General features: G+C 39.0%; 1 protein-coding gene across 1 annotated transcript; it reads right to left on the minus strand.

The window, feature by feature from the left end:
• Positions 1 to 28,686: 28,686 nt before the first annotated feature.
• Positions 28,687 to 231,491, minus strand: GPR158 (G protein-coupled receptor 158). Its single transcript, XM_062567691.1, has 11 exons — positions 230,623 to 231,491; positions 214,188 to 214,293; positions 141,710 to 141,812; positions 133,542 to 133,759; positions 108,443 to 108,511; positions 80,202 to 80,311; positions 49,109 to 49,347; positions 37,150 to 37,288; positions 33,133 to 33,238; positions 31,424 to 31,570; positions 28,687 to 30,651 (listed from the first exon to the last, which is right to left on the minus strand). The coding sequence occupies exons 1-11, from the start codon at positions 231,489 to 231,491 to the stop codon at positions 29,197 to 29,199; spliced, it is 3,561 nt and encodes a 1,186-aa protein (XP_062423675.1). The 3' UTR covers positions 28,687 to 29,196.
• Between the last annotated feature and the right edge of the window lie 56,867 nt (positions 231,492 to 288,358).

The raw sequence follows: 288,358 nt of genomic DNA on the forward strand, positions 1-288,358 counted from the left end.
TGGAAAAACATTCCCTATGAACTTCTTGTGGCCAGATGTGCTTATTCTTAGCCCACTTCTCTCCCTCAACTCTTTTTCTACATTTTGGTCTCGTTGACTTACTGGGGCTATGGATTCCACTGTTTATTTTCTCTTTGTTAAGAAAAGCCTTCGTTTTATTGAAGTCCTCCCTGTACTAATTTCACAGGGTGATTCCTACCTCTTGCATGGCAAAACATGCTGAATAATGTCTTGCCTTCTATATATTGGTCATTAATTTAAAAAATTTCTAGCATATTCCTCTGTAGTAATCACTTTTTCAGGCTGAAGAGTGTCAGTCTGTTTATTCTTCCCTAGTAAAGAAGCTGTTTCACATTCTGATCATCTTTAGCATTGCTTTCTCAGGTCTATTTTATGCTTTTATAGTGTGGGGAAGAAGGCCCAATATAATCACAATACAAACAAATCATGGACTTGCACAGTAAGAGATGATATTTTCTGTTTTACTCATTACCCTTCCTCTAATAACACCAAAATATTAATTCTTCCTCCTTGACTGCTATCAGGAACAAGGCTGATGTTTTCCTAGAACTCCAGGAACTCTTTTTTTTTGCTAATTTATGGCCAGTTTTACATTTACAATGTGTATTCTGTCCCCTGCTCAACTTCCAGCATCACTACACAAGTAACACATGACTACTGGCATGATCTGAAAAGATTAGCTTGGGCCTCTGAGGTCTGGCACCTTGATGTTGTCACCATAGTATGTGGTCTTCACTGGCATCACGAATTCAGCTATCCACTGAGAATGAGATACCTCGTCTTTCAAACCCACAGTTGCCCTCACGAAGTCATTAAGAGCTAAAGTATTGCGGGTATGACGTCCCCGCTTTCTCTGCTTTACTTTCCATTCCTTTACTCTGTGTTTGGCCCAAGGCCACCTCTGCCTTTTCTGAAAAGACCCCAAGGCCGCCTGCCATGCTCAGACAGATGTACCTCCTTTACTCTCTGCTTCCTGCCTTGGGAAGGCTGGTGTTTTTCCCGTTAGGCTGGAAGGTATTTTTTCTGGGGATGGGAGATGTAGTACTTGTTAGCCCACTTCTTAGACAGATAAAAATATTGCTAAATCTTCCCCTCCTCCCACTCTCTCCAACCACAACATCATTTTGTCTGTTTACAGACACACTATCACTGATGTCAAGCCTTCTTGCTAGCGCTCTTTACTTCCAGGGACTTATAAAGCACTTAGGCACATGCTGTAAACGCTGTAGCTGTTTTGCTCGTTGCAAGGAGCTCCCCTTGAGCCACACTCACCTCTTAAGCATGTAGGGCTGGAAGTCAACAGAATTGCTCACAGGGGGAAAATAAGCAGCAGCCAGCACTTTGACTGACCACTGCACTTTGACATTAATAAGTCTTTTAGATCCCTAGCTCAAAGTATTTCTTTTTCTGTTCTTTAGTCTTTGCTATTCAATGCTAAAAAACTCAGATGGAAGTGTCTATGACTTGATTTTCCTCTTTCATGCCCGCTCAGAGCAAGCTGCTACCACAGGTGATGGGAGTGCTCTGCATCTCCCACCCTTAGCAGGTCCTGAGCCCCTGCACACTCCCAATGCAGCCTGGACAAGGTGCAGCCCTCCTTGCACTATATTTAGCATCTCTTAAAACTAGTATGTTTGTCTCTCTATCCATAATGCACCTTGCTAGAAGCACAAACAAATCCTTTTTATTCTGATTACCAAAATGCTATCTGGAAATTAGAAACCGAGCAGTTTATTGAAGAGTAGATACGTAAGTATCACATAGCATCCTTATACGTTCACCCATTTACTTTGTCTCTCCCTTTTCTATTACTTTTAGGAACCATTACATAAATAAAGGCATTTTTTCCCCACAGAGCTATCCACACTTCTGCTTTGCATTGCAATGGGCTTAGAAACCACTTGGGGGAACTTTTTACATTGCAGTTAATTACAAATAAAGAAATTGTGTTGTCACAAATACTGATTTGTCTCAGCCAATTTTAAGAGCACTGAATCTCACAGGAAACCTGCTGATCTCAATGAGAAATGTCAATATTTAGCACCTCTGAAAATAAAGTAGTCTCTAAATGCCCTACTCTAATTAAGAAGTTTTGGAAAGTTTGGATTTAAGTGAATTCTTAAACATCAAACTGGCACAAAAGACTTTTTTTGGTGGGGATTCTAGAACTGTCTCCTGATATCAAAAAAAGGAGAAATGTTATTTAATTACCAAATGTAATTTTGTAGTGCCATAAAACAACTAATTTGGACGGCTAGCTGGATGTTACTCTGGAGGCAGTTCAACACACGCCAGAGAAAATCCTCTAGGGTTCTTCTCCCTGAAAATTCCTGCCTTTAAAATATTGTTTTGATGCTCATGAGCCGAAGCTAAGAATGGAAGCTGGAATGCGCAGCAAGAGCCCTTGCCAACTGCAAAAAGAAGGAAAATAAAGTGTTTTCTAACCCCACCAAAGCACCAGCAGGTGGAGCTCTGTCATTCATTTCTCCTTGAAAATCCTCCCTGCGGCTTTTACCTTCCATTCCCAACGCCATTCATCTCACAAAGCACAACTTCTAAGAAACGTCTTTCGAATTGAATTTTGAACGCTGAATCACATTGTGTTGCTGTGTGGCGGTGGTGTAAGTGCGTGCAGGTGGTGCAGACAGCACTGCACAGCACGCAGTCCTGGGAGCTGCAGGGCAGGGTTTTGGGGGGCCCTCAAAGGCACAGACAGGGACACAGGCCATCTGCCAGCAGCGGTGGGGTGCTGCACATAGGGCTCCCTTTCCAAGGAGAAGCTGTACCTTTCATTAGCCACTTTTATCATTTGCACCAAATGATTTTTGCAGTGACAGTCAAGCAACCTCGAGCTGCCTGTGCCGGTGGTTTCCGGGGTTGGTAGGAACGAGGTTGTCTGCAGGTGACTTGGGGAGCAGGGCGAGGATGAGGGCAGCATCTCTGTGCCCCTCTCACTTGCAGCAGTGTGGCTTGGCCAATTGCTCTGGGTTACACTGCTGAACCTGGCTTCTGTCAGGCTCTGACCATGCTCTGGGTTCAGCTCTGCTTTTGGCCCTGAGCGCTGCCCATTACATGTTTAGCCACTTAATCAGTCTTGCCTCCAAGATGGTCTCCTCTTTCCTCCTATGTTCTCTGTATGTGCAGCCTTCTCTAACCAGGCTGCCCACAGCACTTTAGATACTAGCCTTAGAGCACTTCTCATACTGTGTTTTTCCATAAAGTGCCAACATGCTTCTAAGAACACAGGAAATTAAAAGTTAGGTAATAGGGGACCCAGTTCTGTCCCTTCTGCTTCAGACTACAACTAGCTCCAGGAGTAGTTCTACTTAAAACAATTGGACTATTAAGGTTTTTATTAAGGACTTTATGCATCCAAACAAATACTTGAATCTCTTTATCTGTAGCTAATTTTTGAAAAATCCACTTATGTTCCAGTGAAAGCAATGGAGCTAAGACCTTCTGCTGAAGTTCAGCATGTGGCTGGTTGCCTCTCAGAATAGAATCATCTCCCCACCACCAACCCCCATCCCCACTCACTGGTGCAAGGTGGAGTTGCCCCAGGCAGGAGCATTTTCCTCAGTGCAGCGGTCAATTTTTTATGGCTGAAAAGCAGTGACTGCTGGGAACAGGCCTTGTAGGAGCCGGTGCCCTAAGATGAAGGGGTAGCTCAGCAGAGCTGAGGACATCAGTACTGCATAAGCGGCAGCAGCTATAAGCACTGAGAAAGGAAAAAGTCTTGAGCTGAGCCAGTGCTCAGAGCTGAAGTGTCCGAACCCATCAAACACAAGGAGGGAGAAAAACAAGTGGCTGAAAGAAAGCAATGGACTGAGAGGTACAGAGTGGCCCTTAAAAAAAAAAAAAAAAAAAAAAAAAAAATCTTGCTCTTCCAAGATCCTGGGAACTTCCTCTAAGAGCCTGGTTAGAAGAAGGTGGAGAGACCAGCAAAGCTCAGTCTGATCTCCTCTCTTTACTGAAGCCCCAAAGGAGAGAAAAGGGGAAGCAAATACTTGAGAGTAACAATGGTCTCAGAGGCCTTTTTTTTAGAGGTACCTGTCATAAGGTTACTCTCTAGCATTGAAAACAGGAGAATAAATCCAACACATACATGCAAAGCTAATTCTGGTATTTAGCTTTCAATTTTCTTCTTAGAAACATCAGGGAATCCTCATATTAGCCTACAGAAATCATTGCTCACCCGTGAACTACATAGCCTCAGCTGTACCTGTGGCTCAACAGTGTTGCTCAGATCTGCATGTTCTTGTACAAAAGGACCTCAGATGATACCTCATGATGGCTGAATGTTGCTGATGGCTGAATGTTGCTGGTTTCAGGTCAGCTTTTTAAAGAGAGGAGAGAGCCACTTTCAATCATGAAGGGATTCTCTAAAGCACAGCCTGCAATGGAAGAGAGGCACGCAAGCCCCACATGAGCCCTTAGTCACCCACTAATAAGCACAAGTTGGAGAAAAGCTTGGCAAGGTGAGCAGGGAGCTCACTGGGCCACTGACAAACAGAAGTGTCCTTTGAGAAAAGGAAAGGAAACCTTGGAAGGAAAGCGTCTTTCACTGTGCTGCTTTTTCAAGCACTCTGGATACTGTCCTCAGGCAGCCTTCTGCCTCCAGAAGTCGAGCTGGCCAAGATCAGTCAAGACTGGCTTAAAACATATGGAAAGTGTGTCTCCTCTCTGCAGACCAACAGCGCCTGCAGGACCTAGGGACAAGCACATCATCATGAATGAATAGTGGGTCCTTCAGTTTACTCCTTTCCTTGCTGAAGCCGTGGCAGCACTCCTCAACACAGCTTGCACAGAGCCGTACTGGGCTGACCCAGGGTGGAGGAAGACCCCAAGGCACCTTGAGTCTCCTTGTAGCCATCTCCTGAATGGTGGCCAGTGCCAACTGCCTTCCAGCTGGCCATTTCTATTCTTAGCATCATACTGTTCAGTCTCCCACCTCTACCTTTTCTCTTGCCCTTTCAGGCATGGATTGTGACTAATTGACATGTTTTATCTGTTTTTTAAATGCTATGTTTTATCATAGGTGTTGTGCTTTTAGAGAACTATGGAGCTACATACCATGTCATGAAATGGTGGATTTTTCAGATTCCACAGTATTCATTTTACATATGTCTTCATGGGCCTGACAGCAGATCTGCTCCTGACTCTTCTGGGGAGGAAACATAATCTGATTTGGCCTGCTAGTGCAAAGGATTTCTGGAATGATGGAGTTGATGCTTTCAGAAAGCGTTAGCCACTGACCTGGGAACAAATTTATTCCCAGGATGAGAAGTAACAAACATGAGATCTGTGAGAAAGTTTGTTTTTTTCAGACAACAGAGCACTTGGTATTACAGGCATGCATATAAATAGTTACTTGTTTTAAATAAATATGAATTTATGGTCCTTGGCAGGTCATTGGATAAACCTCAGAGGATCAAAGCACAGCTGCTGAGCTTATACAGCTTCCGTCACTTGAAGGTCATCACTGGGATGTGCAGAAATATGCCAAAGGGCTTGGATTTGACAAGACAATCATGAGATTTCTCCCCTGGAAAACCAGTAGATTGGGGTTTGTTATCTCCCTGGTATGACTTTACAGAGTTGACAGCAATTCAAAGGTGTTAACTCTCCATACCTCAGAGGCACACAGCTGCCAGATCAAGTTTCACCAGTGATCTGGTTTGCCCAGCACAAGGAACGTCAGTGGCAGTGCCAGGTACCTTGAGAACACCAGCAAAAAATCCCTCTGCTACTGGCTGGGTCATCACTGGAGCCTGAGAATTTGTATCATCTTTTAAACTGTTTGAATTGCAGCAAACATATCTATTATGATACATTTTTGAATAGAGATTGAAAGGATCATTTTTCTTCTTGCTGTAGGAGTGCACATTTTTCTTTGCCTCCTAGTCTAGAAGTCTTAGGGTTGCCTGGTTACTCTGACTCAGAATCTCTGTGAGATGTCTCTTGATGAAAGAGCAGATACAATTTGGCAATTAGAGAAGCTTGATTTGTCATCTAAATGTAGAAATCCTTAGGAAAAAAACATTTCAAGAGCAGCTGTATAGAAATTGCAATAAGAAAACTCTTACAATATATATTAGTAGTGAACGTTGCTGTTTTGTTTATTGTAGATGCATGAAGGTCACTAATAATATATGCAATAATTAGGGTTTTTAAAATGTTCAATTAATACAATCTTGTTCATAGCATATATGAATTGCAAATATGATCAGAAAAGCATTTTTGTTGAAGACTTTCCCCACAATCAGCACTATAAAAAGATTGCATTCAGCTGGCAATCTATTTGTCTCAATCTTGAGCTAAAGGACTAGTGTATGCAGGTGAGGCCCACAGCACAGCCATCAAAGCAAGTGTGCTTAAGTGTGTATGTGTACATATATGTTTATATATATATATATATATATATATATGTAAAAAAATATATGTGTCAGTGTATAAACGTGTGAATGTAGTTACGGTTATAGATTTGTGAGGATTTGGGAATTTATGATTGCAGAAATGGTTTTATTTTGCAAAATATTCCATTTAGAACTGAAGCCATGTTGTTTTAACACTTGATTAATAGATGTCTTTTCATTGTTTGCATTGTGATGAATGAGAACAAACACTTAAAGAGCAACAAGGGGCATGTAGTAGTAGGGATGGTGGGGAATGTTTATGGAAAACTGAGATCTGTGGCTGAATGATTTTGCCTGGAGGTGCAGGGAACAGAAAGGCTCTATCAATGCAAACTCTAAAAGGTCAGAATTTGATTTAATATGAACTTAACCTTCAAGGAAACAAGCCTTTTTCATGCAGGATATTTTCTTAGGCTGGCTTCATTCAACTAGCAATAAATGCAGAACAAACGCAAAGATGAAAAAGTCATATTTCATAAATCTGGCTGTGTTTTAAATTAGGCATAACTAACTGATTTTATATAGTACTTTATAAATACACTAATACTGTATCCAATTAAGGTGGGATAAATCTATAACATTATGATGCTTACTTTATAACTTCGCAGTATGCCTGCTAGTATAACCCAAATCACAGTGTGCATTCATAGTCTCACTTGGAATACGGTTTAGTCCCAAAGGGCTATTGGATCAGACACCTTCATGTTGCTGGTATTTCCTACGTTTCCTAGTCTTGTCTTTTCCGCTCTTAAAAATCCAACGGCTGTACAAGAGAAACAGAAAGCAATAGGTGTTGCTCATCTTGCTATTAAGAACAAGGCAACTCAGGACAAACAAACATCATTCAGCCTTATTTTCAATATTATATAACTGACTTGAACAATTATTTTAAAATGTACAATGGAAGTTTTAGGTAGTCATGATATTACAAGATTCTTAGTTCTTGGCAAAACTTTGGTAAAGGAAGATTATTCTTCCCTGAACGAAGAATCAAAATAAATAATACTTTTCAGCATGGCAAAAGGTTAGCCTGCTAGACACAGGACTCACTACAGGAATGAAATGTAAAGTGACTACCAATTTCTGAGGAAAAGTTAGTAAAATGGAACCATCTTACTGCTAACTAATGCAAAAGATCTTCTGTCAAGATATAAGAAATGAGAAAAGCTTCAGGAAGACTTAATCCAGCAAGGCCTTGGGAGCAATGTAGTGGTGGTTGGAACGCAGTGTGATACCAGCAGGAATAATTAGAGCTTAATGGAATTCCAAATTAGCACTACCAGGTAAAAAATAGGTATGCAGTTTAAAGTTGCCCGAGGTGGATGTTCAGTCAATTGAGGAAGCTCCCCTTCATGTGCTCTGAGTGGCCCTCAAAGCTTGGTGGTACCACCAGCTCCCCCTCCCCAACATGCAGGGTGCACCAGCAGTGAGGAAAGAAGCAGAGCATATTAGATTCAGAGGGAATGGCACAAGAAATTATACTGAAAGTAAGTTGTTGCAGGTCATAAACCAGCAATCTATCTGACTAGAAACCTGATTTAAAATCTGGTCACCACAACAAAATAAGGTTCAGCAGGAAGAGCGTAAACATCAGCAATGCAGTCATTCTGAGTGGATGGTCTGGGAAGAAGCTTCCCAATAGGCTGCTTGTTCTATAATCACCGACTAAAGTAATATTTGGATTCCCTTGAAACAGCAGATACCACTTGCTTCTTTGCTGAGCCAGTCTACTGGTCTAGAGGTATATAGGGCCAGTATAGAAATATTTATATTTCTATATTAGGGTTCATTCACAGATTTAACAATATTATTCCAACCATTGTTATAGTTTTGGCAGATATTCCAGATTAACTGCCAGAGAATCATAAAATAGAACTAACTTTCCTAACATTTATTTTGTATGCTTCAGTGATCTCAGGCATGTAATGTACTTTGTCTATATGTATAGTCCATTTGGGAGGATGTAAAGAGAAAATAGCAAATTAGAGATGCATTATTTTTATTCCTACCTGTGAAACATTTTTAGGATTTTATTTATTAAGAGTCATATTTGCCTTTAATCCAGCCAGAAATATGGTTTCTCAGATCTTTCGCCAGTCTTATTTTGGTTTACAGAAGAGTCCAAAGTGAGGAGGTACATTGCATTTTTAGGTTGTGTTTCTTAAGTAATTGCCCTGACTGGTATTCCCGGATGTTAGCGCGCCCTGTTGTAAGGGAGAAAGGACACTAAACTGGAAAGCTCAAGAATAAGATGTGTCTGCTTGACATCCAAATTTTTTAGACCATCAAGCAGTTCTTTGTAATAAGGTAACACGGTACTCCAGAAAAAAAACATTTAAAAAAAAAAAGGCATTCTTTCAGGTCCAAACCTAAAAGTAACAAATTTACAGAGGAAAAAAGAAAACACAGTATGGAGGAGGCTGATTTCTCAAGCCCCAAAGGACTGACAATCTCCTAACTGAATTAGGTAAATGGCAGTTGCAGAAATGTTGCTCCTAGCTGCAGCCCTCCAAAGGATCAGACTGGTGGCAGGCTGCATAACTCATTTCTACGCATTTGATTTATTTTTAGTGCAAGAGAAAGAGCAACATCGAAATCCTTTCTTGCCTAATTAATGATCAAAGTTGTCCACATCTTTGGAGGAAAATTGCCAGGCCTAATTTTTATCCTAATTTGTGCTCTCACAATGCAGTCGTGGTTTCCCTGCACTGCTCACATAGCATTACTTGAAGTTTGGAGAGTGAATAAATAAATTATTAAGAGTCATTTGTATGAAATATACATACCAATATATAGCTGTGTGGTTACAGGCTCAGACCCAGAGCTTCCTTCCACATCTGGGCTTTTTTCTGCCCAGTCATTGCAAGTTAGAGAGTAATATCAAGGGGGTTCCTATACAGAACTAATTAAGTTTACTCCTGTTTAGTAACTTCATATCCGGAGCATAATATTAATGATATTCTCAGCAAATGAGAGGAATTGCAAACAGCAGTGATGATAGAATAATAATCACGTAAGAAAAGGAAGTTTCTATGGGGAAAGTGGAATTCCCAGAGAGAATTCTGTTTTTAAAATGTTGTCTTTTACTAACTGACACAGCTACTGGTGCTGGAGATGTTGTTGGCTTTCACCTAACTTAAATATAGGTCCAGGAATACTTGGCTCTATGCTGGATTTGAGGTGCACATATTCTTTTTTCTGAGGCAGTGTTGTAAAAATGGTTTAATAGAGATCCTGGAAGTAAAAAGGGTTTAATAGAGACTCTGGAAATTCAGCAGCCAATGCCAGCCATGCCCCATCTGTGCACGAAAGGCCTAGGCCAGAGAGTTTCGTATCGTTAAGTGACCTAGATATTCACCCAGGTATATCCAACTCTACAAGAAGGAGAAATTGTGATGGTTGCCTGGTTCCATATTCCCCAGAGATGAGTGCTACAGGAACAGGAGGCGGGGAGAGGGAGAATTAACTCACTTGCCCAGCGAAAGGCTATGAAATCTGCAATGGGCCAGGTATGGATTGGTACGAAGATTTCTAAAACGAAGAATGTAACCAAGTCTAGGTTTTTTTTTGGGGGGGGGGGGGACTTCGTGCTGCTCTGAAGGATAAGGACATGTTGCAGTGGATTTTCTTGTGCTTGAAGCAATGAATGTAGAATGACACTATGCAAACGAGACCCCTCAGGACCCTTAAATACACTCCTGACAAAAAGTAGGGTGCATGTATGTGTTGCTGCATGTAAGAGTTAGTTGCCATGAACGTATTCTCCCCAGAGTTATTTTTGTAAAGCCACTCTTTCTCTCAGTACACGCAAAGCCTCAAAGTTTTATTGCCTTCTGATATCTGAGCATTTAGGATTCATGTTTTTATGATCCTCTTTGCAGCTATTTAATTCATATAAATTCATATAAATGAAAACCGTTTTTTCCCACCAAATAAAAGTCCTCTGCATTTAAATACAGAAGCTAAAGATACACAAGAGCTGACTGTTATGTCACAAGAATTGATCATTTTAAGTGCTTTTCTGATTTATTTTTTAACGGGGTGGAAGGAAGGGGAGAAGGAGGAAGTGTGTTTCTCTCTGATTCAACCCATAGCTTTCACAGATGTGTAAACTGTAAGTGAAACTGATCCTCCAGCTTTCTCCCCAGATAACAATGTTTCTTAGATGTAGGTTAAGATCATTTTTTTCATCCTATTGTTGACTTTCGCAGCATTAACTTTGAGGAAGAGCGGTAATGCTGTGCAGCATTCTGGCTTAGCAGGAGAGAGCAGCAATATCTGCAGCAAGCTTTTTCAAGCCTTTCTGAAAGCAACATATGAAAGGGCAAAAGCTAAGCTGCAGAGGATACTTATTGTGCCAGGACAATAGCATAGATACCCTCAGGGGAGAGCTAGTCAAGATTTTTTTTCTTCCATGAAGCCTTTTATGCACTGTCATCAAAACTTTTCATGGCAATGCACTGGTGTGCCATTCCTCAGTAAAAGCTTCTTCAATTCATAGCACACACCTGGTCAGACAAAGAGAAGAGACCTCTCCCCAGTGCACCAACATTGCTGGCATCTCCAGGCTGTAGACACTCTTCCTAGATTTTTTAATTAAATTTCAAAAAAAAAAAAAAAAAAAAAAAAAAAAAAAAAACTATATGAAAATAGTGATATGCTTCGTGGCCTAAGGTTTTTGTTTTCCAGCTCTCTCTAGTCCTCCCCTAATGGCTACATGCTGTGTGTCAGCAAAGGAATGTACGTCTCCGAGAAGGTTACTGGGAGCAAGGAAGCTGGAGTGCTGTTGATAGAGGGACAGGCCTGAGGTTTCTAACGTATCTTAACTGTGCACTTCCTTACTTTTAGAAATGCTCAGCTTTCTTTTAAATTTAAAACAGACTGAACTTATAAATTGCTACAGGTTTTCATGTAACTTCCACACTTCTGTTATCTTTAGGCCACTGCCATACATTGTGTATCTTAACCATATTTAATAAGAACTTTAGAAGATAGTATATTGTCGGTAGCAATCAAGACAACAAATGCAATAATACACTCGTCTCTAAAGCTCACATACAGAAGGTAGAAGAATTTTGTATATCAGAAATCTCTGTTATGAATGGGAATGTTAACAGCACCAGCGTAGTCCCCAACTCTGGGAAAAACACTGCCAGATAATAAACCCCAAAAAACTGAGACTGAAGACAACGTGGATTAGCATCTCATGTTAGAGTAGATTGGCTGTAGACTTCTTTTTACATAAAAGCCTTCCCAGAACAAGACTGATGTTTTATAGCTTCTGGATATTTTGTAGTCTCTTGTCTGAAGGTTTGCCTGCAAAAAGAAGCAGTTCACTCCAAAATGACTCACTCTAGAGATACAACACAGAAAACCTTCCCAATAGCGCTTCATTCTGAGTCACATTTCTTCAAAATGTCATCTACTGAATGTACATGAACTGACTGTCACCTTACACGATCAATTAAAATCCAAAGCATAGTACGAACACCACTGGAGGAAAGATAGATCTTAAAAAAATTTGCAACTAAAATGGTGATACAGTATCTCTTCATAGATAAAAGACAAAGTTAATGAGTAGTGGCATTTTCCTTCTTTTAGAGCTTTTGTTTCTATTTTTAAATAACCACTTTTATATGTCAGGGTTTTGGGCAGTAGCTTGGAGATAAATCAAGGATAGTTGGGAGTATCGAGACTTGGAGAATGCACCGTGTGTGTGTGGTTTGTGTGTGTATTTAAATGAATATTATGCATATTGTATACATATCAAGCACCTTTATACATAAATTACTTTGGTTGAATATTCTTACCAGGATGGTTTTCAAAGAAGCACAAAAAGTGTTAGTGGGAGAGGAAGTAGAGACTCACAGGACACTGCTGGTGGTGTATGGTCCATACACAGAACAGGATTCTTGCTAAAGCCAAAGTGGCATTGATGGGGCAACATAAAACATCTCAGTGAAGAACCCAGGGAGATAGGCAGGCAGTGGAGTGGAGGAGGAGTACGCACGGGAGTAGAATTGAAAATAAACTCACATCCTGTCAGGAAACTATTAGAATTAGCTCAACTTTGAGACCTCTCTAAACCTTCTCTTGTTTTGAGCTTGTTGACTATAAGAAGATTAAAATTGATAATTATAACTATGAAATAGTACAAATAAAAAAAATCACAATATAGCCATAAAAATTAAATTAACACTTAACAATAAGAGCTATTGATAACCTGACACACACAAATTTTGTTACTCATTGTTAACTATTAGTCTTGCTTGACAGTATTTTGCTAAGAAAATTTTGCTTCCTCAGTAAAGGCAACAGTGATGGGACTCAGAAATATGGAATCAGTAAGGTTGGAAGGGACCTCTGGAGATCATCTAGTCCAACCCTCGTGCTCAGCAGGGTCACCTAGAGCATATTAGACAGGGTTGCGTCCAGGTGGGCCTTAAAGATCTCCAGAGAAGGAGACTCCACCACCTCTCTGGGCAGCCTGTCCCAGTGCTCTGTCACTCTCACAGTGAAGAAATTCCCCCTCACGGTCAGGCGGAACTTCCTGTGCTTCAATTTCTGCCCATTGCCTCTTGTTCTGTCACATGAGATAACTGAAGAGAGTTTGTCCCCATCCCCTTGACACCCTCCCTTCAGATATTTATATACATTGATAAGATCCCCCCTCAGTCTTCTCTTCCCCAGGCTGAAGAGGCCCAGCTCTCGCAGCCGTTCCTCATAGGGCAGATGCTCCAGCCCTCTGATCATCTTCGTAGCCCTACGCTGGACTCTCTCCAGTAGCTCCACATCTCTCTTGTACTGGGGAGCCCAGAACTGGACACAGTACTCGAGATGAGGCCTCCCCAGGGCTGAGTAGAGGGGCAGGATCACCTCCCTCCACCTGCTGGCAACACTCTTCCCAGTGCACCCCAGGAGACCATTGGCCTTCCTGGCCACAAGGGCACATTGCTGGCTCATGGTCAACTTGTCATCCACGAGCACTCCCAGGTCCTTCTCTGCAGAGCTGTTCTCCAGCAGGTCATCCCCCAGCTTGTACTGGTGCCTAGGGTTATTTCTCCCTAGGTGCAGGACCCTGCACTTGCCCTTGTTGAACCTCATGAGGTTCCTCTCTGCCCTGCTCTCCAGCCTGTCCAGGTCTCTCTGAATGGCAGCACAGCCCTCAGGTGTGTCAGCCACTCCTCCCAGCTTGGTATCATCAGCAAACTTGCTGAGGAGGCACTCTGTCCCTTAATCAAGGTCATTGATGAAAAAGTTGAGCAGGATAGGACCCAGTACTGAGCCCTGGGGGACATCACAGGCCTCCAGCTAGACTCCACGCCACTGATGATGACCCTCTGAACTCTGCCTTTCAGCCAGTTCTCAATCCACCTCACTGTCCACTCACTTTAGTGTCATCTCTTTAGACAGTCTAAAGTGAGTCTAAAGTCTCACTTTAGACATCTACAAGGTCAGCATCTACGTTTTAGCTAGTGACCTTAGCTCCCTTCATATTCAACAGAGAGAATGTGTACTTTTGGGTGTTATTCATTCAATCTCTTTTACATGTAGAGTTTAGAAAGAGATGAATTGTGTCCCAGACTCCATCAACTATATTGATTTGATCTCTGTTTATAAAGGGAGCCTAACGTGACTAGCAGATATAGATGTATACTCTCAGTCAGATGGAGACTATTTTGAGTAGTCTTAGCAAAGTTGCTGATACTTCTCAGACTTCCTTAATTCCCTGCCTTGGCTCTCCCACCCACCCTTCATGGCGGAGCTCTTTATCTTTCTTCTTGATCTTCGTTTATTTTCTTTCTTTTTCTTTTTCTTTTTCTTTTTCTTTTTCTTTTTCTTTTTCTTTTTCTTTTTCTTTTTCTTTTCCCCCAACCACCCGAGCACCAGGATATCATAGCTTGACTCAATTCTTGGACAGAGGATTTGGCTAGAATATGGTGTAAAGGACATGCATCTTGGTAAACCATCATGATCTATCTTTTAAAGCAAGGTTTCATGGACTGCTCCGGTGGTCTCACAGGACTGTTTTGCCTGCATGCACCTGGGCTTGGCCATTACACCAGGATGTAATCCAAACGGGCATGCCAAGTCTCCAAAAGAGATGGGAGGAGACGGTGTGGTTGCAGCTGAGCACTGAGATGAAAGTGTGTGCGGCCCATGGCTGCGCAGCTGCGTTGGGTTTGCAAACACACTGCACCCTCAGATGAGGGAGCTGACCTACTGAGTATTGTCCCTCCACATTTAGGAGGGGAGCCTTAACATTTATTTTGGAACGACAAAAGCATTTGGAAGGAGATCAAGTTCTGGTACTTATTTGCTGGGTTAATGGCACCCTCAGGACGTGTATGGAGCCACAGCGCTTGACTGTGGTGCAGTCCTGATGTGGATGGGTTACTACACCAGTGGTTGCTATGGACTGCATGGTTATAATGCAGGGCAAACTACAGCATGCATGCACAAAGGCATATATGGATATTTATTTCTCAAAGAAAGGATATGATATTTACTGAGTAGTGTAAAAGACTGACTCCAACAGCAGGCAGGCCAGCTATGTGTCGCAGGAGGTGTGATCACACTGCATGTATCACACCTGTGCTATGGCACAAAATAGTTTTGGAGGAAGAGAAAGAACTTAAATGGCTATGTTGATGTGCTGATTTCTCAGTGATAAGCGACATTTTGGGGGCACCAAGAAGGATGGTTAGATATGTATTTTTGAGTGGGCTGGAGTGAGATGTACTATTTGCACCCCCGTCATTGCTGTGGTGATCCATAGCTGCTCCTTATAACTATACAGCAACTGTCCAGCTCTCTGCACTTACTGGTGTATGGAGTGCTTCTAAAATCTCACCTGATCTAAAATGTGACCTGCCAGAACATTAGCTTTATGATCAATACACTTCACAGATATCCATTTTCATTGATATACAGAATGTGAAATTTGGCAAATTATGGATCCCAAATTCATCCTATCTACATTTAATAGCACCAAGTGTTGGAATAATTCTGTACTACCTAGCACTTAATATCTATGATTAATAGCCTTATTATTCTACTTACTGTACACATATATTTATCTGATACTGATAGTATACTGCCACCCTTAATTTCAGTAGTTTAAGGTATTCTTTCAATATTTAAAAACTATATCAGTTTCAAGTGAAATTGCAAGCTGTATATTATTTAAGTCATTTCAAGCTTCAAGTCACTTTATACGACATCTTTTCAATTACATCCTTCTCAATATATAGAGCACTTACTCATAAAACAGAATGAATTAGTCAGATGTACAGAATTTTCAAGGTCACTATATTGTTAACAAAACTTGTTAACTGACACAGGCATTAGTCATAAAGCTGAGTAAATGTAATGATTAAGCCACTCATCATTCCTTACAACCCTGTTACATCCTGCCTTTTAAAGAGAGAATTGTTATTTTGGGGCCTGATTCAAACCTACTGAAGTCAGTGGAAAAATCCCCTCTGGCTCACTGGGCTTCATATCAGGCTGCCAATAAATAACAGAACCACACTCATGAAAGGAGCAGGCAACATGGTGATAATGTGGGCAATGCTTGGTCATTCAAATTTCTGCGTATCAATATATAGTGTGTAGCAATGAATGCTCAGTGCAAAAGCAAAGGCTTTTGCTTTGTCTCACCTTAGTCTGGCATGCCTTACTCTGACAATCATCCATGCTGTAAGGTTAGGAATTCGAGTGATCCTTCCCAGATGAAAAGCGGGGAGGCTGGACTTAGTATTAAGGTGTTGTCAGTGCAGATATGTATGATATAAGATGAATCACATCACACATGGGATTCCGCATCTCACCTAGTATGAGATATCTTGGATACTTCTAAGCTGAGCTAGTCAACCTAACCTCCCTTTATGACCACTGGAAAGAAATAGGCAATTTTAAGTTGCCATTTATATGACCTGATATAAGCATTGGTTTTAGGACAAAATGAATTATGCCCCAGAGCCTAATGACTGCACTGAATCTATCTCCATTGACCATACAAGGATTCTAGGAAGGCTCACTCATATGCAGGTTTCTACAGTGCAGATGTTCATTCAAATTAGTCCCACCCGAGGCATCTTCCATTGGGTACCTAGGAGGCAGCAGGAAGACAAAGTTGTCAGTACACACTGCCACCAAAATAGGCAGAATCCTTCTCTAGCAGTATATTCTGCCGTCCTAGGAAGCAGAGTCTCACATGGAGACTAATGGAGCACAGAAATCTCCTATGAAGAGACTGTCCACTACAAACCAAACCAGAGGAGCAATGGACTGCCTCTAGGAGAAAATGGTCATTTAAGTAGACAGACAAGTTTTAATGGGGGTACATAAGGTGGCTACAGACTCCAGAGAGCAAGGAATTAAATATATTGGAAAGCAGGAGGGAGAACAAGTCTTTGTTATTAGAGGGAGCTAGAACTGGTGTCTGAAGAGTATCATCAGATTGCCACACAGCCGAGGGACACTGGCAGCAATGTAAAAGGACTCCTCCTACTAGTAATAATAACAAAAAGGGAGTATTTCATTCAAAATTCAAGACACTTGAAGGATGAAGAGCACCCAGAAGGTACAATAAAATAGCAGTAAAGACTGTGTCCTTTAGCTTGACTTGTTTGACACTACAGTTCCTGCTACAACCAGCTGTCCACTGAAACAGCTTTTTTAAAAGAAAGTAAATCTTAATTCAGCATAGGAAGGTCAAGGTTCAGAGAGATGGTCCAGAAAGAAGCATCAGTCAATACATACGGTCAGAATGTTATCTGCAAAGTAGCTACAAAATAAATTATCTTAATAATGGCACAATTAATGTAAACAAACATGGAGTCTTCTGACATTAGTATAGAGTATGTGGGTCATGCAACAGCATAGATACACACAGAACTTCTGTTTAGTCCACAAAATTATTTTGATAAAATAATTTTGGTCTCTTTGGTTCTTTCTTGGTCTCTCAACTTCATCAAAAAATCCACTGTTTTCTGATAATACTCTTAACAAATCTTAAGAAATATCTTAATAGGGAAATATAGCTGGATGGTAAACCCACTGAAATGGTGAACAGAAAGTTTTACTGTCAATGATACAGTCATTATATGATAGTCACTGAGTTTTCTCTTTTACTCTTTTTTTCCTCTTCTCATAATCTTAGACTGTAAAGACTAAAAAGATCAGCACTTTTTTGTGTGTGTGCATTTTTGAACAGTGTCCTAACTCTAAATTGACAGAATAATAGTGCTACTCTTGCCCCGTATCATTAGACAACCTTGTCAAAATTACTTACTCTTAACACAGGCTCACTGACCATGTGGATTTGGGTTTGCTGGGCTGAACGTTGAGGCCAGCCTGAGCTCCTGGATTAGACCATTAAAACATTTACCCAGTAGGGAATTACCTTTAAAAAAAGGTCTCTGAATGGTGCCACGAGAGCTCTTACACTGGCTAACCAGCACCTGGAGAATTGGTATTGCAAAGCGGGACAAAATAATGTTCCAAAACATTTCTATTCCCACTAACCCCTCACCAAAGGCAAAGGGTGGTGTGAGGTGGTGGAGGTGGTTCTGTGGAAGTGGACAGCACGTCTGGAGCAAAATGCGTGTGTCAGTGGGCAGAAGAGAAATCAGTGCAGAAATCAAGGCAAGGGATGGCGAATGTTTGGGCTATGAGGATGGAGCAAGTGGCTTTGATAACTGAGATGATTTTGAGGCTGTACCAGTAAGAAAAAGGGTAAGATTTAACAAAGCACAGGTTGAGTGGAAAAGGCAGAGGAAAACCATAACACAAAGCTTCCCTTTCTGAGATAAAGAAGGTTGATGGAGAAGCTAACAATCAAAGAGCAGGAAAGAACAGTTGGAGGCTACGTTAGATAGACGTATGTAACTACCACAGATGTATGGCAGTTAGATAGTTAGAGACAGGTTAAATAGGACTTTTGAAGACACTAAATCTTTGGTGCTCCTAAATCTCTTTTGTTTTCAGTGTGTTGCTCCTGAGTAACAGATACAGTGGAAAAGAGCTGATGGAGAGCAATTTTAATCCCACTAAGGAACAGCTTTAATCAGGCTGAAGAAGAGCTCGAGGTGGGGCACACAAGAGGGGATATGAAAGAAAAGTGCAGGCGTGGGTTATATGAATAAAGAAGCAGGTCCAGAAAAACATCTATGCAGGGTGTGTTGTTGAGTCTATGACAAATAGATGAGCTCATTTATATAACTTTTTGTAAAAGAAGAGAGGGACAGAATCCCTGAAGGAGAGCAATAGAGCACGCCAGAAAGGAGGATCAGGGAATCTACTTAAGGCTTTCTGGAAGATCTGTGTTTATTTTGATTGAAAATTGTGAGAGTGGCATTAAATACAAACGAACTGGATTCTTAGGACAGATCTTAGCACCTCATTATGCCACAACTTACCTCTCTTCTGAGCACATTCAACTCTGTTCACAGAGCCTAGCTATTTCAGTTAAGGATGTAAAGAGGAACAGACTGATATTATTTGTTTGAATTTATCTAGCTCCATGGAATTGAAGAGATGAAGAACTGCTGAAATTAAACAGATACACAAAACTGTACCAGATGTACCAGAGCTGCAAATACTCAAGACCATCCCTGTGACATTTGGATAGTATTTGGAGAACCAAGGAGGGATTTTTAATTTGCTCTCCATGTGTACAGTGGAATGCCACTATATAACCAGCAAGCTGTGAAGGTGTGCAAAGGAAATTCTGGAGAACTCCTGGTACCACTGATAAAAACCACCAAGTATTCATTTCATACATTTGAGCAACTCAGGAGACTACAAAAACTTTAATGTAGGAAAAAGTCAGGTCATTTTATCTTCTGATTTATCTGAGTTTTATTTGTTTTGCTATGAAAAAGTGCAAATTAGAACATAAAAGAGTGAAGAGACAACTTCCTCTAGCACAAAATTACCTACATTATCAAAGTGACTGTAACTCACAAGCTGATAATCGCCTACTCAGTAATCCTTTGTGAATCAATACACATTTTATTGATGGCCATTACAGATTATAAATCCACTGTAGTATAAGGGGTAATGAGCAGCATCCTGCCTATTTACTGTTCTAGCATACACAGTAAAGAAGGCATCCCTCTTGCTAACATCTTTTGGAAGTAGTTGTGTTATCCCCACACTGATGATGGAAAATGAAGGCACAGGGAGCCTGGGAGACAGACCAATATCTACAGGAAAAATCCTGCAAATCCTGATTTGCCAAATATTGTAACTGGCAGCTTACAGCAGAAAATTGAATGGATATGATTTTTTTTTAATTTATTTATTTATCTCTGGATTGTGTGTAGCAGAGGTATTTAACTAAGATGGCTGTATTATAGTAACAGGTGATTTTAAAATGAAGTGCAGTCTTTGGAGAAGGTTAGCACAATAGTGCTGCCATCTGTCCCATGCTTGAGCTTGGGAAAGTAACTCCAGGGGATCACAGAGAGCTCAACAGCCAGGAGAGAAGCCTGAAAAGAGCTTTAGTTTGCTGCACAATGCTTCCAGCCCCTAGCTGAAAAGAAAGCCAAGCCAAGTATAAAGACCGGAGAGAAAGAGCCACTGTGACATTTCTAATGAAAAGTTGAGCTTTTTGTACTACCTACTGGTTGGCAAAGAGCACTCAGCACCTGATGGGGCTTCCAGCTGGAAAGCAGGGCCAGTGGCAGCTTTCTGAGTGATGAGTGTTTGTTCCTTAAGAGTTTTTTTTATCAAGAGGATTGCTGACAGCCTGTTTCTGCTTCCCTGATAGGAAAGGGAATCAGGTCCTGGCTTAACATAGACCAACTTGTTCAGTGGCCTAGTTGAAATGAGTCTGTGGTCCCTCAATCCTAGAGGCCCTGTGTCTTGTTCAAAACATTTCCTGAGCAGACAGCCCATCTGGCTTATCCCTAGTCTGTTTTCCAAGCTCTTGTATGAGGGCATGGATTCTTTTCCTCATTTTGGAAATTTGCGATTGCTATTCGCAAATAATTGCCACACCACCAGAACCAATAACCTTGTCTTTCAAAATGATGTCTTCGAAGAGATCATTGAATTCAAAGAGGATTGGAGACCAAGTTCCTTGTTGGTGGCTTTGGAAATCATTAGTTTGTATTCTAAGAGCTAACCAGTTAATGGTGCGCCTATCATTCAGTTACCTGATACCTGCTCTCCTCTAATTCTTCTTCTGGATCTTATTAAGTTACACTACAAAAATGTGTTTCCAGTGAGAGGAGACAAGAAACAAGCAAGGGAAAGTATGAACTCTGAGTGAATAATCTCAAAAAGCTGCATTGTTTTGTTTAAATATATTTCTTTTTTTAACCTACCTGTTTGATGCTCTAAATATGCACACACTTTTCAAGTAGAAATAGCTGAACAATTAACTTGCACTGAAAGGCAATTTACTGTGAAGTAAAGGTAAGAACAGTTTAACAGCATAAAACTGTACCCTAACACAAACAGATCCATACGCTGCTACATCTGTACCTATGACACATTCAGATAGAGTTACTGCACCTTCTGTTGAAATCCATCCCTGCTAGGCCAAATGCAGGAACCATTTAACAGCAAAAGTAAAACTTGACTTTTTGAAGCAGGAACAACAAGATGCATACTCTATTCAGCTGAAATAAAAAAATAATTTAAATAAATAGGCAGAATGTAGAGGATAGTTTTTGATCAACCATAAAGGTAGTAAAGTTTTTTTAAGCTCATTTATATTAAAAATAAATCATTTTTGACTGGGAATGTAGCAAAACCCTCAGTTTTGTTTTTTTTCTTCCCCAGAAGTGCCAGGGTTTTCACATTGTCATTATTACTTGTTTCACAATGAAAAAAAAGCAGTTTTATGACATTAATTTTCTGTTAGTAACTGCTTGTCCATTATGTCAAAATATAATACTGTTCCCAAAGAATTAAGAGTAATATTTAAGTTTACAAGATAACAAGTGATAATATAGCTTGTGTGTAAAAGGTTTGTCAGAAACATGGAGTTATACACAGTCAGACCCTACCTGGGCACTAGATTTTTGTCGTATCAAGTTTTCACAATCCCAGTTGTAAAGCAGACAACAAATGGTTGAATGGAAATGTCATGCAATATACAATGGCAACCTATAACTAATCATAAATCCTTGAAGCAAACATACATCTAAATGCCACTTAGAAAATAATGAACACAGCACTTTGCTGGCAGTTCATATTTACTGCAAGGCTGATGGTTGTTAAAACAGAATACGTAAGTAAGTGCTGATTAAAGTAATTTAGAATACAAATCTTCGAAGTTGTATTTTAAAATATTTAATTATTTCTGAATGTAAAGTCCATAAACTGTGAAACTGTTGCCTTTTGACTTCAAACATACTAAAAGTATTTGTGATGATAATGCTGGCCTTGCAATGAAGCAGCTGAGCTCCAAATTGAAATTTTGTAGCAAGTTCCTGTAAAACAATTGAAAATATAACACTGGAGTACAGACTTAGCAATATTTTAAAATACTTCCAAAGACTGCTATGTTATGTTTACATGTTTACAATGAAAAATTAGACTCAACTCATATATCCAGGAATCTAAAAATCCATTAATTTGATGGCAAAATGGTCAGTGTGTGGTATGTTTGTACGTTTTCAGTGATTAAAAAAGCTAATGCCTAAATAAACAAGAAAAAAAGAAAAATCAACTGCATAAATGAAGAGGTAATGTTCAATTTTACAATTTTTAAAGAATCAGAAGGCTGATCATTGCAACATGATGAAGGCCTAACAAACTGCATTAAAGAATCAATTATTTTACAGCATTTTATTACATTTCTAGCACTGATGAAGCTTATTTCTGAGCTGATGAAATTAGCTTCTTTAGAATTTAAAAGAGTTAGCTCCAACTTGTCAGAAATACTATTTTATTAGAGGAAATAAAATTGTATAATTTCTTTAATAGTTCCTCCAGAATTCAGTGTTGATTAAAAATATCCCAGAACTGTTATAAAAAATTTATCCTGTTTTCTATGAGACATTCTTTCATCTATACAGCAGTGCAAACACTTCGTTAGCATACCTAACTAAAATTGTTCTATAGAAAATAATTTCTTTCTTCACACGGTCATTGCAACTGCTTTCTGCTGTGGGTATCAGAAGAGAGGCAAAAATGCCTTTTTATTACAACAGTTGGAGTCAGTTAAAGGGATTGTCCACAATTTGATGTTTGTATAAATGACCACATGCCCTATATTCCTAGGCAAGAGTCAAAGCTGCCTGGGGTATCTTTCTATATGCTTTCCAAAGGATGACGTGCAGAATATGTGCTAGTATTGAACACTCTGTTCATAAGATCATAGGATAATTCACGTTAGAAAGGACCCCAGGAGTTCTCAAGTCCAACCTCCTGCTCAAAGCAGGGTCAGCGACAAGGTTAAACCAGGTTGGTCAGGGCTTTATCTGATCTGGTCTTGAAAACCTATGACAACAGAGACTGTATAACCTCCGAGGGCAACCCGTGCCACGGCTTGACTGTCTTCATGATGAAAAAGTCATCTTATATTCAGTCTGAGTGTCTCATGTTTGAGTTTCTGCCTGCTCTCTCATGCATCACTGGGAAGAGCCTGGCTCTGTCTTCTTGATGATGTCTCTGTAAGTGTTGGGGTGCTGCTGTCAGGTCCCTCTGAAACCATCTCCTCTCCAGGCTGAACAAGCCCCACTCCCTCAGCCTCAGGGAGCCACAGGGCAAGGCTCCAGCCAGTTTCTGCTCAAAGATACCCATTTCGTAACAGGATCCCAAAGGAGAAGCAAGAGGATCATAGAAAATATAGCTATGGATGGCACAGTTCATCAAATTTCTGTTGCAAGGGCCTGGACTTTTTTTTCCCTCAAGTGTTTGTAAATCATGTGTGTGTGTGTGTGTGTGTGTGTGCGCGCGCGCGCGCCTGTGGGTGTGTGTGTGTGCGTGTGTGTGTGCACACGTGTGTGTTCTTCTTTACACCAGTCTTATGAGGACATCTCCCACTAGCCCTTCCCTCAGAATTCCAAAGCGATAAAACCTTGGAAGTCGTTCCCTTACTTAAAAGCATAAAGATATCAGAAGCTCACTTCAAAAGGCTTGGTTATGACACTCTGAGTCAGAGAAAGCCAAGCTGCCCTAGACATGAGGTGAGCCCTGTGAAATGGTTCAGCATAAACGTTGCAGGTCCTGTTTTTCTCACAGCTGGCATTCTTGCTTGCAAAGAATATGTACAAAGTTTATTTACTGAATGGTAGCAATTCCCTTCCCTCTTGTCTCCACATCATGTTGCTGTCACTCCTGGATATAATGAGTCAGAATGGTTAAGGAAGCAGCAGTGTTTAAACTCAGGAAGCACTGGGTTGCAACACATTCATTACAAGTGAATATAAGCCTGTGAAGGAAATTATCAGAACTCCTACATGAATAATGAAGCATTATAAAAAAGGAATGACAACAGAAAATAAACTAAGCCTAACTAGCTGTATTTACACAGACGTAAGAACATACAAAGGTTGTGCTGGACTGCAGATCTAGCACCACATCCTGTAGTGAATGATGCAACGAAAACAGGGTGATTTTTGCAAAGACAACTCTCCCACAGTTCAGCATTCTGCAGATCAGGAATTTAGTATGTTCATATCCACTGTTTTCAAGGAATTTGATGATTTCTCTTCCATGACTTGTCTAATGCTTTTTGAACTCATGATTTCCACAGCAATCTGTAAGAATGAGCTCCACAATTTAATGATGTCATATGCAAAAGAAAACTTCATTTAGTTTGAACTGCTGCCTGATGACTTCCCTGGGTCTTCCATAAACCCCCTCTAATGAAAAATAGCAAATAATTTCCTAACCATTCCTAAGTTTATACAGGTCTTCTCTCACCCTCAATCGTCTCTCTTCCAAGCTAAATGACTTTTAGTTAGTCACTCCTCACACAACATCCACTCTCCCTCTCTGATCATCTTTGTTATCCTTCTTTGTTCATTTTCTAGATTTATTATTTATATATTTGACATGCACAGGTATCATATAGGTGAACTATAGGCTTTTATCATGGCACAATAAAATGCCCTCTCTTTCCTTCCTGATGTTTTCTAATGTTCTATTTGCCATTAAATTCAGAGAGAACATAGCATGCAGCTACGGTTTTGGTCTAAAAATTACAGCCACTGAGAGGGAGAGCTGTTGGTCATGCACTGGTCTTTACTTCCTTAACCTGAAATGCTGAACATGATACCACAGCTAGTCTAAAGGAAAAAAATGGCAAAAATTATAATATTAGATCACATACGCTGGAAAACTCATTTTTAGTTATTCTGTAAGTTTAATGAGAAGTCTGCTTAGTTTGAATTTCAGAAAAATATGGCACAAAAAGTCACAGACAGCTTTCATATAAATGTGCTTTATTGCAGAGAAGTTACATTATTTACATGCTGCAACACATTACAACATAAATCTATCAAGTTTTTCATGGTGGATGCTGTAGTTTGCCAGATAACATTGTTATAAGAACCACATTATAAAGTGAAGAGACTTACAGCTTTATATACTCTACAACTTGGAGTAGCTAAAACGTTAAAAGTCAAAAGGCAGTGTTTTCTCAGGCCTGCCTGTTGTCATATGCATGCAAAAGCCTAAGGAGAGCAAATATAAAAGTCTTGTCCGGTTTCAGGTCTATGATGCCACCAAAGCTGATGATAGGTGTGTACTGATTTATATTTTAAAGCATATAATCTTGCATAAATTATACAAGTCTAATGAGATTGGTATAAATCTAATTATTTATAAACCATGGCTTAGAAATAAAGGAGAAATGCAGCTTGCACATGCATTTAAAAGGACAACCTAGCAAATGTTTGTGACCTTAGTATTTATTATCTGTTCTCTTAACAGATCTGCTAGAAAACATTTTAATTCTAGAGTTGCACTTCTTTCGCCTGAATAATGACAATGAAACTCCAGAAAAAGACAACTAAGCAATCTCGCCAATATATGCTGGTGGAGAAAAATCTACGAAACACAGAACATCATTTATGTCTAACTTAGTATGTCTTCATTAAGCAATGTTTCTAGCAGCATCATAGTGAAGTATAATAGTTGAGTGAAGTTTGGCCCCTCATTTTCTTAAGTGCAAAATAATCTAAAGTACCAATTAAACCTGTAGCCCACATATCATTTGCTAAATAAATGAGAAAAAGCCTCATTGCTTTCTAAAGGAAAGGTCTCCAATTGTATCAGTCTTAGGATATTTGACTACAGCAAGCCTGAAGAATGATTAAAGACATTTTTTAAGAAGTGAGGGAAAGGGTCAGGATGAAAGAAAACAAAAACAAACAAGAATATAGCAGTCAGTGCCTTGCCTGGTAAATCATTCTTTTGCTTGCAGTGCAGCTGGGCTGATTTACACCAGTTTAGGAATGGACTTTTCTTTCTGTGTGTCTAATGAAAAGAAAGAAAGAAAGAGAAAAAGCAAGAAAGCAATGAAGCAAGAAAGTCAGAAAGAGAGAAAGAAGGAAGGAAAGAAGAAAAAGAAAGAAAGAGGAAGAAAGGAAGAAAAAGGAAGAAAGAAGGAGGAAGAAAAGAATAAGAAAGAAAATCAAAACCAGAAAGGAATTGCAGATGGATCTGTGGTGGCTCAGGCAGTCATGCATGAAGGGCTTTATCCTGCCAGTGATAGGGGACAATGGTGCTACCTGGGTGGTTTGCTGAGGTGGTCCCCTGCCCTTGGTGACACGCATCCATGGCTACCACAATGCAGAGACAGCGAGTCCTTGCTCAGCTCCAAGGGCGAAAAGGAGGGCAGGATGAATGAGGGTGGAGGGGGTTAGGACCTGATCCTTGTGAACATGTATCCGAAGGGCAGTGAGTATGTACAAAATATTCCCTTTCACAATTTCCCTGCAGGTGTATTCTAACATCAGCACCTGGCTCTGACAAAGCGCTGACAACTAGATGTGAGCAGGAACAGCTTGTGGTAAGGTGTCTCCCGGTCACAGCAATGCCCACCTGGTGGAGCTGCAGAGTCTCCTGGAGCATTGTCACCTTTCCAGAGTAGGGGAGGCACAAGGTGGTTGCCAGACTTAGCAGGCTGCGCACTGCTCTAGAGAGGGCTCAGTGTGCTCTGGAAGGACTCGTGAAGAGCTGTGCTCCCAGGACAGATTTATCCCATGCAGGGAAATTTATGGTTACCTTCTCTCTTAAGACCTGATCAAATCCTGCTGAAGTTGACAGAAACCTTCTTGCCAAATTCTGTAAATATTTGGAATTGGGAAGGGAAAATCTGGCACAATCACTCCAACCTTGTCTCTTTTCCACAGCACGCACAGAGCTAGGTTCAGGCTGTATTTGGGATGCCACTGGCACTGTGTGTGCAAAGTGGGTGTGCAGATGTCCAAAGCACCCAATATCAGACCTGTGCAGAAGGCAAAGACCAGATCTCTTAGGCCAAAAGTACACCTTACAAGAGTGGTGGGAGAGTCATATGAGCCCAAGATAGGAAAGATCCAAGTCAGCAAGTCTCTGTGGTGCAACACAGCACCATCCAGTCTTACCAGCTTGGTCTGGGGCAGTTCAGTCACCTTAATCTGCGGCTAATGAGCTCAGATTAACAGAGTTTATGAGCAAGGCTACCATATTCAGTGAACACTGACATCTGAGCTGTCTTGTCTCCAGCTGGCTCAGGTGTTTGCATGTTCCAGGTTTGGGCTTAGGAACATCAGATCTGTCTTGACTTGATTTGTCAGGGTAGACATGCCCATACTCTCCAGTCCTTCTTAAAAGACAAGAAACATCCTCCTCATGCCCAGCTTGTTCAAGTCCCTCTGTTCACTGCATTTTATTTTAAGCCACCTTTCCTATGATGCCACAAAAATCAGTTTATACTACAGACGTGTATGTGCATGTGTGTATTAGATATGACATGTTATATATATATTAAACATATATAAATATCTATTTTTTATATATATATTATATATATATATATACTAAACAACACATCGTATTCAGTCATCCTCACTTCCTGTTCTTCCACTGAATCCCATCACTTCTCTCAAATTGCACAAGTTCTTTAGGACTGGGACTATCTTTATTTTGGGGTACTGTGTGTACAGACAATTCTAATAAATAGTATTTTACTGGAATTAAATTTAGATGGATGAGGGAGGTATCTAGCTTTTTATTATTAGTGTTACTCCTCAGATCCTCCAAAATACCTCTTAGACACTGATTCTACCATGAGTGTTTATGCACTAAGACTCAGAGATATGAATGGACCATCTATGAATTAAGCTCATTTGCGGGATGAGGCTATTACTGAAAATTAGCACTGTATAAAATATTAACTTTTACTGTAAATGCATGTATAGATAAAAACAAATCAAACATTTTGGAGACTGGGAGAGAGATGCCATCACTTCTATTCCCACCTGTCTCTTATAATTGCATGTATGGGGGAAAAGAAATGTTTTGGATTTCTCTCCTCATTGTGGATGTCTAAAGGCCAAATTTTGGAAGATTGCCAATGGAGATAGATGTTAAATGCTGTGTTAAATGAACTAGCTAATGTATTTCCCAGAGCTGTATATTTTCAGTAAAACAGGTCATAATTTTATGGTATATTTGTTGTCATTCTTACTTGGTCCATTTAGTAGGTTATGTTCAGTAAGAAGTACTGAACAAGATTATTATGATTAAAGTAGGAATTCCAGTTTGTCAGATGACATTTTCCAATTTTTAACAAAAAACAAAGTACGTTGTCGTAAGACTTACCAAATTATGCAGCTAAGACGACTTGATTTCTGCTATTAACAAAGTGTATGATCATTAACATGGAAGTGCAAAACAAGCAACTTACCTTGTATAAACCCCCTGAATAATACTGTACCAAACTTTAAATTTAAATAACAGAACTGAACAAAGAAATCATTATATAAATCACAGGAAAAGAAAAAAAAAATCTCTCAATTCCAAAGGAATTTCCTCATACAAGTTATGGCTTCCATAGCCAGTGAAAGATTACTGTAATTCTATATATACAAAAAAAGCCTATAGCAGGTATTTTAAGTTGCAATAAGAAGAAAGTATCTGCAGAGTGCATAAATGTGTTGTTGTGTCACATAACATCAAAGATATTTGCAAAAATTATACAATCTAGAATGCTTTAATATGAGACACAACAATTACTTAAACATACATTAATAAGAAAATGAGAGTAATCATATAAAATGTATTTTGGGGATGCATTGAGTTAGCAGCGCTAGCAAGATTAACTATGGAAAGTGAAAAGTCGTCATTATAATAAGCTGCTCTTTGATACTCATTTTGCCATCAGGACATTTTCTGTGCCCTACTTCTGTTGGATCTTTAAAGTCCCAAGGGCAAGTTAAAGCCAGTTGTGGGCATTCAGAAGTATTTCTGTTAAGATCTGTGATGTGCACTTGTAATCATCTTTTCTTTTCTTTAAAAAGAGAAGTGACTTCACAAAGGCAGGTTTCTTTCACTGACACATTAAACTCCTTGCATCAGGGACCACATTCTGGACACCGCAAATCACACTGTTGGCACTCAACAAATAAACAATAAGAACAATAACAATTTACTTTGCTTATTTCCTACTTAAGTGTTGTGCTGATTCTCTTGTTTTAAGTGATGCTCCTTAGGAATTTTCAGATCCTTTTGGCCTAAGTCCCCTCTGTCTTCCCTGTTGTCTTTCTTTTCAATGTTGCTACTCTCCTCAGTCCAAAACCTCTTATTTTCGAGGTGTTGCTGTTTTATTTGCACTTATAGTAGAGGTGTTTGATAAAGCTACACTTCTTTCTGCATTTGGTAAATCTGGTGTATCATACTCCCAAGGGCAGACTTCAGCTCGAGATGCTAAAGGTTGCTGCAAGTAACTACTTGGCTTATGGGAATCAGATGAAAGCACATTTCCCTCAGATGAGATATTTTTTTTCTGTTCTGCCAACTTATTAAGGTTTTCCTTTTCTGTTGCTTTCTGGGATAGTTCCTCATACTCCCCAGCACAAACAGTGGGGGAATATCTATTAACAGTCTCACATTTCAACCCAGGGGTGACCTGAGACTTGGAATTCAACTGTTTTTTCTCATTTTCAAAAGCCTGCTGCTCTTGTGTCTCCCAAGTGGTCATCTCCAACTTCTCTGAGCTCTTTTGATTTGATTGTTGATATCCCTCAGCTGTCTTCAGCTTATGATGAGATTTCCCCTTTGGCTGGGAAGGGTGATTTTTCTCTGGTTCTGAGGAGGCAATAGACACATGTTTTTGAACTTTAGAGTCAGAAGGCACAGGACCAGGAGTTTGGTCATATATCTCCCAAGGACAAACTTCTCCTATGTCAAAATTGTCCTTGTGTAGAGACTTACCTGGGCCTGTGTCAGGATTTGCAGATGTTTGGGTAACCCTTTGTTGTTTCATAATTCCAGATTTATGGGTTTTCTTTGTTTCCTCAGAGGGGGTAGAGTTCTTCCAGTGAGAATCCTTATGTTCCCCTTTATCAGAGACTGAGTGTTTTTTGCTGGTCTCCTTGCTCTTTTGTTGAGATTTATACGATTTAGTGCTTTCTTCAAGACTTTGCGTTTTACCTGTTAGTCCTAGAGTCTTTTCCTTGGCACTTGCAATAACACTGAGGGATTTTTGTAACACAGATGTTCTTGGATGCAGAGGCTTCTTATCTGCACTTAAGTTATGTGCGCTTACTGATTTGCACACTAAAGGGACTGATTCAGTGGACACAGCCTCAACTTTTTCAGTAGCTTTTTTGATCAATTTGTTCTCACTCAAGGAATCCAGAAGTGAATTCTCAGCAGTTATAACTTCCGCGCTTTCTCTAGTTAAGCTATTAGACTCTTCTGTTTGATCCCTAACATGATCATAAGTGCTGTGGGACTTTTTTAATGAAAATACTCTGTTTTTCAAAGTCTCCTCCTTTGGCTTTACATTACTTGTGGAATCCTGTGGGTTTTTCCTCAGTGCAGCAGCGTTCTTTACAGCACTGTGCTCCACCAGGTCCTTCTCATCCCTGGAGCACTGCCTCGTGACTGTCTCGGGGATTTCTGTAATACGTCTCATTATTGACCTCCCCAAGCCCTTCTTAGAGCACCTTTTCTTCTGGAGATGTGGGTTATTAGCAATCATCTTTTTTCTCTTATAGATTTCAAGCTGGGCATATAGTTTCTTCAACTCATCCTGCAAAGCAAAATGAATGGCAAAACTAGTATTCACAGAGTGAATCCAGTCAAACTAGCATCCGAATGAGTGCATTACCTATTCGATTACAAATCGTATTAAACTTCTTTCATTGTCTTTTCTAAAGTTTGAATATGCCATTTCTCCATAAACTTGGGTCCAGTTTTTTTCCCAATTTAAAAATAAATTCAACCCTAAAATCATTGCACAAAACCGTTGCCTTGCATGGCTGCATAGCATACAGCATGCAAAAGCAATTAATATGCATTCATATCGCATGTTTTAGATTTCATTGCAACACTATGCTGCAGGTTTTCCTACTGAACTCTACAGCTATGCTTTATTCTGGGAGCACACGTCAGAAAAGTTTCAGACAGAAGTGCCCTTTTATCATGTAGGATAGGAATGAAGTTTCTTTTCCTTGTTATATGTTATAAAGTGATGACAAACGACTAATCACACTGACACCAGACTGTATGCTTCAAGCTAATTCAAAGAGCCTATATAAACTAATAAATAGCTTTTGCTGTGCCCTTCTCCTCTTAGCCTCCTGAATGACTTTTTCTATAACTAGCAGTGCAGATTCTCTTCACACTAGTAAATTTTTTCTAAAAGATGTTACAGGACCTGATACCACAATCATTACATGACCTAAGCTGAACTGTTTTATTTGGTATTTGCGAAAAAAAGTTAAATGGATGTGATTCAGAGTTAACTGGTAGGAAAAAGCATATGTTCTTGAAAATAAATGCTATTTAAAAGTTACATGTACCCGAATGTCTTCAGGATCCAAACTATGTTCACTCCATGCTGAATTGATGCTGCTGTTCAGATAGGATCCAGATCGACCTATGTCGAGCTCATCTTCATATGCTTCCGTAGCTATATCATCTCTTGGGTTATTGCTTGAGTGTGAAAACTGCAATAAGTATTCATAAAAAAGATGTTGCCATCAGTAAACTGTAAAAATTTACATCAGTAGTTTTAGGGAGACAATGATCCTTCTACGGATTTCCTGCAACTTGTGTTAACCCAAAATGCTAGCTACAGGCATCACTGGCATAAGCAGTGTCTTACAGAATATCATTATTGTATGGAAGGAACTTATTAATGATGGCTTGACTTGAAAAGGTTTAGACATTTGCATTAGAAAAATTCCTTGTACTTAATTTGATGCTTATTTAAACCTCTTTAAATTGCATTTAAATTAAACTAGTATTAAAAATACATGGGAATAGGCATTCAGCCTGTATTCCCAATTAGGCTGCTAAAACCATAAGGCTTTATTTTATATTTCGTATCTTGCAGAAAGCAATTCTTTCATTTTAGATTCTGACCCAAAACAAGGAAGAGATGAGATGGCAAAAACCCAAAGGAGATAAATTAGAAAGGAGACAAATTAATCTCTCTTTTCTAAGTTCTAGCAAATGCTTGTATCAAAAATTGGATGGAGGCTGTGTCAGCTATTTTTTAATTCATATTAACTAACTGATCCACAGTTATCGTTGCACACATAGTCATCTGGCCTCATGACCTTACATCTATCTATAAATGGACCTAAACTTTGTGAATCTTCTCTTTATCCCCTGATCAAGAGAAAATTCTGCAAGAAAAGCCTGTGTTGTGTTACACAGATAATAAACTAAAAATAGAAATGTTAATCATTGTTATGAGTCAGCTTCAGAAAGGTTAACAAACTTTCTAGAACGGTATCTCTGAAAATATAATAAAGTACATGGATGTGAGAAAGAAAATAATAAAACTATTGCTAAAGACCAGAAAAATCATTAAAAACAAAACAAGGCTATTCATTGTTAAGGCTGTATCACTGTGTCCTCCTGTTGCGACTATTTAATGTATATATATTTGACAGTTATCAGCACACTGTTCTGACACAGGCAAATGATAGGAAAAGCAGCTTCACTAAATTGAGAATTGTATTAACTGAACTCTACAGCATTCTTCTTTCATGGGTAACTTTTCATCTTTAATATCCTCTTTGGTTCTTGATCTTTTGTCTCATAGAATTGGTCTTTTCAAGAGCCATTACCAAACCATTCTTTTTGTCAGGATACTGCAGAAGAAGAAAGCTCCATTCAAATCCTGTAGAGTGGCACTCAGGACAGGAGAAGCTACCTGTGGTTTTCCTACGCCAGGGAGACTGGCGTATTTTAATTTCATTTAGTGAGCCTGATGGGAAACAGGCTGTAGGTCTCAAAGCTCTGTTCTGCTCCCTGCGTTTTGTCTTTCTGCCTCTTCCCCAGGAGTGCTGAACATCCCATGCTTCTGGCTTGCAAAGGAGTCTCCACTTTTGCTCAGGAACAATCACCCGGGATAACTCCCAACCTCCTCTCTCATGGCGAGCCCAAGCTCCTCATTACAGCTTTATTTAATGGTCCCTCCCAGTCTTCCCATGTCCTCCCTCAAATATTTATCTTTCTTGGTCTTGGCAAGAGAAAAAAAGACAGGAAAATAGAATACCTTAGGGATCAGAAGCAGCCCAACAGTAACTGTCACAGTCAAGTGTGTGTGTGCGAAGAACAGCATCAGCATCCAGTCAGACTGAAGTCTTGAAGCAAGTATGAATCTGAAAATAGAATTCAGTGTTGGCAATTTATTGCCTTTTCTCCATGTAATACACTGAACATTTTTAACGTTCCTTAGGATTCTTTTCATTGAAAAGCTAAATGCAACTGTTTTTGTTTTGTGCTGCTTTCATACAGGCTAGAAATTATATCCACATGCTTTACCTATATACCACAGTTTCAAAATAAGTTAAGAAGATCCGAAGCAAAACAAAGTATAAAAAAGGACCTGAAAGGATATTGCTTATTCAAGCATTCTCAGTCTACTAAGCTGTTTTATGATGGCGTAAATTGTCACAGCTTCTTTGGCTTGAACTAAGTTATGAGAGTTAACATTCATTAAAGGTCTGAATTGATGATTTTAGGTTACTAAGTAAGCTCATGTACTAAGATCATTTTCAGTGCATTTTTAAATGCAGGATGTCCATAGATCGCAGGTACATTGAAGAGAGAACTGAACTGAAACACATTTCAGTGTGGAACACAGAAATGGCCTTGATTGCAGGAGCTCCCAGCTCAATATTGCAGGGCCTAAGAGCTTTTCAAATGCTCGTAAATGAGTGACTGAATCTCCTAAATGAAGCAATTCCTTGCTGAGCTTTCTAGAAGAGTGGTAGAACAAGCACTGCAGCTAAGCTAGCAAAGGCATGCTTGGTTTATCCACTTTAGCAAGTTCCCAAAGACATAATTGGTAAGCAACATAATGGATGAATGGATGTACCACTGGCCTATAACTTGCAGGTTTACAAAAATCATTCAAAAAGAAATGACATTTCCAACTTATCCAAGTCCACAGATGCACATTTTGCAAAAGCTTTTGTTAACAGGAAGAGTCTGACATGAAATATTGGCTTATATGTCATAATCATACAGTCATCATTTCTTGTTTATTACCTTATAGATGCAATCCTTCATGAACACACCAAAATACTACAGATTTTTCTTTCTTAAAAAGATGTTGCTGTTAAGACATGCAGGCCCTGGCCAGAAGCTTAGCTAACTGAACAAAACACGAGAAACTGCTGAAGATGGCTTAGGACAACACTGGATGTAACAAATAATAGAGTGAGAAGCTAACAAAAGTTACTGATAGCACCGTGATGAATGGTAAGATTTCACAGGTGGTTAAGGGGGAGTTATTTGAAGGACAGTCAAACTTTGTGGGTAACTGAAGGGAATATTTGGGACATCTGGGGAGTAGAACCTGGAAGGTTGGCAGTATCGAGGCAACTATATTATTAATAGCATTTAAGGCCATGACTACCTAGGTAAAGATATCAGAAATACCAAATTTTAGTATGGCTGTAGCTGGAGAGGAGGAACAAGACTGGACTGTCTGTGTTCATGTTTATATGGTGCCTATAGAGACAGCTGCACAGGTCCGTGTGGCCAACTCTGGGTGTCGTGTGGATCTGCTAACCCTTAACAGCTGCAACTGTTAACTTTTGTGGGGGGCTTTTTATTTATGTTTTATGCACAAAACATTGGCTGATTAAGATATCCAGGCCATATCCCTGTACGTTAAATATCATTATTTGTAATAATCATTCAGATCCAGCAGAGATGGGGTTTCCATTCAAATGAGATTATGCCTCACAAATTTGTTTTTCTCAGTCATAGGAAAGAAAAAGCAATGTACAAATTTAATGCTATATTGATCTGAAGATAATCAAGAATGCTCTGTTTCTGAAAAGGGAGTAATAATTTGACAGAAAAACAAACCCCAAACACCTTAAGACATGATTTAATGCTCACATCAGTCTCCTAGGAGCTTCTTGAGTTTTCACACTGGATGGCTACCTTATGAGCACGGGTGTCTTTCAAAATTCCTGTACTTTCAACTTCGTAACAACTCAGATATGTCACATAAATATGATTCTTACATTTCATCTCTTTCAGTTACATCCAGAATTTAGAAGGGAAGACAGAAGCATAGAAACGTGAACTTCACAGAGATTGGGTTAAGAATCATATATACAGAAATGGACATAATCTCAGAAGGGATCATCTATTTCCAACATAGGCTGTTCATTCCTATCCATAAACACTGTATTACATTTCTTCAGCAAATGAACACATATATGAGAAAAAAACAATAAGCAATACAAAATGTATATATTTTGTAAAAAGAAGGATGGAAAGAATCAGTAGATCTTAGGCTGAAGGCACAATTTTATCCTTGCTAGGATAAGCGGGAAGACCTCGTCCTCTTAGGTCTGCTTGATAAGATAGGTACTGATTCCTTTTTCTGATTGTATTATATTTGCTCTAAATGAAGGCATTCAGAGAAGAAAGGGAATCTCTCCAGAATTCTGTGTTCAGTCAACTTCGTCCAGTGTAGGAACATTTCATAAAAATGTAAAAAAAAATCTGGATATCTACTATATAAAACCAAACAAACCACTGAGCTGATCAGATACGTAGTAAAACCAAACCTACGTAAGATGGAAGAGTCCTTTCTTTTCCTTCAATTCCTATATGCTTTTAAAATAAAACTCACAGGATTAGAGGAAAATAAAAAGTTACATTTTCCCCTTTTTCTCCTCCCTACAATCCAAGATTATTTTCATCCTGTCCTATCACTAAACTTGCAGCACAAACAATACCTTCTCATGTATTGAACTTTATCTTCTATCATAGCTCAAAATATCGTTTAGGCATATTAACAGGGAAAACCTTTGATAGAAAGGCTTTCTTAGTTGTTATATACAACTTATAGAACTGTAATAACTGATTTTTTTTTTATCTACTCTGTAAGTTGGGAATGAAAATAAAAAGGTTTCCATAATGTAACATTTTCCAAATCCAAATTCATTTTTTTAATTATTTGTTCAGTTTTTATGTTAGGAATAAAACCCCAGATTTTGAGAGCATATGGATGTGAGACAGAGGGTTAGGAGAAGGTGAAGGAAATAAAAAGTTGCAAGCCTGAAAAGTATAGTGAACTTCTTAACAATGATAGGGAAAAGAGCACCTAGAAGAAACAGCGATGAGAGATTGCTTTGATGATGATTGTTTGGAAAAGATGATGCATCATGGAAGAAAACATGAAGGCGACAGAAAGAAATGTGAACTTGAAGAAAGATCAGAAGCTGAGAAGTGGATTTGAAGACTGTCAATGGAGAGATGTTAAAAAAATCTGAGTAGATAAAGTCTGTCAGACAACAGAATGACATAAGAAGACAAAGAATGTCATAAGAAAGTCATAAGAATCTCTTTACAGCATGAACTGAGATTCATGCTATCTTGTTATTTTGGATTTTCTACAAGTAGTTCATTTTTACCGGGTTCTCCGTGGGAAAGGCAAATACGCTAATTTGCATGTAGCTCTTATTTATTAGTTACTAATCTAATAATTTACAAGTCTGAAATGCAAAGCTCATTACAAAATTTGTAAGGAACATGTGCCTTATATAACTGTTACAGCATCATATGCATAATAGCATTTTATGTCAGCATATAAACCACTATGCTTCATGCATGAACCAATCTTACCATACAACTTGTATCTTATCATATAACTGCACCTTGCCAATCTGTTACACACCAGGAAAAGTTCACATAAACTAACACTCTTACCTGTTATTTTTCTAGAGATACAAACCAATGAGCAGCATGTAAATGAATCAAGACAGTAGTTCTGCTACATCTAATTTATCATATATACTGAACTTTGATCCAAGTACATATCAGCTAGCTATACTGAAAAAAAAGCAATTATATGATTATCAAGTTGACTGTACATATTCTTGAGTCCTATAGGAACAGTTTTAAGTTTAGTAACTCTTTCATTTGTAAAATTAAATATTTATGAGTCCTTGCATTATGCATCTTATCCCATTTACACTTTTAAATTGCACCGTATGAAACCTGAAAGATAAATAGTTAATTACTAGATCTACAGATCACTTGCCTAATTGTATGGAATATAGCAGAGATAATGAGCTCATTGTGAACTGCAACAGCCATATAACGTGGCTCATGAAATGCTGATGGGACTGTCCGCACTGCATAGCAGAGATAAACACCCCACAAGAGGAATAAAAATTCAGCTGCGAGAAGAACAAAAAGAAATAATTCTCAATTAGTTTTATAGGTGAAAAAGAAAGGAAATTTGAAGTACTATAGTATCTTCTGTACGTGTAAGTATGGATATAAAGACTGTATATACTCATAAATATATATATATATATACACACACACATAGGCATTCAAACACTTTTGGATATTGTCATTGTACATCACACATTTGGTTTTAATTTTTCCACACTTCTTTTCTTTCCAAATGAGGAACCTTTGCATTCATGGGTTTTCAGTTTTTCAGTTAAAAAACTTTAAGACAAAGTCTAATAATTCTTTGCTTATTTTTCAAATGAGTACTACAAAAGCTTGGCATCACTTAAAATTAACATTTTTTTTAATCTGTACCTCTGCCTCTTGTCACAGAGGCAGCTACCACTGTTTTAAGACAACAGTTTAATTTCAAAGGTTTATAACTCAGATATAACAATTTATTTTAGGTGAAAAAATTCCTCTATTCATGATAGTTAATTCTGCTGGTGCCCATAATTTTATGAGTCACCACTGAAGCCTAATGTAATTGTAACAAATTACATGTTTTACTCTGTTATGAGCAAAATAAATAAAGGAAAAAAGGAGCAGAAGTGAAGGATCAGGATTGGCTTCAACTATCATGTTAGAGCTAACTCATCTGCACCATGTACACAGACTTCAGATTCCAAGAGACAGTCTGCTATGACACCATTTTGGTTGTTATTCAAACAAAATAATTTCAGATCCATCTTGAAAAATATTCCCTTTCCCAAAAAACTCTACTGCTTAGCCATGTGGCTGTGGCTACAGTTGGTGCCGGTGCCTCTTGCTTTGCAGTTTGAGTTGACGATGCCTGGAAGTTTTTGAGCCTGTCCACCAATGTGCAATTGCACACTGGGCTCGCACAACACTGGTACGGCTCGAGGACACCATCAGGAGTTGACTGTGACCCCCCTGGTACTCACACATCGCTTTTGCCTTGCTGAATTCTGCAAGTAATCCACCAACCACAGCGTCCCCCATGCGCGTCAGCTATTGCGTTAGTGACCCCGCAGCACATTCGGTTCTGCTGCCAGCAAGTTCATACACTTTGGGGGAGAAAAGTAAAACGGCAGGGATGGGATTTAACTCACCCACACCTGTTTAGAAGTCAGGTGTCTGGTGGATGCGAGTGATCCTTTTAGCACCAAGGAACAGCAATAGCCAGTTTTGCAGGGTGGTACCATCTCACCCTAGCAGAGCTCTCTCTCCTCTTGAATACTGAAAGCACTCTGGTGAGTGCTCTCACCTAGTATCTCGATTTTAGGTGTTCTGACAGGTGAGCTGAAACCTAGCATAACTCAAACAGCTGTTTGAGCAAAAGGAAAGTCCTTTATTAATTTCTTCTTTCTTTTTTTAACTTTTACATTTATCTTTGTCATTGCATTTTAGATTATCACTGAATATATGTAATGATAGAAATAAATTACATTTGCAGTAAAAAATGCAGTCAAGGTACTGTAATGGAAAATCAGACTTCTCTTCATACTTTTTCTGCAAATAAATGTTATTATGCTGTAACTAGAACAGGTAATCAGTGACATCAACCCATAGGAGTGGTGAGCAAATCATTATCTGTTTAGTTTAGATAAGGACACAAAAGTTTGTAAGCCCCCTATTAGCAACAGACTGAAATAAAATATTTGCTCTGGATATCTCAGGAGAACAGGCTCTCTGGTCTTCTTTTACAGTCCGTAACTGTTGTAGAAATACATTGCCATTATATTTTGAAGCTTCTAATTTTACTATGGGTCTCAGCTAAAATCATTAAGAACCAAGCTTTGATAAAATGATTTCAGTTATGAAGTTTTCTTTGTGCTCTGACAAAAGTTCATTTTGAATTTTGAACAACACTTTGGACATTCCTTATTGTATCAAAAGTAGAATGCCTAGCCCTAAACCCATTATTTTTACTATAACATATCCAACACAAACCCAGTAGTTTAGCTATCTACAGAAACACATTTGTAAAGGTACAACTCACACATGCTGCTATTTTTTATGTCCTTCCTCACTAAAGTTCCAGCAATAATAAACTTTTAGACTAAGTGATAGCTTGATTTGTGACCTCACTGAGAGTCAATATGAAAAAAACATAGTATAAATCTTCTGAGATTGTGTCCAGCTTGGTTTTGAGCTTGTTTTTTATAAAAGGACGTATGTGGGTATATCTTTCACAGACTCCCTATACACTCACTGCTTGAGCAAACTGGGCACCACTTTCATTTTATTACTGCATAATTAGCTATGCTATCAGTAAAGTCTATTACTTTAGCTTCTTAAAAAAAACCTACATAGGAAGGAGCTGCCAAGTCACCTTCCTCCTGAAGTCTTCTCTGAGCAACGGAATACACATTTTGCTCCAGTGAAGTATGATTAAAGACACCTTCGCAAATTATGGTGGTTTGTTTTTCTCTCTTTAAGCACACTTGTCTTGCATATGCAAAATCACAGCACTTAAAGGTATTGCTTTTCAAAGCTCTGAAATCCATTGCTCTAATTGCTCTGTATTGATTTAGAAGAAATTGGAAAGGAGAAAATATAGTCAAAAAATGAGGTTGCTACAACCACACCAGTGGATTTTATTGTCCTGTGCTCTATGGAAACCTGGGTTATCAGCACAGCTCAGCAGGGATTCCCTAGAACATGCTGCTCATCCTATTTCCTCTTATTTTGCCTTTCACCTAAGTCCCCCACAGTAGAAAAGGATACTAGCAATGGAGTTGAGTAAGGTGATATTAAGAGCTAATTGTCTAAGTAGCTAATTGCCAAATAACAGGCACAGTGCACAAAACTGCCTGTGGTCTACTTTTCTTTCTCTACCATAACTGAGTGAGAAGCATCCAAAGTCTTTTACTGATAGAAGTTTTAAGTTAGAAGTGCTGAGAAAGGTTATGTTGAGAGTTTGAGAAAGTTAGGCTTTAAAGGCATGAAAATATATGAAGTATAAAACTCCATGTTTTGAAGGTCTCTCTGCTTAAAGAAGGTCTCCTGACTTAAAGTGGGCCAAGTTTTGCTTATTTTCACCAGAAAAAAATCTGCTGTAACTTTGAAGTTATACAAGAATGAAACCTTTTGTATTCAGATTGAATACAACCTTTGAAGGTATCTCAGAATGCAACCAAAAGTGAAAAAGACACATTTACAAGAATAAAGACCAGTTTCAGTGAGCTGGCCTAAGTAAGAATGAAGGTAGCATTTGACCTACAGACCAGGTCAATTCCCAAAATATCACAGTTTTCAGTTTCACGAGCATAGTTACAAGGAGTTCCTAAGACGACAAGAGTGAACTTCAAAGTATTGATATACTGGAGCATAACAGTAGTTTGCATTTTTTAATACACAACCCTTTTATAAAAGCTTTACATTTAGAGCAGAGGTGGCATCTCTGTCTACAGATAATAATTAGTGTGATGTCTTGTACAAATAGGAAGTAGTTTTTAAAACAAATGGTAAAATAAAAGGGGCCCTATAATTGCTAACCCAGCATTACAATAATTCCAGTAGCAATAATAAACAAAACATACTGTTTGAAAACCAATTTATTATCTAAAGCACTAATTACACAACTTAAATGTATCATATGGAAGCTGTGCTTGAGGGGGAAAATCAAGTTCATACAGTTAATTTCAGACTTGCAGTGTAATTTGTAATGACAACCTGCAGATGTTAACAATTTCACTGTATTATTTTTCTGTGTCCTTTTTCCTTTCTTGATATAAAATAAGGTGACATATTTATGTATTTATTATACTGTTGAAAAACGCAGACATAACTAACTAAAACGAATAAATAAAAAATTGAATAAAAATAAGGAAGCCATTTGGCCATCATGGAGCATATTTCTTTAATATAATACATCTCTGGGGTCTTACTAGTCCTATTCACTGTACGCTCTAATGACTGTCTTGCCTCAAACAATCTTTAATGATTAAAATTTGTGAGATCTGATATGAAATTTATTCTTGGCTTGCTAAAGAATTCTTCACTACAAGCCTGGTGTAGATGAGTGATTTCTTGAAAACTAAAGGACTATCTTAGTATACCGCAAACCTGTCAAGAGCAAACTCAAATCTCAAAATATATGATCTCTCTCCTTCAAATATGATTTTATCATAAGGCTTGAAAATTATCTCCTTTTAATTTTAAGCACAAGAGAGAACCTGCATGTTCTCTTCCTTTTCTGAAAAATGGGGAAAACTACTAAAAGAAAGAGCTGTCAATAGACAGCTGGAAAGAAATATGAGGTCAAAAAATCAGGCATAAAAAGCTCCTAAAAAATTTGCAGTAGCTATTTTATAACTGACCAAAACAGAAATTCAGATTTCAGGTGCAAATCTGGGACAGGTAAGAGCATAAGCAAATTAAAAAGTGTTTGAAAGGCATAAGTGGGTATAGATATAAATGGAAGATAAGAGATAAAAACGTAATATATAACCTTCAATGCACTGGACGAAACTCATGCCCAGTGCAACAGAGGTGCATTATTTCTGCTAACCTGGGATTTGTATGCGCCTCTGCACATTTTGACAATGAAGGACAGCAATATGTTCACAGTACGTGATATATATTTGTTCTGTAAGGAAGGACAGACTCATGGTTGGTTTTATTTATTTAATCAAATTGATCTTTCTGAAGATCTGGGAATTCTTTCATATTTAAAGCCAGTACAAGGCACAGGTTTACCAGGGATATTCTCAGTGACATCCTTCAGCGTCCAAGGCCATGCCTTGCACAACAAGACGATTGCAAAGACACCCAGTGCTGCCTGTCCAGACCCCTGGCAGCAGTAAATTCTGGCTCGGTTCTACTTGCCTGTTCATTATCTGTCCTACGCATTTCTATACCTTTTTTGATCGAACAGAAGTGCACATGAGCCCCTGTGCAAATGGAAAAGTCACTGCTCAAGCCAAGCTTCAGAGAGGAGATCACAGAGCATGTTTTCCTTGCAATCTGGGTACTCATCTAGAAATTTTTGCTGTGATTTGCAGCAGAACGAAGCACACAGGGCTGTATTTGTAGCCAGTGGGAACACATATAACGTTATATATAGATTTGACTAAGCTCTGTAACTGAGCCAAAAGCATTGCAAAATGGGTATTCTGATTAAATGGACCATATAACCCTAATCTTATTGTGCCTCAGCCCCAGCTGTGTAAAATGAGGATAATGCCACTTTGTCACTGCAGGATGACACTGGAAGTAAATTCACTTTTATTTGTGAACTGCTTAAATTCTAAACTGTGAGCTTCCTATCCTCCTTGGTCTGGAGGAGAAAGTGAGTTATTTTAGACTGTCATTTCTTATTCTCCACCCTCCTATCCTGCCAGAAATGTCTTTCTCTCATGCTTTTTCAGGCAAGCCTCTAGATAGGATGGCTGCGGCTACAGCTGCTGAAAGGAGCTCCCATGAGCCATGATCCCTACTCACATTGCAGTCCCTTGTCCAAATGCCGCCTCCAAGCAGAAGACAGCCCTGCAGGTTTAAAGCCAATTTTTACGACTATGTATAATGTCCTTTATATGACCTTGCCCATTTTCTTAGAAAACACTAGAAGAAGAATAGGCTTCTGCTTTCCAGAGGTAGTGAAATACTTTGTGTGCTGACACTGCTTTCACTACATTTTTGCAAGAAGGGAGAGAATCATTTTTAACTATGATGTAGAATAAGCTCACTTAGAATTCTGAAATTTGCACTGTTTGCAAAACAAAGAGTATTATTTTAACAGTTATTGTCATTTTTTTATCAGATACTGAACACAATTACAGATTATAGCTCTAATTAAGTAGCCAGGCTACAACTCATCCACTTCTCCCTTACATTTTTTTTTATCAGACTACTGCCTATATTTTAAATTCCCTTTATTGAAATGAACCGCTCTTTGGATCTGGGAGCATGGCTGATCCATCTATTTATTCACTCAAATTGATTTCTGGAGCTCAGAGAACACCATTTTAAAATAGAAAAAAAATCATGTCCTAGATTGCTTTTCTATTGCCAACCAATACAGACTCTTTCTGCCTCACTGAGTTCAGTCTCCCACCTGGAGAGCTGCACCATGTCATAGTAGAAGCTTTCTTCTTAGGCTGAAAAGGATTTTCATAAATTTCAAGAAACCACGATTACATGTCTAAATCTTTAGTTCGGAGTTATTCTTAAGAAATTTTAAATTACCAGAGGTTTATCTGTCCCTCTTATCATCTTATCTCTTATCAACAACAACATTATCTCAGCAACATTTTAATTACTCAGGCATAGCAACAGAGTTCATGGTACACTGCATGAAATAACAACTAATGGAGCTAAATTCTGACATACTTCTTTACCAAGATTTACACTGTTTGTGGCTGTACAACTCTGAAAGAAGAGCAGGGGCCTCTGGGCTGCTGCAGGGCACAGTATGCTCTGTCTCCCGAGCAGCCCCGAGGCTACCTTGTGGATCTGGTCAGATTAATGCCAGGGACACACGAACCCTTGCAGTCTCTGCACCCCTGGGCTCAAGGGTGACTTACAGATGTTTTTTAGCGGGCAATGAAGATATATTCACCAATTTGAATATGAGTAACATGCCCCTTGCACAGGAGTCTCCCTGCATGAAACGGATGCCCAAGCTCAAGTTTACACTTTCCTGGAATTCCTCTCATTTTTGTACTTTCCTTCTTTCTTAGCCCTTACACAGCACAGTAAATGCCTAGTAAAAGACAATGTAAACAAATGTCAGTATCAAAATTAGTTGAAGGACTGGAAAGACTTGGAGCAGTACAAGAAGTGGATTGCAGAAGGGAATTCTGAAGACCTTCCCAGGCAGCCCAGCCCAGCAGTCCTGCAAAGACAAATGGAAATTAGGGCAGCTTCCGACCTCCACCAAAGCCAGCTACTCCTGGGGGTTGCATGGGGGGGGATGTAGTTTTATTACAGGTAATGCTTCATAGCAATGGTGCCTAAACAAAGGCTATGGGATTTCACCTGGGATGTTGCAAGTGTCAAGAAGGAGCAACATTGCTACAGGGAATAATGTAACCCAAAAGGATCGAATAAAGGAGGGTTGTAGCTAACTACAATTATGATGTATAAAGATTTGGGACCACCAAAATCACACATACATGATGGTATCCATCATTCAAGAATCTCCCTTTCTCAGAATGTATATAGATAGTCAACTCATTAAGAAAACTCTGCTTTGACCCCAGAATATTCGTTCAGCTATTACACACACATATATATATTCACATATATATATGAATATTCCATATATTTATGTGTATACATATTCTGTGTGTGTGACAAATAACATTATTAACATAATATGACTCCATTTTTATTGTTGAGGATTTCATCATTTGTTAAATTATGAGTACAAGTAAAACAAGACACTGAAATACGGATTTTTGAAACCTGCTTATTTTTTCTTAAGGATGTGAGCATTTTCCTAAGTATGTTCTTATCTTAACGTAACGGTTTACAGATCTAAAGAGGTAGCTAATGACTTCAAGAGCTAAACATCTAAAATTTCTAATTTGAATATGTATTTGAGTCATTTTGCTTTTTCAGTGTGTCCAGCGAATTGCTTTATTTAGTGGCTATATGAATGCTCCAAAATCATTATCTGTTGTATCTGAGGGTGGGAGAAGAACTTAAGGCTGCCTGATACTTTCCATTATATGATCTTGTTTTCAGTTAAGGCTTAATCATTTTGGTAAAATTTTCTATACTAGGTTTTTTCCTTGGGGTGCTCTTTATTTTCAGCTAGCAGAGTTCTGCTGTTTTAGAGAAAAGGAGACAGAAACTTATGACTGCCCACTGTAAAAAAATATGTTTTTCTGAGAAGTTCCCTTCACCACCATCCTTGAGCACGTTCTATTTTAAATTAGATGGGGAGAAACAGTTCTGAGATGAGTGAATTGTCCCACTTCGTTTAGTCTCTTCTCACAGAGGAGACGTTCTGTACCACTCATCACCTTCCTCGCTCGTCCATAAACCATTTCCAGATTTACTGTATCTTTTAGATATGTACCTAAGCCATCATTGTTGATGTGGGCCATGAAAGAGGTGTATGTGGGGGAACGGAGTGGGTTATAAGGCGAAAAGGGGCAATCTTGAAGTGAAAGCAGTTGAATGCTGCTCTGTAAAAATAAGATTCTTTTCCTATTTCTACTGCAAACATTTTTATATAATCCTGGTCACACTGGTTAGATCAAGCTTTTCACAAGTGATCACTATTTTTACATAGTACATTTCTGAGTATCTAATGTGAGAACTGAAGCCAGAATCTGTTTAAGTGCTGAATGTTAACAAGTACATCCTGATTATGCTTTCAACACAGAAGAGGCTATAAACATTTCTAAATACTCTGAAAAATCAGTTCCTGTATGTCTCAAGAAAGGCAACCAAAATGGATAGCTACTGTTGAAAATTTTGGCTTTAATCTTTGTACATCAGTGCTAGGGAGAACCCAGCTTAAAAATGCCCATGTAGAAATTAGCAATTCTTTATTCATTGCAGGCTCTGAACAACATACCCCAAATATTGCACAGGGCGATTCATCAAATGTGGATAATAAAAAACAATCACTCATTTGCTGAATGTAGAAAATTTAATAAAGGGCCTTTTAGGACTGTAGTACAATGCCCTAACTCAAACTATACAGACATTCTTAATTGTCAATCTATCAGAGCTTGTTTTGGCAACTCATATAATCTTTAGATGCAAAGATTATATAGCTTAAATATTAACAAATGAACAGTGGGAGAGAGTTCTTTCGGGAACACAGACTGAAACACTTACTTTGTTCCTTTTTCTGGCTGAGGGCATTCAATAATCACGATATAGCTTTTGTTTGAAATTCTCTTGGTAACAGGACCAAAAATATGAACTACCAATTAGTGTGCCTTTACAGCAGCTCGGGCCAGCTGTGCTGGAGTAGTACAGCTCATGCCAGCTGGGAATCAAGCAGGTGCTAGGGAAAACACCTAGCTACCTAGATATGTTTAGTTCACTTCGGGTTTAAATAGAACACTGAAAAACACACACAGTGCACATGTGGGAATTATTAACAACTACAGTACAAATGCTATTCCCATTGGATGCAACCTTGGCCTGTCTGAAGTCAGAAATATCCACCCACTTTAAAACAGCCAACATTTCACCCATGTTTTTTATTTGTGTTTTTACATGCATGTGCCTGTCCTTCTTTCCTGCCACGGGTTTTGCTCATTAAACTTACTACTCTGCTTTGTTTTCCCAGTTTTTGGGAAGTTCTTTTAAATCCTGTGGTGATACATGTTTCATTCATAGGATTTTGCCCTCAGGATGAACAATAAATGTTTGATTCGTAATACTGTGAATCCTTAGGTACCATACACTTTTTTTTTTTTTTTTTTTTTAATTTGAAATCAGAAATCTGGCTGTGGCAAGTAATGCATATGAAAATGCATATGATCTTACATAAGGTTACACAGAAAACGTGAGATTTACTGAATGCTGATTTTTCTCATCACCATATCAAAGAATACAGAGGGAATATCAGAAATGGAGACAACTTTAATGTCTAAGTCCCTGCTAGAGTATCCTCTTAAACTTAATGGAAATGTAAATACAAAACATTCACTTTAATAAAAGTCTCTTGAGACAAAGCCTAAATAACATGATTAGTATGGAAAATGCTTCATAAATCCTAACTCCAATAATCTCTGTTAGCATAAAGGCTTCATCTCTTTACGGCTTTCTAACAGTCTTGTTAATTCTCACTTCACTAATCTGCGACCTTGAAAATTCCCTGTGCACATTTCAGTAAAACCTTGACAGCAGAGTGAAATAGCGAGGTATTCTAGCATCAGGCTCCATTTGACATATTATATTATAAAATATTCACTAGTGCTATATAAAAAAACGTGCCCAACTGTAACTGAACTAAATAAGATACCTTTTATAAATCAACATCCTGCATTTTTATTTTAGTATTTTAAATCAAATAACATAATCTATCTATTAACTGATTAATAATACAGATTCTTTTGCAAGGATGCTCCCAGTCAATGATAGGAATAAATGCAGAAGCTTTATGTGTATTTCTTCCGACACACCTCTGAGATGAAGTATCCGATTTTGGAAGTAGATCCAACCAGTTTTAAGCTTTTGGGGCTGCTAGTAACAATAAAAATCTTACAGTACATATACATGCGTACACACAAACTCTCTTACACACAACATTTTAGTGTGTGAGAGTTTGTGCAGCAAGCAACTTAAATCATTTCCTCATTGAAAGGGGACTACTGATCATATTTAGATATTATAATCTGAGTTGTTGATCAGTTTGCTACTATAGCTATAAGACCAAGAGAATAAAAATATTTGTTTGTCATTATGCAACAACCACCTGTATAAAAATTTTAATAATACTACACTGTTGTACAGGCTATGAAAAGCAATAGAATTTTCAGGCAAACAGATCAGTGCAGACGACATCAACAAGTGTTCCGCATTTAATTCCTTTTTGTTATTAATCTTTATGACTTCTTTAGGGATAACCAAGTCCATTACTGCAAAACATACTTATATCTTACCAGTATCTCCCCTCCACTCCCCTGCACAAGGGCCCAGGTCCAGGCACTTTTCTAAATGTACTCATTTATACTCCTCTCTGTGTACTTTGCCAGCTAGAGCATTGACAAATTCGGTACTAGTGTGCCCAACCACCTCAGAGATCAGAGCACAGGGACAAGAGAAGGAACAGAGTAGCTTTGAGCCATCTCTTCCCGTGGCAGGAAAGTCCTTGGTAAAAGTAAAAACTTGTTTACGCTTTAAAAATGTTGCATGATACCATACATACACAGGCCTTCTGTATACCACTCTTGGAGAAAACACTGCTAAAATCTACAGGCTGCTCCTATCCATCTTGTCTTCACTCTCAGGTGGAAGAGCCACGACTGCCTCTCCCTAATCCTCAGCAGCAGAGCTCTGTCGATGGGAGGTTGATGGGGAAGTAGGGAAAGTGCAGAAAGGTAAGTATTTATTTCAGGCTTTGAAACACTGATGTATTTGAGATGTTCCTGGAACCAGACTGAGGGGCACATTTCTGCTGTGCTAGAAACAGCAGGTCTAGCTGAGGGAGCACTGAAGCAGCCCAGACATCAGCAGGGCACATGGTACAGGTATAACTGAACTCTGGCATGGGCAATACACCATTTGTTACAAAGGAACAAAAAATGTGCTATTTTTCCTCTTCAAAGAGAGAGAATTCTGCAGGCTGTCATTTTTTAGCTCCTGTCTATCCTAAGCATTGAGAGCGCATATAGCAAATACACAAAGCTGGAAAGTTTGATGTGCATGTCATATTCCCCTTACTTGCATACTAATTTCTCTACAGTTAGGAAAGTGGTCTTGCAAGTTCTTTTTCTTCCCACATCAGAGAGATCTATCCAGTTCTGTGGTGTAGAAGCAAAAGGCCCTTATTCTAGCCACAGGTTCTCACTTTAATAGTGTAGATGCTAGATACCTTCTGCCTTCAAAGATCATACTTCTTGAGCACCAGTAATACTGTTGTTACAATCAAAGTTACAAACCTTTGAAAGTCATAAAATTTTCAAAATACTTTGATCATGTTTTAATTCCTATCTCATTTAAAAATATGTATACCAATACTTCATTCCTCTAGATGCTTTTCAAGTGATGTTATGCAGACTGACAAAACTAAGGTATTTTAAAAGAAGAAAAATAAAGAAAGTAAAAATCAGCTAAGCTTTATTTTAACAATTAAAGGATAAACTAGAAAATGAACATACCAATGGCCATCATGTAATCCCAGCGGTCTATGAGGCACATATTGAAGATCAGGTGGTCAGATGTTTGCCCTTGGCCAATGAGTGGAATGTTTCTCTTCAAATTTTGGGTTATTGCAGAAGTCCAGCCGACGAGAAACCAAAAGACTATCAGGAGAATTACAGCCAGCATCCTCATCACTCGTCCACCTGTCATATATGGAATACGCTGAGCAGTTCGGGACAGGAATACCTTCAAAACCCTGGAAAATTCAGACAGTGTAGAATTAAAAAGAGCAGTAACTATGTCACAGGAATTAGATTTTCATTTTATTTCACTATCAGATTATTAAAAAACCCTTATCAACATTCTTTTCTGAATGTATGTACAAGAAAGTATGTACAAGAGTGACATTTGAAATATTATTACTTTCACATTCATTGTATTTAAATGTAACTGATAGCTGCCCAGAGATTGCTACACAGCAAGAAAATATTAGCTATATTTATGTTAGAGACACACATTCACATGCTGTTTTGTCAGGCTATTTTGTACCTTCAAGCTCCCAGTGAAAGATATCTATCTTTGGAAAAGGGAAGGTTATTTTCATAAATCAGCAACCATGTGTCTGAGATTTCATTTCCTTTTGATGCTGTCTGTCTACTCATCCCCAGCCATAACATTTCCAGAGAAGAAAAAGAGCACTTTTTTGATATTCTTCCTATTGAGTGTGACACTTCTGAGACAACACCCTACTCCTTGTAGAAATAACTGCAGAGGGCATTTTGCTAATAAACTGGCTCCTAACACATTTAGAGGCAACCATATGCTTTTCTCGTTGAGGGACGCCTATCATATGTAGCAGGGACAGAACCATCCTAAGAAAAGCTGCATCATATATCAGGCACATCCATCATGTAACAAGTACTGAACACATAACATTCAACTTAATACTTGTGCTTGCTCTAAGGATACCTTTATTCCCACTGTTCATAGAATGTCACCTGCATTCTTTTCTACCCATCACCATCTGCTACAGCAAATAAGGGTCCTGCTGGGAGCATAACAGCAACCAAAATTTGGGAAAGTCACCTTGGGAGGAGGGAACAGTTTGACTCTTCATGTAGCACAGGGTATTTCTTTTTGATGCTGACAGCACAAGATGATCTGATCTGCCAGTAGGATCTAATCCTCTCCTGGTGTTTTCCTGTAGGAAAAAGAGCCCATGGGGGCTATTCCAGCCATTACATTGTCACAGTGGCTGTGGATTTAGTCAAGCAACTGGAGGAAAATTTCTTCCTCCCCTCCCCACTCAGTGAGTTTTCCTTAACGCTGCTAACCTGCTAAGGTTGGTCAGGGAGGAAAGGTTATTGCAGGAGTTTTCATGTACCCAGATCTTTAGAAGTGGAAGGATTAAAGTTTAAAGGCTGTTTTAGAGATTTGGTAAGAAGGCTTTCAAAATGAAGAAGTGAAACAGATTCAATGATTTTGTCCTCACAAATCAGTTCCTGATTCTTGAGCATGGCATTTCCAGTGAATATTCTTGACATCCATGAATGGACAGATTATTGCTGAGGTTGAGTTAACTTCAATATTTTAAGTTGAATTTTTAAATATCCTTGTCAGCTCCCAAAGATTTTCAGCATATGAAACACCTAAGCTATGTATGTCCCAAGTCATACCATGGCCAGGCCTGCATTTTCAACAATAAAAAATAAAATCACACTCCAGATTAATATGAATGTTCTTATTTGTCTAAGAATAGGCAGAAGTAACTGGCACTGCCTCTCAAAAAATAATAGATCAGTGAGTGTCTGTTAAGGCAGAAGCACAAAAGCTTTTCTACATCCATAAATATGAATCACCGAATCGCCATTTGACTGCAAACACAACCTTCACAGTGTGCATTAGGTGAAGTCAGAGATCTGAGTACGTTCAACATTATTCAGCTGTTTCCCTCCCAACTGTTACTCCATAGGGAGTCACAGTTTTTGATCTTTCCATGTTTGATAGATGTTCTGCTCTTCCTTTACAGATGCTAAGTATTTTATGTTTGAAGCAGATTCCCCAAGACTTCAGGAAGCATGGACAGAGTATGCAGAAGTGAGTCAGATAATTTCCCTCTCTGTTTATCACTCACAGTACTATTGTTCCAGGACAGTACCCATAAATCCTCATTTTTAGAAAAGGATTGTTGGAACGCTAAAATTCAATCTCAGCAAAGGCTTTCTTCCTCCATGTTGTGAATGCTGATCAATACTGAACTTCTTTGAAGGGAAGGAAAAGAAATCCTTTTCATACTTGACTAGAAAACAATCTTTTCACAGCTACAGTTTGCCCTTTGAGAAAAATCTCATTGCACATGTTTATGAAGCAAATTTCTCTTACTCTTATAAGAGTAAGAGAAATCATATAAGCCATCTGAGAATTACTGTCAGCTTTTCGTTATATTTTGGCTCTCTAAAGTCAATTCCTGGTGATTCTACTGAAAGCCAATATGCGAACTTTTTCTGGACATAGTAAGCCTAGATCCATTACATTTTTTTCCAGTACTAGATCATTGAATGCTGACTGTGAAATAGCTTTTTTAAGGGAGTGTGGTGGGCTGTTTTTACATTATTGATGTAAGTAGGGTGAAAAAAGCAACGTTTTGCAGTACAGCAATCAACCCCCATCCAATTTAGATCAAACCACACTTCAATTTTCTCATCTTTTTTTCACAAAATACATGTCTACCACCACCAACAATACTATTCTCTTGAAAATGAAGCTTGTATGTAACCAAACCTGCACCTTTTTTTTTATTTTATTTTTCTGAGCAGCTATATAGAATGTTAGGTTAAATTTGCAGTGTTTAAAATCTTTTAGGTTGTAGCATAAAGGTACTCAATAAGAATATGAGGTACAGAGTTGAAATTCCCTTATCTTCCTATATGGAGCTGAGTCCAAATCTGCATTGCTCATCACCTCCAGGTGCTGGGGGAGATGTGCTCATTTACCTCTGATTTACTTTGTATTATTGAACATGCAGTAAAGCACAGAGAGGTGCCCAGGAGTTTCCCCTCCAAAGAGCACACCCACCCACCAGTCCAGAGTGTTGTTCTCCTTCTCTTACTTCTGACTCTTCTGCTATCTAAGTTTATCATACTAGTTGCACTGCTGCAATATAAAGGCATGAGATCAAACTGCCTTAGAGAATGTGCAGTCTAATGACTCTTCATGAACATAACTGTGAGTTCCTGGTTCAAACCCCTGCCCTGCACGCTGTGCAGACAATACTCAGTCCCCTTTTATGCATCATTCTATATCTAGAGATTGGATTGAAATAGCTAATGAGCAAATGACAGAGACATCTCACTGGGAGGTAAGAGATGGAACAGGATGGAAGATGGAGTTCTAGTGCCCAGGAACGTTCTCTGACACTACTTAATTTATGAAAATAGATGTAGCCCTGCATTCCAGTTCCTCAACAAATTAGTATTTATTTATGAGTATAAAGTAAAGCAATTCCACAAAAAGACTCCTCCCCCTGTCCTGTCTACCCCTCAGAATGCCTGCAACTGAGGTGGTTAGGACACTATTTGAGAGGTATGAGCTCTGATCTAAGGCAGAAAAGAAAACTTAACCATCCTCCTCCTCCCCTTTCAGCTCCTCTTCCAGCTAAAACCATTCAGCACATGCAATCTACTTTTCTGTGCTCTTCTTGGATAATCAAGCCATCCTTTCCAGAGAAATGTGATCAGCTTTGTTTACAGGCGGATCAGACAGAACACAGAGCTGTGCTACACCTGCTTTGCTGGAAGACATTAATGGATGCCTTTAAGCAAATTCTTGACCTGTGGACAGCTACAGACGGCATTAAAGCAGATATGTAATAGCCATCCTTTTTACAGAGTAAACAGAAGACACAATTCAGCCTGAATGAACTGCTTGGAGACCACTGCAGATAACTTCCAAGTCAGCCAGCAGCTCTACCAAGAGTGGGGATAATTAAGCTATACGGTCTTAAGGGGAGGTTCTTGGGCCTGGATCCACCCAAATGGACAAGAGGGTGGATCGGTTGCAAGCATTATGAGAGTCGAGCACTGAGGGAAGCAGACAGGAAGAGAACTAATGTTGCAAGGGGATCTGAAGCAGAGGAACAGAGAATACCAGTTCACACGACTGCCTGGAATCACCAGTTTGGAAACTGTGCAAGCAAAGCACATGGTTGCTACCCCAAAAAGTACACCCTGGGATTTAGTGTGTAATCTTTGCAAATAAGTAAGATCGTACTAAACCTCCACCTTGTATCAATAATCTGTCCTAAGATCAGACATAACATAGCAAAGCCCATTTATTAGCCTCACTATTTATTTTATATTTATTAATAGCCCCACTATTAGCTGACTGCTTAAACAGCAAAAGCAACAGGTGAAGGGTCCTCCTTTGGCAGCAATGACCTCGCATGGCTTGTTTACCTTTTATTCCTAGTATCTATCATTTTATGGCTCTACTGAGTCATCCAGTCAAACTGTTCTGTTCCAGACTGATGATTTTTATTGTGATATGAAAACTATATTGTGAAGATAAGAAAGAGGTCAAGCTCTTACAAAGTGCATTGCCTTCCTAAGGTGGGGGGCGGATTAAGTCTATCTGCTTTTTCTAGAGTAACAGTGAATGTGGTATCAGGTATCTAGAGCTTGTAAACAGATGAATAGGTACTTACACACAGGTACCCCATCATGTCAATATAAAGGAAAGCCTATGCTTCACACTTGATCCATCCACACACAAAAAAATAGTTAAGTGACATTTTTTTTTCCAGAGAGAGAAAGATCACTGAAGAAATAGTGTCAACACTTAAGCCCCAAGACTGAACTCACAATTCATGTTTAGATGCACCCATATCATACAGTTACTGGCTCTTGGCTAGGAAAGGATAAATCTCAAATGAGAGAGAAGTAAACAGCTTTCTAAACCACATCTTAGCTGAAAATCTCCAAACTAGTCTTTGTCTACTTCCTAATGAAAACATGATGATCTTTTGCTTTACTTACTTTGATCATTTTGAATCTGAGCAAACCTAGAGCAAGAGCTATGCCATGTCAACAGGATTCAGAGGATGAGACCTGCATCATATGCATCATGTTCTATCCAATCAAAATGTATAACAGATAGATAAAGAAGTTCTGGCAATCATCTGAGTGTACGAATATTTCTGAGAATCCCCAAGTCTAGCTGTCAAACTTGGCCACATATCACTGATAGCCATCAAAACAGGTCATCTCCTTCTGACCACACTTGCTATAAGTGAAAGTACAGATGATGAGGAGCTAGTTTCACTTCCAGAAATAATTCTGTAATAATAAATACTATATCAAGAAGGCCACTGCCACAAAAAGCAAGACATTCTTTGAAGAACTGGCTAACAGAATCACACTGGATTTTGTCATCAGCAACAGAGCACAAGCTAACTAAATTCTGGTCTGCTCAATGAGACAATAATGGTATCATGAGCTTGCTAGATAGATACAGGTAAGCCCTAAATATCCACTGTATTGGAAACACTGGGAAATTGTGCTGCAAGACTGAGTCATCTGTACTGGAAATGTGCCTGGCTCCAAATCCTCACGTTGGGGTTTGTGGTTAAAAATAGGCAATATTCATACTTGAGGATATCCTGATGATACATTAACAAATTATTGATCAAAGAGCCTTGTGTACTGAATGATCAGGGGACCAGTGGTGTTCTTTTTGCTTAACAAATTATATTTACTTCTGAAAATGTGTTTCTGAAAGTACACTGTTTCCAGGATGCATTCCCCAGAGTTTTAAAGTGATTTCCTACTACAACAAACTAATGTAATACAAACTTGTCAGATGGATGGATAAAATAAGGAAGCTGTGAAGGGGAGTTAGAAAATGTTTTTATATCACTGCCTGGTAAAAACTAGCATTAGTAAGCACAGACATGGGTCATGACTTAATGCTAACCTATGCATTAATCTGTGGTGAGTTCTTCGCTAAACTGTCTGGTAGTTTCCCAGATTAGCTTTAATGCTGCATGTAACACTATAGTAGCACTGTTCTTTTGAAAATAATTATAGTTACAGAGCCTGGAGGAAGACTGAACTAAATGTTTTTATGTGCCAGCTAAACATTATAAAAGTCTCTTCTCTGATGACAGTCCCACTTATGGATCAATACATAGGAGGTAAAATATGCCGCTATAATTTCAAAGTGCTGGAGCAGATTGAGAAAGGTAAGAAATTACGTGATGCAATTCACATGCAGATTCAAGAGAAGGCTCAGCACAGTAGGAGGCAAAAGAAGACCAGTGTTTCCCATTGCAATCAGAATCACTCACTGACTCCCAATGGAGTAGGACTGGGCTCTCAGTAAAATACATTTTTAATAACATGGCAAGAGTGTATAAAATATGACTTGCTTTGATATAAATGTATTGATTTGAAGTAGCTTTTGTCTGTAGGTACACCTGTTTCTGAGCAGAGTGATTTGTTATGTTTTTAAATATAACTTAGATTATAGTATTTTTTCATGCAGGACATAAGCTTTATTTTCATCTTTTACCTGCAAGTCTAAATGCCAGTATCACTCCCACCTGAGGAAAGCTCAATTTCCTGGTGGAACACAGCTGAAAATGATTTCTCTGTCTGCAACTGATTCCAAGGATTGTAGCTGGAGTCCTCTGACAGCTCAGCTGAGTTTTGCTCTTCCCCTGTGCTCCTCACTTCCCAGCTCACTGCAATGCTGCATGCTTCTGTTCTGGTTGGCTGCCAGCTCCCATTCCAGCAGAGGCTGAAACTCCACATATATGTTGCTTTTTGAAGCACTTTTGTTTGCATCACCATATCATTCAGGTAGGTCTCATCATAAATGGCTATTCTTTAATTGGATTTGTCTATCTTGGATATGTGCAAATGGATGTACTGAATACTGGGGAACTGAGAGGTAAGAAGGCTCAACAAGATACCTGCCACGTCACGTAACCAGGTTTTAGTGATGCAGACCAAGTCTCCTTATTTGTGAAATCTTTATCTGCTTTGTGCTAATTATCTCTCCTAATAAACTACTTACTGCACTAATACCCCCTTGAATCCTGCTGAGATTAGCAGAACTACACAGTGAAGCATCTGACCCTCAGCTGTCAAAGTCTCTGATCACTCAGCACTCTTGCTGAACACACCATGACTACGTAAATCACTAAATAAAGAGCCCATCAATTTGTTCCCAAAAAGTAAGCAGTGGCAAGTCTCCTGTTTGTAAACTATTCACCTTTAAGGTTACATTGCACAGTTACTTTGGTAGCACCAAAATCAAGAGCTGATAACAACAAAATCCTTTGTGAGATTCATAAAATTCTGAAAATCAGTAGATGCTGGGATAGGCATGATGCCATCTGTTTCTGAATCTGCTATTCAATAGTTAAAATAATCATTTAAATAATTTCCTCACAATAGAGATGTTTAAATAATTACATCCTTCACTTACTAAAAATGAGGTCAAGTCTTCAGATATTTTTTCCATAAGCAAACCAATCCTGTAGAGCTTTTTTCTTCATTCAAATTTGAGATTATTTTGTGGCAGAAACTTTAATTCATAGACAGTTAAGACTCCTGCTGCTAGCGTTTAGTCTGAAGATATAAATCCTTCAGGCTACACAAGCTTTGGCTTAAGCTAATTATTTGCTTCTTAAAAATCATCAGGTGATTATTACCTTCTTGTAGATCTAAAGCCATTCAGTTCTTTACCACTGTCAAAGGCTTTTAGAATAGGCTGAAAGGCAAAAGACCTCAGGGTCACTATTTATCAGGAAGCTTACCCTGTGAAAATAGGTTCAAGTAATGCCTCCTGCTAATCCTTTCCTACAACAGGTCAAGAACATTTTCAAAACTTTCTTTACAAAATTTGCTTCACACAAGGCTGATGGAGTTGAACTTAAAATGCCAACTACAAACCTTCCTGACCTGGGCTCGCAATACAAAATTTAACGAAGTCTGATGAGTAAAACCAATGGAGATGATGCAAATTCCTTTTCATTTTAGTGCTACTTGCTATGAACATTCTCTCATGCTGAAAATGTTTACAGACAATTTCAAAAGCATTTTAAATGTCAGAGGCATTTTCTACTGATCAACAATAAGGTAATTTGCCAAAATCTTATGCTAAAGCATGTGTTTTTAGTATAGTTACACTGCAGATAGCAAAATTCTTGCCCTGGATAAAGCCCTAATCTAGGGCAAAGTAGATTTGACGGTGACTACATGGCTTGATCCTGAAAGATTTTCTTTCCTTTCTGCTCCTTCTTACTTTGCTGGTAGCTCTGCACTTCTGAGCAGAGAATGGTAAGCCCAACTAAAAAGAAGACAGTACTTTTCCAGCATTTTTATTGCAGCCACAAAAACAAAATACTTTCTTCCTTCTAAGCTAAAGACAGTAGATATTCTGAACCATTCACATGATATGAAAAGCTACTGCTTTAAGAAAACAATAAATATTAATTTAAGTATTAATATGACTGTAAAAATATCAATCAATATTTTTGCGCTGCTTTTTTTTCCACTGATACAAATTTATTAAGATTAATTATAAAAGTAAAGCACTATACATAAACAATGCAAGGTTTTTCTCTGGATCAAAAAGCAGTGGCTTGTACACAACTGAAAATTTAGTGAATTAGTATCAATTACAATTCACTCTGCTACCAGATTTTTACTGTGAACTATACATTAATACTTATTTACTGATCACTATACTCTGCTTTTTGACAAATGTACTAAATGGTATTTAAGAACTGAATATAAACAACATATCCACAATTGTACAAATACGTATTTTAAAATGGATATTCCAGCATTTTTCTCCTGGTATCTGGTATCCCATCACACATGTGGCTAACATCATATTCTAGCTTTTCGTTCACCTGTGCTACACAGTGGTTTAAATAAGACAAAAAAAAGATTTCATCAAAAAGCTCTCATTAATTTTCTGACTTTCTAATTAAACAGCAAGTTTCTATACTGAAGCACCATAAAATCGAATTTCCTTTTATGTGATCCCCTTTGGCTTATTAGCTACTTTAATTAATCAAAAACTATTAATAGTGCTCTTACTGCAATAGACGGAATTTTCTGAATTACTGAATTATGAGTTACTGAATTTTCTAGTGCAGGATCACAGAATCTACAGCTTGAAGGCCACATATAGCTGTCTACCTCATTTCACATAGACTGTGGCTAACATCAATGAGAATGCACTAATTTGCAGACCAATACAGGTATTTGAACAGTCTTGCAGACCCAGCAAGAAGAAAGTTTCCTATCCCTGTTCTGAAGGAATGAACTTAAAAGATCTAAACACAAAGTTTGTGTCTGTCATCAGATAAGCATCAGTGGCCAAATGACTACTCTGAAACCTGTACTTGCAGAAGGAAATTAAATGCTGGGTAAAGTTTATTTCTCCTTAAAATCAAATTGTTTTCTCTTTAAACAGCTTCTCATGCTGATGAGGTTTTCTTGAGGAGCTTCAAGCTGAATGTGACACCTGGTACTAGCTTTAGTTGTAAGTTCCTAAATATACAGTCTTTTAAGAAATGATGAAGTCAGCAGACTTCTCTGAGAGGAGAAGTGAGATAGTCCTTTCTGTTAATGAACTGCTGAGCAAGCTCAGGAAGAAAAGACCTGCGAGACTGCAGTGGGTGTCAGTGAGAGAGCTGGAACAGTTCTAGGAACCTGAAAATGAAATTCCCAAGAACCAGAGAGTTTTTGAGTACTTTGGAGATTTTGATGCAACTCTAAATTGGATAAAACCAAGGACCTGCCATGTCAGGGCACAGTACACTGGTAAAGAATTCTTGGTGGAAACACTTCTATTTCTGCTCTAGTTTACCTAGCTGTCTTGAGCTTTTTTCATTAAAAAAGTCAATCACTTTAATGTTCAAATAGAACCCTCATTTCCTAAGTTTACACCTTTGTGTTTTTTGGAGGAGATTTTAGCGTAGGAGCAGGTTTATGTGCTACAGTCAAGGCTGCAACTGACTTGAGAGTCTACTGGTACTGTCAGAGGAGATTCAAGAGAAATATTCATCAAAATAAACTGATTCTCTGAGATAAAAAACAGGTAATAGCAAATCCAAGATCAAGTTTACTTTGCTTGCATTTGGCATTAACACATTTATTTTAAAATGTGTTGCCTTGGGGAAATTCCAGTGAAAAGAGAGAGATCAGGAAAAGTACTGTGTCTGTACAGTGCTCACTAAAGCACTACGCACAAAAGCATTTGGCTCTAAAGTATCTCCTCTGGCCAATTTACTTGCAAGTGTTTCTTTCCTTTTCTGCAGTGAAATGATGTTATTAGATGCTACTTTAAAATAGAATACATTATTAAAGGTGTAAGTAGCAAACATCAGCAACTAGAAGGACAAGAACTTCTCCCATCTTTATAAACTATAAGACATCACCATTTTAAGGCTCTCCTGTTTCTAACACATCTTTTAGAACCTAGGTTTTTCCTTTCACTTTCCTTCTGTCAAACTATTTCAGGGCTAGAAATTTCTGTGAACTAGTTGAGAGAGGTTCGTACAGTTGCTTCCATATCAGATGACCAGGAGCACATGCCACACTATATAGCACCTTCACGTATCCAAATAAAACCATACAAATGTTCATAAGGTTTTTTTCACATGTCAAACTCACCACCTTATCATTTCATTACTAATCATATGCAGAGAGTATTTTGGGAATCTTGTTTTTGTAAGAAAAGAAGTTACCGTATTCATGGGTTCCTTTCTGCCCCTTTCTCCAGTCTGTCAAGGTCCCTCTGAATGGCAGCACAACCCTCTGGCGTGTCAGCCACTCCTCCGTTTTGTATCATCAGTAAGCTTGCTGAGGTTGCTCTCTGCCCCATCATCCAAGTAATTAATGAAGATGTTGGACCCACTAGTGATCCATGCAGTAAACTGCTAGTTACTGGCCTCCAGCTAGACTTCACGCCACTGATAACAACCCTCTGAGCTCTGCCGTTCATCTGGTTTTCAGCCCACCTCACTGACCGTTTTCCTATCTTGTACTTTATCATCTTTCCTGTGAGAATGTTACGAGAGACAGTATTGAAAGCTTCAAAGTCAAGACAGACAACATCCGTCCACCTTTCTCCTGTCATCTACCTAACCAGTCATTCCACCATAAAAGGCTATCAGGTTGGTTAAGCATGATTTCCCGTTTGTGAATCTACGCTGACTACTCCCAATCATCTTCTTGTCCTTCAGTCCTTGTCACCTTCTGTTCTACATCCAAATATATAAATACCTGAAAGGGGGAAATAAAGAAGACGGGGCCAAACTCTTCTCAGTAGAGCACAGTGGGCAAAACTTTGCAATGGGCAGAAACTGAAATGCAGGAAATTCTATTTAAACGTAAGAACAAACTTTTTAACATGCAGATAGTCAAATGCTGGGAGGCCGTGGAGTCTCAATCTTTGGCCAAAACTCAACTGGACATGGTCCTAGACAACCTGGTGTAGCTGACCCTGACTGTCTAGAGTGGTTGGACCAAATGATCTTCAGAGCTGTCCTCCAGCCCTAACTATTTTGTAATCCTGTGATATTTGTGTAGTCAGTATACAGATATATAGCTAGATGGAGGAAACTCAGCAGCCACTAATATTTTCTTAGTAAGCTTGGTCAACAAGCTTTTCATTCAGGCCTTAAATCTTAAGATTTAATAGGCCTTAGCACGTTGTGTTAGAATACTTGTTCTATGAAATTCTTTCATGCTTTGACTCAATGTTCAACGAAGACAAGTTCTTGGAGATCCATTAAAGAACACCTTTTCACTTTTATTTTCAATATTTATTACTGGACAACACTATCGTCCATTCTAATGAAGATGGTAATTCAATATTCCCATTTGTCTGCGAAGTTATATATGTCAATGCAAATACAACTTTAACAACAAATAAACTGATCATTTTGTTAATTTTTCATTTTACAATAAAACATTCACATTAAAGTGTCAACTGCAAGAAACACTAAGTCTCATCCTCAGTGACTCATCTTAGGTGCACAGGAAGAGGAAGCATCACCTGACAAGCTGAATTCTGAAAAGTGTTGCCTGATGTGTTCACTGTAAGATAATAAAAAAATGAAAGACGCAGAAATGATCACAAACTACTGTAACCCAACACGTACAGGGAGACGACTTGAAGGCTGATTCTCCTGCATTTTGCAGCACAGCAATCTCTTTTGTTCATGCTCATTAACTTAACCAGCCAGGTGACTTCCCCGGTGCTATGGAAATGAGCCAGCAGTGACAGTGAAGGTTTGGGTCAGCAATTGCTTTCAGATACTCTTCCTATTATTGGCTTACTTTAGATGAAAATATTTTTCCTAAAATTTCTCTCTGCTGTTGCTTTCCTTGTGAAATGTGAGACACAGCCCCTCTGAGTAAGAAGTCATTTATACAGGTGCTGAAATAATATGAATTTTGGAGTTTCGGAGTGCATTTTTAGGCGTACAGCTTTGTGAATTTTAGCTGGCACCCCTATAATGCTGAAAGCAAGCAAAGAACTAAAACTCTCAAGGTATGTCACTGTAGTGAGATTACAATTTGTCTCATATTCAGATGGTAATGAACTTGGAAAAAATATAAAAAATTATTGAAGAGCTCCAATATTGCACATATCGGTGAAAAGCCTTCTGACAGTACCAGCTGTGGATCACTAACATTGGGGGATATACTATAAATGTGGAGTTCTCTGGATCTAAATATCGGTAAGTCTATCTTCTTCTCAATATAAAAATCAAAGGCTTAACATGCATGTGCCTCAAGATAGCTGTGATACATGATTTTACATAATGTCAGAGACATTTTAGATTACGGTCAACGGATTAGTTGTCAGGGATTCTAAGCTGATCTAGAAAAATACAGGTATCACTGGAAAAATATGGATACGTCTATTCAAAGATAAGCTGAATTAAAATTATTATGCCATTCTAAAGGAGTATTGTCCAAAGACACAGGAGAGTTAATTAAAAAAAAAGAGAATTTTCAGGAAGAAGGAAGAAAGTTTTCTTGCTAAGAATAGATAAAGCACACTCAGATTCTCATCTGAAATCAAATGTAAAGTAACATCCTTGCAGACCAAGATAATCGGACCATATACAGCAGTGAGACCCTACCAACAACACAGTAGACTGAACAACATGAGAGAAAAATACAGTATAGTGGAAGCTCAGAAAAAATTGTCAGGATAAAGTACTCAGAAATAGTCCCAGCTCCATTCTGAGCCTGCATACACATCCGTAAGATTTTGTTAGCTGCAATTTTTTTAAATAGAAATATTCTAATCAGAGAGACATCAAATAATGCTAAGAAATGCAGTGGCAATGACCTTGTTTCACAACCAAATAATCCAAAGAAACCAGCAGGAAAAAAATGGGGAAACGGGTAAGAGGCTTGTTAATAGTTGGACATTGATCCAAATTCAGACTTGGTGACATCCATGGAACAAGAGCTAATCACACAAGAAACAGATTTGGACTCCTGAATATAGCAAATGGATTCAGTGGTGCTTCATATAGCATGAAGAACGTAATAAAACAAATCAGTACAGTGTAACTGAATAGAGAGATAAAAGGGATCAGAAAAATCTATGTTGGAGGTTGGTTTATTCTGTTTTTACTTAAAATAGTCTTGGGATGTATTATTTAGTTTCAGTATTCTAGCTGACAAGTCTTGCAAATGGCATTGCTGATTCTGATTTTGCATGGTAATGCAGATGCATGATTACAGACCCGAGGCTTTCCAGGACAGGGCATGGTGCCAGTTCTTCATACATCTGCCTCTGCTAGAGCTGCATCCAAGCTGCAGCAAACTAGAAAATTGCTCAGTTTACATCCTCAATGCCTTCTAAGAAGCAAGCTACAAAATCTCAATCCTAACTTTGGTTTTCAGTATTCTTCAGGTCACTCAATTATGCTATTCAAAAGAGTTTTATATTCATTGCAGAGGCTGGAAAGCCCACACAGAAAATGCTTTTGGGATTTGGAAGAAATATTAGTGTTTGGGTTTGCAAAATGAATTTACTGCTATCAGTGGCTTTAACATAATTCCTATACTTCAGGAACATGGTGCAGAAAAGAGCTAAATTCACTGCCTTTCTTTACAAATACTACCTATTTTTCTTGAAGTCTCCATTTTTATGTTGTTGTTGTTGTTCCTGAAAGTGTATGCACTCTGTCTAGAATGCAGGACTAACAGATATACAGCATTCTAGCTCTTACACAAGTCCAGGTAAGAATGTGTTTGCTAGCTGTGGGGAACTGCACCTTTAGGAGGATCTAGCAGAGAGGACTCGAACGGGCAGGTGTGCAGTACTAATTGGAAGGTACCCAGGGATAAAGCAGACTTCAGCTCTGCATGATTCCAGAGCACTACGTGGCGTCAGGAGCAACATACAGTCAACTCACACTTCTCCGTGGTCAACCCATCTCGCTCATTTCCAGAAGCAGTTTAGCCATTTCATGGTGACTGGAGTTGGAAGTGGCAAAACCTCTGCACCCAGACAAGCTCCAGCAGGGGTGCTGAGGTGGAGACATTGGTAGTTAACTATGAAACTGATACACTGAAATTTGAAATTAAAGGATTTTCTTCATAAAAGTGAAATATGAAACATTTTAAACAGGCATGCATAAGAAGGTGGGAACAAAAGAGTTTGTAAAAGATCTGTGGTGAAGGATCAGCCTCACAATTTGAGGTGGGCTAGCAGAGCGAGAGACCAGGCTGTGGCTGACATCTGATTGCAACAACACAGAAGAGAATTACTGGGATTCCAGAATTAACCCTTGAAAAAGCCACTTGGATTTGTCTAGTAAAGAAATAACCTAAATAGAATTTGGGATGTGTAGAAAATTCAGATTACTTTCAGAAAAAATATTTGTGACCAAAAGGCATGTGGAGGTCAAAGTAGGAATCTACAATAAACATGACATGAACTGCTCACATTGTACCTAATGGCACAAGACAAGATAATGGCTGGTATTTGAAGAAAGGCTCAAGAATGGCAGGAGTCTGCAGCTCCGGCAGCATGCTCACACCATCCACAAGGGAAAAACACAATGCTGTCGGCTCAGCAGCAGTGGTAAATGAACCAATGAAGTATCATACCGTTAACCTTAAGGTGGTCCAAGGCAGACAAGTCAATACAGCACCTGAAACAGAATACCTAGTGCTCAAAGTAAAAACATGTGCAATTTAGGAGTTAACCAGTGAGCAAATAACCTCTAAGTAAGTTAAATATGTGTATGCATAAATGACTAATGGGAAAAAACTCGATTTGTAGTTTCTACCAACAAATGTGTGTATGAAGCATGTATAATTATAAGGCTGGAGGCATATCTCACTCTTGGTCTCAACTAGCAATACCCTTCTTTGGAAAGGCAACGAATGCAGCAACTGAGGAAGATCCTGACAGAACGCAGGGCATAGTCAAAAGAGTCCAAATGACCTATAATTTTATGACTTTGGGAATTTATATTATTTCACACATGATGAAAGCTAAAGTGAAGTAAGCTTCACCTGCTGCTCTGAGAATGAGCAAATGAGTGGGTAATTCTGGGTCTCCACAGAGCAACAAAAACTATCAAAAGGTGTAACCTTGCCCCTCTATAGGTAAGATTTAAATGAGAACGTGGAAGAAGACATCTTGATATCCTAATAGGAAAATCCTGAAGGATGTGGACTAGCAAAATGCTGGGGCCACTGTGCAGTGCTCTACTCTTTGGGAGACACTATGGAATGTAGTACAGAGATGCTAAATGAGTAGAATGCACACCAGCATTGGGACTGTAAGCAACGTAAGCGTGTTAGTGAGAAGCACATCTCACGTAATTGTTGAGAATTAGTTTCTTTGCTCATGTTTGGCATGTTGTTGCAGGGCTCTACTGCTTTCAGGTATCTCATGATACTGAACAATGTAGGTGAAAATCAAGTGTCAGCATCTTATTCCTGCACTATGCTTCAGGGCACGGTCCATGCCCACTGTCTCCACAGGATAGAGATATATGTTATTTTGGGCATGCTTGAATTTTTACTCAAAAACATGAAAGCAGTTTGTTAGCACAAAATTTATGAATGTATGAAAGTATGAAAGTATCGTTTTGGTATGGGAAAAACTGTAGAACAGAATCATCAGAGGCTCTAAACATCTCTGATTAAAGCCAGAGGTTCTGGGAAAAAAATAAATGAATTTAGAATTCCACATAAGAGAAAAAGTAAGCCCAAGAACAAAGTTAACATGCAGAATTATAAACAAACAGTACCTGACACCACTCTGTTCTCCCCCTAAAATGGGAGAAGGACACAAAAAGACACAGGGTGAATAAGGATTTTGTGTCCTTGCCCATCTCAGCAACCCTGACAATCTCAATAAAGAACAGGAAGAACTGCAGGAGTTTATTAACGCAGCCTGCAGCCCTCAGGGGTCATCACAGAATGCAAATACATTAAACTGAGCACAAACTGATGTTTCTGAGGAAGGACACTGACAACGTTTTGTTACAACAGACTGAACCACAGACAGAAAACAAAGACCAGTACATTATGCAATATATGTGATTGCAGAACCCTAATTTTTAATACATTCAAATGATAAAATGTCCAATGCTCCTTTTTCATAGTTGTAAAAAGTTTTTATTGATTGGAGGCCAGTGTTAGCTGATGCTCACCATAAGCTATCTATTGCCACTGCTAAAAAGAGTTTGACAGTTTCCACCCACAAGATTCTCAGAGGCAATACAGAAGATGTTTTCTCAGCTAGTGAAGTAAGATTTTCAAATTGAATAAAAGCCTAGAGGAGATTTGGTCACTGCAGCCACATTTTCCAAAGCATTTGAAAAAGTACAGAGGAGCAAAGTCCAGAGCTAGATTATGTTAATCGGATTTAAAACAAAAAAGCCTGTTCAGTCTTAGATGGAAGGCAGACCTACTGCTGAGGAAAGATCCTGCATAAAGCAATTAAGGATGTTTGTAAGGGATGGCTGGGACAGTGCAATCCGAGCCCTTTCAAGGCTGGAAGCCCTTTCAAATACTAAATGGAGTTTGGTTCAAAGCAAATGAGGGCGATTTCCGAGGTGCTATAGAAATGTGGTGGAAGAAATATATGAGGTCATTTAGGGACTGAAAGAACTGATTGGAGAGTTGTAAAACACAAAATTTAATAAAAATAATATAAAATATAAAATTTAATACACAGCTTTATAAGAGAAATAGAAAAGCAGCCTGAACAGAAGTTATAAAAGCTTGTCACATATGCCGAAATTACAGAGGTAAGTAAAGCAGAAGAATAGAATAGCTCTTGAAAAAAACAGGCACAGATTTGTTTGTAAAATCTGGAAAAACAGTAGATCATTGCCTTATTTTTTAGCCTTATTTCTGTGAGACATTGGTGCTAATTCCACAGCTGAGCAGCTAGTGACACATACCAAATCTCTTTTTACTAGTCAAGGTGAAACTGGCCCAGCACCTTGTGACAGCGGCCCTTGTTTAGCAGCCATGAATTTATGCAGTTGGAACTGAAGTATCATTTTAGACATTTAACTGCTAGTTCTCATCAGCTGCAACTGAACAGGCTAATAGAAAATGAGTCAAAGCGATGCTGAAAAAGGCATCAGAATTGGACGCTGGTCCACATTCTGCAACAAGGCAGCAGCAGTAAAAGCCGAGCTGCTGCTGCTTGCTGTTTTGTAGAATAGAAACCGAAAATAAGCATGCTTGCACTGTGAAAAATTGATGTCAGAGACAGAGGAGCCTAAGAGATGTAAAAGGAGACAGGCAAGGAGAAACAAAAAGCTTAGTTAAGACCGGCGGTCACAAGAGTGGCTGGCATTTCATAGTGTTAATTCTGTGCAAATAGATGCTAGGATGCAAAGGCTGCAAGCAGCTGGGGCTTCACCAGCAGGCCTGCGCTCATGCAGAGCTGCGACCCCACAGCAGCACACTCAGGAGGAATAGGTGGCATCTCCCAAAAATCCCAGTAATGAGAGAGAGAGGCTGTTTTGCTCAAGAGCTCAGAAAAATAACAGCTGTTGCTGCTGCAGAGGCCCAGAGCAGAACATAGCTGTGCCAGAACCAAAGCACCAACATCCGCTGCCAGAGCACAGCAGTGCTGATGGCTGCAAAGAGACCAGCGGCCCCTGAGGAGCTGAACACTGCTAGTTAACTTAATTCATACTTTAGAATTAGGCACTCAAAATTTCACAGCATTTATTAATTCTTAGTATTTTAGGTTTGGCTACAAGTAGGGGCTCCTGCCTGAACCATATACAACTAATTGTGCTTATGGGCAAAGGCATACATGATGCACATTAGAGATGTAGGCTTCAAGTCAAGAAACCCAAACTGAGCAGGCTTCCCATGTCTCAGGCATTTCAAAACAACACAGCAAGTCATGTAAAACATGCCAGTGTCCCACACTCTAATAATCTGCAATATAGCAAAAGACTTTTAACTATTAATCCAAATATTTTATGGTAATTCTTAAATGAAAGTGCACAGCTTAGTTCTAAAAGGAATAGCTTGATACTTGCAACTACGTTAAACAGTGACACCCTCTTCACACCTGGTGTCTCGGTATTCCCAAACTTTCAGCAGCCAATGCAGTATTTGGCCTTTCCAGTTCAGACTTTGAATCTAATTCACTGCATGTAATATTCTTATAGTACTTTTGTTATCTCTCAGATAAGCATATGTAAGGACAACTCACCAGTGTGCAGACTGGTCAAATACTGTCAAGCTCTACCACTGTAAAGGATAAAGCATAGTCACATCCCTCTGAGATATTTACCTACCATAGTTAAATGAATAACCCATCAGCTGAATAGCCATTAATTTTGTGCACTTGCTTAACAATCCCTAATCGGAAAGTCAAACAGGCTTATTTAAGTCACTCCTACTCTTTTTGCTTTGCAACTAGGTCATGCTAACAGCTGACTGTCAGTGAGGTGCCATAGCTCAGCTGATGAACTGTAACTCAATTGGTACAGTCATGACATCCAGCTATGGCAACACAGCACTTTATGTCACCAAAGGTTGGTTACCACAGGTCAGATAAAGACTTGCTTTTTCAAGAAAATAATGGTAATTTTTGGCCATCAGGATAATCCAGAAAAGAGCAACCACTACATGAGAATATTTGGACCAGGTGCCAGTTTTCCCAGTACTAAAGATTTATATCAGTATAAGTGACCAGGACTAATTTCAAAGCAACAGGTGTAACCCATTAAACAGCATAACAGTAAGTATGTCATTTCAGAGTACAAATACGTTTAATTTCTCAATTGACCCTTATGAATATGGACACTATCATTTCTATTGCATAACTTTGTAAAAATAATCACCAAATATAGGACTAGACACTGAATTAGATAGCTTGATCCACTGTATAACACTGATCACAAAATGTTTCTATACAAATTCCAGTAAATTGTAGTAATTAGCTTAACTAAAGGATATCTTCCAAGGGGGGATTCAGTCTCGATCTGAAACCAGCACAAAGATTACCACATTTCTCTTTTTAGGTTTTTCAATGGCAAAGCACCCTCACTTGGAAGAACTTGTGCCAGATGGCTCACTTGACTTTCTTTGGCTTTGGCTTCCAACTACCAGCTCTTATTATGCCTCTGTCCACCAGATTAAATCTTTCATGCCTACTATTTTCTTGCTGCTTGATTATACACCATACAAGTCGCCTCTCAAGTCTTCTCATTGATCTAAAAACTGGACTAGTTTTCACAATATCAAGCACTTTTTCCAGCCCTCAAATAATTTCTGTGCCATACTCCTCTATTGCACAACTCCTTTAAAATATACATCTAATGAACAGGATAATAATTTTATTAGTCTCAAAGATGTCATCTTCTACTGTGAAATCAATTCCCCACTGGTAACCTTTAAAACTCCTGTTCTTCTGAATTTTGTCTTTAACTAGTCCCTAACTATAATCTTGCTTTTGACTGTATTCAAGCATATCTGTTTGACTAATCCAAGTTACCAAGCAATAAAGATTACTTTTCTGCAGCAAAATTTACCACTGCACCATGCTTTGTATTATCCACAAATTTTATGAGTAATCATTTTGTATTGGTCCTTCATCACTGCTGAAGATGCTAACTAGTATACTGACCCTTCACATGAGCCCACTACAAGCACTCCCGTCCAGTCATGATTTCTAACTGACAATTAGTGTATGTGATCTGTAAATCTTTTCTTCTGTTAACTGTGATCAGCCCTTTTGCATGGAGTGTGAGTCATATACTTAACTCCCTCTTCATACTCCTCCACAGATGAGTCTGTAAATCATGTCTTGCAGTGTGACGCTTGGCTTCTCTTTCACGCCATGATCCCACCAACAGACAGCCGGGCACCACATCCTTTGATCCACCGACAGATTCTATCTTACCCAAAACGCCATGTAATGAGAGAAAGAGACTGTGGAGATACATCATTCATATTACAAATGCATGCAAGCCTACTGGGGAGGAAAAAACTGCTGCACTGTGCCACAGCTCAAAGTTTAGCTATCTGATGGGGTCCTGTAGGCAGATGAGGTCTCTGAGATGACATGTTGTCCCAGCTGCAGTTCTGAAGCCCTTCTGCTCATATGTAATCTGATATGCAAAATCGTATTTCTCGTATTATCTGCCATGGTGTTGTTGCATACAGCCAAAAGAAAAGAGATTTGAAAGGTGTCATGATAGCTGTGGGTCATTGCTGAAAGCCCTCTAATGCATTGTTTTGTATGTTTCTTTTTTTCCTAATCAGGATAGCAACATAATTTAATATTAAACCACCACATACTTTCTTTATCTTCTCTTGCAATTTTCCTAGACAAACTTGATCTGCTATGATCTAGCAGAGTTTGCGCTATATTAAGGTGAGAAAAAAAAAACACTTAATGGAACTGTACAGCTCTATTTACAGTATTTTTGTATAAATTAAATATTAATATGAATATGGATGAAGAATATTTTCAGGATCACGGAGATCTAATAATCTTATGCATTTTACATGCTGTTGATTTTTTGCTTAAAGATAATGTTTATTAGTCCCACTTTTACACTGTGCTCTATCAAGATTAATTCTGCACTGAGTATTTTTATAACAGTTATGCTACATTGTAACAGTTTATACATATGAAAGTAGATATTTTATTCAGAAATATGAAATGAAACCATTATGCTGTCTAGTTAAGGCTAGTAATTACTTGAGAATGGCACAGATAGATACAAAAGAACTAAATAGGATTTTAATAATGCAGATTTTGTTGGGGAAAAGCCACAATAAAACATAATATGATTCTGTTATTTAATCTGGAAGAACTACCAAAATGAGGACTTCATCTTGAAAGTGGAATACAGGAATGCTATATGGAATTCACTAAACCGTGTAAGTAGTTGTCTAAGCTCTGTTGTTTCTTTTTTTATAAAAATAAACAAACTATCAAAGGTTTGCAAGTGGTAAGAGAAATTATGTTCAGAGAGAGAATAATATTCAGAAAATGAATTGGTTTAAGACATGCTAACAAGAAAACAGTTTTTTCCATGGCCAATGTAATTAGTGAAACCTAATTCCTTATGAACTTCTATTGCATCTGCATCCAGCTTGGCAGTAAGTCCAGCTCCCTCCCTTCCTTCCTAAACCGTATCTCCCTGCTTTCTGCTTTGCCTGCAGCCTCCAAAGCCCCCATTTCGCTACTACTTCCTCTAACAAAGAGCTGGGCGAGAGGCACAGCATGTGAGCGGCCAGCCAACGTGGACACGCTGCCTGGCTACGGCCCGCCAGTCAAAAGGTGCGTGCTGATATTACACGCTTCAGCGTTCTGCTCTGTGGCAATACTCATACGGTCCCTCTTCTGCCCAAATGTCATTTTTCACAAAGCTTTGTGGAACTTAGTGTGTATGATCTCTTCCTCTCTATCTTTGCTTGAATTTGGCCAATGAGTTTCGAAATGGAACTGATAGATAAAACTAATCTCCCTTTTTTTTGGCACTAGATAGAGTGGTCAGTGGGACACCGCATTAGAAGAAGTTCCCATCGTGAACATTCCCAGACAGTCTTATTTAAGCAACCTAAGCAACATCAATTCTTTAATGTTGGACACCTCACTTTCCATAGGATTAAACTGTCCATTTTCATAAAAGAGAAGAAATGTCACTGACATAAGTTGCAAATACAGAAAATTATATAAGAATACACGTACTTTCTCCAACAAAGATGGATAACTGTGTATGGCAACAAACTGCTACAGCTGAAAAAATCAGTGGAAGAGAAGATGCTGTCCTGCTTTCATGAATGACTTGTTTTTTCTTCATGATGTTCAAAATATATACAGAAAGGTACCCAATACCTCTCTTTTCTCCTTTGTCTCTCTTTTAGCCATAGTTAGGTACTTTCCTCTCATCTGAGTGATCACTAGAAGAAAATAAAGCTATAGTGAGATAGTATTAATCCAGGAAGGCTCTCCTTAATCTCTGTAGCTTCAGCCACACTGCTGGCTCTGATACTCAAAGCAGCATTACGGAACTGTAAATTAAAAAGAAAAAGGTAGAAGAGCAAGCTATGTCTGCAAGAACTTCAGAAAAGCATGGAGCCTCAGCAGCCCACAGCAAAAGGTATATGGCTCTGAGTAATGCCTTTCTGCTGAGCACTGGCAAATCTGGGGAGCTTCTTGAGTTAATTTTCCTTTTAAAAGAGAAACTGGCAGCACAAAACAAGTATCTTATCATTGCAGGATGTTTATTTTCAAAAGTCCAGCTGTCCCTCTTCCTGCAGCAGGAATGACAGCTAGCAGCACTCAGGGAGCTTGGTGCTGCCAGTACTTCAGACCAGGTGTCTCTCCCCTCTCAAAGAAATGTCTTCATCTGCCTTTCCCCAGGCATCTGCACCAACCTGTGGGCCAGAAACAGCATTTACCGCTTCTCTACAGGAATAACCGATGGCAGCTTCCTACAGTCTGACCACATATCCCTTCCCTTCTCCTGCTTGAGACAATGCAGTTAGTGGCCAGGCAAACTGCACATCAAACCCCTTTCCATGAGATTTCACGGAAACAGAAAAATGATGTCATGAGTATTTGCATTATTAGGAATTTAAGTTCTTAGGGAAACTGAGATTCTGTCTTTGCTTCATGACTGAAGAAAGCTAACATTTTTAAATCTGTTTTAATACAAACCTACTATCCATACAAACAGCCACCACACTTAAGATAGGAGTATTTTAAAGCATATAGGTATGGAGGTCAAATTTAACTCAGGCTGCAGCCTGCCTACTTTTCAGAGAAGGAAAGGGGAAATCACTCTTTTGCTGACAGTTCCATAAACCCCTTGGAAGGAAGGGCAGACAAATTCTCCTTCCATGGACTGGGAGAGATTCATAGTAAGTTTCAACACAAAATAAACATGGCGTATGTATTGCTACATACACCTGTGGGTATATAAGCCAACAGGGCCAGGTACAAGGGGTGTCCACACCTAAGCAGTTTAAGACATCCCTTCTCAGGGAAGGTGGAACATCAGGGCTAACTCACCACTGGGTAAGACTCTATGGCATAGAGGACTGCATCAGCGGCACCTACCTCACACATCACAAAACCTAGATCTCCCCTTCCCACAGCAAGTATTGGAAATATCAGGATAAATGTCTTGGTTCTGCTATGACAACTCAATAAAACACGGAGAAATTTGACGAAGGGTTTTCAGGTATTAGCCTGGGAGTTCCCTCTGCAAACATAATTCATTCCCTGGGGATGAAGCCTATACACAAAAGCAAAGTGAAATCAAAAGCATTTTAAGATCTCAGTCTGTACAGACTGCTTTGTCCCTAGTAATGGAGTATCACAACGCACCTTGTTCTGAAAGGACAATGTGTTCATAGCAAATTTGTTTCAGGATGGGTGGTCTTTAAAGAGCAGTTCAAACTGACATGTCACTTGACTATCTTGCAGCTGATGCTGTAATTTATTACATGAGAATATAATAGATGGCAATAGAAGTCTCCAAAGCATTTACCGTTCACATGAATTGGATTTACAAAATGATCACAGCTACATAAATATAGGAAACACCAAATTTCTCAGTTGCTGAAATACCATATGATACTTCCAATAAAGAGAGAGAAAAACAGTCAGAATGCCTACAGTAAGATACTAGCGCCTTTAATGTAACCAGCTCTATGTCTTGAATAAACCACCCCTCTTCCTGCCATGCAAGCATAGACTGACACCCTCAACCCTGCCAGTGAAGTTAAAGCAGTAAAAAATCTGTCAATTCCACATGGCAGTATCAGGCCAGAGCTCAGAACAGTGCATTTCTGCAACAGCAACGCCTTTTTCCAAAATAATCTTTCTTCCTTTTCTTCCATGAGAGATAACAACCACTACGGACCAAATGGTATGGACCAGATCCCACAGTAAATGCATTTGCCTGAAGTCACTTCACATTTGCCTTTTATAATACAAAGCAAATAAATAATTGATAGAAATCACATTTATTTAAACATTTCTTTATTTTAAAAGTTAAAGTGTTGATGCCAAATGACCACAAGGGCCTGACTCATTTGAAAACCAAAGGGTAGGTAACCACTTAAGCCAATCCTCATCTCATTTTTTTGTCCATCTAAGCTGAGGTTATACAGTAACCACCACTCCCAGACAGCGCTTCTCTCTGGGATGCTGTCATTCATGATTTGGATAATTTTCCATACTGCCTTGATTACAATAATCCTCTCATGCATTCATCCAGCTGTCTGTTTATATTAAAACATACATTTCAGGCTGCAAGAGCTGAAGAGCACTAGGTAGGGTAATTTAAACCTGAGCACTCCTGTAGCTGAGGCAGCTTCAGTTTCTGTTCTGAGCACACATGCCTTTGCAGGCTCAGACCCCACTTTATTTTCAGGACTGATGGTATATTTACATATTCAACAACTAGTCTTGCAAATTTCTTCCTTTCTTCCCCTGCTTCTCACCTTTTCCACTGCCACTCCCTTGTCCCCAGCCTCCTTTCCTTCCCTAATGGGAATTCCTCTTTCTCATCCTGAAGTCAGCAATTTCTGATGTGTGTAAGGCTGCCTGTACCCACTACTACTCCTGAAATATTAGAGATAGGGATCTAAAGAAAGATGCACCTCCATCATCAACCAAGTGCTCACTGCTGCTCAGTATCCCAGACCTACTCTATTGCATTGCAACTCCCCCTCTTCAAGGAAACACTAAAGATAATGGCATATGAGACTAGGGGACTATGATCTGCTGGCACTATGAACTGTGAACCACTGGCCTAGGGACTATGATAGTGAACTCTGCTGCCTTCCACTTCCACTGAGTACAAAACAGAATAAACAGCCTCAGAGATGACTGCAGGCCATGTGATGAGACCAGAAGATCACAGAAGACTCTGAGAATCTGCAGGCACAAAGACCAATGTACCTCTTTAAGGAGGGCACACCTGGGAATAACCAGCTGGGCAGCTGTAAGCCTTTATATAAACTGTTGAAAAAATCAGAGAGGGCATCTGCACTAGGAACCTTTTAAGGAGCACGTTCTCCTTGCGGGTCTCTAAGAGCTAACTGGGATCTTGATAGGTCCTGTAAAAAAGTCCTCAAAAAACGAAGGTTGGGATCAGAACCTCAGCTACATTCTGATGGTTACCTAGTTCCAAGACTTTGGATTCTTTGTTCTTTGTATTTTACACTCTTTTTGTCCCATCTAAACTTAAGGTACTTCAGTAAATCACCTAAACAACACCTGAAGCTGCTGGAGACTTCCCTCACAGTCCGTTATCAGTGGAGGGAGACAGGCATTTTCTCTGTTACTGGAGCACCATACCCTTCCCTGTACTAACCACAGAGGGAACTACAACTAGATGTTCTAAGATAACTGACTAAAAGTCAGTAAGAAGCTTTAAATCATTTTTTCACTCCCCATGGCAAGAGATATAAAAAGTAGTTCCACTAATTCCCCCTGAAGATACTTTGGGGTAATGTATACTGTCCAGGTGAGAAAGAATGGAAGCAGCCACTATCATAGAATTACTAATTTCACAAGCTGGTATGAGCTCACTATCTCTTTACCTTTTTTGCTTCTTCTCCAAGGTATGGAGGTAAGTTCCAGAGACATCAAGACATTAAAGAGAATGTGCTCTGCACAAGAATTGTGAGTCAGCCACAGTTCCTCTGCACAACTCCACTAAAGATTTATAAGACTTTACATAGCTTCTTCCGAAACATAACAATCATTCAGAAGCCACAAGCCTTTCTTCAAACATTTTCCAGCAGCTGGGGGGGGGGGGGGGTGGAAAGAGGGGAACACTCAAAAAATTTTCCACGCCTATGCCATGATCACCATTCTTCCTCAGTTGATTCTACCTTATGCTGTACAGGCTCCAGTCATGGTACCTTCTTTAGCTTTCTGCACTGAGTTTCTACCAGCCACATCTAGATAGGATCATCTTTATATTCCTTCTCACTTCCCCTGACTATGACAGGAGGTTACACTGTTTCTCCTTCTCCTCTTCTTTCCTGTTCTCACAGCCAACATACATCTCCTCCCAAGTGCTTCAAGAAACAGAATGACATCATTTTTTGTTTCTCTGCTAGCATGAATCTTCCTTTCTTTAAGATATGAGCCATGTTGCATGGGTACTCTGCACTGTGCTCTGCACTACTCAGACTGCTGTTATCTCTCCTGCTTCCAATTTCTTTAGCACCTACAGCGATCTGTAGGAAGGACCACTGACTTGCTCAGATGGCATGAAAGTGTTACACTATACCAGATGGCAAAACACAGTGATGTAATCTTAGCACAGCATTTAGATGAAGTGCAGAATTGCCTCACAGAGTTAATGTATTCTTGTCCTCTATCCCTGCCTACTATTCTCCCAAATCCACCACCACTTATAGAACTATTGTATATCACGGTCTTGTTTTCCATACATGGAACATAACATCCTCCATGCTTCTCACACGCCTCACTTGCCCACTCTTTGTCTTAACATTGTAAGGAATAGAGGTTGCCTTGAATTAGAGAGCCCAAGGAAGGGCAGTCTGTAACTACTCATTCAGGCAAAACATTTGTAAGCTGTCCTCTGTATACATATACATATATATATATATATACACACACATATCTATCTATCTGTGTGTATGTGTGTATAGTTTTCTTCCATTCCCCTGATCCTGAATCAAGAATTCTGTATTAATCCTGAAACCATGATGACAGAAGTTCAGAAAATATTAAGCATTAGGAGATAACCTGTTTTTCAAATAAATAACCTGTTTTTTAAAGAGAACTTGACAGGGACAGAGTCTTCAGTCAGAGAAATACACTACAAGATGCATCAGCAGCAGCTCCTTTAAACTCAAAAGGTTAAATCTGAAATATAATTTCTTGAGAGAATTATTTGGATGAATTCATTGTTGAAAAAGGACTGACTTCTATGTTCACAGCTCTTCAGTTAGATTTCTTAAATTAAATTCATTTCCTTTCTCTCCTACCCCCAACCCCTGCAAACATCAGCTCATTATTTAAAAAAAAAGCACAATGAATAAGAAAGAGGTGTTTTAAGATGAGGCACTTCAGAAATTGTCTATGATGGGATGTTCAAAGAATGAGTCAGTACATGTCTTCCTTGTTCTTCTGCTCTTCCTTAAGCACCTGTTCATGGCTACTTTACAGACTTCTCCCTGATGTCTGACCCTAATGAAACAAAGATCTTCCTGGGAAGTGGGAAGCTAAGAGGAAAGCAAACCATGGAGAAATTAAATGTTTCCAGGAGACAACAAGTAAAATAAAAGGAACACATGTCAGAATTAAAGGGTCAAAAAAAAAAAAAAAGAATGGAGACTTGAGCAGAGCAGCCCTGAAAGGATCCAAGGAGCCAATGGACACCACACAGTCACCAGGGCCACCTGTCCCTCATCCTTCTTCCTTCTGGTATTCTGAATGGCCATCTTGGTCAGAGGAGAATGAAGAACAAGAAGGTCCAGCAGCATAGTGAGGCCTCAGATGGAAAGTGTTAAACTAAAAAAGGTGAGGGGAAATGTGCAGCCAGTATCTCAGTACAAAGTTGTGGAGAAGCCAGAGGAGGGGCCACAAGCTGTTGCACTTGATGTACATTTGTGCCAGAGTCTCCTTCTCACTTCAGAAAGGAGCACAGACTGGGGAAGACAGACTACTGGGCAAGATGATCTTGGGTCGAGATAACCTTGGGTCTGTTATATTTTCACATAGTTTGATGCTCTTCATTCTATGATCTCTTCTACAATAGACCCAATGAGTATGTTATGGACATTTGTATTGCTCTTTCCTTCTCTGAGAGCATCTGATGAGACAGTTCGGTTGTTTGGAGAGTCTCTAGTCTTCTGTTCCCGTTTGTAACCTTCGTGCCCCAATGCTTTTGATGTACCTCATTTGTTGAGAAATACAGCTTTTGACTTTCTGGTTACCATTAATAGCTGCTTTTACAACACACTAATATTCCCATTGAACTTAAAAAAATCACCAGGTCCTTGCTAATAACCAATTCTTCTCCCAGGCAAAGAGTTAGGCCACTTCCAGGAGGGGATCAGTGCTTGCCATGAGTACTTATAGTGCTTGCAATAAGCTATTCTTCAACCCTGTAATGATTGTGGACTAAATTAGATCTGCCAAAAATTTCTACCAAATTTCTATGAACATCATATTATTCCTAATTAGCATAACTGTTGTAAATGTATACAATAAAATATATATCTAATTTTATTCAGTCTTTTGCAAGACAGACACGCTGTCTGAAATATTTAAAACTAAAAAAGACCACAATACCACATATGTAGGAAAGAATGGTGAGGAAATCCCGCTGGAAAAAGAAGGTGGATTCCAAGAGAAAGTAATTCTAGATTAATATATGAAATAGTGGCCTTTTCTCTTCGTATTTCATATAGAAATATAGACTCATTCAGGTTGAAAAGTCCTCAGAACGTCATCTGGTGCCCAAAGCAGGGTTAACAGTGAATTCAGACCAAGTTGCTCAGGATTTTATGCAGTTAGTTAGTTGAAAACTTTCAAAGATGAGATTCTTAACCTCATAGGCAACCAGTTCCCCTGCTTCATTACTCTCATAGTGAAAATGTTCTCCTTGTATATAGCTGAAATCTCCCATTTCAATTCATGATCATTGCCTTTTGCTCTCTCAACACTTACTGCTGTAAAGAGCTTGGCTCTGCCTTCTCAGTAACCTCCCTGTAGATGCTGGATAGCTACTATTAGGTCCCCCTGAAGCTCTCTCTTCCCTAGGCTAAACAAGCCTGGTTCCCTCAGGCTGCCCTTGCAGGCCCAGAGCTCCATCCCCTGACCATCTTGGTGGCTGAACTTTCTTGAGTTCACCGATGTTTTGGTGGGTCCAAAACTTGATACAGTATTGGTAGTATGTGGTCTAGTGGGTGCTAAGTGAGGGGGAATAATCACTTCCCTCAATCTACTGGCTGGGTCCTATTGACAAAGCCCAGTACGCTGTTAGCCTTCATCACAGTACTGATCAGAAACCCCTAGGATGAGGATGTAGTTCACTCTCGATTTTTCATTCAGTCTTTACTTTGTCTGCTGAGCCTGCCAGTGCAGGTGCCAAGTAGCACCAAAGAGCTGAATGAGCAAACCAACATTTTCTGGCCAATTTTCCAGCCTTTCCTCACTTCATGTAAACAGAAGGATCAACTCTGCTGTCATGACACTGCTTCCTAACACCATGTAAAATAATATAAACAGCTTGTTAAGGTACTAGAACTGCAGTGATAATCTGAATCTTCTACAGTCTTAAGCTGTTTCTCAACATATCTGAGCTACAAATATAATATAATCCAAACAAAATCAGCTGTTCTGTTGTATCTTTTCTATAGTGTTTCAGTTATTATTCTTTCTCCATCAGAAATTATCCATCCTAGAAAATAACATGAAGATATGGGATTTTCTAAATGAAGTTCAATGTGAAGATGTAGCCAGACATAGTGTTATACAGATAGAGTTTACCAGCCAAAGTATACACTTGTAATCAGGGACACAACTAAAAGAGAGCTTCAAGAAGAGGCTCTGTTTTGACAGAAAAGCAGGTTTCTCCACCTAAAATGTGACACGCCAATAATGCAGTATTAAACACAAGATACTCTGTCCTCATTCAGTTTTCAGGCATAATACTGAACCTCCCTTGCCAACACGGCAATGAAACTAAGATAAAAGATAAAAAGATGAGCAAGCCTACTTCATCCAAGATTCCTATATACCATATATACACACTGCATTTCTCTTTATTTCATAAAAAATACTTACAGGATACATCGGTAATTATTTTCACTAAAGTTTAAAGGCGGTAAAGCATTAGGATTTTATCCAGCATGCCAGAAAAGGCTTGAATTTATAAGGAAAATGTAGAAGTGGGATTTGAAGTTAGGTCTCTGAATCTTGGACTCTGAATTTAATTTGAATGTGCTGCCAACTGAGTGGAACTGCCCCCAACATAACCCACAATTTCCCACACATTTTTGCTGGCAGGCACTGTCATTCTTGACCATAGCCTGCTATCAGTGCCTGAAGAAAGCAGCCCTTGACTTATGAGCCATAAGAAAATAAAGTAAGTATATATACCATAGTGTGTTCTATTTTACTCACTGTCACAGTATCTAAATACTTTAAGAAAAAATCTCTTTCTATGAACATTTTAAAGGTCAAGCTTAGGTAGTTGACATTGTTCCATATTCAAGTAAAATATATTCCCTTTCTCTGAAAAGGAACTTCTTGAACAATATTACAGCTGATATATATATTCTTCATTAAATCCTGCAGCTCCAGTTCAACACTTCTGACACACAGCCTCCTCGAGCAACCATTACTATTAACACTCTCTGTGTTTATAGCCCTCTACCAGGATTAGCAGCACATAATTCCACCAGGAGCAGTGAGGAGAAATACACAGTGTTTTTAAAAATCAGAGAAGGTTATTATTCACGATAATATTTGTAGCTCTTGATTCTGAGTACCCACACAGATTGCACACACTCCCACAGAAATGGAAATTAATAATATGTGAAATACCTGTGCAGCTTGAGCGTCACAGTTCCATAAACAGTAGCAAAGCCCAGAAGACGAACCCATCTTAGGAGAATACAGCGAAATACGCTTGGCTCAAAATATAAAATGACAACCTATAGAATAGAAAGATAGAGAGAGCTTCAGTACTGCTTTAATGTGAAAGTACTTCTTCATCCAAATGCAGAATAATTACAAAACAGGACAGCAGACATATTTCAGTTTGTACTGCTGTATATTTAGATTTTCTAGTAAAGTGACTAGATAATCAGATCAACCAGCTGGCACAGTTATAAGCACCAGCTCCTTCTGAAGGGAGCTGGCAAAAGCCCTGTGACAGACTGTGAAGTGACAACACCTTTAAATGCAATTCTACTGACTTTTCTTAACCAAGTGAAAACATGCACCTAGAGAAGATGAGAGAACAGACAAGGACATTTTCCTTGTGCTATTCCAATAATCTGCAGCTGGCCTAATTCCGTTTTGATGGACTGTATTTACCAGTTACACTTTAAAGTCACTCCTTCTAATAAACCTAAAAGTGAGCTGCTCATTTTTCTCTCACAACCACTCTCTGTCACACTAAAGATGCCACCAGCCTCTCTCTGTCCAAACCCCCCAGATGTAGATTTTGGCTCTTATCTATTCTGCCCCAGATATTTTCACTAAGCTAAATTGATTCTGCCTATACATCAGCACTTGCTAAACCAAAATGACAATTTGGTTATTCTTTTGGATTTCTCTGATCTCAACAACAGAAAGTTCCTACTGGCTGAATCCTCTATACTTCACTTTCTTCTGGTCTCCATGAAACACATCTTCTCTTTCCTCATTGCTCCAACCTTGCCTTCCTGCTCCCAAACACTTTGTTGCTTTCCTCTTAAGTATTTAAATTCAGGTTTTCCTTCTTACTCTCAAGGCAATAACATGTAACCCAGTCTGCTGTATAAGCCTACTCCTGAGATAGCCCATTTATATTCTCCTTTCAGTCCTGTCCTGGCCATCTTCCAGCTAAAAATTCTGCTTGTACCTTATTTTTGTGCATGCAAGACACTTCTTGTTCTCCTCCATTCTTCCCCAAAATCATTTGAAGCCTTAAAGGAAGGCTTTCAATTTACTCGTTGGAGAGATGAGTAAAAAGATCTGTCTCACTTTGAATTCTCATTCTTTGTACCTATACCATATGCCTCCAAGCTGCAGTATCTGGACATGACCTAGACTGTTCTAGAACTTTTTATAAATTGGAAGAAGATAACATTGGAGATGAATTATGAGAGACAGACAGAAGGCCTTCCTCTATACCTACTGAGTACCACACATAAGGAAAACACTCATCAAACAGTAACATAAAACAAGCTCTGCAAGAATGGTTCATGTAAAAGCATCATTAGTAAGTAAAATGTCACCCTCCATCTGAAACAAGACTACTCAGATGGTGAACTCCAGTCGCAATCTGAGCCATGAATACATTCTACCCGGCCCCACCAGGCAGTGTCTCTGGTTTCCCACGTTCCTCCTCACTCGCCTGGCCCCACCAGGAGCCTGCTGTCCTGGCAATGATTCAGCAGGACATAGCCCTTCCCTCTGCAGATCTTTCCTGGTCCAGAAGCACTACAGCCAATGAATCCCATCCTTTGAGTGGGACCTGCTAACGTAATTCAGTCCACCACAGTACAAATTAATTGCGTGATCCTGCTCTAGAGAATGAAAGCACTGAAACATTTTAGGCCATCTGCCACTTAGCTTCATTTAGAGTCACTGCATTCTGGCAGTAGAGGTAGTATTGTGCCTACTGGCTGCCACATGGTATTATTTTCCTAAGTAAATGCTTTTTTATGTGGGAATTCAAGCTCAGGATATTGGCCAAAAGCCCAGGACTACGTCCTTTGGGTGACATAGATGTATTTAGGAAAGTGGGGGCAAAGATGGCAGACATGTGGGTTGAGAGAGAGTGAGCGAGTTAGAAAAAGCTTCTGTGCTTTCCTGGCATACATTTTTCAGCAGAATCAAGCTATTTCTTTAAAAGAGATGCTTGCCGACAATCAAACCATGGTACAAATTTCATCTGCTTTTTTCACTGCTGTTGGACTGAAGATGTTGCAAAGCAGACTTCTTCTGGGAATTTGACAAATGCTGCACAAAGGGAAAGGAATAGCATGCAACAAAAGCTGATTTTCCTTTGGAAGGTCAGCAGGAAAAATAAAATAAATCTATGCACCTGTGAACATGCTTGTAACTACAGCATCCAGCAAGAAGCTTCTCAGAAAGACCTGAATGATAGAATGACCTATTATCTTAATATACAATTTTAGACATTAGAACAGTTGAAGAACCAAAGCGGTTTGTAGTATTAACCATCCTCCTGAGGCTTGCCAAGCGATAGAAACCATCCTGTTTCATCTTTGATTCTTCGAAACTAACAAGCACTATCAAAAAGACCGACATGTAGTGACTCTGAACATTTCAAAGTTGATCTGAAAGTAGAATTTTTAAGATGATTGAAATGGGACAGTCTGAAAACTTTCCAGGCACAGAATTTCCTGAACAAGCGCAATAGCTTTCTTAGCCATGAAATCTGACACAGCAATTTTGTCTGCAATTGCCTGTTGAAATATTAACTGCTTGTGTCTACAAAATCTCATTGATTTACTCAGAACCATTTGTACAAGCAGCTGAGGCATTTGGCTACCAATCAACCAAGAAAATACCACTGCAAATGCAGCACAGTGTGAGCTGGCATCTGGCAGCTAACTGTGAAGGTTGCAGAGGCAAGACCCTTTCTGTTGGTGAAAACTATTCTCATTTCCCCGTAGTACAGACACTTTTTAACCAGTTTTTCTCTCAGTTCTTCTGTATTGTGGAAGTTACCAAAGACTCAATCCAAGTCCAACTCTCTTTTGCTCTTTTGAAAAATCTCTTCCTATATTTAAATGATAGAGAATAGTTGCAACACCCTCCCAAATTACCAGCACCATGTCTACATATTCTACAACTTACATGTGGTCTGGTATGGACCAATGCTTTGAACAGCTAGAATTACTACACTGAAACTTCGTATTGCTTTTTAGGCTTTCCTAATAATATGTCACTCCCATTCCCATCACAGTTCATTGAGCTGTTCACTGCATGCTCTCTCTAACCTTTTGTCAGCATTAAGTCTTTTATAAATACAGTGAAAGGTCTGATGGTATATGACTGGCTTGCTTCTGTGATTAATGTTATGAAGTTTTAGTGGCATACTTTTTAAATGGAATAACCTTTAACGGCCAAGAGCCAAGAAGCACTCTCCTTGAAGTGCAGTATGCCAAAAGCCATGCTTGAATTTTTCATAAAACATTCTTCCAAAGAACCTATGTCTGGTCAAAGTCCATCCACTGCTCTCTACAGCTAAGAAAAAAATGAAACAGAGAAATCTTGATTTTATTTCACATCAATCTCTTTTATTTTTTGGTTATCAAAACTCTTGTTCTCTACTATTCTTTCTAGAGATAAGCCTTCCTTAAAGTGATGCAGAGTGTGCAGCATGTGTTGGTTAGCTCCAAGTTGGGAGCATCGAATGAGCACAAGCTTCACCCAAATACCCTTGTCAATAGAAGAAGGGACTCATTCTGTAGGGATGTTCTAAATGACTACTCTGCCCACCCAGAATATGACAATAATTAATTTTCCCTCCTCTGCTTTTATAAGCAGTGTAAATCTCATGAAAAATACATAGCAATTTGGGGATGTGTGTCACAAATCTTTACGATACATAAGGAAATCTGATACCCTCTTCCCCCAGTTCCTGCAGTCTATTTAAATACTAGACACCAGTTTCTGTTCCTTAAAGAAGATTTGGGGAAAAAAACATTCAGAAACCAGAAGAAGTCAGAAAGTGCCTGTTCATGTACCAGTTACTCAAGGAGCGCATGAGACTTCATAAACTGTGGCTCATTTTTGTCATTTGGTCACATGAACTTAGATGTTTGCTTTTAACCTCGAAGTGTTTCCAGCTATTACTACCCTTGCCAACGCACTGTCCCAGTAGTCATACTACTGGGAGTCAGAAAGACTTTTTAAGGTCACCAGCTAACATTAAAGGATGCTCAGCGCTGCAGAATTACAGACATAGAAGAGAGACTTAGAATGCTGACACAGCATTCAGTCAGCTCAGTTATTCAGCTGACATGATGAACAGATACACATGCCGTCTAAAAATAATGGCTAAAATCCATACAGACAGTTCACACACAGTGGTAAGTTTTTTGTTAGCAGGGCAGGTACAATAATGGTGCAAACAGAACTAACATGGAACAATTTAGTATTCAAATCCCTAACAGACATAGCACTTCCAAAAAAAGGAGTAAATACATGAGTTTTATGGTTTCAGTGCACCTGTTTCTTAAAAGAAAAATACCATTTATAAAGTTTTCTTAACAGAAAAAAAAAATTCCCTTGTAAGACCTCCATAATGTTAATAGTGAGCACTAATTCAGTGTAATACAAAATCTTTTGCTTCTTAGATCAACTTTATCGTACATGTTATAAGACAATTAATTTTGGAAAAGGTAGACGCCTTTTACTTTTTGCATCAGAGGGGAAAATATTTTAATTAGTACTGTGCAATCCCCCTACGTGTGTTGAATGGGATTCAGTATGCCTAAACTGGGAATATAATTTCTGCCTAAATTTTAAGTGCCTAGTAAATCAGCCCTACTAATGCATAATTCCATAGACAAACCATGGATAAAAGCAGGTGTCTTTGACATCCTTGAAGAAGTTCAAGACTTAAGTTACTTGGACAGAATCTCCATCTGAAAGCTTTCAAACACACAGCTCCACTAACTAGAAAGGTACTTAAGGAGTTATTTTAGAAAAGTAGCTTTGCTACATGTTCATCAATAACCTACCTTAGGAGGACTGAGCTAAGCACTCTATAGCCAACTCTCACAATCATGTAATGTGTTTAAGACAACTTCCTTTTCACTCCAATTCTTAAGTCAAAAAATCAAATGCATACATCAAAATCTTATTTTCCTTTTCAAATAGCAAATTTCTACCCTTCATTTTGTGAGGAAATGTACATACTATAATGGCTCAAAAAATCAGACATGAAAGAGAGGATCCCAAGAACAAGTGTTTTTAAAAATATGTGGAGTTGGCAGTGCTACAAATCCTAAACCTAAATATTCAAAATTTTGAGTAGGACTTTAACTCGAAAAATCCCAAAGTCTTTGACCTTGAATTCTTCTTATTGTTGCCCTCAGCTATCCCTGTTAGACACATGGAAATGAGATCCAGAACTTAGAACTTAAGCATCAGCAAATTCATCTCTGTTTTTGGATCTGAGGTGAAACTTACCCATTTTAGGCAAAAGTGATGAGAAACTACTAATTCTCTTCTAGTTTTCAAAAAATCATATTTGCCTTAAGATTGAGGCCAGTTTATCCAAAAAGCTTTATTAATCCTATAACAAAACTGCCCATGCTTTTTATGTGACTTCAGAATTTACTGCAAGTATTTTGCACATTTCAGTGCAGGTCGCTATGCAGCCTGTTTATTGCTATTTAAGATGATGTCTTTCGGGCTAATTCCATTAACAGGCAGCTATGAGCAAGCGTGATGGGATCTGTCTGATCTGTTGCACTGTCCAACACCATCTGCCCTCGCCCGACTGGAATAGCTGTCTTGGGCTGTCTCTAGGCAATTAAGTGGCGGAACAGAGTATCAGACACTCCAAGTGATCCTTCCGGCTTTCATGCCTGCCTTTTACACACAACTCCACCTCTCAGCATCCTGCTGTGCCTCTGAGATAGCACTCTACCTTCTTCTGCCATGCTTGGACAGTTTTTTTAAAAAATACAAAATGTCCTCCAGGATATCCTACTGCATCAGGTCACCTATCAAGGCTTCAGCTCTAATACCACGATGGGATTTCCTGTAACAGAGATGTTTGCAGTGTGAGACAAGCTTCCCATCCCAACTCCTAACAGTCTGGCATTACGCTTTCTAGAAAAGGGACCAATGCACTTGTATGTAGGCACACTGCCATCTTAACAGATGGGCATGAATGAAGGCATTCACGAGCCTATGTACACTATGGGCATCACATACCACTGTTCAAAACATGATTCACAGCTCAGAGCATCTGCTTAAATATTAGTGAATGCACAACTCATTATCCAATCTCATACTACCAACAAATATTTCCGGTGCAACTGTGAAGAATATTTTAGGGGTACAATAACAGCTGAATATAATCGTAGGCTAATTATATAAAAAAGAACACTTCCTTCCACTTCTTTCTCATTTTTTTTAAACCACACGTGCTTTTTAAGCCACAACATTTTACACTAATAGGCCTGTGGCTATGATCATTCTCTGCTATCCTAGCGAATCTCACAATTTTAAAGAAGAATTTTGCTGGATCATTAGCTCAATGCCTCTATAAAGCCAGTAGTTGCTGCAGGAAGCCACAGTAACTACTCAGTAGGTTTTATTCTTGCCTCTGAACTGGAACTGAATGAATTCCCCAACACAAAGTGCTGGAGGCACTTTGCCACTGGAGGCAAGGCATTTCAATAAGATGCACGTCAAAGTCAAAAGACCTGTGGCCGTTTAAGATCTTTTGTTTTTTTTTGTTTGTCATAAAAGAAGAACAATTCTCTTAGCCACCCACCCAAAGTCCAGCTTGAAATTTTGTCTACTGAAATCCTTTTTCTCTCCTCACTGTACTGTAGATAGTTTTTTTCTATTTCCTGTCTTAAAATATATCTCAAACCTCAGGCTGCATTTCAGCAAAATCTTGCCTGTAAAGTCTTTTGGAAATTCATGATGCAGTGTAAGTGAATAAACATCAGTACTAGTATAAAATACAAAGCCAGAATTTTAGAACTTAATTCATTACAAAGCTTTGCTATCACAAAGTTTCATTATACTTTAGACTCATCACACAGGAATGGCAGATCTCTAAAGCAGTTTATGGAACGCATTTTTTTAGTTAGGCTCATTCAGCTTCCTGACAGATTTAGCTGGTGATTAAGCAGACAGAACCTTTGATATACTTTTGGTTTGACACACAACTGTATCCCTAGAATGCTATTTTATTCATGTATCTTCAGATATTTTCCCTCTTTTTTTTCCCTGGTTTTGAAGCAGATCTCAGTCAAGTTTGAATGGCAAATCTGAATAGTTTATTTTGAAGAAAATAAACATCCATGTGAATTCCAAGAGGTTTTCAGGTTTTTCCTCCAACTTGAAAAGAAGTGGTATGTCACAGATTCTACCACCTCAGGAAATACCTACTTCTAGATGGCTTGAACACATGACTTCAAAATGCATTTATTTGCCATAGAACCTAGTCTTTATTAAGAGTTTCTAATGACCCACCTTCACTGTTCTTACTTATCTTTGCTTACTGAATAGTTTTAAACTTAAATTATAAAAAGTGAATTTATAATCTACAGTGTCTTTAAAAAGAGGCATGTTTACACTGTGTAAACAGAATGCAAACAGTTCTTTTTACAATAAAAGAACTGTTATGTCCAAGCAGGCCCATGCCATACCCAAGGGCATTCCAACTGTACCTTTTAGAAAGACTGGCTGAAATTCTGTCAGTAAGAGAAAGAAGAATATAAAAACAATAATCTAAGTCTGTGTCCTCTTTGGGGAAAGAAAAGTCTAAGAAGCAGGATTAAAAAAAAAAAAAGGAAGCTGCCCCTTGCTCCAAACAACTATGTGAGCACACCTGAGAATTAACTTCAGTCTGCTAGTGGAAGGGGAAACAGAAACCGCTCCGCAAACAAGCAAAAGCAAGAGACAGTTTATTATATAATTTCTCTATTACCTATCTGCGAATACAGAAACTGATGCTTAGCTTTGCACTGAAATAGAATAAACTATTTAACCATAAACTTCCCAAATATAACAGTGATTTCAATGTACCTGGCAAACCCGAGATATTCTATGCCCCAGGGAGTGGTGACCCCAAAACAAGTAAATATGCGCGTTCATGTTGTACTAGGTGTACCAGTGCAAGAGTCTGTAGGCACCAGGCTGTTGGAGGACGATTTTGTGAAAAATGTTTGCCCGAGAAAGTTATCTTCCCTGGTGAGTTACTGAGTGGTTCTGCAACATCTAGTACAAAAGAGAGAGAAGTTCTGTGGCTCAGAAGTTCCCTTGAGACTGTGACACAGCGTAATGCAGTGAACAAAACACCTAAGACCAAAAAAAAAAAAAAAAAACCCATATACAATAGCTCTAGTCCCTTTGCCTCTTGAGAGAGGAGAGAAGGAGTAAATAGTTTGACATATATACCACTCTTCCCTTTGTGTTCTCATTCAAATTCACGCTCATACATTCTCATTTCTGCTCCCCTACCACTGCAAAAAAAAAAAAAAAAAAAAAAAAAAAAAAAAAAGAAGAAACTATATACTTTCAGGGAATCCAAAAAGAGATGGGTTTGGCTGGCACTATTTTATCCATCTGCTCTGACATGTCAGTTATTTCTCTGCCTTTGGTAAGTTTGTATCCCTCATACATATTTTGGCAGACATCTGACTGCTTCACTTTTTTCAATATATTTATCCTAACAGCAACCTGAATAACCTTGGAAGTCAATCCCTGAAGAGTTGAGAGCTGGCTGATCTCAGTAGTTTGGAGACTCTGAGCTTGCCAGATGTGGACTTGGCCAGATGTCAGAAGCATCCATGTTACCACAAAAAGTTTAAAATCTGTTTAAACAAGGTTTTTAAAAACAAAAACAACTGTTTTGTTTGAAAATCTAAAGCCTGCCAGAATCCATCTAGCTAACTATGCACCAGGGAAAAATATTTTCCTGACTCATGTAAGTCACCAGCCACAGCCTCAAAGCCTGAAATTTATGTATAGTCATTTAGCTGATTTTAAAGGCATTTAGGATTTAGCCAGCGCACATAGTTTGGAAGCCTATGACTTCACTAAAAGGTAACTACCCAAATATTAAAAAAAATTACCTGGCTCCCTGTCTTCATAAAGAACTGCAGGTGTTAAGAGCAATGCAGTCTACACAGAAGCTCTTCAATCTTTTATTTGATGTTTCTTCTCCCCAGGACTCACACACAAAGATTTTGGATTACTTTCCAGCTAAATATCGATACATATGTGAAAATATTGGTTTCCTGATCAAGCAAACTGACAGATCTTGAGTGGAGATTACTAGACAAAGTGCTCTGCCAGCAGCAACTCTGAAAGCAAAGATAAGCAGTTATGGCAGCCAGGGCTCCATCTACATTCCTACTAAGGGTGAGAAGAGAAGCACAAGTGAAGTGTAGAGGAGGAGCTGGGCTCCTTAACTGTTCATTGCTTTATTTTTATGGCTTGCATTACATGCAAAAACTGTAATTCAAAATTAATAGAAGGAATTTCATCAGAATGTTTTATGCAGACAACAAGTACATATGCATTCAGGCACATTTTAAAAACTGTTCATACCAATGCAAAATATGAACTTGTAAAATGAAAGAAAGATGTAAAGTCAAAGTATCTCCTGATTAAAATATTTACTTCTTCCACCAGTTACCTTTTATAATCCAACTATTTCTTTAATCTGTTCATTTAAGTTATTTTCAGTATGATGTGCCACTTTGATAGATGACAATAGTTAACGGAGTGCCCTCACTTACTTCTTTCATATATGAAAAAAATAGGAAAGTTTCTTATTGGATGCACTACTATCATCTAACATAGTTATGGTCACCCAGGAAGCAGAAAGAGAACTAGTTTAGGGAGCTGAAATATCTCAAATGAAAAAGATCACCATCCAGCCCAATCATTTGCCAAATACTTGACACAGTTTAACAACAGGGCTGAAAACATGCTAGTCTCATTTTATGATTAATGAAATGCAATATGCAGTACTGTATTTTATTAAAAACAAAGAGAAGACTTTATCTATGATTTTAAGAAAAAGGAACCAAATTAAAAACATGATGGCAAAGTAGTCTATATTGAAATAAATTTTGCAAGAGTTGCAGCTAAATCAAGACATAATAGACTAAATTATTCAGAGCAACTTGCCAAGTATACTTAATGCAAAAATGAGGTCATAAAACAGAGACTCACATAGACTTTTGCATTTTCTTGCAATATGGCTGAAAACTCTATAAATATACAGTGCAGAGAAGGATTTTTATCTATTTTCCAAAAAACATGGACAGTTTGCTTGGCTAAGAGGACTGCAGTGGTCATGCGCTCTCATTTTAGTCAAAGAATAATTTTTATTTTATATAAATCCAGGGAAGAAAAATATTTATGAAGGGTTGAGCAGATACTGATAAATTATTATGACAGAGAAATGAGAAGAAATTTAGAAAAATAAATTGCTAATAGATAGATTCAAAATGAGATATTTTCTTGATCACATATGACTTCTAGGCGATTTTTTTGAAGAACACCGTAACTCCCCTCCATTCCTCTCTGTCACACCAGAAAACAGCAGCCTGCAGAAGCTGCCCTCCTCCGTGCAGCGTGTAGGGACATGCACTATTGGTGTTCCTCTTCGGAAACACAGCCAGCGCTTCCTTACCTGGGGACAGCTCAGAGATGCTGCAAAGCAGTAATAGTTCAATAACCGCCCAGTAAGTGGGAAGAGAATGTGATTAACTTCTGAGTGTGATTAATACTACGGTTGTCTGAAAGAGTAGGTGACTGATCTCAGTGATGGAAAAGCTCTCTTATTCTGTGTTCCTAAGACAACTCTGATCCTCCAGATTTCCATTAACAACCTTTTCTTCATGGAATATATAATCTATGTTAAGTTTTTGCCTTTCTAGTTCTTAAGCATGGACAGAAAAGGAAAAAAAAAAAGTAATCTCTACAATTAGAATGCAGCTGAGACTCACAAGCAAGGACTATAAACAGAGACCTTTCACTAGATCCATATGTGCAGAACTTCAGCTGTACATGTGAATAAGGAAAAGCATGGCCTCAAGCATGGTTTCAAGTAAACATGCTCCTCACTTCCTCACTGTATTGAGGTTACAAGGTGCAGGCACATAATGACTATAGCACAGTTCCTCTCTTCCTATTTTCATTTTCAGCTGGCTGTTGAAGACAAACATACTAGAAATAAATTCTGCAATTGCACATTTGCTGTCATGAGGACCGCAATTTGTCTAGGTTTGTAAAGCATCCAGCACACTTCTGACTGTTGCTCTTGCTACTTGAGAAGAAATGAGAGTTGAAGACTCTTCAGAAAAGTATCTCTTAAAGGCAGCAGCTCCCAGCACTTGGCATCTGAATTTGAATTCAGAGGTAGCTGAGCCTTACATTCCTTGCTGTGCATGTGGCAAGATACTACCAAACCATTTCATCAATAGCATTTTTAATCTTTTAGAGCTAGGATCTCCTAGCTCTCACAAAGTTTTACCAAAATGTTTAACACTTAACTGGAGAAGTCTGGCCTGCCAGCCTTACAAGTCCTTGAGTTAAGGTGGACAGATATAACTCAGGAAACCTCCTCTACCTGTCACACAGGTTCAGAGGAAAAATGTTAAAAAAATAAAACCAGTACAGAAATAGACACTTAGATGGCTCAAATATTAATGCTTTAAAAAAACTTTGAGATACTATAGAATATATATTAATTCTGTGGCACTGCAGAATTTTGTTTTATGTTTATGGTATGTACATGCATATGAGGGGATAGTTATAAATCAAACATCAAAGAGGCTTTTTTGCATGCAAAGTCTATACACACTTCCTAATCGTTTCTCCAATTGATGTGCATGTATGTGTGTGTGTGTGTATAAAACTAAAAGAGCTCGTATACATATTTTTGTATTGCGACTTTCATATACAAAAATAGATTCGATGTCTTCCTTGTGATTTCATTTTTTGCCTGCAAAACTATGATTTCTTTTCAAAATTTAGCTGCTTTTCAAACTGACCCTATACCACATTGATTCCAAAATGCCAGAACAATTCAATTTAAGTAAATCTGTGTTCTTCTTTAGGAAAAACACAGAACGTCATCAAATTCAGTTTCCTGCTATCCTAAGCAACCCTGAAATAGACAACTAGTGAAAAGGCTTTCACTGAACATCTCTTCTCCATGTCACTATTCACTGTGAGCCCACAAAACACTGCTCCACACAGTATGTGGAGAAAGTCCATTTAGCTTCTTTCCTCAATCACATTCAATTAGTGTGAATTGGTGTGATGTGCTACTACAACAGGGAATAGAAATCTAGAGTAGAATTTGTACACATCTAAGCTAGGGAAGATAACTGAAACATCTAAGTCCAAGACAGTCTGCCTAAGACCTCCATACATTCAATGGAGAGTCTCATATCTCTCCAGAGAGCAGGTTACGTCATACTTCTACAGGCATCTAAGGTAGGTTAAGACCCTTTTTTCCAGAAATGCCTGTTTTTCTCCATAGATTATGAACCACAAATTTGCCACACAAATTGCCACTCTGCAGGTTTACTCTCAGTTTTCAGTATGTTTGCATATGAGAAAGACTCTTCTACACTTTAGAGGCAGCAAGTAACCCAGAAGACCATGCAAGCCCAGCAGATATTCCCCTCTGAAATACTGTAGAATACTGAGAATGGGCTGGAAAAGGCTCCAGAAGTATCCGGGTCATTTTGGAGACCTTCTTTTTTTGCTAGCACTTGCACTTTTTATACTGGGATTGACTTCTGCGCTCTTTACAAGCCATAAAACAGTCAGTGTTGCAAAGAAAAGCAGTAACAATGATTTTTTTTACAGAAATCTCAAAAAATGTTAACTGACTTAACAGGAATGCCTGTGTCTTCTAAATACAGAAATGAAGTCTACAGACATAGAGGTTTGAAAATGGAGGAAGAAGAGGAGTACAAGAGGTTTAGAATGGACTCAAAACAACTTAGAATGCTGTATGTTCTACATGTTAGCTCAAGCTGTCTGCTTTTCCATTTCCAAAAGAATGGGAAGATTTTGGAAGCAAAGATGGCTTCACAGCTCAGGTTAAGTTTGCATGAACCACTGAGTGACGGGGTACCCCCAAAACTGTGAGAGATGTTTTCTTCTGAAAAAATTAGGTTCATCTTTTTTAGAAACTGTGAGTAAAAACCAAATTTTGTTCATTAGTGATGCAAATCATCTCAACTTTTTTTTTAAAGAATTATTAATCTTCCTATCAGAATAAAAGCTGAATCCATGTGAGATTCATCATATGCAAGCATTCCCCAAAAGACCAGCCACACTGGAAAACCAAGAAGATGATTTAGACAAAAAAAAAGTTTTATTTAACCTGGTTTAAAATTACTACTATTTTAAGCTTTGTTTCTCAAAAGAAATAGAGACCTTTAGGAGAATCTGACTAAAGAAAGGAATGGGCCTAGAAATAATGAGCTCAGACTAGCCACGTTGACTACAAACTGGCAATAAACTTTCTAGAGCAAAATCTAGACTCAGGGAAGTCAGAGAAGTCAGAGAAGAATTCCCTTTTATAGACCTCAGGAGGAACATCTCTAACAGTACAAGAGCAACACACAGCTCTGAAAAACCAGTCTTCAAAAACTTCAATACATGTAGGTGGCAAGTAACTAAACGGAAAAACAAGTCAGAACAGAAATCTCCCACAAGGAAATGATGCCTGAAAACGTAAAGCAGGAGAGAGGGATCTCTGAACTTATTGTCAGGAAAATGTGCATGGAGTTGAAAAACTTTACAGAGGCTGCAGAGGTCATTGAGTGGTTGGCGAGAAGACTGAAGTACAATGGCCCAGGGAAGACGAGATTCAGATGAAAGGGGAGTTGCAAAATGTGAAATCAATGATTGGGAGGCACTGAGGGTGATAAATTCTCCTTCCCTGGAAAACAAAGTTTCATTGCTTCTCAGTGATTTATATTGCTACTCATCAGCCCCCAAAATCAATAACTACAGTCAAATCCCTAAGGGATAACAGGCACATCTCATCTTTCAAATATCCTATTTGCTAACCTTTGCATACATTCTGGTTTTCTATAAAACTATGTTGGCAAAAGCATGAGTAAACATATTGATGAATTCTTAATTGCTTAACATGGGCAATTTCTTTCTCAAGAGACACAGATAAACCACAAAAACATTTGAGCTGTAAGATTGTATCTGATGGGCATACCCTTCCTCTTTAACATCTTTTTCAGTTGTCATTAAAAACTTAAATCCTCTTATTCTCTCAGATAATAAGAAGTCTTTTCATTTCTTACAGATTTGAACTCAAATAGCTAGAGTAGTATTAGCATTTGCAGTTTGTTTTCTTGAAATATGCCACCTTCTCTGTAACTTAGGTTTAGGGGGTTTTTTGATTAAAATTGCCATTTATTCCAAACCTGTAAAGTAACGATAGTGAAATAAAACACGTATAAGAAAAGAAACTACAAAAACCAGTAACACACTATCTTCAGTGTATCAATTAGCAGGTTTCTGAGAAAAGTTGTTGATAGTTAATGTTTTGACCTGTAAAATTTCCAAGTTCACTCTATGTTTTTCAGGGATAATTCTTCCTGCTTCATAGTACAGAGTATGTACCAGCTACTATGAACTTTCATTCAGTTCTTCATGTATTTTGCAAATGTCCTTGTGAGTAGATGCATAGTAATGTCCCTTCCATATATAGCGCTATTTGCCCTGAACAACCATTCTCTTACCTGCTTGTAGCTGTCCTTCTGCTTTTCTGTTTGTGTTAGGGACTTGTAAGGTACTGCAATACCCAAGCATTTGAGAGTCTGTAACTGTTTTGCAGTCACAACACCACCATAAGGAACAGAAGAGCTATTATACCAATTTTACAGACAGTTAACAACAGCAAAACATCTGTACCTAAAGACACCTCCACTTATTTGCTGCAGAACACCCTACCATCTCAATTTCCCTGATTATCCGGAACAGAAACCCGGTCAACGTGCACCAGAGCTCCCATCTGGTCCCTGACAGAGATACTGTGGAAATGCAAGTGGGAAAGAGAAATGGAGAGGTTGGCAAGTGCCAGGTCTCACCCTGCTATGGACTCCGGATGACACTGGTTCATAAGCCCAGACCAGGGAACTCAGAAGTGCACCATCACAAGTAAGGCTACATCCAGAAGGAATTTACGTGTCTAACCACCAGTAAATGGTCCAAAATCTAGGGGTTAAAAATTCCTTCTCAGTTGTTGTCTAATTCTGGATACGCCTAAAGTCCCTTTTATCTTTTGGGGGGTCTATACTCTAGAATGAATATATTCTTAATACACAAAAATAATTACTGAAGTAATTATAATTACTTATTGGTGCAGGCATAGGAGGCTAGGTCTCTCCTTTTTCTATGTAAATACTCTAACCAATACGTAAGATACCTTCCCTACTAGATTGTATAGTTAGATTCATATTTGTGCTTATACTTCTGCCTATTTACTTTTGTTTAGTGATCAATGTGAAGTGGAACATTGGCAGTTCAAGAAACTGAGAAACTTCTTATGCTAGAACATTTTAGAGACAAACTGCTAAAACTTTCTTTGAGAAGGTCCAAGTTCATACTTTAGAGATAGCAAAGGGAGCTTGCATGGTTCACTCGAAGACAGGCTTCAAACCTGCGACCCCTTGTGAAGGCAGGCCTTTTCCCATGCTTGAGAACCAGGCCCTGGTAAGAGGCAGATCATAAGCCACAAATCTCTCTTCCATACGTTCAGCTGACTAAGTTAGCTATTGCCAAATGAGATGTGCTGGCTTTTGTGACTCTGATTCTTAGCACACAGCTATCTAATGTAAAAAGTGCCAAACTGCCCAATTAGACCACAAGGTACCAAAAATTAGGCACCACAATCTAGAGTTGCAATGTCTAACCCTGCTAGTCCTAAAAGATATGCTGCGATAAAAAAAAAAAATATAACTATTCAGGAAAAACATTCCCTGCTAGTGACCTAACTATTTAATCATCTTAGTCTCCTCTCTTCCAAGCTGGTCACCAAAATGACTGTAACTGGTATCTGCTAGGTTCCTTCCTGTTGCTGCAGCTGAATAAAGCAAGCATTAGAAATACCAGTCCTGGGCAACATCTCTCATTTGCAGTCCTGACCCATCTCACTTGCAGTCCACAAAATGTGCTCACTGGTGGATCAACAATACAGCAGAGGGAGACTTTCTTCAAATATTCCACTCCTTTCTAACCATAGCGGGAATCCTCAAAACATTTCACTGATTTATCGAAGAAAGCATCCACCCTCTGCTGGGAGAGACATATTCTATTGTGTTTTGTTGCTAGGCAGTCCTCTACATTTAACAACTATTATTTATGTATATATACGTGCTTCTCCATCCTCCCCACTTGGCTGCTTGGAGTGCTGAATAAACTGTACAATAAAAACAGCAGAAAAGCAGACGGAAGAAATATTTAAGAGCAAAATGAACAGTCAACACAGTCAAATGAGGCTGTAAACAGAAACCAAAATAAAACTTTAGGGAGGCAGGAAGAAAGACAATATTTTTATAAAAGAGAAGTCAGGCTGGGGAAAGATAAGCAGGTAAGATGGTTAGGCAAGACAGAAAGACAGACAGACAATGAAGAGTAGTGAGACCCCCATAGGTGCAACTGGCCACAGCAAAAGCTCAGAGGCCACCTTTGTATAGGGTGCATGGAGCACACAAGGTCACAACCTTCTTTTTCTTCAAGGTTCTTGAACGCTTGCTATATATATCACAACTATTTATGATTTAAAATAAACTCATTCGGGCAAATTTTGACAGGATTGTTTGTGACACAACTGAGAAAAATGCATTACTCCAGACAGTCTAAGGAAATGAATCCAGTAAACTTCAGCTTATCACACTGGAAAATTTCATGTACTATAGGAAAGACATGCATTAAATAAAAGAAAAATTTATTTGAACGTGCTCTAGAAATCACAAGAATCTTGGCCTGCTCTCTAGAATAATATAATGCTCAGACAGTGTTTAGCAACAGGACTTCTTTATTTCTTTTTCTCTTTTACACTATGACTGGTTTCAAGTTTCTTTTTTCCCATTATCTCACCTATTTCTCATAGTGAGCTCTCAGTTATGACCAAATCTTATTTGAACTTAGCTCAAAGTTCCAATCTATTTTTTTGTTTGTTGAAAATAATACAAAATGAGTTTTCCCAACTTTATTACCTTCTCAATAATTCAATCACTGTCAGCTTGCTTGTTTGTTTATCTGAGCAGTATCTGGGACTTTATCATTAAATCAGCAATTATGTAAGTTAATTACAGTATGAAAATCTGATTAGTTATCTACAATGAAATTAATTTCATGTCTACAAGTTTTTGATCATCTCTGTTGTCTGCTATATACACTGGAGAGGCAAAACAGAAATGAGTGCCTTTAACAACAACATTATTTGGTATGAAAAGGCTTTTGATGAAAATCTAATATACTAGAGGCTTTCTTCCAAATGTAGTAAGTACTGATGAAACTCATCCTGATCAGAGAAGTGTTCCTTATTATTTGTGTTACTCCTTCAACCAACAGCAATACAACCTATAGAAAGTCATTTTAGGTTAGGGGTCAAAACAGATCAAGTCTCTTTTCCTGTAAACCTAGTAGTGTTGCATGCCCTTTGGTTCCAGAAAATTACACAAAGAGCAGCTAAAAACCTAATTTGATTTTTTGCAATATTCTTGGTGAGATCTTAAATTGGCAGATACCTTTCTGTTACCAAAATCAAAACAAAAGGTGTTAGGTCATTGCCTGATTCATCTATCTTCCAGAACTCCTGGGTCATCATAAAATGGTGAATATGTTTGCCTAACAGAGCCTTTGTCTAATGGCTTGACATAGATGTTCTTCAGGATTGTAAGAGACTTGTTATGGTGGCATTTTGCCTTCTCTTCTTTTAGCAATGATTGGCAATTATTTGAACATAGAGTGTCTGTTACCACAGCAGTAACTTACTCTCATTATGACTCCAAAGATGTAAATAGGCCTTAAGGTTTGGGAAGCAGATACAAGTTTTATAAATATGGATATCAATAGCTAACTAAATAATCCAGTATGCACATCTTTAGAGACTGATTAATTCTTCATAGATTTCAAGGCAAAAATTGACTCTATGGGCCAGGGACATCTGCTGCAGAGTTTCAAACCAACATCTAAGTGATTCAGAATGTGGTAACTTTGGATTAGGGAGTTTAAGACAGTGAGTTGAACACTCAGGATACTTCTGTACCTAGTACATGTTATATTTCAGAAATATTAGGCTAGTTAACAGATTAAACAGGAATAGTAGATTTAGCAATACACTACTGGAATATATAAAAATAGTTTGGACTCAGATCAATCTGGCAGTTCACACACTAGGACTGACATGGATGAAGAGATCTGAAGATCAAATCATACCTACAAGGTTTAAAAATAGTGGTTATTTCAACTATTTCCTATAGAAGATTCCCAAATTCCAAAGGAAAATAAAACTTTGAACAAGATAAAATATTTGAAGGAAAAGGCAAAAGAACTTGCATACAACAAAAAAAATGCTTTATTTCTTTTCTTGAAGCTCATCATAGTCTGTATAAGTAAAAGCTACACAAATGCTATAAAAATATAGCAGTGGATTATTAAAAAAATAATCATGTATAGATAACATGATTAAATGTTTATTTCAGTCAAAATGGTAAAGTCAAAAAGGTCTTGATCGCAGAGGAAAAATACCATCTTCAACATATATTCATCTGAAAAAAAAATTAACCCAAGAACTGTAATTTTTCTCATTATCCAAAAATATTTCTGCACCAAGCTTTGCATAAACACCAGAAAGTAGAAATGTAGCTCTCTGTAATATGCTTTCAAACAGCAAATATCTGAAACGGTAATGTGTTGCTCTCTTGATGGAACTCAGCTACCATGGTATCAGAAAGCAAGAGCTCTTAGGGCAAATTCATAACAAGGTACTAGTCCACCACAAAAGCGCTGAGAGTTCGGTGCACCCCAGGAACATGCTCTGCATTCACAGCTGATCTACACATGGGTATCAGTCGAACGCATTTGAGATACGTTGGAATTAACGTGTATGTACACTATGACCGGATTTTGCCTCTCCAATGGATTCAGATCTCCAGAAGCAGTAATACAGAAAATTATACTGCCAAATGCAGTAATACGAGCACTCTGATAAAAACTCCCAGGTATTCAAAATGATTCCTTTACGCTTACTTTGGACTTTTTGGCTCAGTATATTTCTTACCCCCTATAAACCAACCTCACAGAGGACACACAAAGCAAGAAATTCCTACTGTATATAATATGTAAGAGGAGAGTAAGGTAAGATAAGTAACTGGTAGACTTTATTCACCAAGGCAACTAAGACATCCAGAGGACCACATTAACATTCACACACTGCTGTTAGTCACAAAAGCCTTGCCTGATCTAGTGTGCATCTAAATGCTCCCCAGCACCTTCCACTACATATATATAAATCCATCTAATTCTTAACAGTGCTGAACTGCTCAACATCTAATGCCCATCTGAGCCCTTCTCAGCTTTCAGCATGTAGAAGCCAATCTCAATGACAAGGCCTGATAAAAAAGATGAGAACTGAGTATGGCTAGGCAGACACAAATCATAGCCAGAGGAAATGCTTCCTTACTGCTCAGTAACCCCACTCAGTAACAGTGAAAAAATGCATTTTAGATCCCTGATTCATCTGAGAGAATTCAAACACATTTTACTGGATGTGCATGCCAACTATGAGGCTGCCCAGCAGTCTAAAGCAGGTCTGTTCTCAGCCCATGCTGAGATGTGGCTCTTCCAGTTTATACAGCATACTAATATATTCACTGGGAGAACCTATACCTTAGAGGTTAGTTTTGTCCCATAAAAATTAATAAATCTGAGTTACAATTCATTCTTCCATGACTGTTCACTAGAAGATTCTGAAACATTAATCTGAGCAAAATTCAGACCTCTTCTTGCTCTTTCCCCTTGACTTTGCAAGCATGTACACTGTTCCCTATGTATCCTAAATCCTGCAGGCTAAAGCACTCCAGCAGGAGTGGTGGTTTTTATTCACACTCCAGTATTTCCCTCTGCTTGGTTCATCATTTAATTCCTGTCATGCAAACTGGATGCAGCTCTACAAAAGATAGTAAAGTAGTTCTGAAATAAAGTCCATGTGGGACTGGAACCAGGCTTTTATCTGTTAGTATTTTTATGGTTTAATCTTTTGAAGCCTACATCAAATATTCTCAGATCCTGATCCTTCTTTTCATACAAAGCCTATTTTCTTTGGCAGCATAAAAAAATTGCATGTTACCAGACATTTGCAAAGATGAAAAATTAACCATTAACCATTAAATGTGTTTTTACTCATACTTTTAAGAAAATATTTTTAAACATCAACACTTTATTGTTATTATTAGTAACAGCCACTTGTAATGTGATTCTTCTTCATTGATCAGGACTCTACTGTGCAAGGCACAGCTAAGCTGAACATTCCCATACCAAAGAGCTCATAATTTAAATAGAAGATGAGAAACCACAGGTCAGTGCAGAGGAAGGACAACGAAAGAATAAAAGATTTATCATCTACAGTTATGTAAGTGGTGGTTTAGGAGAGGAGAAGAAAGCTTGCAAAGAGTAGTGAGAAACAACTGTATCTATGCAAATAAAGAACAAGCACTGAATGTACAGCCCAGAGTTTTGTAAGTATCCTCTATTCCGTGTAATCGTGACAAAGAAAGTAGGTCAGAACTGCATCAAGGTACAAGATGATACATCTGTCTTGTTTTGATTTCTATACTGTTTAACTGCTCAATTTTGGATTAATTTTCCTGTTGCTGTTTTACACTTTTTCTGGTGTTTAATTCTCAAAGGCAAAGCCCCCCATTCTGTTTTCTCACCATTATTCTTTCCTTTTCCTCTTATTACATTGCTTTCACTTACAAAGCAATGTGCAGTAGAAGCAACAGCTTTATCACCCACCTCTGGCTCATTTAAAAGATTAACACTGACAAATAATGAAAATTGCAAATGATCTCTGTAATTTTCTTTGAAGCTTGATGGATGTATGATGCACTATGAGAGAACTGGGTAAATACAGAAGTTATTTTCTTCCACTTGCAACTTGTGTATGATAAAAAAACCTCTCATTTTATCTTCTTTTTTTCTATGGTTTTTTTTTGTCCGTGCATATTACCTTGGGATTACTTAAGAACTTCTCTGGCTTTGAAATTCTCCCAATGATTAATTTGCCATATTTTTCTCTTTGTTCCTTCCTTTTCTGAAGAATGTGCAAAACGTACTGAACTGTATCATGCCATTTAAAGAATTCTACTTTGGATTCAGATTTAAAGAGAGATTGATGCATGGATGCTATAGCATTCCTCAATACTTGCACATATTTGCAGATCTTAGTCCCACATATTTAGAGCAGACACAAATCAAATAGTTTGTATAAAACTGTTTGAAGGACGTACAATTGTTTTTTTCTATGTGGTATTAATATACAGAGTGGTACACAATAAATTAGGTTTGTATCACATGGCCAAAAGGTGTTTCTCCCACAGATGTTGTTCCTTATTCTAGTGAATAGTGTCTATTCCATGCCCGATACTACACTTACTTCTAAGAACAGGAATCTAATCTCTCCCTATACGATGTGGTGTAGATTTAGATCGATGAGGTACTCTTTTAAATGTCTCATTTTCAGAAATAAATCAATCTGTCTAGTTTCATGGTGATCTTGTTATCTGCTGGTCCCTAACTTTTCTTTTTTTAAGCCTGGCAAATTAAAATTTTGACTGTTTCTGCCAGATGACTCTATTATATAATTCTTAATGTTAGACAGAGGAAATACAGCATATCTTACACACTTGTTGATGAGTTTAGATCATTTTTACTGCACCTTGTATTTTATGTTGAAAGCTTGTCTCTGCTTTCAGTGTTATTTAGATTATTTCTTTCCACTTACTTTCTGTAAGTAAAAAGCTAATTTATTATTTACACGATGATAAGCAGTCTTTGACTTTGACTAAAAGCATTGATTAAACCCTACTTCTCTCACTTCTCAGTTTAGAAGTAAGAAGTTTAAAATGTTACATGGCGAGGAAAATTTTCCTTTAGGAGTATTACAATTCTATATAATTTTTCCTGTACAAATTTCACTGTTTATCAAATTACTTTGCCTATATACTGAAAACTGCATAGCAATGTCTAGCAGTTGATATTAGAAACCCTAAAACTATCATTGTTTGCATCTTTTAGATTCTAAGCCTGTCAAATGAATGAATACGAGCAGTGTTGCCTTTGGTGAATGAAACTCACCTTCTTAGGGATATCTTTCTTACACCAACTTCACTCTTTCACTTTCTAATCTCTCCTAATCATTAATCATTAATCATTAATCACTCTATATGGTGTGACACCTGCACTCTAAATAGACGATTAGGAGGTACCTAACACATTCATATATTAAGGAAAGAAGGACTGAGGAGAAAAACTGAGTGAGAAAAAATACACATTTCACCTACTATAATATTCACAGTGAATAGTGTTGGACACGGAGATTCTACCTTTGCCTTCCCCTCTGTTTTGACTCAGAATACTTTGTCAAGTGACACAGAAGATGATAGGTAAAATATCAGGTTTTATCATTCAGTTGTACATACTACACCAGTCTGTGTCTTACCTTTGGTATCTCAACCTCTCATGCCAAGGCACAGCGAGTTATCACGCTCTCTGTTTCATCCTGACAGGATGGGTTTACGACTGCATTCACATGACAAACAGCTGGGTACTACTCTCAGATTATCTGAGTAAACTCTTCCTAGGCATCAGATGTCTCTACTCTTATTTTTCTTCAGAATTTTGTTGATGCAGATCACAACAGCAACCAGACAAGAGCTGAGTCTACCGCCAGTGTCACAAGGGAGTTCAGCAAGATTTAAACACAACCTACAGGCCTTTCAGTTGATTATAGCTGTTGCTCCTTGGATCTCAGGTATGAAAGTAAAAATAAACAATGAGAAAAGAACATTTGGTGGAAAAATATGAATATTCCCCTAGCTTTCACTAAATCCACTTGGGTAAATGAAAAAGAATAATTGGAATTTATCTCTCACCAACATTAATTAAGTTAAACAATTGATGTCAGGACTGTGTTTTACTGAGACTATGTCAAATGTTGACTATAGCTTTTAATATTTTCCTTTCCATCACAGTTCAGTTCTAGCTCATCTGTAATATCAAAAAATCTTGTCTATGTAGTTGCATGGTTTAATAAAAAAAATGGTGTATTGTTATTCATTATCTTTTCCTGCAAATGTTCTATCACATTTGTATTTTGTACTAATACATAAGAGATCCTTTTTTTCATGTACAGATTTCTGCAAAGCTTAAGTCACTATAATAAAATTTAAGTATGTATTTAAGTACATTCTAAAATAAACATTGTGCATACTATCTCAACTCACTTGCCCAGTGGCCAACGTTGTCGGGGCCCTGTGTCGGGGCCCTGGCTATTTTACAGGAGTATAAAGAGCTGAAATAAGCAACAGGCTGTTCAAGGTTACCGAAGAAGTCCTTGAAGGCAAGAAGAGAGAGAAACCAAGACAAGCAGAAGTATGTGCACCTGGGAAGGGAGTCGACACAGCAGCCTATTCGAAACTGAGCAGATGCGCGTGGACAATGCTAGACAACCAACAGAAATGCTTTGCAAGGCGCGTGGACGCATGAGCTTGCTGGAAAGGTTATATAAGCTAGATAGGCAGAATAATAAAGTGGATTGAACTTGCATCACATTGATGTGTGTGTTCTTTCCCGTCTTGCCAATAATGGGCTGCAGCACAACGTGATCATCAAATTATGTTAGTGTAAGAAAAATACTTATAATTTCTAGCCTGTATACAACAACAGTTATATAAAATCATATGCATAATCACTCACTAACACTTTTTTGTGTTTTGTTACTCTAATTCAGCAGGAGCTGGGGGCCAAGTGAAGACTTCCACTAATTAGGTTTCTTTTTTCTGCAATTCAATAGGTATTCCTCAATAATTCCTTGGCTTGCCTATGGCACCAGCATGGTCTGTCACCCAAGTGCTAGCCAAGCCCCTAATGGTTTAGCTTTGGAGAGCAGAGCAAAGAGGATGAAGTCACTATAGCATGGTTCCAGGCATTAGTAAGAAGCACAGAATGAATATTCCCAGCACTGTTTTCCTCCCTATGGATTCACGCTTTGATCACTTGAAAATCAGTGCTTTCTACAATCACTAGCCAGCTCCCCACAACTACTACTTTTCAAACACAGCAGGCTTTGAATTTTTGCACATGGTATCGCTTCTGCTGTATCAAAAAATTAAAAAGTCCTAACTAAATACTATGGCCTGTTTTTCAGGATTTTTTTTTCAAAATCAAAGAATAAATAAATAGAAACAAAATCAATTAGACAGAATTGCATTAATCTGGAGGAGGATCATCAGTAACTGGAAGATGAAGTAAAGGGTAATCTAGGGTGAAACTGTGAGAACTGGAGAAAACGGAGAGCCTCAGAAATAAGAGTGGGCCAGTAACTACTGGCTCAAATCTGTGCAGATATAATAGACAAAGCTGATCTGCCTGTTTATAATTCAGGGAAGATTAGTGTGTTGTTACCAATACAGTAGAATTTGAATAATAAATTTTGGTGAACATCATCATTTGCACTTCCTGTTTGTTTAGAAGGGCATTACAACAGCTGTTTTTCTCACCAAAAGCAGCTGGTTGGTGATATTATTTTTCAATTAATGACAGTGCACTTTGAATGGATTACAGCATGTAGATCTGAAAACAATGACAATTAGTGAAAGAAATTAAGCAATGTAACATAGTAGGTTTTGGTTTCCATTTAATTGGAGGATAGGGAAAGTCAGAGATGCAATAAAGCTCTTCTGAATACAGCAATTTTTGTATGCTGAAGGCTCTCAAAACAATCTAGGACAGACTTGGTGAATGGATCAAGAAAAAGTCAGAATTAGTAAAGTATACAGGAATGGGGAGTAAAGTTTCAAGAGGTTTAAGAAGCAGCATTGAAAAAACCTAGGGGGATTTTTTATTTTTAAATAAGAATGTAATTTTGCATTAAACCTTAAGTGAACAGAGATCTAATTGAGTTATTTAGAACTGACATTGCTGTTTTATCTCTTTGCATTGTATATGCACTGTGTAATTCTGCACTTAGTTTAGTGTGAAAGTTAAGCTTTTCAGTTTTGTCTTCCAAATCAAAACAGGGGAAGAGATGATACAAAAAGGGAAAAAAAGCCTTACATCAGAGGAGAAGATCTTACTGCAGTCATGCTTGCCTGGCCAAAACTGATGAACTCCATTTCATATTTTCACTTCCATTTCATGCTAGGTGTGGAAAACATATCTGAACATATCTATCTATGTCAAGTATATATATTAGTCTTCAAGCCCTAATGTAGCTCTGTATTATAAAATGAAGAACAATTTGTATAGATAAAGACAACTCTACCTCTGTATGCTTCCACATTTCATACATTTTCTGAAATCAGTTATTAAGTCTTTAACACAAAGAGCTACAGAATCCTCCCAGTCCTTTTCAGAAACAAATATAAACACCAATTAAGACAAAAGTATGTAAAAAAATAAAGAATCAGACCTGGAGAACTAAAGATCCCTTTGCACGTATGTGACTTATAAACTACATGACAAACAAAAAACTCCACTCTACCCCTTACTATGAGTGAATGTGTGTGTGAATGCCAGCTGGTGCAAACCACACTCTCTGTTTAAATCTCAAGTCTTTTCTTCTTTTTCATTACATCTTTTTCTGCTTTGTGCTCCCTTTTCCAAACATGAAGCAAGTGCGCACATTTAGATAATGTCCATGTACAGCAAAATGTCAAGAGTTCATATTTTGAGAACTTATTCCCCATAATCCATAGCTTCAGAAATACAATCTTCTCCTTCTTAAAGATTATATAGCAGACCTCTCTGGATATGTTTTTTGTGTGCTCTCTACTTCACACACTTACTGTTCCACTTCTCCCTCGTGGTGAATTGATAGATGACGATAATGAAATCCTGACACTTCTGTAACAGTTATAATCTTCTTTGTTTTTCACAAAACCATATTCTTGCAGTTGGGGAAATCAGATTTAATCTCTCTGTCTGATCATTAATATGACCTTCATTACCACAGTATCTAGGTCCCTCCTGTAAGAATTTTAAAATAGAAATGACAAATTTTCTCTTTTCTGTTTCAGCTTGTAGGAGTAACAGCCTGATTAGTAACTACCTACGTATGAAAGAAAGAGAGCCCTAACAGAAAGAGTGTGGGAGCATAAAATTGCTAAAACAGAAAAGTCAGGTTACATGCTTTGCATTTCAATTCCTAACAGAATGTGTTATCAGTGGACAGCCTTACATAATACGAGAATGAGATTTGCAGAGAAGAAAAAACTCTAGTCGAGTATCTGTATCCCAGCTGGGAGACAGGCTAATCAGGAATTTTCAGCAAAACATTTTTCCCCAGATAATGCCAAACTGTCATTTTGTACTTGCTGTACATTTAACATTGCTAATGTCAGTGAAAAGGGGGGAAGTTTTTCTCTGAACTCTCTCCCATCTCCGTTCTCCTCTCCCAGTGCGTTGAAGGGAACATTTGGTGGTGAAAGGCCAACTCTTGGGCCGAACAAGTCAATACTACTGCCAGGCAACGGCTGACAGAGAAGAAACCTTCTTCCATTGCCAGTACCTGAGTATCCCTAATACTGAGTTGCTAAATCCTGTGGACAGTCACTGCAAGACAGTTATCCTGAATGGAATATGACATCATGGTTGAAATTATGGGAGTAAGACAAAAACTGGGAAAGAAACTGAAGAATCTGTAACAGGTGAGCAGTTTGCAGACACAGCCCAGCGTGAGCTGAATTAATCTATGATAACACTTCTGACATCCTTTGGAGTCAGTGTTGGGGAAACACCAGGTAGTTCTGGAGCCTCTGCCTTGGGAAGCAACTAAATGGCTCCAGGACTCTAAGCAACTGGGAAAGCAACTGGGGGACAGCCATGGAAAGAAAAGCCCTTACTTTATGCTATGCTATGCATTTCTATAAAAGTTTTACACCATTTCTACACCAGTTAAGGAAGTGAAGGATGGACTTTCTGCTCTCCTCACTTGAAAAGAAAATCATGGAAGCTCTGAAAACCCAGGGAAGAGGCATGCAAGAAGCAAAAAGCTTTTGTACAACATGGCAAAAACAAAACTTTCTTCCTGACAACTGCAAATTCAAAAATGAAAAACCACAAAAAACTATTCTAGAAATGCATGATTTTTTTCTTTGTAACTTTAAAGACTACTATAATTCAAAAAATAATGTATAACAATTCCAGTGGGACTTACATTTATTATAGCATTCCTCACACCTTACTTTAATACAGTTTATCTGCAATTTATTCCACAAAGGCTAAGGAGATTTGCTCTCCTGCTAGTTTCCTGGTAACTAGCTCACGGTCTGTAAAAACACAGAAGGTTCTGACTACTAAAGAAAATAGAACTCAAACATAATTTAAAATAATCCACAACTCCACCTTTGTTTCTGTCTCCTACTGATCTGTATACTTTCCATTCACTTCACTCAACTTACACTTTGATGTCACTTTATCCAGTCTTTATACTGGATCTATGTTGCAATTAATATTCTCAAGTATTCTCATATTTTCAAGAAGAAAAAAAAATACAGATTTCTATGACTTTCATGACACATTCCTCCTGTGAATGTCAAATTAGGGTTTTTTCTCCTACTTACAGCATATGGAAAATACCATCTCATTTTCCCAAACACTAGATATTCCAGATGCCATGTAGCTTCAGAAACACCAAATAAAATATGCCAGAAATACACTGAAATAATTATTCTTCGTACTACATTCCAGAGAAATACTAGCTATGTCAGTGTCTTCCTTTTATACACCCTGCATATTTTTTCCCCTAGCAGAGTATAGAAAGGTATCTTCTTTCAAAGCTAATACTCAGTTTAACCCAGGAAAAGACAACAGAATAACTAAAAACTTCCCAAATAAAAACACTGAAATGTTCCCTAAACTAAAAATGGAGAATTATAACAAATACAGCAAAACATTCAAATGTTCTCAGGAATACTTAGAGTACACAGCATTTTGTTAATCAGATCAGACTAATCATTACATAGAGAGTTCCAGTATAAGTATTTGTCACCAAAGTGATTCATGTGATGCTTTATAGTGTTGCCAAGGATAACACTTTTTAAAAAAATTATAGTTTAACTTACCGGGAAGTAGAGAAGAAGTGATCCAAAAAGAATGGTTTCCAAAAGAACTAGCCCTGAAGCCCTGATACTCTAGGGAACAAAAACAGAGAAGAATAAAAATTATTAGAAAACTCTCTACGTACACAGTACAGATGCTGAGTTCTTTGTGGAAGGCTCCTCTACTTTTGTCAGTACATTGCTTCTACAGTAATGATTATTAGTATTAGTTATTAGTACAGTATTAAGCTGTCTGTCACATTAGCATGTCCCACATTCTTTAATTCATAGGCACATTACAATAGTTTGTGTTTTACAAAATCCAATCTCAAAAATCACCCTTTCTCCCGTGAAATATTACTCAGCACACATCGCCTGGACATATTTTGAAACTGCTAAATTGTTCTCAAGTGTGAAGAATTGTAGATCATGGGAATTACAGATATGAATTTAACCGTAGAATTTATTCTGTGCTATTTAAATTTCAAGAAGTCCTTCAAACATTTTGACCTATTTAATATTTATGACTTGGCTTCTATAGTATGTATGAATAACCTACAATTTACTAAGTACAGAATGTGCTCTTAGATTGAAAGTATCTTCATTTTTTCCCCAAATTCTGTAGAAAGATGTTGATTTGTCCATTAACTTGTCAGGATTCTAAAATATCGTGCCATTTCCTCACTGATTCTAATGCAGCTTCCATCATAGTTTTCTTATATTTTAAAATCAAAAAATCAATTCTTTTTCCCACTATAAGCTTATTCCAGTAAGTTTAATGATTTATATATAGCACATCTACAGCTTATATTAGAAGATAAAATATTAACACTGCACTGCTTTCCTTTAACCATCTACTTTCCCTGAGACATTGCTCTATACACTATTCTGGAAAAATAAAATGTTTTCCTGACTACAAGCAATGCAGTGTAATAGAACAGCAAAAGAGGCTTTCTCAAAAATCTTTTGAAAAAAACCCTTCCTTTCCATCCTGAAATCTTGAGCAACTGGTATCTATGGTTCATGGCAATCCTGATGGTTTTAGGTGGGAGAAGCTTAGCTTTCGTAAATAAGGCAATCATTTAGAAAATAAGCCCTATTTGAACAGATTTACACAGAAATCTTTGCCCTGGGGTTCAGTTTTTGCTTGAAAAAGACTAGCGGAACTTTCTAGATGAGTATTTTCAGTTAAACCATAATCTAACTCAGATTTCATATTTCTTCATTAATTTTTTTCAGTTAGTCACTTTTACAACTTCTAATGTTCTTAATACCGGTTGAAGGACATGGAGCAAACACTCATGGAGTCTTTCAAGCATAAGACAATTATGTAGCTACCTAATTTCTAGTAATGGTGACAATTTGCAGTGAAGGTTGTCTAAAGCCTGCATATGGGCAGACACATCACCAACGTCCAACATGGGCATCTAACTCAAAAGTGATCATAAAAAGCTAATTCCAGTGGGTATTCACATCAAAGTTCTTGTTTTAAGAACTATATTATTTCAGCAGCTCCAGGTGCATGTTTGTGCTAAGGACTTCTTTTTAACAAAATTAACACCTGGAGTGAGGATTAGGAACGATTTTCCACTTGTCTTGGAATGATAATGGTGGCTATTTGGTCATACCATGATTCAACTGCTGCAAGATTTCCTCAGGAAAATCTTGGGAGCACACCTGAATGGTCTGAGTCCAAGCTTTAAGACTAGAAAGACAGCAGTCAGCAGGTGACTACTAACAACAGTATTTTATCATCAAGTAATTTAAAGCCATGTTCCTTCGGGACCTCAGATAACTATTATACTGGATACAGTATCAGTGTTTTTAATTTGACTGCAATGTCTGTACAAATTGCTGCCTATTTTATCATAGTTTAGGGAACAAACATGCACTACAACCTACACTTGACTCTTCAGGTAAAAGATTACGTTCCATCTGCTCTGCAGTTCACAATTCTGTTTGCTACCACAAGATACATCATGGTTAAACAGCTAATATAAACAGACGTCAATAGATTTTTCTACCAGTGTTTCATCAGTTATTTCCCAACTTTAAATAGTGAAAATAGAAGATGCCAGCACAAAGGACCATAAAATTAAATTGATTAAATTAAATCCATAAATTGCCACTTTCTAAAATGATTCACAGATTCTTACCTATTTCACTGGTGAGTGATTAGCTAAATTTGAATCCTAAATGAATTTTGTCCTTACAGATATCAGTGCTCTGACTTTTCATCTTGATCAGGTTTAATTCTGGGTGTAGCACCAGAAAATGATGAAGTCTTGCAGAATATAACTACACTGTATTCCTTCTCTGCATAATCTTTCTCTGAAGGTGCTTTGTTATATAATCACTTTCCCCTATTCTACAGTACTTAACATTCATATTCTGTGTGAAGTTAGAATCTAATTGCGTTTGCATATAGCATCAGGGAATACAATGTGTGAAAGCATACTGAGATGTTTATTTTCACTGAACTTAGAAACACAATGCAGGCTAAAGATTTAAAACTCTGCTTTTTTCCTTCACTGACAGTATATTTTAAGACCCATACAGAAATTCAGTGGTACAAAAGTGTTTAGGGAAAAAAAAAGGACTATGAAAATTTTTGTATCTCTAGTGAGTTACAGATTCTTCTGTTTTTCTGAGTTCTGATGGGAATACATTATATTTCTTTGTATCAGGAAGATATGGCCATGTGTGCCCCTATTCTCTATCCCTAACATTAGAAAGCTCTTCCTAATGTCTCTCTTTCCTATAGTGCAAGTTTAGTTTGTTTTTTCATGTTCTGTCACTCATGGACATACAGGTCTTTTTTTATTTTTTGCAGTAATTCTTAATGTATTTGTAAATCGTTTTATGGATCCTCTTTTCTAAACTTTTCCAATTCTTTCACTTTTTCTTGTTGATCTTAACCTTAGACATTCAAATTAAAGGTTTCATATTAAGTTCCTGTTTGCAAAACTATTCTGCTGCCTCTCTCTAAAATTGCATACTGGATCTGAGACATATTTCTAGCAAAAGTTTCCTGGAACTGATATGCTTCAATAAATGTTTCTTAAAAAGGCAAAACAAATCAAAACACCATCAAATAGTTAAAATTCCCCAGCTTCCTGAATAGAATTCAATGCATGACTTAGCAAGTGTTGAAACTTGAAAATCTACCCACAAACAGAGCTTATATTTACATTTTGACCACTGGGTTCCTGTAATGCAAGGCATTTATTTCAGTTAACCAAATTAGAGTGCTTTTTATTTCCTTCTCAATGACCATATTTTCATGTCAGGTACAGCATAAATACAATCTCAAATGCAAAAAGCTAGACAGCTGGTCACTGAGAAGCCAAGTCAGTTTTTTTAAGGTTATCTGATCCAATTGCTCAATGATGTACCAAATTTGCACAAGTCAGTACTTTATGTAATTTATGGGGAGCCTCACACACTAGTCTGCCAATGTGAGGATGGCCCAGTGCTCCTGTACTGTTTTTCTCCACCTAATACCCCTGCCTCATCTCACCTAGAAGGGCGCTTTAAGTGCCCACACAAAGCATATATATGTATCAAAAGAGAAAAAATAGCCCCAAAATGGCAAGAAATTCATTTGTTATAAGCATCCCTAAACAACAAACAGAAATCCAAAGGGATGATGACAGTTTCCTTTATGGCTCCTGTAGTAAAATTGTATATAAACTCTGATTTCTGTACACAGATTCATTCAACTCATTCAAATAGCGCTATTAAAGTCAACACATATAGACAACTTTTCAAGACTGCTTTCAGCAGACACTTCCATTGTAATCTAATGTAACACCAAAAAAGCTGGAAGTCAATTTTTAGATGTGAATTATGAAGTCAGTAAATGTAATGTTTCTAGGTTATTTTAATTAAGAAGTGACTAGAGCCCTCCAATTATCTTACAGTTTGAATGTCTGAAGCTAATGGAACATGAACATTGCTTGTACATTGTACAAACTTCTAGTTTATAAAAACAGAAAGTGTGAATATTTTTATAAAGTATAAATTATAGTATGAGTTGGCTCACAGTTCTAATGAAGACATAACTAGCTTGAGCAAGACATAACTCCTGTGCATAGCAGATGAAAAAAAGAAGAAAAGAAAAGCTTACAAAGCTTAGAGAAGAAAAGTTGAAAATCTGCCTCCCACCAAATACGACAGGAGAACTTCTACACCACAGATTATATGATTGGATGGTAAAATATTACTGAATACTTCAGACACACATGCTTTACACTTCATGATGTAAAGTTCCCCACATTGTTAGCAAGCAGGAAAAAATGCATTAATAGCCTTATCTCAAGTTTCTCTATGTGGCCTCTGATTCTGCAGTTGCTGAGAGCTCCACAAATTTTGATAAGTTTTTTCTTTACAACCTCTTTGTATGACATCCCTATGGATGGGGAATTAATTACTCAAGATCATGACAGAGGTCAGCACAATCAGATCTCCCACTATCAGTCAATACTCAAACAACTGAAGCATCTTTCTTTTGTTTGGTTCAATACGTCTGCATATGAAAAAGCCGAGAAAGTATCTGAAATGGATCTCCTATAGGGAAGATAGAAATGATCTAAAAAAACTGATCTGCAAACAACTTCTCTGTGGACACGCCTTCATAACAAAGTCTTTTGCACCCTGACCAGCCTTTCCTCATTGAGTTATTTTCCTGGATGGCACGATCACAAGACAACTCACAAGGAACAAGAACGTAAGAGTTTCCAGCACTTCTTCCACAACAATAAATTAATCTATGATTCCCTTCTCACCTGTGCTCTGGTAGCAACCATTATCTATGAATTCTGACAATGTACTTCTCTTTCCTGCTCTAGGGAAAGTGTGGCTTACAAAGCCACACAGGAATTCAAAACAAACTTGAACTCAAGTTGCAATTTGCCTTTTATCTCAGACTTTGATACTTAGAAAATGGAGGTCTTAACTTTATGATTACAGATTCTGCAGCTTTTCGTAACACGATTCTTCAGCATTTGGGATAGATATTCTGGCAGAGATGAACGGCATCCATAAGGATGGAGAAAAGCATAAATGTTCAAATAAGAAATACTTCCAGCAAAGAAGAATTATTTTTGCGTAAGTGTAGAGAGAGGAAAAACCTGAGAGAAATGGAGGCATCTGAAATCTCCCGAATTACAATTCTGAAAATTTTGGTTTTAATTTTCTTTACTGCAATGAAAAATAGATATTTCAATAACCAAAAAAACAGGGAAGCTTTTGGTTTAGAAAAAAACAAATTTACATTCATTAAAAAAATGTATTGCACCTGACTTTTCTTTATTTACTACTAATGGCTCCACTATAAGCAAAAGAGAAGAGGACTAGGAAGTAAAGCCTTCGACCAGCACCCATGCTTTAATAACAGGGAATTGCTAAAGTGAGGAATAAAAAAACTGAAGTAGGATGCTGGGAGCTAATATATTAGATAAAAGATATTTCTATCACTCTCAGAGCACCTATTTTTCCACGAAAAGTTCAATTCTTCACTGTACAGATTTTACAAAGATAGGCACCAAAGGCATGTAAACAGCACCACAAATACCTGATTTTATGTGAATCTAAAACATACAGAGCAGTGAATATGCCACCTATCATAGGAAAAAGCCTTTGAACTTTAAGAAAGTACATAGAAACAAACAATAATCCAAAGCTTCCACCAAACAGCCTCTACCTATGCTGCCTGCATAATTAAAAAGCTTCTACGGGATGTACAGAAAACAGGGCAGTTCAGGATAAAACCCAGTGGAATTTTCTTCCACTTGCATGTAATATTAGTTGAATTTCCTTTTCTCTTTTTCAGCTGCTTGGTTTTTTGCATCTGCCTTGCTTGTTGGCATTTATTTTGTTTTTTTGCTAATTTATTTCTCTGGCAAAATGCTGTTCTTGTTTATAGCTTGTTTATTTGCTGATTTGTCTGTGTGCTCATTTCTCTTTCAGGGTTTTATTTCTATGTTTACTTATTTGTGTCAATAAAACTGTTCTTTCTTGTTTTCTCTATCTCACTTAATGGTTACACATTGCTGACACCTAAGTAATACCGCAATTTATTTTGCTTCTAGTTAACTTTCATACTTAGCTTAGCCATCTCTTTCATACACTCTCCACATTCTTTAGGTTTTTTGATTTTTAATTAAGTGACATATTGATTTAAAAATAATTATTGTTATAATTAAGTTGAAGGAGGAAAAGAATGACTGAACTACACATTAGCTTCAGCCTAGCTTCTATCCAAAACCACTGGAATCAGACCAGAAGGAACCAATTGAAAAAACGACGGCATGTAGTGTACCAGAGGTCAAGATCAAGTATCTACTGGTCTCTACAGTCTTCTTCATCCTGAGCTGGAGTTTCTTCAGGAGTAGCTACCGTCCTTACCAAATTCTGCAATAAGCAATGTCCATTAAGACAGTTCCAACAAATCCAATGCAACTTGTCAAGCATAAGAGAAATGTAAGTGACTTTATATCTACTCTTTCAGAAGAAGCTATCAACAGGGCCACTTAGCAAAATGCAATATAGTTTTAGTATATAATAGCAAATGTAAATAAAAGAGTAGCATGAGGACATGTGACATAAAGTCCCTCCTTTGATGGGCTTGATAATTTCTGAATCACTGGTACGTAATGTTAGGTCTACAAAGAAAAATCAGCATACCTAGAACAGGAACAAGCTTTGCATCTATATTTAAATTACTCCAAGATGCATTTATGGAAATATTGAGTTCAAGTGAAGCAGTGGGACTTAGGCAGTAGAACAGTCCAGTCACACAGCACATACCCTCATGTTGTACAGACGTAACAGACTGGACGGGGATGCCAGCCTAAGAAGTCAGAGACTAGAAGAATTTGCAGTCACTCCTCTTAGCTGGGATATAGTCACTAATGGTTGCAAAATACTGCTGACCATTTTGCATTGCCATGAATAGTCAAACAAGCATTAGATATTTAAAGTAATCTGTTCAGAGTATTCTCAAAGTCAAAAAACATTCAAAAAATCCTTAACAGTTGAGGAATTAACTCTCTCTTCCCTATGAGATTCACAATTTGATTACAACTCCGTACCCAGGTACATGACTGCTTGACACAGCAAATTCAGTCTATAAACAAGTTCAGGAGCAGCACTGAAGTTGCTTTTGTAGGCTTACCCTTGGCAGCAAAGGCATAATAGTGGGTCAGGTTCCCCCCATGGCAGATTCTTCTGTTTAGCCAAGCAAGATGCACTGAGAGAAAAGCAGAGCCTTAGGGCAGGGCAGGGAAAGCAATATCACAACCCTGAGGTCCAAGGCAGCCCTGTGAGAAATGTGACCTTGCTCATGGTAGTGGAGGTGGTCCAAACTCATCGTCAGAGACATTTTTCTTATAAACTGTGTTTTCAATACTGAAATCCCAGCTCAGCATGCAGAGAGATGTTCTGAATTAGAAAGATGAGGAAGGAAAGTCTTTGCTTTAGCTTTTCTATCAAGCAAGCATAGCTGTCTCTCTGGAGCAATTCCTTACAGAATGCCTTCACCCAATGTTTATTACAAAAATACAGCTATTTTTTAATGAGCTTTTGTCATTTATAAAAACAAAAAAAAAACCAAAAACCCTTTTACAGAAAGGAAGCCATTTATCATAAGTTTGTGTTGTTCTGGAAAGCAATGAGGACCCCAGTCCAGCTGAGCCAAAAGCACCCCAACAGCACCTTCAGCACAGAGCATACCTCACAGAGCTAATCCAAACCCACAAGACCACCGGGGTGGTCCTGACACATTTTGAAACCTGACTGAGGGATTGCACAGAAAAGGGAAAAATGAGAGTGCATGCTCAGATGGAATTCATTAGACACTTTTTAAAATACCTTTACTAACAAATGAATAAAAGAGACTCAACCTATTATCGTAACATACAGAATATGGTGTGACCACAATATTCTGTTTATGTACTTGCCAGTGCATAAACAAAAGTAACATAATGGAGCTGCAGGTGCTCAATGGCATGAAAATGTTAAGCATGTAGATCCAGTTGATGCCACTAGGAGTTTGATGTCTTTCGTGGGTAAGGGATTAGTATGTAAGTAGCCAGAAAACAGCAATCGTATTTGTCTAGCAGAAAATCAGATTTATTAGTCTAAAAAGGAAATCAAAATAGAGATTGAACAAGTAGGTAAAGCTAGAAAGAATGTAAATCTTAGGGGCCATATATACAAAAAAAAAATTTATTTGCAAAGTCTTGGAATGGTAAAAGTGACCAGAGAAACATGACATTAAAAAACTTTTTAATAGTAAGACCACCACTCTTCACAGTCTTTGGACTGTATTAGAAAAGGCACTGTCTGGGTTGGTGGCAAAGAAAAAAAATACATATCTATCTACAGAATTGGTTCAGATAAACTGAAAGAAGATGAAACACCACACAGATGGTAAAGTTGTAGCTAGATAATGTATCTATTATCTTATTTACAGGAATATTATTCCCAGCACTGGATTAAAATGATGTAAAAGAAAATTACCAGAAAAATTCTTGCCAGCTAAAGCTTCTGTTCTAATCTACTTTATCCAAAGGAAAGTAAGGAAAGTTCCAATTCTTGATATATTCCAGAATACCCCAGTTAATGAAATAGCAACCTTACAGACAACTATTCTTCACTCAAAACAATACTGAAATATCCTCTTTCCTTTCATAGTTCCTATTATAGTGCATGCATTGCATCTGATCATTAAACAGTATAATATGCCATAATGTGCATAATAAAATCTAATTAGTCCCATAGAATCATAGACTCTTAGATATGTTTGTGTGAAGAGCCATGTCATCTACAAGTCCAACCTCCTGGTCAAGGCAGGGCTATTGGTAACCCTAGATCGGGTCAGCCATGGCTTTGTCTTACAGTGTTAAAACTCTCCAAGGACAGAGGTGGCTAACTGATGGGTAACTGATTCTAGTCCTGCACTACTCTCCTAGTGAGAAAGTTTTGCGTATGTCAAGCCTGAGCCTCCCAAGACATAAGTTGCGATTACTGTCCCTGTACTAAGGAGAGTTTGGCTCTGTCATTGTAACCGTACTTCAAGTAAGCAGCTATTAAATTGCCCTTCAGCTTTCTCTTTGCCATGCTATACAAGCTTAGCTCCCTCGAAGTCTACATGTAGGTCATATTCTCCAGTCCCCACAGGAGCAGTCATTCACTGGACCCTCTCCAGTTTACCACACTTTTCTTGAACCACAGAGCCCCAGGCTGGACACAGTATTCCAGGAGAGGCCTCATTAGCACTGAGCACAGCGAAATAATAACTTTCCTCTCTCTGCTGGCCATGCCCTCGTTGCAGTTTTCCAGAACTGTGGTGAGAGTGCACTGTTGGCCCATATCCAGCCTGATGTCTACTGTAATTTCCTGGCATTTTTCAGAAGGGCTGCTACTCAGGACATCTGATGAATAAAAAGGTCAAGCTGAAATAAGGATACTTTCTGAGATGCAACAAAAGAGTAGGTGCCTTTGTTAAGATGATAGTATCAAGGTAGTGGGTTTTCACAGAGCTTCCTCACCAATCTCATTCCAAGACTGGTTTTCAGCCAGCAGCTTTTATCTATCTGATTACTGTTTTGGATGTGAAAGAGCTGGGAGATAGAACTGCATGTAACTGAAGCACTAAAAAAAAAGGAGTTTTGCTCTATATTCTTGGCATCGCCTTCAGTCGTTTCACAGAGGAACTGACCAGAACAAGAGGGCAGCATCTGGGGAAAGCTGAAGTGGAGGCTCTAAAAGCTGCAGAGCAAGTGCAGCTTGTACAACTCCCACACATCATTTGAGAACAGGCAAAGCCAGATCACATTCGTGTCACGACATGGCATTTTGTCATGGCATGTGTCACAACACAACACTTCAAGGGCAAGATTTCGCTGTTACTCTGTTGTTTGGTTTGCTCTTGAGCCTTCCTCCACAGCAGGAAGGAACAACTCATCAGCTTCACACATGCTATTGCCAAGTGGGGACTTTCTAGGTACCTGCTGCTCACTTACCTCCTTCAGTCTTACCTTCTCAATCTTACCTTATCTTACCTTATTCTCAGTCTTACCTTCTCTTTTTCCCTAACAATTGCCTTAGCAGAGTGCTTTTTCTGCTGCAAAAAATACTATTTATGAAGTGCGGCTCTACACCTTGGGACTTGCTCAATCTTCAGTTTATCCGTATTACATAGACTCCATCAGTAATCTTTGAGATACATAATCATTCCTTATCCCCATATCTCAGAAAGCAAAACTATTTCTGTGGCAAATCATGTTTGGAAAGGAAAACCCTACATGCCTCTTGGGCACTGCTAGAGGGTCATAAATAAATGCTGAACAATTATTGGCACTGGGGAAATTTAAAAAAAGATGTAGCTGGCCAAGTTGCATCGAATGTAACAAAATAAAAATCTAAAATGATAGATAAACAAGCATAAAAGATACCGCATTTCAATTCTCTGTGGTCCTAAGCAATTCAGGAAATACAGCAAGATTAATTAACATTGAATTTCTGAATATCATCACACAAAGTCAGTGATAAGAACGTCAAAGTATTTTCAGAGAAGAGAAAAAATAAGAAATTAAAAGCCAAAATAAAATTTAAGTAATCCTGTATCCACTATATTATGTATTATTGGATTAGCAGAACTGTGGACTTTTGGTAACAATCTAAGAAGAGTGCTGATTTCTCCAGGGCCATTTATCAATGTGCTTAATATGCAGCCCAGTAAACTAGAAAGGGAAAAGGTGGCATACTTTGATTTTTATTTGCACTTTTATTAATCAGTTCTGCCATTTCTATAATATAAAGAATGATTGAGTGAGGCTGTGATTTACAGAAGCTTTCCTTTGGCAAAGGTGGCTACCACCAAGATGTGATATTGCCTTATAGATAAACAAGGCCTGCAAGACACATTAGAAAAAAAGTGAAGATGGATTTCCTCTTTGATCCCAACTCTGAATGCAACACATTCATACTTCATAAACTGTAAAAGGCAGCTACCACTCAACCTACAGCCAGCAAGCAGGTATGGAGGCATGACAGAACGGCACAGAGGAGAAAGAGAGGAACATAGAGAGCAAATGTAGGATTGCACTGTTGTGCTAAGCGGTTCAGGTGACAAGGATACATGAGACGTAATGAGAGGCTAATGGATCACATCCTAAATCTGTCCTTTACTTTGCTGAAAACTTCCTGTTCAAATCTTTGTTTCTTGGTAGAGGTGATTCTTTACAGGTGATTCTATATAGGTGATCAACTGACGTATCGGAAAGGAGTTTTCACCAAGCTGAAAATATTCAGAATGAGGTGGAGCTGGTTGAAATGTTTTATTTCTAGTTCCTCTTCTGACTAAAATAGGCTTTCTTAGAAAATCCAATTTTGTGGTTATATTTGTATGAATGTATTTTTGCTTTGATTTCCATGTGATGGCATTTCTAAAGTCTATATTATCATTTTCCCACCTTTCATCCCATACAACTTTTCCCAATTACAAACACATTGTTATCTTTTCAGTGAAAAAGCTGTATGAAAAACGGAAGTGATAATTTTCAGAAATTTAATTTCATTTGAAATTTCCTTACAAGAAATAGAAAATAAGTATAAGATCATAATGAAGAGCTCACAAAATAGTTTCAGAGATTTGGTTTTTAATCCCTAAGGCTGGATTTCAGTGAGTAAGATGTCTGACTCTTCTGTCAGAGACGAAAGTGGGACTTGCTAGTCCTCATTCAGCCTCTGATATTAAGAAGAGCAGGACAGAGGGGGAACTGTCCTCCATTGTGGCAGTTATCTAATACTCACATTTTGACAAGGACAAGGCAATCCTGAAGAATGGACACAAATATTATTCCTGCCATCATATGGAGAGTCCTCTGCAGCCTCAGTTAATCATGCTGGAATGGTGTTGTCTAGAAAACTCCACTTCATGAAAGAGTAGAAGTGTCAAAAATCCACTTTCTTACTGAGACAGAGTCCTTCTGAAAGTATTTGTGAAACAGGCAAAGATACCATCTACAGTTTTGCATGAAGCAACCATCCAGGCACAAGAGAGATTTGAGTCACAACTCCTATCTTACATGAAGCAAAACAGCAATTTGAGTATAGACAATCTTCCATATTGCAGAACGGAGGAGTATTGACTACAGCAGAAAAAATGTTTTCTAGTGTAATAACAATGACAGCCAAAGAAGTTTCATCCAAAAGACATTCCCTAAGTGCACATACCTTTAATGAGCTAAAAAATTAGAAGATCTCTGTCTTGGAAGAAACAGAAAAGTAACTGCCATTTTTTATTTTCTCTATAATAAATTCAGGGACTCATTAGGAGTGCCAAGCAGAAAAGGGGAACTCTGAATTGCTGTAACAAGTACATACTTTCTTTTAATTATTTTTGGTTGACTCAACAAAAATCAAACAATTCATTCATAGTGAACTACACGAAACTCTTTTACTTCAAGGCAGAAATGGCTGCATCTCTTTTGCAAATTTCTTTGTGTCTTGTTCAACCTCTTACCACACTGACATATACTTTCAATAATTATTCTATTTGAATAATAGCCTCCTAATGGAATATGGATTGCAAATACAGTAAATTCATATCAAAGGCAAATTTTTCAAAAATAACCCTTCAGTTATATACTGCCACTTATATTGGGGAAATGTCAACATTTTCTGGCATTTGCAGGTTTTTTGCAATATTCCTAAACCAAATAATCCTCATATTTTTTCACTTCCCCTTAAAGAATACTTATACAAAGGTCATTTTTTTCTATTCGTAGTAATATTTGAGTCCAAACAGAACATAATTATTACATTTACTTTCTACTTTTTAAAAAATTGGAAAAGCAAAGGTCAAGCAGCTTTCAATCACAAACCAATCTCATTAAAAAAATAGTGCACAAAAGTCAGGGAATCAAGAAATCACCAAATACTTTATTTTTCAATTCATGTGGACCTTGATCCCTTCTGTTACACAAGTAATGAAATGTATTATCATACATCATGATGAAGATAAATTGTTCTACATTTTGAAATGAGGATCCTACTGCATATAAGTTGCACAACACCTACAATAAAGATGCTAGAAAACATAGTATTTGTTGGTAAAGAACTCTCATAGTGAAAATGCACTGGAACATGTTGCCCAGTGGGGTTGTGGAGTCTCCTTCTCTGGAGATATTCAAGGCCCGCCTGGATGCAACCCTGTCTAACATGCTTTAGGTGACCCTGCTGAGCAGGGAGGTTGGACTAGATGATCTCCAGAGGTCCCTTCCAACCTTACTGATTCTACAATTCTATGAAAATGTGGTTAATGTCCACCTTTGAAGACCAGGAATTCCTTCCCTGAGAACATACAGCTTATACTAAGACACCTGGCCCTCACCAAATAGTGATGAATATGTAGATGAAGGAAAATCAGTATGAGACAAATAATGTCAAAGTTACATCTCAGTGTATTCACATCCTTATGTTTAATTTAAAAGCTGAATATGTAAGACTATGATCATCAAAATTCTAGATCGCTTAAAATGCCTGTTTCACTAGAATATCTATTCAATTAATGCAGAAATGAAAGGAAAATGCAAAGCCATTATGTCCTTCAGGAATAAAATGTACTTTTATATTGATGATTATTTATCAGGCAAAACATCAAAATGAATATAAAACCAAATTTCACTAGAAGGAGGAGGAGTTCAGTAAGCATGTTACACTGGTTGGGTTTACAAATAGCTTCAGAACACCTGAACTGAATTTCAGCGTTCTTAATCAACATGGTATCACCTATTACAGAAGATAATACCACAGTTCACTGAAATAGCTGGTAGAAATTGTAAATCAATCATGCAGAAAGAAATGGTTTATGGTATATTATAAGAGAAAAAACAACGTGATTGCAAGGCTCAAGATTCACAATACCTTAGAGGAAACAAACTGAGAATGATGCAAGAAAAGAAGTGTTTGCATAAACACAATATAGAGAAAAAAAATCCTCATTATTCACATGACTGAGAAGGCAAATGAGCTCTAGATGAAGATCATTATATTAATTTCAAATCAAACAAAAACTAATGATTCTGAAAATTTTAAATCCAACTCCAGTTTATTTTATGCATGAGATCCAAAGGGCTAAATTGCTCCAAACTAATTGTTTCTGACTGGCTCTGACAAACCCTGATCCCAGAACTAAAATCATGAGATTTTTCAGCTTTTCAAAATTTATTACACTAAGTGATCTCTTCCAAAAAGTTTAGATCATTGATAGTACGTTTCACGGGAAGTAACAGCACTCTTGCCTTTGAAGACAATATTGCTAGGTGTAATTTACTTATTATTCTTACTTCTCTATTGCTGAAAACCCCAGTCCAAGGTCAGCCTTAAGTAACTGTAGATCCTGCACAAGGAGAAAATTAAAAAGACAGTCTTTCCTCCACAGAGTTACAGTTTAATATAACGAAAAACAGATGGATAAGGATATATGGGAAGAACCACGAAACAACAGGGCAATGTCATTTAGCATGACAAGCAGTCAGTAGTCTCAGCCTATCAGTATTCCATCCATAATCATGCATTTTGTAAGCTTTTAAATTTGAAGGCATGGTATGGAGAGTAGTGGATGCTCCTGCGGAGCCTCTAACAAGCATACGAAAGCAAGAAGGGACCAAGAAGGTGTTCCTGAAAAATGCAGAAAGACAATAATGAAGGCTGCTCTTGACACTTCTGCATCAAATATATGGCTCTAGGAGAGAGGGAAATATTAATGTAGGAACTTGAAAACAAAGAGATATAGCTCATGTGTGATGCCAAACAGATACAACGAAAGGACAACTAGGACAACTCAAAATGGCAGGCTAGAAAATTGTTTGCAGCATCATTTTGAATGGATGCAAGTAGGCCTTGACTGCATTTGCCAAGGCCAGATGAGAGAACGCTGCAGTAGTCAAGCTACAAGGTAACAAGTTGAGACAAGAACTGTAGCTCTGTGGATTGGCAGAAACTGAGTATTAAAAGGGAACTCAGAAGGAATTCAGTATAACTTAGAGCCTGAGGCAGAGCAAGCTCAGGTGTACAAAACGATGTCAGATAACAAGCAGGTTGCTGCAATAACCAAATAAGTAGTAGCTGGGATGTCTTTAAAGGAAGCAGGAGGAGATTAAGGTTTCTTTTCAGGTATATTGATATTGATGAGAAGATGTCAGAGAAAAAAGATTTTACTTCAGAGAGAAGGATGCATGGCTGGGACAGAGAAGGTGGAAAGCAATCTCACTGTGTTCACAGCACAAAATCCTAAAGAGAAGCTGGTAATATAATAGTGCTTCTTGTGCTCTACAAACGTTCAACTTTCGCCCAAAGAAATTAAGAAAAGAATGGGAAGAAACGTGTTTGAGTGATCTTTGTTTCTGCATATTTTACTGCATGCTGTAAGTTCTGAATATTTCTACTACATGATACACCCACAAAATAATATAAAATGCCATGTAAAACATTTCCCTGAAGATGCTATCATTAAATAAAAAAGTTCCAAAATAAAAAATTATTATTGGTAAAAAATATGTAAGGCTTTTTCTAGGATAAGATTTCCAATATAGTTTTATTTCTGCTATTTGAAGATTCTCATATGGCATTTCTTTCTAATATTGTTTGCTATTTTTCTCCCAGTTTCTTCATTCAGGCTACTTCTACCTTGCCTTTGAACGACATTTTCGCTTACTTGTGAATTTATTTTTTAATCTTCAAAAGTGCTTCTCCTTTGTCATCATGTTTTTTCCCTGCTAAAATCAAGTCCAAGCACATGTGAATACAAATCCCAGCTGTATCAGAAACCAAGTCTTAATCTCCAAACTTCACCCCTCGCTACTGGCTAAACACATTGCTGCTCAGGGCACCACTTACAGAAACTTATTCTAAAGACAAACAGTTCATCAAGTATACAACTGTCACCGTGAAATTTTGCAAGAGCTTCCCCTTTCAAAGTCCCTCCACTATAAATGGGGCTCATGCTTGGAACAGCTCTTTGGATCCTGTACTACAAACCTTTCACTTAGACCCTAAAACGTAAAGAAAAGTCTACCTCAGATAGAAGTCTGTTCTTGGAAAGGGCAGCAGGCCAAAGACATCATGCAAGCCACTAGAGGCTTTGCTACTGATCGTACAAGAAAAGGTCACGACAGCATGCAACTCCAAGACAAACAGCAGGATAAATAAATAATATTGCTGTTATTCTGTTGACATGATAGGAAGTTCCCTCCCAGCAAATCCATAAATGTCCATTCACATACCCAAGTGAAAGTTCAGAGACTGCCCTGAAGTTGCTGCATCAAAGAATCAACAGGGGAAAGTTTATTATTATGTGAAAGATCATTTGATCTACACAGTTTCCCTTCAAGGAGCACAAAAACAAGAATCATCCAGAAACAAAGATGGAAAGCTACAGATATCCAGAAATTTTAGCAGCTTGCTCAGTCTAGTTTAATTGCTATCTCCAAAAATGCTTTAGGAAAATTATTCTATGCTGTAATAGGTCTCATTGTTCAGAAATATATGCTAAAATTCAAGGATTCAGTTATCTTTATTCTACATAATCTATTTTAGAAGTGAAATCATAGTGTAATACAATTACATTTAATATATGCCGTCAAGTCTACTATAGCCTCGTCTCTGGTGACAACTATTTTCATGGCCAGTATCCTACACTGAAAGTGCTCTATTATCAGTTCAACTGATTTGAACACTAGGTCTCTATGCTGTACAGTTTTGTGGAATACTGGTAGCAGAAGAGGACAATGACTCATGGAGAGCAAGGTTTTGAATACAAAGACATTAAGGTTCAGAAAGTAAAGGCCAGAAACCAGTCTGAAAGCCAAAGTGGAGCTATGGTGTCACAGTCCATCACTGATTCACAGCACCCAGATGGCAGCACACTGCCCCATAAACTATGCATGTTTTCTAGCTGTTCCCTGTGTCAACTTAGGGGAGACACAAGCTGGCTTAATATAAGATATATAAAGAAGGTTGCAGTTTTTGCATCCTTAGAGCTGCTGCTGAGTACTCATGAAAGTTATTTTTAAGACCTCACCTTGTCAATCAGGGCAGATTCTCTCTAATGAATATATCCTGTTTGTGCCTCCTAGTGCCCTGCTCTTCTCATGATCTCCTCCTCATGAGACTGACTGCAATGAATCAGTGTATCTATTTATATCTACATCCTTATTTTCTTCGCACTTGAGTTTATGCTGAGGCTTACATTGTCTATAGTGGAACTAGGTAAACCTATTCCTCTAGTCACAAGTACTTAATTCCCCTAAACTATTAGATTACAAATACATATAGATGTGAAACACCTCGTGTTTATGATGTGAATGCCACCACACCTCACAAATACAGGGCAGTAGCATTGGTACAGCCAGGCATGTCAACCCACTTTTTCCTTTGGAACTCCAGCAGCCAGTATGTCTTTTGTGATTTTCAACAGCTAACACAGTCAAACAGACCATGCACTTACTATCTTTTCAATATGGTATTCTGTAATTATTTATGTGAGAGTTAGAGAAGTACATCCCTAAAGGCATATCTTAACTCTGCAGAAAAATGGGAAAGGACATTTTATGAGTTCTATTTTATGAATAAAGAAATGAGAACTCCACTAAAAGCAACTGCAATTTTGAAAACATCTTCTGTGTCTTTAAAGCTGCACACCTCAAGACTACAGTAAAATTCCCTGAGAAATCACAAGAAACTAGGTTCTCACTCAAAGATATGACGAAGGAGGGGTGTACAAAGCACTGCATAGAATCCGCAGGTGCTGAGTGAACTGTCAGGTATGCCCACCAGCATAGCACGTAAGGACAGCTACTCCATCTGTGCAAGATCTCTTCCCTCTACAAAGTTTCCACTTCAGCTGAAATGTCAGAAATTGGTGTCTAGGGAGAGAAAAGCAGAATGTCCACCAAAGATGAAAGGCATCTGGGCACAAGTACATCAAGATGCCATTGTAAAGCTAAAGAATAGAAAGGACTGACTTATATTAGCAAAAAAGGTATGTTTGCAAAGCCAGCAGGCTTTAATATTTAAAGATGTATGACACACATCAGTAGCCTATGATTATCTCACTCTGAATTGCCACGTGCCATCACGGTTACAGTAAGGGAGAAAAGGAATTCTCCATTTCTCACTATTAAAAAGGGGAACTACAGTATTAATATGCATATTGTTTTTCTATCTATGAGTAGTTCTGTGCAGTGTTTAGAATTGCATTGTTTGAAGGACTTTTAACATTTTAAACTCATATTTAGCAGAATATTTAAATAAGGTTACACTGGAGGGAAAGCTACGGAAGTCATCCTGAATGCCAACCACTGTAAATGTTAATTTAACAGAAAGTAAAAAACATACAAAAACAGATAGTCAGCTGCCATTACATGCTGCAGTTCCACCAAGAGTGCTAAAGTAATTTTTACCAGCTGAGTCTTGTTAACTGCCTGTTTTTCTTTGATCAGGCTTCTAGATAAATATATACGTTTTTTCTCCTCTCATTAAAAGTAGTTGTATTTCCAAAGTTTCTGGAGCATTCATAAAGGGGAAATAAAAGACCAGTAGAATAGGAAGTGGTTTAGTTACACATTTCTAATACTTGGAAGTGGGATATGGTTCCGAATGGGGCAAAGCCCTTCCTTTCAACGGGCTCTATAGCTGTTCTTTACCATGGTTAATGCCATATGACAGCATTGTTCTGAATTCTTGAAGAAACTCTTGTAAAAAATTTTATATTACTTTGAAGAGCTGAAAACAACCTTTTCCAAGTGTGCTTGTTGCCATTAATTTCACCTTGATATGCTGGATTTATAGAGATGCTAGACAATATCTTTATAGAGATGCTGGGCAAGAGATATCTTAGGGATGTAGAAAGAACCGAATTACTCAAGTTTTCCTCACTTTTGCTTGTAATTTTCCTTCCCACTCAGAATTCAGTTCACCGCAGTGAATGAAAAGGAAAAATTATGGAAAAGTAACTTGGCTTTAGTGCAAACACTCAGAGACCTTAAGTAGTGTTAAGCTGAAAGAGAATTCACAGCAAACAAGTCCCTTCTAAATACACATAGTATGTGTCAAGGCTAATGCATCACTGCTGCTGAAGTAGCAATTAGCCTCTTCCACTGTAGGTCTGAGATTATCTTCTCTGCTCTCTTTGCCAACAATTGCTCTTAGCATTTCTTAAGTGCACTTGCAGTTCTTCCAGCAGTTGTATTCTACCTTCTAGCTGCAGGCATGAGTTGGTATGCCACTCAAAAGATCAGTTATTTTCATCTCTTCTTTTTGATCCTTTAGAAGACAACCTGATAACTAAAAAGTTCTTTATCTTCTTTGCAGGTGATATTCTTCTACTGTCCAGTACTTCCAAAGAACTTACGTGTTTACAAACGCAGCTGGTTTCCACTCCAAAGCTCTGGTAGATCTTTAGCCCTTGCAATCCTACATCTGCCCTGAAATAAAAAAATTCTTAAACATTATTCTTTCTGGTGCTATATAGCTCTGCTTTCCTTATATTACACTTAATCAATACTGCAGAACTTCATTCCCTCTTTGAGTTCTCTATTGGCTCATATAGCATGACTTATATAGATGAATTCTTCTACTTTGTTCAGGCTTTTTCTTCGCTGTCCAGCTTGAGAGTATTTGTTTAAGCATCACTAATTTCTGTCCTTGCCTAGTCAGCCACTTTTGTTAGCCTCATCTCATATTTTTGGACGTGTTTTTAAGTAGTAATGCTTGCATTATCCAATCAATAATAATGCCACACCACACAAGGATGTTTGCTAGCATTCACCTTGAGTCAATTTGTTTTTCAGTTCTTCAGACTAGGAGAGTATTTTGCATCTCTCTATATAGCCATGAATATCTGATTCCATAGGGCTGAAGGATGTTCTGGAAGATCAATTCAGGCAGTCTGCCAAAGTCTTTTGAAAATCAAACAAGAGGAGCCTACTATTTTATACACTGTTTTACAATTGCTAGCATGAATATCTAGTCCATCCGAAGTGTTTTAGAGCCTCAATTCAACCTGTTCTCCGTTTTGCATAAACTGTCCCTTTATCTCTTTCACTATCACACTGCAGAAGCCTCAACCCAGTTGTAGTGTTCAGAAGATCACTCTATTTGGGCATTTGAAGAACACTCCAACATTTCCACTACTAAGGAAAAATCTCTTCTTCCCAAGCTTCATTAAATTAACTCCACTAGTATCATTAAACTGGCGTTGTCAAGTATTGTTAGCATTTCTGATAGGATTTGATCGATTTCCATCTCCTGGGTATTTTTCAGCCTCTTGAAGCTTGTGTTAATGACAAGTCAAGAATTTCCAACTTTCACAACACACACTACGGTTGTCTAGAGTAGTTAAAAATTTATTTGAGGTGATCTGCATATCTGTTTTCCCTTCTGTATTACCTCTGAATTTTTTTCCCTTTTTGACTTTGGCCCATTTCTTCCATTTACTCTCCTGCTAAATTGTTTGCATTTTCCTGCTATAGCAGCAGCACCTGCTTTCTCTGATACCTTTTCCAGTTGTCTCTATCTTTCCTTACAATACTTTCCATTAGTAGTTTACCTTTTTCTGCTTCTGTGTTTTACTTCCAAAATTTTATTATTCTTCCCATTCTACATTCTTCTCCACATTTTCTGTCCATGATTTTCTCCAGTTACGACTCTTGTAATTAAATGACATTGCTGCTGAGCTATGCCCATTTTTTTAGCCTGTTGCTTTCACCCATGTTTGGCAAAGCCTGAAATGAATTCCTTAGTATCGATCTGAATTTTCTCATCCTTCTGCAGTTCCATTTTGTACTGTTTGCCAGTGCTGACTACTGCTTGAAATCACTCTTCTTTATTGCCATTTACAGGTTGGCAATGCCAAGATTTTGGTCAGTACCACTACTGACAGCTTGGCATAATTGCCTCTCGGACAAATGATCTGAATCTTGATTTGTCTCTCTGATATTTGTTCTGCCATCTTTCCAATGCTACTGTGTAAGTCTATGGTGTCATATCTCAAGTCACAGCCTGTTATTAAAGAAGCAGAATTATTAAAGAAGGAGAATAGCATACAGAGATCCTTCCTACTCTATCCTCCCAGTTTCCAAAAATCAAGCCACTGCCTGAACTAGAAGTTTCATCAAAACTATCGTGTTTAAACAGTCAACAAAGAAAACATCAATGATATGATTCTTCCTAAACTCTCTTTGAGTGGATTTATACTTTGAGATCTGTGGTATTCTGTGGTAATGAGTGTCATAAAGTAATTAAAAGTTTTGTAAAAAAACATCTACTTTGTGGGTTTCTTGCCTTTTTTTAAACCATTTGATAGAGTCATGAAACATCCTCCAGTTTCATATTACAAGGAACAGTAAATATTTGTTCACACTACACCTTCTCCATGCTGTTCATGGTTTTATACTGTATTCGCTGCAGTGCTATTTCTTCTGTCATTTCTTTTATCTAAAAGAAGTCTATCTCTCTTAGCCCTTGGAGAGCATTATTTTTAAGAGCTTTCGGTAGTGGATCTTTGAAAAAGTACCCTTACCTATAACCTCATAATCCACCTTCATAGACCTACAAATACATTTGTAGGACATCACATTCTCACAAAAGTCCATTTCTCACACTTATCCATGTATCTACCAGTTCTAGTCTTTACCATTGTTTCTATGCATTTGTTAGCGCAAGTCATATTTACTGAGCTTTAGTGTTCTTATCATTACTGGAAGTCTTCTCAAATATGGATGCAACATTTCCTATCTTCCATTTCCCCTGTTCTGCTACTAATGTAAGCAGTGGCTTACGCCACAGTAAACAATACAGTAATTTTGTAGAAGGGTTCTTTTAGAGGTCATGGGTGAATACCATCTGGATTTGCTGACTTACTACCATTCATTTTGTCAAGATCTTTCACTCATGGAACCACTTTGCAGGTATTTACCAGGTTTCCCTGTAGATTATTATTATTACATCCTACTTTAGTAATAAAGATCATGTCATAAAGGGTAAGTTGAATCTACACATTCTGTCAATAACTCGTTGGAAGCAATTATTGAAAACATCCTTCTCATTGCTGTGTTCTCCTTTCGGAGAAGAGCAGTAGATCCTTACCAACACTTTTTTGTAACTGGTTTAGATCGGGAACACATTCTGCACTGCTGATGAAATTAATGTAGGTATATGACTCTTCCACAGAAGTTTCTGTTATGAGTACTGCTTGGTCTTAATATCTGTAACCACTGCAATCTGAATAGGTTAGATATTCCTCCCTTTTCCTATAATACCTTCCATCTGCATCTACTCTTACTGAAAGCAGAATTTTGGGATGAAGGTTGTCATCTCCATCATGAGCTAAAAGATTCCTGTGGTGTAAATTATCACACTGTCACAATATGATAGTCTGGGTGTCTGAGGTGCTTTTTCCCAAGGTGCTTTTAGCTGCCAGAGTTTAAATTTTCAAGACTCTGGGTTTTTGAAATTAATTTTTACCAAGAGTCTCCATAAAGCACAAGCAGAGAGCCATGTTCTCTTCTGCACACTTTTACTAGAGTAGTAACTTGTTATATTACTGTAACAATTTGTCTCTCTAGTTTACTATCTTTTGATCAGCAGCTATACCAACAGGCCACATCATAGCTATGCTTCATTCTTTTCAGCACTGGAGCCTTTAAATTGCATTTCTTAATTCTGAGCACCCTATTTTGCAGTTTTAAAGATTTACTTTGCAGATTGCTTCCTAATATAGTAGCAGTATATGGTTCTTTCCATTAAAATTCAGTATTAGAAGTTGCTGTTGCTAAACTATTTGAATATTGCAGTCCCATATGTGGGAGGCAATCCAAAAAATGCCCTTCTCCAACACCTACTTATTGCAATGGATATGAGCATAGTAACTTTAATCACTCACCAATATATTAACCTAATTCCAGTTTGTTCCACTAACAGTTGCACTCAGAGTGCAGATATTTTGAATATTCCAACAGCTTTTCTTTCATTTTCATGACTTTTCCCTCTTGATGGAGAGAACACAGGCAGTTACCAGTCTTATTCATTCACTCCAATTTTCTGTCATTATCCAATGTAACCAGCAGCTTTCTTATGCAAATACTCATTGTTCTCGGTATGCTTGCCCTTCATACAGCTTCTCATTTCATGTTAATCACACAAGATCTTTTTCTTTTTAAAATCATGCTGTACCAACAAGATAAAGAACATAAAAGGAAATCAAGAAAAAACTCAGCTGAACAACATGAAAGGCAATGGAAAATTATTTTTCAGTTTCCATTTCTTGAAAATATTGATCATTCAGGAAAAGATTATTAACCATCATATTATTTTTCTGCCTCATTTTTCTTCATCTTTTCCTTGTGAGATATACATTTAGAGTAAAGTCAAATATCTTCTAAAATAGTCAATTTATAATTAAATCCATCTCTGTCCAACTGAATGAAATGCAATGTCCCAAAGACATTCCTTTACTGTTCGGAAAAAAAAAGTATTTGTTTTGTTTCATGTCTAGTTCTCATTTATTCAGATATCACCATAAATCTCTAAGGGTAATCTGGAAAAAATAGGCTTATGCTTTCTCATAAAAGTTCTTTAGAAACAAGGAAGGGCATGTAAATGTCTCTTGGTTTGTTTTGGAATTAAATATTCATCTCCTTTCTGGTTCTTTGTTCATAGTTTACTTTGGAGGAAGGGTTGATCACCACAAAAGTATAAACGTGCTTTTCACTACTATCATTTTTTATGAAATATAAGATTTCTATAATATGTCTAATGAAGATACATTTGTTTTTTTTACAGTAGTAGTTACAAAACAAATGTGCAATAGCTGGGTATGAAATAATCTGCTTTGTTCACTTTGCAGATTAGAGACAATTTTTAAGTCATAAGGAATACTTTTCATGATGTTATCTGTTTAACACAGCCATTAAAAGACAGTAACATTACTGTAAGGACTAAAACCTCACAGAATTGGAATGAAGTTCTTTTGCTTAGTTAGCATTAGGCAACTGAAGAGATGCTTACAACAGACTTTCAATAATGAAAGATCTTATAAACATAGAATCAAGTCTGTAATTTGGATCAATTTATGCAATTTCATTAAACATAAAAACTGTCAGAAACAGAAGAAAAAGACAAATTTTACAGTCCATGATTTCCTGCCAGAATATTAAAACGAGACATATTTCTAATACAGACATTGTAGGATTAGGAAGTTGTGGGATCAGGTGTTTCAGAAAACAAGATGGAAATGCTTCTCTAGTTATGGCAACTGGATGAAGCTATTAATTTCAACAATATAGCATAATGTGTGCACACCTACATCTTCCAAATATAGGTAGTGAAGATGTGCCAGATTCCTTTATTTTTTTTTTCTGTAAACTGGAAGTTGCCAAGACTATTCTGTATTTAGTATTTATTGAGGCAATAGAGAGATTGCATGAGATACTACATGTAAAAATATTTTGAATGAGGTAAAAGCAAAAGTTCATTAGAGCAGTACATAAACCATGACTCTGTATTTTCAGATACTACTTAATATGTTCCTACTTCAGTGAAAAAAATCTTCAACCCCAGAATTAAGTTTAAGCTATCTGTGAACTAGAACTCTTTGGAAAGATTTCTCTTTGATATAACTATTATCCAATCACTCTCTCAAATATATTGAAGCCAAACATCCTTCCCAACAGTGGTAAAACAGGTAGAGTCTTTCAAGATCCAGAGACTATAAATACACATATCATGCCCTGGGGACCTCATGCTTGGCCTGATTTTCTGAAATGACTTATGACACAATAGATTTCCTTGATTTATGCCAATTATCAACAAATGTACGCAGATTTCATTGGCAGCCACAAGTTGCTCAGCATTTTTTCAAAAGTTTTATCACCAATTTAGGTAGCTCCATGACTAAAGCGAAGCATTCCCATTTGGAAATCCTACTCTCTGAAAAAGAATTCAGCTCCTCAGCTGAGAAGTTGACTCTCCAAATTAGAAGCTTTTCACTCAGCACCAGTGAGTCTGTACCATACAATAAGCAAGAAGATTTAAGTAAAACACATCTCCTTACCTTTGCCTTGCGAAAATGGTAGACTACGAGCATGCTTATGAAGTCCAGCAGCATACAGAGCGTTTGGAACGAGATGATAGCAAGCCGCAAATACTTGTCCTCTTGTGCATAGCAGGGAGTATCATCTGTACAGTACGAACATCCTTCCCTACAGGGCAGGCAGGTGTAGACTTCCTCTGACAATTTATTCCCAGAAAAGCGATTATCTGCATCCTTTCCTGAAAATGTCAAATAGGGTAAGGACAGACACTTTAACTGTACAGTATAGGCAGTTCATCCATACAGGAGCAAGAACTGTTCTCTGCTGACTCCCTTTCTTCCCCTCTTCTCTTTCATTAAGCTACAGGAGGGTTATCCAGGGCTGCTTTTGTCATTTCACCCTGCATTGCCACACTCAGAAAATACAAACCAATTTAGACATGAGGGAGAGTGAACTTATTAAATGCCAAATGTTTCCCACTGTATTGAAAGTGGGCTAAAATTGCACAGGAAATTCTTTGAAGTAGACTTCTGAATGGGGGAAAAAAATACATCATTTGGGAAAAAAGAGGGGATTTTACACAGATACATGGAGAGCAGACCTCATTAACTACTTAATGTTCACAGTACAAGCTCTTATCCTACTTCAGATTGTTCTCAAATCTCATAAAGATGCTATCCAGTGAACTAACTAGCTTCAGATTAGATAAAACTCTTCTTAATTACTATTTGGTCAGCATACTGCTGGATGATTACACTATTCTGTGCCCAAAGAAAAGTTAGTGCATTTACACCAAATATAATTTTCCATTGTCCACACAAGCACACCTAGGAATGCTAGAAATCCTACTGGCAACTTAATATTTTGTCTATGTAAATCAATAGTTCTCAGCATTTTCTTACTCTGAGCTGATACCTTGCCTGTCAAAGTGAAACCACCAACACAGCATACAGGAGAATTCTTGCTTTTCCTCATGCATAAATACAGGCATTTAATGAAGGATAAAAGGAAGACAGGAAAAAGGAATAATGTTAAATAGGAAGGCAAGCTGAACTTGCTGAAAATGTGTAATTTAAGAAAGACAGGTTTAGGAGTTTCCAGGTGTGTCAAAATGCATACATGCTAACTTTTCCCACTTTTCACATGACTGGAGAATTGCTCCAATATCTCTGATCAAAATTCTCTTCCTCCAGCAATGAAGGTAATAAATCTTGTATTGGTTATTCTTAATTCAAGAGACAATGCCTTTCAGTGACATTACACATGCATATTGGCTTATAAAACACTCTTTGGACTTTCAGCTTGAAATGTTTGAAATAGAAGGTTATCTGTAAGGGTAATTATCTCTGCCTTCCTCAAATGTATGTATGAATGTGCATAAGCATACATCTACTGACAGACAAAGCCTGGGAAAGGAATAAACAGGCTGCATATCCAAGTATGTTTATTTGGCATGCTGCTCCTGGAGGTCCTTGGTGTAAGGGTGCGTCTTTCGTGCTTTCCATGGCGAGCAGAAAACAGGCAGGTATTTTTCATTAAGAATGTGGAATTATCTTTGGAGCTTTGTTCTAAACAAAGATGCTGGAAACCTAAATATAGTAGAGTGCTGCTGACTAATGCAGGCAATCAGATTTCCTTAAAGACAAGTAGAAATTACGTGGAAGATTTTTGTGTCTCTTTGATCTAGACTCAGGATACGAGAGGTAGGAATGGAAATGTTAGAAAATAACCATGCCTGGGCATCCTGAGAAGATGGAGAGCCTCTAAGGAAGCTGTCTACTAGTTTTTTAAATATTTTTTCAATAGGATGAACTATGTCCTTAATTCTCATTATTAGTCTTGCAAGCCTGGAATTTCTTGTCAGTTTGCAACACCCCATCTTTATCTGCTCATTATCATCCAAGAGCTGGACTGAAACACATCTTTACTGTGCCTAACTTTATGTCTCTATTTTATATATTACAGATACAGCAACAGAACAGCACTGTCCTTCTGACAGAGAAAGAAGTCACAGTCACGAGCTTCCCATCCCCACATCCAAATTAAGAGTGAACTACTGACAGTCAGAGTTTTCTATTTCATTCCATCTACATTTACACTCACCTAAACCTACTTTTCAACCCTCCAACTGTTCCTTTAGCATTTCTGTAAGAAGGAATCACCCTTCAACTAGCCAATGTCCTAACTCATTTTAACTCTATAAACCTGACTTTTCCGAATCAGATGAGCCATTCTTTAATAAAGTGCTTTTATTGTGGTAACTAAATAAATTAAAATATTCTGAGAGTAACAGCTTAAATAGCGAAAAAATATAACTAAAATGAGAGTTAAGAATTACTGAAGTCACAAATATTATGTGACTATTGCTTAATAATGGTTAATGCTCCTAAACTTGAAATTCTTACTCTGTTTCTAAAATGTTCAGCCTTGAAAACTGTTGAAAATAGATTATAATCCATTTTACCATGCATTTTCTTATCTGAGTCACGCATGGAAGTTTCTTCATGTTTATGCTTGTCACAAGCTATAGGGATAATAGCTGATAAACAGCTGTAATAGTAAATATCCCAAGGATGTGACTTCATAACGTAACAGCAAACTTTTGCCATTCTCTCTGGTGTAACGCTTTCAGCTGTATACACGGAAAGATCATCAAAATGCATCTCATGCCCTGCCAGCTATGACTGATTATCTGGAGAATATCTTTTGGCTTGGAAAAGATTCTTCAATACAGCTAGTATAAAAGAGATATTTATTGGATCTACTCAAGATTTTTCACAATGTGAAAGTGATAAGGAGTTATTTACAATCCTCATCTTTTTTTTTTCCTCCTTAAAAAGTTCATCAAAACAGCTCCCATCAAAATGATCCTCTAAGAGATGTTCTTGAGAAATAACCAATTGTTGCATTTACTGCTAACATGGAGCTTGTTTGGAAAGGAAGTTTAAACCCATCCATACCTCCGCCTTGACTATACCCCACAACACTGCAACACACTGCAAAACTGAACAGCTCTGCCTTTTATGTCCAGCCAATGTCCTCAGACTGAAGTCAATAAAACATCCATCCAAATCATGGATTGTCCAACTGAACCATGAAATTACTGCCTCTTGCAGCACTGGCAGGCCACGATTTCATTGTGCCATGTCTTTTTCTATTTCAGCAGCTCTTTTGCAATAAACATGGTTTAACAGGAGAAGAAAACCAATTTTTTGTCTCCAAACTGAACATGCCAAAAGATTTTAAACACTGCTGATGTGGAGGGGGACAAACAAGAAGCCAATTCTGCTCCATGTTAGTCAGAAGCAGTTTTACCACTGATCGAACACTGCAGTACTGATCCTGTGCTGTAGCAGTTAGACCTAAGGACAGGAGGAGGAAGGTACGCAGAACAACATAGAAAAGACAGTAAAAAACTAAAAAAATGAAAGGAGAAAGTAACACAAAGAATTGGTGGAAGGGAGGAACAGGGACTCCAACTAATATGAAGTGTAATTAAGAAAATCCCAGAGTATTAGAGAAAGAAAATCAGAAGCTTAAAAGGGATCGCGTCCTGTCTACTAAAATTTTTGTCCTATTTTTCTCCCTCCCATCCTAGTCTTCCTTTTCTGTCTGACCAACCTATTCCTGGTTTGAAAATGGTCTCCTAAGAAAATTTCATGAGGGTAACTCTTCCCCTTGGTTCTCCTATATACACTGTGCTGTGCTATGGGTGTCTCAGCAGCTGCTGCATTACCAGCTGAGATGTCCCTGCAAAGTATGGTACTGCAGACAGTTAAGTGCTAGGGCAGGAATTACTACCATCCCAAGCCAAATCATCCCATTCTCCAGTCAAAACCCAACAGATAAACACTCAGAGCATGCTGAGCATTGAGCAGAACGATAGGCTGATTCTGCTTTTGTTTTCTAATGGTGTAAATCAGGAACCACACTATTAAAGTCATGTGGCAGCAGTAACTTAAACACAGTGTGTGACTGTAATTAGATCTGCCTGCATCTCAAACTGTAATCAGCCATGGTCATAATTGTCACCAAACAAAGGTCTCGCTGAAGTCAGTGGCAGTCTTCATAGGTGCACAGGTCTGCACGTGTGAGTTCTGCTGAAGAACCAAAGCCTAAGAGCAGGCATAAAAAATGGGAATTCCAATGGAGCTGGAATCCCCTCTTAGGGCTATTTATGTGAACACAGCCCCGTCAGACAGATATTCATCTCCAGACAAGAGAGCTACCTCTGGTGCAAGGGCCTTTTTTCTCAAGGCAGGTTCCACATCCATACAGCAAGAGCTGAAGGAACATCTTATAAGAGGATGCAATTTTAGGTTGACCAAAGCACTGCTGTTCTACTAAGGATCTTCCAATGCAAACCTAACTAACCTGTGGGGCAGACAACGTAAGCGCTTTGGTGGAATGTGCTACAAAAATGTTAAAATGTATGTATTCACTAATTAATCTCTTCTACCTATAACACTGAAAGTCAGCTACCTAAAAATGAGACGTTAGAATACAGTGCTTAATCATGTATTCAAACACTTACAGGTTAATTTAGCTTGCCGAAGTATAATATACCGAAGTATATTTTTTAAATCAATTTCTGTTCTCAGAAAAGACCCTGGAAAAATGGCAGTTACTCCACATCTCACTAATACCCAGGGTTCTCACTAACCAATGTAGCAACGGAAGAAACGCTTTACACATTTTGACACTGTCAGTTCTGAAAAATAAATATCCAGCTTTCGGAAGGGAACTGCTCTCCTGTCTGGCATCCTCACAAGTATCATCATGGCCTAAGTTTCAGCCCCAAAAAATGGTCCCATTCACAGTTCTAAAACCTTCAGCATGAGCCAGGCAACCTTCCTGGGAGCAGCAAAATTGTTCTGTTTGAAGTCAGAAAAGCAACAGGTCTGCAGAAGCTTTACTGCTGCAGATACTGTGCATGCAGTGATGCAACTCGGTTTTCCGAGCTGCGTTTGCAAAAGAGGTAGAGCAACAATCATTTAACTTAAGCCTGCCCACTGAGCAAGCCATGCAGCGTCCACTTTCTCTCTGCAGCCATTCTACGCAGCTATCTTTCAGCTGGACATACCGCAAAGACTTTCCACCATGTAAAACTGTCACTTCAGGCATGCTGTGTAAATGTAGTTAAATTAACTTTTCTATGGTGCAGAATCCCAAGATCATTTAGATGTGTTCACATTTCAAGATATAACACACTCAATCTAATTTTTGAATGCACAGAAGTACAGAACTGGTCAATTTTTCTCCTATCTACCTACCCACCTACTACCTACTTACCTCTTCAGACCTCCAAATCTTTTCTGTTTTCTTCCTCTAGGAATATTTTACAAATCTTTGGCACTTCTACCCAGCTTCATATCTCTTATCATCCAACTTCACCAACCTATCTCCACAGAGATCTTCAGGTCAGACAGCTTCTGTCAAAACTGCTCCCAGGATTCATGTCTAGAATTTTTTTATTAGCAGTTTTTTGAATCTCCAAATACTTATTGCAGTCATTGTAACCTTGTTGTCTTCTACTCTTTCTTTTTTTCAGAATACAGTGGTGACAAGGCTAAGATGCCTTCAACTACTGTTTTTTTCTTCCTTTACTTCACAGTCCTTTACAGTCTTACACTAGCTGTCTCACTGTTCACTTTTTGAAATGATTTATAGAGCTGCGCAGATTGAGTTGAATCTAGATGAATTAAAACAGGTTTTTTAATGACTTTTTCCAAATTCATGTTTATTTAACTAACTCCTAGAACAGAAAAGTCAAAGCAAAGTGACCTCACATCATTTAATCACATCCCCTTACATATCAGCGTAGGCAAATATTACTTTGAGACAAATTTCACTCATGTTGGCCATTTAGAAGTCTAATATCCAACCAAAATTAGCATAGAGGCTCCTCCTTCTATAATAAACAATGCCTTCTTCTCTCTTAGGGCAAATATCTAAAGTGGTAGGATTACCCTCCAGAGGAACCACACTCTCTCCACCAACTATAAAGGAAGCCTAGATGACATCTAGGCATCTACATCTTAGACAGCTAATATGGCATAAAATGAATCCCATCCCTAATGACCAATGTTGCTACTATCTCTAGCCATATTATTTTTGTGTGTTTTGTGGACCTGACATGACAGAAATCTAAGAATGATTTTTTTCATATTTTCATTCAGGAGGGTTAAATTCCAACTCCACCATAACTCACAGCACTCCAGGAGCAACCAAGCATCAGCCTGGCTCTATTAAAAAATTCATAGAGAGCCCAGAGAAAAAAAGCACTATCACCAGGCTGCCTTGTATGACACCCTACAGTATGAAAAAGGAAGGGAAACAAGCATTCACCAGATACACCTTTGAACAAACACAATATGCTATTTCTATTACATATATTTACAGGAGATTTGGCATATTCTGGGTTAGGACTGAGATATTTGGCTGATCTACTTCCAAACATGACCAGATTATTAAAAAATAGGCCAATCCCTAACATAGGTCAAAAGAATTAATATCTGGAAGTCAGGGTTACAAAAAAAGTGGGGAGGGACACGGGAATTCTAAGGCTTTCCTAATATTAAAATATCTACCCACCTTTCACCTAAAGTCCCTGTCACTTTTCATGTAAAAAGGAGCACTCATGAGCAACTAAAACAGCAAGGAAACCGGAAGCCTTATTTGCAGCCCTTGAGTTCACACTGAATAATATATTTAACCCAATTATCAGGCACAAGTAACATGCGGCATGTTTTCACAAGTGTCATGTCATATAATCCTGCACATGATTTACCATCTTAAAACATTTAAATAAGTATTTTCATATTCATTTTAAGTAGGTTGAGATTCTCCTCTAGCTTTCATCTGTTTCTTTTCAAACTTTTTAACTTGTGTAAAATAGGGAAAAATCTAACCCAAATATAGAAGGTGTTACAGCAGAGGTTCAAAACACAGCTGTTAAGTCTATCCAGACTTCTCTTTATGGTATCCTTTTCATCTTTCGTTTAGACAAAATTTCCCTTATATCTAAGTACTTTCATTTTTAGAAGTTGCAGTGCAGGGAAATAAAAAATAATTTATATCTAAATCACTAATAAGGAAAGATGTGATGAAAATCTCAGGCACGTCTATGTGGTAAACTTGGCACCTCTTTATCTACCCCAACATATCCTGAGGCATCTGCGATACAGAGTATCGCAGAGGTGCAGATGTGCATTCAATATCACTGGAGCTGTTTCTATTCTGGAACAGAAATAGCTATATTTCGCCAAGGCAGGAGTCCACAGCTCTGGACCAAGTTTGGTGAAAATTTCTCATCGCTGTTCCCCTGGACATCCCATAGGAACTGCTCCACCAGCAAGGCAGTGAGGACACGAACCTTTGGCTAGCGGATGGTGCCAAGACGCTGGGAATGGCAACCTCTGCCCCGTTACACCTTCAAGCAACACCTTTACACCTGTAACCGCAGTATGAGCTGTACTAGTATAACTGTAACAATTCTAGCACAAAGTCTGTGCAGAGGTTACACTTGGGTTATATGGTGAAAGTAACAGACAAAGACTTAGGCAGCAGTTTACATACTAGCTAACAGTTTCCTTGCTGTGTATCATTTTAGACTGAGCCACCCACAAGAAGGGCAGTAGAGCTAAGTACAACATGACAACTTGTTTTCTGGGAACGTGCAGGCTATCTGTAATCCACACCATACAATCAAGACAACGGATTTGCAGATCTCACTCACTTCTAGCAGGTCACCACTAAGAATAACAGCTTGGACTCTTCCTCTGCATTCTCCTTTGTAAACGGAGTAAAATTAAAACAATGTAAACAGACATAAAACCAGAGCCTAGAGCATCCCAGTTTGCCCTAACAAAAGAGAAAATGAGCAGACACTTATTTCCTCACTACTTGTCCTTGATCACAGGTGCCAGAAATCTTTATTTCCTTATAGCAGTAATTCTTTTCATATTTTATTTACAAATCAAATATGCTTAAAGAGGGTATGTTTTACAAGATCCTCAAGTGTAGACAAACCAAAGGGCTAGAACTCCGTAAGTGATTATATAATCTGAGAGTTGCAAACCACTGGGATTTTACTGTATAACCCTGACTAGGATAAAAAGGAATCCTGCGTTATTAATGCTATCTCTGTTTCTTCCTTTTTTAAAAAAACTCATGCAAAGGCACTTACTCTGAAAGCTGCTCACTGAAAAGATGTTGGGATGATAGAATCCAGCCTTGCAAATACATTTGTAGGCTCCAAGCACAAATCCAAGACCTTTAATTGGCATGCACTGTGAGAAAAGAAAAAAAAAAGAGTAATGTAGATAATCACACATCTTTATACTCACATGTATATTCAAGCATAAGAAAAGCATTACATGATACTGTGAGCAGACTTTTAAGAATTAGTAAGTACCCACTGCAGCAATACTTTCTCACTGACTTTTCCCATAGTCATTTACCACTTACTTCTTGTTTTTCTTGTAGTTCCTCACCAGAAAACTGCAATGACAGTTATAATCAAGTCTGCCCGCTGATACAATGACCAACTGACAAATTTGGCTTTTGGCACCATGAAGTATCAAACCACATACATCCTTCCCAGTTGCTAGGCTATATCCACACTGCATCTTGGGCACAGATCTGAACCTGAGCCCAGATCCCAAATCCCACCTCTAGTATGTATTAAGATAGCCTCTAGAAAACAAGGAAAAAGCTCAGGCCCAGTCAACGCCTTAGAGCAGAGCTAAGCACAGCTCTGAACATACTAGGCCATGTCTGGCCTGGCCACCTTCAAATCTTGCTGGGACACCATATGGCTCTATTTTCTCTGAATGGTTCCCAATGTTTTTTACCCTCAGAGCAGACAGCATTTCAAGCAGCTGGAGCTCGGGCTACTGAGGAAGACCGTGGACCTCCATAACCAGGCTACCAGCCTTCCAGGGGGAGCAAGAATGTGTGGTATTGAGTCCACTTCTGGACTCATAACCATAAAATGGGGTAGATTTACATCAAAACAAAGCCAAAAGTTTGTGAAAGAAAACAGCTGTGGTCCTAAATCTGATGAAGGTCAAACAGAACAAACAGATGCTAAGAGGAAGCTCATCTGCACCTTCCAAGATCCCTTGTTCCTTTGTCAAGTAAGTAGTATGTAAAACAAGTGTTTTAATCCATCTTTACTTTCACTTAATCTCACTACCAGGACCACTGCAGTGAATTTATTATAGCAACAGAACATCTACTTTCAGACCACTTCCGTACAATAAATACACTCTGCCCAGTGCAGAGAGGAATGAGTGTAAATGGTTCAGCCATGTAAAGATAGAAACACTGGTAAGATGATTTTTCCCCAGGATTGCTTACCAATCAATCAGTACCAGATGCCTTTCCCATCAGTGTACGAGTGCCTACACTGGTGTGCCTATGCAGAAAGTAAAGGGACAATCTTCTTTCCTCTATGAACAACTGAACAATTTCAGTAAAATGCTCTCTTCTCTCTTGTTTCCTCAAGTTTCACTTGTTTGCAACTACCTGTGATTTCAGAATATGTTTAAATTTCTGATTGCAGCTGAGAGTAAGATGGAGAGGACAAGGCTTGGCAGAAGATGCAAGTTCCAAAATCAAATGCAAACTAAGAGAGGGCAGTCTGCAGTGACCCTTAAGAAAAACTCAACATTTTTATCAAATTTCAGCTTTGTTACATAATTCTGTATTGGCTTTTCTTTGCCTCAGTTCCCCAGACACCATCTTCTTTCCTCTTACTCTTTGCCTTGATGGGCAGAACCATGTATGTCTATGTGTATGCAGTGCCAAGCACAGCACCTCACTGAGGGCTTTCGAGTGTTACTGGGAAACAACTAATAAGCAAGAAACTGGCAAGTGAAAACACTGTGAAAATTAATTCGGCCTTTGTATAAACATGAAAGCAGGAAAAAAAAGAAAAAAAGAAAGAGAAGACACAAATCATTTTCCTTTTCACTTCATCTTCACCTTGCAGAAATGTGACTGGAGAAGCTGGAAGACAGGAGAAACAGAAGTGGGATGAGTGTGTGAGAGTCCGAAGACAAGCAAACTTCTTTAACAAAGCCTAAAAAGGTATTTTTTTAAGTAAAAAGTATTTATAAATTTTGATAGCTCAAGCACCTTTTTAGTCCTCATTCTTCAGGAAATGCATTTCAGGGGAAAATTCTGTTCTGGCATCTTTCTTTATTATAATAAATTATACTTTGCTATAGATAATGCATTTTCTTTTGAAGTTGAGGGAAAAAAAAGAACTAGCTTCTACTGAATTCTGCATACACTGCAGCAGTAACTGCAGTAACATATCCATAATCTATTCTCACTGCACAAATTCTTCATATAAAAATCTGTCACAGGCTCATGAATCTGTCTGCACTGAAATAAATGCTTGCTGATGATCCTGTCACACACCCTTTCCCCCTACTATACCAAATAAAAGTTTAAAAGATTTTATTTTATTGTTGCTGACCAGTCTAGAACTTGAAAATGAACCAAATAATTCAAAGGTTTGGAATCTTTTCTTGGTCTAGAATATTATTCTTGTTACCAGTCTTTGATAGCAGCAATGTACACCTTAAGAACTACAGGTCAAATTCTATTTCTTGCAGCCCATATGATCCCATACAAAGGTGTAAAAGGGATCAGAACACTAGTCTGATAAAAAAAAAAAAAAAAAACAAAAAACAAAAAAGAAAAACAGAAAAGAAAAAGAAGATAGAAAGAAAGCCTAGATCCTTTTCAAAGCAGATGTAGTTTCCAACTCCATAATTTCACAGTGCTCAGAGACTACTAACACTGCATAGAAACTGAACTATTTACAGTCTGATTTTTTAAACAAATTGCACTAGCTCAGCAGGGAAGAACACTAAATATCATATGGTCAAAAATGTGGAAAATATCTTTTCTAGAAAGAAAGCATTCCCCTCTTTTTTAAAATGATCTATCAGTTATTACTGCATTAAAATACGGTGGAAATATTACTGTGAAAAAAGCAGTATATAAATGGAGTAAGATTCAGCTGGCGTAGAAAAGGAGCCTAGCGCTCACCCGGTGCCCAGCGCAGCCGTTGCGACGCGGCGCTGGTGACACGGAGGCTGGCAGAGCGCAGCCGACGGCCATCCCCCCCCGGGACTCCCTGCGCCTCTCGCTGCCTCTGCTACCAGCCCCAGCAGCCCGCGGCTCTTCGTAGGCGCTTCATGTCCTCTTCAAAGGTACAAGTGAAACAGAAGATCGCTGACACATGCCCTTCTTGCAAGACTCACTTAGAGAAAATGAAGGATCTAGCTAGACAACGCCCAAACATCAAGAGGTGTCCTAGCATCAGGATTTGAGATGAAGCAGTTGGGTGGCTGGCATAGCAGAAAAAATATACAGAGAAAGATTTGGATGAGAGCTGTCTCAAGTTTTTAGCAGCCTTCTAACAACAGGAAGTTTTACAGCTTCCCCAAAAGTTAAGAGGAGTCATGTAGGTCCCAAATCCAAACCATACAATGTTTCACCCTCCGGCCACTGAGCCTGATTCAGCCGTACACATTGCTCTCACAGTCTCCCCTGCAGAGTGCATGGGGATTTCAGTCTTCCCCAAAAGCTCTTCCCCAGATCAAATGCAAGTTCCGCACCAATGGGACACTGAATTTTTTTTAATATAACCAGGAACCAGAATGGATTTCACATACATTTCTCTGAGGGGTAGCATGACCCAAAGCTACTCTCCAGAAACCCATTTTCACATTTACACTACTCTCTCAATTCAGTTGCTACAGATATGTAGGGGGCTCTGCAGCAAATCAGGTTGGAGACCTGATCTATGATAAGAAATAACTCTTCAAGAATGAAGAGAGAGAGAGAGACTTTTAACCATTATAATTTTCTTGATGTGATTTCTCATTGGCACAATGAAAAACTGTTCTGAGGAAGGAACAGCAGTCATAGATGTGACTGCTAAAAAAAAAAAAAAAAAAAAAAAAAAAAGAAGAAGGAGTCCTGATTTCTTTGCCAGTGCTCTTCTGTAGGTGAATCTGCACAATACACTGCGGGCAGAGGCAAGCAACCTTCGCCCGTGCCCATGCCAGCAGTGCAGCGGTTCCAGCAACCACAGCGGTGTTCGCAGAGCCGGATCCCTGCAAAGCTCTGAGCGTGGGAACAGCGTTGGACACCATCAGCCACAGGTCTCAGACCATCTGCAGCACGGAGACTGAGCAGCATACAACATACCGTGTAGACATAGCCAGAGAAATATTAATCTCTGCTAAGTTATTCAAGATTTGATCCATATGGAACTTAGCACTGAAAAAAACAGATGTGTGAAAAATATCCACCTCCACATAAGCAAAAAAGAGAACATGAACCTGACCTGGTTCCAGATTTTATTACAAATGTGAAAGCAAAGCTGTGTGAATAAAACTACCATATCTCTAACTGTTTTTTAATTCCATCAGTAGCCATCACCTTTAAAAAAAATCATACTATATTTAACTCGTAAGAACAGCTACCTTAGGTTAGATCAGGAGTTTCATTTAGCCCTGTGTCCCATCTGTTATGTGGCCAACAGCAAGTGCCTAGGAAAATGGTAAAAGATGTAGAATGACTAGGAGTGAGCCCTTTAGGACATCATACTCTTAACTGGAATTAACTTTAATTTCCAGCCACTAGTACCTATAGACTACTTGATTACAATCCAGATCAGGCTTATGATAACCTTTGCTAAGAAGAGAATACTAGTCATCTGTACAACCAACAGCATATGAATTCCACCTGTCCGTTGCCCAGCTTGCAAGCTTTTATCCAGCTTTACAGCATTTGTACACTTTAAGGACTCATAAGTTTAATATAGTACACTTTAAATTATCAGCTCAAAAAAGGAGATATCCAATGAATATTTACTGTTAAATTATTTATAAATAAATAGGCAGAGTCACATCATCTAAACTAGCAGAAAGAGGTCATGCTCATCAAACTTTTCTACTGCTTGTTATAAAGGACAAACTTGGAAAAATCTAACAAGCAGAAGAATATCTGCTAGAAAGAAAATTAATCCTTAACGTAACTATATGCAATCTCTTTGCAAGTCTAAGCCAAATCTTCTGGATCTTCAGGCATAAAAGAGGCAAAGTCTTTAGCCAGAAACCATTTACAAAATATTCAGTAAATACACAAAGCATGTGTTACATCCATATCGATAAAATAGAATGGGCAAATAGAGCAAAAGCAAACAAATAGTAAAGAGAAAATATGTGGCATTATATCCTACATGACATTTAGAAACTTATACAAACCACCGAATGAATCTGGTCAATGGCATTCTGGAGCAGAGGTTAAAAACAGTAATTTCAAAACCATATAAACACCAAAAAAATCCTAAAAATGCAGCCAGCCTTGACTCTGGTATTTCAAGTGTTTCAAAGTACAAAAGAAGCTTTCAAAATCTGTATTTCCACATGCACACAGTGATGAGGATGTCTTCCTATTATGAAGTTGATTCCTTGTGCAAAGGATTAAATGAGAATTAAGACATGATAGAAAAAGCTTAACAGGAATAGCACAAATAACCCCTCATTTCTTTGCTTTTGTTGGAAGCAGTAATTATGGAATTTCTAGAAAAGTACTATATATGTAAGAGTCATTTTCTGTCTGGTAGCTGGAGCAGGATGCCATCCTCCGAGACCCGAGAGCTCTGCTCTAATGTTGTTTACCATGTTGTCAAGCATGCTCAGTCATAAAAATAAATGAAAGGAGATAAAAGTCAGAGAGTTAAATTTTGTCTGCTGAAGTCAATGACAGTTTTGTCATTGACAAGATTTTACACATTACATATTCTCACTTCACTTATCCTCCAGGAGCAGAGTTTCATTTTGAAATGTGCTTCCAGCCTCCACAGAAGTCAACAGTAACCATATCAATGCAGCCAAGGGCTTTGTGCATACACTCGGGAGCCACCAGCTTGGCTCCTGGCAGCTAAAGATTCATCCTGCTAATAACACTATTCACAAGCTTTTTCTCTTCAAATACATTATTTTGTTTCAAGAGAAAATGACAGGACTGGCCACTCCATAATTTACAGATCACATTTACCTGGTAGGCCCCTATAGCTTTTCTCTTCCGACTGAGTGCATTGGTGGAGTTCTACCAAATTTTTTTTAATTCATATTTTAAATGATGTTTCCCAAAACAATGCACTTGTAACAATCCTGAACTGTTTAAATCCTAAGTCAGACAAAGTATACCAGTAATGCTGATCTAATTCAGCTTATTGTAAAGGTAGGAGTCAGGAAAGTATTTGTCCCAGGTGCATAAGCAATAGTTTGAAGCTTTACTAAACATTCCACATTGCTTCTTAATACAACTCTGTTATTCTGATTATGTTAATTCATAGGGTCAGGTTAAATACCGATGGTAAGGGGTCTCAGCTTGTCCACACAAATAACTATAACCTACCAGTAACTATTAAAGCTATAACGTCTGATTTTATATTAATTTGGATGTTCAGCAATTACAGCAAAGGAATTATAGCAATTTTCAGAGGATGCTCAGGGACACTAGTGAGCTAGGACACTCAAAGGAGCTCTGCAAGGACAATTGTTAAGACTGATTTTTCATCAGTGCTGAAAATACCTATGCAAGCTACAATCACATTATTTTTTGAAAAGTAAAAAAGACCTCTTTATAAGAAAAATGAAAATGATCTTTCATAATCTGAATATCATTTTGGAATGTGTCAAAATTTGCTTCCAATTAATGTGCTAAACAACAAAAATATCATTTCTCCTCCTCTAGAAAACTGTACAGCAATTACATGAGAACCTGTTAACAGACACCAAAGGGACTGATAATTTTATAGCTATTACATAATGCAGCATGATTAATTTGAAGGCACTTTCCCTGGGCCAGATATCATTCGCTATGAAGACAAATGAAGACAGTTTTACTATTAGCACAAGTTTAACTGTATTAAGAGCTAATTCATTTCCCTATAATCTTACCTGAATTGGAGAAAATCCTCTTAATACTGACTCTCTTCCTGGCCTTTTTTTTTTTTTTTTTTTCCCCATTTCCAGGATAACTTTCTGCTTTACACAGCAGTCCTGGGAATGCCAAGAATTACCTGAATCAGTGCCAGAAGATCTATGCCTGATCCAAAAGGTATCAGGCATATACCAAAAGATGCAGAGGTCCGTTACCTCTGGTTCTCGCACCAACTTTGTTACTCAGCTGTGACTTGGCAGCAAATATTGCAAAGGTTTGCCTGGGAGATGGGCCACAGAGTCACACGGGTAAGTAAGAAAGCTTTGTGAGGCACCTTTGGTGGGAGAGAAGCAGTATCTATTCCTGATCCCCACGAACGGTGGAGTTCTGCATACTGGAGTGTTCATTCTCACCTATTCATGTTTTCCTAAATTATCAATAGATTACCAGGTTATTAATCGATTACAATGCCTACAGTCTGCAATTGCTGCAGACCAGCAATGTCTTAATAAAATGCAAAACATCTCAGTTCTGATGTTAACCTTTTTTAATCACATTTTCACAGTCAGTCTACTTCTGCCAATAGATGTAATTATCTGCAGTTCTATTGCCGCTGCAACAATAAAATGACTTCCATTAGGAAATCCATTTTGTGCATTTAATAACTTTAATAAAAATATTTATTTACAATACTAAGAAAAGCCATTAACATTCTCTTCTAAAAGTTGATAGGAAACACTAAAGCAGTCATTCCAGGCTAGTATCTCAAGAAATTGTGTATCTTAAGCAAAGAAAACTCATTCAGAATAGAAAAGAATAATAGAGAGAATAAATGCACTGGAATGGCCCTGGCTGTCTCACAGAATGGCAGGGCTGAATGTTCTGTAGACTGCACAGTTCTTTAGAAAGAACCTGACTCTTAAAATCCCACAGGCAGGCCTAATTTTCTGGCCATGGTATTTAGAAAGGAAACATTTTTCTTATAGCTCATCAGCTAACAAATAGCTGCTATAATCAATTAATAATTTAGATAATCCAGATAGGGGAATAAAATATTGAAAAATAATGTAAAATATTTTTGAAAGTTGTTTAACATGGACAACATTGCTAAACCAACACTTTCTAGCCAGCTGCTGTATGTCACTTCTATCACGCTTCCTAACAACCATTAATGTAATTATTTCTTGACTCTAAATAGTATGTTTAGATTGATTTTACATGGTAACAAGGCATACGTGATCACACTGGCAAGGTGTGTAACAGTTTGTGTGTATTTTTTTAACCTACAAGAACCCTTTGGACCTACTGGCCAATTCTGGTCAGTGATGTAGGGATCAAAAAGCAAGTTCCCACAAAATTTCATAAAGATAATATTGTCGAGAAGAGTTATTGTTGTTCCCACTGAGACAAAGACTGTACCATGAAGACACCTCTTATTAGCCACTGGAGACTGCCCTTACAAATACCACAGTCAAAGTAAAAACTTTAGTGGACACTGGCGCCTTCTTAGACGTCAACCAACAATACAAGAAAACACACTAGGAAACCAAACTTCAGTCATCAGGTGCTGCTGTTCCTTGCTGTTCAGTCCATCTTCAGATGCCTAAGAAGTTGGCCCATTTTTCTGGAGGTTTTTGCTACTCATGACTGCCAGAAGTTTCTATGGGAAGTTAAATGAATGATGCTTTTCACTCCAAAATCATTTCCTACTGAAATTCTATGTGATTATTTTGCATGAAACATGATTGAGAAGACGGTTGTATAAAGGATCTGAATGTGAATATCTTTGTAACATTTTATAGCATTCTTTCCTTCTGTGTTACTGCAGTATCAGACAGCACTTGAAGGGAAATAACTACCTGATACTCGAGTAAAGACCTAACATTATTTATCACAAAACAGAGTCTGACTCTGTCTGTTAAATGAGTCTTTCTATTGACTCAACTGTCACTGGTAAAAAAAACTCCCAGCAAAGTTCTGTCCATCAGCACTGCACATTTTTCAAGTATATTTCTTTTATGCAGACAGTTAAATCATGTAGCAATCACAATGACTGCTCTATCCATCACTCAATAACCCTTTATTAATTTTGCTTCATTCTGGATTGGAGCTTCTATAATTTTACAATATGTCACTTATTCCTCAAAAGTTTATCTTGCTTATAGGATAATTTCAGAACTTGAGATTTTCTACTCATCTAACATGTTTCAATCACAGTCTCCAATCCTTAAGGTTGGGATGCACTTAATAACTTAAGTTCAGAACACAGACTCTCTGAGCTAAGTCTTAATGAACAACAGATTCTTCCTGATTGAATGCAATCTCATCACCAGACTTCCTTCATGAGTTCATATATTAAAGGAATCAATGATTTCAAGAAAAGGACATCATCCCCCCTCTTGTGCAAGAACAATGTAGACCATGGTCTCTCAGAATGCTATTCAAGCACCATCATAAGGGCCACACCATGGTCAGGAGAAGTACCAGATTCTTGCTGTCAGAAAAAAATCCCCAAAGACTCTCAGCACTTGACAGTATCAGGTTTTGTACTGACACTTCACAGCTTGATGCAGTACACTCACTCACAACTGGGCACAAGACCCACAGAGGTGCTGCATGTCCTATTGCATTAGGGTTCACTAGCACCATGAAAATACAGTATGTGTTAGTCTTACATAGCTCATGCAGCCTTTTCTCTAATGTTAACCAAGTTCAATGGTTTTAAAATGCATTTGGGCAAAAAATGCATTTGGGCAACTACACTTATAGGCATGCTTTGGGGTATTACATCAGAAACAGAAGGTTATAACTAAAACAAATATGAAATAGTCATACACTTAAAATACAAGTACCTCTCTAGTTGCTTACGGTCTTTCATCCAGGAGGTCAAAGAGAGAGATCATCCAAGAAGGTACACCGTGAAATCCTACTTTTTGCTGTCAGTACTGGCTTTCTGTCTCCTACATTTATCAACTTTGAGGATGAGTGCCCTAATTCTGAGTAGTAACCATTCAATAGGTAAATCCTCAATTCTAGGTCTATGGGCTGGTGATCTAACTCCACCATATTCCAGGCAGCCTCTGGAAAATTACTTCCTCTTTTTTTCTGCTTCTCTTATTTCAAACCAAGATTCTTACTTTTTATCCAAATCCAGTGCATTCTTGATGACTCATAACTAACTCCTCCATTGCCTTCTGGAAGTGGAAGGTTTGCCTATGAATGTAAATTCCCTGGAAGGCCCTCTCTAAATGTGTGCTTTTGATATTTAATGATGGTTCTCTCTCCACAGCTCTCACTTTTTCCCTTAGGTTTGCACTTAACAAGGCTATTCCTGGGCCCGGGTGATTAAAAGCCATCTCTCTTTTGTTTGTACTGAGACTGCTGTTTCCTGCCCAAGCCAAATTCCTGCTCTATACAAAGCTACTGATATTTTCATATTAACATCATAGAAAACACCATTATAAAGATGTTCTGGGAAGCTCTTGGTATATCAACAAGTTTTAAACAGACCTACAAGATGCATTCTTTAGTCCACAGACTGGGGAATAAATTGCAGTACCTAGAAATGTGTATAAGAACAAATATTCCCTTGTCCTTCTCTAATAGTGAACTCCTGTGTTACGGAGTCCTGTTGTAGGTGCAGAAATTTTGGCTGGGTTTCAAGGTGCTATGTCAACTAGATTGCCCATACGTTACCTGGCTTTCCCGGTCCCTGTTGGGGACTAAACTGGAATTACGGCAGGGACCTTCCTGAAGCAACCCAGCCTCATAAGAGTGCCAGGGTGGTTTAAAATCTTGGTAGTTACATTCCTATTCCTGCTCTGTGAGAGCTCCAAGCAGCACTGCTTTCTTCTTTGTACAAATCTTAAGTAAAACTGATCTTTGTCATGAATGCATGACCACATTTAATTAATCCTCCAAGATGTACAACAATACAAATGACAAAATGCAATGTAGGTTCCAAACAGAACTGGAAGGAGGAAATGAACTTTTAGGTGTAATATGCTGAGAACTTTACTTTCCCGCAGTTCAGCAATGCACAATTTCTGAGTCAAGGTCTCAAACTGACGTTCAGTTTAACCAACCCAAAAACGAGTTCCCTGCTGTACTGAACCCACTGACCCCTCCCTGCTAACTCTGGTGGCAGATGGCAACACCACAGAAATATGAGAAAGATGAAGAGTGTCCCAGCTTGCAGCAGGAAGCCAAAGCGATAGATCAACCAATCTCTAGAACTAGAAACATTGCAACTTTTTATTCCTTTTTACTCCTGGCAGGGTAACTACTGATAACATTATCTGAAAAGCATCAGACTGCAGATTTGGAAGCCAATTTTCTAAGGATCATTAAGAATCTCAGAAAATTCAGCAAGTTTATTTGCACTGTAATTATTTCTTTCTCAAGTATTTGCAAGTATACAGTGGCAGAAGCCACTGAAGGCACAATAAAACATACAAATCAACGTGGCCACCAGGCTATAAGAGGTACGTATCACCCACCTGTTCTATTAATGAACTTCCATGAAAACACAGACTCATGAATAACAAGTAACACAGTACATCTACTGGAAAGAATGCAAGCTAGAGTTTTGTTTCTATTATTCAACAGCTGCCAGAAACTGGTTCACAAAGTATGATGGACTGGATCTTTTCTGACATCGTTAAAATTAAAAAGGAAATTGTTTTCTATTATTAATTATAGAACTTTATCTCTTGTTCTCAAGAGCACACAGAAATAGTGAAACAGCACCTGGTAACACTACATTATAGAAGTATAAACTTCAGCACACAATAAGATGTTTGGAAGAGTTTGTCATAGACTCATGATAATGTCAGATACACTTTTCCTCTGACAGGGCAAACTCGTTTTATTGGAAGGCACTACAGAAATAGCACCAAAGGCCTGCCAGCCTTAATGTGACGCACACAGGCACATACAAAAGGCCCAATCTTACTCTACATCCTTACTTCTTAACTCTCACTTTGCAATTCCTTGGAAAGGCTGCAGCAGAGCTATCACTTTTATCGGATGGCAAATACCATGAAACTGGTAAAGTTAAAGCTAGGACAAATGAAGGCAGAATTATGTTCTATCCCAAATTCTTAGGTTTTAGTTGATAATATATAGATATTATACAGGTAACAATAGGGAAAAGAAACTTCCGTATTAAGAGAGAAAATGTTTAACACGCAGTTAATGGAATCAGATTTTGTTTTGCATTTATAAATAAATAATAAGCATGTTTTCCTGAGTTAACAATTCCATAAGATCTACACCATTAAAGAGCACAGTCTTGCACAATTAACGTACTATTACTTTTTGTGCTATCGCTCTCACCTCTCTGTCGCTCTGACCTTGTGTTCTGTTGCAAAACATAACATGTCACAGAGGAAAAAGACTTGTGACTCACCTCTCCGGAAAAGTCTCTCAAATCGGCCCTGGGAACAAGAACTGTCCAGTCTCCTCATTCCAGAAGAGCAGTTTGATTCACAACACTGATGAAACAAGAAGCGAGTCCAGGCACGACCCTGTGCAGTAGCCTAAGCAGCATGCTTAGCATGCGTTAGCAGCAGCATGCCATCCTCACAGCCCAAACACCTCAGTCAGTACTTCCAAATCTTGTAACAGCACAAATGGGACAAAGATTGTGTCTTCAAAATTTCTATTCTCAGACTTCTAAAACTCTATCTTGACTATTGACTTCACCAAAACCTCCTGAAGATAGATCTTATTAAAGTGTTTCTATACAGTAACTGAATTATAAGCTGCTCAAGTTTGAGACAGAGCTTCTATCAAGTTTTTTGAGTTTGGGGCAAACTCTCCTAAGTATTGTCACTGCTTCAAGTTTCCAGTAAGTCTGCGGATTCCATATGCAAAAGCTTCTGGATATAGTTATCCTATTATACGATTGTGCTCACTATTTTAGAATAATAAAGGGACTATGGAAGCTTAAGCTGAAATCCTGCTCCCATTCACATCAATCTCCCAAGAAGTTATCTTCAGAAAACATAATGAAAAGCTTAAAACCCAGAAACAATGTTTTGAAAGTTCCCAAATGTCAGAAACATCAGGAGAAAAATCAAAGCACTCTTTATGAACCACATGGGAACCCTGTGTCAACCCGCAGAGCCCACAAGGTTCTAAGTCAGGTTTAGAGGTTCTCAATCAGGTTTGAAATGCCCAGAAGTTCACAGGTATCAGCTTGGTCATTCCAGGGCAAATACTTCAGTAAATTGTCAATATGACTTGCCTACTAAATTCCATACCTACCTCTCACCAACAAAATGTTTCTTTTGCTTATCTACAGGCTTCTTTTTTGTATATCTTACAAATGATAATATGTTCTTTTTTTCTTATCTATAGACTTCTTTTTTTGGTGGGGGGGGGAGGATTTTCTTTTTTTGGCTAAAACCCACTTGCATATCCTCAAAGCATCTCAAGATCAGATATCTTATACACCTTTGTGCAATGAGGAGTGTTTTGGTGAACTAATAGAAATACCAGGTTATTTAGTCAGTATCTTACCTGTACAGAAAAACAGAAAAAAAGAACAACAGAAAGGATCCTTGCCCTAATAGGTAATAACTTGGTCCCTATTGTGTACATACTATTACAGTATTACCATGGCAGATGAGAAGGTTACCTGACAAACTTAATTGCATTTACAGTTTGCAAAAACTCTTTACTATCCTTATTATCTCATTTGAGACTGGTGTGGTGCTTATAATTACCCTGACTTATACGGAATAAAACCTGTTAATATTGGCAGTGATACTGGTACTGGCAGAGCAATCTATAGACACTAAAGTCAATTATACTCAAACTAAAGTATATTTGGGAAATGTATTTCGATGCACTCAGCATTTGGCTACCTTTCAAGTTAGAATCTACTGTAAATGCACAACTTCATTTCCCCAAAGAACTTTTACAGGCTTTTGTTACAGCAATTAGCAGTTTTGTCACGGAAAAGTTCCCTGGGTAGGGACCAAATGTAAAGAAGTGAGCTGGCAATTAAATAGCACCATCTAAAGAACCCATTCTTCCACCAATAGCTAAGTGAATTCATGTGTCACTTCTTTCACCTTCAGCTTTCATCCATGAAAGTGGAATGATATGCATTTATATATTGTACTGAAAACGCTTTTTCTCATTATAGTTTCCACAGCTATAAGACATATAACTAACAGAGAAATGCTACTATCAATGGCACTCTTTAGCATCTTACAAAATTTACTCAGCTATTCACAGAAACTATTAGTACCCTAAAAACTGCCTCCCTTCCTAGAGATACATTACAGGCTCCTCAGCTATGTCAGAAGCTAATACCTCCTACTGTATGATTCACAAATATACACAAGGCAAGTGGAAAAAAAAAAGACATCTCACCTTGTACAAATTCCTTGATCATAAAAGTAAACATTAAGGTTAATTAAAAATAACAAACATGAATTATATTAATGTACATTAATGTTAATATCAAGTTAATAAGTATTTATAAAAATGCATAAATGCATGAAGTTACACAGAAGTACATAAATAAAGTTATATAAGCATATAAAGTTAATAAATAGCTTAGGCTTGCATTTCAAAGCCTGGTGTTTAAACCTGCATTAAAAATAGAAAATCTAAAGGCTAGAGTGGGTATTTGTTAATATCACCATCGACTGCCATGAATAAAACGTAATAACGTCTCTTTTCTGCACTACAAAGATATTTAAATTTATAATCTTTATAAGAGAAGTTATAAGATCTATTCTAATATATATATTAGAATATATTATAAAAGATCTAAAGATACATAGCACAACTTTTCAAAGTTCCAGTACAGACTCTGAATTTTTCTAAACACCATACATAGTGTGAAAGAGTTACAGTTAGTAAGAAGCCAAAATTCCTCTCTGAATTATAAAGTACTATTTTTTTCACTCTAAATCGAAAAAATTAGGAAATTTCTTATGAACAAATTCTCAAATTTCATTTTGATTTTACTAACAACTTTATGCTATAATATACTACAACTGCTTTGCAACATTGCATGTTCAGATCTTAATGTATATATTCTACATAATTTATTATCTTAAGGTTATAAGTTGGCAAATTTCAAATTTGTTTTTCTTATCAGTAACTGCTGGTTTGCTCAACTAGTACCTTAATGTATTACCTCTTTTTGTTATTCCTGTTGGGATTTGAATAAAAGTATGGTTTGGGAATGAGAGATTTCTCACTGTGACTGCGTAACATAAACCCATATCAAGAAAAATACCAACAAAGTGTAGATAGAAACTAATAATAAAATGCAGTTCAAGGGGGAAAGAAGTTGGAGACAGGCCTGCAGCAAGAAGGCAGCCCACTGGAGGAGCACACTCGAGCTGTTGGCCCAACCATGCACCAGGTTGGTCTCCTTGCCGTTTCTGTCCAAAATTGAACAGAACTGTCCTGTTTCCTCCCTCCAAAAAAAAAAAAAAAAAAAAAAAAAAAAAAGCAAGTCAGTTGAATCAGCATTTTTGAGGAAAAAATCCATCAGCAAATGGTAGCCCAGCTCACCTTATTTTAGGCATGCAAAGATTAAAAGTAGGCATGTAAAAATTAAAATTGCAGATCAGTAAAAAATCGTCAGTGTATCTCATAACCCCAAGAGCGGCAGCCAAGATCTTTCTCCCTCAAACTCTTTCCCTAGCCTTGCAGTCTCCACATCTCTCAGATAAAGCTGTTTCTCCTCACAGGCAACTGTCGTGCTGAACCTCTAAACTATGGCTGAGGAAACACATTTGAAAAGCAAAACGGTTTTTAGTGGCAAAACGTCAAGATCAGCTGAAAATACAGAGCAGTTCATCAAAAAGGACAATTCTTCAGGAAATGGTTAGTGGTTATTTTCAGAATCACAACAACATGCTCAGAGCTGCACACAACAGATGACATGTGTGGTCTCTGTCACTTAAAGTTTATTGTAACAGACACTTGAAAGACAAAATGAGAAGGATTCAATTCTGTTCTCATTTGCCTTTCTTTTAAACAAACAAGATTCCAGTGACTCTGGTGCTTTCCATTTACCTCAGTGATATTACTAGCTAACGATACTAGAATCAAATCCTCTTTGCTTCATTATGCTTTAATTCGTACTCATTTTCTTTAATATAAATTCCTCCTCTGTTAAGACTACTAAGAAGTTATAAAATCTAAAGAAAAAAGATCCATGTAGACTCAAGTCCCATCTACAACAGTAGCTAGTAGCAGACTACTTTAGAAGGACCATAAGGTAGGGTATTTTTAGAGTATTCCTCACCCTGATAGAGCCTCACTGTTATTGCCAATTAACAAATACCACTGATTTAGCCATATGATTTTCCAGGTCCTTAACAAATTCTAGTTTTATCAGTGGATACTTTCCTAAAAGTGTTTAATCCTCAAATACCCTGATTTTTTAATCCACAGTTTCAGCAAGCAAGCCTCTCTCCTTGCATTAGAGAGTTGAGTAATCTTGCCTTGGGATGCTGACCAATTGCCAAGTTTTACCACAGAAATTGCTGAATTTCAATGGCAGGTGAGCTATTCTTGAAAGCAGTAAAATGGGCTGTAGGATGTTCAAGGAAGAAAAAGAGTTACATGATTGTATGTTGTATACAGGACTGGAATTATTTTGCTAAACACCCTAGTCATCACATTTAATGCCATGGAGATTATGTACACAGCCTGAACATCACCAGTAGGGCTGATAAAGATATGATCTTTCCAAGAAAAATGAGTATCCTCTGGAATATACACTTGTAGCATCATTTGAGATTGTGGAAAAAGCTAGCTTAGAACGTAACAAACTGATTCACATCTTTATTAGACAACCAAAATAGCTGTAACACTGCAGAGGCTCCTCCCACGAAAGGCAACTGGTTTCACTGGCGGAACTTCTGACATCCCAGAGTCAATTTTCCACTTCCAGTAAATTAGCCAGCCAATTTTTTCAACTGAGTGAAAAAATTGTAGTACCAATTCTAGTAGCTCCTCCATGAGCTATGAAGATTTCACTATCTTAATAATCACCCAAATCTCTTCTAAGTAAACATCCTCTTCCAGTATCATACACACCAACCAACCACATTTGATGTTTCATGCTCACTGTCCCTGGGGTTGGGAACGACAGCGCCTTCTCTTGCAGAGCACAAGTTTGCCTTTGGCCCCCTGGCACGCTGTATCAGCCACCTGCACTCCCCATGCCTGGACCTAATGGGGACAACAGGCATCCCCACGGCAATTCTGGCAGAGATTCCCTGCAAGGTAAGGTTCCCTATTCAGCTTGAAGAGGTCCCAGCTAAGGCTCTCTTTTCTCTACCTTGCTTCATATATTCCTTTATTCCCCTTGCTACCTGTTTTCAGGACCTCATTTCAGCATTCACATTCATCACATATTCCTAATTAACTGGATGTGTCAGTAACTCCTTGAAACTCAGAATCAGTAGAATATTATTTCCATTAAGACTATACAGGTGTCAATCAGGATGCTCATTATGAAATTTTGTCCTTTAAAATAACTTTGCAGAATTCTATTAAACTAATCGTCCAAACAAACGACTTCTTTTAATGAAGACATGAACTTCAGGTTTATTTTCTCATCATTTTTTCTCAAAGACATAGCTGTATTCTATAAAGCTAAAACTGAATTTCTGTCTCTGAATGTGAGATTCTGTTATCTTTCTCTATACTGGTTTGCATCTTACTCTGGAAACAGTCCCATTGATTTTCATGATGGCTCTGTTGGAGTAAGGAACTACTCAAATAAACAAGAAAATCAAAATATAGCCCTAAAATAAGAAGCATAACAAAGCTGTTATCCTGTTATCTGTGGAGATGTCAAGCATTCCTCAGCTTTTTGAAGAATCATTTATACAAATATTTAAGCCCTCAAAGCCAACACATTTACAAATCATTTAGACATAATCATCTTGTCACTTACATACAGCTCAACAAACATGTCATTGGGGAAACCCTACAATGTAATTAACATTGGGTTGAATGACAACCGAAGAAAAACATTATAAGCATTCCCTTTCAAACCTGAAAGGAAATATCTACTATGTCTCAACACTCACTTCACCAGGAAGATTGATTCTTCCCCATTCTTATTCTTAATTGTACACATGGAACTTCCCATTTAATTTCACTGAGGATTTTCATAATGGCTTGGCTTTAAGGTTTTCTGTTTGGTATTGCAGTGAAAATTTTATTCTCAAGAACATAAGAGATTAAGTCAAGTTGCCTGATTACATAATTACAAGATCTGGTAAGGAAAGAAAAAAAATACTGCAATTTTTATGGACACCGATTTTCTAGGCAAATTTAAGAAAGAAACAGCAAGTATCAGTCAAATTCCATTAATCTTATTTTCCTTCCAAAAATCAGTTTTCTGACTGAACTACAGTCTCCAATGGTCATATTTGCAGTTAGTATTGTACAATTTCATACAGCAAATCTGCATACAGCAAAACAACTTGCAGACATGTTTACCTATGCTACAGTGTATTTCCTCTACATTGACTGCAAAGATGTAAGAGAAGATATCTGCTAGGGTATCATTTTAAAATACACACACACCTGCTCTCTAAGTAAAACAACAGACTTAAGCTCTCAGTTGCATGAAAGGCCCACCAGCACATCTGAATTCTGCGTAAAGTGCTATTAGTGTTTGATTAAATATTAATAACAAGAGTGTAGATGTACAGCATCCGACTGGGGAAAGGCCATTAGTGAATCACCATTTTTCTGCCAAAAAATACCAGGCACAGCAAAATGTTACTTTCTGCCCTATTTAATATAGACCACAAGCTGGTAGAAAGTGGCCTGAAAGCATCAGTCACACAGAGCGGGGAAGGCTGCGGTCCAGTGTTCTCCCCGGTTTTAAAAAGACAAAAAAAGCTAGCTACAGAGCATGCCTGGGAGACAGAGCAGTATTCATTGCAACAGGAACAAGATTAAAATTTTGTTTTAAAACTGAAAATTCTGTACATGAGGAGTCAAAAGCCATGGCCTGTGCAGACCACTCCTCTACTCCTGCTGCTGGTGGTTTCGGACAGCATCCTCCTGCCACTGTGCAGGGCATCTGCTGATCGGTGCTGGCCCTGGCACCTTTCCTAGCCAGAGGGGAAGGACGACAGTCAGCCACATGCATTCTGTCAGACTGTGCTTCATTAAGTAGATCAAACTAGGCACCCTTCCCTCAACCCTCATCTCGCACAACTGGAACCTGCCCGTTTTCTGGTGAAGTCCATGACCTCAGCCTGGGACCTCTCCTGGGCAAAGTTCCCCAGCACAACAGTGAACCAACATACGATGACTAGTCTCAAAACCACCCTCTTGGCTCCAAGGAGACACACTCTTCTACTGCTGCTGAACTTCTCACTGGAATTCAATTTGTATTCCAAACACACACGTATCACTGAAGGTTTATTTTGTCATTTCAGCAAGCAATCCTCTTCACGTCTCTATAAAGTATGTTAATTCTCTTAAAAGTGTCACTGATTTTTCTCTTAAGAAACTTTGGCTGTTTGATGGGTCTCTCCTACACTTGAATTCCACAAACTGAAGAGAGTAAACCTGTAAAATTGTAAAGAGTAAAGCTGTAAAATTGAGGTAATTCATATTTTGTTAATTTATAGAGACAATATAAGGACTGAAGGAAAGCTTGGCACTACCATGAATAGGGCTAGCAAATATTTTCCGATTATAATTTGTAAAAAAAAAAAGGTATTGTTTGGGACATCTTTAAATTCTTAAACATCTTAATTCACTCTACTGAATAATATTAGTGAGGAGCAGGGAGAGCATAAATTTCATGTGATTAAAGCATAGGCTCAGCAATGACTGCAGAAACGGTAGTCTCATCCTTGTCACTAAAAGCCAGGAGTATCTGCACCTAGTATATAGGCATTACAGGCTCAGCTCCTTCCTTTGTGTAGAAGGATCTGAACTTTCATTTTTCATATCCCCAGAGAAGACTCCAGCATTCAAAAATATTCTGGGAGTGGTTTCTCTCAATCTCTGCTGGAACAGCATCCCCAGCAGAGATACTGATCTCTAAGCATTTTATCTCAAGTAGCTGAACGTTTCTCAGATGAACCCTTTAACTACCAGGTTACTGATCGATTCACACTTGCTCTGCTTCCATGATTCATGGCAGTATTTTAAGTGATTTATTAAGTGATAGAAGTGAGATCACAGACAGTGGTAGAGTCAGGTATAAATTTTACTTCCTATTTTCTCACACTAAAACACTGAACTTATATTTTTTTCACAAGCTTCTCTTATGTTCAAGATGCCCTTTAGACTTTTGCATGTTTCATCAGAGCACTGAAGTATTTTAAAACACTCATGAGAGTGCTGAATGGCAGAGACGCATGATCCCTGCCCAAGGAACTTACAGCCCAAAGAAGCAGGCAAGGACAAGGTATCTGTACATTTTGTACACTCCAGGTAGATATTTCAAAGTTAATTAATTCTCACACATGCTCTTCTAGGGCTTTCCCACTCAGTGCTGGCTCCTCTCGCTGACTGTCTTCTAAAGTCCTTGCCTTTCATGACACACCTTTATGGCCTGAACTCTGTTTGCAGGAACCTTTCTGCTGTTGACTTGCATCAGACTTTTTTCTCTTTCCTTCACTGTCTTGTCCATCGTCTCATCGTCTTGTTTTTCCCTCCATTATTCCTTTTACATTTCTTTGTTAGATCTCTTGAAGATGACTGAAACCAAGCCTATCCTCTCTTTGATTAATGAATGGAGGACAATTACCTCCTACTTTCTTCTTTCCAGTCACACGGGACACACATGAAATGCTTAGGAATTAGTAAGTCATCAAGAAGGTTTATGTGAGCTCCTGTTTTTCCAGAGAAATCTATATAATCAAAAAGGACAGTATAATTCAGAAACACCTTTGCATTGGCTGGAGAAGTTGGGCATCCTCGGTTACGGTTAACTAACTCCCTAGAGGCCAGTGCTTATTCTGTCAGCTTCCCAAGGCACTGTCTCTCAAATGATTCATAGTATCATATTTTCAGTACTTTTTGTTACTTCAGAGTGATTGCTAATGGAAAACTAGTAACATCTGAAATGACTAGGAATGAGACATGCTAACTAGTAGAGTACCATTACATTACCAATTCCCAAGGGCTCTGTGGAAAATGTTTCTCCCATCTGGTGCCTGCGACAAAAAGCACTGCAAATAGAATCACATGTGGAAGTATGAAACTACATTTAGCAACAGTATTTGAGAATATTTTTTCACTTCACTCATTCTTTGTCTGCAGTTTCCTTTAATACATATGAAATTGCTCCATCTGATCCAACTTCCCCATTTCCCAAATTGAATTTTAGAGTAACAAGACAACCAGAGCTTATGACTGTTGTCTTAATTCTGAGGGAGCTTGAACAGATTTCTTCTTTTTAAGTTTTGTCAGGGTAAGATTAACCTATTAGGAAATGAATGCAAAGGAGCCTCAGACAGGCAGTCTGCATTCAGGCATTCTTTAGCTACATTAGTCCTGTGAGAGTATAAGCTTTTATTTGCAGATAGACTTGATCCTTGCTTATACTTGTAATTATTTGTCGCTGCTCATTTCCACAGAAATGAAAGGATTTACATCTTTTTAAATAACTGTTGTAGAATAATAGGTAAAGTTTTGATGAATTTTCAAACATATGTTACCAAGACAATTAAAATGTTCAACCTGTATTATCTAAAATACCTGCTACACAATAGAGGGGCAAACTGCTCTTACACCTCTTCCTTTACTAACACAGTTTTATGTTCTGCATACTTAGATAATTAGCAATACACTTTTTAAATTGATAAATGAAGAGCTGCAAGCACCATATATAACGTTACATTCTAGAATTACTGTGCAATTCTCGGGAGTCACAGTGAAGCTTTTTAACAGATATTTTCCTCTGTAGTATTGGCCTCTTTTCCTTTTGTACATTTTTTCAACTTTCAGCCACTGAAGTATTTAAAAACAAAGCTGACTAAGAAAGCACAACAATTAATTCCAACATCAGTAGTGATGGCAACAAAAAATTGGTGTAATAGATTCTAAATAGGCTAGTACTGCAATGCTCCTGCCTTCCATAGTCAGTAGTCGTAAGTCCTAACTCATTCTTTGAAATCAGAATCAGGTTGCTGATGCAGACAGCTCCAGTTTCACCTGAGAGGTAATGAGGTGAAGTCATTGCATAGGAGAGAAGAAAAATATAGCCAGCCGACAATGCACCATTTAATTCAATGGCTCCCCAGTGGGAAGCATCAAAAGCAGGGACACAGCTGACAAGCGAAATGTTGTTCTGGATAACGCTTTATTATCCATTTGTGTGCTACTGGAATAGCAAATAGTTAAAAGGTCATAGAGGAATAGAATCACATCAAAGAAATCCGTACAAGTATCCTCTGTGGTTAGTAGTCAAGAATTCAGCAGGTTTGTGGGTTCACACAAGGCTTTGTCCCCTGAATTTTAGTAAAAATGCTTTTTTTTTTCCCCCCAAAATGTCTACCCAGACCATGCAGTGCTTTATAGTATAGCTAGAATATAAAGTCCTTGCTCTTAGTCCTCATATAGTCCTTAAACTATATAAAGGGTGGATAACAAAAGACAACAGGATTTAGCATTATTTAAATCTCCCTTCGCTCCTCCATGAGCCTTGTTACTATCTAAAAATTTTTTTCTATAAGCAGTAGAGCGAAGGAAGTCTAGTTTCGTAACAGATTTGTCTCATGTTGTGAGCTCTACTATTTAAGTAGAAATTTACTTCTTGTGCAGTTAAGACACTTATATCTCCTGCATTTGTGGGATTTCTGTTGCCTAGAATAGATGAAGTCATCCCACATCTACCTCAGGGACAGCTCACTCTTCTGCTGTTTTCCTTTCACAAAATGTGCATGATCCTTATACATTTGCAGTCTCCATCCCACTCTCATATTGGTCAACTGGCTCAAAAGTTTCTAGGTGGGGACAACCTGACAGTCTCACAATTTGGTTGTGAAAACTTCTTCTCCACAGGAAACCAGAGTAAAATTACAACACAAATACATCTTTTTTTCCTCTCACTTCTCTCACTCACCCACACTAGAGCCTATGCTCACTACCTACCCAGTTGCAAGATTGTCCCTACTAAACCTTCACTGCTGGCCTCCAAAACACTCCCAGTAGGCTTCATGCTTAGCAACAGTTGGCTGTTCCAGTATGCCAAGAAATTTGCCACTATCTGATGTTTTCCATTGCAGGGCAGGACTGAACTCAGTAATTGGAGAATGCTCAGTTTCAGCATTTTCCTGTTGTTGTTCAGTTTGTACATCTCCGCAGCCATGTCATTTGCATGACTTAGAGAGAAAGGTCACTCTAGAAATGTTAGAGTTTCTAATATATTCAACACGTCACTGATTAAAAGTAGAAATCATCAAAAAAATATTTTTTTTCTTAGAAAAGTTTTCCCTATCATAGCTTCCTCCATTCTACAAGCACTGCTGTAGCTGCAGACAGATTAATCCAGCTAGCTATCCAAAATAACAGGTTTTGCTTTCAGCACCAATCTTTGAGTCAAGTACAACAGATATATGTTATGATATCAGCAGATGAACAGCCTCCATAGACATCTAGCAGTAGAAAGAACAAGATGGGCTCCTACTGATTCCCAGGGTCTTCTGAGAAGAAAGAGAACTGCCCAACACTTAACACTTTCTGAGCAAGGACAGACCAAAACCATCTACAACCCATTTCATCTGCTTCTTAGTTAGCTACAAGGAAGTCATCAGCACCATTTCATCACTGGCCTCAAACAGCTAACCACTCAGGTACTTTATTTTATAGCACTCTGAGGCACTCATGCACTACTATCACTGCCATGAGTTCCCCTTCATGGTATGGCTCCTGCTGTATCCAAAGAAGCAACTAGGCAAAGAGCCCTAACTAATTATTGATGGATAATTAACTAGACTATCATTAGCAGAAACCAGCTCCCTGTGCAAAAGTCACCCAGTGGCCTTACCAGGAGATACTTCTACCCTTCCCTCCTAAAAATATCATTAACAGTCATAATAAGCGTGGGTATTCCGGTTTCTTCATTAACCTTCCCCAACCAGCAGTCTGCAGGCTAAGAGAACCTGCCCAAAGATCCAAAGCTCCAACGCTTTTATGAAGCTGCCTTAAATGCTAAACCACTTCAAGGAGCATCACTGGCCTAAACAGTCAGAAATCACAACAGCATTTGATCCCTCAAGTGCCACATTTGTAACCTTGTAGCAAGCCGTGCAGCCTGCATCTGTATCATTTAAATTTGAAAAACACTGGAAATTTCCTCTCAGCTGGGTGGTGTTGCCCCTTGTTGATACAGACGTCATTAATCACAGTGTCCCAATCTCAAACAAAGCTGTTGCAGCTTCATTGATACTAATGGATGGAATAGAGAAAACTGCTTATGAAAAGAATTACTTTCTAATCTTGCTTTCCTGATGGATTCTATTCAAGAGATTCTAATTTGCTATATTTAAAAGCAAGCATTTAACAAGGAACCTATACCCTCTCCCTGCATACCAGAAAGCTGTTTTTGCTCTCTTCCCTTTGCCATCTCAAGCATTTGAACAAAAGATTGAATAGACTTCTAGGTGAAATGGAAGTAAGAGTCTAGAATATGGGAAATATCCATTTCTTTTTTCTTCTTAGTAAGTCTCCAGTGTTTTAATACTTACTTGATGCCTTCTCCAAAAAGGCATTTCACCGTCAGAACAGATAGCAGTGAAATGCTGAAGTTGAAGTATGAACTCACTAATGTCATTTCTTTTTATTTTCAAAAAAAAATCATGTTCATGGTGAGTAAACGACCACTACTGGTTTTGGTCATTATTGCTACTGACAAACAAAAATGTCTCTGATTTGTGCACAGAGGCTCTTCCCAGTGAAGATATGGGTAGACATCTGCATATGTGCTTAGCCTTTTTCTTTAATTTAAGATTTGCTTTTTGGTGTATTGGGAAATTCTAATAACACTCTAATAAGATTTTTAATTAGCAGATATGTATTTACACTTGCAGCTAAATTAAGGAAGGGTTCTTTGTTTGGGAATTAGATGATTTTTCATTTCATTTCTCAATGGCTGTGGACTGAAAGCATGTTTTCTCTCAAAGTGACTTTCCCTTAAAGGATTTAAATTTTATATTCCTTTTGCATTTGGGATTGTTCAGTTCAAAATCTCTCTGATCTAGAAACTAATGAAGTACTTATATTAGGATCATTGTATTGCTTTAAAAAATGAGAAATCATGCTACCTTTAACTATCTAGCAATAGAAATAACTGCCATACCAAATAAGCATTATCTTTATCATTCATAAGAATGGTTTTGAATGTTTAATAAGGATTAAATGCATATTTTGATATTTTTCACCATATTTTTTACTCAATACATTGGAATGACTAGAAGTTTCAATGATTTTTTCTTTATCCAAATTGTTAAATGCATTTATTTTTCTGTTTTTAAATGTTGTTTTTCTCCAATATATAAACAGTCAAACAGTTTAAAAACAGAAATAATGGTGGAAAGAATAAAAACTCAATTCAGAAGTGAGAATACTTAACAGCTAGTCCAGATGCTAGACATTCATATTATACATAAGAGTACAGAACATACCACGTGACAGACGTGTTCCAAGAAAACCAAAAGAGATAGCTTGAATTTGAATGTTACATTGTGGAGGAAAGCTAAGATAAAGTATCAGACACCAAAATATTTGAGTATGTCTCAGGAAAAACATACCCAAGAAAACAATTTCTAATTGTAAAAATATCTGTCATGGAAGCAGAATAAACTGTCCTGTGCATTTTTTTATTTTTCTTAGTTTTCACAAGTATACATGAAACAAAAAAAAAAAACGGAACGTGACAAAGTCGCGCAATAAAGAATTTGAGTTAAATACAATCAAATACAATCCTCTCGCCTTATATGGTATTTGACCCAAGCTGAAATAAATAGCTACATTAAGGTATTACTCTGTACAAAAGACAGTAGAATTCTGAAGAAATATAATCCACAGTATTCAAGCTGCTTTTACTTTAGCAAATAATTTGTTATCGGTTTCAGATTTGGTTGCATAGTATCTGCCGCTTTTCACTTACTTCTCCCTCTTTCATCACTTTTATACCACCAAGCTGAAGTTACATGAGATAGGATAGTTTCCTTTCTTTTTCATTTTTCTTTTTTCTTTCCCTCGCTAAGATTAAATGCATATTCATATATTACCACAAATCTGTTCAAGATCATATGAGAATAATTTTAACTTTCTGGAGACCATTTCTGTCCAAATTCATTATTCATTTCCGTTAGTTATCCCATTCCATTATTCAACATAAATAATGAAATCCTCTATTGTCTTGTCTGTGCACCGTAATGACACCTGGGTTCATCTCCTGCAATTTCAGCAGTCTGAGGCCGCTATAAGAATACCATTCGCAGAAAGTTTTCAAAGGCTACTCCGTGCTAGCTCTCAGCAGATGGTGCAAATGAAGTCAGCGTGCTCACAGACACAATGCATTAGTTCTACCAACCATATTCTTAGGCTCTCAAGAGTAGCATTACATTTCTAAGCCATTCTGTATTTGCCAGCAAGGATCTCAGATGAAAAGAGGTTAGTGTTTACAACCACAGTAACAGTAATAATAAAAGGATATTTTTTAAAGCTTCTCTGGTACAAATATGCAAGTGCTCAACATAGTGAAACCAGACCTCCTAGTAACTAATAGACTGTAGACTATGGAAACCTGACATGTTTTCTGCAAGAAAAAGAAACTTGGCTTCCTCTTCAGCAAACAGGTGACTTTTAACCTCAGCAATTCAGGGAAGCAAGGGCTGCACAGAGAGCACCAGGTCTATCCACTGCTCTAGAATTCAGAACAGTATTAGGAGAAGACCCTGGAAGGACAAATGTGGTCTCCACGCTCACACTTCTGGACTAAGGAAAATAAATTCTCCTCCCATACTTTGAATCTTTGTTCATACTTTACTCAGAGACAACATGAATCTATGGTTTGTATGAAATATATGTATTTATAGATAGGTTTTATTTCAAAAGACTATACCATAAACAGTAAGTGAACTCACAGTTCCAAGTTCTGGACAGCTGCAGCTTCTGACTGAGGGAAAATAGCAATGATTCAGGTAAGTTTTCAGCCCAGTACTGTACTATGGCTCCAGGAGTCTGTTATGAGCCCTTTCTACAGAGTATGTCAACATGGTTCTCTTGGTAAAGCTGGAGAGAGCAATAGGCTCTCACTCCCTTCTCAGTTTCTCCTTGTCCTTCTGACCTTTCAAACAGCTCAGTGAGGCCAACACCGCACCGCAGGGTGGGAGTCTCCTGAGCTCTGCCACGTGATGCTCCTGGTTGTGCTCCAGCCTTGGAGAGCACCACATACTTTCCAGTTGCAAACTCTCTCTCTGGTCTGTCTGTTGATGGCAGTATCATTATCTGCCTTTCTGACTACCTTAAGCTGCCTCCTTTCTCTACCATTTTACCAGGCCACGTACAGCAAATATGACACGTGTATTTACTTGCCTCTAAATTCATGTGACTAACTGTTGTTTTACAAATCACATACAGCTTTATCCTGGTGCCATTCTCAGCTCAATCACCTGACCTTCCCTTCATTTACTGCTGAATCAGCAGTAGACTTCCTGTGATGATACCCCACAACAACCTCCCCTGAAAATGTGTGAGCTCCACCTCTAATACCTCATCTCCAGTATAGCCACCCTTCGAAATTGCATGCATTCTCCTCTCCCCAAAATATGACCTTTTGGTTTTCCTTTATTCCCCATTTAACTCCTCTTCCTATGCTAACATATATGAGCCAAACACTGGATGAAAATTCAGATATGAACATGAGTAAACTCTGCAATCAAAACACATAAACTCAAACTTTCCCTTTCTCCAGCAGCACATTATGATAACCCCCTCAATCCTCCAATGTTCCCCATCAATGTCCAGGTTTGGGTCATTTACATGGGTGACATGTAAATCCAATCTTCCAAAAATTTATATATATCTTTTCTCTCTATTTCATCAATAACATGCCTCTCTCCAAGCAGCGCAAAGCAGATAAAATGGAGATACAATAAACTCAACAGCTGTGAGACTGGCACAGCACAACAGGTCTCATGATGGACACTGAGACTGCTAGGTCAGCTGAGGAAGAGTTTGTGCTGGGGACTTTCAGAAAAAGATTTCAAAGCTGGTGCTGTAAGTTGTAGCAGGGATGAGGGCAGATCTGTCCCAGCTAGTGGCTAGCTATGCACACAACCTGCAGGGATCTCCCCTACCTACCTGCCTCTGCTAAGCTTGCAACAACGTACCATGCAGGATTGAGGGGATGGATGTAGGACTCTGGAGCAAAAGACCTGCTGAGCTGCACATGCTCAGCGCACAGGACACCTGGCCCCACAGGCAGCTGCGCTGCATGCCAGCAGCACAAGCAGGCACAGCGGCTGCACCTGCTGGCACACACCAGCCTGCTTCCCCAAAGGAGCCCAAAGGGGAGCTCGAAGGCTTCCCGCTGTCCTCATAGGTGCCCGATGGCTCCTGCACGGAGTCAACCAAGGGCTTCTAACTGCCACAGGGAAAAATGGCAAGCTGCTCAAACAAAACCCCTATGCAGTCTTCTCTCGAGAGGTCTCAAATTCTCCCAGAGTTGCAATAATATATTTTATAAACTAATCTATCCAAATAATTAAATTTCCATATGGCTGTCATAAGACTTACTGAAAAACAAAGCAACTCTGCACCCCCCCCCCCTGTTTTTTCCATTTACCATTTTCTTTTCTTCAGGGGCTGTCATATCTGGAATTGCACCACGGTTATCACAGAAATGTCAGCATTTCTTTTTTTCTGCTGTCACTACCTAGTTATAGACTACTGACTGTTAAAAGAAAAATAATATTTGCAAGGTGAAGAGCCCTGCCTAATAACTTTGCTGTATACTCCCTTCTCTAAATCTTAGTGAAAGCTTTACAACCAAACTATCTCGAGCTCATATTTTGGTCTTTTACCAAAATAGTATATCAATTTCTCAAGAAAAGAGTGCTGTATATTTGTTGAAAATTGCTGCTTTCTTTAAATGTCTTTAGTTCTTCTAGCCTCATAGCCCCGAAATTAATGTTTCTGAGACCTTTATAGTATTACTTTATCTGAAACCAGAAGCAAACGGATTTAGAAAGGCTGAGAAAAAAGCAACAGTATCACAAGATATTGCCTATAATCATAGGATCCAAGGCTGTTGTCCCTATCTCATAATCACAGCCGGCTAGATCTGTACTAGGGACAAATCAGGCCGCTTGCTGACAGTGCCTGCTGCCTGTGCAACCCTTGCTTCATTTATCGCAGAAGCTGAGCAGAACACAGAGAATGAAGCAGAGCATTCGAGGATTGACAAGGAGATTTCATGATTCAGATAAGCAAGCACTTTCCTGAAGAACCTGTTTCTAACCCTGCCCAGGCTACATCGATGTGTAGTCAATCTGGTAGCTTGAAGGAGCTCCTTGCCCATTCTTCAAGTTAATATGAGCTCATCTTGCCTCTCAGTAGATCTAAGACCATGTAGCTTCGTAGCATGAAGCCCAAGCTAATATGGCACGTACAGGAAGTCAAGCTGTTCAGTAGCATGTAAAAGATGCCTGAGGTCAATGCAGCAAAGTAGTTACTTAGGAAGAAAAGTAAGAACTAATTTTTTTTTTTTAATGAGGTCTGTTTGGATGAATCCAATCGTACACAGGGAGAGTTCATGCCCTGTCTTAATGGTCACTACAAGGTGTGCTACTCAGTACTCAGGCTGGTTCCCAAAAAAGAACCAAACAAGAGCAACTCAGCAATCCTCTCAGGATAAAAAGAAAAAAAAAAACATAGTTTTCTAGATTGAGAAATCTGCTCAAACCTCTGCCCAGTAAACTTTGGCATAACCAAAATCAACACAAGCACACAGCCAGAGATCAGAAGAAAGAAACAAGTGTCCATCAGATGACACTGGAATTTAATGTTTTTATTGGGGAGAGAGGTCAGCTAAAGCAGTCCAATAACCACATATGGTACAATCAGCGACTTGTATGGTTAGTCACTGGGGACAGGGAGAAGAAAAGATGCCATGGAAACAAAGTCCAGGAGTACCCGATGGAAACCGATTGCAGAGAGAGCTGTCGTAACAGTACCAGTAGCAATTTCTGCAGTCCTCCAGGGCTGCCTCACAGGCAATTGAAAATGAACTACTAGAGACAGTGCTCAGGGGCTTGCATCTGTTCAGCAGGTTGGAAGTGCCCTGTGCATCGAGGAGGGTGGTTTGCCAACCCACAGAGGTTGTGGTTCGCTCTCCCAAACCCATCCTGCAGTAGCAGCCAGAGGCTGCGAGAACATTGACTCCCACAGGAGGAGCAAGGTCCATGTTTCACACCAGTAACTGGGCTGCCACACACCCCATGGCCCCAAACCACTCCACACACACCATCTACATCTTGCATAGAGGTAACTCCTGCTCTTGACTCCCTTAGCTATCAACAGATAATAACTGCTTCAGTATATGTCTATGAATATATTTGTATGTAATAATATCACTCCAAATATCTCTGAATAACGTAGCGAACAGAAGATGTGATATGCACTTAGTTTTACTTACGTCGCACGACATCTAAACTAGCATTCCCAACAGTGCTTTATAGTTGAACTAATCTGTAAATATTCTATTCAAAACATTAAAAGGATGCAGACTATGCTGTTTTATTTTTAAACAGGCAACAACTGCATTTTATTTTAGCAAACATTTCTCTTCATTCTCATTAACTAGAAAAGCTGTTTTCACAGTGGCGTATGGAAGCAGGGTAAAGGATGCTACGTTTCATGATTCCTGTGAAATTCATGTTATTCACAAGCCTTGGGAGTTAACAAAATAGGAATCAACCAACCAACCAACATTTTGTATAATTTAGCTAAAAATTCAGAAACAAGTGCTGGGGGTTAATAATATGCCTTGAATGACTCCAACAACCACCTTCCTTCGCACTAAGCTCCGAACAGAGTTTGATGATTAGATGATACACACTGAGGCAACAAGCAGTAAGTGTCCTCAGACACCCTGAGTTTTCATTTTCCTTCCTCTTCCTATGATCTCTGACCCATGCTCTGCAGTGTTCACAAGCTTCAGATTTTCTTTAATTTAAAAAAATCTTTGAGAAGGTCACAATAGGTGAGGTGATAACACTGTGCACATAGCCTACTTCTACTTTTGTGTGGCAGTTCTCTGAATTACTCATAAAATATGCATGTCTTAAGCTTCCGTGTGGCAGTTACTGTTGTGCCAGTTAGTTTCATGAAAGCAGTGCAATAGCAAATTTAAAGGGACATTGCCAACCGGTTTGACTCAAATTCAGCATGTGTGCTTGGAGGTTAGGCATGTTAACTCAGCCTAGTAACTGCAGAAATGCAAGTTGCAACAATTTTAAACTTCAATTCACAATAATTTGAATTCTTTTCATTATTATTCATTATTTTTATTATATTTATATTTTATTATTTTTATTCATTATTATTATCTTCTATGAAACTATGAAGCCACTCCCAAAACAACACTGAGGTAATATTAGAGGAGGAGGGCAACCAGTAAAATTTCATTGCCTTGCTCAATTCTACAAACTCTGCATTATTCAAAATGATGTAACTTTTAAAAATTATGTTAAATGTTTTCTCCTCTACTTTTGCAAAAACATCTCCAAAGATCTCTGCCTATTCCAAGGATTGGACTGATGATTGACATCTCTTGCCCTCAAACATACGCAGAATTCAAGTCCTATAACACTGAGGACTCCAAACCAGCTATAGCATCCCTTAACAGAAGTTAAGCAAGAGCTTACTCTCTTTGAACTGCTAACACCTGAGCAAGTTGCAGAAACCAGATATTCTTGAAATTACTCTCAGTCTACCCAGTATGTAGTGTCTGCCAGGCATGCTGATATGGACCAAACCAAGCTGAATGCAGTTGCTGCATTTGGTTCCTTGGGCATCTGCCCATTTGCCCCATTTGTGTCACAGTTTCTTGGTTAGGGCAGCTGCATGGGAAGTAGAGACACACAGACAGAACTAAACAATTATTTCTCATCTAAAGAAGATTCAAACCTACATCTCATGATTCCCAAGAAAAAGAATTAACCAGCAGACTTTTCTGAGGGCATGTGAAAGGAGATGAGGGGCAAAAGCAGGTGAGGAGCACTCCTCAGCCATAGTGCTGAAGCATGATCAAACAGAATGAAAGTCTCATCATGCACGATAAAGAACGCACATATGCTTCTACAGGCATAATACGGAAACCGCATTGGGGGCTGCAGGAAAAAGGCAAATCTCTCTCATATCTAGTAAGTTCTAGTGAGATTACAGGACAGTGTTTTTCCCAACTCTTCTCTTGTGCAATTTAACTTGAATCCTTGTTTACACAGTGGCGTAACTTCAACAGGAACAGAAGTGAGTGCCCCAGCTAAGAGCAGCGTTAGCCTGATGGCTGTGTTACTCTTTTGATTTGAATGGACTTATATTCACCCAGAATGAAGAGTACTGCCCTTCACCCTGGGCAAGATCTTTAATTACTGAGCCATTAAAAATCAGGATACCAGCAGCAGCAGCTTTTCCTCCAGCTATGTTTTGAATTAAAAGAGTGAGCCAAAGTGGGTTCCACAGGAAGAAGCGAAAAACACGCATGCACTTGCCTATGATGAAATGGGGCTCAGCAGTACACAAAAAAACTTAGGTGACTTGCCAAAAGTCACACAATGGGTCAACAGCAGAGCAGAGAATTAAATCTAAATCTGTCTCCTAATGCAGAGCCCTCTCTACTGCATCTTCTGGACCCCCAGCTTACAGGGTTAGAAGCTGCCTAAGATCAACTTTACAAGAGTTTGCCTTGGAGAATGTTAGGCTTAGGCCTTTCAGCACAGTTTCTCACGATAATAGTCCAAGAAAACATATACATACTATTAATTCACTGCTGGTTCTATGTCTAGGTGCCATTCCCCTACTTTGAAGAAAGGGACAAAGCAGAGATAAAGCAAAATGGGGGAAAGATTCAGAGAGCCAACTTGTCTAGGTTCCTGGGGTGCCTTCTAGGAGTACCGGTCTACTGTCAAATGACGACAGCAAAATCATTTTTGCTGTTATCACTTTTCTTTGGGTCTTTTGAAGAAAACCAAGACTAAGCACACAAAAGTAAAAACATTTACTCTTGCAGTTTGCCTACTATGTTATTACTATCTAGCTTCTTAGGTTTTTGCTAAAGCTGCTAATTTGCTTCCTAAGACTCATTATTACACAGGGCCATTTTAAAACTTAGCTGTCAGAAAAGGGGGGAAAGGCTTATTTTCAGACTTCAGCTATTTCAGCCTAAGACTTGTCTCTCTCAGTCAACCAGCAGAGTCTCTTTAACATTCTGATCATGGATCATGGAACCTGGCAGTCAAATGAATGACATCTGCTAATGTCAGCAGAATAATCTATACTTAATCATTTTCTACCTTCCTCTCTGCCTCAAAAGAGGAAAGCAAACTAACCATCACTTTCTTAAAGGCTTTTCTTCTTCTCTATTACAGCTCTCTGTTGTCTGCTTACAACAGTGTGGCTCAGAACATTTTCTCAGTGTACAGCAGATAACACACTGACAGATAGTAGGATAGTCTAAATGCTAGAAAATTTGGAGTGACTCATCTTCATGAAAGCAAGCCATCTGAGTCACAGCCATGATGACTCAGAAGAAGCCTGAGGAGAAGCCACATTTCTGGGAGGAAGAATTGAAACTGTCCTAGTTTTCCAAATATATAACTCAGAGAGTAGCTTCTCATAAAGGTAGATCTTTAGGGTGAGAGAAGGAGAATTAAATCATCAAAAAGAGAAGGGACAATGTGTATATTAATAGTAGAAATGAATACCACCAGTTACACTGACTCACTATATTTTCATTATTAGACCTCCTATTTAATAAATACTATCATTCTTCTCTTGTTCTAGCAAATTAAATTGTGCTAGGCTTTTTGTTAAACTGCTTGATTGCTTGTCTTCACTGACCATTTAATAATGATTTCAACCACATAATCATCAATGACCACAAGGAAAATAAAATGTAGAAGACCCATAGTTCATTAAAGCTGTCAGCAAAGATAGATAAATATGACACACTGGATAACACACTAACATTTCTGGAGATAAACATGGAATGACGCCTATCCATCAAGCTTCACTAGATGGTAATAAAAACATCAGACTATCATCTGAAATATAACCATTGTGAACTTATAAGTCTCCTTATCACAAATTACCTAAACTACATGTTAAGTTATGAGTCTGTTTATTGTATACTGTGCAGAAATCTAAATCAGCAAAGCCTCAAATGGGATGGCAGAAGTCATGCAAATTTCCATCTAAGGGCCAAATTGGTCAGGACTACACAAACCACAAGGCAAAACAGTCTTCGTCTATATAGGGTATAGGCCTATCAGCATCTTACACGGAGCTGCAGAAGGAAGAAAATTCATTAAATAGAAAAAAAAAAATCAACAATTACAAAGACAGGTAGATTAGCAAACCCCACCTAGTTATCTGATTTGATCCCTCAAATTTCCAAGCCAGCTAACTTATCTAGCTGGCACTGCAGTAGGTGTCTCAAAATGGTATCTGATACCCAAGCCAGGATAGTTGGCTTTCTGCTGATGGTCAGTTGTGCCAAGCTTAAGGGCACACTAAACCACACCTCAGCTGCTCAGACTTCACTCTGTTGCCTGAATCAATCAATTCACTCTGCTCTTTTACACGCTTCCTCTGTTTTCTTCGTCTTTTATTTCTTTTCTCCTTTCCATGTGTCCTTAAATGATTCTCTAGGTAGTCTCTTTTGTGATCTCACCTTCAAAGTTTTTTTTTTTTTTCTAAACTGCATGAAAATGGTTTTGTTCATTTCTTCCTGCTGCCAATGGGATCCTCACTACTGTTTGGTAAGCTGTCTTTTGAATGCTTCCAGTGTTAGAATCACTTTAAAGTTTCAACTCTTACTGCCATATTTAGCATTACAAGTCTGATTTTTCTGTTTTCAAATTCACTGTCCTACACATGGCTCTTCTGGCTGTGTCTTTGAGAACCACTGTCACATGGACAAGACTAACCAATGGCAGTCTCTCAATACCTTCTCTTCAACCTACTTTCCATTAACCTAAAATTCTTCTTTTATTTTGCCTTAGAGTTATCAAATAATGGAACTTAGCTTAAAACCTCAGCAAAGGTTTTATGGCTTACGTTAGTTATGTTTTATACAGGAAGACCAGGAACACACAAATGAGCTTGGACTAGATGACCTCGTGAGGTCCCTTCCAACATGAATTATTCTATGATTCTATCAAATGCAGAGTTACAACAGCTTAGATAAAGAGCAGTAGCTTGTTAACACCACCATAACAAAGCAATTTTCTGAGACTGCATCAGCATTTCAAGACAGGGTTTTTAACACAAACCTATCACAACAGGAGCTACACAGAAAGAGCTGTATTAACAGACTAGGTGTTCAGATACTTCCTAAGGACAGGAAGTAGTACATAAATATGTAAAATAGACAAGTTCCACAGATGTCCCTCTAAGAATCCACTTGTTCTAAATTATTTTGAGTATTTAGCCCATGGGCTCTGAGAGATTCTGGGACAGATTCTATCTGCCAGGTCTATCTGCAGCTGCTGAAGATATTCCCGCAGGCATTTATCCTGGCTCTACCACACCTGAGTCACTCCAGTCTACAGTCTGCCCTTACTATGATCAGCTGATAAAGGTGGACTTGCATTAAAATTTGAAACAGAAAACAGGTGCAGGTGAGGCACTTGCACTTGATCCTTTCCTTGCATTCTGCAGCAGGGGTCTCAACCAGTCCCTGACAGCAGGAACAAGCAGACAGCTGGGGGCAGCAACATTTCAACCTAACACATGTAATTTTGCCTGCACACATCTTCCAGAGCCTGGAATCTCCCTTCACTTAAATTCAGATAATTGCTTGTCTTCCTATAGATTCAGGCAGTGCACCACTCTCCTCCCACAGTCTATTTCTATTATTACCTCAAAGATATTTATAGGTTTTGGCAATGTTTTCCACAGTGGCCAGTTCTTGTATGTATTCTGATTTCTGGATGTCTCAGCTTGATTCACCTGAAAAAGTCTGATTACCAAATGCACTAAATATCAGTTCTCTCCAAAATCAGGTCGTGCTAAGGAGTCTCAAATTGTCAGTCACTTCTCACAATCAAAACATTTGATCCAGCTCCCTGACTCTGCCTTTTCTGGACTGCCAGGCCAGCTCTGCAGCGGGTGTGAATCAGCAAAATTTCAGCTGCCTAACAGAAATTTTAGCATCTTCTTAAAGGTTTTCTACTTCAGTTTTTACAGACATGTTGCCTTTCAGTTTTCGCTATTTTCCATATTTTTTCTCATCTTTTAGAAACACACATGAGGTCATGCCATGGACTACTTATCTTGAAGCAGCAAGTAAAGGCAGCTTAGGAGAAAATGCCTAAAATAGAAGTACCAAACAAGCCAATCTGATCTGCTAATCTATGTGCATATATGTCATTACATAGATATTGCTGCTTCTTCTGACATGCTCCCTGCCCAGCATCTAGCAGCTTGCTTTCAGTAAGAGAAGCAATTGATCACTGATTCATGAATTCCTTTGACATAATTTTGTTTATTTTTATAAAAAGTCATGTTTGCCTGAACACAGGAGGAATCAAACAGCAGGAGACAGTGGGTGTGTTTATGCTGCAGAGTGCAATGCAGCGTAGAGATACCATCTTTAAACAAGCGGGTCTGTGCGCTCGAAAACTGTGCTGCCGCAGCAGCACAGAGCTTTGATTTGGACTAGCACACATATACAGGTTTGCAAGTTAACTGTTGAGGAGTTACTATTTTTTTTTTTCACTTTGCTTCCTGGCTCTCTAACTATAGCATTAGAAGTTAAGGAAAATGCTAAAGGAGCACATTGGAGTAGGCTGCAGTCAGGCTATTCTCACGCAGTGCTTTAAGTTGTGTTGAGCTGCTCCAAAGAGTCTGCGTGCTCCTTTCAGCTGTGCTAGAGGCATGGAGCAGAGCACAAGGGGCTCTGCAGAGCAGCCAGGCAGTGCACACAGCTTCATCCCGGGCTGCAACAAGAAAGCACAACGGTTTGCCATGTCAGAAGGATTTTTCCCTGAATCTTGTACCCAAGTATTTAGGTATCTCCAGCGTAACTGTAGGTTTCGCTGCTATTATTTTCCCCATGCATGAAGAATTTGACACCAGGAATCATTTACATGAGAGTTAAGGAAATATCCCAGTATAAGACTGCATGTGGGAACAGTGTAGTTATTGTAGCTTAAAGCATGTGTTTATGAATTGGACAAACATACACATAGTCCTAAGGTACTCACAGCTATAAACAAGGAAATTCCAGTGGCTATAAAAGCCAGAATATGGATTAGGCTGATGGTGTCCATCCTCTTGATTCAACCTGGGAGCTACTCATCTCCCCAAGATCTATGCATCTTTGCTCTTTAACTCTTGCCATTCCCTTTTGGAAACAGGCATTCATAAATGCCAAGTGAACACTGAGGATGCTCATTTTTGCCTGCACCACAATGCAGCTTCACAAGCTATTTCTGCAGGCAATTGATAAGACTCTGAATTACATCAACAGCAAAAACGAACACTGCTGAGCAGCAGTGTTCATTAATTCTTTTATTAATTCACAACCTCAAAGAAATGAAAGCCTAAATTCACTGTCAAGACCTAGATGAGATTCTAGATATAACCCAAATCAAAAGATATAAGAGTATGTCAGATGACATCACTGTATGTTAAATTATAACGTATTCCTACAGTTTGACATTTAAATTACTTCAGAACTTCAACCCACAAAGGCTATACATTTTAATTATAGTTATTTATAGTCTTGATAAGAGGATAAAACTAAGTCCCTTCTGCCTATCTCTAGTTGCTGACCAAATGGATGTTAAAGACCCGCCTTGCATCCAGGGACTGGATAACCCTACTTACTTTTAGAAAAGAATTTTGCCCTTAAAACTAATTTTAATGTGTTAGATATGTGCTTGTCCTCATGTTTGAATAAAAATAAATAAATATTGTTAGGGAAAACTGCCTAGACATTAATGTACTATAGCAGCATAACGTTAAATTGAAAATATAGGCAAATTGTTTAATTTTCACTCTTTAAAATGCAGCTCAGAATACAAGTTGTATATGTAACCCTTTGCACTATCTATACCTTAATTAATTATCCAGATCCAAAAAAAAAATTAGCAGTCACACTTATAAAATTCTGTTTACTACAGGAATAGAAGATACTGAAGTAGATTATACTGTGCTTTTTGTTACTTATGCAGCCAGCTAAAACATAATCCAAAGTTATTTGAGAAAAGGCGCAGCATAATCAGATTTACCCCTAAACATCCTATATGTATGGCTGCATCCCAAATAGAAGGACCCATGGAAATTCAGAAATTATCTCATAGGAAATGACTTCTATGGTTTATGAATTCTGACAGAATAGCTGGCTGCACCTAAAATGGTGCCATCGTATTGCAGGCTGGAATTCTAGTGTGGCATTCATTTGTAATCAGATTTTTATTGAAGGGATGAGAGAGAGAGAGATGACATTAGGAGAAACAACCCTCTCACTCTCCTGAAAGTATTTACTATGTTAAGTATTAGTATCCAGAAAGTCTGGATACATTTAGGCACAAGTTGTGCCTAAGTTGAGACTACTTGTGCCTAAAAGATGCCGAATAGGAATACAAGTAGAGAGAAAGTCCAGATGATCATGCACAGCAGAAAGGAAGAAACCCATGAGACCCAGAAGTCAGAGATGAGCCTTGCAAATGAAGCTTTCCTACACCTTTGTGAATCAATGAGAAACTCCTACCGTACATTACTTCCACAATTCCCAGTTCAAAATATAGCCTGGCTAAGCAGTCTTAAATTCCCACTTACATTGTAAGAACTGATGTCATCCTTCCTCTCCAAAAGCTTTGCTATAGAGCTTCAAGAAATACCCTGCGTGACAGGCAGAAGTTTAAGAACATTTGGACAGGGCTGCTCAAATAAACATTAAGGACATCTGTTCTGAAATCTAAACCAATCTTTGTGGTTTTATATGAGTAATATGCTAAAAATAGCTCGTAAGTGGCCAAATTCTGTTCTCAATCAAACTTAAACAACTTCAGCGATTTCATCACTACTACCCTAATTATCTTGGTGGATACACATCACTTTTGCCAATTGGTAAAGAAGCTAGAATATTCACTGTCTTACAGGATGAGGTACTTTCTGCAGTTAAAAATCTTCTCTTTCATTGTCTCCTTACTGGTAATTTTATTTCCTCCTATTCTCCTGTCTACTATAATCTAGCCATTTCATTTCACTTTGCACATTTTTTTTGAGAACTACAGTTTGAAAAAAGGCACAAATGGAAAAAGGCTAGCATTAGCATACATTTAATCTACTCAGATCACACCTCTGTTCAATCTAACAGAAGAGCATGTGTTACTCACAGCCATGAATAACAAGGCGAAATAAATAACCAAAAGGAAGTAGAGAATTTGTCATTGATTAGTCTTGAATTCAAGATTGTAGCTTTCTCCCAAAGCCATACCTGAATTCACCTACCGTTTATCAGAGCTGACAGCTTTTACTTGCAAACTAGAAAGATGAATTTCCTCCACAGTAGGAATTACTGAATGACATTTTGTGCCTTGAATTATGCACGTGATCAGCCTAGTTGTTCCTATCTGCTCTACACGGCCCTGAAACCACCTAGTTACGGCTGAGAGTACAGTATCAAATGATGTGGCCTAGACTTTCCAAACAAAGATTTGACTTTATAGACCAGTATCTATCTAAAAGCATTTTAAGACAGTGGTACAATTCATCAGGTTATCAGATCCTGATCATCTCCAACCTTAAATGCTCTTGGATAGGAACATTTTTCTTGGCTTTGACTTGCTCCATGTCCAAAGTTAGGAAAAATTCCATGTATGCACAAAACATAGCCCTAATGTGTCATAAGAATGGGTTTAGATTGTATAAAAAACCCCAGTATTTTATTTCAATACTATTAACACATTAATTCCTAACACCACTAAACTTACAGCAATTTTGAGACAGAGGAATACTACGTGATTTTGTAATCTTTGCAGTATTATTTTTATATCTTTGAATAATTCAGGGGATAAAAATTATGCTAGTGTAAGATTCAGTGAATTCAAATTTCCAGAGCTCTCCATAAAAACACATTTCAATCTGAGGAAGTTAGTATCTCACAGGCCATCACCAACGGAAATATCCCTTACACTAATAGAGCACTGCAATTCTCAATTATAAAATGGTAAAAAGCATTTTATTCTATTCCTGGCAAGTGGCACAATATCAAACATTAAAATCACGTAATTTCATTTTTGTAACATTTTTACTTTCCTTCCCCCTCATTTCAATTTGGATGTGATATTAGCAGCCAATAATTCAAGAGCAGCTAGAAATAGAAACCAGTTCTTGGTACTAGCCAAGAATAGCACAGAAACCATTTCAAAGGCTATGAAGAATTAACCTTCTGCTTTAACTTTTTTAAGAAAAAAAAAGTGTTATATACTGGATTCTTAAGTCACATCTGAAATGGGGGGGGGGGGAGAAAAGGTTAGAACAGATATTAAAAGGTCATATCTCACAATTCACAATGAATAAGTATTTTGGCAAATGTATAAATAATACAACATACCCTATTAGTGTGCTCTATTACTATTCCTCTCTTTCAGTAGCATCACCATAAAGCATCCTGCAATAAACTGCAATGTATTCTTTGTCTCAATTATTTTTTATAATGCAGTAACCAGTGGAACATAAAAAGTATTTTTAAGGCTAGATTTGACCAGAAGTAATCAAGGACAACCCTCAGTCCTTCTGTGAGATGACACATGCCAGTGGTAGTAAAACAGGAGACACGTGAGACTATTTGAGGCTGATCTTGAATCAACTGAATGACTGCAGATGAATCAAGTAAAATTTTCTTGCTATTTGCCCCCCTCTGGAGGGTTCTCAAAAACTGCAGTAGCTGTTGGGTTTTAGGGAGACAAAATTCTGAGATGGACTCACACAACTGGACCTCAGTCAAACAGAAGCTGCATCTTCAGTGCTAAGTATAAGTTTTAATACAGTGAGTCCTGCAACAGAAAATCATGCAGAAATCCACAAATCAACACAATCTGCTAAGTCTATGCTAAGGGCCAGGATCTGATTGGCTGTAAGTATGTCTGTCAACAGGTAAAATTGCTTTGCACAGAAAAGCAAATACGCTAGTTGCACAGATCTGCATGTGAGTTAAACCCTATTAACGATGACATCAGTGCTATCGAGTACTAGGTTGAGTAAGCAGAACTAACACAGCAAAGAATAGGATGTTTTCAATTAAACTGACCTTGCTAAACATAGCACAGTAGTTTTAACTGAAAAGAGCTATATATGGTATGAGGCTACAAATTACTTTCACACTAGAATAATTTTAAGCAACTATAGAGCTGTGTACTTTAGGAATACAAAAAGCATGAAGAAAAATGAAAAAAAAAAAAAGAGGTATTGTATGAAAGACCTTGTATCCTCTGTGGCACAGGCCTAAATTAGGTTGTGTCACATGAAAAGTTGGCAGGTGAGGGAGGCATTAGAAAGAATTCCTGCACTTGACGTACAATACAGTTCGTAACAGAAGTCAAGAAGCATAAATCTGCATAACCAAAAAATAATCAAATATAAAGATAAAGCTGACTTGCTCTGCCAAAAATACAGAGAAAAATGTAAATATACTCAGCAAATATACAGAATTTCTTAGTCTATCCCTGTATTTTTCTGAAAACTGTAGGTAGCACAGATTTCCAATTTTTACAAAGATCTTTGTAATTCTTGAGCTTCTAGAAATCACTATACAGGTGTGACTGGTCAAAAAGCAGCTTGTAGGAGGATTTCTCAGCAAAAAAAACACATAGGCTTGACATTCAGTAACATAAAGTGACAGGCACAAAGAACAAGAGGAGACTTTTCAAAGCTAAGCAAAAAAATATATATTGAGAGGGAAACTCACTGATATTTCTAATCCTTCATATTTCCCCAAAAGCTAGAAATGAGAGGTCACAGGGTTCCAAGCAATCACTCCCACTTTTCCACAACAGAGGGATTGGTTTTCCTCAGTCAAACTCAGTTAGTTCCCTAATATCAGCATCCTTTGAAGAAAGCTCTTCAGAGCACAGGAGCAAACATACTAAACCAGACCAAGGGTCCACCTAGTCTGAGTCTAATTTATTAATGCGACTAATAGCAAATGTAGGAAATCATGTAAGAACAGGAATAATATACAACGATACTCCTCTAGAGCATGCTCTGAACTCAGGGGTAAGAGTTCAGAGGGATAAGAGATAATGTCAATAGATTTGAGAATTCCCATTTGATTTTACTGCCACTAATGTTCCTAGACTTTTTCTGAACATATTTAAACTGTTAGCTTACACAGTGTTCTCTAACAAAGAATTTCAGCACTCAGCTATTTAGTTTATGAAAAAATCCTTTCTTTCCTTTGTCATTTGTTTTTTCCATTTGGTATCTTCCTTCCCAGAAGAGAAAGCATCTCAGGCATCCACTCACAACCTGGAAAACACGTCAGCAGAGACACCTTGACCTCCTTGTATACAGTCAGGAGCAGGTTCTCCTAGGAACAGACTGTTCATTCAGGATGGTGCTCTCCTAGCAGCCTGAAAAAACAGGGCTCTCTTCTGTATGGGATAGAGCTGCACCTCAAAGGCTACAGGAGAAAATTAAAGTTGTTGTTTTAACTGCAGTCAAAAGCAGAGACTGCAGGGCTCAAGCTCCCTGGGCTCCTGTGTGGAAGGAAAGGCATGGTCGCAAGTGGGCAGGTAATACGGCTGGTGAGGCCCCTGCATTTACTCTGCATCTCTCAGCCTACCTGGGAAGGATGGGATGAAATACTGAACACATTTACCAGATTAATCAAAAAGTTACTTACATTCAAAAGAATTATGTATACACTTCAGGGTCTATTTATCTCCAGCCATTTAACAAGATTATTACATAAATGCTGAAAGAAGTCTGAAAGAAATAGAAATATACAACATATATCCACAGAAAACTCCTTACACATGTATTTCACATCTGAACCTGTCAGGCAAATGAATTAGAAATGCCAAGATCAACAAGCACAGACTGAGGAAAGTTACCTAGGAGTCTTGAGGAAAGTTATAAAGTCTCAAAGAAAAAAGCTGAAAGTAATGAAGGAACTACTTTCTTCTCTAGGTTGAAATCCTACAATAACAGACAATTTCAGAGGTTTTATCTGCATAGGCTATCAGTATGAACATATAACAGTATGTAATCCTAATGGATAGAGAGCAGACAACGTGCTTAAAAGCAACCACTGTGAATCCACAGCGAATGGAAGTGATCTGTTACAGAGAGCTTGGGAAAGGCACAGTCTTGCCTGATAAAGCTGGTAACAGATTACCAGCTTAGACTCAGGGGCAGATGTCAATCCTATGCACGTATCAACCATTCCAACAAGGAGTGGACTTTGGCTCTGCACTTCTTGCACACTCATACAGCTGCTCCTTTTAGAGTACTACATAGCATCTGGAAAGACTGGGATGTTGAGTTATATAGTAAAGAATTAGAGAATCACAAAGCAAAACAAAGTAAGACAATTCACATGAAGAGATTTGAAGCATATGTCCTTCCTATTCAATTATTTGTGCTAAAAGAATGCACAAAATCTCTAATGGACATTTAGTCCATATTGTGCTGAACTATAAAAACAAACTGATTCTGCTGCACATCATGTTTCAAGTGGAGCTTTTTGCATTGTTCTATTATTTGGGGAAATGGGTAGATATCCTTTCCTGTTAAGCTTTGCTTGAACTGTTTCTCCAAAATAAAATGCAAAACTTCATCGCCTATGTTCACAATATAGAGGGCTGTAAAGGTACATATCCAAACGTACATTATGCTTTATTGTACTTATGCACAGAAAGACATATTTTTTCACATCCACTGTTTTAAAGACAGCCCTCTGTCAAAACTGCCATATTCCCAAGCTGGTTCTCAGCACCGTGGGTATTTAATGAAAAATCAGGCTGTTTTCACCCCTGAAAACACCGGGGGAACACACAGACATATCTTCCATAGGATCCACGATCTCTTTCTTTCTCTTATGTAGTATATCACATGGCTATTATTTATTGAGAACATTAAACTAGGTATTACATCAACATGAAATGCAATTTAATTCAAAGCTTAAATAAGAAACAATAATATCCAGGCATTCATAACTAGGACAATTTCATATTTTTCATTCTCTTATTTTTTTTCATTTAATTTAGTTCTGATTACTGAGTGTTTACTTTTTTCATACTTGATTGAATTTGGGAATGATGCTTGCTGACAAATTGTACATTATGCTTTTTAAGCATCAGCCAATGTGTTCTGCTTTTGTTTAAAACATTAGATATCATTCTGCTTGTGTGCTCCAAACACTGTTCTCAGTGACTTCTTCTTAAACTAAAAATATTAGTATTTGAAAATTTTATTTTAAAAACTGCCACTAAAGTACTAGCCTTTCTCTTGCAAGTCCTTTTAAACATAAGAATAAAGAGGAAAAAGTGAGATACATTTAGCGCTGTATACTGCCACAGTGCACTAGAGCAGGAGGGTCAAAGTGGACATCTCAGCCACTATCACTTCAGCTGATCTGGAGTACACATACCACTCCAGGCAAGGCTTAAGAAGTGGCAAAGGGAGGTGGCTATAACCTTTTTAGTCTTAGTTCCCACATAAACTCTTGGTCTAATACTTATCTAAGGATGTTTACACACATCCTAGAATTAGAAATATAATGTAGCTCAGACTATATTAAAATGAACCATGACCTAGTTCCTTTAATCCAAAAAAACCCCAAACTAAACCAAAAAAACTATCATGGGGTGGCCTTAGCTTCCCTACACTGTAACCCATATTCTTATACAGTCTCTAGATGTACACCGTGAATAATAATATTGACATCAAGAAATCTACTGCTAATGGTGGCCAAAAGTACAAAGTTCTCAGCTTCTATAAACACAGGTCAATACTTCTAAGTAGCTAAGTGGTCAGCATAAAAGTAGTATGGGGATACAGTGCTCAGAATATCTTCCTAAGTGAAATACAACTACTCACCCAAGTCCACACAAGAAAGGAGTAGAGGAATTTGGCCCCTGATGAAGAAAGCAGCAAATGCTTCCCACAGGACCTTCAGCTGGCAGCTTCGTATGCCAAAAGCATAACACTGCCCAAGTGAAAAAGAAATTGAGGGAGAAATGTATATGAGGATGAGAAATTGAATAGTGCAGGACTCTCCAGCTTCAAAGAGATGTTTCAGTAGAGGTACAATAGAAGTCTATAAAACAAAAGCTACAGAGAAGGCCAACAGGAAGAGACTATATAATTTTTCATAACACAACTAGAGGCTGAAGCTCTAAAACAAATGAAAGGAAGTACTTCTTCTGCACAGTATGTAGCTAAACTGGGAAACTTTCACTGGAGGATGTTATAGACATCAAAATGTACATGAATTCAAAAGCAAACAGACCTACTATTGGAGCACAGGTCTATCAAAGACCATTTAAGACAAAGATGTAGATACCCACTTTGACTCAGGAAGACATTGATCACTGGACACGGAGAAGCTTTTTTTTCTCTCTTACCAAAGCATCTCTTCCTGGCCACTGCTGAAGAAAGAATTTAAGTCAGTCTAATATAAGTTCTACCACATTTATGATAGGAAGGTTCACTTCACAATCAATTTTACTCTTAAATGGCTACAGTGTGTCTACTACATAATATGATCACCAAAAAAAAAAAAAAAAAATCAAAGTTAATGTGATAGGACACCTTAATCATTCATTATACAGCATCAAAAATCTGTGCAACACAACTATACCACAACACTAAGCAGGAGCAGGAAGCTGAGACATTTTACCCTTGTCGAATTAGTGTTGAATTCTGATTAGTCAGTTAGGATTTTGTGCATTTGCTGTCATGTAAAAATCACAATTATGAATCATAAGTAAATTCAGTGGTTTTGTTCTGTTTCAGGATAGCAGGATGTTAATTCTATGAAGACTTCTCCAGAAGAGCAGAAATAAAATTTCACAAGACTAAAAGGCTGAAAGGGTTTTCATTTGTTCTACTGAATTCTTTCTTCTGTTATGCCAGTGACAGGCTGAGTAGATCATATTTTGCTTTCTTGAAGCTTTGAAATTTGTCTATCAAAATCTGTTACCACAGCAGCAGCCATTCCTACCAGAAGCCATTACCCAGCAGGAAACAACAAAACTGTTCAGACACAGGCAAGAAAAAATATCAAAAATTGGAAATGTGCTAAGACAAGAATAGGCTAAAAATATTAGCAAGCAAGTTTCCCAGATATAACTGAAATACATTCATAGGGAATACATCCATTCCCCCAAAAATGGTGATGCTTGTTCTATACAGGCACCGTATAGAACACTATATGGTGCCACTAACTTGAGGCAAAATATTACATGATACATGACCAGAGGAAATGCTTAAAAATTTGGTTAAAAAAGCTGAGAATACTTTTGTACATCAAAGAACTACTTTCTTTGTGCTAACAGAGGAAGATATGCATCTCTGAGGCCAATAGCCATGTTGACACAGAGAGTTGTCTTAACGGTATAGACTGAAAAGGATTAATCGTGCTTCCTGAAGTCTTCAGTGTAGGTTCGCTTCAGGGTTTATTTTAACCCGCGAGGTTAGCCCTTTGATAATATGCAACTGTATCATAGAGAAGAGAAAAGAAGCTTTTTACTTTCTAGTCAGATGATAACAATAGCTCAGGACAACAGCAAGAGATGAGTATCTTCAGGGTAACAGATCTGGCTACTCTATTTTGGAGTATATTGGGCCCAGACATCAAAAAGTTGTGTTCCCAACACTGAACTGTTTGCACTGATGACGATGAACGGTTCAAACTGATGGAAGTTTTAACCAGTTACCGTGCCGAAGCTCCCACTGCACTAAGAATGCAACACTACATGGCACTGCTCAATTGGTATAGCTATAAAAGGAAAGGTCTGTGAGACAGGCTCCAAAGCAGAGCTGGTAAGCAAAAAAGAGACACACAACTCATCCTTGTTGTGGTGCTGCATCCCTTTAATGGTTCTTTCATTTGGCTGGACCCTACAGATTTGTAGGTCATAAAAAATTAAGTCTTGTCCCTTTAGAAAGGCCACAGAACATTTAACGATCAGTTTTACTGGGAAAGAATTATAACAAAGAGTAACAGTTAATATTTAGAATCAATTCAAGCTGTCAATGAAAAAGCTTAAGAATTTGCAATAGGAATATAAAGATACTTCTATTCCCAAATACACAGTCTGTTTGGGGTTTTTTTGTAAATGATTCTTTCTGATGCTCTCTATGACTGCTTAGAGCATGTGACAGGGAGCTGTTCTATGCCAGGTTCTAGAGCCCAGTGTAGCAATCAGGTGTCACTGCTGAGACCCAAAAACAGCTTCATTCCTATAAGCTGCAATTTGAGAGGAAGGAGACTGAAAGAAAAATCTCACATCCCAGAAAAACTTCAGGATGAAAACACCCTTATCATGGGTGTTCTTATCATGGGTGTTTCAAACATGAAGAAAGAATCAGAGTAAACACTCCAGCCCCTGACGGAAAAAATAACAAACTGAAGGAAGGAGATTATATCATCTCTGAATTGAGCAATGGTGAAATACGTTCTGGGATGCGTGCCCATTTCTGGTGTATACATTTTGTGAAGGAACACAGGGACACTACAATGAGTTCAGGAAAAAGAAAATCCATAAAAATCAGCTGAAGTCCAGAAAACATGCTTTACAGGAAAGACTTCATCATGACAAAAAAGAACATGGAGTTTTACAGATGGAAGCTCTTGATTACAAAGGAGGCAAAGCTGATTTGATCACTATCCATGTATCTATAGTAGGAGATGATAATCTATACTAAGGGGAATTTTTAGGTATGTGACATGATAATGATATGTGTATGATATATATGATTTTATGCATGATATTTATAATGAAAAAGAAACAGAAGCTAGACAGATGCAAATATGGAATACGAGACTTATTTTCACTGGCAGAAGTATCACAGGGCTAGATAGATTAATCATTTGAAACGTTAAAGGGGAGATCTCCCTCCATACTGCCAATTTAAGGGCAGAAGTTCAGAGGTAAAATTCTATAACCTGTGCTATACAAAGACTTGGTCTTTTGATTTTTTTGCTTATGAAATTACTACATGGAATTGCATCTCAAAAGATGATACAAATGAATTCCAGGTACTTTGAGTAATAATGTAAAGTGGGAAGGCTGCTTGTTCAAGTATTTGCTGCAGTCCATATGCTTGCTACTGCTGCATGATTTTTAATTCTATCAGTTAGGAATTCAGCTAGTGCCTTTTATTTTTGTTTGGTTCACCTTTAAATATTTATAATCTTGGCATTCTATAAAGGCAGAGTGTTGCAAAAGGCAGAGCAGTGGCAGTCTTACAATGATAATACACTGAACACAATTATGAAGACTTTCTTGAAAGCAAGAAAAAAATAATCTAAAATACAAGCAGCTACAGACCAACTGAATATGACTTTTTCTCATGTAAAGAAGAATGACAAAGTCATCAAAAAAAAAAAGACTCTGCTTGAAATGTTCATAGCAAATAAAGCTAGTTGGGACTAGGGAGAGAGCGAGAATCATTTCTCCTAAGAAACGAAGAACTATTCAGAAACTCATTCATTAAATAAATGATTTTAGTTGCAAAAAAGATATGCATAAAAATTGTATTTTTCATGACCTTATGACGCCTCAGTGAAAAACATGTCTTTATCCAGTGGTAAACCTAACTATCTTAGTCAGAACAAGCTGTGAATGCAGAGTGATGGCTCTCATCTGTGTTAATCACTCAATAAACATCCCTTTTTCACTTTTGAGCAAGGATTCTCTTGGAATTAGCTAACACCAGATCTTGCAAAAGGATTGCCCAGACTCTAGTGTTTCTGTATTTTAATTAGTGAAGATTAAAGGATAAAAAAAAAAACAGCTTAAAATAGCTTACTGAATAAAAATGGATGTTTTAAAACCTCTCTTAGACTTGACGACAAAGAATCACGATTCCTACATTCCTAGATTCCTTCCATTGAAGGGCACCTTTGCTCTAACATTATCTCACCATAGCCAGTACCCTCCTGCTCACTTTCTGTCAACTGGGGTGTAACAGAAGTACAGTAGGGTAACAAATGTCTTGCTCAGAGAATGCAAAAGGAATGAACCTTTATTTCATTACACTTACAGTCACCGCATTTCTAACTATAGTCTCAGCGATAAAAAATGTATATCATCTTACCCTTTTTTTAATTGACATAAAATACTAACAAAAGAATTTCCAGATTTCTCCTTAGCAATGGTAGTGAGCTACACAATGGTCATATCAAGAAAATTCCACTATTGCATTCTTGTCTATTCAAACTAATAATCAGCTCTGCTGTCATGGCAAAACTGACATGTTAAAATTTTGCTCAGTAGGGAAATTATTTTTGCAAGGGAATTGAGAATGAAGAAACTCTCAGTAGATAACAAATAATGCCCACAGGACTCAGCCCATCTATCTGGTTTCCCCAAACTGTGGCATTATTCCACTCTCGCCAAGAAACACAACTCATACACATACTATTTTCTTTGCCTAGGAATCTCACCCAGCTCACTAGGTAATACCTAAGTGCTCTCAGCATTTTTGTATATATTAATCTTCAAATAAAAATAGCTTGCTTTGTTTGCCAGACAAAAGAGGTTTCTAGTGTTCAATTACTCGCATAAATGCTGACACATCATTTCAATTGCCACAGGCAAGTTTATACCACCCTTTGCAATATTTTCCTCAGTGTTTTTCTCCTTAGATAGCTCATATCTCCAGTACATCACTTACAGGGTATGGTGTCCAACCAGTACCTACGCAATTCTCAGGTGATACACCTTCAATGCAAAGAGGAAACAGCTGAGCTACTTGTGCACTAGCCAGTTAACCTACAGGCATGTAGGTTAGTGTAATCTGCTCCATATTTCATATTACTTGTCTTTACTACTGCTGCTACCTGGGTTAGGTAGTTGATAGTTACTTTATGGACTAACTTCTTTCACTTTTATTCTTGATTTCAGTGTACCTTGGCCAGACAAAGGCCACACAAGATAGCCCTACCAAGTAATCCTGCTTGCTATTCAGACTGTCCTAGTAGAAACCAAGTAAAAAAAATCCACTACAAGAACAGGTAGCCCATACTCCCAAAGAGAGCAATCCATCAATTTTACAATGCACTGACTTCACTTCATCAGCCACTACCAAGCTAGAATGCAAGTCATGAAAGCATTTAAAGCTTGTGCTGAAACGTTAAGGTAGCATTTCAGCACTGCTGAGATTTAAACATGTTCCTCTGTCTTGATCATGATGTTTTCCTGACTTAGGAACCAATATCAGAACAGATTCAAGGTCAAAGTTGTTATTTGAGAGTGAAAGACATTTTGACTTAAGACACCCCAAAACTATTACTCTTACTGTTGTTTCCAGCGTTATACAGAAACAAGGCTCTCAGCTTTTATTTTTAACAGTGCTTCATTATGGTCTATATCCAGTAAGGATTACTGGCACCAAATTCCCCGAAAAATGAGATTCCTACATCTGATCTCTGCACCTGAGATTGGCATTTATCACCACTGAATATAGAAATTTGTTTGAATATTTTTGCATCATATATGGACTAATTCAATCATATGGCCCAAACTTTCTTCACTATATCCTTAGATAAATAAATAAATAAAAAAAAAAACTTGAGTGCTCAACACCTATCAGTCACCAGAGAACTGAACTTCCAAAGTCTCCAAGAGCTGAGCTCTGCATCCAAAAACAGCTTGTATATTTACAGTCATGCTTTCTGACCTACTTTTCTTTTCCAAAGGGAACATATAACCTAAAACAAAAAATTAGAATTATAGTAATGTTTCATAAATAAAAATTTCATTTCAGTAGAGTCAATTATATAAAAGTAAATTCTGGAAGTCTTTCCACAGACTCTACCCACACTTATTAGTTTGCTTATCTTTTATTATTGGTATTGTTACCTACAATTAATTGACATACATTGTAGATATAGTGCCTACAAATATTTTGGAAAAGCAAGGTCAAATTAACACTTAAACACAGAACTAGTTGTTTAAATACTAATTTCCATTTAACACTCACTGTTAGATAAAATATAGAATTGTGCAAGTTTTTCAAAGTTCAGTTCTACTGTACTCCTGTGTGGAAAGGAAAACGGTATTTTCTTACCCAAGAAATTTGCTCCCCTAATTTTAGCAGCAACACACATACAACTTTGTGGGAAGTTGCTCCTCAAGTACCTTAAAAACAAAGTAACTTAATTTCAACTGGATGAATAAATTTGGTCCTTTTTTCTGATTTCAGTTTTTAGTATCTATATGACCAAATACGGTCAGGCTTAAGTGGTAAAAATGCAAACCGGATTTTGTCTAAAGTAGCAATGATTACATAAAAAGAAGTAAGACTCAGATTAACTTAGAGATACCGAGTTTGTATGGCTGCAAGTTGAAGGGAAAATACTTGCAGAAAAATAGTGAAGAAAAATAGTGAATATAGAAATTAGGTAGCAGTTGCAAATATGGAACAGAAAAATGAAGAAAAGGAATAATACAGAAAAATATGAGTAATGTTTTGGGACTTCTAGGGGAGCTAAACACCTTACACGTGACAGTTACTACAGCAATACCTCAGGTCAAAATCGGTCAAAATATAAAGCTCTTATGATCTGACAGCTCAACTCAGAAACAGTTCCTTGGAGTCTACACAATCAATCTACAAAAGAATGTGTGAGCAAAAGAAAAGTAACCCTGTATTAACCTTCCAGTATTAACCTCTAATAACTGTTAAGTACTAGGAACATGTAAAACAAGCAGCAAGACTTGTTCCCTACCCTATACTATTCCAACGGGGCTCTTCCTTAAAATAGTTAGTTCTTAAATAGTAAGTCTTTCCCTTTCCATCCAGGCACACAGTCATATAAAAGCAAACTCATTTACCAACTATAACAGTTTAACAATTCTAGAAAATGATGTGTAGATACCCAAATTTAAAACTAGGTTCAGTCTTTTCACTTTGGGTAAACCAGACACGTTGATTACTGTTCTTCACTGACATCACACAAATTCAGAATATTCTAACCACAATTCAGCTTTTATAGTCAATCACTTTTCCATTTCAGGTATTGGAAGAATAATTCATTTTATCAAAAAACTTTTAGTGATCTTCATGATACTATCTGAGTGCAAGATCAGGGGCTTTTTTTTTTTTTTTTTTTTTTAGCTTCTTCATTAAATGAAAGGAAATCATATCCAAAATGCATGAACTTAGGCGTGACAAAGATGAATAATGTATCCCTTACATGTTTGCATAATGAAATTATTTGATCTACTTTGACTTCTCAGGCAGAGCAAAAGTAAAACATAGTGGTTCTCCCACCTTCTTCCAGAAGCAATTCCTGTCTTCCAAAATGCCAGAGGATGCTGTAGAAAACCAATATGCTTCAGGATGTTGTGGGGAAACCAGTTCATACACACTGCACCCACAGAATAGCACAGCAGACCTTACCACTTGCATTGTGAATCTGCCCACCACTGGACAGCTGCCTGATAATAAGGTAGAGAAGTTCAAGGACTCGTGAAAAAGGTTACAGGAAAACACCCATTTGTGCTCAACAGGAAGAAAAGAATTTGCAACGGGAAGTGAAGAACAGTTATTTCAGATAACTTATTTTTATGGATTTAGGGCCTTATGATCAGCCCATATTCTTGTCCACTTTTAATACCATTTTTTCTCCTCATCTTAGAAAGCTCTGAAAACTTCCAAATTCTTTCAAAGACTTAATGATTATTTTGTGAATTGAAAGGCTGAGCTGTGCCTCAGCTGGAATACTTCAGACTGCATCTATACAACTAGAAAACACTGTATCCCTCTCTTGTGGGGAAAGAAAGGTAAAAAATAATAATCACAGCAGAATTCTTTATAAAACTTGGTGCACCTCTACTGTGTACAGAGATTTAAGTATACATGGTACTTTACCTAAACTAACCTCCCTTTCTCTCAGCAGTGTCTGACAGCTTTCAGACATTTGCAGGGCAAAGTTCTCCAGTTACAAGTCCAGTCTTCAACTGAAGTCAAGGGCAGCTTTGTCCAATGAGGAGCAAAACAGTGCGCCAAAGACCTGTGCCAAAGCACCTTCTCCTCACTGCACATAAAGTACTTACACTTGTGCACGAATACATTGCCCTGCCATCTACAGTTTTAGGGCAACTTTTTACACAATTGTTATGGTTTTAAAGCTACGGGTCTTGGAGCTCCTGCAACTACATCTCTGCAAATACTGAAGTGTCTGAACCAAAGCATTTGGTTGGACTGGCCTGAAGTCTACTTTGGACTGAGGAAGGCTTAGGAAGGAGGCAGGATGTGGAGCACTTTTCTTGCTGAAACAGTGTTCCAATTTTCTACCACTACCAAATATCTTGCCTTATTTCTGGTATTTTAAAACACAGGCAATCAGGAAGAAATGATTATGTCAGTTTTTTGTTTTTTAAACTACTCTTAAAAGCATGACATTCACCTCAATCAGAAGACGTGCTTCCTCTCTGTAGCTATTCTGCAGGAATATTCTGCAAAGAGGAAGGGATTTTCAGCTTCTCAGCTAAAGCTATTCTGCTTTCACATAAAATAACATAGTTATACAGAAATCTGTCAGGAATACAAAGATATTTCTGAATACAGAAAGACCCTTTTCAGTAAGAAGAATTCCCTCTGAAATTGCAACCAGTTTTTCTACCCACGCTCACTTAGTTCAGTATCACTTTCTTTATAGAATTCCTTAAATGTTATTTGTTGCAGGAACACTTGTTTTCTTTTCTTTTTTTAGGTTACTGCTAGAAATCCTCTATTATTAACCAGCAACCTGGTAAGAAATAAAAAATATTTTTCAGTATTACCTAATTCAAGGTGCTTTTAAGAGAAAGTATTTTATACTCTGTGTAATAATGCCAAGTTTCTGCACTAAGAACAGCTTTGTGCATCCTTTCAGACTTAAGTAGTTAATTCTTTGCTGCTAGTATCTTCAGCTATCGACTCTGAGATTTATAAATGACTCGGCAGTATGAACTTCTATAGCAAAATGTCAGTGAATAAGGAGTTGAACAAGTCATAACACTCAATCATAGTAGGGTTTTTTGTCCTCATTTCATCAAAAAATGTACAAAAATTAACAGCTGCCAAATTTCTGTGGTTCTTCAAATCATGCTTAAAGACTGTACCAAATCCCTCAAAAGGGTTGGTCCTGCAGCTGAAGCGGATTGCCTGGCCTGCTGAAACATGCTACTGGGAGTCACACCTGAGTATCTAAAGTGTGGGCAGACTAGGTGTGCTGGAAAGCCTTGAGCTCAGAGGTGGATCAATCAACATTACAGGTGCACCCATTAGGTACTCGTTACCATCTCTAATGGGAACAACTTCTTGATCTGATGTCTTAGGAGTCCTTGTCTCCTGTGATGGTAGAACTACACCATCTCTCATTCGTTCCTTTCACTGGGTAAAGGATGTTGATATACAAGAGAAGTCTAAATTCAGAGTTCACAATATAAGTTCCAAGGTGTAAGTTCAAGCTACTTCCTAGGTAATACTATACTAAATAAAAACAGTTCACTTATCTTGAATACAAGCTATTAAATTGGTAACACTGCATTCTTCTCAGTGTTTACTGATTTGATATTTAACAAAAATGGCTGTTTCATCATTTGATTTGTTAATATCCTCACTATGCCCTCTCAAATAATTATATCCTCAGGTGAGAGGCTCCTCTTATTTATCTTTCATTACACTTATTTGTGTTTTAGCTAAGAATCCTGCTGATCTCCTCTCTTCATTACTTCTCATGCCTGAAAGCACCATTGGTTTTATCAGCTAAAATATTGTTGTACCTGAATTTTCAAGTTCCAGGGGGGAAAAATTAACTAAGAAAGGATCTTCTCATGATCTGAGCTGTTTTACAAAGCAACAGCACATAGCAAGGTATGTTCGCAATATTGCAACAGCATGCAGCTCCTCTGTCAGAATTCAATTACATGTACTGACAATTAGGGTATAAATACTTTAATCACCTCAAACATGACTGAACACAGCCAAATACTACCAAATCTTTGAATTATTGTCCTTATACATCAGCTAGCTTAATATAATAGCACAATTTTCAGGCACAGGACTTGACAAAATAGTTCAACGAATTTTATCTTTAGTTATCATAAATATTTTCAGCATAAAGTCATAAATAGCAGTTCATTTCCAAGTTTCTAAGCTTCCTGCCACCATCTATGACTCCAACATCCAGCATGAGGAAACTGATTGTCCAAAATTGCCCATCTAGTTCTAGTTTCATCCCATTATTCTTAATGACCCTCTATGTACTGCCCTAAGCAACTGCTTTGTTTCTGATAATCTGATTCATGACAAAACAGAAAAAAAACTACCACTGGGAAGAAAAAAAAACACACACAGAAAAACCTTGAACCTTTACCATTAAGTGACAGAATTTTTCACAACAGCCTACCCTCTTTCTCTAGCTTAAATTTGGATCTATTTGATTGCAGACTCTTCAAACCTGATTTACATTTGCTTTTAGCATCATTTACTTACATGACATTAAGCATGTCTGCATTCCTTATACCTGTGATGTAGAACTCGTCCCACATTTTCGCAGTACAAATAGATTTTAGGAAAGAGATCTTAACACTTGTCTTCACAAGAGCTAGAGCAACTCTCACATTCAGTACTCAATTACAGAACATACCCTCATTGTTATCTCTCAGGAAGCTATATAGGGGTCCTTACTGTGAGAATCAGATTATGGGCTGCCTCAAAATTCAAGACTATCTGATTTGAAATGTCAGTTTATGTCATTTTGACAGAGACAACATAATGCACTATAACTCTCCATGAGAAAGAGCAGTAGACAAAAACAATACTCTTTTGAAGAAGCATTGAAAAATACACATTCTGGGATCTATATTATAAATATCTTTAGACACTTGGAGAAATGATAATTTGTTATGCCTCAAACATATTCTTTGCCTTTCAGTCAGAGCACAGTTTCTTGAGCTGAATCTCACAAGACTGGCATTAGCAATGGTTTGAGAGAGGATCTACTTTATACAACTAGGGGGGAAAGGAAAAAAAGAGAGTTAAAGTTTAGCATCAGCTGATCTAAAACTGTGCTTTCTTCTCACAGGTGTTTGGCCAATGTGTTTTGAGATGAATCTGCAACCAGTATAAGTCACCTGCCTCAGCCTATTTCTTTCTTAAAAAGTGTCATCTTCTGCATAATGAGCATGTAAGACCATCATTATGAAATTTCATACTTCTTGTATCTCTCAGTTCATGTAATTTTTCCTCTCCAAAAGCCAAACTGGCAGTCTTAGGCAAGTATCCAAAATCTAGATTTTTTCCTTCTTACAGACTATCTTCAAGGAGATACAAATCTGACCAGTCTAGTGCTTCTCTACATGAGGTTTGCAGATTGCACTCCACCACTACAGGCTACAAAGCATTGCTTTATTTCTCACAACAAACTGCAGCAGAACAAATAAAGACAAGATTGAATCTGTAATCAAAAGGTAGCAGGGCTGTTTCAGAAGGCACAAAGAAAATTGTCAGACACCCACAGGACACCTCTCCCTGATTTTCACTACAGTGTCAAGCCTAGTAGGAATTAGGCTCCTCGCTGTCCACCATGTTAGCAGGCCAAGGAGAGATGCATGAAAAAAGTTTCTTCTACCATAACTCTTTTTGTTCTGCTGTGTCAAAAGTTTTCACATATGTGAGCAGACCTGGTTCAAAACAGACACAAACTGCTGATTTGGTGAGGAAGATGTTGCCATTTCTGCATACTCACTTTGCAGAGTAGGGGATACTTTAAAGCAGTGCTAAGCCGAAACCACAGTCTGGAACGCACAGCGTTTACCGTGCACTGGAACAAGGAGCAGTTTTAAGGCAACCACATTAACTCTCATCTTATTGGAATTCATTACAGAGTAGTAGCATTTTAAAGTTTCAAAGAAGAATTTCTTTTTAATGTGTATTAGGCTGTTAATTGTAAGAACTTCTCCTGCCTTCACAGAAATATGTGGCTAAAGGAAAAAGGAAATCAGCTCTGAAATAGAAAGCCCACTAATGGGGTTAGCCTAAATAAAACTGCACTGAATTATAGTATAATTGTCTGGGCTTTGGAAGGCTCTCAGCCAATCTCATTTACAAATGACACATAACAGGGAAGGACCAATTTACTCTACAGAAATACCCCTCAGCAGCTGAAATAGTAACAGGACTAAAGGCACATACGATGAAATGATTCAGCACCTTCATGACTTTGTAAGACCATGCTCTAAGCCAAAGGGGAGTACTGGACAATACTGCCCAACCAACTACATCGCATCGACCACAACATTTCAAATAAAACACCTCTACACTGAGCCTAGTAACATGTCAGTGACTATTATAGATCTTCCAGAAACATCTGGGTTTGAAAACCTGAAAGTAATAGCAAATTGGACTTTGTTTCCACGATTAACAGTACATATATCAACAGTGTACAATGTATTTGCACTCACTGCCATAAGGGCAAAAGAAACACCACAAACATGGACGTGTATTCATTCGCTCCTCCACCCTCCTCGGTGCCCTCAACCACCAGGCAGCAGCAGAGATTTCAATAAGCCAGCAAGCAAAGAAAAATAACAGGAAGGCAACCTGGAAGAGATCAGAAATAAAGCTAGAAACAAAAGCTGAGGGAAAAATCCAGCACATTTCTTTGTACAGTTGCATTTAAAGCGGAGGAAAGCAAGAAGAGATTCAGAGGAAAGAGCTGCACACAGACAGCTTTATCTACATCTGCACACTTCTCAGAAGCAGGAAGACAATCCTGAAATCAAGCCTAGATTAAACTAGAAATTTGCATTTAAAATAAGTAGATTCAATAGCACAACTTTATACAATTTTTAGGGGGCTCTTTTTTCTTTCTTTTTTTTTTTTTTTTTTTTTCGCTTTTCCAAAGGGGGGAACTCATAATTATCGTAATTATGCTATTCTATCAAGAGGCTAAAATAATTATTGGAAACATCTAGGTAGGCCAAATAACCTCAAGGTCCCTTTGTACTCATTGCTAGAAAAACTCAGACTCCATCGCCACTCCAATAAATTTCTAGTGAAAGAAAACATTAAAAAATCCATGTCACTACAGTGGTGGCTATCAATAGAAAGTTTCTTCTTGAAAGGTAAAATACAATCACTGTGATGCCTGAAGTCATTTCAAAAGTTAAAGGAAACAGACAGCAAGACAAGTAGCTATTTTATTTCAGGAAATAAAAGGGTTCTCCTCTACAAAAAAAAAAAAAAAAAAAAGTAGAAATGAAAGCTTTTTTTTTTTTTTTTTTTTTTTTTTTTCCCAAACTGCACAGAGGTGCTCCAAAAGTCAGAACGCATACCTGCCGGGACCTGATCTGACCTCAGCTATTTCAACCATGTCCAAAGAGCTATACTTACTAAGAGCATGCTTCTGGTCCTGATGGTTACACTGAACAAGGAGATCAATAATATCTGAGAAGGTGATAAAGGATGAATGATCCACTGAATGCTGAGCTGATTAAGCCTTTGTTGCAACAGAGAAGAATATATTCCATTTGCTCTTTCTCACTCCAAGGATCTAAAACGCCTCATTACAGAGGATATTGCAAAAATCCTGAATACAATAATAGAACAATGCACAATAGGACCTCTGAGGCCCAGCGCAACGCGTCGGCTGCTCCTTCTCTTCTTTGCAAAGATCACAGATCACTGCTTCTGCTCTTCAGAATTAAAGAAGCATTAAAAATATATGAATGAAAACTGTCTGCATATTCCAGAATGCAACAGTAATTCCTAACATAAAGTTCCTATTAAGAAATCATAGAGTTATGATACATCTGGATAAACATTTTGATATTTGCACAGCAAAAATTATTTAAGACTTAATTGAGGTAAGAAACAATAGGGAGAAACACCCAAGTACTGTTCTGTGCAACAGTATTTTTATCTTCTGAGGAAACCAATGGAGTGAAATAAGAGCAGCACAGATGGAGACAGATGTTTGCAATAGACAAGACAGACCCTACTGCACTGCAAACAGAGCTAAGGTTAAGAGTGTTATTCTTGTCATATAACATAACTCTTATTAAGGTATTTATTCGACAGTTGTATAAAATATGTTCTTTTCAAGCCCTCCTCTTCTTTCTCCACTCATCTTTGTAAAGTTCAGACTTGCAACTGTGGTTTAAGGGAGCCTTCTTCAGCCACGGGATCCCACTGATACAAATGAACTTTAACGCACATGTAACTCTGCTTTCCTTCATACCTCTGTGAGGCATGCCATTCATTCCTTATCTAACATTCCAAATTTTAAAAAAACACATATACATTTAAACATAGAATTAACAAAAGGACTAAGAAAAATTCAGTGAGCAGTTAAGAATTCTAAATCAATGCACCTCATTTATTCCAAGCATTCAAATATTCTTGCCTCTATCAATATAGTAACAAAGATCATAAATATCAACTAGGGAAATTCTCTAAAACTTGGTGCCCTACAATACAATAATAAAGATGTAAAATGCCTCCTTTAATGATGTAACCAATGAAGAAAATATTTCCAGATTACACTTGTAACAATAACAACTGTTATAATTTATCATTTTCTGTTAAGCACCATCAGAAAGCAGCTAGAATAATCTCCTGATACATAATGACAGGTCAGTCTCAATCACCTACAGAAAAGAAGTACAACTGAAATAAGTGTTAAACTTGTGAAAGTAACTTTTCTTGAATTGGCTTACTGAATACTATTTCATAAAAATTGATTTTTATAATTATACAGACTAAGCAGTAGTAACCTGGTCCCTTAGAAAGCCATCCTTACTATGGACTAACCCATCAGAAAGTTTTCTTGGGAGAGAGGATTTTTTAAACTTCAAAATTAAGTTTCAGTACCAGGAAAAAGAAAACACCAGTCTTGGAGTTTTTCACAGAAATATTCTAAAAGATTTGTATCAAGATAGTTGAACGATTTTATTTAGACATTTATTTCAAACAAATGCCCTCTTAAGTATCCACATGGAGAATTTTGTGAAATTGAGCTACCAAGAATTGCTTCCTTCAGCTAGTGTAATGCAGTATTCAATTCAAAGAGCTCTGGAATAATATGAATTCAGGAGTGCAGGTTCTCACAGGTGAAGGTTTGCTCTCTGCTTGTACAGTATCTTGTATGATAGGCCCTGGACCACAGGAATATCCCTTATACAGTACTGGAATACCCACTAATATGCAAATATTCACCAAATTAATTTCACTCAGAAACAAATATGCCTTCTCAAAACACAGCTTTACAAAATACAGCTTTACCAACCAAGAGGCACTGCAAAGGAAAATTTTATTTTTCATAAAATATTTTTGTTTCATGTGAAATATATATAGTTCAGATTTTGGAGGAGATGATAAACATTAGGATAATTACTAAAAGACGAGTACATGCTTAAAGACAATTTATGCTGTATATTATATATATATATATGAAAATAAACATGTTTTATATTCAAAAATATTTTCCTTATATGCAAAAGTTTACAAGTTCTGTAGTGCTGCTTTCTTTGATGTTTTTTCTTGGAAAAAAAGCTAATGTCTTGGCATTACTAAAAAAATTAGAAGAACTATGCCATGACATACAATAGATATAATTACTGATGGAGCTAGACAAATGGTATTCAAGGTTTCTAAACATTTGAAAGGAGAAAAAAAAAAAAAAAAAGTCGGGGGCACTCTGAAAATAGTTACTCAAAATGTTATCAGCAAGAGGTTCCCCCATATAGAACTTCCTGAAAAAGCACGTTTTAACCAAGTTCTACCAGCCTTTTACATTTTACAATTTTCTAAGCTCCTCCCTGACAGATGTATTTTAGTATTTCCTAATTAACAAATTTTAATTAATTTATGAAAGTGTACTGCTTTTGCAAGGTTTACTCCATTTAAGGATGAAAACAAGCTCAAAAGGGATACCTTATTCTCTAGATATAAAATATAGTAGAAAAATGAATAGTGAGACTGAGGAAAGAGGAGTCAATCAGAGAAGCAAAATTGTTGAAATTGGAAGGAACCTTTGGAGATCACCTGATCCAACCCTTGCGGCTCAAGTAGGGTCAACTAGAGCAGGTTGTCCTGGATAAGCTGCAAGCAATAGAGAAAATTCAGCTTGTTTCACAGGTCAGGCCCATCTACTTACTTCTCAGCTTTATTTTCAAATGTAAACCTGAGACCATAACTATTTTGCATGAAAGTTAGAGCTCACTTTGCCTAAATTACAATGAAAAGTGATACCACTACGTGGAAATCAGTTTCTTTCCCAGCCAATCATCTTTGAAAGATGAAAAAGTACTAAGAAAAAGTTAACAGAAAGATTAGATGCAGTTCGTATTAAAAAAAAAAAAAAAAAAAGTATATTCTGACAGATATACTGTCAGAAGCAAATCCTACTATTTCACACAAGTAAATGGAAATTGATTGCCCTGTGAACAATAGTTGTGGTAAATCTAGAGGCTAAATATAACTGCAGAGGAATTCAGATCCTTCTGTAAGCAGAAAACAGTGCAGTATTACAAATATAAAGTCGTCTCATTCGTCTCTACAGTAACATCTACTTTGCTATCTCTTCCGAATAACGGAAGACTCAAAGATAGCAAATGTCCTATTTATCCTCAAAAGTTTGCATGCATAGAACGGTGGGCAAAAGTGTTTTTGCTTTCACTACTTATTCACTGACAGGTAAAACTCTTGCAGGAGACAAATGAGGAAGCAAAGCAGTCACAAGATGAAGCTCAGTAAAGGATTAGAAACTAGCCAAAGCATAAAAAGTAAAAAGCAATATTCAATAAGATAAAATTCAAATGCTCTGAATTTCCATGTTATGAATAATGCTTAATATTTTCATGACCTAAAACAAGATAGGGTGACAAGCAATGAATAAGCACAAAGAAGAGATACTGCGTAGGTTAGCAAAGGCAAATTTCTAGGAGACTGGTCACTGCTCAATGAACGGATGACACGATAGCCATCAGTTTACAGTACTAACAAATGCAAATTAGAAGAATAAGTCATATGAATTACTGGGATCTAAATGAAAGTGTAGGAGAACCAAAAGTTTTTTTTTCATCTGCAAAGACACTGCGAAAAAGACTCACCTCCTACTAGAAGTCACCAACAAAAATGACAGCATTTGAATACCTAGTGCTATGAAATTCTCCTGCAAAAAATAAAACTAAATGAGTTTGTTTCCACTAAAGCTATTACCTTGGCTTAGTATACGGCTTGAATATGAAGATTCAGCAGTTATTCTCTTTAGTTTTTCATCCTGGGATCTTTAATACGTTTTCAATCTAATTTCAAAGGAAAAAAAATGCAATGAACTTTCTCCTCTGGGCTAAATTAAACTTGTCTCTTGTGCAGGTATCATGTAGCATAAAAAAAAGCAGGCGAAACAGTTGAGCCATTAAAAAAAAGAAAGAAAGAAAGAAAGAAAAAAGCTTAACACAGACAACAAGCTTTTTCCATTGGTTTTGTCAGAGCATTATATATACCGTTTATCAAGTCCATGGTTTTTCAGTAAAAATAATTTACTGCAGAATACTTGCATGAGCAGAATTTTTGTATTTTCACTAGCAAAAAATCCTCTGCAGTATATTAGCTGAGTAAGCAAATAGCTAAATATGCAAGTCAGGAACAAGGTCAGCACAGCTCATATGAAGTTAGTGTCCTTCGCAGTAACAGGAAGTGCTGCAATACTGTGTTGAGGTGGGAGGAAGTTGATTGGTGTGTTTGTTTTTCACTAGGACACTAACACAAATCACAGTCACTACGAAAACTGTGACCAGTTTCTTAGGTTTTTGTGTGGCTCTTAGGAGAGCTAGATTTAAGCCTCTGTTCAGACAGAGGTTTCAAAGAAACATCACGGTACTTGCTCTTTCTGGAGGCATCAAAAGCACGTAGTGCATGTAAAACACCCAAAGATCCCTGTCTAAAGATGATCCACACTGGCTCCCTGGCTGGAGCACATCAAAACACCCTTTCACCTCAAACACTCAGCATGCTTTTCTGAATAAACTGAATTGTGAGAGTGTAATTTGTACACCTAGAGATCATACCTCAATTTGAGTCAGGAGGTCTATCAGTTTAGAGATGATTGCTATACCTCAGCATCCCAGCTGTAAGACGAGGATAATAGTATTTATTATCTCACAAAATATGGGAGTAGTTACGTATCTTGCAAGATAAACACTTCAAATCTCACATAGGATGAACATAGATACTTTGATACTGAAGTGCCACACACACATATATATAAATAAAATTGCACTGAACATTATTAGAGACATTTTACAGATACCATACAGTCCTCCAACTGAAATAGAAACTAATGAAATCCCTGAACAAAGCTGTGCTCTGTTTATGCCCAGATCCAACACAACTGTTGCTAATTCTCACCTGAGAAAGGTAATTCTCAGCCAGGTGCCCAAGGGGCACAATCCAGCTTGGTTAGAGTCTCTAGGCTCTTTGCTGGAAAGGTTGTTGTGGCTGCCAGTAGACCCTACTCTTTATCTCTTGCCTCAGCTACACAAAATTTCTCAGTCTCTCTCCAGGTAGGAAGAAAGCCTCCACTATTCTCTGCCCACATCCATCTCTCTGTGACTTCCCCTTCACACCCACTAGCTACATTTTGCCCATGTTTCCCCAGCTAACTAAGCTTTTGTTCTCCCACATCTTAACTCTTTCCTTCCTAAAAACAATGGGGAGACTTATTCAACCACCATCTACAGCTGTTGCACAGGTTTTTCCACATTGGAAGAAAGCACATGGAACTAAGCAAAAAGAACAGGAATGCCCCTACCTAATCTGTCCTTGTCTTCCTCTATTTTGGTATTTCATTTGTAATGGTGAATTGGGAGATGGGGCCATTTCGCCCTTCAGTACATCAGCTTTCCTCCAAGAAGTGCTAAAGAGTTGTCCAAAGAAACCTTTTTCTCCATGTGCCTAAAACATTTGCAAGAACAGAACAGAAATCTGTAACCTGAAAAAAATCTATCCTGTATTTTTTCCCCCCTGTGAACTTCAAACAGTTGGCTGTAAGGGAGAAAACTTCATACAGAGAGCAGCAACAAAACAAGAGAGGCTGAAAGCAAAGACTAAGGGATTCTAACTGCTACCTATTGCTGCATCCCCAGGATTAAGGCATAAGGGCTTTCTTCCATAATTTGTTGTTTTAGTCACTGGACTGTCTTTTCATTCATGTGAAATAAAGTATCTGGCCTGGACCTTTGTGAGGGCATGTCAAGGTTCTGCAAATCAAGCAAAGTGACTTCTTCTATTTTACTTTCCAAAACACTGCATCTTATTCTGCAAGGACTATATCACCAGCTAAGTTAATTAGCATCAGCTAATTTTATGACCCTCTCTCCAGCGGAGAAAGCTGCAGCAACAGATCTGAAAGAACAACCATTAATTGATGCAATGCCATGATTGCCTATCAACTGCAAAAGAAAACAAATACATTCATGTTATTTTAATTTTTTCTCAGTCAGCATCATTCAACCAATCACTCACTGATTTCTACTTCTTAACTCTGGGGAAAGGAAAACAGCAGCAAATAGAACTGACCTGGATGAACACTCAATATGCAGTTTAACACTGCTAACTAAGATGAAATCAATTGTTGCAAAGGTTCTCTTCTTTTGAGGAAAGCATTAAGAAGCCAGGCTTAATTCCTGCAAAACAGAGTGTCAGTTAAGATTTTTTCTAAAAAAGCAAAGATAGCCGTAGCTAAGCAACCTGGCTCTTCTTTGTACTGAAAGTTGATTTTCACAGCACCTTGTTTATCACTGAAAGCTCTGACAAGCCTCCACCTCATTTTATGTAATTGTCTGGGGAGTGCCAGATTAGATTTGGTATACTGGCATAGAGGGACTTTTCCCACAAATGCCTATGATGCAAAGCTATTTTTAAAACAGCATCTGAAATGCTCTTTGTGTCTACTGAATGCTCTTCAAATACTCAGAGTTGTGTGAGCAGCCATCAGTCTGACAGAACAGATGTGTCTTTCTGGTTTTGATTCCAAGAAGTACTAGCCATGCTTTCTTTATCTGAGTATTAATGGGAGCTGCTCCCCTAACTCCTAGATTGTATCATTAGCCCAGAATTTGATATAGTATTTCGTAAGTATATTCATTCCACCACTAAAAAAAAAAAAAAAAAAAAAAAAAAAAAAAAAAATCTTGGTTACTGCTAAGAGGAAGTATATCCTCACATATGTTCTATACCCCAGCTTGGGTACTTCTCCTGCCATATCTTGGATGAAATCCATAGCTTCAAGGATGATGGTTACTTCCAAATTAAAAGTTAAATGTATTCTGCAAACCCTGTTCAGTGTGAGATTACATCAACACACAGCTTCCTTTTTGAATTTTTTCTCATTCTGACTGCACTTTTCCTAATGGATAGGGCAGAAAATACCTGTAAGTAGTAACCAAAAAAATAAGTAGATTGGATATGATCCCTTGGGTTATAACTTTAGATGATGACCTCTTGTCTAGCTTCCCCTCTCTCAGTGTTTGTGTCAATAGCCTTTTTCCAGTTTGACACAGGTACTAGAAAACATCTCCAGAAAACTTGAAAAGCATTTTTTTCCTCTGTCTCCCTCCCCCCCCCAACTCAGTCTCCTAATATGTCTTTATTTTTAATTGGTTCTCCCTTAACTCTTTCTACTTTTCAAGTTTTGGTTGCCTGTAGCATTATGTGCAGCATTATGTACAGTACAATAAAACGCAATAGTCCAAGACGCTCTGGCCAGCTAAACAATCAAAAATTGGCTGTACTGTTCATTTCTTTTCCCTTTTCAGTTGGTTGTTTGCATTGAATATGCACACATAGTAGGCATATTTTTGTATATACACAGATATACACATTATATACAGACAGCAATGCAGCTTTTCTGTTTACTCTTCCTTTCTCCTTTCCTTTAGATATTTTTGCACTCTATCAATTGTGAAATACTTTTGAAACCCAAAGGGATGTCAGTTGAGCCTGCCTCATATTACAAGCTGTTGGCAGTCTCATTAAGGATGGGGAAACAGTATGGGATCTACTGCAGTTTTCACAGATTGATGCTGCTGGCTGGAAGAGTTCGGCTGAGCTCAACAGGCTACACTGACTGATTTCCTAAGACACTCCTGCACTCCCTCACCTCGATTTTACTGCTGCTGTCTCAACAAGGACTCTAAAGTCATTACTAAAAGTGCCAGCAGCTGCTGCCAGTATGCATGGGAAAGGTAATCCAGTATACTGAAAGAAAAGTCATAAAGGTTTCAAATATGCAGGTTTTCTTACCCCTCACAATGAGTCTTGCCTGTACAATGAAAATTATTATAGACTTTTATTAGATAGCTATGTTTGTTATTTTCAGAATTATCTGCATCTTTTTCCTCCCTGCCCAATTCATTTTATTATTTCTAGACCTGCAGATATTCTCCCCCTTGTCCATCATAGCCCCACAGAATCCAAATCTCTTGTCCACATTTTTTTTCCAGGCAAAGTGCTCCATTTGGGTGTCAAGGTAGAGGACAAAAGAAAATACAGCTCTCTGTGCTCCACCACGAGTTGCCCCTTATTTCCAAGGCTCAATAGAAGAACATCTGGCCGTAACCCCTTCACAGGCACCACGCCGGCGAGCACGGGACAGGCACCACGCCGGCGAGCACGGGACAGGCACCACGCCGGCGAGCACGGGACAGAGATGGTGCAGTCCTTAGAAGAGGGGTTTGCTCTGGGTGCTCCCCAGGAGTTAGCGAACCCTGGGTGCACCAGAGTCATCACACTGTGGGGCTGTACCCTAGGGACACAACCTCTAGGGCCACATGAATGACCAGTCCAGACAAAGGAGAAGTGGCACTGCAGACCCATACCATATGCATCTCCTCACTAGAGTCATTCCCCACAGAACAACCTATTAATGGGTGAGTTGTTACCCATCGAGCAGTGCTGTGGGCTGAGCACTGTCTATGGATACACACACCATCACTGGCGAGAGCCATACAGCTTTTGTATAGCTGTGAGCTGGCAATATTTTGACTGAGTATTGAGTAAACTACATTTGCTGTGAACTTGGACCCATCCTCAGCTGGCCTGCAGACCAACCTGAGAGTCAGCCCCTGATGTTTAAGGCATAGTGAGGAGAAACTAAGGAAAATTATACATGGAGGGGTGGCCCTCAAGGAAACAGTAAGAGCAGTTGCTGTAACATGCACTCCGTATTCCTGGGGAGAGAGCAGTCGCCGCACCCATGATTTAACCACAGAGCTCTGAGATATGTAAGTGTGTGTGTGTGTGTGTGTGTGTGTGTGTGTGTGTGTGTGTGTGTGATATATATATATATATATATATATATATATATAAAATGAATTATATTTTTTCCAATTCTATTTCTGGCTTTAACTATACTTTTAACTTTGCTATAACCTCTGTCAAGTATGAGAATTTATTAGAGATAAAATGATGATCTCCCAAGTTCAGAAACCTGGACACCTGTATTGGTGCATCACTCCCCCTTCCTTTTTGGTTGGTATGGGGTGGGGGGCAGGAGAGGAAGGTGGGGGAACACCACACAGTCGAAATAGACTTTGACCACTGCTACAGTCTGGCTTCCCCATGTGATGCCTCACCTCACTTTCTGCCTAATCCAATCAGGCAGTTTCCAGTTATCCTAAGGTTGGAGAAGGGCACCCTTGATCTCTCAGTTCATCTGGGGTGCTCTGATATCAGGGATGTATGAGCCGTGGGCACAAACAAGAACAAATTAGGAGGAAACATGACCTTAAACAAACAATTTAGGCAGTCAACTTCAAAATGGGAGATCTGAGGTTAGAGTCACCATTCTCCAAAATTGCTGTGCAAAATACATAAAGGACAGGTAGGAGTTAAAGGAGGAATAGGATGTCTAAATATTTTGTATATTTGCACCATAATATCCATCAGTTCCCAAATCATACACTATTTTTCTTTCAAACAAGAATGAGCACAACAATTTTTCCATCACAGTCAGGTTCCTTTTGATGACCTTCCAAAGCAAAATCCCATTATCATACATATATTAGCATCTCCCAGTGATTCCATACTAGAGCACTTAAAGGCAATATAGTACTTTTCAACCATTTTTTTCTTCTGCTAAAATTCTGGTCCTATCCATTCCTCCCTCCTTTCTGTCTAGCCTCAGCACATACACAGCACTGGTTTGTTCAGTTCCAACATGTTTACATTCACTATAATGCATCTCTTTCAATTTATTTTTATTTAGATGATAAATACTTCAGGACTTCTCCTAAAGTAAGAGCTCTTGTCTGTGAACTGCATAGTAGATTTTAGCCACTGTAAAAAAGATTGAAATATACAAAATAAAAATATACTACAAAATAAAGAAGCAAGCAATTTACAAACTCGTAAGTTTTTTTTGTTCTTTTGTCTATTCCCCCCCCCCCCCGAGTCTGCCCTTTCCCTTTCTTTGAGTCATGTGCTATAATTCCTTAGTGTTACACATGGTAGAGGGCATCTGCATCTCTGAAATACTGAGCTTTATGCCTCAAATTTAATGATACTGGTATCTGGATCTAGTAGCAAGGGTAGTGCAGTAAAAAAAAGTTCAGACCCAAAGTCTTCCAAGACAAAGTGCTATAAAATGATCTGTAAAAGGTGTACACAATTCTGATTGCCCAAGTCAAACAAAACTACAAAGAGAAAGGTAGATCTGATTTATGAACAAAACCGGAAATCCAGAAATCTGTGCTTTTATCCTTGTTCCACTAAAGACTAATCTGGGACAAAGTATTCCAGCATCAGTAGCTGCTTCTGTAACTCTAAGATGCTAGAAGGGAGGATGAAGAATACAATTTCATTAGCATTTATAAGACACACTGATTGGAAAAGTATTATTGTACAACTATGTAATCTACCCTTGCTCCACAGGGTAGATTCCTATGAAACAACTAAGTGTGAAACGCAGCAGATGGGAGCTGTTTGTAAAGACAGAGTGGAGGGCCTCATCAGACTGAACCCTCCTAAAGCGGTGAGCACAGAAGAAAACTAAAAAGAGAAAATATTCCTCTAGATAGTCCCCAGCAACTTCCCATGCCCAGTGCTCATGCTATTAAGCAAGGCACCTCAGCTTCTATCTTCTTCAGATAGAGTAAGGAAAAGCACTCCCTGCTGGCAAGTTTCATTCTAGCAAAGGTCTGTATTACCTATATATCCTTCTCATAACCATCAGACTCTTGGTGACTTTAAGTGCCATAGAGAAAGGAGGAGACAGTGAGCAAACTTCTTGTTTCTGCAAACAAGTTAGAAAGCCATTAATGAGATGATAACATGGACTAAGAAGTGAATGCCAAGTCCTTAAGCTGCAAACATTAACTCATCTCACATATACAGCTTCATTAAAGAGTTCCTGTTCCTGCAAGTACAGTTGCATGTGTGCATTTAGGCAGATCTAATGGAGGGATTCGGTCTGAGATCAAGGCACCCACATCTAGGTGTCACTAGATGTCTAAGTGCCCTAAATACACAACAAAGAACTAAGTAGTAAAATCACTGGAGCCTGCTGGAGTACCCAAGAAAATTCATATTTCTTGTGTCAGGGCAGGAGTAGAGCTTCCACCCTGGAACATATATTTTCATTCCTTATTGCATCATAGGGACTCATTTATGGACTACAGTACCACAGTAGGCTAACTAAAACAGAAACATACAACTTTCCAGTATGAAAAATAAATCTTCATTACATCAGCAAACATAACACTTCCTATTTTCTAAAACATCACAAACCAACTCTAGCATTGTACTTAAATCAAGTTGGACTCAACAGTATAAGGTACTGTGTAAAAGTAGCATAGTAACGACTATCTACAGCAGTCTGTTAAGCTCTCAAGGACAAGGAAAACACTGCAGAATAAAAAGACAAAAAAAAGATGAAAAAGTGTAAATGACTCACAAATAAGAGCTCTGCAAAGAAACTTATTTTGGCACAGGGAGCTTCACAACACACTTCAAATTCCCAACATGAAGAACTGATCTGTAGTACAGTAAGTAAAATGTTAAAACATTTTACTGTTTTAAGTAAAAGAAACGGTATTTGCTCCCCCAGCAGATCAGAAACACCCACCACTCCCTCTGTAACCAGGAAGCTCTGGATTTTGAGAATCTGGTGCTCTTTCAAGGCTTCTCGCACCAACAGCTCTCAGGCCTCTGCACCTGGCAGAGGCACCAGCTCTGCATTAGCAGCCCACGCCAGCCTCCTCCCAGTCCCCTCAGTTTCTGAGCACAATAAAAGGCTAAACCATAGAAGTGAGATTTTCCAATTTTCCCACTGAGACACTAAAGACTGTGGAATTAAAATATTTTTTGCTAGTCACAGAAAGCTTCCTGTAAGCCTTAAGATCTTCTTTCATGCATGATTTCCTTCAACACTCATTTTCCTAAATGACCCTTCACTTGCCTCACGTGCAATAATCAACTGCAAGACAGATTTCAATGAATGTCATATGTATGAGGAAAATCACTTCTCATAACAGTGAATTCTACAGAGAAATAAAAACTAGTTTTCAGTCTTGTGAAAATGAAGTGAGGAGAGCAAAGACAGACTTTTTACTTTTCCCCTCTTTTCTGAGGGATTCTTCCAGAGCAAGTAGCTTTTTGCATTGTCCTCTCTAGTAAGGACTTGCATTTGGAAGGAAGGTATGATTTTGGAATCATACCTGGTTTGTTTGACCCTGATTCTATTTTCTTAGATGTTATGGACAGGGAGCACGATCCAGAGCCCATTACTGCAAGCAGCGGGCATTGAACCAGACACAAGGCAAGTTCAATCCCACACACTGGAGTTGAAACTCCCAAAGGTTAATAAAGCCTGCTACTTCTTCATTATCTTCATTTTACTTTTGTCTGTACTTTTCTTAGTCTTCTCAATGTTTTCCTTTTCTTCTCAGTTGCAGGAAGAAATGCAACTTAGCATCCCAACCCTCTGCTGATATTTCTGCTTGTATAATATCAAGAAAAAGAGAAGTACTTGCTAAAAAATATTATGTTTGGGATTGCTGGAATATATTAAAAGGCAGGGCTCACCAGATCTCACAGACAACAATATATTCTTTCAGGAAGAAAGATGAGATATTGAAAAAAATATTCTCCTTGAACTCAGAATGCAGAATTAAAAACTAAACAAAGCAACAAAAATCATTTTTTTCCATTCAAAAGACCCCACTACATTTAAATTTAGTGTTTTTTAATAAAACAATGCTTGATTTTGCTTCAAGTTTAAGGGGAAAAAAAATCAAATTTTCAAGTGAAAAATAAGCTTTCAATTGTAAAACTTTTCTTGCTCAAAAAAATACTAATAGAGTAATTAATCAAAACCAACTCCTCCCTAAATTCAAATTTAGCTTTGATAAATGATTGCTCTATGAAAAAACAGCCAAGCCTCTTGTCTTTTGGTATACAACTCAACTTTCCCTATTTTTTAAAATCCATATATTTTAATAGTCCTTTTTGAAAGCACGTAAGTGCATGAAGTAGAGATTTCACAGAAAACAAATGATTGTCTTTGAAAACAATGTTACACAAAACAATAATAAAAGGAGAAAAATCATTGAACACATTTTGGTTTTAAAGTTTCATTGAATATATATACCTAGCCAGGTTGAATGATCTATGATACACTGACAGACAGAGCCAGGTACAGACCTTCGGGAAAGAAAGGGGAAGCCGGAAAGAGTTGAACAGAAATATTTAGTCAGCTCTGTCAAAATGTTGGCATTTCTATTTAAAAAAGAAAAAGAATTACAGCATCCAGTTCTATCTATTATTCTATGCAACTTAGGCTCCCAAAAGCCTAAGTTTTTCTAAATAAGCACTACCAGTATTTCAACCACTTCTGACTGGACAAACTTGATGGACTCTCCCTACAAGACTATTTTAATTATAAGTGAAAAATAACAGTTTGACTTGCAAGCAGAGCTTCATAAATCATTTCACTGGTATTTTTTGTCCCTCTAGCTAATATTTTTGCACAATAAGCTAGCTTCTGTTTCATTTAATGCCAATATTCCTTAAACACAGGCATTCTTAAAAATCAGGCATACCATTATACCCTGCAGAGAAAGATTCTTTCAGCCTATAAATCACATTAAAGACTATAAAACCAATAGATTATATCCTACAAAATTATTTATAGCAGAAAGGTAATTCTTTTATTAAAGTTTAGTTTAGTTCCTTCATACACATACCTCAGAACTGTTGAGATGACATTTGTGAGTTCCTGAAAACCACCCCTCACTTGAACACTGGTCGATATCCACCTTCTGCAGATTTATGTCGACTTTAACAACACCTCTGAAAAAGAAAAAATAGTCATGAACACAGTGACTACAGAAATGCCAGTTAAACTGTTTTATGCTTCTATATTTTATGCTTGCCTGCAAAGCAGAATATTTTCCTTCTAAATATGGAATTTGATAAAATGTCTGAAAAGAGAAAGGAGGAGCTTTTTGTTTGTAACAAGTTTTTAAGTTAGAACTTACTGAAATATATTACCACAAGAACTCTGTAAATCTAAAAGCACTGAATAAGTGTAAGATAGTAGGTAAGAATATACTCAAATATACTCATATACTCAAATAGTTTAATACCCTTCACTTGGTATGATGCAGCAAAGGACCAAAACAGGGGTAACAACTTGCACCTCTAATTCTGAGATGGGCACTGTTACTGGAGCACTAGGAGCAGTTTGCACTGAACATCATGCTCCAGGCACTACCACACATGGTCCACGATTCCCACTCTGAGGTGACTCCCATGCCAAATGACAAAGACAGCCCACTCTCGCTCCAGAGGATGCTGTTGCTAATGCACATACTAACAGCTAGCACTATCCTCTTCCCCAAACAAATGCCCTATATTTCCACCTTTCCTCAACTTCAGGAAGTTAGTCAGCTGGTAATTATTCTCACCCTAACTTAGCCACATCTTTGCCCTCTCAGATAATGCGTAGGGCTTTGTCATTCTTCCTTCCCATTTTCCTTCCTTTCTCCCACTGGGTAGTCTGGTCACATCTGCACATCCCAGTTAGAAAAGTCCTGCAACAGTGTTTGCCTGGGAGTAGAGCCTTTGCATCACTTAAGCACAAACTCTCCTCCACTCTGTGGCTCTAGCTTCAAACCCCTACTCTCCTCTAGCACCTTTCCCAAACCCAACTCTTCATCCCTGGGAGTCTACACTGTGATATACTATCATTTTAATTCCTTTCATGGAGATGCAAACAACTAGAGAAGGGCAGTGAAACACCTAAGTAGGCCACTGATGCCCAAAAAAACAAGTTTCCTACCTACATCAAACAAGATATGCAGGACTGTCTGAACTGCATTAGTTCTATGCCAAGAACATTTAAGTTCTCATCAAGTTTCCTCAGAAATGTTCTTGACTGAAAACCTATCAACTTGGTTTCAAAGCCAACACAATTACAAACAGCTCAGAAATCACCAGAAGAAAAAAGCTGTAAGCTTGTAGTTTCAGATCTAAAAACAACTTCAGTTTCCTTACTTTCTCTAAAACAATCTACAGAATGACTCTGGACATAGAACTTTTACAGTATCTTCTTGAGAGACCATGCATCTGTGATTGCTCTGATGCCCTCTAGGTCTAGCAAAACATCAGTATAGACCTACTAGTAGTTAGATCATTACGTGGATTTATTCATAACTGATAAATGCTCTGTACTGATTTCATAAATCTAGTGCATCATTTTAAGTCACCAGTTTCCCCATCACTTCATACAAAAGTTTTCATTTCTACAGTCTGAACTCCCATGGCTACAAACAATAGCATCCTTTCAGGTTGTGCACTACTTTCTCAGCTCTACCAGTTATTAATCCTTGCCTCCACTAGAGCAAGGACACGAAAACAGTGCAGCTTCAGCTATGTGCTCTCTACTCTTCATTTGCTATATTTAAGAAAAAAACATTTAGCATACAAGTTGTATTTACTGCTATATCAATAATACTACTCACAAACAATAAAGTGTTTGTGGATGCTCTTCTGTAGAACTTTCAGAGGCATTGTACAAACATTTAATCGTTTTTTATAGAGTTTAATCAGATTACACATAGCATAGTCATATTTCTTTCAAAGACCTCTTTCCCAGGCCTTAGGACATGTTAAGAGATTTCCTCAAGAGCTCTCAAAGCAGCAAGGGCACGGCCAGACCTCTGTCTCAAGAGCATCCCACTTATCTCAAAGTACGCTGCCTCTTCTAGTCAGAGTGCAGTATATATAAATAAGAACTGTGATAAAAAAAAGAAAGAGCGAGCTGGAGCACTGTATATTTGAAGGGCCACTTGTGAACAAAGTCAGAACAGCTGTAAAGAGTGAGCTTTATCAAACTCTGTACAATAATGCTCACTCACACCTGGCACAGTATGACCAAGCAAGCAGTGTCCACAACACTCACCTTCATCTGAAGACATTCACCTTCAGACATGCTATATAATCATTGGAGAAACACAAGCTCCTCATTTAAGTGATCTGAAGAATTCATTAGGAAACTATGCAGGATACCTAGTAGAAGGTTAGTATGGGTGCTCTTCATCCCCTTCTGTTTCCTGGCTAGAATCTAAAGAAAAACTCCACAATTTTTCTGATCCTGGACACCCTTAGGAAACTTCTGAAACTGTCAAACTCAACTCGAAATGACAAACATCATGGTTCTAAAATATTACTTTACATCTCTGCTTATTTCCACACTTACTATGGAACAAGAACCTCTCCAGGGACTGGAGAAAGAAAGACTTTCCCCTTGGTCAAGGAGAATCAAGTTAGAGATCTTTCAGGCAAACCTGACACCCACAAATCCATGGGCCCCAATGGGATGCATCCACAAGTGATGAGGATGCTGGCAGATGTTATTGCTAGGCCACTCTCCGTTATCTTTGAAAGGTCTTGGAGAACAGGAAAGGTGCCTGAGGACTGGAAGAAAACTGATGTCACTCCAGTCTTCAAAAAGGGCAAGGAGGAGGACCCAGGCAACTAAAGGCCAGCCAGCCTCACCTCCATCCCCAGAAAGGAGATGGAACAGTTCATTCTGGATGTCATCTCCAAGCATATGGAGAAAAAGAAGGTAATCAGGAGTAGTCAGCATGGATTCACCCAGGGGAAATCATGCTTAGCCAATCTGATAGCCTTCTATGATGGAATGATTGGGTAGATGAGACTGCTGACCTTGACTTCAGCAAGGCTTTTGACACTGTCTCCCATAACATCCTCCTAGATAATCTCAGGAAGCGCAGGCTAGATAAGAGGACAGTGAAGTGGATTGAGAACTGGCTGAATGGTAGAGCTCAGAGGGTTGTTATCAGTGGCACAGAGCCTAGTCGGAGGCCTGTAGCTAGAGGTGGCCCAAAGAATCAGTACTGGGGCCTGTCTTGTTCAAATTATTCATCTTTGACCTGGATGAAGGGACAGAATGTCACCTCAGCAAGTTTGCTGATGATATCAAACTAGGAAGATGGGCTGATGCATTAGAAGGCTGTGCTGCCATTCAAAGAGATCTGGGCAGGCTGGAGAGGTGGGCAGAGAGGAACCTCAAAGTTCAACAAGGAAGAGTACAAGGTCCTGCACATAGGCAGAAATAACCCTATGCACCAGGACAAGCTGGGGACTGATCTGCAGGAAAGCAGCTCTGCAGAGAAGGACCTGGGAGTCCTGGTAGACAAGCTGACCATAAGCCAGCAGTGTGCCTTTGTAGCCAAAAAGGCCAATGGTATCCTATGTGCACTAGTAAGAGTGTCATCAGCAGGTCAGGGGAGGTGATTCTGTTCCTCTACTCAGCCCTGGTGAGGCCTCATCTGGACTACTGTGCCCAGTTCTGCGATCCCCAGTACAAGAGAGATATGGAGCTACTGGAGAGTCCAACGTACGGCTACAAAGACAATCACAGGACTGGAGCAGCTCTCATCTCCAGGTTTAGCCTGGAAAATAGAAGACAGAGGGGAATCTTACAAATGCCTATAAATAGCTTAAGGGAGGGTGTCGAGGGGACGAGGCCAAACTCTTTTCAGTTGTGCTCAATGACACGACAAGAGGCAATGGGGACAAACTGAAACACAGGAAGTTCCACCTGAGCATAAGGAAAAGCTTCTTTCCTGTGAGAGTGACAGAGCACTGGGACCGGTTGTCCAGAGAGGTTGTGGAGTTCCCTTCTCTGGAGATATTCAAAACCCACCTGGATATAATCCTGTCTAACATGCTCTAGGTGACTTTTGTGACTGTTCTATTTTCATCCATATTAACTGATCTTTCCATGTGTAGGGTGGCCAGTGACCTCAAGGGATAAAGCTTGGCTAGGGAAAACTGGCATGCCATGAAGATACTCATGTTGCTGGATTACATTTCCTGCATCAAGCTTATACGAACCTTCAAAATGCTTCAAAACCAGCAATACTGAACAGATAATAGCAAGATATCTGGCACAGTCGTTCATAGAGTAGAGATAACCAGTTTCTCACCTGAGCATGCCCAGATTGCACCAGCAAGGTTTGTGATATTTTTCTGAACCTTTCTGGACATAAATATTAGTATGTGGTTGGGACCTGTTCTGCAAGTTATTAATCTCACTGTAACTGCACACATGCATAAGGAGCTCGACTGCACAAAGCAGGCATCAGGACTCAAACCAAGTTATTCCTCGCTCTCCCAGTTCACCTTACACACCAAACATTTTGACAAGGGTCTCCCAAGCATTAGTTTAGAATAACAGTTATGATTCATCCTTATTAGGACTGCAACAGCCTCACCTAGGAGACTTTCTAGACACTTTAGGTAAGTAGATCTTCACTTCCTTTAGGGGGAAAGCTTTTCCCTTGGGTAGGTTTTAACTGGTAGGAGAGAAAACTCCCTCTACAAAAGCTTTTATGATGCAAGATACAGAATGCAAGTTAAGCGTAAACTAATCACTGTTAGGAGAGTAGGAACATTTTGGGGGGGGGGGGGGGAAGAAAAGATTTTAGCGTTTGCCGGGTGATACAATGAGCAGGCTGTGTGGAACCATAATGGCATTTTTTCCATCCCTTTATACTGACAACAGAACAAAACTTAATTAGAGGTTACCTGTGACAAGGACAACACAGAGGAGACAAACTACGTAGAGTAAGTGCATTGAGCAAGTATTTGAGTACAGCTTTGTACAAGACATGATGCAAGCTGAAGAACTTGTAATACATGTTCTAGTGCTCCAAGATGTAAAAGAGCAGCATATCATCCTAATACTCTGGACTTTAGGTACTGGAATGATGTGCTTCCAGATTTTTAGCACCAGAACCCATTAACAGTACACACATAACCATTGAAAATATTTTTGAACAAAATCATTTCAAAAAGACTTCCAAAACCAGAGAGTATTTGAGCTTGGAAGGGAATTCTAAAGACCACCTAGTCCAATCCCCCTGCTCAAGCAGGGTCAACCAGAGCAAATTGCTCAGGGCCATGTCCAGTCAGATTTTGGTATCTCCAAAGATGAAGACACTAAAACCTCTCTGTGTAACCTGTTCCAGCATTCAATCTCCCTCACAGTAATTTTTTTTTTTTTTTTTTTTTTTTTTTAAGTACTGCTTGTATTTTGATTCTTGCCCATTACCTCTTGTCTTGGTCCCCATCAAAAGTCCAGCTCCAACTTTTTTACTCCCTCCCATCAAGTATTTCTACAAACTGATAAGATCACCCTGGGCCTTTACTCCTCCAGGCTCAACTGTCCCAGCTACCTCAGCCTCTCCTCCTTTAACATCGGTTTTGCTGGACTCGCTCCAGTATGCCCATGTCTGTCTCACACTGGGGAGCCAACCACTAGACCCAGCACTTCAGAAGTGGTCTTACCAATGCTGAGTAGAAGAGAAGGATCATCTCACTTAACCTAATGGCAACACTCCTCCTAATTCAGCCCAGGAGACTATTAGCCTCTATTGCCACAAGAGCACTTTGCTGTCCCACGTTCAGCTTGTCCACCAGGAGCCCCAAGACCTTTTCTACAAAGCTGCTCTCCAGTTAGTCAGCCCCCAGCATGCACCAGTGCATGGTATTATTCCTCTCAGGTGCAGGACTTGGCTTTCCCCCTTTGGTGAGCTTCCTGAGGTTCCTCTCTGCCCATTTCTCCAGCCTGTCAAGGTCCCCCCAAATGGGAGCTCAATCAACTGGTCTATCAATCACTCCTCCCAGTTTCATATCATCTGCAAATCTGCAGAGGTATACTCTGTCCTATCATCCAGGTCATTAATTATGATGTTAAATAGTACTGGACCCAACATTGACCCCTAGGGTATATCATTTGTGACTAATTGCCAGCTGGACTTCATGCAGCTAATCACAGCCCTCTGAGCCAAGCAGTTCAGCCAGTTTTCAACCCACCTCACTGTCCACTTACCAGTTTATCCTTCATCAGTTTGCCAAGTGAGGATGTTATGGGAGACTGTCAAAAGCCTTACTAAAGTCAAGACAAACAACATCCACTGTTCTCACCCCATCCACCAAGCCAGACATCTCATCATAGAGGGCTATCAGGTTGGTTAAGCAAGATTTCCTCTTCATAAATCCATGCAGACTACTCTCCCTTGCCTTCTTGTCCTTCATGTGTTTGGAGACTGTTTCTGGAAGGATTTGTTCTATCATCTCCTCAGGGAGTGAGGCAAGGCTGACCAGCTTGTAGATCCCTGGATCCTCCTTCTTGAAGATGCAAGTGACATTTGCTTTCTTCCAGTTGTCAGGAACTTCCCTGAACAACCATGACCTTCCAAACATTATCAAGAGTGGCTCTGCAATATCATCAGCCTGTTCCCCTGGTGCTTGTGGATGCATCCTATGTACTTTTGTATGTCCAGTTTGTTTAAATATCTTCTAGCCTGATCCTCCTCCAACAAGAGTAAGTCTTCCCTGCTCCAGACTTCCCATCTGGTTTCATGGGCCTCATATTTCTGAAGGCCAATTTAACCAGTAAGGGCAGGCAAGTAGGCATTCAGTACTTCTGCCTTTTCTGTCCTTCGTCACCAGGTCCCATGACCTGTTCAGAAGTGGGCCTACATTTTCCCTCATTTCCCACTGTACTTGCAGAAGCCTCCATTGTTGCCTTGCATGTCCCTTGCCAGGTCTAACGTCACATGTTATTTGGCTTCCCTAATCCCTTCCTTACATGCTTGGACAGTATCTCTATATTCTCCCAAGGTCACCTGTCCCTGCTTCTACCTCACTTCCTTTTGCATCTGAGTTTCATAAGGCACTCCCTGTTAAGCCCTGCAGGCCCAAAAAATTTATCTTAGAAGTATTTTCATCATACTTTTTTCAGAAACACTGCAGAAAGAAAGCCTCCATTTCAAACTGAATGAATTTTCCTTTTGTACTCCCATGTGTTAAAACTTTTTTAAAAAAAGCATTTGCCTTTCACAAAAATCCAATCTTCATGAACTCAATACAAACATTACTATTTCTATCTACAAACTCCTCTTCTCTGCAGTTCTTCACTAGTACAAACTGAACCTTCTGATATGATTAACCTGCTATTTCTTTCTCTCAGAACTTTATGAATTGCTGGAATGAAGAATCTACAGAAGAGAACAGTGCAGTCCAAAAGCAGGCATACGGAAACAATCTCTAAGTTACATGGCATCCAAGAGGTCATAGACTTCCCACTCTTCCTATCTATTCTTTTTCATTAGACCTCTTCAATCTATGTTCATGTCTCATGATGCCACCACAGTTCTGATTAGGTAGAACAGGGTCTGTAACAACCTGAGCATTTACAATGCTTTCAAAAGAAGGAAGTTTTTATAAATATTCATATGGCATTTACAGAAGGCATTATTATGGCCTAAGCCTTTACTGCATTCATTCGTGATGTCCTGCGATTTTAACACATCATCTCAGACTTGTACCTCATCATTATTACACAGAGTACATTGATATGTACATGATGATGTATTTCTGAAATTCATCTGTGATTAATACACTAGCTGGCATAGTCTGGTTAGCCACCCACATTTTTAGTTATTTTGATTCAGCATTCAGAAATCAGAACATATGGAAGAACGCATCCTCCTAGTATGTATACGGACTATCTACTCCTAAACATTATATTTATTGAACTGGGATTAATTGCAGCTATGCTATCTTGATAGAAGTGATGAAACACAAATGTCAACGGTATGATAGTAAGATTCAACCTGTCAGCACAACACATTCATCTTCACTTACAGTGCTGCCTGGCTGAACCCAAGCCACAGTGGTAAGTTAATAATAATATTACTGGTAATTACAGACCATCTGGCAAGTTAAGTATATTTTGTTAATCTCCTTATAACTATAAATACTTGTTTTCTATCACAATTTTACAGTCTTTAAACCTGTAATCTTTAAGCATCTCTTTATGTGTTTAACATTTGACATCTATAGATAAGAAAAGATTGGCTGAACTGTGTATCATGGATAATCATTGAAGACTGATGTCATCAAGGATTTTCTATCAAGTCAGAAGGTTTGATTTAAGAGGCTTTCATGTCTGTCTTAATTTCTAGTACCACTGTTTGTTGGCATTCTGTTTGTCTTGAAATCTGTGCCAGAAATTGATTTAAGCTTATTTTCCCAGCCTACTAGCTATCTTGATAGCTTCAGTAGTTACAATATTTCACTGTTACACTGTTGTAAAGCCTATATCTACAGAAGATTTTTTTGCCTGTACAGTCACGTAAGAAAAGCAGAAGGAGCATGTACCTTCTCCCATTCAGCTTAAGTGAGAGCTGCACAGGATAGCTTGCCAATGTTTAAATGGTGATAAACACTGCCTTTGTCCTCTAGATCTTGGAAAGCTTGTTTGCACAGAGATCATCATAGCTCAGCTGAACAGGCAGTTTGTCTTCCAGGTTATGTTTATTTTTTTAATTGGTAAGCATTAAAAGCTAACAGGACAAAATATCAAACACGTGGATAAGATCATTGTAATAATATAAGCAGAACTGATTATAAGCTGTATAAGTCTATTAATTATAGAATCAGATAAGCCTTCTGGAATTTAGAACTAAAGGCGAGCATATAAAATAACAGCTCCTTGAACACCACATAACGGCAGAAAAAAAACTAAGTTACAATGATCCTTTTGAAAAGTTTCAGCAAAAGCTCTTATTTCATTTGACTGATGTCAGATAAGACTGAATACCATACAGGACAGAATCCTGCATGTCACGATAAAATATTAATCTCTTCATCATGCGTTGCTTTGAAAACTAGAAAAATCACTGTGAGGAGTTTGAACAAATAAAAAAGCCATAGGGCTTTCCTCAGCCTTAGTTAAGGTTTAAGACATGGCTATCACACGCTGAAACATACACCTTTCAAATCCAAGTGCATTCCTAAATTCTTGCTGCCATATTTCTTTCCTCCATCCCCAGTCCTCCAAGGACAAGGAGATGAGGGGAAAAAAAAAAATCTCTACAGATTCTCTAAATTCTCTAAATCCAAAATCCTTGCACCTCTTTTCACCAGTACAGCAAAGGTTTTCAAGGTAGACACCTTTTCTGAGTTTTTTTATTTTTGAAGGTTGACACATTCAAGAACATGAATTTTCAAAGAGCGCATGCTACCTCAAATTTGAGGCCCCTTCAAAATATTTCCAGCTGGGTACTCCAAATAACTTCCTTGTGTCAAAATGACAAGTGACTTTCAGCCAGAAGTTTTACTGGTAGCCAATAGCTTCTGCCATTTGTTTGAATTGATTTTGAAAATTAAGATTTAGGCTTGCATTTTTGAAAGTATCATCTTTGCACTGCAGGTATATGTGTCCACCTAGATGCACAAAGGCTGTTGAGATACAACAATGATTTTGCTCTGGTCAACTTACCACTCATTTCTTACTACTAATGGGACAAAGAAGCTTCTGTAATTCCTTAGCCATAGTATAACTGCTGTTTTTCAGCACACATTTTTACATGAGAACAAATTTCAACTATAAATAAACCCACCTGAAGAAGGAATAGCAGTTGTGGGCACATGAATTAGGATGCACCTGCAAAGTAAATCCCCATAGGGCATTTGGAACAGTAATACAAGGGTGGAATGCTTACAGCTTAAACCTCTGTTGTTTGTAGAATTACTTAGAATTTAAATCGGCATTCACATACATGGCATACAGTGCTGCCTACCCGCGGACTTCCCTGCAGTTTAGTCAAAGAGCTTCCTAGATAGTTTGGGGTGGTGATATCTTTGGCTGAAGATTACTCTGTGTTTAAATTGCTGCTATTATCCAAGTTCTGACACTAAGCATAACCTTGTCTGGGAATGCTAGGAACATGTCAGTGATGATGGAAGGGGTACCAGTTACATTAGATTTTCCCTGTGGGGAAAGAAAAAAAAAAAGAAAAGAAAAGAGCTCCTGGAGACAAAATTTAGGCTATTCAGTAATGCTTCCCATTACTGTCTGTGGAATCAATACGGAGGGGTGAAGAAAAAGAGCATCAAGGAATGGTTTAGGAAATGATATAAGGAAGAAGAGATTAGACCAGGAGAAGCTTTTGGATTAGAAGGAGCCTACACAGGAGACATGCTTTCACACTGAACTGAAACCACACTTCCAACACTGAAAATTGAAATTTAGGTTATTTTCAAAACTGAAAAGTAAAGGGAAGATCGTACCCTAAAAAGGAAAACAGGAACATAAATTCAGGCAAGGAACACAAAGCTACAAGAAGGTAAGATAGGGAGAAGGGAAAAAAAAATATATATATATATATCAGAAAAGGCTTTAGAGCAGCATATTAAAAGCATAAGCACTAATAATTAAAAACTTTTCAAATGTCTCAGAAGGAAGCCTGAAATAGAATCTGTAGGGCCAATAAACAATCAAGTTGTAAGGACACCGCCCTTGCAAAAAAGGTAAATGAATTATTTTCATCACCCTTTAAAGCTAGGAAGGCTCCCACTACCTGGCAATTAGTAAGAGCATTACTGTGACAAGATGAGCTTTCACATGCAGCGATATTACAAGTTGGGCACCATAATTATCCCTGCTGGTACCTGTTTTGTTCAACACGTTCACAAATGACTAAAAATGGGCCAGTGAGATAAAGTTTGCAAGTGATAACAATACTTGGTATAAGCCACATATAAATCCAACTGACAAAGATGTGAAAAATGTTTCCAAACTGATTAATGCAGACACACACCAGCATCTCCCAATGCATTTATCATGCAGTAGATGTAAAAACAGAAGAGAATAGTTTCTCTTCAGACAGTTCATATTTATACTATGGGACTCAATGCCAAGTTATATTCCAGACGATAACATGTATATGGATCAAAAAAGGAATTAAAGTCATGAAAATCACTTTAATCCACGGTGACTATAAACATTTGGTCAGATACAAAGTCTCAAAGAGGAACTTTTCGTATTGCTTATTACCTGTAAATAGGATGCATCTAAAATAGGAGAACTCTACACTTCTACTATTCTTATACTCCTTCCAAAGTACTTGCCAGAAACCACTTTTGGAGACAGAATACTGGACTAGATGAGACCTTCCTTTGAGCTAACAGAGCAATATTTTTGTACATAATTCTCCACCTCATGCCAGATTCATGAACAGACAGACTAAGAGGCAATAATCCTGGAGCTGGATCTCAAATACTAAGAACTGTCACACATCCATTCCCCTCAAAAGAGCTTTGATAACCTGCCCCAGTGGAAGCCTTGCCCAAGGAGGATGAAGGCAGATTATAGATGAGCAGAAACAGTTTGATCCAAAAAGTTAATTTCTTCTACTCCAACTTGTCACATGCCATGTAATTGTTGTTGTAAATGCAGTACGCTTCGATCCTCTCCTGGTCATGTTTATCTTATCTTCAAAGATGCACTCCAGTAGCGAATAAAGCTGAATCATGTTTCAAAAGAAGTCCCTACTTATTGTTCCTTTCTTCTCATCCTTTTCTATCCTTATCCATGACCTCCATGACTCATCACTGACTGTCTAGAGAATACTTAAAACATAGTGAGGGGTTCTGTAAACAAGCAGTAAATCATAGGAAGTAGACATTTCTTTGTTCTCACCTCTTTTCAGGAATAGAAATCCAAAACTTTCAGAAGATCGAGAAAATAAATTATTCCTTTTCATTTTTAAAGGATGTTCTAAATCCACCCACACCTTCCATCATGTTATACAGGCCAGGGCATGTTGGAGAAGAAAATGTTAGCATGACCATACACTAGTTATATAATCCTGAAAATATTCTAAAATGATGTCACATATAAATAAGTGAATCTAAAATTTAGTGAAACAAACTACTCAAGCAGCTGACCTAAGTCTTCTTTCCTAGTTCAGTACTGAAGACCAGATTAAAGATATTAGTGGGACCATTAAAGGGGGGTTTAAAATAAGAAATTAAACCATCTTTACATAAAAAGTTACTGGTTCATATAATTTCTCTTCTATTTTAAGTATACTTTCTTAATTTAACAAATTTGAAATACTTAACAGAAGAAGAAATCAAAAATTTTAACAAAGAATCATTCACCATATACATTTCCATCTCCATTGTTTAACTTGTCTTCAGTAGTGCCTTTCCAACTAAGCACCCCATTATGGCCTAGCATTGGAGTGGTCCAAGTCCTTGTTAATACTCCAGTGGAAGTCAGTACATTACATCACATTTTGAGAAGAAACAGCAGAGTTTAACTATGCAATAAAAATTAATCTTTGCACCAAGATATACCCTTATAATCAAGGGAGAAGGCTCAATGCCAGGAAGACCGAAAAAATTAAGTGGTAACACTTAGTGCAACCAAACTTCAGAATGAAGCTCTTTAAATGCTCCAGAACACACCATCATTCAAAACACTTACTCAGCTTTCCAATTATGGTTATTTTCTGCCAGAATAACCATCATTCCATTTCATTATCCCAACAGTCCTTAAGAAAGACTGAAAATGCTGTCCCAGATTTGGAGGGGAAACTACCTGCCTCCTGCTAGAAAATGGAGGGGGGGGGGGGAAATCTCCCTGTATCCCTAAATACATTCTTACCTCCTAAATGAAAGGGCATAACAGTAATGACCACTTCCTGAAACGCTACCATACTGCAATATGACATTAAAAACAAGGGCAGTATGCAAGAGAACATTTTGAACTGCAAAAGCAACAGTTCATACAGAGTATAGGAACAATTAATGCCATTACACAAGACTGAAATATTGCATATGAATCTGACTAACCACTTTCAAGAAATACTGGAACAGTACTTGAAGAGGGACCATGGCAACAGAGAGCTTATGACAAGAGACTAAAGAAAGCTAGTTTGTTTAGTCTAGTAAACAAAGGTGGAGAGGGACTGCTCTCTATAAATAGTTCAGGCAGTGAACATCAGAAGAGTGCTATTTAAGATAGAAGGCAGTTTTAGAACAGGAACAAATGGATGAGAACTGACTGAATAAATTTAGACCAGAAATCAGAAGCAGCTCTCCAACCATGAGACCCCCCCCCACACACAAACCAGGATGTCAGCAGAGGAGAAAGTTGGGGAACAAGGGAAATGGACACACACTACCTACCTTAAGTTCAATCAGCAAATTACACTGGTTGTGATAGCAGGATATTGGACTTGGTGACCCTGAAGCTGGGTGGCAGTGGTGGGGTTTTTTTGGTTTTGGGGTTCCCCCCCCCCAACTCCTCCTAACAGCTAGCTATTGGTACATCTTTTTTCCATAGATAATCACCCTCACTGGACTATAAAGTTGCTGAAGTAATGAAAACCTCCTGTTTCCTCTCTGAGGCCAAGTACTTTTAAAGAACAAAATGAACTCTCAACATGCAACTTCTTACACCATTCCAGTTCCACAGGAGGGCTGCAAAGAGACTGGCTGTACCCCTGTGTGCTGCAGAATACATTTCAGTATCATTGTGTAACAGAAATTAGTAAAGGGGGGGGTTACAGAAGTTTAACAACAAATTCCTATGATGCTCTACAGGTGCCTATGGCACAGGACAGAGGAATGAACTGCAGAGTGATATAGACCCCTGAGGCTGTGAATGCCACCCGCAAGCCACAAAGAACAATGCTTTTCCTTTGGCTTTTGGTTGTATTTTCAGAATGTCATTGAGAACAGTATCAAATAGTAACAGGTACTGAACAAAACCAGTAGTAATCATTAGTCTTACCTCCGTTAAACCTTTTCCCCCTACACTATGTGATACACTCATTTGTTACTGATGCAATTGCAGATGCAATTGCTTTTTCTTCTTGATGGAAAATCTTTTTCAGGTTATAGAAAATTAGTGTATGAATGTCTCTTGCCCTAGCACACTATGCCATAAACCTATGTCAGTAAAGAACAAGCTACATAAACTGTTAGGGAAATATTAAAGGGGCCTGCACTAAATTACTATCAGTGACCTCATGCCAGACTATTAGATGGAAGGAGCATGTAAACTGAAGCATTGGAATGTTCCTAACAGACGGTTCTGAGACATTTTGTTGGGAGAATCAACATAGCCTTTTCAAAAGATGGAGACTAGTACATACCACTTCTTACCATATGGGCCTTAAATAGAAATTTAAGATTTACATCACTTTGTCTCACTCAGACAGATGGCAAGGGAAAATAAAAGCTATTGAGAGGCATCTTATAGTGATTAATACTAATGTTCTAATGACTTCATTTAATTCTTCATTTTATTTTACATTTTTATATTTGAATCCATTTCTTCTTGTAGGAACCTACACTGAGGCTTGGGCTGCCTAACTGTGCCACTACTGAGTACAGAAGATTTCATTTTCAGTATTTTCTATGTAGCTGCATAAGCTACTTTCACAAAATCCCAAATGATATTTTCCTTTGGACTTTTATTACAGGGTCACCTTTCATGTGAAATACTTCAAACAAGGAGTGCAGGAACCATCACTTGGCCTTGTCAGAGTAAGTAATAGGTACTACTTTCACCTCCTTTGTTATATAGTGGCCTAAAACATATCGACTCATTTCTCAGAAATACTTACTACAGCTGATTTCATCTCTGGTTTTGATACAGAAAAACTTTGTTTTGACTTAACTCTTACATAACCTCAAATTCAAAATGTTTAAAGTAGCATTTCAAACTTGCAGCGTGTCCCACTGCAAGAGCTTCTAAATGGAAAAAAAAAGGAAAAAAAGAAAAAAAGTTCTCCAAACCTAGACATGCTTAATGGATGTTCACCTGAATGTACTTTGTCAAGTCAAATGATTCCCATATGGTAAACAGACTGGAAAGACCATGAGCAAGAGAAACTTGTACTAGGACCAGAAGGACCTCTACTAGTTAACTTGTGTGGCGGGGGTTCCTCCAAAATGATCCTGCTACCTTGTGTGTGCTGGACAGAGCTACCTCAGCAGAAATCAACACCAATAAGACTCTTCCTGCATCACAGGATCTTGCACAGAGCTGAGGTCGAACTTGAGACTCTGCTGCTTAAGACCTGCTCTTGTTTTGACTGAAGTCAACAGCAAAGCTTTGCTGAGTTAAGCTTTATATGAAGATCTAAGTTCCCAGATAGGCTGGCGGTATGGTGGCAGCCTTTAACCAGCTGGCAGTACTTGAGGTTAAGGAAACTTGTTCTTGTCTATATTCACCTTCCACTGCATCCCAGTACAGAACAAATTCAGTGCTCCTCTTACTCCCTGGAAAATACTGACTTCTTCAGGGCAGGGCATTTCCCAAGAAACAGAATTATCCATAATTCCCACTACAAAAATTCTAGTGCAGAAATACAAAATCCTGTACAAAGAATGAGTACAACCTGTGGGCTACCAGTGCTTCTTTGCTGTCACAAAAAGAGCATGACACTGCGCCCTTTTTATATCCTCCTCTCTACCAGTAACAGCCCAGAGGCTAAATTCTGAGCTAACAGTAGCAAAAGATGAGCAGCTCTACATATGCCAACTGTACAACAGGGCCATAAAAGGCTTTGTGGGTTTTTTTTTTGGGGGGGGGGGGGGGGGAGGAGGGGACAGCAGAGGGGAAGGGGATCCTATGTATAGTGCTATAAGAAAAGCCTTCCTATTGCCACTTTAGGCTGTAACCATATGCACTATGGTAGAACTACAGTAACAAACATTTATTTACCTATAAACATACTGACCAGGCTTGAGCACCCCTCAACAGATGTGCTCTGGAGACCAGAAATTACAGTTTGCAATACAATAATATTGTTTCCCAGCCAGTTAAAGTCATAGCTGGGGTTGTGCCAGCTTTAATTACGCAGTGTTGTAAGAAATAACGCAAACATCTTCCTCTTCTAATCAGAAATAAACTAAGACCAGCAACTCCTGCTCTCCTCTCCCCACAGAGGCTCACCAGGAGCACAACCCACATACACATCTGTTTCAGCAAGAGCAATTAAAGAACAGTGTTTCGCAGACTAAAATAAAAGCCATTCTTTCACTGAGCAACAGCTCCCCAGGACATACCAAGGCAGAGCTCAACAGGAAAGCCATACCCCAAGGAAAGCTGTGCATGCACTGTGGCATGACTGAGCAGCCAGTCTGGACAGGGCTGATCAGGTCACCCCGGAAACACAGCTCACCCCTCTCTAGAAGGAGCTCAGAAGTGGAAATGCCACCCTCTCCCCCCCCCCCTTCCAAACAGGGGATGGAGAGGGGAGAGCACCCTCTTACCTGAATTCGGGGAAAAGGTTTGGCTGTAGTCCATAGAAAGCTGCCGATAGAGTCACTAACCAGCCGGGTTTGTAATTCCCATTCTCACACTCCAGGAAAGGCGAGGACCACCTGATGTGGTTCTTATCAGCAGTGAAGCTCTCTCGCCTCTTCCAGCTGTTCTCCAAAGTTTTGGGGCCCGGGTTTAGGACCTTCCTATGCAGATGTGGCCTCCACTTGCGCTTCAAGCTGTGGAACCACTCTGTCTCCACGGAGGTGTTTGCCAGGCGGTGAGCTGAGGAGGACAAGTCCTGCAGAAGGATCTGACTCTCATGCCTGCTGGCCTGAAGGAAAACCTGGGGGGTGGAGGAGAAAGGCTCCGTGCTGAAAGTGATAGCTGCCCTGGAGATGTTGGGGTCCCCCTCCAGGAGGCTCCTGATCAAGGCTTGGTACCACTCCAGGTCCTCCTGGAAGTTCTGCTCCCGCGACTTATTGCTCTGGAGGATCATGTTGAGGAAGTTGGTGGCGTGGGTGAGGGTGTCCAGGGCACCGTGCAAGGAGGGGTGCGAGGCGAAGCGCGACTTGCCGGCCAGGCTGGCCAGCTCGTACCTGCCCGAGCAGTTGGCACGCCGCAGCTCCCGCGAGTCGCCCGTGTAGAGGAAGGAGGCCACGTCCTGGGGCACCTCCTCGGCCAGCCGCTGCGCCAAGATGGTGCTCTCCGTAGAGCGGCTCCGCGGGGCCGCCGCAGGATCCCGGCTCTTGATGTGGTTGTAAACCGGCTGCTTCCCCCTCAGCGCCCGCTCCCGGCCGGGCCTCGCCGGCGCGGGGCCGGCGGCGCCCAGCCCGCGCTGCGCCAGGAGCAGGAGGAGAAGGAGCCGGAGCAGAGCCATGTCCCCCGGCGCGCTGGTCGCACGGCGAAGTCCTTCACGAAGCGCAGCGCGTACGCGGCCGCGGCGCAGGGCGGAGAGCGTCCCCAGCCGAGTCACCTGTGGCGGCGGCGCCGCCGCGCGGGTCGCAGCCCCCCCCCCCGGCGACGGCAGCGGCCGCCCGCGGCCCGCGCGCCGCTCCCCTCCGCGCGCTCACTGAGGGGCGGCGGCGCGGCGCGCGCAGGGGCAGGGGCGGCGGCGCCCGCGCCCGGCGCAGCGGCGCGTCCCCCCGCGGCGCCCCGCCGCCGCCCGCGCTCCGCCGCTCCGCATCCTTCGGGCGCCGCCGCCCGGGCGCCGCTGCCTCGGCCGCTGCTCGCCGGCGGCGGGTGGAGGTGCGGGGCGGGGGGAGGTGTCACCGGGGCCGCGCGGGCGCCCGCTAAACAGCGCGGAGCGGAGCCGCGCCCGCCCCTTGCGACGCCGCCGAGAGCCGCCGGCAGCGGCACCGCCACCCCTCAGTGCCTGCGCCCCTTCCCCGCCGGCCCTTATAGGTGTAGGGCGGGAGCCGCCGCCCTGGGTGGCCGCCTCGCCTGTCAGTCACCCGGCAGCCACTCACGGGGCAGCAGGGAGGTGGTGCCGCCGCCCGCAGGCGTCGAGGCACCTCGGGCGCCTGCTGCCGCCGGCAGCCGCGCGGAGGCGCGGGGCGGCCCGCGCTGCCCGCGCACCTGGCCGGCCGGGCGCGGGGTCTGCGCCGCGCCGCGCCGCGCCGCGCCGCGCCGAGCCGAGCCGAGCCGAGCCGCAGCCCCGGCCCGCCCTGGGGGCGGGGAGCAGCGACACCTGCCGGCCGGGCCGCGGCGGCGCGGGAGGCGGCGGCCCGTGGGGGCTCTTGAGAGCCCGCGCGGCCGCGGCCGCAGCGGCGGAGGAGGCGCCCGGAGCGGGGCGGGGAGGCGCCCCCTCGGGCCCGGAGCGACGGCCGCCGCCAGCCCGGCGCCCCGCCGCGGCGGAGGGCCCGGGGCCGCGCTGCCCGCGCTGCGAGCGTTTCCCGGCGCGGCTGCAGGCGGCCCGCGCTGGGCCCCCGCAGCCGCGGTGAAGCTGTGCCTGGCTGCGGCGGGTGCCTGCCTGGCTGCAGTTCCGCAGCGGGGACCTGCCCTCCTTGCTTCCCGTGGGGCTTGGCCGTCGCGTTTCGCTCCGCAATGCCAATTCCTACCTCTGTCTTCAAAGTTAAGACCTTAATCCAGGGGTTTTCACCACTGAGAGCAGCAGAGCACTTGCTCGTAGTCCAGGCAGACCTGACAGGTCACCTAGCTGTTCTCCTCTTTTCCTGGAATTTAACCTTTGGAAAGGCCCAAATGCATTGGGGATGTAATTGCAATTAAAGCGGTCAGTGTTAGCCATCAGTGAGGTGGCCGGGCTGTTACATGATCGATAATAAAGACCAAGCTCAGCAAAGCGTTTAACACACGCTTAGCTTTGTGTGGCCTGTTGGCTAGAGGTATTGGTTAATATCTTCTTACTGCGTTAGGGGTTGATGGCATGAGGCAGTTCGCAAATCGTGAATTTTAGAGGAGATGGTCCACAACAAAATCTCGGAAGCTACAATTAATTCTATTCTGGCTTAATCTAAAACTGCCTTTCAGAATTCAAGGGTGCAGATGAAAAGAGTAGTAGAGGATCCTGTATTTTCCCTCTCTCTCTCTCTTCTCCCCCCCCCCCCCACACACACACGTGCACATGCTATAAGGAGCAATTTCAGTCATGCAGAATATTTGGTCTAATTTTAAACCACTGACAAGATATATCTGCTCCTTAAAGCATACTCTTATTGCAGAATTATTTGAAACTATACTTAAAGGAAGAGTCCCTCAAATATAGCTAAATGTACATTAAATCTGTAGTCCATATATCCCAGTAGTGTAACACATTTAATCCTTGCTGTGGTTCACCTTTAATAATTATTTTCACGTAAGTTGTTGATAAGGGAGCAATTTAGAAATATTTCAATTTTTTCTCATTGTAAGCGATGAAAAATCATATTTGCTGCTTAAGAATAATTCATTTAATAATGAACTTTCATGTGAGTGAATCCTGCAGGATTTCCTTACAGCTTTGTAAAAAGTATGCTGCAGTGCCCAAAGCCTACAATTCCTTGCTCAGACCCAAGACACAGGAAAGACTGTGTCCTCTTAGATTAAGAAAATCTACCCCAAAATCGTTTACATCATATTACTAAGGATTTGAAGGGATGTAGGAACCTTAGATTATTATTTCTTTGTTTTAATATTAAAATGCACTGACCAGTCTGGCCCGTCGTTTGTAAGTGGTTGACTGTGTTGGAAATGTGTTCATTTGGGACTAGTACAATGTGAAAATGGACTGGGAGTCCTGGAGATACAAGATTACTGTGCTTCAGTAATGTTTCTTGGGCTTCTGCCTCAGTTCTCCCACCAGCACTGCTTCAAGCCATCCAGCAGTGAGGAATCAAGATGCATCTGATCACTGTCCTTCACATTTCTGAATCATGACAATTATCACAAAAGTTGCAAGCAAAATAGCTGTAGATGAAGGGTGTAGATTGATTGTATTACCTGTTAGGCTAGAAGCCTACATTTAGTTCATGCCACGTGAGCTTGGCCCTGAGTCTAATTACAGTGTAGAAAAAAATAGCAGTGCAGTGTGTTAGCAGTTTTTAATAGATCAGAGTAAGTGTAACCTACTTTCTCCAAGTATGGCCTATACATAAGATCTTAGTTTATCTGAACTATTTTAAAAGTTAGAAGCGTCAGAACTGGTTCATTGTTAAGACCATTTGGAGCAAAGGGAAGATTGCTATAGCTGTGAAATTTATTAAAAGACTCAGATTTTTATTTATTTTTATCCTAAGCTATTTACTGAATATACTGAGAGTATACTCAATAAAGTAAGCACTGAAGCATTGAGAATAATACATTATATTCTTCCTGCAAAACAGAAATATTTATTAAACTCATTGCTTATGTATTCAAAATATATGAAATGTAAAAGCGGGCTTTTTAAAAAAATAAACGTATACTTACTTTTAGCTTGTTTACCTAAGGAAATGACATTCTTACAATCATTTTTTGTCTGTCTGTTGGATCTGCCTGTCTGACAGTAATTTCTAATCCCATTAGTTGATTTCAGCCAAATTTTACTAAAGTGTGACAATCTTAAACTAAGTTTCTACAAATTTTGTGAAAATCATAAATGGGTCAAAAAAAGAAAACCAAGCTAGTTTCTGCACTCATAGAAAAGTTGCAGAGTGAGTTCAACTGTTACATATTCTCTTCGACCTTTTATTTGACCACTCGTATTAGCTAATAAGCATAAATATACCCCAAAACGGCTACAGTGTGTGCTGCTTCCTCCCCAGTTAGTAGACAGGGAACAGAGAAGGTGGCTGGAGGTGAGGGAACTCAGAAAGACAGGAGGAAACTAGAGGTAATGTTGATAGTGGACACCACACTGTGAGATTTTAATGTACAATGCATGGAGGACATAGGGGCTGGGAGAATTGCTAAGCTTATTGCAGTGGAGGGCTAGGGTGACAATGAACATAAATCCGCTGTCCAGGCTTCATTAGTACTGTTGCTTCCATTCACAAATGAATCAAAAGCACCACCTATTTTTTTTCAGAAAAAAAGAAATATAGAATAGCCAAAATGCAGAGTACCAAAGTCCTTACTTGGGAGCTGATGATAAAAGCAGTAGGAGGTTACCTGTCAACTACTGTTAACTTAGAATAAAAGTTCAGAGCTATCAGTGTAGGAGATCCCTTCAGTATCTAACTGTTCTTGTGAACACTGAGAAAAATTCATTACAATCCCAATAAAAAACTTGCAAATCTGAACTAGGCCAAATATGTTTACACATCAAATTAAAAATAAATTATGCACATTACCTATGGAATGGGAAATGATACTTCTATCAAAAATGCTTTTAAAAGTTGGTTTCCTTTGATTTTTTGCTAGAAATGTTGAGTTAGAAGAAACCTCAAGGAGTCTACTTCATGCAGCACTCCTGCATGGAGGCAGGATTATGTATGTCAAGACCACGCCTGGCAGGAGTGTATCTACCTTTCTCTCAAAGAACTTCTGGTCCAGTGGACTCCACAATTACCCGGATTACCTTGTTCCTGGCTTTCATCACCTTAGCACCAGTAATGGGATAAGACATGGTCTAAGTCCTCTTTACTGTCTTTGGTTTTCTGCTTTCTTCTTATAATACAGGCACTATGAGCTTTTGTCCATCTACAAAAGATCACTTTGACTTGCTTCTTTTTCTCTTTTGCCTAGGCCAAATACATCAAATTTCATAACAGGCTAGGTTTTCTAAAACTATCTTTGGTTCTGCAGTTCTCTTTTTGACTTTCTGTTTTGTTAGGCTATTTTTTTTAGGTGCTCCAGGTAAGGTCTTCTGCTATAGAATAGTTATTTTCTGCAAGCTACATAAAATTCTGTTAACACATCCACCTTGAGATCTGCCTACTTTTTCACCTTCACTACAGTATTGACCAGTACTTGAGTGTGTAATCCACTGTAATCCTCATAACCTTTCAAAACATATTGCTTTTCAGTTATCCATTATCTATTTTTATTTGAGGATTTGATCTCTCCTTCCTCTGGGTAGTACTTTGTACTTGCCTTTGTTGAATTTTCTCGCACTAATTTTGGGCCATTTCTCTCATCTTCCAGGATTATCTTTAATTCAACTCTTGTTCTTGAAAATGTCTTTAACTATCTCCTTGTCTGTTGAGGTGATTTGCTGATTTTATGAGTGCACACTCTATTTCATTATCCAGGTTGTTCATTAATGTATTTAATAGAATGTAGCTGAGATCAGACAGCTGCAGAAAACTACCTGAAACATCCTCCTAGTGCCTGATTGATACTTACTCTTTGAGAAGGACTTCTGAGGCAATTGCTTACCCACTTCATGACCCACCAACACAGTACTTCCGTAGCTTGCTCATTAATGACTCATGCTTAATATGTAAGAAAAGTTACCAGTGCAGACATACTGCTTCATCAATGCAACAACTGCTTCATCCCTATCCATGAGGCCAGTTAGGAGTCAAAGAGAATTCAGTTAGTCTGGAATGGACTTTTCTTGACAATCCACACTGGCTATTTTTAATCCATTTATTATTTTCTAGGTGATTACTAAAAAGTAGTTTAATAGTTTCTTTCCGTATCTTTCCGGAGATTCTTGTTCCATGAGCTCTGCTTCCTTGTAATCTCTTTCTTCTCTTCTTGTGAAGATGTATGGGTTTTTTCCAGCTTCAGAATCTTCCTCCTACATACAGACACCTAACTCCTAAAAGGAAAGTGGTAGTATACATTCGAAGGATTACATTTTATCTCCAACTGAAAGTCTTATTCCAGATTAGGTGAAAGTTGCTTGACAGATGACATATTGATAACTTTGACCCCCAATTGCTTATGGAGAATTTGCATCTGATAGTTAATATGCAAATAGAGAATCTGCATTTCATATAAACATAATTGCAAAGCTTTGTAAGCTTTTTCGTAGTTGGGGAAAAATTAAAGGAATGCTGAAGTTAAGGTTGCAATCATAATCCATTATGCTTATACTTTACAGAAATGATTTGAATGCTGGGAAACATTACTCACGTGTACAGAGAGATTTTGGTGCCCTCGTATTCTGTCGCAAGGATACACAATGTGATGCACTTACCTTAATGAGAGCAAAACTCCAACTCAGAACAAATATCAATAGTAGTCATATCCCTGAGCCAAACTCAGGGAATAAATGATTTTCTTTATTTTATATTAAAACAAAGGAAAAACAGAGAAGTCTTTGGCAATAAAGGAAGAGTGCAGAAAATGGAATAAATGACTTAGCATAGTACCTGTAGTACCTTCACAGAATGAATCCCACTTCCCTAAAGATAATTTCCAGCATGAATATTGTGCTAAATGAGGACAGTAAGGGTGTTACATGATTTAATAACGATTAAAAAAAAATCAGAACTGTATCCAAAAGGAGATACTGGTGTTTTTAATGCACAGTGTTATGAAGCACTAATTGCCCAGCTGCTAAAGCAGAGTGAATGATGCAGAATTAGGCACCTCTGCATCTGTGGGAGGGCAATAACACATGCAGAGGAGGTACTAGTTCACCTGTTAAGCTGTTTTCTCCTGCAGCCGGAACAAAGCATCTGCATCCTCTAGTTTAGAGTAAAATACTTCCTGTGCTTAGCCACTAAAGTCATATGTTTGGGTACAGATTGGTGGACACCTGCTTACTCCTCAAGCATAGCCTGAGGTGGTAGTATTGACCAGCTTCAGCTTAACAGCTAATACTTGGAACTTTCCTCTCGCAAGAGAGAGGCAGGCGCCCTTCTCAAAAAGAGATGCAAACCGACCACTTTGAGAAGATAGTCGGATGGTAGACCAGCAGCTGGTCAAACCCAGAATGGAGCAGACAAGAAATGAATACAAATTAATTGTGCTAGGACAGGGCTAGAGGTAATCACCTGAAAAGTAAAATTTCAAGAAATCATAAACATCAGAAAGATGTAATCTCAACTGTAATGTGTTATAAGTAACTAAGTTTCTTATGAGTACCTTACCTTTCAGTAATGTGCCAATGGATTAGGATGGACATCCTGGTCAATACAATACATTTGAACAGTTTAATATACATTCTTCAGAACTATCACAGAAGAAGAAAAATACTAGATAAGAACATAAGCAAAGTGGATTTCTTTGTTCTCTTTTGCTCTCAGGCATAACATTCATACTATTTTCAACAAAACTTCAGCAAAACTAATTATTTTATCAAACAGTAGATCATGAATGCACACTATCCTGATGATAGAGTTTTACTCACCTGTTCTAATCCAGTTCATATAGCAGGAGAATGCTGTCCCCTGTTTTCTTCCTCCCTTTCTCTCTGCTTGAGATTTAGGGCACTCTAAATTTTTGGAACTTTGAATAATGTGACTCGCAGCAGGATGGCATGATAACTACTTGCAATTTAACTGTAGGTCTAGATTCAGTATTCTTTCTCTTAATTATTCTACAAGTGACTTTTCAAATATATTTCAAAATGAAAATCATTGTGCATTTTCTCTCAGTTACGTAAAATATATCAAATCATAATTGGATGTGTATCTCTGTATCTCTACTGAAGTCAGTGAAATTACATGGATTTATGTAGATAAGTATTTGCATACTAGCCTTACATACTGAAAGCCAAATCCATCCCTGGAGTAATTTTACTGAATTGAGAATTCCTAATAAAATATTTCAAAAAAACCCACGTCCTGTTAAATTTTGTTTTAAGGATCTGCAGATGTCAGTTAATGAAAGTAAACTTCAAAGAGAAGAATTTTTTAAACCAGTTTGGAGCTAAAACACAATCTCCGAATAAGTCTGTTTGGAAACAGTTACTTTTTATTATACTATTAAACAGATATTAGCCTTTTAAAAACTCTGCTGCTAGATGCATCATTCTCTGACTGTCCACTTTAGTAGATAGCAGAAGCTACTAATCAAGGGGCTTTGAGGTCTGAGAGATCACTTGCTTCCATGCTGATGAAGTATTCAAAATGAACTCTGAGTTCATTTTGCTTTGTGTGCTGCTTTGTGTTATTCTTCTTGGCTTCCTCTCAGACTACCTTCCCTTTACTCCTCTCCTTCTACCTTATATCCCATTCAGTAGTGAAGTAAAGCCAAAAGTAATATGCGGTAAGATGTGGTAGACACTCCGGCTCTTGTTACAAGTGGATGAGAGAGAAATATTGAAAATATTGGAGAGGAAAGGAAAAAGAGGAGCCAAGGAAATTTCAGTCCATGACATTTTAAAAAATAATTTGAAAAAGAAAGGATCTGCTTTGCTGGATGTCAACCAGACTGCAGTCTGGTGGAGAAAGGAAATGTGCTGGAAGGCAGCACTGCAAAAATAATAATAATAAAAAGATACAGCCTCTTGTAGTACATACAAGGTTTCAAAACCATGTTTTTGTTTTATAGAAGCAGCTTTGATAGACAAGAGTGCACATGGCTGGATAACCCTAGGGCAAAGTTTTCAATACGTGCACAAAACATATAAGGCAAAGATAGCAGACAAGAAAGATTTGTAGAGTCATTTGCCACAGCAGTGTTAGAGTGGTAACTCTGCAGGGCTGATTCAGACTCAGGAATCCTCTGGCACTGAAGAGAGAGGCACAGGACTAAACACTAAGATGGGCAGAATAGATCAGAGCAGACTGACCAGTACACATTAGGATCTCTGAGGCTATCACCAATAGTGCCCATTATCTTCAGCTGTGGTGTTTGTATTTCCTGATGTGCATTACCAGTCACTAGGACCTGTACTGAATAATGATGTGGAGAGCTACAATTTCATACAGATGGTGAAGAGGTCTTGAGGGGAAAGCAGCTTTGGGGTTTTGAACTCAGAAACCATTCCCCACAGGTGAAGACAGCTCTTCAACCAATCAGCGTTCCTCCAGAATGCTCTTCAAAATAAATTTCAGCTCAAGAGCAGAAGAATAAATTTCTGTAAAATTGGAGGCACTTGAATCTGTGGTTCAGCTGAGCAAGGATGATAGGAGTCAATGCTGGTTCTCCACTGTCGCTACAAATTGTTAGCTTCCAAGAATATTCAAAGCTAATGCTGATGAGGTAGAGGAAGGATTCAACCATTACTGTCAAGGGGAAAGCTATTTCAGAGGAACATTTCAATTTACCTTCTCAGAAAGAGTGATGATTTCCTGTGAGGAAAGAAGAACCACTTCACAGAAATAGAAAAGAAGGATAACTGGTTCTCTGCCTCACCTAACCTCATTCTGCAAACCTTCCCTACCCTGAAAAAATATTGTAGTTCATTTTTTCCATTGATTCAATTCTTTTCTAAGGCAATTCAAATAACAAAGTAAAAATGAAAGTAGATGAGTAACTTGTTGAATTATAACTTCAAAACTATTTTGCTGATGTACAGTTTCCAAATAAAATAATATAGTGATGTTTTCTTTATATAAATCATAATTTCAGATATGAATAAAAGCCCATGCACCCAGGTAATGGAATATTCACAGACTGTCCTCTGCAGACTCAGTTGTGAGGCTTCACACTGAAACACTGAGCGGAAGAAGCTTGCAGCAATGGTACCAGGTAGCCAGGAAAATAAGGTGGAACCCAACCACATGGATTTCAGTATGATTCCTGATCCCCACTGTGTTCCAGAAAGACAGTAATAACTAGGTTACTTGTTAGACCTGTGTGAGTTACTTTCCCCTCTGTCCTGACACAGCTGCGCTGAAGGACTAACACAAAGAAGCCCTATCAGAGCCTCCTTTTAAGTCATTGCGACTATAGCAAGACATAGGTAACATTTTCAGAGGACCTGCAAAACACTCGTGTCCCTTTTGCTTTTTTACCAGGCATGAAAGCTAGACCATCAATTCACCATTAAGCTGTAACAGACATACAATATTTTTACCAAGCATAAGCTTCCTTTATTGAGATACAGTAAATTTACTGATTCTGGACAACCTACATGTATGTACATACAGATCTCCATTCACAAAACAGACTTGCATGTCTACAAGAGGAGCCAATCAACTCCAGTTCATCCGGTTCATCCGTTCTAACACCAGTGACCACTTTTAGAAAGGTTAAAATATAGTGGCTGGTAGTAGTAAGATAAATCTTGCATTTTTGCAGGCACACTTGTTAGCTCTACTTCCTTATTCAAAAACTACTTTTCCGAATTTAGCTGGCCTGTCTAAACTCCATCTTCTGTTTTGAGTAGATACAAAGCCTGAAATCTGTCTGTGTTGAAATCAATAGCAAACCACCCACAGCTTTTGATGGAGTTGGTATTTTAGCTACCAGCTTCAGCTCTGGTTTGATGTCCCTTGCAAACATATGGTAGAAGAGAGTAGAAAAAATGGGTAACAGCTCTCAACACTGCTAGTCTGAAGTCCCCACTCTGTTAGCTGTCGGAACATTGTTACGGAGACTGAAGCAGCAGCTGAGCAATACTCTGGAGACAGGTCAAACATCCATCTCATGCTGCTTGACAGAATTTACAGGAAATAGGCACCCTTCATACATAGCCAGGCTGAGGACAATTCAGGTCAACATCTTTTTTTCTTTTTTTTTTTTTTTTTTAACTTACTTACAAAAGAGTGTTTTCTAGTTTTGCCCTACTGTGATTAGAAGGCACTTAACCTTCATCTTTACTCCCCTCATCTCTTTGCCAATCTGGGACTAACATTTTTAGCAAGTGTAAGTGTAAGCCTATGCACCACTGATCGTTTTGAATCACAATGTTTTGTTTCTAAATCATTTGGAAAGTGGGACTTGAACTGCTGAGATGGGCAATTCACATTTTTCTGTTTTTCTCACAAATCTCAAAGGGGTATATTAAAAGAAATGCAAGCCATCAGTTCTCTTCCACAGTCAGGAGATACCTCTCCTGTTTGATAAGCCACAGCTTATCCAGTCAGATCTGCTGTTTATACTGCCTTTCTATAAATGTGTTATCACTGCCCTGCACAATTTCAACAAAAACCTACAAATTTCCACATCTGAAGTGAGCACAGAGATCAAATTTATACAGAAGCTGGAATTCAGTCTTCACTTGGGATTGTTCTGCGTAGAGGTGTGTGCGTGTGTGGGTGTAACAGCGTTCATTTCTTGTATTTTGTTTGTTCAGTAAAAATTGCTTGTAGTGGTTAATTTTAATGACAGTTTGCAAGGCTAGTTCACTTTACAAGATGGCAGTTTAACACATTGGGAGAAGGAGAGAGAATAGATTCTTCCTAAGATCTGCAGTGTCTTCGGTGCTCTGTAACAAACAGAGCAGAACAAAATTTCAGTGACCATTTTGATGAAAAAGTGAATGTGCTCAGTGAGCCAACAAGAGGCAGTAAGGGAAATCGAATATGAGACTGGGTAGTTTTTTTCTCTTCTAGCCATTCCATCTGAATTTCTGCAATTTTATTTAAGGCAGAAATATTGTACTTGGGGGGGTAATGTTTTTTTAATTAAATATGCTCAATTAGTTTGTGAAGAAGCACTTCTCTGTAAAACTCAGCCGTGATACTTGGTGAGTTCATTCTTTCCCTAAAGCTAAAATCAACTTTAATAGCTTTCCTAACTCTAGAAAAAACACTCGGCAACTTTGGCATTTTAGTATCCACAAAGGCTGTATAGAAACAATCACAATAAATGAAGATTGAAGAACGAAGGTAAGTTGGCTGTAGGGCTCCATTACACCAAAAATGGGAAGCGAGAGGAGGTACATCTTCAGAGCCTGCAGAGTACTGTAGCTTGTGCAAACAACAGCGACTCTCACAAAAAAATATATCAGCTGCCTGCAGCTGGCTCAGGTCCCAGTGTCTCTATGATTTAAGACAGTAGGAGTCTTCTTTCCCTGCCTCTGCCTGAATGAAAAATTTTTGCTTGTCATTTCGATGTACTTGTTGGGTAACGTTCACATCACCTGCTGAAAACCTACAGCTCCCCGCAGACGGGCGGCTCTCGGCATCCCGTGCCGTGCCCGCCTTCCAGCCTCCCCGGGCTCAGCCCAGGGGAGGTCCACCTCTAGGCCCCTGTATCCTGACAGCCCTACGCTGACCCAAGCACAAGATCACCGACTGTTAGCTGCAGTTCGCCAAGATCCAGGCAGTGTTAAAGCCACAAGTGTGACACAGGCTCGGCACAGCGTCTGAGAACAGGGCTGCAGACTCATCTCTCCTTGCTATGAATGACAATGCCTTTATGCTAGCGAAATGCCACGTACCAAGTGCCAGCAGCTACCTCCATTAAACTATCAAATGCTTTAAAAATAATCTAAAACCGAAAAGATTCTCTTCCCCTTATGTTCATATTCTGTTTAATAGCTCTCATCCTCTGATCCTAATTCTCTCAGGTCTCTGCATTCTTCCCCTTCCTTCTGCTCCTTCTTTATTCCTCTGCGTGCATACGCGCACACATGCACATGCATTGGACCCTACATTCCTTTCCTACTCCAACCACCTTGTCCCACCTACATTTTTAATCCAGAAAGACTCCATTGCTCAGCTGAGGACATGTCACTGCATCCTGTGTTTGTGAGCACAAGAAAGGGGAAACACCAGCTTGCTCATGCAGCTGGGCGGGAGCAGGTTGTTTTGCCCAGGACTGGTGCCTGCTGAATGCTGGATCGCAGTGCTGAGAAGTGAGGGTTAAGTGACTTACAGGCCACATATTCCTACTGAACCCTGCAAAACTTTCATTCTTTTCTGCACCTGTGAGCTCCATAAAGGTGTGTAGCTGCTAGCCAGCCCTGCCATGCCCTTTCCACCATTGCTAGCTTCACTGTTTGATGAAACAAACAGATGTTTGACTGTCACTTTGCACTAGGGCATCAAACTAGATAGATTCCTACTGCAAACAGAAGATCAGTTCTATGTTTATCAGACTGGGATGATATCAACTATATATATTTTTTCTGCTACTCTAGGTTATGCATTATGCATGTATTTTACATTTATGCCAATGGGACTCAGTTCTGCATCCTCCTGTTAGCTGAAATGATCACCTTCGTTTCTGGTAGTTATGTGAGGATGCTGTGTTTGCGTGAACACTATTTAATCCATGACTTCACTCAGCAATTTAGCAGGCCACATTCTGCTTCAAGCCACCTTATTTTCAATAAGGAGAAGGAAGATGGTGTGGTCCACCATCAGTAGCAATGGTAAATCATCTTGATAGTCCTTTAATTTTTACACTTTGAATTTTGGCCCCTGTTGTTACTTCTATGCCTATGAGGCACGAACACAGTTCCAAGCACCAGTACACAAGTGTCACAGATTGTGCGGTCCCTGCCAGGGTGCTGGTCTTGCCTAGCCACTATTTTCATGACAATATTGGGGAGTTAGGGCAGACCATTCCCAATAGTCCTTTGGGCATAGCCCTCCTGTTCAGAGGAAAAGAATTTCCCAAATTTCTGAAAAGATGTAAAAGAATTTAGCCGTATAGATGCAAGCCCCTGCAGGCCATTTGGTCTCTTAGTGGCTCCCTCGCTGTTTTACACTATAGACATAGCCTACAACTCTAGTCTTAATTTGCTCCTATCTTTTCTGTATTTACCTCATAGATTTGGCTATTGCATGCTCAGATGCATCTCTCCAAACTGGTTCTCTCTTTCACTCTGCCTTCTCATTTGCAGCCGACTATTGGATGTCTCCTCTTTGATCCCTTTCCTCGTTCGGTTTTATGCAGAAAGCCAGTCCACCACCTCTTACTGTCTTCCCTTTCTTGTCATGCAACACTCTCTCCTTCAGGTCTTCTGTGAATTTCAGGTGCTTTTCTGTCTTTGCTGTCTGCCTCATCTCTTTTCTCCTGTTCATTCTGGTGGCAGTGCCCTGGTAATAGGACTTTTTACCATGAGGTGATAACATATGGCAGTAAAGGCTTTACATTTAATTGTTCTTTTTTCTTTCTCTCATTCCTTTTTCTCTTAGTTATCTCCTCTGTTGACCTCCTTTTCCTGTCATTTCAGATTAATTTCCCACATCTTTAGAATTCAGCAGCACCCTGCTATTCCCTCTGCAGCTTTGCAAGCTCTTTTTTATTTTTTTTTATAAGCAGCAGCCACTCTTAATCTTCCCAAGAACTATTCATCTCTGTGCAACACCTGTCATCTTTCATGCCACAGCTTCTCATTTTACAGCTGGTCTGCATTTGCATAGTCTAGTCTTCAGCTGGGTTTCCTGGTGCCTTTCATAGCTTTCCCCACATCATTTTTAATCTTGCCTGATTTTTCTGTACTGTTTCTCCTTTCCTTTTTATCCCACAGGCAGAAGAGCCCTGTTAGCTAGTTCTGTTTCATAGGAAATTTTCTTTTAACATCAAAGAATACCAGATTGCAAACACAGTTAAAATTATTGCACAGTTCTCTAGACTGTGAGTTCTAGCATTGAAAGAGATTTATATTCCAAGATTTTTTATTCATCCTTGTTTTCGGTGCCAATCAATTTTTTCTAGCCCTGAGGTTATGGTGCACAGTTCATCTCTTTCCATATCTGTACCTCTTTGTCAGTTTTGGAAATCATCATTTCCCTGCAACCTTTCCCTGCCATTCTCAGTCACTCATTTTACCTGCTCAAATGTCCTCAGAAGGTATCTCTGTTGTTCCAGGATTAAATCATTTCTCAAAACACATCAGTGATGGGGCTTCCACCCAGCCTTTCCAGGCGGCCTGTTCCCAGCACCCACTGCCCTTGCTCTCCCGCCTGTTTCGGTGCAAGCCATGCAGTGGGCATAAAGAACTATTCACTCCTTCCTCTTTACGGGTACCATTTAGATTTTGCATTTATCCACTTTCAGTGTTCCCTTCTCCAGATTTAGCTACCCCAGGCTTTTTGATCTTTTTTATTTCTTGGGTTATATTTTCTAGACCTCTGATAATTCTTTTAATCTCCTAGTTCTCTCAAGGTGTCTCCTCCTTCCAGATTAGGCATGCTAACATACTAACATCACTTTGCTGAAGAGAAACATTTGCCTCTCCGTTATTCTGTTTGTTCTCCAGGAAGGTGTACAAACACTAGATGCGTTGGAGAGGAAGCCTCAGTGCTCAGGTCTGCAGTGTGTATGAGATCTAAACACAAGCCTGAATGCTTCTTAATACATATTAAGAAATAATTTGAAATAATTCTGGTATTATGTAGCACAACATCACTTTACTTCTGTCATCCTTGCACCACAGGATATGGCACTTTTATACCATAAGAGGTACTTAGCAGAGAATGCTAAGTGTATGTAACTTTAGCTTCTTAAAATTCTTCTCTTAATTCCATTAATAGTGACTTTGGACGGAAGGTGGCTTTGGTTTCACTGGCAATTCCTCTATTCTACTAGATTTTACTCTTGAGAAGCTAATTTCAATTTCACTAGCAGTTTTCTTTCTCCCTAAAATAGTAGGGGTTAACTACAGGATTCATGTTTTCCATTATTATTTCAGTTCTAGAATTTCCTGGAGACATACAAAGGGTAAAACACACAAAGTTCAATGGTGCATTTCTGTTTGAAATAACAGAAGTATATAAATCCACCTATAATCAGTGACCTTTGAGGATTTTCAGCATTAAACCATGTTGAAAGAACTCAGATGGATAAAAAATTTAAGTGTTAAGGAAAAGTAATATCTGGAATCCCTGGTGTAATGTTTGAAGACAAGGTTTTACAGCAGTTATTTTACCCTTTGATTTATTCACACTTTTTTTTAGCTATCATCAGGCCACACTGCTCAGATTTCTCCATAAACAGTTTACATTGGCTTGATTTCTTTCTCTGATCACATACTGGCTACCCATGGTATTTTTTCTAAGAGTCCTGCTATCTAAGCTCTTCCTGTGACAAAGGTTCTAGCTAATTTAAGTCTATAATTTCCTTACATTAGCTTTATTTATCCTGACAATACTGCGGGAGGTGAGGATGCCCCAAAGGGAAGCTCAGTAAATGGAGTAGTCTCTTGTGAGAATTTGCTGTGAGTGACAGGTAAGACTGGAGGTGAGTATCCTTCCATAGACAGACTGTGTTAAGGTCACAACATGAACTTTTGCCCTGTTGTTTATTATATTAAAAAAAAAAACTCAAAAACTAAATCTTACCAGGACGTCTTTTCTGCTTTTAAAATTTGAGTTAGACATTAATTTGAAAGAACCATAAATGCTAAAATATCAATTTTTTATGGTGACAGATAAATCCAAGTGAATAAGTAACATCAATTCTCTTACCCAAAATTCCTTCATCTCTAGCTTTGGTTCAGATTTTGCTCTCAGGTCACACAATATCAAACAAGTTTTTCTAAACTTTAGCATCCATACGTTGTTGTGCACTTTCTATAGCTGAGAGCACTTTGCCCTGGTACCTGTGTTGCATTAACAGATGTGTATAGTCCTGCCCAAGACCACTCAGAGTTGAAATGTTAACCTGCAATTCCCTCATTAGCTTTATTTCGCTTTTTAGTTTCTGTGTGAAAACAGAAATAGTCTGTCTTTACATACTAGTCTTTTTATGCTATACCTGCCCTGTCTGCATCTGTTTCTGAGGGTATTCTGGTATGCTGCCAACGTCAGAACTTTGGGGGGACTTCGTTTGTTCTCTGTGTATTCTGGCTACCTTTATTTACACACATCTTTGACTCAGGAGTGGCATCTGTCTAGTCTACAGCACTCCCATCCCGAGCCATTTCTATGGGGCTTTTCTTGAAGTCTCTGTAATATTTCTCACCACATGACAATATTTTAGCTCAAGCGTTGCCAGCAGGCAGCATAACTCGGATCATTTACCTAACCCAGCCTCAAAACTTACCCAGAATCCCCCCTCCTGAGGATTTACAATAATTTCTTAAATTTATCTGTGCCATGTGCGAATTGGGGAGTTTTGCATGCTTCCAGACCAGTTTATAGAACCAGAAATGTTCCATAAGATGAGCCCTATTAAAGACTAGTGTACTTCAGACCTATTTTTTGAGTTTAGAGATGAGATGCTTGAATATGTGTAACATGTTATGGATTTTACTTTGCATAAACAACAACCTTTTCATTGCCTCCTGTGGAAATAGAATTTAAAGAAAAAAAGATATTTCTTTTACTATATGATTCCCAGGATCCACTGTAGGGATCTCTGGTTACAATAAAAGCAGTCCTTGAGATCTCAAGGCTGATTAAAAGAACATTGCATAAAGCTGTTCTCAATGACTTGCAGAGCAGCTGAATAATTCTGCTTGAGCCAATATCCTGGGGCTTCCAGTGGCAAAGAGACAATCCTCTGACCTGTCAGTGAAAGGAAAATGCCTTTAATCCTTAAAGGTAGGCTGAGAATTCAGCTTACACTTGGTTCCTACTTTAGAGTCAGCAACTCAAACAGCTAGGAAAACCTCTTCTTCAGGCTTAGTAGCAGGAGTAGAGTCATTAAACTCTTGCACAGCCCAGGCTAATTGATGCCTTTGGTGCAGGTGAGTTAATGACAGCTCCTCATATAGGTACGGTGCCCTGAGCGCCCCTAGAGGAACAGGGCTCTGCGGGGAGAGCCTGCGTGCGTGGGCACGAGTATGACCCTGCGCTTGCACCAGCGCCCACCTGCCCCGGCGCCTCCAGCCGGGAGCCCACCGCCCGGGCATGCACCGTATAGAAACAACATTAGGGGGAGCTCCGTTACCTCGTCCAGGGAGCGTCTGCGTCAGCGGCACAGCAGTGGCTTGAGTTCTCTGAGAAACTTTCTTTCCTGTTGAATATCGGACTATGTGCAATTATTAATAATGAATAAAGTCAGATTGATTACATTTTTTTTTTAAGAAATGCAAACAGTTAATAACCCACTCTTAAAGGAAAGCGGCCAATTATCAGCAATGATTTCATCATTTCTGACAGAAGTTCTCACAAAGTCATTTTTAACTGTAGTCTATATATCCACGAGACTGAGTAGCTAATGAGATCAATGATTAGCTGTGGGAACTTCATGCCAAGGGTCCAGGTTGTGGTGCCCATACAATGAAATATTTTGATGGTCTCTCTGCAATTTTTAGGGCTTATGACCAGGACAATTTACTGCAGTAATTATCCCAGAACAGTTATTGTTTTCATATGGGTTCTAATGTGGGTAAGTTAATTCCTAAATAATCATTAGAAAAGAGATGGTGAAAGTAAAGTAGATGTTCTGGTTCAAAGGAGAGGGGGTGAATTTGAGTTACAGAGATTGCACAAAGGCAGATCACAACATAACAGTTTTGGAGAAGGACAAAGAGGGAAATTCTAGGAGGACAGAGGAGAGACCAGAAGAGGCAGAAAAGTTTATGTAAGCCAATACCAAAGGGGTTATTATTCTGTTTACTTCTATTAGTACTGGAGCACAAAGATCAACTCTGGGATTATTTCAATGGGAAAAATAAAATGGTTAGTACTGAATGATCTCTTATCTAATCTAAAATCCTACCCTATTTCACTGGAAATACTGCTCCACAGTTATGCCTTGAAGCAAGTTTTTAAGCACCTTAGACAAAGCAGAAAGTCTTTGTGTTCAGGTTTTGTGTGCACCATCTGCTGAGGAGACACACAGACTTCCCAAAGGCTGCCAGCTGGCTGGCCATTCCTCAACTCTTTTCAAATAACCATTCAACATGTTTTCAGTGAATTATGAATGATCAAACTTCTCTACTTTCTCTTTTCTGCAATTCTTGAAGGAGAGGGTGAGTACTTTATTTTTCTCAGCTGTATTATACATTTCCAGCAAGATGAACTTTCATTTCAGATTATTGTCAACTCATAAAAATGTCCCACACAGAGTAATGGTCATTATTAGGGCATTATTTTACAAACTTTAAAGGAGTTATTAGCTCTTTGAAACAGACTGAAGAGACAAGATCACTTACAGGTCCATTGCTGTGCATATACCTGAACTGTTCCAAGGATATTCCAATAGATCAAGTCACTTTAAAGAGAAGTTTTTCTTCCTGAAATGTTTCACTTTTAGAAACTGATGATGTGCAGACAGCTCTGGGAATGAAGCACAAACACTACACAACTTCCATTACAAGTCCATATTCATCTAATATAACAAGTGACTGCCATGACCTGATAGTGGAGAGTTTGATGAGTATAATCATGCAATCACTCTGCATTTAGCCAAGATGTTAGAGCTAACACTGGGTCTCTTCAAGACTTAAGATCTCAGTTTTATATCGCTGAAGATGTTCCACACCACTTTCCATTTTAGTTGCAATATCTTGTAAATAAAATGATCAGGAGTAACAAAAATGCTGGCGCACCTGATTCTCCCCATCTCTCTTCCTTAATACCCATGAGAATGTGCAAGCAAGTAAAAGTTATTGCCATTAGAGGAAGCTCCCGAGCATCAGCTGCTGTCTGGGAGTTACTCATCTGAACACTCTTCCTTGCAGAACAGGTGAGGTCATTTTCCTCTCTTTCCCTGACAAATAAGCCATCACAGTTCCCTCTAGCTGGAGTTATCCACACAGACCATGTAGCCCACAAGCTGTAAACTCTCATTTTGTCTACCTCATGGTAACTTGTCCCTGGGTCCATACCAGCTCAGGAAGTTATTCTGCACTTCCGCAGGCATAACTCTAAGAGCCTGTTCTGGCACTTCCTGCTATGTGCTTCTCTGCACCTTGCATAAAAGAACATAATCTTTTTTTCTTGAAAATGTTTTTATTTTATGAGACATGCATTATGTAAGTGGTTTTATTCTACGACCTCAAGCCTAAATACTGGTTTCATGCCAAAGGAGTTAATGTTTTTTGGGAGGCAAAAGACAAGTGGACAGACAAACACACAAAACATAATCACATATTTTTTTTTTAATATATCTGTAGAAAAATATTCATAGCCACAGCCTGATCCTTCAAATGACTATATAGTCCAGTAACTTTTCCTGGACAGGTTCACTTTTCACCTTAGGATGTTTGTGTAGAATTATTCATGAGCATAAGCATTTATAGGATCATGCCCCAGATTAATCCCAAGGGTCATTTCACATTGCTTGGTATTCTTAGCTTGTGTTTTTCTTTGATGGTATGAATTATTCACACATCAAGAAACCAAATCAAAAGCAGAGGGATACTTTATCAATATTAAAATCCTTTGACTCAGACCACAGTACAATTTCCTTCCTTGAGGATGTGTTTTTTAAAACAGTTCTGGCATATTCCTTCACCCCCTGCCTCAAAAATGCAAAAAATTTCAGGATTTGCTCATTTCCTTCTGGGATGTAGAGAAATAATGTAAGTGAGAGTATGTAGGAGATTTTTCACAATTAATTTACTGGCAGTAGCAATAGCCCATCCAAAGAAGTAGGAAGGAAGTATAGTTCATTCCAATGGCAATTTCTATTGTAAGAAATGTTTCACATGCTGAAATGTTCTTTATGGCCATGAAAGTGCATCCTCATGCTACTAAAAGCAGATTAGGAAATTACATGCAGAAACATAAACAAAAAGTTCCCAAAATAGCATAAAGAATGGACAAAACAATTAAGTTAAGGAAATTCCGAATGAAGGTGGTAACTACATCAGGCAGTGCCATAACAAATATAGTGTACATAAATAAACCTAGACATAATAAAAGGTAGATTTACTGAAGTGCATTCCACACAAATCATATCCTGCTGCATTACTTCCTCTCATTAATTATCCTATCTACATCAAAATAATATCAATCAGCCAATTGGAAGCACAAGTTAATGAGCAAAATTTCATATTCTGAGGTCAAGTTCCTTTTCCTTCATTTGTCTTCATTAGCAGCATCTCTCAAGGCTTTCCAGAAATAGAAGGCAGTGAAGCAGACTAAGAGCTTTAAAAATTATCTCTCAAGAATGCTCAGAAATAAAATAGCAGGATTAGCCACAGAGCTTTTAGGATGAAATTGAGGTTGTTATTGTTTTTAGATAATATGACAAAAACTACATCTTCCCTTCCCAATTTTCATCATCATTTATTTTTGACTGGGTTTCACATTTGCCTTGTACCTTTGCATTAAAGGATATAAAATGTTTTACAAAATTACTGATTGGTCTGTAAAGCACAAGCTATAATAATGTTCCTTCTCTGGTTACTCCTGTTCAGTGCATCCAGTCAGTGTCTTCTCCCTCACAATGCCCTATACTTTTTCCCTATTCCACTTAAGCTGGATTTACATCTTTCCTCCTCTAGGACAAAGCAGGAAAATTAGTCATCATTGGTATCTTATGGCATCTGCACAGAAATATGGAGACATACACATCTATGGGACAGCCACACCAAGGTCCAACTTCTTGCTCCATCCTGACAACTTGCAGTCTCCAAACCCTTTAAAGATATACATACGGGAGAGGCCGACAGAGGGAAGCAGGTAGGTTAGCATTCCCAGGAAATCTCTTTGGCTCCTGTTGCTTCTGCTTATGAATTCCCAGGGAAAAGGAGAAACAGTGTCACAGAAGAGCGAATCCTTTATCCATAGCCAGAGTCAGCTTGAAACCTCTGCCCTTTGCTTGCATTTGGGAAAGCATAACATATTCCTAGGAAATACTTCGGTTATCGCAAATATGCACCAACATATGAAGTGAAAATATGGCAGCTATTTAACAGCTCCTGCAGTTTGCATACACACCAGTGCAGGTTACAAGCGTCAGACTGATCAGCAAAACAAGGTGAAAGCATTTGGAAACTGCATGTGCGGAAAGCACATCATCGTATGGGGGCAGAGATTCGTGTACTTAAATAATCAGATTTATGTCTCATGAGAACAAAATGGTTTCTTCTGTGCTGATTTCATTCTATTTAGCACTAACATAGAATCTGTTTATAGAAGAACAAGGTGATAAATGGCAAAAGGCTCCTATTCCCTTGGAGCTGAGCAACACTTTACTTGAGAAGTAAGGATTTCCACGGATCAATTAGTATCACATGAGTATGATCAGAATCACCATTTGGTGCAATACTGCATATACATGGACAGTAAAAGGAAAAGAGATTTGAACATTTAGAGGTTAAGATACACGATTGATAAGGAGGGTCATTTTGTCAGTGAAATTCTAACAGTTTGTGCAGTGTGAGAAGGCCTCCAGCCCCGTGAAGCCAGAAGGCACTTACAATGCAGAGATTAGACACAGCGGTGGAAGACACTTGCACTAGTCCCTCTCTTGCTGCTTTGCTTGGTGACCTTGGCTAAGTGCTTGTCAAGGAGTCAGAGCAGATCACTGCTGCATGCTCTGCAGGGACCTTGGCCACTGAGAAAGGCAGGGGCATCTTAAAGCAAACTGATAATAATCTGTGAATTTTTGGACTATCTCTTTCAGTGCTGACCTTGCTAATCAGCTGTTCAGGTCTGGGTGGGGCTGATCCACTGGAATTCCTCTGGTTCCAGGTATGTTGGTCACCAGTAACTTCTGAGAAATAGAGCTGATCTTTATGAAAATCAGTCCCCCCTCAGCAGAGCCACTCATTGCTGTACCCCTTGGTTGTCCCGGTGCAGTCTTCTAGATTGCCTTTTAAATGACCCAAGTTAAAAACAGCATTCACATTGTGAAGAAGAGCTTTTCAAGATCAATTTAAAATTCTCTTGATTGTTTTTATTCCTAAATCATAACTTAATTGATACTAGTTCCTGCTAGGGAATAGTTTTCTTTTCAAGTAACTAGTTTTGTTATCTCTTTGTCTCCACAAAAATCCCATCAGCTCTATGAGTTAGGTCATCTTTCAGGTCCAGATGAAGTCCAGGAAGCAGTGGCAAGCAAAGCAATAGCAAATCACTCACTGCACACCTCAGTCCACAAAGACGAAGCCCTGTCCAGTCGATAGTAGTGTCAAGAGAACTACGCTTGGATATACTTCTCTGAAGAGATGCCAGGCTGCTGCTAATCTCAGCAGAGAGCTGAAAGAAGTGCACCAACCTTTACTTTTGTTCCAGCTCATCATTTCTATGAGTCTGTTCTCACTTTCAAGCCACTCCAAACAGGCACCCTGAGGTGGCTGAATACTGCATTGCAAATGCCCTGTACCACATGTAAACTTTTGTATGTTTAGACTTCAGTGTTTCTCTGCCCTCACACAGTGAGTTTGTTTGCATAAGGAATGTTACACATACAATACCCCCACGGGACAACAAGGAGTGACTTGGGCTAAGAACCAGAGCCCGGAGTACATACAGTTCTTCTAAATCACGGCTGCTTTTCCTTTGTGATAAAACTCATGTATTGGTGGTTTAAGGGACAGACTTCAAAATATGTTGTGTGTGTAATCAAGGCAGTCAGTCTACCTGGATAAGCAGCATACTAGAGGTGCAAACATATCCTCTGGCTGTAGTAAATACTAGCTCAGATAACAAGGGTATCAGTAGAAATACTCATAATGTTACCTCTCTCACTGCTCATCAAATCATGGCACAGAGGGACCAAAGATTATGTAATAAATATCTGTGCTACTATTTCCTATAGCCTGTGTGCAGTCAGGCTCAAAAGATGTACACAAGAGAGAGCTCAAGCCTTTTTCCATTGCATGGCAGGCTTGCAAGAGAAACCATTTTCCTGCGAGCAATCCAGTTTGAAAAAATCTGGGAAATGGAGCTCATGCTTCATTTAAATAATTCCCTTTCTGGCAATGCAGCCAGGGTGCTGCCTGCTGCTCCAGCTCCAGACAGCTTTGCAGCACAGGGGCCTGCAGCCAGGAGCTGGTGGGTGGAAGTGCTCTGATGTGCTGCCTTCAACATTGTCTGCATAAGTGATAAAGGAAAGTTCATCTGTAAAACAAAAGCCAGTTGATAGTATTCTTTCATTTAACAGAACTTGCAATCCCCACCAGCACATCTGATTTGTGCCTGGAGAAATGAAGAGCTTCTTTTTCAGACACACACTCGTTTTCCTTTCTGTGCAAGTAGAGTTATTGTCCACATGTATTATTCACCAGCAGCTTTGGACTGCTGATTATTTGGAAAGAACCAACATCTGTTCAAAATTGTTAACTTAGTGAAGCAATTGCTGTTCTTCTAAGACAGTATGCACAAGTTGGTCAAGACAAATTCTTAAAGCAAAGAGATTTGTATTTTGTTATTACCCCATAAGGAGGCTGAAAAGTGTAGCGGAAACATCCTGAAAATTTTCAAGTAGTTTGCTTCACGTCTCTCATGAAAGGTCACATCAGCTTCTGTCTTCTAGCTCCCAAAGCTCACTCACCCGTGGCTCAGTCGTCTCTCCCCTTAGGTCATTGCACTGCCCAACAACAACCACATTAATACTGTGTTCGCACAGGCCTCATCACTGATCCCTCTGAGAGTCACGTTGAAACCGTAACAGTTCCTGCCTGAATGGCCTCCACGGATGCTGCGAGTAGCGGTCATCAAGTGGTGCAGGTAGCAGTCAGAAAGCTCTGTAAAGAACTGACTTCTTTCACAGTGCCCCTGTTGTCACTACTGCTTGTCCTCAGAGTGTGACACTGGTCTGCAGCTTTGATGCTGATTACAACTTCTCAATGCTTATAGATGCACTATTAACTTTGGCAAGAAAGAAATAAAAATAAAGACACAGTTCTACCCAAGATCCTAATGGACAGAGCCTCAAACACTGGAAGCCTTCAGACAGTCTCTAGGTCTGATTTATGGTGTCATACTTGTAAATCAATTTTTGTAACTCAGAAATTTCCAGCTGGCCCAAAGACAAACCAATCTGCTTCCCCCTGAGATGAGACCTTTGCAAGCCATCTAGAGTCTAGTATAGGATATTATGCTTGATATTCCCAACTGGCCATGAGATTGGTCCTATTGCTTGAGAAATACACTTGCTTTATAAAAAAATATTAAAAGAGTAGTAGTTAGTCAAACCAGTAGTCCATGTATCCGGTATTTGTACTTATCATTTTCAAGAAGTCTAAAAGCAGCAAGTTCCTCAGTGCCGTTATAATTATTGTATGGATAAACTACCCACATAACAAGATCCTTCAGGGACATTCTGGCCCTGTGAAAAAAAGCCATATCAGTGACACTGTAAATGCCACTAATGAGATAGCTATTGATGCTATTTTTCTGTGGAAAATTGTCAGAATTGTGTAGCCAAGCTGATACGAGGAATAGAAGATTGATTTTTTTATACCTTATATTAAATGCCCTTGTATGTTGGACAGTTATTTATACTCTGAGATTGATGATAAGTGGAATAATGATCATTTTGGGAACCTGTCTATAAGCAGCTTATGAATTCTAACTAAAGACTTTTATTATGAACTCTCAGTATTCAATTAAAATCTCATATTAAATCACAGACCTCATTTTGTGAGGCTAATCTGCCTTTCTTGCTGTTGTCTGTGCACTTTTTGGGGAGAGGAGATACCAAAGTGGGTGAAGAACGACAAGTTTGAAGATTTGTTAAAGTTTGTGTGCCTCCTACTTAAATGAAAACCTCCTTCAGCAAAGAAGATGGCCAGGTCAAGAAAGCCAGACTAGTGACTAAGCAACAGATTGCCTGTTATGAAGACTTTAACCATCGATGAGACTGATCAAGAGTTGAACAATACGCAAAAGTGATGCTCTGAAGCCCTAAAAAAATGTGACATCTTATGACTGTGTACGAATGAAGTAATGATGTGCTTGAGCATGTGATAGATAAACAGTTAGACATTATGCCTGTCTGTCAAAGAGCTGACAAAGGTCTACACAAGATAACCGTGGTACCATCTAGAGCAGGGCACACAGACCAGAAAGACCACATGTGGTAAATAAAGACATACAACATGAACCGAACACACTGATATATAAAATTCTTGAATAATCTTAATTATTATTTGGGGCCTTACTATGTTAAATAACGCAAAATGATCTAGAAGAAAGTAAAATCAATAGTGATATAAGAACATGAGAGAATGTTACCACAAGCCCTCTTCCTGGCATGATTCATGCTAAGTTAAGCTAATAAGAGATAAAGTAAGAGGAAAGCGTAAGACGCAAGGTATGTCAGAAGTGAGAGATAAGCAGCAATATTGTATCTGCTGGTTGAACAGCAAGAAGTTGGACTGTAAAAAGGAAGGAGGTATAGCTGCTAATCTTAAAATGATGAAGGTAATTTCATATTCGTGATAAGATAATAAAAGAAGAGCTCAACCCAAATGTGAGTTTATGTTCAAGGAAAGATCCCTGTCTTCAGATAGCTTGGGACCTTCCTTAGAGCTCAAGTAGGTTTAGGTAAGATTTCCCCCCTAACTGGCTGCCCTATCAGTGAGTGGTCTTTAAGGTAAGATGTAGCACTTTCAACTATAATTCCTACTCTCATATCTGTTATCAGAAGTTTAGTATGGAAGCCTTACAGAAATTCTTTTGCCACAGCAGCATTGCATTGTCCTTTATCTAGTCATTTTATCATGTGTTTAAGATTTAAAGTAAAGTTCTTTTCAGTCTGCAACACTGAGTACATCATTTCTTTGGAATTCTTTGGAAATGTGCATTCCTTGAACTTTCTTCATTTCAGCTCCACTTTGTAGATCAACAGCCTCTAATTATTAGGATCCCACTTAGCATATGCTGAACATATGGATAAAATAATTAAACTCTTAGAAAATACATCTTCGTGATATGAAAACTAGCAGAGAATGTATGATGCAATGTGTAGAGAACCAGATAAATTGTAAAAAGAACAATCACAGCTTGAGTTCTGTGGAAGCTCGACCTTCCTGTGTGCTGCTGAAATGCCACTACACCTTATTACCGGTCAGCAGACCATGTTATGCCTGTTATCTATCATAACAAATATAACAAATATGGAAACCTACATAACAAATCCAGTGTCGAGCTCAACTGTGTAGCTGAGTGAGGGGGAGTTCAGTCCTTGAGAGTGGTGGTATTGAGCAGACTCCAGTGCAGTCATCTGTGGCTTGTAAGCGAGCCATGCTAATGGTGGCCAATGTTCCTAGTAGCCAACAGCTAACAAGGAAGTCAGACTTGGAAGGGTATTCAACATTTAAGGCTATAAAAGGTTTCTTCTTTACTTCTTCAGGTGGTCTGGCTGCCAAAGGAAGACTCCACACATCAGAGAAGAAGCCATGTGCGAGAAGAGGGGAGGGGAATGACCTGGGTATGCTGAGGCCATGGTGCTGCAGGCAGGAAGTGGTGTGCAGCTGGTTTAACTTGTCAGCATCTGGTCTGTCCTGCGCTTAACAGTCTGAAAGTGGTCTCCAAATCTGTTGTGTCTTTCCACTGACCCTGCAAAGACAAACTATATGACCCAGAAACCAGAGCTCTGGGAAGAGGCATGCCATGAAATGTATGAGGTGGAAACTGTGGTCCAGAAACCTGCAGCCAGGCCAAATAAAACTCTGGTTAGAGCTACTCTGACTGAGGAAGGTTGCAAAGAAAGCAAATCTAGTTAAGAGATTGAAACGTAGCCCTCAGATCAGTATCTGCACAGAGTGCTTATAAAGGACTACTCAAAATGTGCAACTCTCTGATGGGTACATGAGAGCAAGGACATTGCTCCAGCGTTCACTGGAAAACATTGCAGAAATCCCTGGGCATATGGAGATCTGAGCAAGCATTTCCGATAGCTCAGAGCAGCTAGCTCAGTGCAGCTTGGGCCTGGAGCAGTTTGATCCCATTTACCTTGTGCTCTGTTTGAGCAAAGAAACTAATAGGTCTCTTGGTGGAATTTACGAGCTTAGATGAAGCCTGGGAGGAGTTAGACAAGAGTTTGTAACCAAGCAACCACTGCTGTATCACTGTTCTCGGGGTGCACACGGTGCATTAAGCTGCTTCCCTGTAAGCGTCTTGGTCTGTCCGCAATTGCATAGCCCTGCATGGCCACAGCCGGGCAATTATTCAGTCTGAGCTGGCCACTCTGTGCAATGGGTGCCCTGTAGCCACATGGCTGTGTCTGCGTGGCTTGTCTCTCCTCGTCGGCATCTACAGACTCATTAGACTTTTGCAGTTTCTTTGCTCTAATGACTAGAGCATGGTTTTACGTTGCAGTGCTGCAGGCTCTGGGGTTCCTGATGCAAGCCTCTACGTCTGGAGTTCAACTTGTAGGCCCAGCTGCTAGTGCTGGTGATACCACCACACTTCAGCTCCAGTTTAGTTACCAGTCCTTGTAGTTGCGGGGGGGAAGCTTTAACAAATGAATCAGGTGAATCTACAGCTTGGAAGACAAACAAAAATGAAAACAAACATATTACACAGAAAGGCTTATGATTTTAAGGCAATCAGTACACTGTGAACTAGGGTCAGTTGTATAAGTACAAACTTAAACTTGTGTTTACCTTGGTCTTTGCAATGGTTACCCACTTTTCAGGGCATGTCCTAAGGCTCTGAACAGGATATTTTGCCCATGTTTTTATTTATGCCATCACCTCTAGACGTGGCTGGCAGAGTGACTGTAGAGGGCAGTAGCAAAGCAGTACACACAGTCCATCTGGTTCTTCAGAGCATAAACTCTTTTGGCTGGGTCTAATTGATTTCTGCCCCTGTGCAACTCTCTGAAGATAGATATTTAGAGCTAGTTCTAAAAAAAAATCACTGGGGCTCCTAGACTTGCTCTCTCCAGTCATGTAGCACAGGCCACCTCTCTGTCCCAATGCAGGAGCCCACTATGCTTGGTGCCACTGCCTTTTGTGCAGTCACTGCGCATTGCAAGGACCTTCTCCTCTCTCTACTCTAGTGACTTTTTCCACCTCTTTTCTTTTTTTCAGCTTCCCCTTGCTTGCTTATCTTCCTGAACAAGTCTGACATTATCTGTGTTATTGTGCTGTTTCACTGTAAACCACTTCGGCAGGTTTAGAGGAAGGGTGTTATGCAAAATAAAGTGATGGCATATAGGTCTTCTTTGCTGCTCCAGGAGAGCCTGCCTACATGTCATACTAAGTATCCAGCTCACAGGCCCAACATGCAGCTGGATATCATGCAAGTTGCTGACAATCACATTTTCTGCATTTGAAGTGGGGCTAGTTTCTGGCAGCATTGGAGCTGATTTAAACTCTTCACAAGATCAGATGATTAATAGAGAAAACAGAAACATTGATCAGCAGGAACGAGCACATCATGAATATTCAAGATGCCCTAAAGTAAAACTTCCTTAATAAATGACACCCCCTCTTTCATTAAGTGCGGAAGCATTTCATTCATGACTACTGAGCTAGCAGCTTTTGCTCCAGTTTCATTACCCAGCGGAGTGTGTTCACTATTGCACTAATGAAATATGCTGAAAATATTAAAAGGAGCAAGAGAGATTTTTCATGCACTGATTACCTGCTGCCAAAAGAAATCAATAAATTAACCTTAATAAAAGTGAAAATGAGCTGCTGAAGATATAAAACAGATGATAGCCTTGTTCCTGAGTTCTCTGGTTCTCCCTCAGCTTTGACTAACCTGACCTTTGATTCACCAAAACCTGGTAAAGAGGACAAGGGATGCCAGAAGCCCGCTCTCCTCAGCAGGTTTCTTTCCAAGGGAGCAGGAGCAAGTACTGCAGGAGAGCCCTCACCCGCTGCCTGGTGGACCAGTGCTCGGGAGGTGGGCAGAGCAGCTCTACCACCAGGGTCAGGGACGAGAGCTCCAAGACCTCATTTCTCCACTTTTCTCTCTTTGCCCTAAACACCTTCCTGTTTTCCCTGCCAGCCGGGTTCGCAGCTGGGTCATGCCTTGGCCCCCCTCTCCTCGTCAGATGTCCGGGGGCAGGTCAGAGCTGGCTGCCAGGCCCTGCCCGAAGCTGCCCCATCTCCCTCACGTGGGGGCTATTTTCACTGCCCTTCACACGGGGACTATTTTCACTGCCCCTGAAAGCCCATTTGGAGGTCAGCATGCAGCCAGCCACACACCAAATTGCATTTAGCAGAGCTGGTAAAATGTGAAAAGGTTTTTGTCCTCCTGGAGACATGATGGCAGCCAGCGGGGAGTCCCTGCAGGATCAGCGACCGCGGCGTGGGGCGCTGCAAGGACTAGCCGGGGAGCGCGGAGGGGCAAGTCCGACACCTCATGGGGCCACCAGCATCCCCAGGCATTAAACCTGCTCTCCTTGTGTTGGCAGCCAGGCCCCCCGGTTCACCAACTAGCCAGATTAGATACAGGTAGTTTGGCTTATTTCTGTATACAGAGAAACCTAATTGGCTCCATTATAGCAACCTTTGCATACATTAGCATCACCGGTGATACAGAGTGGAATTATTATTTTGTAACTGTCCCCGTTTTGAACAGGCTGTCAGTCAACCACCTACAGGGCTGGCAGAAAGCATTTTGTTGGCAGAGAGGCTATTCCAACCCACTTTCCACTGTCATTTATTTGACAAACATTATTGTACCAGCCAGGTGCTTTATCTGTCTATCACCAGGATGACACATCTCTGATCTATCGTTAAAGAGGGAAATCTCTCTAAATTTATACATATGTGCAAGTTAAAAAGATATTGCTTCAGCAGCTTCTTAAGCTAACTAAATTCTGAGCTAAGTGAACACACATTCTCTATTAGGCTTTTTGTCCTATTTTATAGGTGTTAATAAGAGGCTGGGAGGATTAACAACAAAAGCTGTTCTTTGCCATTTCATATATGACTTTAACCAGAAACATATGTTCAGGCAAAACTTCCAATGTCATCAATTATTCACGACTTTCTGTAATGTAATGAAAATCACAGGCTCTGCAGCATGATTGATAAACTAGTGGTATATTCTGAATAAGAAGACTTTTGATGAGGATTTGAATAAATATTCTAGCTTCTAAAGGGCTTTAATGCACTTCTTCTGTTTGCTTTTACTGGAAAACAAATTTATAACCTGACATTCCTAGCAACCTGATGCAGATTTCAGCACCTGATAGTGCTGAATACATCCAGTATGAGATCATTTCTGTTGATGGAAGAAGAAACATAAAATGTCTGAAAAATAATTCATAATTACTTCTTGACAGATAATTTGTCTGGAATGTTTTAAAAGCAAGACAGATGTTAGATTTAAAGTTATTTTTGGTAAGTAATGCTATACATTTGGTATGCTAATATATGTCTCACGAAAAAAAAAAGTTATCTGCCTGTGAGATGCACTCTTTTATCCCACACAGTTTCTAGCAACATGGACTGCAAGATAGCAGACAAAAAACAAAACCTAAGCCATTAATGCCTGTGTGACTAATACAGAAAATTCAAATAACAGAGCAGCAGTTTATTCCATGAAAACGCCATTGCCCTACAGAGAGACAGCTTCCTGCTGCACCGGGGGCTTTGCTGACCTCTAGAATAGAGGGACCCTAAAGACACTAATAGGTGACAGCCACATAACTGTGTGTCACCGAGTCTTTCCAAGAAGCTACGGATAAACGTATCTGTGGCAATCTCTGTAATAAATGGCAAAGCAATCCCTATTCTCAGTCTCATTATGGAAAAACTTACGGTGGGGAAATAGTGGAAAATGTAGTGAGATACTGTCAAACACCTGTCAAGTCAGAAGTCAAATGTCATCTCCTAGACAATGATGCTGAACTAAATGTTCACTATGTTAGAGTGCATTATGCAAATTATGCAAAGGAGACCCAAGATGGACAGTTTGGCAGAATTTGGACACATGGATCAGTACCAGTTCATCTGGAGGGTAGATATTTTACTAATTGATAGGAAAATTCCAATGAAGAAACCTGTATACCACAGACCAAACTTCAAACTTGGTTTGATTAAAGAGACCTACCAATTATACTGAAACACGAGATGAGTATGACACAATACTTTTTGCTAAGAGATACCTGGAGCAAGGCTGTTTCCATCTTTCTGTGGCTACATCAGGGTTAAAGAGAGAAGGCACTGAGTGATGCTCTCAGACTCCCGTTCACAACACCTCTTCTGATATGCTCAGTTTGATGCAGCCCTAGCTATTTCCCAGCATCAGATTGTACACTAGGGTAACATACAACATGCTTTCAGTACCCTCTAGAGACTTCCTCAACAATACAGAAAAAATAGCTGCAACACAGTCAAGTTTGGAAAGAATATAAGAAAGCATATTAAAACCTTAGAAAAAGTGCTTCAGAAGATGAAAAGCAGATACTGACATAAAGTGAATTTGACCACAGCATTCTTCAAAATGTGTTCTGGGAATTTTCATGTCCAAAAACAGAACGGACCACACTTTTGCAGAGAGAAGATAATTCTTGCCAGACAGTCGGCATCTGCTTCAAAGCTCTCTCACAGATAAAGCTTGATCATCTGTCAGGGGAAAAACTGAACTCCATCTATTTGCCCAAAAAAAAAAAAAAAAAAAAAAGTTTCAGGCATCATTAGAAACATACAGGAATATTTTTAGTAATTACTTACTAAAAGTAAATAGCTTTTTTTACAACATTATTTTAAAAATAAAACCATGATTTCATGTTGGAGAGAGTCTAAAGCTAGCACTTTAGGAACAAACATTTCTACTCTTTGCTCTCCTTGAAAGCAGTAGGATTTCAGCTCTCTGACACACAGCTTTCGCCACAGCCCAGTCTCCTGAGACTGTGGCACTGCAGAGATAAAGAAGCTGTTAGAGCAGTGTCTCTTCCCTCCGAGATAAGGATGACTAATAACTCACTCCTCGCTCAGCAGGTCCCTTCTTCTTCTTCTTCTTCTTCCTTTTTTTTTGGGGGGGGGAGTGGGGAGTGGGGGGAGCTGCCATTCTTGAGAGCTTATAATTGGTCAAGTCTAATAATGTTTCCTGGGGACTAGTGACCAGCTGAGAAAGCTGGTGGCCCTGGATGAATCAATTAATCCTCGTCAGCCAGTATCCAAAGTAGCAGCTTGGCTGAGGTCATTGTTTCTCCATATGAACCCTGCTTCTGCCGAAGTGTGAACCAGTATACACTGGTGCCAGGATGTTTCCAGAGAGTGGATCTCTGTGCATCCACCAGTGTAAAATCCCAACATGTCTAACTTGCTTTTAAAAAAGACCACCAAGCTTGTTGAGTCCTAATGCAAGATTGTTTTGACAGGTGCCTCAGTCAGATTTTCCTAAAAGCCAAAATTGCCTCTTGCAGGACTCAGTTGAAAGCCAGCCCAGGTTGCTCGGCAGAGCGCTGGAGCTGGCCAAAGCGGGCGTGCTGCAACGGAAGGAAGAGCAAAAGCGCCGTCACCCCAGGACCCGCTGTCTGCAAGCCTCACGTTCAGCGATATCAAACAGAGGCAGCATCTCAACAGCTGTCACTGAAACTTCCTCAGATGTGTGCCCCCTACAGCAAAATTTCAGGGCTTTTTAACTCCTCAGCTGCTATTCCCCAGTGCAGCTGTTATCTCATGTATTTGATCTTCAAGTGTCCGGAGAAATCTCAGCAGCAAAGGCCGGGAGTTACGGATTCCTATTAGGAGAAACACAGTGCTTTTTGTGGCACTGCTAGAGTCCTTACTGTGAGCAAATTCTTCAGGGAATTGAGTCCAAAAGCTAAAAGCTGATATGACTCTACCTATGTACTGAGCGGCCTCAGTTCTCCTGCTGTACAGAGACAAGTGGGCTCATTGCTGGACAAGAACAAGCAAACAACGTATTCCCAGTGTTTCCCAGGGAAAGGAAGCAACAGTAAGATGAAATCCCACAGACTTCCATCAGGAACCACTGTTTATGCAGAGAATTTATGTCTGCAGATAGAGGTCATGTAGATATTTACATACAGCATTTTAAATCAATTCCTATGACTCATCATAATACAAATATTTTCCTCACTGAATATAGGGATGTAAGGATTACCTGTAAAGCTGCAGTAACATTTAACTACTGTCACATTGTAAATATCAATAATTAAATAGTAACCAACCTGAAGATCACAGAAGGAGACAACAAAGACTAGACTTAGGATGCTGTGAGAAAAGGATATTTTTATGTAACAACTCGGGATGGCTTTAAAAGCCATTTTGCGAGACTCCATGTTTTCATGATCTGCTTGAACTACAAGTGAAAGCAATATAAAGGATTAAACAAACTATAATTTTAAAAATTCTATGAAGATTAAAAAAAAACCTCATGAAATGGCACTTTTTTCCTCAAGTACCTGCTCTCTCCTGCTTTTCCCAGCCACATTTCCCGTAAAACAAACATTATTTGCCAGTCCCACAAAGCCAGTAGCACAAGGGAACTGCACCTGAGTCCATCTGCCCTTTGCATCATCAGGAAACCTGGATGCTGGCCTCTCCCTGTCTGGCACTGATGTGCAGGCACTGCAGAAGAAATATCCTGGCCTTCGATACTCAGGTTAAGCTTGCAAGGTCTGCGAGGGAAAAACTTGTATCTCGTAAACTAAGCAAATACTCTATGATGTTCATTAAAAGAAAATACACGCAATGCCTCAATTATAATGTTAAAATTATGGCTCTAATACTGCTTATTTTAGAGAACAGAAGGAGATTTGGAGAATGGTACTGCGATTCAAAATCTTGCAGGCCACCATTTCCAGCCAGATTTAGTAGCTATGTATGATCTGTAGAGAATGAGCTGGTGATACGACCCCACTTTGGGAGGCTGTAGATATTCCTATTGGAAGAATCATAATCAAAACTATCGTCTCTCTTACCAGAGCCAGATAATTCAGTCGCCGTCTCCTTCCATTCCCTGAAATGCTCCTCTTAGGCCATGATCTAGCATACTGACAGGAGAGAAAGCAGATGCCTGGACCACGGTCTCCATGTGCCACTCCTGCACTGTTCAGCAGGCAGACGCGGGAATTTGCCTTACAGGGCTCTCAGACCAGCATCTTCTACCAAGACAAAGGCTTTCACAAGTGGAAAAGTTATGTCAGTATATGCTAGCCAAGCACTACAGCCGTTACAGCTGTAGCGGTAAAACTCCCCCAGGCCTAACCTTATTCCAGGATGAAGGTCTCCTTTTTGTTTAACTATATCAGTGTGGACTAGAAATCAAAAATCCTCTCTTATTTCAGAGATGGAGTTTCCCCATAAGGCTTTATACATGCATATTGTCTTACATGTACTGGAGCAAACATATTGGTAACGGATAAACACTCCTAGTCTTGGGAGTAGGAGTATTAGGTCTAGTCTAAGGAGCAAAGGGCTCCTGTTTAACTGTACTCCAGAAAAATGGAAATCTTAGAGCTACACCTTTGAAGCAAGGTTTTGGGGAGCTGTAGACATCCCTCTCTCGTGTGCTTTGTAAGTTCCAGGAAAGCTGAAGAAGCTGTCTTTCTGAGAAAGCGTGTAGCTCTGCTCCATCCTGCTCTTTGAAATCACCTAATGAGGTCATTTCATCCAGGACACAACTTCAGAGGCCACCCTGCAAAGCAGAAATGAATCAGCAGAGCAGTCTGCGAACGAAGGGCATTCAAGGTTTCAAAACCACATCCTCCCTCATCTTGACATGATCAAATCATTGACGAGATGGCAACTGGAACAGCACTTGACAGCTATGAAGACAGAGTGACCAGCCGGTCGGTCAATGATCAGGGAAGGAAACGAGAGCAGCTCCTGTAATCCTGGGGAGAAAGTAATGAATCTCTGTTCTCACTGTCATCTGACCTATGACAGATAAAAACTAGATTTCACTGCTGACTTTGTCAGGTGATAAATTCAGCTTAGTTTAAATCAGGAAATCTGGAAACCTCTTACGAATTTTGTCAGCTGTGAATACATGGAGGGGATGCTAGCAATGCTTTTCCTGTCCAATAGGAGTAAATTGAGTATTTGCTGCGCTGACAAAATATAAAATCCCAGCAGAGATCTCAGACTTATTTATTTTAAAGTTTATCGTGTCATATAATACAAATCATCTCTATAGTTTCAGGAGACGTGTTCATTCAGCCACTGATCTTTTTATGCCCTTAAACAAACAACACACTTACCTCCTCTGTCTAACAGGATTTCTTGAAAACACAAAATTCCAGTAAATCTCACTGGCTCATGAGAAACCAGTCTGAGTTCAAATCCTTTTCTTAGTTCTTCACTACCTACTCTGAAAGGAAAGAGGGCTGTCACTGATAAAATAAGTTCAAAATCAGGTGCTGGATTTACAGCCCATCTTTGGGATGAGTCTTTGGGCACAGGAGGGGAGAAATGCCCATTCTTATCATTAGTCATTTTCAGAAGACTTATTTTATAAGCAGTGCTCTTGACAGAGCCCTTATTTCTCCCCTCAGCTCTATGGTAGGGCTTTGAGATATGGCAAACTGATTTCTGTCGCTAGCTGCTACTTCTGCCAGCTCCCCCAAGTGATCATCCAGAGCGTGGAGGAAATTGAGATTGGTGTCTGTGAGGCATCAGGGTGTATCTTCAAAGAACTAGGTCCTGATTTTGACACTTTTGATACTGCTTAATGCAGTAACTATGTTTCCCATTGTCTTACAAAAGAGCAGAGAGCATAAATAGCAACAATCTGAGTCAGTGTTTAGGTTGCTGTGTTGCAGTGAGATATTAATTTCTTTGTTTTTGTTGAGGATAATGCTTTTGCTTGTTATACAGACGGTGTAGGATTTTTGCTCATTTGAAGATGAATAAGTTCAATAATGCTGAGTATTTTTATATGTGTTACTGTGCGTGTGCATGAGTGTGTGTATATCTCTACACCCCAGAGTAGAGATCTGGAATAGGCAGCGGGTCCCGAAGGCCTGGCCACTGCTGCCCCCCTGTAGCATGCAGTCCCCTCCAGACACTGGCCACTCTTCTTTGGCAAAGTAGCCAAGTGCGTGACTAGAGCTTGGAGAGCTCAAGGTGGTTAAAATCTTTCTGATTTATATATACACGATCAGTCTCCTTTATGCCTGCTGTTTTGTAAGCTGATTCTGTCCTTTCCGTAGATGGGTCTCTCATTCCTCAATGTTTCTGCTTCGGTGTATCGGCAGGCAGTGACAGTGCAGCACAGTGATTCCTCCCGCAGCCGTGCAGGACACGCTGGTAGCCCCTTCCCAGCTGCCCTGTGCCAGCAGCCCCATCAGGCTGCAGGGTGGCTGGTGGTGCCTCCTGGCAGTGTCTGCACCTCTCCGTGTTGGGGGGAGCTTCTTCATGCAGCGTCGAGGGGCACCAGGTGGGGCACAGCCCTGGCAGAGGTGTGTTGGTGGCCACAGTCCTCCATCAAATGACAGAGCATCCTGGTCACCACAGCCTGCACTGGCAGGATGTCTTCTCCTGAGTCTCCCTGGTGAATTTGTGCATATGGGAGCAAAGCAGGAACTAGGGGATGAGTAGGAGTAGACATGTAACTCGAGTCTGCCTAGGGGCTGAAGCAGTCCTTTCCGACCATTGCTAAACTTAACTGTGATGAGTGAGTGAGTTTTCTAATATGATCTCTCCTTATTTCCATTGTCATCTGCAAAATGCACTGTTTAATATAGATTTATATAAATGTTTATTTAATTTTCTTTAAAAATCACTGCATATTTTCTCAGCATAAGGAAATAACAGGAAGGCTCTGTTTAGATCAAGCTTTTCCCACCTGGAATGCCTTCTACTGCTCAGCAACTCATATAGAAACCATCCCAGTTAAATCTCCCACCATAAAGCTTTGTGAATATTTCTTCTCATTAGAGAATAACATCAAGGTGAAGACCTAAGCCATCTTTGGAGGGATGGGATGACTCCATTCCCACAGCACGTCCCTGTCTCACTGCAGCCAAGACGGCGAGCTGGCCGTGACGAGCAGGTAGGTGCAAGCAAGGCTCACTCCGTAGATGGTCCCAGGTGCTCTGCCTTGCCAGGGAGGCAAAGGGGTTAATGCAAGCTTTTCCTTCCTGTTCAGCAAAGTTCCCTCCTTGCACTCAAGGACATTCTTTAAATTACTTTCTTCCAGCACATTGTTTGATAGCCCATAAATAGCTCCTCTTCAAACACAATGCTCAAAGCCCAAAGTAATAAAAGAAGAGCAAAACTGTTTCAGTGTTTAAGTGCTTATTGTGCAGGCCAAAAGCTTCAGTGCTCTGTTCAACCTTAAATAAAAGAAAAAGTATTCAAGAGATGCTGCTTCATTCCTGAGACTCCCATAAAACAGACTTGTCTTCCATCAGTCATCAAAAATACCTACAGACCATGAAAGGATTTGGAAATAGAAAGGATGAGCAGAGCTGCAGCATCACTATGAGCTTTAATGAAGTCGGTTTGGAGCTCATGGCCAGGGTTTTCACATTCAGACACCAAACACAGACCTGTGCAAACTCACCGTGTCTGAACTGCCAGCAGCGTTCATTTATGTTCACAGCTGGAACGTGATCAGCAATTTCTAAAATACCTATCCCTCTGTGATTTTGAGTACCAAGATGCAAATACATTTTTGAACACAAATTATTTAAAGAAATATTATTCGTATTATTTATTATTGTTGTAATTATTATTTATATTATTTTATTTCATGTGTCATTTCATAGGATTACATGAATGTGTAGACAAGACCAGGGAGCAGTGACCTGAGTTTTCTTAGTATTAGTGTCATATAATATTAATTTATAAATATCGTATCAATAATAAACTTATTTCCTGTTCATTTAGCACCTTCTCATAGCAACATTAAGCCAATTTCCCTGTTTTATGACAAACTTTTGGAGAAGAAGAGGCTTCCCTCTTTTGGCTACATCCTTCTAAAGGGAAAGAAAAATATTTTGCCTTCCTGAAGGCTTTTTACCTGTGCCATCATGTATTGTATTAACTGTCCCATTCAATATATGTTTTGTATTAGTTGCTGGGATTTGCTTCTGTTGTATAAGCACATGTAATGCAGTATTCTTGAAGCTCAGTGTGGTTGATTAGCATTATTAGGAGTAATTTGAAATCTTTAGATGATAATCCCTAGATTATCATAGAGCAAGATATCTGCTATCAATTTGCCTCTGACATCCAAGAATGTTGGCTAAAAATCTAATCTTTTTATCCTTCCAAATCCGATCGTCTTGTAACACAGCTAACACACTAGGTTAAAGGTACCTCAGTATCAGGGATGTTAGCCTCTAACCTAGCCTAATTCCAAAGCCTATATTTACCTTTACGTATGGGAGTATTCCCTTTAAATGTTACAGCTCGCGTGGTTGGTTTCCGTACAAGCTAAGTTGTCTCCCGGGGTCAGGGTCCCCAGGAGGAACACCCTTCCCTTTCCTGCTCCGCCACAGAGCCCTTTGCATCCCACTTCATCCTGGAGTAGACTCAGAGGCTGGAGACAGTGCATTTACCCTGCACCGTCTGACAGCTGCTATAAATGCTAAGTGGCCTGTGAGGCTGGGGATATCCTACGGAAATCAGCCATGATAATAAGTCATGTATAAGAAATGTCTCGCAGTTTGTCAGCGAATGTATCTTCACAGAGGAAATAAGCGCGAGGAGCGGAAAACTCACCGCAGCCTGGTAGCTCTCACATAGCTTCGCGGTGCTTTGGCAGGAGGTGAAGGCGGCCTGCGCTGTACAATTAACTCTCATGATCATGATAGTATCACGCTGGGACGTGATACTAACCTCCGCAGGAGAGCGTGGCCCCTCCGCAGCACCAAGATTTCAAATGGAGAGACCAGTAAGAAGGGAATATAGCTGGTCTCATCCTGAAGTGTGAATAGGATTAATATTGAATGACATTAGAAGCAGGAACATAAGTTTTTTTTCCCCCAGATGATACAGAGTGAAGATGATATCCCATTGCCTAAAGACACAAGTCACAGAACCCAGCTCACAGCGTGGAGCTCTCTGCAGTCCACGGAAATGCGACCTGGGAGTGTAGAGATGTCGTGTTCCCAACCCTGTTTTGTGGAAAAAATACCATCTGTCTGCCCTGCTCAGGACTGTAACATTATCTCCAACGTTACCCTGCTTCCAGGCAGGTGAGAAGCTTGTGGGCAGCAGGCACTGCTGTGCAGGGCTGTGGAGCAGCACATGGAGGAGCAGGCTCTTTCACTGGGCTGGTTCTAGCTGTCTCTTGTTTTTCTCCTAATAAATGACCTGTTTTTAAGGTGAAGCTCTCTCTCAGATTGTCTTTCAGGAAATTCGAGGTTTATTTTTTCAGCCTGATCTGTAACTCTGACAGTTTGACCAACTAATCATCCAAATGCAAGACCAGAAATTATGACACTTCACTTTCTTCTGTAATGTGTAAACCCAGCTTTTTCCAAATACTTTGCTACTTTTCTCAAACTGTTCACATGTGGTCCAGGAAACAAAAAAGTATGGGAGTTGTGCAAGATGCGGTCCATAAAGCATCTGAGGAAGCTCTGCAGCTGGTACAAGTGGCACCTCCAGCAGGACAGGGACAACAAAGCAGAGTGGCAGCTGCGCCACCACCCTACATGGTCCCTGGTATACGGGGGATTGGCATGATGCATGTCCCAGCACTCAGGCTCAAGCGAGAGGCAGCAGAGGCATCCCCAGCTGAAGGAACCCAGACACTACACAAATCCAGGCTCATCTCATACTAAAACAAGGCCAAAAATGATTCCTAGCACATCAAAATGTGTGCACCTCAGTAGGAATTAGCATTGGCAACATCAGGCCCACAAACGCAAGGGAAGTATAGCTCCACCTGTAACAGCAGGACAGACAAGCTGAGGCTTCATAAAGGTTACTAGGTACTCTCCTCTTGCTAAACTTCATTGCACAGGAGTTGTTTTTAGCTACATTGATGGCAATCTGTAAAGTATCTAACCACATTTTCGCAGGTTCCTTAGTAATTCAGATGAAGCAGTTTTTTGATTAATAAGCATAACTACTTCTGCCTCCTGCTCCCAAACTACCTGCTGATACCCAAACCTAAGAGCCAAATAAGGATTCAATTTTGTTTATAAAATTACATTCAGAAGTTAGAGATAAAAAACACATTTTCCCTTCTTTTTGAATAAATTCTAACATGAGACAGTCACATCTGCAGAAATAAAATTGCTCTATTACAGCAGTCCAAAGTAGATCAGGCTTACAGATAGAAAGCCGCAGCTGTACTAAAAGGGGAAAGTGATGCTGGCAACTATTTGACTTGAGTTCAGAAAAGGAAATCCCCTCCAGACCAATGTGGAAATAATGGGTGAAGAGAGAGCATCTTTGTTGTGCTGATATTAATAGCTCATTTGCAGATTTTTACCCAAATCTAGTCACTTCAAAAGCTCAGCTTGGGGACTCAGAGAGAGGTTTTTCAACAAAACATTAGTCTCAATTAACTAAGTGTAACTAAGATAAATGAGCTGAAAAAAGAAATTGAAGCACATAAAACTGATGAGGCCATTAAATCCATAAAGGGAACATGCTGAAACTTGGAAGGTGTCCTAATCGAATCCTGCAAGTACTCTAAGGCAGGGTCAAAATGGGATAATAGGAGCCCTCTTAGATCTGAGAAGCTCAGTGGCCAGACACTATTGACACAGACAGTCGAATAACAGCGCAGCCCATAGCAAACACTGTGCAGGAAAGAACCTTAATGAGCAATTTCAGTCTCATATATAGGATGAAAAAAGGACTTGGCCTCCTTCCCCATGTTAAAAAAAGATATTGCCCTCTAGATTAGACTCTAAGTCACAGCATCCTCCAGGGATGCTGAAAGGGACCGTAACAGAGTTTCTTTCTTTAATAATGATGTACTGATAGTAACACATATACATAAGTGCTATGTTGGATCAAAAAGAGCAAGCTGAAGACTAACAAAGTAAAATAAATACAATAAAATGCAATAAAATACTGGTAACATATTTTAACCCCTTATTCCAAAGTATAATGGACAACTATAGTAGGTAAGGCACTCTTAGAGACACATACTTACTACTTAACCAATAGTTAAGCAATACCTGTGAGATGACCTGCTCTGCCATTAAAAACACAACATTGTGGACAGTGAGGGTGAAAGGAGCAAAATGCTCTTCAGGCATCAGGGGCATCAAAAAGCTCAGCTGCTTTCTGAAAAATATTGGTGATATGTTATTAGCCCAGGGTAAATGAGTCAGATGCTTCTTCCCGCAGGAGCCGTTACACCCTGCGTGGCCCAGCGGCAGGGGGCCAGCAGATGGCTGCTGGGGATGCCTTTCTGTCTGCAAAATACAAAATAAAAGCCCCAGAGCACAGCTGATCTAATGAAAGAATTACCCTGGTTTCATCTGAAACCCCGGTGTGCCACAGCAGCTCTTACACCCCAGGCAATGTCAGCAACAGGGGTGGCTTTGCTCTCCCAACTGTACCGCACTTGAGAGCAGAGCATAGGCTACAGCAGCATATTAGCGATATATTATTAAACTTTAGGCTGCAGAAGTATAGTATAATCAGTTGGCAAGGCTCGTGAAAGCCTACTAAAACCATTGTAAGACTGAAAGAGCAGCATGTACTTTATTTCCTGAGCTCAGCACACAATATGCCATGCAAGCCCTCCAGGAAAGCAGCATTTTATTTTTTTGAGACGTTGTGCTACCACACCACTGAGAGCGAGGCACCCTTGTGAGATTAATTTCACAATCAAGCTGTTGAGCCAGAGAATGCCATTCTGCTTCATCTGCTCTTGCCACGGTTTGTTAAAAGTACTCATTCTCTCACCGCAGCACTGTTCATTTCCATTTGATCATCTTCATTATTCCTAACCAGCTTTCCATAAATCAGTATCTTCCAAGAAACCTGCAAAATCGATCCTAATGGAGATCTAAGCACATATGGTTCTATATTCAGATAATGAAATATTTGTTAAACTGTGCATGGCTATGTATGCCCCTGAACATGCAACCTCGCTGCTATTCACAGGTCTTCAGAATAGGTCTCCAGCAATCCTGAGCCAACGCATGCGGCTAAGACATCATGAGCATCACCTGGACATTAGACAGGCACAGCAGTCCTTTCAAGCTTTCAAAATAACCCAGAACTAAAAACTGGAAAGCAAATAAGTCTTAAAATAAAAGGTATGCAAAGTCTTTTTTCCACCAAGAACTTGCTAATAGTGACAAGTTTCTACTTATTTGTAGAGGCTGTTATTATTTCTGATAACATAAAGTGAATCTTTTACAGAAAAGGTTTACATTGTTGGATTTTTTTCTTTTTCTTAGGCAGATTCAAAAATCTTTTCAGTGTTTTCTACATCAGTGTCTTCCCTCCATTTTTTCACTAAAAAATCAAAATGGTACGATTTTGCCTAGGTAGATTATTTCTATTATTTATTTGTGCATTTGTGTGTAAACAAGACTGACTGCTTAATGGAAAGTCATCTCCTGTGTTTCTCATGTAAGAATGTATCTTTTGTCCAGAGGTTGACATGAATAATTATTTGGTTACATCTAGTACAGTACTTTGTTTTTTTTTTTACCATGAATTTATTCCCTGTTTAATGACTAATTAGCTGCTGCCAAGAGGAAAAGGAGACTTGGAGTGCTGCTTGCCCGATCTTATTCCCAGTGAATTGCCCTTGTTCTTTACATGCTCAGTTCTCAGACAAGCCAAGGCCTGACTCTAAAACCTTCTATTGCAAAAGTTTGGTAAGCTGCTCCAGACCCTTCAGCTGGGATATGATGAAACTCTGGAGTAAAATAAAAGCCTCAAACTCCGGTTATCAGGGATGAGCTCTGATACTCAGATGAGAGGCATTCTGGTTGCATTGGCTAGTGATGTGGCAGTACTGCTGGGGTGCCCCAAAACGCAATCACTTTGGGCACTGAGTTAACCATTGAATATACGGGATGGTTCCATGATGGGACAGGTGACTCCATCACCTCTCCCATAGGCACCCCTACAGTTTTCCTCACCACAGGGCTGTACTTCATAAGACTGTTGAATTCACTTTTGAGACTTTAGGAAATTTGGAGGTCAATCAGATCTTTCTATCTGTTGGTTTCCAAGAAAATACTGTCTATGAGACATGTCCTCAGATGAAGATATTGGGTTATATAAATGCCCAAAGTAAATACTAATATTTGCATTGCCTATTACTAGTTTTTTCTAATAGGTTTTGCATGGAGATGTTGACATAAGAAGTTCTAGTGATGTCCTAGGAAGCCAGTGTATGTCAGCATTCCTATGAATTGGGACTACGTGCTTCTCACTGAGACCACGGGGAGCATTCCTGTGCCAAGCATTTAGTCCCTGGCTGAATGCCACTTTCAGATCTCTGCCTAAAGTCTCTGTAGCTACTGACACTTTTTGCAGGGCAATAGCTAATGAAAGCAATGAGGACTTTTGACTTCAGCTAAAGTGAATGCTCTATTAGATCAGAATAATGTGTATGGTACCTGCAGTTAAAATGATTGCTGACTTTGTTACTAAGAGAATATTCTAGTTGTGTTTTCGTTGTTTGAAATATGACCAATTTCACACACTCTGGAAGAAAAATGGAGGCAGAAGACTAGAGGCAATGTGAGATAGGAAAAAAGAAAAGGAAAATAAAGGAACAGAGGTAACTCTGAAGAGTAAAACTGTAGGGAAAAACATCATAACCAAAGGCAGACCATTCCTTGCTGCTTAGTTTACTAGCATAAGATGCTATTTTCTTTTGCTTAGACTTTTGAGATGCAACTGTTTTGAAATATAGGCTTTTTCATTTCAGGCTGAAAGTGTTTATGTTGAGGGTCTACCTCAAGCTACATGACTCTGAAAGTATCAGCAAAATCCAGAGGAGGAAATTATCTTTCATCCTGTTATTCAGTGCTACATTACAAAAAGCATATATGGGGGAACTGAACTAAGGCTGTGTGGGAAGTTATGATGTGGATATTTCCTAGCTGATGAATGTTTGACCTTGTGAGCATAACATTACTAAAGTTTTCACAAGTAATACTAATATAGAGCTTCAGCAGCTTCAGTCATAAACTTGGCAAGTATCTCCAGTGACCACGTCTCTGGTTGCGTCTCTGCTCTATTGAACATGGCAAGCAAGAGGGAGATGGAAAGAGTGAATGAGAATCTTAATTGCTTTGAAAAGAACAGTGTTTCGTTCATGTTCAAATTTATACGGAGCCACATATTGGGGTACCTGGCTTTCAGCCTATGTAAGATAAAAATGAAAGGGTTAAGAGGGAATGTCATGGGTAATTATTTCAAAGTTAGAAATTATTTAATTAATTTCCAGTCTGCATTTTGCAATAAGTCAATCTTTCTGCCATCGAATTTCATGGTAGTTTAGCAGTACACTTAAAATGAGAGATTCCAGATCTCTCATGTAAAGTAAAATCTGGCACTTAAATAATCCCTTTTATCCTGAAATTATAGAGCCTTCTTCAAAGATGCATAGTACTGTTATTCTCATTATACAGACATAGATACTGGTGTTACGCAGAGCCACTCAGATGGTCAGGTGTTGGGGGGGAAAAAAGGCTACATATGCTACTTGAATAAGTAAGTTTCAAGGAAGCTGGGGATTTTGTTTCCAATGGGTAATTTACCATCTTTATTATTTAAAAAAGAAGTTTGGTTTCTCTTGCAATCAGCTTTTAAAAGCAATTTGGAAACTCTGTTCTGAAGTAAAATACTACCTTATCTAGTAACTGTTAAGATATCTGTTATTGTCTTCCCTAAATATCAAAATTAGCTGAAGGACTCTCAGCAGTGTAGGTAAAACTAATCACTGCAGGGGAAAGACGGTGGTGCCAGGCAGCTGCAGCACCACCAAAGGGGGAGCAGGAGCAGGGGATGGGGCAGGGCGCAGTACCGCGGGGAGGGACGGGCGAGCGCCCGCACCAGCTGGCCCCCCGGGCTGCTCGGGGGACCCCCTCCCGCGAAGGCAAGACTTTGGTGTGGCCATTTCAGCTCTGCTGCTTTGGCAGTCACCACGGGCAGCCCGTGGAGTACATCACAGCTGCACCTTCCGACACAGTGTCCGAGATTTTTTTTTTCCCTGAGGGCATCCATACCCTCAGTCTGGGGTTAGACATCTTCCTAGGCTTCTAGCATGCTCTGATTCCCCTTGGACATGCTGTGGAAAGCAATGAGCACATTGCTTTTTACATCATTATTCCAGATCCTAGGATGAACTTCTTGCGGCATAAAAGCACACGGGCTCCGTCTAGAGCAAGGTGCAGATTTGCAGTAGTTACCGTGGCTAGAGGGCTGATTTTGCCTCACAGCAATGAGTTACTTCCTCTTTGTCCAGTAGCTCCAATTGTTTCAGTTGGAAAACATGTATTAAATAGACAGCAAATAGACAAGGTTTTCTCTGTTTTAGTAATCAGATCAACCAGCATCCCCAAATGCTCTTCCCATTTATGTGTCAGTCACAAGACAGAAACTGCTTGTGATTTATCATTGCATGTAGGAAACTGCCTTGGCTTTAGAGATACCAGAACAAAACTGATTTCGGTGGGGTTTTTTTGTTTGTTTGTTTGTTTGTTATCATGGAAGAAAAAGTTCTACTTCCTTCAACCTGCTTATATTTCAAAGTCTATCTGAAGCAGAGCAGTAGATACAGCAGTTTATCAGAGGCAGCTGAATATGCTGACATGAACTGCTCACATGCCCATGGGTCTCTGCCCCTGCTCCAAAGCCCGTCTCCAAGACTAGGCTGGGACACAGAGGGAGCTTCAGGGGACCACAAGCCCTCCCTTGTGCTAACATGTTCTCTAAGCCCAGATGTGGACAGAAGTTTAGTGCATCCAAGTTCAGAGCAGGCAGCTAAGGACGGTGGGCTGTAGAGGAACATGTTGCAAAGAGGATTGCTTATATTCTGGTTGCTACTGCTCTCTGTAGCAAGTCTCTCTGCAAAATGTGGCTTCTGCCTATCTGTTTACCAAATGCCAAATAGTAAACGCTATTGTAAAGTGTGCAACACCCCTTCTGGCTTCAGAATATGCCAGTCACAGACTGATGTGCTTGGAAGAGCTTGGGCAGCAGCAGCCGCTACAGAAAAGGAGCCCACAATACGCCTGGGAAGCCTTTCCCCCCAGGTGCCTTTATCTTTGTGATTTAATGGAGATGGCAGGTTAGTTCACTAAGTATAGTGTCGCCCATCTTGCCTAAATGTAGTTTTCACTTTGTAGTTCGGGACATTTCTCACCAATCTCATGTCTCACTAACTTTGCCGTTAATGTTCCTGGGTTAGAACTTGGGTTAGAACAAAGTTTATAGGCCAAATTAAGGTCACATCTTATTCTGTAATAAACAGCCTTACAACACGACTTCCTAATTTCTTCCCAGATAAAAAAAAAAAAAAAAAAAAAAAAAAAAGCTTCTTTTCATGGCTACCTTTTGTTTCCTGCTTTGAATCCAATTATCGGTCTAATGAGCCAACTTTCCACTTACTCCATTACTCTGCATCAGACATTGTACTCTGATCTGACATTTTGCCAAACGCTCTGAAAAGCTGTTGCACTTCTTTTGTACACTGTAACACTAATATTTTCAAACAGTTCCACCACATTAATGAGTTATGACCTTTCTTCCTAACATTACAAATACTTTCCTGTCTTCTGCCACGGCTCTGGGTTGGTTTTCTGTCGCTTGTTTATTCCTCTCTTTAGTTAAGAATACGCTGAAAGAATTTCTTTACTACTTCAGCTACAACATAGCTCTGGATTTCACAGAATGTTTCTATTCATATTCAAAGCCCGCCTGGATGCAACCCTGTCTAACGTGCTCTAGGTGACCCTGCTGAGCAGGGGGGTTGGACTAGATGATCTCCAGAGGTCCCTTCCAACCTTACTGATTCTGTGATTCTATGATTCTATGATTTTTCAACCTTTAAGGTTTTCATCTGAATATCTGTTGGCAAGCAGCAAACATTGTTCTTGCATTCAAAATTACAGCTGAGATCCATCCGGTGTCATTATATATTAAAATTAAAATGCAGCAAGATTGTTTTAATTGAATCTAATGAATAAAATGCAATTTTAACCAGAATCAGAGATAAACCTCATTTCAAGCCTGTTCCTCAGAAATGACATTTTAGGGACAGCTTTTTTTCCAACCACTTTGTGTTTGAATTCTTCATTAAAAAAAAAAAAAGAAACAAAAACAAAAGCAGCAACAACTAAAAATGGATGAAAGCAACATATATTTGCAGTCTGATTTAAAAAAAAAAAATTAAACCAAACTTATTTTCCTGTGGGTGTTTGGGACAGCAGTAGTGGTGAGCGCCTGCCAGCCTTGGGGCACGTGTGCGGCTCGCCGGTGGGCTGGCTGGGTGCTGACACCTCTCCGAAGGTCAGCATGGCCCCCGCGGGCCCTCGCGAGCAGCCAAGTCACTGTCACGCAGCAGCGAGAGCACAGTAGCAAATGCAAAGTGTGCCTTGGGGATCGTATGATTCAAGTTATCTCACTTAGGGAAATGAGAGCAAAGCAGTAAAGGATATCAAGAGGCGCTTCGGGCAAGAGGCTGACTGGAGAAGCATCGCTCGCACAGATCAGGAGGGAGCAGAGAAGAGGAGATGAGGAATAGTGCAGAAAAGTGTGTCAAAAGAAAGGAAAGGGGGGAAAGAAGACAAAAGAGTAGGAGGAAACAAGTAGTTTCTCTTGCTTTTTGTTAAGTGGTGCAAGGTTTATAATCTGTAAGAAAACTATCTCATCCAGGTCAAAATCAATAGATACCCCCCAGTAAATCAGTGCAAGTCCTCATAGTTTGTCTCATCTGAGCAAAGACATCCATGTCCATCAAGTTGCATAAAAATCACTAGATGCTACCAAGTATCCACATAAAACGTCAGTTAGATAAAGAACTTAAACTGCAGCCACTTCCTAATTTTGAACCCAAAGACTGGTGAATGGAGAAGCAGGACTTTGCTGCCTCTGCGACGTGCTGTCTCGGGAGGCCCCGGGAGCCCCGGGAGCCCCGCAGCGCGGTGCCCTCACCCTGGCGCAGGAGAGCAGCCTGGGGGAACCTCCCGCTCCCGGGTCACTTCTTGCAGCACGTTGAGATCTCCAATGGGACACATGCTGCCCAAGAGCACGCAGGAACTGTTCAGCGGCCAAAACCCAGACCGAACAGGCAGGACGACCCCGCTGCCGGGGCCACGCTGCCCTCTTCGCCGTGCGCATCGAGCCTCTGCGGCTGTCGGCCGCGGGGGGAGACATCCGCCACCTCTGCTCTTCGGCGCAGGCTCACCCTGCATCTTGCTGAGATGCCATCTTCTAATTTGCTTTTTTCCTTAAGGTTTCACAGAGTCCGTATCAGCATTTTGCCTCTAATCCTGGAGGCGTGAACTCTGGGCACCTCGGCAGTTTCAGGTCTGCCTGTGTTTTTGCTTTTCTTATCTCGTGTGCCGTCTGCTCCCGCGCTCCTGCCGCCTGGGCGGTGGCACGGCGGCGCCGCGCGGGGCTGGCCCCGGCTCACCGGCACCACGAGCGGAGCCAGCCCCGGGGGCTCGCCCCGAGCGCGACGGGGTCTCCGCGGTGCGACCGGGTCCAGCGGCTGCTCGCTGGGAATCGCTTCCCCCTCTTCTCGCTTTCGCTGCTGTTCGTTCCCCCCCTTTGCTTTGTACGTGTTGAAGTCTGATTTGTGTCATTCACTTACACGGGGAGGAGGAAGGCAGAAAAAGAAGAAAATAAACCATAATAAACTTGAACAAAAAGTTGCAGAAATTACTACTTCCAAATTTTCTCAGGAAATTACCAGTTTATCAACTATCAACATACCAGTGCATACATGCCTTTTTTTTGCTCTTAAGTGAAGCTATGATAACAAGTAGTCTACTGCTTTTCTTTTCCTTATAAAAAAATCATTGCATATATACACTTTTCCTTCTCTTCAGACATGATAACAAATTGTAGAGTCCTGCGATCTGATAGCCATCAGAAGTGGAATTAATAACAATTTATTTCTTAAAACCTAAGTACGGACATTTCAAAGGATTCCTGATTCCAGGAGGCAAATAAAATTCCTGATTTGCAGTCCAAGCACACAGCCTAAAAGGAACCTAATTACATTAACCACAAAGTTCCTATTACAAAATATATTTTTTAAAAAGCTTTATGATTCTGGTATATTGCATGGTAATATAGCACTAAACTTACTCTACAAAGACTGATTTTAAACTTTTCTGTGAGAAAGGAGTAGAAAATTAAAAATAGTTATGCTAAAGTGACTTTATGAAAATATGTGATGGTGAAGAGTTTGAGTGCATCTCACAGACATCTCCTTCGCCAACCAAAAATTTACCAAGGTGGTCTCAATGACACTCCAAACGTTACTGCTACATGGCTTATCTCTTCATCATATTTATCTCTCTGTTAACCCTGTAAAAGCAACAGCTCTACAAGCTGCATCTTCACTAACATTTAATGCAGCTACCAAAAAAGGAGAAAACGGGAGGGAAAGGAAACACACATGCATATGGTGGGGAATTCAGGAACACTGGACTACATAATAAAATTGCTTTCATAAACTGATGAAACACCATCTTAAATTAAGGTGACAGGAAACTCGTCAATAGAGAGTTACTGAACATTGGAAGTTAAAGATCCCAGTTTCTGTGTTCTTGGTCTTTACTGACACAGCCACAACAGCCAAAAGGCGTAACAGCTTGCCAGCCTCTCAGCAGCACTGCTACTTTTAAACTGTTGCATTTATATGTAATTTGATTTATGAAACAGATCATACAATTAGTAGCGGGAGCAAAATCTCATCACAAAGAAGCATGTTGCTTCTGCTGCCTCTGAACTGACTGAAAATGAGCAGGGGCCGCTATAGGAAGCTGAAGGAGACCCACTCTTCTTCACCTCGTATGCTTGGAACAACAAGCTAAGTGCTTGCAGAAGGCAAATTTTATTTTGGATGGATTTGAAAAAATTTACTTTATATTTCTTCATTTCCCACTGTCAGCTATCAGCTGTGCCTTGCGGAAATGAATAATAACCTGTGATGCTGGGCACTACACAGATCTTAGTAGTTTGTCAAGTAATTTTAATTCAACTTTTATTGTGAGTCTACATTGTGTAGGAAATCTCCTGTTGCACTGAAGATCTCTGACCCAGCTTTGTTACTCAGGATTTTGAAAAGAGCATAACCACGTATCAGCTCTCACTTATTCTTTAGTAAAGAGATCCCAGTGTCGGGCAGAAATAGGGTTAGGAAAGTAATGAAGCCTCGAGCCCCATGAGGCATGGGGCTGCAAAGGGCATGCCGAAGGACATGCGGGGCTACAGCAAGGCAGTTCTTTGCTTAGGCCAGGAATGGGCTGGTGGGCTCAGGTTCAGGCTGCACCGCAGATTAGCACTAGGGTTCGGGCTCGGGTTGAGGATGTGAAAGAGAGTGAAAGAGATCATGTTAGTAGGTCATGGAAGCAAATCTCCATGTTGCATAATGACTCTTTGTATCCCTCCCATTTAAAAATCTCATGGGAATGCCTTAAAAATCCAACTTCTTTTCCATAGGCAATCCAGGTCATCTAGAGAAGGCAAACAACTCATCTCCTCTGAAGTAAAATTATTTCAGAAAAATCTTTCATCAAAATCAAAAATGATAAATCATTCAGAACAATAAAATCACTTGCATAAACAAACACAGCTTCTACTGGTAGTTATGCTTGCTTGCTCTAGGTACAAGCTTGTTACATACAGCAAGCGAAAACACTTGTGGTTACAGTTCCCCATTCCAGAGTTTCCTTTCTCATTTCCCAGTGTTACATGTAAGGGTTTGGTTATATTAACTACAGTGGTTGCTGTATAGCTGATATATCCAAAGGCAAAAGGAAAAATTCAGGGTCTTTTATTTCCCTCTTTTCCTGGTGTTGGAGTATACATCCATGAGACGTCCAAGAAGCAGCACCAGCAACGGTCAATCGTTTGCACTGTTGGTGTGCATCACAAACTACTCACCATGGCATTTCTGGGGGCCCCGAACCAGCCTGACTAACTTATTTGACTCGTTTAGCTGTGTACATTTCTACTTACAGACCATCCTTCAGGCCAAGCCCTCTCCACATTGCAATCATCAGCCTTTGAAAATTGAGAAAGAATGTTTTTTTCCTTAGTCTTTTTTGTTTTTCCTGTTTTCAGCGCCCTCTGTTGGACACGCTTCTTGCTCTTCTTGAGTAGAAACCTAGTCATCTGTGCTCATCCACTCACTTAGCACTGTGCCAGCTTACTTTTAAAAAGAGAATTCAGTGTAACTTAACTTGAAAAGTAATGACAGTATTATAGTATACAGTATTACAAATAATTTACTTTCTGATCAACATTTTATTTTTTTGCGCTCCCTGTCCTTGAGAAAGTCATTTAAATTTCACTACATTATTTTCTTAAAATTTGCAGTGAGTGGAAGATTTTCAGGCCATTGAATTCTACTGGTAGCCAATGCTAGATACCACTAACTCATAAGGCGTGCCTCTGCAGACCTTGCAATAAAAATCTACCAACACTTACCTGATCATTCGTAAACTTTTTTTGAATGATAATTGTTTTCAGTGTGCAAAAAAATCATGTTCTGTTTTGCATAGCCATCTCTGAGAGACGTATAGGTCTAACAGCATGTTTGGAAAAGAGCATCTGCTTAATGTCCAAGTAGCACCTGCTCACCCAGCAAAGGCTGCCATCACTGTCAGCAATGGATGCAGCCACTGCTCCAACCTCTCAGCAGCGTTAAGCGACAGAAACCCAAAGGAGAGGCTGGAGCCTCGGCTGGAGGGCTGCGTGTGGGACAGAAGCGTTAGCAGGAGATATACACAGGCATTACAAAGGTTTTTCTAAGGCCTCAAAAGTTTCTCTAGCTCAAATTTATCAGGAGAAAGAAATTTAGTCTAATATAGTCCTTTCTGTGGTATGCAAGACTTGAAAGAATTCCGTAACTTACCCTGGATTCTGGTTTTAGCATAAATTAAGATAATGTCTTTCTTCCAAACCAAAAGGCAACTAGGACACAAGCTAAAATGGAAATGGAAATGTTTATTTAGTTCAGGCCTGATCTCACAAAGCTTTGAAGTCAGAAAAAAAAACGAAAAACAACCAAAAAACCCTAGCATTTTAAGCAAGGTAAGACCAGGACCTTAACCATGGAAAAAAAAGGCAAGTATAATATATATATATGTGTATATATATACATACATACATATATATATATATATATATATACCCGCATGTTTGGTAAAATCTAGTCATGGCAGTTGTGCTTTTACACTGGTTTAGTAGGTTGTGCTATGTTTGTTCTTAAGGAAAAAGCATAAGAAAGTATTTGATTTTAGCATGCAAAGATTACAACAGCAAAAAAGCGGCCTTTGGATTTTGTTATCAACCTAAATGACAGGTATTTGAAAGCATTTTGCTTGGTCGTTTTAACACTAAGCTATGAAAAACCCTCCTCCTCTCCTGTAAGAAATAGTATTTATGCTATTTTTTTTTCCTCTTCCCTATCTTGAAAATCACCACAAGCCTCAAATGCTGCATCCCATTTGAAACCTGAAACACAAGGGTTTTGGCATCATTTATGCTCCTGACTTCAATATTAAGGAATCGTGATATAATTGTTTATTTTAGATTCCTATATTACAGCCAAATTGATTCCAAATTTACAGTTGACAGGTCTCTAGCAGCATACAATGCTGTTAATCAGCATGATGTTTTTTTGACCTAGGACAATCATACATTTCTGCATACTCCACATATTAGTGAAGATTGGCCTATTTATCATTAAGTTTTCTTCCTTAAATGAGTTTTAGACAAATTTCTGTTAATTACATTTTCTAAAAATGAAAACATAAAAAGTCCATATAACAAATAAAATAACAAATAACAAATGTTTATGATAGCCTTTTATTTAGAGCCAGCCCTTCAAAACCTGCAGAAAATGAGGTCTAGCAAAATTCTGTTAGGAATGCCATCTTGTGGTTATAAGCTGTATATAACAAGGAATCTAAGTAATTTTAATTCCTTTTTTACTAGTAAAATACCATCTATGCAGAAAACAGCTATTTATACATGGCCTTTCAGAATTGTACATTATTGTTTTATTAACCACACTGGATGAAAATGTCTGTGAACATGGCTTTCCCATCCTCATCTATATATAATGCTAATAAATTACGCAGGGAGCATTAGTTTCATTAGGAAGTGGGATGCATTTATTAGCATTTTAAACAGAATCAGACCGCCACATGCAGTATAACTCAGTAAAGGAGTCCATTAAGTGCCTACTTTATTTAGACATAATTTAATAAATTAGTCTAAAATGTCAGAAAATATACTAATTTTTTCTCAAAATATGTTTGTTGAACAGATCTCTGGGAACACACTTTTATTTCTTCTAAGCTTTCCAGAGCATCTTTATTGGTAGATAAAAGGACAAGTTTAATTATGAAAATGGAACATTGGACTTTTCAATTTGTATCATTTAGACCTTACTGTGAGTTGAAAATGAATTGAAAACAGCTGTTGAATCACAAATCGCTCATGAAAGCACAGTGAAATGTCAGGTAAACAATAATGGAAAGAAGGGGTTCAAAAGCATCTAATAAATGTTAAAAGATTTCTAACTTTTAAAAGCATAGAAAAATGAATAATCAATAGCTACATTCAATAGAGCTGACATTTTCATAGGTATTTCCCTATTATATATGTTCTACTAGTTTTCATAATGAATGTATATATTGCACAAACCATCACAATACATGCTGTATAATGAAATTTAAAACTAATGAGCCATACCCTAATAGCCATGAATCAAGTCACAGTGCGCATTAATAGTCCATTTGCAATTCTCCAGTGGCAGAAAGAACAAGGCTAAACATATCCAGCAGCCTATTCAGAACAACTTGTTCCGTATATGAATAATACTATAGCAGAACTGAAATGAGTTCACAATCTCAAACACTTGGACAGGCCTTCTTCAAATACCATTCATATTTTTGTTAGCATTTATGTTATCATTTCACCTAACTCCTGGGGCAGCCAAAAAGGACTGCTGTCATTATTTAGTTTGACCTTTTCGTAACAAGAAACAAATGGCTTCCCTGAATTAGTCCTCTTTCTATGAAATTCTATCTTTTTAGAAAATCACGTTAATCTAACATTGCCAGACTACAGGAGCTTTCACCTTATGTGCCTTTATCTCTACTTAGAGTGTGTCTAACTTTTACTTACAGTCACTCTTCCTGGGCTAGACTGGAGACCTTTATTACTAAATTTTTGCTCCAGACACGGAAGTGCTTCTAAGCTAACCTTCCTTTCACTAAACCAAGCAATTTCTTCTTATTGAGGCTTTCATGCCAGTGCTTCTTGCTAATCTTTTCTATCAGTCTCCCTGACTCTCCTTTGAGCTCTCTCCAATTTCACAGGATTACCGGAAATTGCGAATCTTGAAGTTGGGCACAACATTTCTTGTGAAAGGTTATACCAAAGTCAGATCCAGACTTCCTTAACAATACTCCCATTTCTGTACATGAGAATCTCACTGCTCCTGCTGGCCACAAGGCAAGCTGGAAATTCATGTCCAGCTGAGCCTACACATCATCTTCAAATAACATTCAAAGCCCCCATTTCCCAAAATGAAGTACTCCATTTGGTAAGTATGATCCGAAACCTCTGCTCCTAAAGATACACTTCCACTTTAAGTTGCAAATGCAGTTTGCTTACAGCTCCTTGCCAAAGAATTCCTCTTATTCTGTTTAAGTGACCTAGCTCTGTCACTATTTAAGTTTTGTGTCATCTGTAAACTTGATCCATCATTATTTTATTTTCATCTTTCCTTAATGAACTCATGGTTAAGAAGAAAATCCTGCATGAATCCACATAACAGATCTGTTGAGTTACAGCTGTCCTTTCAGAATTACATTTTGAGATTTCTCAGATTTGAACCCAATTAGTGTCACAAGGAATTTTTTAACTGTGGGATGGTATTGTGTGTGTTTCCACAGCAATAACTTATTTCAAGTAAAAGAAATTGTATTTGAAAATCTGAGGGTATTCCAAATACCAATAATAAAATCTCTAAATAAAATGCTAGAGCAACAATTCCTGTGCCACATAACTGAATTTGTAAAGTCTGAGATATGCTTTTCATAAAATACGTGTTCCTATGAAGCACAGGAAAAACAACATGGTTTCATGGATTTGGTTAAATTTTATGAGATACTGCACATTAGCAGCTAAATCCGGCACTTTATAAAATTCTGCTGGACAATCTTCCTACCAAATGTCTTGGTTCCTATGCTTTATCTATCTATTAATAGCCAATGCTCTACTCTGATCTTTGCACCTATTTCATGACACTACAGTCAAGCGGCCAGAGACAATCTTATACAGCTACCTGAAAATAAAACCTTCTTGAGTAAAAGACACAAATAACATAGATCTATCTCAAGGCCAGGAGACCCCCAGCAGTTAAACCTAAGCTACAGAGCAAGACCAGCCTGGACTGCATTTCAGACTGCTGCATTCTGAAAGTCTGAAATTGAAGCGACAATTTCTCACTTTTGATAAATGCACTAGGCATATTTACAAGTAGGATGAAAAATACTAGCATTTAAGTCTTTAAGTTGCTAATATGTGCTTAGAATTAACTGCTTGTTAATGTTAATTCACTGAAATTAACAACTCATTTCATACTCAGCCATTCAAAAGTCATTTTTCAGCCAGTGATCCTGCTAACATATAATCTAAGTGAACCAAATCACTGCTGTCCAAGCCAACTGTTCAGAGAAAACTGGTTCAGCCCTCTGCTAAACTAAGTGTGAATAAGGGAAAGATTTAACTGGCATAGATTTCCTTATCTTTTCCGTATACAATCCTCAGAAAACAGATATTCCATGCAGCACCAAAATGTTTGTGCTGCAGTGTAAACACAGGCTTCAGATATTTGGGGTTGTGGGTTTTTTATATTCTTTTTAGGATGATGTGAGCTATTTCACTAACATCTGTCAATCTCAGCAAAGTGAATTACTAGATCATTTACTATATATCTGACTTTAAATAAAATACAGGAAGGAACATATCTTTCAAGACTTTTAAAAATAGTAAATTCGGAAAACACCTATTTCATTTACATCACATTGACGGGACTTAAGAATATATTTGCAAGGAAAATGCTAGACTGTGGATTCCTCACTATTTATTTAAAAAAATACAGTTCATACAAAAGACTACATACATATTTCAGGCATGCAGAAAGTGTGATATACTTAACATATATTCTTGATGTTCTTGAAAAACAAGAACCTTCCATGTAGAGTTCCCTCTGCTAAAATATCACATCCCCTTAAAAACCTAAATTGTAATTCTTTTTGCACTGCAAGATGGTAAGAAAACAAAATTCTCTCTCTCCATTTCTCTCAGAATTCTCACCCCTACCTGCTCTATACTCCCTTTATCTGGAATCATTCTCTGTCACCCTAAATAACAGGACTGTGACTAAAGGCAAGTAACGAGTAGTTGATAAGTCTGCAAGCAAACCAAATAATTTCTATATAAATATTCTTATAATAAAAAGTTTAACTACAGACATTATATAAACTGGTTCGCGTTATATTTGTCCTTGAAGTTTTGCAGGTAGCATTTGGTCAGCAAAGATTTATCTATACAGAAGAGTAACAGTGTAACTAAAGCTATGCTCCAAGTCAACAAAGCTAGCAGAGGTGTGCATATATGCATGCTCACACACTCTATAAACCCGGCTT

The sequence above is a fragment of the Rhea pennata genome, chromosome 2 (genome assembly GCF_028389875.1).
Source record: "Rhea pennata isolate bPtePen1 chromosome 2, bPtePen1.pri, whole genome shotgun sequence".
Classification (NCBI taxonomy): domain Eukaryota; kingdom Metazoa; phylum Chordata; class Aves; order Rheiformes; family Rheidae; genus Rhea; species Rhea pennata.

Excerpts from the sequence above, each read along its gene's own strand:
- GPR158 (XM_062567691.1), bottom strand. The coding sequence starts at position 231,491 with ATGGCTCTGCTCCGGCTCCTTCTCCTCCTGCTCCTGGCGCAGCGCGGG. Across the intron at positions 80,312-108,442 it reads CACTTCTTCTCTACTTCCCG|GTTGTCATTTTATATTTTGA; the intron begins GTAAGTTAAACT and ends TCTATTCTATAG. Across the intron at positions 49,348-80,201 it reads GTGACGCTCAAGCTGCACAG|GGTTTTGAAGGTATTCCTGT; the intron begins GTATTTCACATA and ends TGAATTTTCCAG.